The sequence below is a fragment of the Thunnus albacares genome, chromosome 17, assembly GCF_914725855.1.
Source record: "Thunnus albacares chromosome 17, fThuAlb1.1, whole genome shotgun sequence".
In the NCBI taxonomy this organism is placed as follows: Eukaryota; Metazoa; Chordata; class Actinopteri; order Scombriformes; family Scombridae; genus Thunnus; species Thunnus albacares.
The window spans coordinates 19,716,951-20,005,308 of record NC_058122.1 but is presented as its reverse complement, the minus strand read 5'-3'; the positions used below and the strand labels follow the sequence as shown (position 1 = coordinate 20,005,308).

Genomic DNA, 288,358 nt, shown 5'->3' with positions numbered 1-288,358 from the left:
CCCCCCATTAGATGGCGTCTTAGGTGGTTGCCTAGGTCGCCTATAGCTAGGACCTACTAATGTCAAATTTCAGAAAACTTGCTGACGTACTATCACATAATGCAGAAGCTTGTAATTTATGAGGATACCTGCACACATCAAGCTTGACTTGATTCAAATTGCAAACATTTGCACAGAATATAAAATATTTTTCACAGTTCTCACAACTAGGGATGGCAAGAATACACTCATTTACAGTTTGATGTTATACACTACACAAGTTCAATGTTTTCTATCATTAATACTTTATTTTGACATTACATGTGGATGTGTGTATGGTCACAGCTCAGCCTTGAATAAAAAACAAACAAATCACAATTCCTTTACTGGGTCATTTCACTGCTCACTAAAGAGTTCATTCTTCACTGTGTGAAGGCTGCGAGGGCAGACAAGTGCAGTGTTGTCCACGAGTGGAAGTGTGATGGAAAGCAGCTTCTGTTCATGTGAGCAGACTTAATATAAGTGAAGGAGTTTTTCTGCAAGTGTGATATGTGCATGGAGCGTGGAGTGAAAGCTTTAGCACTGCCTGAGGTTACTGTAAGCAACAACTCACTTAACATCATTTACTGGCAATTTATAGGATTTTAATTAGTAACTATGAATTAATCCTGTTGCGTAGGAAGCCTGTGAGACTGAGACCCCTTTGAAACACCAAAAACCTGTACCCTTCACCCATGTATATAGATGGATTATAAAGAAAAAGCCAAAAGGTTTTTAAAAATTGAACACTGAGCGTAACGCAAGAAAATATACAGATTTTAAAAAGATTCTCACTCGTTGTGTCCTTGAATTTCAGTTTAGACCCCATATTCATTCACACCAGCTACAAATATGAGTGTCCTTGCAGTCAAGGGCCAATCTCTCATGTACAGTCTGAGAGTGAAACATGAAAACACTAAAGTGTGCAGATGTTGGGAGTGTCTTCAGTGCAATTTCTGCTTCTGCATACCATGTGTCCAACTGTCCATTTGTATAGTTGAATGGTTTGACCTCCAACATGTTTTTTTTAATACAGTATCATGGACTTGTGTGATCTACATGTTCACTGATCATATTTTTCTAAAGACTGAGTGAGAAGCAGGTTCAGTAACATGGCATGGATCAAAATGTTAAGTTTGTTAAATGAAATTGAAAGCAAACAGTAAAAAAAGACGACACCCAAAGGAATTGCTGGTGTCCAAGTGGATATACATTATCAAACATTCAACATGAGCTGCAGGTGAAAAAATGCTGTCTTATGGCCAGCTGAAGGAGCTTGACAGATGACTTCATAAAACAGTGCATGGTTTAATAGCGCAGAAATACAGCCACTTGTTTATTTCCTGGAGTACAGTGCAGCAGTGTGGCAGTAAACCCGAGGGAGCCGAGACTGTTATCTGTTTAAGCAGCACTGAATCTTGTATATTTTACTCGTATATTAGTTCAATACGCCTCAGTGACAATATTTACCCTATTATTAGCAGTAACTCAATGCAGCATAAACTTGCTTAGATTAGACTTTTTAAAAATCTTACAGAATCATTAACATATTTAATCAATATATTAAATCTCTCATTTAAATCTAGTAACTACAGTACACAATCCAGTAACTACTTAACCTTAGATATCCCTCATTTTGTCACTAATGTTTAACTGCCCTCAAACTTGAGTCATACATTCCTCTTGGAGATTTTAAAGCTTTATTATCTGATGTTTTTTTATGATTCTTGTAACTGTTTGCATTAATTCCCTGTTCAATGTGTAGTTGTGTTGTTTCTTTACTATGTATTGTGTTCTTGTCTTATGAATGTTTTTTTGCTCTCAGGTCTCTTTTGGAAAAGAGTTCTTAATCTCAATGAAACTGCCTGATTAAATAAAGATTAAATCAAATAAAAAATAATTATATTTATTGACATCAATCTGAATTCCTAATACACAAAAGTGAATGAACAGATGCCAAAGCTTGAATGTTTTGTCTCAGTTTCATTGTCAGCTTTTTGTGTTAATGTGAGACTACTGTTGTTGTTTTAATGTCAAATGTGACTTTTATGAGCTCTGAGTGCAATATACTGAAATAATAAATAGTTGGAAGGAGGCAGAGTCTGGTTATTGATCTGCATTTTCTATTTAAGAGTGGTTTCACCTTCATCTCCTTGCACCCCCTCTGTTTGTCACTTTTAGCTAATACAGTAGAAGCACACTTTTATCATTATAATCCTTTAGAAAACAGACTTATTTCACTTTTCTGTTTGACCCTTTTTAAAGAACTGTTCGCCTTGAAACTGTAAGTGTATTCTACCTAATTTTTTCACTTAATCACTTCATTGTTGTTGTGAAACGTGGTGGTGTTTTAAAGCAGATACACACAACCAGCAAATGGATCCCAAACTTCATGAAAAAGCCAATTTGAGGCAAACAGGAAGATGGAGATGTGCATGCACAGGGTCATGTACAGAAACAGAATGACAATGTTCATATTGTATTTACAGGTGGAAAAATGCGAACACTGCAGCTGCTGTTTGTGTGGGCTATTCACTCTCCAATAATGGAAGGTTCGACAGACTTTAACCATGACAATGAAGGAGCAGTCTGCATCCAGCGTGCATCATGGCTTTCAGGCTGCTAATGCCCAGGTGTGTATAAAGAAAAAGAATACATGTAGACAATGCTCAGCCTTGATGAATCATTCTGTTTCAAGTGAAAAGTGAACACATTGCACACAGCAGAAAACTGATAACAAAAGTGTTAATAGCTGCTATGAAAGCCTGAGTGCTTTGGTGGATTCTTCTGAAATGAATCCGAACATCATGAAACTAAATGTCATAAGATTCATTTAACACACACCACACAGCTCTGACATGCTGAAACTTAAACATACATTACTATACTCTCTGACACTCATTTTGCATCTTTAAACCTCCAAATATGATGCCTCCTAAAATATTCAGGATGTTCCTTTAAAAGATAAAACGCATATAGAATTATGATCATGTGAGTTACGTCAGAGGGGTTGATTAAATATTTATAGCCGGTAGCCTAAGTGCATATATCTTCACAACTTCATTATGAGAGGAAAAGGTGGGCTGAGCATCGAAAAAATCCCCTCAGAGGCGAGCAGAACAATCGCGCTGGTGAGAGTTTTGGGGACACTGAGGACGCGTTGGACTTTTCCTTTTCTCTCATAATCCACACACAGGGAGAAGGAGGATGAAGATTGGCGTCAAATTCCTTTCGGATTCGTTTTAGGACAGTGCCACCAGTAATTGATCCAAATGAATCACTTCAAACTACTTAGGAAAAACTTGTCTAAAGGGGGACTGACCCATTTTTCTCTCCGAAAGCAGCTGCAATCATATTCTGTTCCAAGTTTTCTCGTACAGTTCAGCAGCCTATGAAAAGAAATAACGCGACTTACGCGCAGTTTATGCCTCAGAGAAGCCACCCCTATCCTCATATGCCAGTCTGTCAGACTTTGGAACCTACATTATTGCCAGACTCCAACCGCAGAGCAAGAGAGGAGGAAGACTCCGATGGAAAATCATGCAGCACTTTGAACCCATGGAGACATGGCACATAGGTTCCTCTCATCTACGAACAGATTCAGCGCCAGATTCGCCTTCATATTCACCGTTTCACTTTCTTGCACCTATTTATGCTATAGTATTATTTTTTGTCGCAGCACAATCATGACAAACCAGGGTTACGGCGGGAAAAGATGCCCACCGAGCAAGAACGCTGGAGGGAAGAAACTTCTTGGGAAATTAGACAATTGCGCTTCGCTGGAAGTCAGGTCCGCTTTGGATGAGTCTGCTGCCCAGCGAGGATCAAGTGATCCCCGCTACCAAAGTAAAGCATCTGCCTTGTCCGGCACTCATTGGGCTGACGCGAAGTTGAGAAACATGAGTGTTGCGCAAAGATATGGGAATAAGAAGCTGCCTAATGCGTTAATAGTCGGTGTAAAGAAAGGAGGAACCAGGGCGGTGCTGGAGTTCATCCGGATACATCCAGATGTGCGCGCACTCGGAACGGAGCCCCACTTTTTCGATAGAAACTATGACAGAGGGCTGGAATGGTACAGGTGGGGAAAAGATGAAACAAACATTTAAGTAATAATTTGTCATGTTTTCTGCAACACTTGCTTAACCTTTTCTTCTGCATACTGTATAGACCCTACTCTGTCTTTACTTCTGTCACAGTGCGCAGAGTAGTCACCCTCCTGCTCTGCAAACAGGGGACTCTTGTAATATGTGAGCTCCTTTTGTAGATTCTTCCATACCAACATGTTTATTTAACCAGTTTTATGACAAGCATGCAAAGTCATAGTCTGACACAGTTCTAAGTCTCTCTGCATTTTACTCTATATAAACTCAGTAGCCTAAATGTTACATTTGGCTATGCACACACACACACCGAGACACCATAAGGGCTATACCACACACATGCAAACTCACCTACACACAAGTAGCACGCCACCACCAAGATCACAAGTTTGATTCTACTGTATATGCTGTATAATGTTGTTTTTCTGAGTGACGCAGATGTTACATGTGCTACGTGGTGCTGAACAGACAGTTCCATGAGGCAGATGTAGGATCAGTTCACACAAACAATCACAGTCAACAGCACAGATGACACAGGCAGCCTCCAGGTTACCAGCTGGCTTCAAAAAGCCTACACAAGGCACAAAATGTTCTTCTGACGGCTGGTGAGGGCAAAGGAGCTCATACTGTAAGGTGCAACAAACACAGAGTATCATCACCACCCAACTCTGTCTCTCTGTGTCACTTACTTCTTCTCTATGTTATAGATGGCCCTATTCAATCCAATCTGAAGATGAGACATCTTTCTGATTAATACTATGTTTTCTGCTTTTAACATAATGAGTATCTGTTCAGTTAAAAGTCAAATCCATAAAATGATCATAAAGCAGGCGTCCTCTCAAGAAAAAACGCAAAGATCACTGCCAAACTGAGTGCGCAGACTAAAAAATGTTGCACTCAAATCCAGGTTTGATGGTATTGTGTTACATTATGTCTGATTGTTGGAGCTCCCTATAGCTTGCCGCTCACACATCCATAGTTCCTCCCGTGTGGCAGGAACGGACCACAGAGCGATATTTCCATGAACATGGAACAAGTGATGAAGTCTATTCTCAGGCTGCACTGCAAGAATGAACACCTGAGGCTGCAGTGAATTGTCATGTATATGAGGACCTGCCCATCATGTCTCAGCTGATAGTTTGCTCTTTTATACATATAAGCTATGTGTTGTTGGGTTTTTTTGCTATACCTTGTCTTTTGGCAGCACCAGTTTTCACCTTTTTAAATAAATATTAATAATCTAACTATAGGATACATACTGTATGTTTAAAATATTTCCTAAATGCTGCACATGGATTCAAGTTCTTGGCTGCGAAGACAGTGTTTGTGCTGGAACAGAACAGAAACAACTATTTTATTCATACTTATTTTAGTTGAAATAGTTGACTAAACTGTCGTTACACAATGTCACAGTGTACACTTGCAGATGTAAGACAATCTTAGTCATACACAAAGAGAAACTGGCTGCACAAAGGAGTTTTCTCAAAGGCAGATCCATGCTCATGAAATTATCTTCAAAGTAATGAACCAGAGGCTATAATATTACAAAAATGCATTAATGTAAGACACAAAAACACTCCAGAATCCCCTGGTCGGAAGTTAAAAAGAAAATACTTGTTCAATAATTTGCATGTTTATTAAGGTCTCTTTTTAATTGAAATTTCTGATATTAATCTTAATTTCCCATGTATAATTCTTCGCTATCAAGCGCACACTGTAATGTCACTTTATTTGAATGCGCAAGAAGGAGCCTTCTGCTTTTTAAATTTTGAAACTAAAACTTCCCAAGGGCATACTTTACAGATAGTTAGTCTTAATTGTTGTGTGTATTTCACTAATTAAATAGATTTACAAACAGCATATTCACAAATGAAGGTGCCTGCCTTTGTAACACTTAAGTGAGTGAGTTGAATAGCAAATATATTGGCACATGAAGACATTATATACAAGAATAATACACACATGTTGATTAATTTATGGAAACACATGCACACACAAGGCCAAATGTAGACACAGTGTGATGTCCTTCGTACATTTTGTATTCGTACAACTTTAGTAATAAGCATCAACACCACAGTAACAGAAGTTAAACAAACACCCACCAGTAAAATATCTGAACTACAACTGAACACCACAGAGTGACTAAGTATTTTTCTGAGTATTTAAGTGCATTTTTCCACCTCTCGGAGAGCCCAGATCAGACACCAACACATCAGACACCATCCTACCCCAGCCATTAGTCCATTCACTGCACCAGCAACCTTCCATCACTTAAATCTACCATCTTAATGGAGCCTAATGGTGCAAAAGCAACAGTTTACTTCATGGATGAGCAAACTATTAGACCAGATGTGTGGGCTTTATCTAAGTTTGTTTTTTATTTTTCTATATTTATGTCAGTCTAGATTATTTAAGCCAAGATAAATTCAGGTCCCATGCTGATATGATGCCACTTGTGGAAAAATCACAGAGCTGGAATATTGCACACATGTCACAAGCTGACAGTTCATATATTTAAGATAAGTACTTAAACAATACTTTGGAGACAAAGACTGGTTTAATTCAGGCTGCGGCAACTTGGCAAGTGACTGAGTGATGTTCATTGTATTAGACTTTGACAGATAATCACTGAGGGCCAATGTTTGGTTTGTTGGCAGCATGTCACATAAAGTATCTTTCCATTTTGATTAACTGTCAAATTTGTCTCTAGAGCAAGTAGCATTGTGTAATTGTAAATTCTACATGTGTTGCTCTGCAATGAGCTTTCTTCAACAGCCCACTTTGTAAGTTGGCCAGTCTGTCAGTCTGTCTATCAAAGGGCTGCAAATAAAGGTCATTTTTAAGATCAATTCATGAATAATTTATCTTTTCATTTTTTAAAAAGGTGGTAAACTCCTAAATTCTTTAAAATGGATACACAGCCTGGAACAACCATTAAAAAAATAAAGATCAAATCAAGACCACCTTCAATAATTGAGAGAATAGAATTTGCCTGTTAATGTATTTTAAGTTCAAAATGTGGAAATAGAAAGCCCTGGTCAGACAATGTAAAACAAGTAATATTCATAAAACAAAAAGATTTAAATAATAAGATTTGACAACTACTAGTGCCAAGTTTCCCAAAACAAGACTAAAACTCTACAGCCTGCTAGCAGCTCTATGAGACAGTACTTTGAGCTCACAATGCTCACAGTGATAATAACATGCTAATGTTATGCATGGATAATGTTCATCATTTTAATTTAGTGTGTTAGCATGCTCACATTTGCTAATTAGAACTAAACACACAGTACAACATGAGGCTGATAGGAATGTCATTAGTTTTGTAGGTATAATCCAAATTATTTGACAAATTAATATTTTGGCCTGAATATGGAGCTGGATGAAAAGTCAGGGTCCATCCAGTAGTTTCACTTAAAACCACGGAATGACAAAAAAAAAAGACAAAAAAACTGCAAGACAAAAATTTTAACCTGTTGCTGGCACTAGAGGAACATTCAAGGTTCAGGTCACCAATATCAGTAGGAATCATCCTCTGGGCACCATAAATATCTGTACTGAATTTCATGGCAATACATCAAATAGTTTTTAGGATATTTCCGTCTGGACCACAGTGGCCCAACAGACCAACATGGCCATGATATAGTCATGCCACATGGCTAATAATGATAAATGATTTTCATTTTTAGTCAACAAACTAAAGTATTAACATTTGCAATCATATGATATGAAAGACAAGCAAGACAGTGTTAATATTTAAGAAGCTGTAACCAGAAACTTTTAGCCAAGTTAAGACAGAGTTGGTCAATTGGTCAACGACTTTGGTCCAGGGCAAAATAACTTGTCAACTTGTTGATTAATTTACTTTTCACTTAACATATCTTTAAAAACAATGACTTTATTTCCATCAACCTCAAGTCATACTTTGAGATGAGTATACTCACAAACTGCTAACATGCCTAACATGCTAACATGCCAGCTGTATGACTGTTAACCATGGATGTATAATAAGACCTGGATAAGGCTCCACCACTCAGCCTTGCTGCCAATTTTTCCAAGTGGCCACTCACTGTATTGTAGCGGAAAAATCCCCCTGCGGCCCAAAAAGCATTTTCCCAATATAACACGATTATAAAAGAGACATCTATAAAACTGTTGGCAGGACACCTCCAACTGCAAATAAGGGTCATTATCATGCTTTCTATTATGATTTTTTTGATCCATGAAGGTTTATATTTGTAAAACTTTCCTCAAGCCTAGAAAAGCGATTTAAAAATCTGTGACATCATCCCAATGTCAAGTCTACGGGCCGAGCATAAACTCGCAGGCGGCACGAGTGGGAGAAACACTACTGCTAACATAACCTGGAAACACTAGTTTGACAAAATAATTTTTACTCAAAAGCCATTTGTAGCAAGGAGGATTTTTCTCAATGTATTTCTTTCAACAAATTAATTTTGTAGTCTGCATTGAAAATTACAGCCTCATAGTCTCTACTTGATGAATGACTCCAACAATCAATTTCTAAAACTGATTAATTTTCTGATTCATTTGACTATGGAAGTTTACTTTGGGATTAGTACATAAATATCTTCAACTCGCAGTCTTTTCAATGATCTGATCATTTCAAAACATCTTGTTGATATTTTAACTTATTCTCAGAGGCTAATGTCTGTTGAACAGACAGAAAACGACAACATGTGACACCAAATTAACTCTCGTCAAGTCCAGTGTACTGGCCAGTTATTCTGCACAGTCTGTCCTGTTACATTAAGCATGTGACAGATCATTTAGGCACAGAAGAAGAATGGTGCCGCATTCATTACTGTGCCTCCTGAACAGAACACACACATGGCCTCATTTATTTTGTGCAAGGGTATTCACATAACCATACAGGACCCGATAAAACAGACATTTCACCGCCACCAATTTCCTCAAACTCCTCTCACCACTTTTACCATTCTCACTGAATCATAGAGATCAAACAAAAACACGTTGCTATACACCATCAAGACTTAAAAGGGCATCTCAGCTCTATTGATTTCACAGGAGGCAGAAGCATTCCAGTAGATTCCCTGAGAAGTGTTGAAATTGTATGAGAGGCTGCAGCTACGAATATTCTCCAGGTCCACATTAATTGGCTCGGGGAGGCAGGGAGCTCTGGAACAGTATCATCAGAAAGGTTGATGAGGACAGAAAGTCCGATGGTTCTCATTTAACATAGAAAACTGCACATTTTACAGCGAGGGATGGTCAGACGTAACTCTGCATTATTAATGAGAGCTGTCTTCATTCCAGTGCTGCTCAGAGACATGTAGTGGTTAACATTAATTACAAAACAACTCTTTTTGAGAAATGTCCCCAATGAGACCAGTCTGAAAAGCAGCGGGCTGGTGCTTTTATTCAGGAGATAATATAATCATGCATACATTATAGACCACTTATATACTATAGCTGTAATATTTGCAGTTGAAGAAACAGTAGTTCCAGTTCAATCTTGCAAGTATGTGTTGGTGTGGTATATGATGTAATAGCATTTCATAACTTGCACCATTTGCTGATTTTAACAGTATTTTGAAGAAAATCTCCAAATATCTATCTATCTGTTTATATAACTATATCATAGTTTGAATGGGTTAAATGCAGGGTTGCATTTGGTTGCAAATTCCACCTGGACAATGGTAAATGGACATACCTACTGCAAGTAGTACATTTTTACCTTAATGGACTAAATGCTTTACAATGTGCCTCTCATTCACACGCCCACTCACACACCGAGAGGACGTTTTGCAGAGGTGCAACCATCAGGGTTGTTGTTTATGAAGTGATGTATATTGCAATGATAACACAGAGACTTGACACATAACCATATTAGCTCTAAATGCTGGTGCTAATCGTCACACTTAATTGTAGATCCGTCAAACTGCAATTGTGTGGTCATACAAGTCATTGTAGGTCAAGTAACATAATTGATGTCACTTATCTGTGTTAATTGGTGCAACCTTTAAATAGTTTGATGAATAAATTTAAAAATTTGGTCTTAACAGTACTCCCTGTAACAGATAGTACTTTAAAATAACTGATGTCACTTTAGGGACTTTATGATTCCAGCAGTCAGTGATCCTTAGCTCACATTTCGATATTGTCGGCTTGTTAACTTTACCCCCCTTGGCGAACCCGGTGTGTCCCTACTGACCAGGCAGGGATCAAATCCTGTCTGAGCTTTCCCTCCTGTGACTCCCATATTCTGTTTCCTTTTGTACTTTTTCACCATCTAAGTAAAGAGTGAAACTACTAAAGGTGTGTAGACCGTCCGCTCTCCATTTATAAATATCCTTGACTGTCACATTGCCAGAGGCTATACTGTAAACCCAGAGAGAACTTCCAAGAGGTCCAGCACCTCTATGGTTGATGTAAATTCAAGAAATATCCATTCATGTTAGTTAATATGCTGCAATACAACTGAACAAATAGGTGAGAGATGCAGGGGAGGTATACATCTATGATGTGCAGGGGCAGGATGTAATCTGCCAATCACTGGCTGTCATTCACAATGTGTTAGTACAGTATCATCAATGTTATTTCATACAAATTCAAATATATTTTTCAGCTGCCGCAGTGATTATACTCATTACTCTTCATTGCCACATTGTAACAAGCCTTTTTAAAGATTTTATGCATTCATCAGTTGAAACAGCGGTCCAGCAATTATAGATTCATCAAAAAAATAAAAAATAAATAAATAAACAGAATAAGAAGCAATCCTCATCTGGGAATGTGCAGTTCAGGATTTCAGAGGCTTTCCTGTCAGCCTGAGTGTCTTCATTTTGGTGTCCGTGGATACTTTGTCGTGCCACATGTTAATGTGACAGCTCGAAGCTCAGTTCAATTCAATGTGTTATTGCTCAAGGAGAGCAAGTGTCAGTCATTTCCCTCTGCAGACCAAACCATGAATAATTGTTATTTCAGCGAACGCAAGGGGCTAGAGTTGAAATGACAGAAATAAAATAGGTTTTCTTTCAAGGTCAAATACATTATGTAGTTTTTTTTTACAGTAATGCAGAACTGTATTGTCTTCCTATAAATATATTTTGATTCTATTATGTTGCCTGATGTCCGAAAGTGCTCTACTGCAAGGCAATAGGCTCAGTTAGTCTGCTTTTCAACCAATTTGCCTTCAATTAAATTAGAGAAATAGATGCTTGATTCTCATGACGCTAAATTGTTATTCACCTCTGTTTCTTCACATAGTTGAAATGGCCGCAGGATTACTGTATTCGTCTGGACCGCTCTTTGTTCACTCTTAATAGACTTTGGAGGAGGCAAGCTGGTGTTGCTGGTGATTAATGATCAGATGTCTTCACAGCTGTAATCTTAGTGAGTGATACTTTAATAATGGAGCAGCCTTTCCAGTGCAGACTGGATCTGTGCTGTCATATGAGGAAAGAGGAAGATGCCATTTTTAGGAAGTGCAGTGGCATAGACATTATGAGAATCACACAGCATAAGAACCTTTTTTCTGCACAGTCTACCTGAGTAATGCAAACTGTTAATGGGTTTGGGTGGCAGGGAGCAAGTCTGTGCGTGGTATTGGTTTTTCAGGACATTTCAGGACAAATGGTTTGTATGAAACACATTTTCTTTAAGTCAGTTTTGTTAAAATATGGAAGGAAACTTTGCCAACAAAAGATATTTTCACTTTTGAAAAACTTGAATCAGAGAAAACCTATTCAGCGCTTAACTCACGATTATTAAAAATAATACCAAATCATGTAACCCAAATGGGAGGCAAAATAATTTGCTGTATCTCAGACATCTTATAAGACAAAATCTAATACTTGAACGCTCCAATTGTGTCCAAAAACGCTAACATAACTAGAATTTACCCAGAAGCTGCTGTGACAAGCTTTCAGGACAGTGCACAAGTCAGACATTCATTTAATGAGCATACGCTGATACTAACCAGGCCACAATATTGGGCATGTAAATTAGAATATTTTTTTTGTGAGTGCATTCGTATTACTTTGTTCTTCTCTTTGTTACTGTTGACAGCATCTTATTGCATGTTTTTGTGTAGCTATAATTCAGTCAGAAGATTGAAGAACTAGATAAATATAAAACTGCCATTTTAATTCATTTGTGATTGTGTTTTCGAGATTATTTGATCTGTAGTACCTTTGATACAAGTTTCGAACTATTCCTTCTAGAAAGTGTCACATTTTTGTTCTACACTAAAGCTGTTTGTGTAAAATATTGCAGAGGACTGTGACCATTATTGCCCTGCTTGCTGTGATAACACATTGGCAATGAGAGCCAAAGAGCCTTTTTCTTAACTTTATTCTCCATGGTCAGCCTGTGAGGCTGCATATTGTTTAATGGGTAGGGTTCATTGTTAGTCATTGTAATGACAAACATTTATTGTCAAGTGGGAGGTAAAAGGCCATTCTAAAAATCTCCCTGATTAATGTTTTTAATGCTTGTGATTAATGGTTTCTAAGGTAAATCCCAATCAGATCAGAGTGAGTTTCTGTCTGAATTCTCACATTCAAATGTGCTTTATTGCTGATCAAACAAAAATCATGTTGATAACATTGGGTCACATAGGAAGATAATGTGTTTGAATCCCTGACAAAAAGCACATGTAAAATTCATGTTTTCATATTTGAAATATTATATTGTCTCTAAATTGATGCTGTTTTATTTAGACAAACATACATGAAACTTTGAAGCAGTCACCAGTTCAATAGGTGTGAGATTTAATCTGACAAAAATCATTAGAAGCCAAACATCATCCCAGTTCAGTCAAGTGAAACCCCACAAACATCTAGAAAATATCACATTAATAGAGCAAAACAAAATTAATACAGCAATGCAGCAATGATGCAGATACATTTCCCACTTCACTCAATGGTTAATTTACAGGAAGCAATACACAGCTCAAACGTCCAATCTAGGATTTATGATTGTTCCAAATAAACCAAACAAATGAAAGGATCTTATGCTCCTGAAACTTGGCTCAAGCTAAAACAAACAAGTGAGTGTTGCGAGTGGTCAACAAATTTTGGTGACCATCAGCAGTAGAGACTGAACATCCTCCTCTCGCTTCAGGGCAAGTAGGTCCATTTGGAGCCAGTAAAATAACAAAATAATAAAAGTTCAAATAAATAGACTTACACCTGGGACACACTAGATGCGTGAACCTCAGCACTGAACTGCTGCATCTCTCACTCACACAGGAAGCGTGTCTAAGGCCCGCCAGCTAGTTAATCAGCATTTATGATTCAACCCCAAAGAACAAAACTTTTGACACAAGGACCAGATTTGGGATTGAATGTCATGTGACACAGCAAGCTGTAACAGAGAAGCTGACAGCTAACAGTATGAGCCATATTGGTTGTTCTTGGAAGGCAGACTCACACAATGCTGGTAAACTGGCCTTGGCACTGGTGTGGTTTTATCAGAAAATATGTGAACTTTCGTCCCTTACAAAAAGCACATGTAAAACTGATGTTTTCACACACTCTACATTTCATATGTAACCTGCTCAAAAATCACACGTGCCTACAGTATGTGAAATTCTATCAAACGATTTATCATATGTGTTTGTGATAGTGTCACAACTCTTTCTGTTTATTGTGTGTTTGTAAGGGATGTGGGTTTTACATGTATAGCTGTGTTGCATGGCAATGCTTTATTTGAGCTGCAAACATTTACTGAGAACTTGTATTGAACTGATGAGATGCAACATTCAGTTTTAAGTTCAAACCGCAGTGAAATGACAGTAATAAATTCTGAGTTCATTGATTGTTCACAAGGAGATGATTCAAAGCTGACCTTTACTTGTTCTGATGGTCTGCATCTCTGATGAATCTGTGTTGCTCTTTAGAACTATTCATTTAAGTCCTGAGTTATGGATTAGCTTGTGTTTCGTACCATACCTACCTTACTTTCCAAGGGACTAAGGGGAGGCTCCTCTTCTTCTTCTTCTTTGAGTTTTATTGGTGGTTGGCCAACAATGAATTGGTGCATTACCACCACCAACTGGTATGGAGTGTGGATCAGAATTTTTAGTACAATATTCATTAAAAAAACCCTGATATCTTCGCAATCAAATTAGTCTAAGATACTGAAATAGAATTCAGTAACACTGATTTCTTTTGTAGAATATCTATTGATCAAATTGTACTTTTTATCTTTCTGAGGTTTTGAACCTTCTTTCTGCCTCATATTTCTGACAGTGTAGCGTAACAATGGGGGGGGTCTCCCAATGACTTCCTGCTTTTAAGCTCTCGCTGACATACCAGTGATGTCATGGGTCAGACCAAGAATAGGGGGGATTTATTTTAATTAGTTTTAATGTTTGGTTTAGCATCTATATGATTTGTACTTATTTTGGCTTATGGTGATGACTATGCTGTGGATGATGTGTCTGTGTAAACAACGGTGAGTGATAGAAGTAGCTTTGTTGTTTACCTGTTATAGGTGGGAGACCAAAACACCCCTCTAAGAAATATGGCTCTCCCTAGATAGATTAGAGGGCCTATTTAAGGGGAGAGTTGTTGGTTTGAGAGAGAGAACAGAGAAATGAAACAGGATGTCCATGTAGCTGTGTGCACAAGATCATGCCAAAGTTTGTTGAGGATAGTTAAACCAGATTAAGCAAAGTATGATTTGTTTGTTTTTTTCATTCCTTGGAGACACTTGTTTTTGTTACACTGCTCAGAATAAATCACCTCAGTCAACAATTCTCTGAGTCTGCCTCCTATCACCTTTCCTGACACTGGCTAAGCTTCCTCACAGTCACATACAGGGGCTGCACCAAATGGCTTTAATATTCAATATTTGTTTAGTTTGTGTGTAAGAGAGGTTCTTTACTCTGTGATAATATTTAAGATTCTACTGTCAGATTGGATTTACTGAGTTTCAGTTTTTGTTGACTTTATTTTATATCGCTGTTTGGGGGAAAAAAAGTTTCTTTAGTTTTGTTTTTTTTCTCTGCCAGCCATGAGATGTAAGGAGGGTGATGTCCCTTCTGTGAGGTCTGTCTGGCCATCTGTCCAACACTTTGAAACAGAGGAAGACATGTTGACAGCTACTAGCCGCCCCCTCTCAACAAATCCTATTGTATTTGTTTGATCCTTGATGTTTTCTTCAACAACACCAACAGGACAAAATTTCTACTTTTGTGTAAGAAATATCAAAATGCCAATGTCAGGTTGCCATGAACATTACTTAGCATATTCAGGATCACAAGAAGATAAACCGTTTGTTTTTCAGTCAGTCCATAAGATTTCCTCTGGTGCCACCCTCAGTGGACACAAAAGGGACTTTAGGTAGCGTTGTCAAAGACCACAATAGCATATAGCATAAGATCAGTACCTGTGATTTAGCTGGGGTGGGGGTATTAGAGTCTCCTGCAGTCCTCTGTTGGTGCTGTTGTTGAAAAGGGTAGATGAAAGGTGAAGTTACTGGAATGCTTGTATAGCCAGATCACTGTCTGTCAGTCTTATTCTAGCACAAAAGCCAGTTCCACAACAACAATGTGCTACAGAAAACTTCCAGAAACAAACGCTTTCTCCTAGAAATTACATTTATATAACACTAAAGTGTTTTCCCAAATACTTGACAAAATGTAATTGCTGCCGGGATTCTGTTCACAAGTAACATTTTTTTTAAAAATCAAGGATATACTACATTTATGCCACCATCCCGACTCCTACGGTTAGGTTCAGGCAACAAAAGGTTGATGAAAGAATATGGTTTCAGATAAATGTTACACATAGCTGTAACATTTTTTTAATAATGCTGTAGTCACTATGTGTGGATATTTTATTGCAAGGTCAGATATTTTGGCAGAAAACAAATGTGCAAAAATGTAATCTATCTGTAACTTTCCTTCAGTATTTTCTCTTGTAAATTAATTCTATATAAATGTCATTTCGAGGTGATGAGGGTTGCAAAAACGGACCCACAGGTGCTGCTCTGTAGATGGAAACTTACAGCCAAATAAATGGCTGCCTGAAGAGAGGACATCCTCTTTTTGATAACATTTTCTCCAGACCTGTGTGAGCTTGATGAGATGAAGTACTGGCTAACTGTAGGGGCAGACCCTGTTGAGTTGAAAGAGCTAATCCTGACTGGTTGAGGACATACAGAAGCACACTGAACACTATAGAAAATTAACTAAACCTTTAAAAGCCTCATGAGAAGTCAAAGCCTGTGTGAAATAGAATAACCGGGCAATTTGCAGATATTAACTGGCCTGCAGAAGTTAAAGAAATCATTACAGGGATTAACTTTCAGATATAAATTGCTGGTGAATTAGGCACACATGACTTCAAATGCATATATACCTTTATTTTCAGGGATATAAATAGTAGTATCACTGTTTTCTTCAGTTTTACTCTTGATTAGCCAAGCAACAACAGTTCAAATGTCTTGTATTGGCCCGGTTGGTGTAAAAAATTGTGGCATGTTCTCCCAGTGGAAATCCACACTGCAGTACAATGGGGTATCTGGGTTTAATGGGGAGTCCTTGGTACTTTGAAATAAAGACATCTATGTTTGTGGCTTATGCATCCATAATGATATAGCAGAGTCCAGAGGGTACTAAGTGTGAACTCCAGACCCCCCGCTTCCACCGCACCAACAGAGATAAATCGTTGAGCAAGATAGCCAGCAGGCTCTTTCAGGGTCACTATAATATGCAGACAAGTGTTCAGTGCACTGAAGCTCATTAATGAGTGGCAATGACTGCCATACGTTCCACTGTTGACCCTAACTACCTGTAGAAAAGAGTTGCAGAAGGATGCTCATTTTCAGCAAACATTTCATCAAATCATTACAGACCAGAATTGGTAGAGTCGTAGAAAGTCTATTTAAAATTGATTTAATGTTTCATTTCATGGCCCAAATTCTAGTTAAGGCCATATTTAATAATGAATACATGTGAAGACTCTGTGAAGCAACTTATAAATAAGTCTGTTTGCCTTCAGTGTTTGCTTCATCTGTTTTAGTATTGGAAATTATTCTGCCTTACATTAAACTGAAAAAGGGCTACACGCTTTGTAATATACTGTTAAGTCTCCCTGTTGTGAAGGGATGCAAATCAAAAAACTTCACAATAAAAAGGAACTCATTGTACATACCCATTAGCGCCTGTCTGACACCCATTTTCAGTGACACCCTGTGATGTGTTTAAACAGATAGAGCTTGTCTTCACTGTTAGATTTGCTTGGTTAAAATACAACTGTGTTGTTTTCTTCCCTTAATATAAAAAAGCATCTCCTTTAGGGTTACACCATGTCAGTAGGCCCATTATCACAAAATCAAAACAGCGACTAGGGGATTAAATTACAACTTCCTTGTTTAGAAATATGAAATTGCTGGAATATTAGCAATAGAATATCACAAACCATTTATGATATTAAATTAAAGGTACAAATCAGTATTAAGTAAATTCAAACACACATGAATAAAATTCAATTTGCTATTTTTATTGAAATTATAAACTAGAATGTATTACAATTACAGCATCAAATCCAATGCTGAAGCATTCAGAACAAACTAGCTTTCAACTATTCAACCAGGAACAGGTCTCATTTACAGTATTAAGCAGATCTTCCACACCTGAGTTCATTTTCACAGAGTGATTAAAATGTCACAGCCAAGCCTGTAATGCATCCTGACTTAAAGTTTCACCAGGAATTGTGAAGACTCCACATTGCACTGTAAATTACCCCAATGAATTTAGTGTTCACTCTAAGTGAGACGGTGGTAATCAATCACAGCACTTCACTCAAATGTCAGTTAATCAAGGTGTGTGTGTGTGTGTGCATGCATGTGTCAGTCCAAGAAGCAAAACGTTAACTTTAAAGTGAATTTCAAAGTTTATTTTCACTGATACATGCATACTGATAAAGATGCAGAAGTTTTAAAGACATCAGTGATGTAATTTTCATTGAAATTACAATGATTTAAATTTTCTGATTGCAGATAATTATTACCTAGCAAGGACTTAACAGCTTTTAGAAAAAGCACACCCGAACCTGATGCAGATCTTTAAATTTCAGATATTGTGTGCAGTGCTGATAGTTTTTCAAGGACATGGGAAGAAAAAAAAGTCCCTGAAAACAAATTTCTGATGGTTTTTCAAGACACCTGCCTCAGGTATCACATGTTCCCCTTCTGGCCTGATTCCCGCTATCTTTATAACAAAGAGATACATAAACGAGGCCACTGCTGCCATGTGTTTGAATAAGCAAAGAAGATGATTTATCAGCAATAATAAATCTCTGCCCTTCACCTACAGTCTGTTTGTTACATCACTTTAAAAGGCACATGTATGCACACCTGCATTGAAGGTTAATGTGCAGCTGTGGCAGAGCTGGCTCACATGCTAATTTTGAGATAACCACACAAATGAACGTGAACATAAGCCCCAACTACAAAATATTAGATCAAAAAATGTTTGTAGATATTACAGACACCCCACATGGTTGCTCATTAACGTCACTCCAAGACAGGTGACTTGGAACTTATTGGTCCAGACTGCTCCCACTGACATGAAAGCGTCCCTTATAAATAGCCCTGATTTTGATAAAAATAAAGACTAAGATCCTTTGATCATTGGATTGCACCTTGTTCTTTCTGGCTGCTTTTACAGCTAGTTAAACGATCCTTTGAATGGACAACTGATGACTACAGGTGAAAGATCAGACACCCAAAGCTCAGAGGATTGGTGCTGTAGGTATCAGTTTAATGAGCAACGGTGCCAGATTAGAGTCATGGTTAGATAAGGCACAGCAGAGGAATCTGTTAATATTTCTGGTTTCATGTCATCTTGTGTGAACAAAATCATTTTCATCAATTGATTCATCAGTCATGGCACAAGATTTGATGCAATTTAGTGCAAAGGCAGATTAAGGTTAATGAAGGACATTGTGTTGTGGGCAGACTTGGTGCATTTGACTCCTGTTTTGAGTTGTCTGCAATTTCAAATTGCTGTCAGTTGGCTGCAGTCTGAATCCAAACGCCACTATCTCTGTCAACAAAAGGTATTTTATAGCCTGCGATTGTTAAATGGGAAGTTGCTCATTTAATTTTATATTTCCAAGAATATGTGGCTGAGGATATTTAATATGAAATCATCATTCTTAAAACATAGAGTCTTACTTAATTAAAATTGAGCCACATCATCCAATAAAGCACTCCAACACTGGAGACACAGAGGGCCGTGACAAAGCGTCAGTATTTGACAGCCTGGGAATGAGTTGTAATACCAGCTGGAACTGACTTGTGTATGATGACATTACATGGCCTTGATTCAAAAAGTAAAATTTACTTAAAGTAAAATCTTTGACCTCAAACAAAAACTGTGAAATGGAGGGACATTGGACAGATACATGTCAAATTAGAGTGTACTATTTCAATGAAAACAATACTACCTTAATAGTGTATCAATCCTTCTTTACACTTTCATGGTAATTGATCCCAATGGTGCCACTCGATCCCTTACTTCAAATTTATCAGTATTTCTTTTACGTCTCTATTTCTATTTTGTCTGTATCAGTCCCTTCAGTGTTGTATGACTTCCGTGTTACAGTCATATAATTTACCCAGTGCTGAGACTCAGTGGGAGTAAACAAACACAACAGCTGTAAAAATCAATAACTCAAGGTAAGTCAGTGCATGTTGCAACTTGGTGCAACCTGTGATGGACAGGCTCACATGGAATTTTGAGTCCAAACAAAAGTCAACCAATGTGAGTAAAAAAAACACTAAATCTCCTCGTAGTACTACCAAAATAATTTTATGAACACGTATTTTTGAGTATCCACATGGTTTGGTATATGTATAAACATGCTGTCTACACACAATAGTACTGTGTTGTCATACAGCTGCAGTCAACACCAGGCAGCTGCTTATTTGCTATTTTAAGCTAAACCATCTGTGACCTTTCACTCTGTATCTTCACATTGTCAGCCCAGTTTTACAACACGACAAGTTGCAACTCTGAACGAGCACACGCAGTATGGGGTCCTTTCATCTGCACAATCTTCACCTGTGAGGATGGTGAAAATGTATGGAACTGACAAGACAGTTTCCTCAGCACACAACCACAGATCTGTTTAGATCTTGCACCTCGTGGAAAATGGCTGCAAGTTTTTTTTTTTTTACTGTGTAGCAAAGCTGTTTTCTTGAAAAGGTGCTGTTCTCATAAAAGATTAATAGTTGCCTAGTGGCCCTGAGGCACTCGAGCCAACAACTCAGGATTCATAAATAAAGCTAAATGGATCAATATTTTCAAGACTTTAAAAGTAACCTATGGCTACCCCTACCTTGAGAGAGAAAGCTCTGAGAAAGGTTAGGTTTTAATCGAAGCCTTCCCCCAGTAATAATAAAGAAATGTGGTATTTAATCATAAGAACTGTGCAGTAACGTACCTGAAATCCAGAAACTGATCCACATTGCTGTGAAAAGGAGAAATTCAGGCACTATATCTTCTGCAATCATAAAAAGCAAAAGACTGATTTAATATTACTATTTTGGAATTACTCCTCTCAAACTGCCAGGTTATTGTGCTGCTGACGCTACATCAGAGTCACTTTTCTGTTTAAAGGAAGCAGGAAGAAAAGTATGGATGGTCTCTGAATTGTGGGCAAAGCATTCATTGTCTCAACAGCCAACACCAGATGCTTATTAATCAACTTTTATTGAACCACAGTGCCGAAGCAAGATGACACATTACACTTTGAAGGAAAACTCACATGACAAATATGACAAATAGAAACATTTGCCTGTAGTTTGCAAAGCCATTATCTTGACAGCATGATGATAGTAATGATGATGCATACTTTGGATGTGCGAGCTGTCCTGTCACCAAAACGAATACATTCACATCGTTTATTTGTTTGTTTTTCTTAACTGGAAATGGTATTGTAAAAGACTGGCGATTATTTGACACTGATAATTTTGCAGATGTGACATTGCTTTTTACATAGCCTGTATTTTACACCTAAATATGCATTTATCTCAACTCTTCAATAATAATGACACAGTATTGAGACAGTTTGTGAAAGTGGTGGGGATTATTGTTTTACATTTTGAATGTGAAATTTCCCTTTAAGTTATATATTTTTATCTGTCACCTATGAAACAGAAAATCAGAAATGTACAGGAAAATAATAACTTTTGCTGACTCATCCATGTGTGTTTTATTCTTTGTTTCTCTCTCAAGGGGATTAATGCCACGAACACTAGACAGCCAGATCACACTAGAGAAGACTCCAAGCTACTTTGTCACCAGAGATGCACCCAGACGCATCTCCAGCATGTCCCATGAGACCAAGCTGATTGTCGTGGTGCGCAACCCAGTCACAAGAGCCATCTCCGACTACACTCAGACACTTTCCAAGAAGCCCGACATCCCTACGTTTGAAGAGCTGGCCTTTAAGAACAGAAGTTTGGGTCTCGTCGACGCTTCCTGGAATGCTATACGGATTGGGATGTATATTCTGCACCTGGAGAACTGGCTGCAATACTTTCGTCTGTCACAGATGCACTTTGTGAGTGGGGAGCGGCTGATAACAGATCCGGCAGGGGAAATGGGCCGCGTTCAGGACTTTTTGGGACTGAAACGAATAATCACAGACAAGCACTTCTACTTTAATAGAACCAAAGGCTTCCCCTGTCTGAAGAAGCCGGAAAGCAGCAGCCAGCCGCGGTGCCTCGGCAAGTCCAAGGGCAGGACTCACGTACAAATTGACCAGGAGGTCATAGAGCAGCTTCAGGAGTTTTATAAGCCATTTAATATCAAATTCTTTGAAACAGTGGGACAGGACTTCAAGTGGGATTGAGAGTGTTATACAGAAACAGGCTGTTTTAAAAATGGCTTCCTCTGAAGAGAATCTTCACCAAAATGTTTAAATGACAAGTTTATTAAGATGTGTATACGATGAGAAAATGAATATAAAATAATATACAACTCAGAAAATATAATATAGTCATAGAAATGGTTTCACATCATGCTGCTGGGTTTTGGGTTGGGCCATTCAGATAATAATAAGTTCCATTTCTTTAAAATATATGAAAATATATATATAAAAACCCAGTTTCTCTACCACATACATACATGACATATGAATTTATCACCGGGAAACCAGCATTAATCCATTAACCAATTCATTAACCCTCACAATACCCCTGTCATTTAACCACACCAGACCTACATTAACGACACAGCTTAAATATTCATTGTCTAGATTGCTTATTTATTCATCATTTCTACTCAAAAATGAACCACTGGCTTTACTGCTAAAATGAGCTCTCGACATGAAGTCACAGCAAAATGTCAAATGAATAATAAAATCAGCCTGTCAATTATCCTGCAATGAAATGTATTTCCTTTTGTTGACAATAGCTCATGGACAACAGTGGCAAATTTACTGAATAAATGTACTGTAACTGGTAAGAAAAACATTAAAACCAACGGTAACGGTTTACAGTTTGTTGGAACTCTACTTCAGCTCTTTCTGTGTTAGTATTTTTGTTGTGATCACATAAATAAAAGGCTAAAGTCTTACATTCAAGTATTTGAGATATTTTCTGTTTTTCTTGCCAACAAATAAGGGGAAAAAAAGCAGTTTTCTTCTTATGGTTTCTGCATAATGTGTATTCCCTATATTTGCGGTGTATTCTTGTCTTAATATAACACTCTAATCAAATCTGGTTCCAGTCTATGTGACACAAAGGCAGTGAACTGACAACTTTGTCAAAATCAAGACTTGCAACTTGCCTCAGCTACAACACTTTATTCATAAATCTACTTTTACCAACAGACCTTACCTGCACATGTGAGCATGACATTCACTCAAGTCTACTGACCACATTTCACAGAATATGTAACACAGTCCTTTGAGTCCTTTGAGAGATAGACTGATACTTACCAAATGCTGCCATGCATATCATTGATCTTATTATCTTCCAATATTCCTCTTTTAATGGATCTGATCGTGCTCCCTCTCTGAATGGGTCTTAATACTAAGCAGCTAGATTAACCTCCTGAATCTGCACCCTAAAGCCAGTCAGAGTTATCATTAATCATTTCTACTGAAGCTTTCAATTCTCCGACACAAAAGAGGAGGAAAAGTTCGGACAACCAAGGAATCCTAAGTAATAATGACACAATAATAATAAAAGCCCATATTACTTATATGCAAATATAGCTGCACTAATATTTTCAGATAACTTCTGTGTTCTGTGAAAAATTGCAGCAAAATGATGGTAGAGTTTTTACTATACAGTTTACTGGTACGGGAGATCAGCACAGGATTAAGAACACAGATGACGTCTGCAATCATTTTACATCACAAGAAGTCCCTCGTTAATAATCTACCCTGTGTGAATACAGCTTTAGATTTAATTTTGGGCTTTGTGGGCTAACTATATGATCTTCCAACACTGCTAAAACTGTGAACATTGGCTTGTTTAAAGTTAAATAAACAAGCCTCATTGGTCTGAGATGTTGGCATCCTTTCTGAACTGTTATTTCTTTGTGCATTTGGCTTATGGCAAATCCATTTGTTTGCACCAGGAAACAACAACATTTTCTGGACAAAATAGTCAGATTTTGAGCATTTACAAACAAAAATTAAAAACCAGGCCACATGAAATTAACTAGACAAACAAAAAAAATCACATTTCTTTATGTGTACAGTGTCAATTAGACTTCCAATTAATGGAAAATCTGAATTACTGTAGTTTTCATGTCATACTGTACTTGCACAAGAGTATTGCAAATACAAACCTGCCAGTGAAGGGATACACATAATTATCATCATTTTAACAGAAAGTGTTGCAAACAGAGGATGCAGTAAAACTGAACACTTACTGAGAATGTAGAGGCAGTCTCTGAATTCAATTCATTTTATCAACACATTCACTTATAATTGACTGTTTTAAGAGGTTTTTAAATTAAAATAACTGCTAAGGTAATATGATAATCTCACAAAAGCATCCTGGCTAAAAAAAAAATAAAGATAATATGGTAATTGTAAAAGAGGAAAGTTCTTGCATATGTGGGATATGAAAAATGTCTGTGACTTCCTCCATAGGTGTTTCGCTTTCATTGTTTAATCCCTCGCTGCAGGGCTGTGAATTGAGCAGCGCTATCTAGTCACACTTGGGCTAATGTGCAAATGTGACAATGTGACCTTCCATATTAAGGAAATTAGATATTCACTTGCATTCCAACTGTGCTCTTGTGCTCTTGTACATGTACATTGGCCAACAGCAGTATTTAAACTGTCATTTGTGATATTCTCCATTAATTTTTGATTAACCTGCCAATGCCGTCTGCAGCTGCTGCCCGCTACTTAGTGAGCCATCAGCAGACATGTCAGTTTAGCAATAAGCTCAACTTTATCTCAGTTCAGTTAATTATAACTTTTTTCCCAAGAATGCTTAAGGCTTGATGACACGGCATTGAGAAAAACTCCCACACCACTGCCACTGTATGATGCCCAGAGAATACTCTGATGTGATATCAGTCCTACATGCGAATCCTTTCCATGTCACTTCTCTTGAGGAATATTAGGTGATCTTTCTGGGGAATATTCATGCCTCTTTAACATGCGAGACATGTCGCAGACAGGAAAATTGCATCTGTGCATCTTCAAATGTTTGTGCTCTTTCTTTTTTTTTTGCTTTCTTGCAAAATATATATAATATAAAAAGACACCCTACTCCTGTCAGTTCATTGATGTGTATAACGTACCAGCTCCCTATTATCAAAGAACAAATCATTCACTGGGTAACTAAAAACTGTCTGACTGACCATCCTAACCTTCTAAGTAAATACCAAAGAAGCTGTTGTAAATGTCATGAACTTTGAAAGACTCTGAGGTAACATACACCTCTGCCGCATCAAAAATGTCTAACAGTACACAATAAAATCAATTACCGTGGGGTCCGTTTAATGAGGCCGCATTAAGATGTGTGTTTTTCAGTCGCCTCAGACGGACTCCAAAGCTGCAGATGTCTTTCATAAATCCTGCCTTGAAAGTCTATTGAAATTCTACTGAGGCTCCAAAGCTGAAACTCCACACACTTTACAAGCTCGTGTATGTAGTCTCTATATTGTCAGGACGACATCTAAAGAAAAACTGTTGCCAGTGTGCTGTGTCCCAGACAGCACAGTAACTATAGGCTGCTTCAAAAGAATGCATCAAGAAATGCTCAAAAAGCTTCGTATATCTTATATTAATTGGCTTGTATCTCTTAAATGTTATAGTCATCTGCCATTCCGTTTCTGATGTCACTTGAAATTTGCAAATGTAATGAATTGTAGAAGCAGATCTCTAGCTTGTGTCTAACTGGAATGTGCAGTTTACCCAAGAAGACTTCTTCCATTTGGAGGACAGTGTTGAAGTATTTATATCGAGGCATCTCCTTGTCCCCCATAATGAGCCAAAGCCATGGATGATAATGAGGATGTTCCTTTTCTCCATTGGACAAGGAGAAGAGCAGGCTTTTCCTTTAGATGATTTGAAACTTGGCAGCAAGAAACCCCTCCAGAGGAAATCTCATTAAATACTAAAACGACATGCAAGCTAACCTCTACCTGCATCAATGCACCTTTTGAATATGTCATCATTCCCCAAGGTTTTTCCAGGAACATGTTCTATCACTGTCGTACTTCAAGCTGTTCCTCTAAATTAAAAGATGTACAAAAAAATTGATTTATTTCCTCTGCAGATGCATGTTTGTGTTTTCTCCGGGTGTGTCGACATCTGCAGGGCTGCTGTTTGATGTAATACAACTGACGAGCTCTGTGCCACACTAATGAAAAAGTTTCTCATTAAAGGAGCCATGCATTCTTTGAAAGGCAGGAATAATAAATCCATGCAAGCACAAATACATACAGTACAGCCACACATGCACATCTAATGTATGTGCACACAAATGCAGCGCTAACTGTGAAAACCTGTCCCCTCACCTCATTTCCTCTGGTTTGTTGAACATGCGTTGGTTGCCTTACCTTCAGAAAGGTCAAGTGCAGAGCGGGTCTCCAGGCACACAGGCAACTAATTAAGCAGTGGTGGTGGAAGATGCGTACCACCTCCTCGGATACCGCAGCATTAGCCACCCTCAGGGGTAACACACATTGTTTCACATGTAAGCGAGGTAGGGATTTGCATTACATCATTCTCATGCAAAATATAAAATAACTTTACATTAAGGCAGGAAAGAGACCTCATACACCAGTGTGTCAGTCTTGATTTTACTTCATGTGTGCAAGCTGAATCATTGATGGAAATACACAGCATTTAATCATAGATAGAGAGTAAAGAATAACAAATGCTAAGAAGTTTTAAATGTCTTGTCATTTTGCCAGCTGGTGTCTCATGAAGTTTCCATATTAGCATTTCTCTGCTTTAATATCTGAAATTTCAAGTCATCTGCTAACCAGCATTATATCCAAATGCTGTTTTGTTGGAAAATCAAACTAGAAGACAAATAATCAACAAACTGTTAGCTGCAGCTTTGCAACTCAATAATTGTTCTGTGTTTGCAGAGGACTATGTGCTCAACCCGCTGCCTTCCATTTAAATGTGGAATCACAGAGGAAGTCAATTCAGTGTACAGGACTGCGCACAAGAGAGCCCCAGAGGAAAAGAAGGGGTACGTAGTGATAACAGACACCCTCTCCACTACGCCTGATAAATGCAGTCAGCCTGAGTCCGTAACTTAGATAATTAAGTCCTTACTCAGCTGAGAGAATCTGCCTGATGGCATGTTCAGGAAAGCGGAACACAATAAGGAGCTCTGCCAAATGACCACCACTTACCCAAACTTTCACCGCTTTTGTCATTCTTGCCAAAGCCCAGAGCCCGCCGGCCTCAGCTATAAGCAGCTCAAGCTTCACAGATTCTGAAACTTTTAAAATCCAAGCAGGTGAATAGCACTTTGCTTTAAACAACACTGAGAGTTCACTTAACTTCTTATGGGTAAAAAAAGGAAGCAGGTAATGTGAATGCCATTACTGCCAGATCTTTAAAGCACCCAGGTTTAGCCATTTCCTGTTTATTTCATACCTCTTATATGACATAGCAGACATAAATCTCCAAAAATGACACGGATAAAATCAGGATTTTTTTCTTTTCTTATGTGTATTTGCTTTTAGAGCCTTGTCTTCATTCTCAAATGCCTGGAATCTGTGTACATTAGAGTTGTAGATATGAAACATTTAAAAAAATATTTGGTTGAAATGAGCATGAGCCATTATGACATGATAAGATAACAAAAGGTTTGCACACCTTATTGCGTTTGTGTTACAGTTGCATATTGCTGCTGATCGATACTGCACATTTGTGTCGCTTATTCAGATGTAATTATTAATGTAAGGTTGAGATTTATGATGGCATCTCTAATGCAATGGAACCATAAAGCTGTCATGATTGTTTTCAGGGTGTGAATAAAATGCTATCAGTGTCGTAAACATGGATGGAGGACGTGGTCTGTAAATATAATGCCTCATTGGTATCAAGGCAAATCTGACTGGCTTGTTGATCACATGTTTTCTGACCTAGGCAGCCTGCAAAAAACTTGCTGGGTTGTCTAATTTCACAGTCTGTGTGTTAGTAGGCACATTAGAGATCCAAATGTATGTGCTCAAGCACTGCAAAAGTGAGTTTTTCATAATATGTGACCTTTAATGTGTAGGCATTTGGGAAAAAATGGCAAATCACTATGGAATATAACGCTCTGTAATTGTGGAACTAATAGCCTTACTTTAGAGACAATAATCAGACCAAATGCAAAGCCACTGAGATTGCCTCTGCCCGTCTGGGATAGATTCTCAGAGGGAAATTATCATAGATTGTAGCGAAGCTCTTTGCAATCACACTGGCTCTGGTTTAGTGTAATGTGACTTTTAGCATTTCCATTGTGTCATTACTTTCATGCTCTCAGAGAAAATGGGCTCATTCAGTCACTATCAGTCCAACTCCTGCTCTTGTCTTTTACCATCTCCCCTTACAGCGACCCTCAACCACCAACCCACATATTTAATATTTTAAGATATTTGCAGCTCACTCCAGCCTCTGATTACACCTCCTCACAGAATTTCTACCGTTTGAGTTTACGTGTCTTTATGTGAAGAAGGAGAATCTGCGTGCCTGTTGTTTCTCCCCAGGTTTTGAGAGTAAAATTAGAAAGAACAGGAAAACCTGATCTATATTTTCATTTTGAAAGAGGAACTTTGGTCTGCAATGTTTGACAAAAAAAATGATTAAATACATTTTTTAAACACAAATGCAGACTGAACACACATTGAAACTTGTGTTAAGACAGAGAGAGTTCATGAGTATAGCAACTTTCAAAGTGTGGCATTTCGCTGTGCTTTATGTAAGATACAAATAAGCATTAAAACAACATAAAAATGTAAATAAAATTAAATAAAAGTAGACAAAGACAGAAAAGGAGGACAATTTTTAACAGAAGAGAATTTAAAGAGTAAAGCACCTATAAAAGACATTTTTGATCTGCAATGATAATAATACTGTATCAGCTTCTACAGAGGGAATAACATAAATCCAGTGTATATTTGAATAATGTCCTGCATCAGATCTCTGGCTAGAATTTTCCACTGTGTTGCAAATCCCAGTCACAACGTAACTATCAATTTGATGGAAGAAATTTTACCTTTTCTGGATATCAAATGTGTTTTGCTGTCTGGAAATTTTACCTCCACAAAGAAAAGATGGGTAATCTGGCACCTTAGACACATACCTCATTTTAGTATCTTTCACAACTAGCTGAAAATGGTGTGTTAATGCCTGTCATCTTCTTGCTAAATTAGAGAAAATCACCCACTGAATATTTACCTCTGATTTAAACAGTTCTTTTCTTGTGGAAGTACAGTAATTTACATCTGAATGACTTCACACGTACCCTTGAAATCTGAGAAAAAAAAAAAGCTAAAGACGTAACAAGGCTCATCTGTTCTGTCGGCCTGTAAAATGGGCACAGCTTAATGGCTTGTGGTTGGCAGAGACACTCTAAAGCAATATGAAGGCAACAAAAGAATCAATCTGAAATGCATGACAAGTTGCAGTACTCGGGTTCAAATGTAAGAGGATTATTAATGTTTGCTGACATAACTGGGACTTACAGTGAGCTCCACTGGAATTGTCAGCCTTTGTGTCTTACAGCATCAAAGTTGTTTGACTGCTGAATTATTAAAACTGGTCTATCAACAATATTCAGTCTGAAGCAATTCAGTTGAAAAACATTACTTTATACACAGAAAATATCATATATCAAGGGCTTTAAGATTTGGCTACTGGCACATTTTCATCCTTCACAGGAGGTGAAGGAATGACTCTGGGATCACAGTTCAGACTGTAATCATTTATTTGAGGACATGTTCAGTTGCAGTGAATAGCCGAGCAATTACAGAGACCTTTCTCAACCCTGCTGCTCCTCAGAAAATAAATATTGTACAGTAAGAGACAGAAAACATCCTGCAAAGCTGCAGCTTTCCACTGTATTTTGCTGAGACTGAGAACACTTTTTTTTTATATATATATAATGTTACCATCGCACTTGTGTGGATTTTAAATCAATTTCCACTCTCTGTGTTATCTGTAAGTGCCGAGTGATGACTTACCACTGAGTGTCAAGAACAAGTATGTGCAATTCTGTTTGCTACTGATTTTTTCCTGTTTTTTCGAAGTCGTGCTGGTGCTTTGACACAGACCAAGATCATCGCTTGACTTTGAGGTGAATGTCTTTTTCTTTTAGACACGCCAACGCTTCCGCACTTCTTCAAGGAGCTGAAGCTGAAGGTTTCAGAGTGTGTTTTTTCTCTCACTCAGAATAAATGACTCGTGTGCTGCATCCAGCGAGCGAGAATCAGAACAGATCAGGATTATTCTGACGGTATTCAAGATTCAAGGACTACATTGGAGGGTTTTTTTCTTTTGGCCAGTTTTAAGTTGTTAACTATAAATCACAAAAAAAAACTTGACATCACTGTAAACTATTTTCCACAGCATACCACAGCTTTTATGGCATGTAATGAGTAGATTAGTCTGGCTTTACCTTTAGTTAATGTTATATTTTTCATATGGTAAAGCAGATGAAAGTATGGATTCTTTAAAAGCCTTTCAGTATCGGTGCATTCAAGTATTAGCTGAAAGTTCCACATTCAAAAATTAGACATCAGTAGCTAATAATTTTGCATGCATTTGTATGATACTGGCAGAAAAGTCATTTAAATTCAGTATTTTCTTGCATTACACAGGTTGATTTACTTTATTGACATCTATAAATCACTCTTAAAAGTTATGGTGTAGGTGGTGGTTGGTGTTTTCTTTAAGCTAAAACATGCAAAAACAACAGTTATAGTTTTTTTTTCAATTCTATGCATTACTCAGATGTTCTGACCCAGAGCAGCTAGTTCTTGCATCACCACAGTGACCTTCAGTGACCCATACTCTCAGTTCTTTACAAACATTACAAGCAATTAATAGTAGCCCAAGAAAATGTGAAGTTTTTTGTGCCCTGGCAGACTTAGAACAATCGTGTAAGAAAAAAAAACTGCTGACAAAAGAAAATAGAGCCAAGCAGAGGTTGAGATAAAAGATGTTTCCTTTTTCCTCAAGCTAAGAACACATTAAAGCAAATAAACGGGGATGATATGGGTGAACAGATATGATTCATGGGGCCAAGCAAACACAGTGTGTCCTAGCTGCTTGTTAAATGTTCTGAGAATGGATAGTGGCCTTTCAAATACCCCAAGACTCTGTCATGCGTTCTTGCACTGAGGAGAGTTGAGCATCTTTGCCAAAGACTCCCAAGACAAACCGATATGTCAGAACTCTGGTCCCACATGGTTCATCATGTAAAGGTCACACTATTGCTGCATGGAGGGCCTGATGAGGACCCAAAGGGAGAGACCATATTAAGACTACAGGGACTGCAATTTAACACAGAGAGCTTCAGTTTGGCATAGATTATTACAAAACCCCACTCAGTCTTAAAATCTGGCATCTCTCACATAGTAATGGACTCCGTTATCCTTCTTTTAAAAAGGCAGCGTGTGTAATTTCCAAATTTTGTGACCTTGAACTGGCCTGTCAACTCAGTTACGGATAAAGCAGGTTTAAATTCAGCATATACAGTGAGGTCTAAAAGTCTAAAGTCTCAAAAGTCTCTCTCTCTCTCTCTCTCTCTCTCTCTTGCTCCTACTATATAAATACATATATATATATATATATATGAACAATGCTGACATCATCATTCTTCAGTTTGCAGTCACACACAGTATGAAAAAAAGCTACATCAGAAGCGTCCCTTGAGACAAGGCATCAATTGAAGGATCTTTTCACCCAAATGCAAAAACCATATTTTACATAGCTAACCGGAGAGCTACAGTGTCTAATCATCCACATAGTTTTACTGTGGTTTTCTGTGGTTTCTGCAGTCTGCTGCTGTCACCTCAACACAAAAGAGCAAACAGCAGCTGGTTTGTGGCGCTCAAAACAACTAAAAATGTTTTCATTTCTTGGAACAGATATTTTTTGTTGTTGTTGTTGTTGTTGAGATTTTTCAAATGTCAAAATAACTTCTGATAGTCTGCAGACCTGATTATGAAGAATTTCATTGAGAACCGTCTCCTACTGAAGCACATCCATCATCTGTCTCCCTACACTCGACACTAACATGTGCATGTTAATGATGAGACATTTCCACATATTTCCAAACATCACATTATCTGAAAGTAGAAAAACAGCAGTAAAAATGAAAATGGGCAGAGGAGGCAACAAAAAACTTCAGATTTAGTTTGCAAATAGGTCCAAAAATGATTGATATAATGACATTTGAAAGATGTAAATTTATATTTTAGTCCGTTAGAGAGGAATCATACTGGTGTAAATTATATACAAGACAGGATGGAGAGAAGTTGTCTACCTAGTAGTATTAGTATATTGTTGCATACTCACAAATACATCAAATATACACTTTTTATCAGAAGAGTTAGACGGAAACTTGTCCATAAGGATGGACTGATTGGATTTGGAACAAAAATGCTGAACGACTGGGAAAACAGTCCACATATATTATTTTTTTGCATCACTGGCATCTAAATCTTACTATTGCATACAAGAATGAACAGCGCTGTGGTTGTAAGATGCCATACTTGAGGTTCTTTGTATTATTCAAAATAGATTAGGCCGTGATAATGCACTGCGGGGGTTATGAAATGTCACTGAATCAGCAATGTTTGAAATCAGGAGCCTTCAGCAGAACTGCCTCAAACTTCAAAGGGAATCAGCGCAGCACTGTAGTTTTTGATCATTGGAGACAATTGATCTTTAGTGTTCAAAGAATATTTATGCTGCAGGCTTTCCTAAGAAACATTTCAAACAACCTGCCATGAAGTGTGTGATTGTAATATCAATGCGGAGAAGGATGCAAATCACTCAGCCCCTCCCTGATTGTACAGTACTGTATCCGCTGGGATTTGTCTGTTTCCCAATGATTACTAAGCCATTAGCTGCACAGTAGCAATCAGACAGTTTGAGGATGGACACTTGACAACACTGCCAGGTACAGTTAGTGCTAAGAGGCAGTAAAGGTGACAGCTTTATGTGTATGTGAAAGCTTGAAGGTCTGCAACAATCATGAAAATCATGCATTTACAGTAGATTCAAGCTTTGCTTTCATAAACCCCTTTAAGGACAGATTTATACTTTCTTCGGAAACATAGTGATATATGTGAACTGATTTCTATCACTCCACTTAAGATTTGGGTTTGATAGCAACACATTTTCGCAAAAATTATATTAAGGTTATATGGTTATATTATATTATTATATATTATATTAGATGCTACTAGCATAATAGCAATATTAAAGACAATAATTTGATTTTGATCCTTTTTTTTAACTGTCCATTGTGAATCTGACAATGTGCAAATGCTAAATCGTTGGAGTACTTTCTTAACGTTGTCATAAGTACACAGTGCTTCTGGACTTCGTCTCTGTCTTAGTAATGTCTTGCAGGTGTAGCACATCGTCAAAGTGCTCCTTCATGTTAAAACCTGCATTTAAACAACCTAATTTGTTCATGCTGCAGAGAGAATGAATGTGCGACAACATCTAGCTCACTAAAACCATCTGTATGGTACGCTGTTGTAGAAAAACACACTCCTCACTTCTCCACTTTAATTTAAGTAAATTAACGACAGGATGAGAGAAAGACTTAATTTGGTAAATCACTGTCACACCAAACTGTGTGAAAAGCAATTTTAGTTTGGTGTGTGAGTTCAGTATATCGTGTGAAAGGAAATGTCAGCGTGACAAGAAGTTTTCCAAGTGTTCCAAACCCTGACACTACCTGTTACTGACTATATGTTGTCAGATCGAGCTTGATTTTCACTTATGTAAAATTGTCACTCACTCAGTCGAGTGAAACTCTTGTTCTTCCACAGAGGTCCCTGAGGTCAGCTCAGTCTGACTGAACCACACAGACAGCAGAGCGTGTTTTCATGCTCACAAAAACAGCATCACCCCTCCCAGCGCTGGTGGTACCTTCAATCATCTCATGTCCAGAAACAAAGAGACTCTGGCAAACTGTGACAGCTTTATCAGCGCTGTTCAACATGTTCAGCGAATGGGACAGCCTGGTGGAAGTGTAAATCCACTCTACATTCTGCTCCAGTTTGGTATAAATGAAAACGTCTATAATGAGTGAACCGAACCACTCAGGAATCAAATACTGTACATCACCTTAGCATTTAGCTCAATTAGTGAATGGAATGATGTATGAACACTGGAGAATTATGGTGGATTTTGGACACCTTGTACAAACACAAAAGCCCTCCATGAATACAACAAGCAGTAACAATTGTATTTGTCCATAAAGAGTGGACAATCCTGGGTTAAAAATAAATATCTGGTAGATGCAGATCCGGTGAAAATGATGTTAATCTAAGGGTAATTGAATATTTATGTGTCACACTAACTGGCCTGGAGGAACAATCAGAAGGCTCTGCTGTAGGAATCAGATAGCAGCTCTCTGACTGTGCACCAGTCACACACACACACACAAGCTTCTCATTTGCACTCGCTTCACACTTCTGATTGCACAAGTGGTGAGACTTGCTGTGCGCATGATGAATTTATGTGTTAGGTTTTTTCAACTAGTGTATCCTCACCAAAATCACTGGCATTCTTCCCGCGGTGAGGAGGAAGCGCTGCTGACTTCAACGGGGAGGAATCCAGCGGCCGAGAGGACAGAGAGTGCTGAGAGGATGTGAGTCAAGTGCGCGGGGTGTTTTGTTATTCGCCGTGTGGTCCCACTTGGGTCGGAGAGCACAAAAAGTGGGGATGATGCTGACTGACAATTTCTCATACTTACCCTCCAGATCCCATACTAATCTCCATACGAGGGATGATGGTTAGTGGACATTTCAGTGAGTTTATAAGCAGCATGGCTACCAGGAGCGGCCATTTCACTGATTGGGAATACATAAATCTACCTCAAACATCTACCATCTACTCTTTTAAATAAATCCGAGGTCTGTTTCTAGTCAACAAATCTGAGCTTGTGTTTCCACCAGTGAAGACAAAATGTGCTGAACTAGTAATGATGATGAATATTTCTTCATCGCAACCCTTATGCCTCCTTTCATACTACATTCATCCTTATTTGAATTTATGATTTCCGGAGGCTAATGGTCATGATTGGGCTTAATCGACTGGCAAAATGAGCAACACTGAAGCATTTCCAGTTTCATAGTAGCATCTCATTCAAGTGAGATTTTAAAGTCCCCAATTAACCTCCCATTCACTCAGTGTTTTGCAAATTAGTATACAGCAAATGGGCCTTGAAACTGTTTTGTTGTCATTAGTAGAGATATTTTTTTTCACTTTAGATAAAAGCTGGAGTCAAATAATAAAGATAGGTGTTTGTGTTTAAGCAATTCATGCAATATTTTTATTAATAATAAGATAAATACTGTAGAATGTGTTCTCAGTTGACCAAATTTTAAAATAATTACAGGATAGGTGATAAAATCAACAGGAGCATGAACAAACAGGGAAAGCAATGAAAATGAATTTTTTTGACTGCTGCTTCAGGCAGATGTGGACAGACCCCTTCCCTCTCACACGCTATAAAAATCATTATTACAATTCTGATTATGAATGTATTGTTGTGCTTTGGTATCCAGTTACAGTAATTAATACCAATAAACCTAAATGTGGCTGCAGGCAGTGTGAGTGGTTCCTCAATAAAACCTCATTACGTAAAAATTAAAGGCTGCTGCAGAGACACAAGCAGGATATATGTATTCTGTACAATTCTGCAAAAGCTTGACAGGCACCACAGTTTACCCCTCACTGTTATGTCTCTTTTTAAGAGTGCAGACAATGAGAAAACACCTCTTTGCTCTATGGGACGTCTCGCTCTAGTGTTGCGTTAAAAAACAGCAACAGTCTAGTAAATAACATGTCCAAGTGACACGCTGTTTGTGGCGGGGAAGTGGAGCGAAGGCGGATGGGCCACTGCCCTCAGAAACACCAAGCATATCTCACCCCAGCCCCTGTCAGTTTGACACTGAAAACAAACACAAACTACAAAACTGAGGCAACAATGGTCTTATGTGAAGTATGTTAGGTAGACTTAAATTGCCTTTTTATTGATTTTTCATCAAGAGTTCATGTCTTATTATGACCAGATGAGTACAGGGTATTGTACAGAAGATTCCTTTGAACTGACATGTCCAAGAGTGTCATGTCTTATATAATTTATTAGAGGTATGAACCAGCTTGTTTGATGTTGAAAATAGCCTGCAGAGGGACATTGCATGTTCTGGTAAAACACTGCGAGACTGACTAATTGCTGACTATAAGTGGAGTGTGTGCATGATTGAATGCAGTGTGCTAATTACTCTAGCTGGCAATTGATACATTCATGATCATTACCTTTAATGATCTGTATTTTCACCAAGCTGGAGATATGAAGTATGCACATCACGCCAACATCAGCCAGCCTTAGAGGGAAAAATTTGTCATATTTCAATAAAAGCCATAAATCCTGAAAATAGTTAAGAAACGCATCTGGCTTTACTACTGCTGGATCTCACTAAAGCAACTCATGCAAAAAAACAAGCCCACACACAGACACATCAACACACCCTCCACATTTTACTATAAACAATAGGCCGATGCATGAATTATCAATGGGCTGTAAATCTTTGCTTATGGTACAGCAAATTCCCTCCAGCTTGGCAGATGAAAAAGATTTACAGCAGTTTCTAATTCACATCACAGCCTCGTCCAAACTGGCTGCTCTCCTTCATATTCATTATTGAGTTTGATGATGTTCATCACTTTAATAAACCCGCAGCCATGTATACTTCTGTCTATTCCTGTTTTTTCATCCACACAAACCAATCAAAGGACAGATCACTGACTACAGAAAATAATCAAATCACTTCTGCTGAGCCAAAATAGTCAGACAGAGGATAGAAGCTGTTTCACTGTGAAATGATAAAAATACTCCTGAACCGCTGTTTGCAGAATGGCGAGAAGATCAATAACAATCAAGACTCTGATTAGACGAAAGGGCCTATCTTGTTTGGATTGCCTTACATCAGATTTTTTTTGCAAGTATTTGAGCCTCTGTGTTACCAATGTTTGGACAAATAAAACCAGATATGTTGACTCTCAGTAAGTGGTAGCTGAAATAAACTCTCTCTGCTTTACCTATTATGGAAAACAAAGGTTTTCTCACATAAAACTCCACACTCACAGGGGGAAATGGATGGGGTTTTTTTTCATTATTTGATTAGTCTTTTTGGTATTGAGCTGTAGTATATTATGAATCTGTCATAAGAAAGAGTAGGTATCTTACACGCTCACCTGTCCTCTATATAGCAGCAGAGTGTGAGGATCAGTTCCTCTATAACTGCTAAGCGAGGGATATTCTCAGAGATCCAGAGCGACTTTAAAGACGGTGGCAGATCAGCCAAGAACTGCAGATGAGAGATGAAAGGAGGAGGGAGAGATAGAGAGTGGGGGACTGGAGGAGAGACAGAAAGAGAGAAAGTTAATATCTCCCATACTGCGTATCCTGCACATCATCCAAATGAAATAACAGTGAGCCCATCAATGCAAATATGCACAATTACTGCATGTGTTGAACTATTTGATATTTTAAACATGTCAAAGGGATTTCTCAGCTTTATCCTGAGACTGTGGTCTGAGAATAACCAGCTGCTGTCTTGTGAAAGGATCAGTCTAATAATCTTTGTAATATTAAACGTATTCATTATTCCACATAGTGTAACGGGAGGATGTGGCCTAAAATTGGTTTACTTACTGAGGAACTGATTCCCAATTCAAATAAAAGGGTCTCTGCAGTCTCTCCTAATGTATAAAAACTGTTGTGAGAACTGCTCAGTGATTTCAGTGTATTTACTGTCCTGTCCTCATTAGCATTCCTTTGCACTCCTTGAGCTGTGGGTCATTAAAATACCTGACAGTAAATCCTAGAGCACATTGTGTTCTTTAACAAATTTAAATAAATAAATTGCTGCAATTAAACACAAACACCAGTTCGACTTCAGTCCCGAGCTGCGAGCCATATTTCATGCTACACTCATCTATTTGGCTCCTGTGTGAACAGAAAATTGATACCATATTACCATGTGCGGCCATATTGTTCTCAGCAGCACACACTGACCTCCATGCGCTTTCTCTCATCTCAGTAACAGAGTTTAAATTTCAAATATATCTGGTTGTTGGCTCAGATATTAACAGCATAATAAGGCATTAAATTGCATAATAAGAAGACAAAACTAATTAATTAAAAACGAGACAAATATCTGCATTTAAAGAAGTAAATACAAACCTGATTGTGGAAACAAACACTGCAGAAACGTTTCTCCTTAAAGTAATCTCAGCATCGATCTTTGTGGTTATATGATAATGATCATATTGCTATGGGTGCCTTTGTTGTAGTGATAATCATAAAAAAGGTGAGTGTGCACCCTTGTTTCAAATATATTACTCTGTTTTCTTTGGAGAAACAATAAAAACATTTGTGATTAATTACACAATAAACTACACTGAAAAACACTAAAAGAGGGTTTATAATCATTGCCTGTAGAGTTAGATAGTCTATCAGAACAGCCTGTAAGCATATCTTAAATTAACGTATTCCCATACCTCTGAATATACTGAGATCCCAAAAGATACTGTGAATCATTCTTACAGCCTCTTCATTTTTCCTTGATGACAACCGATTGTGTTCAATTCTCTCTTTTCTTCTTTATTAAAAGAAAGAGTACAGGTTCAATCTGACAGCAGACCCATCTCTGAAGCATCCATATAACACATTCCCCCACCACTTCCTGCCCCTAAATTAAGATTAATTACAGAACAGGCCTATATGCTGAAATGGGAAATTATATGCTCCTAGGAATGGGGCTTTATAGATGCTCTGTCTCAGTTAGTGGAACAGCTTTTAGATTGCACTCACATATCCTTATGCTGAGCACAGCAGGCGTGGGATTGACTGTCTCTCTGTATTCTGTGGGCTTGATAATACCTGGCAGAGGGGTCTCAGGATATGATGACACTGATTAAAGCCACTTTTATTGCATGTCAGGTGGGGTTGAATTCCTCTTATCTTTCATATCAGTTGATACGCACAGTGAGACAATATCGACTTCTACACTGCGGTATGCGTAGATATAACTGACAGCATTTAAAATTTTATGTTGGAGTCTTGTAAATCACCTGAATGTGTATATTTACAAATATTTAATACACACATGGAATGATGCACCACTTATCTATCATGTCAGCTGGCAACAGCTCAGGTGAATGGAGTTGTTTTGTCAAGGTTTTTCTGTCTTTTAGACATTGGCTTTGCAAGAGGAAAAAATACAAACCCATGGCAACATAATTTCACTTTATACTTTTATTATTTAGGCTGTTTTGTTAGAGTTTTGCTCTTGCATCCCATTGCACAGCATATTTTCACTCGAGATAATTTTCTATGTCGGCATTTAGCTGACATTTTTATTCAGACTGAAAGATACATACATTCAACTGAAAAAATTACCAACAATAAGACCAATAAAAAGAAAAAAAACAATAGAACCAATACTACTGATGAGTAATATTACCAGTAAAGTAATATTGCACTAGTATTGTACCAGAGTAAGGAAGCAGAAAGTAAGGAATCACTGTCTAGCCACTCTGCCACAAACTGCTTTTTGTCAACAAGCTTGGTTCATTGTCACGGCAGTACAATATTTCTATATTTTATGTGCCTTCACAGCTGCATACATAACTACTGACTGCATACCTCCCTTTGGAGCCATTACAGTATGAGCATCAAAGGCCCTCCATGTATTAGAGGCTAAGCTTTGACCAGCATGGACCAGCTCAGCCACATGATCTCACACTGTGAACATCACCAGAGGAAAATTCATGCTGAGAGAGCTGAGGGAGAGAAGGGGGAAAGGAGTAGCACCTGACATGTTATGTAATGTAAGGACATCATTGTTCCACATGCAACTCTCTGTGTTGTGCATTACAATCTGTGAAACGTTATGTCCTGGACTGTGTTTGATCCTCTCACCAAGGATGGAAACAGTGATGGGCAGCTGGTGGCTGCAACATGCTTCTAAACAATTTCCCAAAGATCAATTTCACACATGCCAGAATCTGAAACAATGTTAATCAATTCAGTTTTGAGGGAAAGAGAGCTGTGCACAATGCAACCATTTAAAAATAGACCAAGGCTTCTGTCTCAAAATCTCTCTGTGTCCAGAACCTTGTACTACTGTTATAAAGGTGTTCAATTCCCTCATGTCAAACGTGAAGGTCTAGAGAGAAAAGCTTGAAAGCTTGGTCTAATTTTTAATGCTTGTATTGACCCTGAAGGTGTAGAATGTTCATGGCTTCCTATTTGGGTTTTGGTTTGCACCTCAGCAATTGGTCGTGAGAGCAGCGACATCCTTTACTGAAATAGCTACATTGTTTAAACTTTAACTCAAAAGTATTACTGTTGCATCCATGAATTTGGACAGAAAACTTTTAAAAAATCTTTCCAAAATAGCCATGAATCATTTTACCTTTTAAAATTTCAGCTTAGTTACAAAATAACTAAATAACCAAGGTCAAAGTAAACTTTATTAACTCAGATAGGGAAATTAGGGTGGTCAAGTACACAGAACAGTCAAAAAAAAAGATATAAATACAATTATACAATATGCAGTCCCCCCTTTCACCCCCCAACACTCCACACACACACACACACACAGCATTTTCAAGCATGCTTGCTCTAGCATACGCTGACACACTCACTAATGTAGAGGCAAATAAACAGTGGACTACATGATCCCTGAGAAACAAACTCTGCATTAGCATTAAAATCAAATACTAAAATATAAAATATATTGCACCATGCAAGTGTTGCACAAGGATTACCATTTCACATAGCCCTGGGCAAAATACCATCAAATCAAAGACTTGCTAAACCTGGTTTTTCTTATTTTCCTTTGCAGAATCCTTCCTTTATCCTGATAGCTTAGTTGGAATCTGTTGTGTAGAGGGTGAGTAGGGTCACTGAGGATGGGCTCAGCCTTACTCAGAAAGATGTCCTTACCCAACTGAGCAGCTGACATCTGGTCACACCCAAAGACCCCACTTGCCATCTTGATGATCTTGGTTGTGCATGTTACCAAACACACAAATCAGGTCAAAGGACAAGATGCTCTGTGGGACAACTTTGTAAAACAGTTGCAAGACATAACAATGAACATTAAAACTGTACAATTTCCAGGAGAAAAACATTCGCTGTTGCAGTTTTCGACCTTCACAGTAGCACATTCATTGAACTTCAGCTGGTCATCGATCTCTATCCCTGAGTATTTGTAAGTATTAACTCTTTCAATGGGTACATTGTTGACATTGAAGAGTGGGACTTCTCCTCTACTACGTCTAAAATCTGACCATTTTCTTTTTTTTAGTCATGTTAACCTTGAGGAAATTGCTAGTTCCCTACCTCTTCCTCAAAACTACCCAAGGATGAGTTTTAAGGCTTTACGAACCCCATCAAGGCTGTGTCATCTGCATACTTAAAAAAGGTGTGACCTCGACATCCATTGGTGTACAGCATATACAGTATGGGAGGTAAAACGTAGCCCTGTGGGGCCCCTGTATTTATAAACTTAAAGGGGAAATAATAACTAAGAAAATTAATACAATTGACTGTTTTTATCAGCAGTAATGCAACTGCAATCAAGTATTTGATTATAGCATAAGATTGTTTTTTCAGAGAACTTCACCAGTGTCCCCATCAGAATTTAATTTTTATATTTCATCTTTCCAACCAAGGAAAGTAACATAATTTTGGTAAGGGGGGCCTCTAATAAATGATGTAGGTTTTTGACCCACCTGCCATTTCTCACTTTTATCCAGAAATACCTATAAAATTGTATTATAAGTGTCAAACCAACTTCTAACATTGCCATGGTAGACATTGACAATGACTGCAGACACTAAGTGCCTGACAGGTATGCAGATCAATAGCCTGCTGCTACCTTCATTTACACAGAGAAGGCCATTGAGAGTAAGCTCTCTTTTAGCTCTCTATTATATACTGTAGATCATTAGTTAAACCTATCTGGGTTTAAGTTTGGGGCATAGCAACAGTACAGTATACTTCATAAAATCGGATAGAATGGGGAAAAAAACATAATATGGACATGATAAGAATATCAATAACTTATGGAGGATTAGTCAGCTAACACGGCCACAACAGGTTTAAGATAAGTTCTCATGAATTATTGTGAAGTTTCAAAGTTCAGTGAAATTCATAAGTTTAAACCTGCTCTTACTGCAGAAAAAGCTTATTTTGCAATTTAGTACCAGAAACATCTCAGGAGAAGCATTTATTTGGGGTAAAATTGCACACAGGAGTCAGAGTAGCCAACTCTATCCTCCAATTGCTCAAACAAGCACTTGTATGGGATGACTGGTTGGCAGTCAGAAGAACAGCTAAGGCTGCCGACATGAAAGTTATGCCTTCTGTACTTTTCACCAGGGATGGAAGTAAGGAATTAAATGCAGTATTATCACTGTAATAAAATTCGCTTTTTGTTTACTTCACAAAGTAAGAATAAAAGTCCTTTTAAAAAGTCACAATAAACCATATGCAAACATAACCAAAGAAAGGTGTCAAATCAGCAGCTCCACCAGAGAAGAAGCTGCTGCTGTGAATGAAGCCGCAGGATGTCTTGATGTCCTGTGAGATGTCACTGAACACTCAGCTGACATTGTGTAAAAAGATTCATGTCCTAAATATAAACGTTGACTGGCGGAGCGTCAGATGGTGCGAGAGGTGTGGTCACACTGGGACCGTGCCTAACCGATTGTGATAGGACAAAAAAAGCCAAACAGTGCAATAAAATTAAGGAAGGTGTACAACAGCTGAAACTCACACCACCCTTTTTACAAATCCTGAGTCGATTTGCGAACAGGTCCACTTCTGCTCTCCCAAACTGGTTCCAAATCTGCTGCACTACCTCGGAATGTAGCACCCACTCGTCTGTCGGAGGGCTGCCTCTCGACATGAGGTCGGTGCCCCTGAACTCCAGAAACGGAATCACTGGCTCATACCAACAGGTTCTCCGCCATGTTCAGCACAGCAGTGGACTGGACCCTTCCTACCCTTCCTGTTGATATAGGTGCCCGTGGTGCTGCTGTCTGTTCTCACCAACACATATCTCCCCTGAACCAGAGTCAGGAAGTGTTGGAGCACCAAGAGCACAGCCTGAAGTTTGAGGAGGTTGATGTGTCGGTTTTCCCCTGAAGGCCACACACCACCTATCGCTCTCCCCAGGCAGGTGCCCACCTACCCCACAAGGGATGCATCTGTGAATGCCACTATGTAGGAGGTCTCTCAACCCAACAGTGTCTCCATTGACAGATACTGTGGGGGACCCCCAGCAGCGCAGGTCCTCCTGCACTGATGGGGGAACGTTCACCATGCAGTGCTTGTGCCTCTTGGCATCCAAGTGCAGGCTGACAAACCACCTTTGCAGGCGGCGCATGTGATGGCCCGCTGCCATGAGCCCCAACACCTGCATATAGTCACAGCTGTCACCACTGCTCCTCACCCTAGTCTGAGAACTGCCTGCTGCAGGGCCACCCATCTGGTCCGACAGAAGAGCCTGCCAGCTCTCTTGATAGCAACAGGCGGATCATGTTGCGTTGTTAAACATACCCCTGGTAACCCTTACTCTATCAAACTTTGTCAGTTCCTGCTCACTATGTTCTAAATTTGTGATTTATGGTAATACGTCAACTGACATTTACAAAAGTGAGATAAATTCAACATTGTGGTGCTGTTCTGTTTATACATACAAATCTAGTGTCCTCCTAAGGGTGACAACACAATATTTTTATCCTTCACCATCAACATATCTGATCCCAGACTCAACAGACACTGTCAATGTCACAAATCTCACCAGTACTGATGGTGCACACAAATCAACAACATAACTGCATCCTGACTCACCACTCCGGTTTTAATGGTGGATGTTGAGTAAAATTAAGAAGAATGGCCCTATGTCAGCGCTTGATATAAGTATCAATCATCTGACAATAAATGATGCAGTGGAGGGAAACTGAAAGGGTCCTGCTTCTGTGTAAGACCTGATAATTCTCTCCAAACATATCTCGTCCTTCACCAGAATGTCAGAGTGAACCTGTTTCAGAGACGAAAGAATGCAATGATTAAATTCCTGCCTTCAGCCACAGAAACTCAACACTCAACAGTATAACACAAGCCAAGGTCATTGCATTCACATTCCAAAGCATGGCTCCTCAGGTCTGTTTGCTTGTTGTTGTTTTTCCTCCTAGCTCCCTGTAAAGAAATATGATGTCTGAAACGCAAAGGGGAAGGAATGCCAGAGAAAGATCGGTCGGAGAACTATCAATGTGGTGGACTGTAATCTATTACAATGACGTTCCCAAGGATCAAAAGCAATGAGCTGCTGACTGTTTAATAAACTGCAAGCTTACACTGCAGTATGGTCTTAACTATGATTCATTACTGTCACTGGATCTTCTATGAAAATAAAAGAGGTGCCTGAGGAGGCAGCTGGATTCCAGCCACACTAAATTGCTGCAAATTGCCTCTGCATTACATGTAAAGACTTTTTGTGGAGTTCATTTTGGTCTGTTTTCTTTCGTCTTCCCTTTATTTTACCACCAATTAAAAATGCATGAAAATAAGACTTTTAAGATCCTCATGAGTTGCCACGGGGTTTTCAAGTTTACATACTCAAGGCCCATTTGATATTTTATTCATTAATGTGTTTTCTTACATCATAATTATAGAGGTAGACTTAAACAGCTTGCCTCAAAGTCACAGCTGACATTTTTTACTTTATGAGGGGCTAACTGCAGTGAATGTTCTACAGCTCTTGGGGGCTTCATCTCATCTCTTACCGCACTGCTAAATGAACTCTTTTGGACACTCTGGCACTGTACAGAAGATAAAAGCTGCCATATTGAGGTCAGAAATGTGTAGAATGAGAGATAATACATTACTTATCACCAGAGATGAAAATCCTCTACATCCTAAATTAAAAGAAAATCTCCAATATGAAATTCTGTTTCATGTCATCCATTGAGAATCTTAAAATGTTTGTTTTGAGGAGAACCATGTATTGCTCAATTATGCATTTTCATCTTAGGATCTATAGTATGTTTCAAGATTTTCCAGTTATTACAAAGGTGAGGTTGGCGCTGTTATTTGCATTTTAAATGCCAAAATTAAAAAGCAAAGGCGTTGCTTATCGCTGAAGAAAGGCTGTTTGGAAGGCCAGCCAGAGACTGGTGGGAATTGAAGGGGAAAGCGCGATACACAACACACAGCAGCAGCAGCAGCAGGGCTATGGTTTAGGGTGCTGCTCTGGTTAAAGCCAACGCTTGGCTGACTCATTACAGTGCTGTGAGTACACTCATTAGTCAGTTTGTGTGGGCACTGGAAACAGCTTAAAAGTGCCTTAAATGGTCACCAAAATTTACTGTGTACTATAGTGCTCATATTATTCTTCAGAGTAGGATGATCCATAATTCATTCTGCTGGGTTCATTGTTATTCTCACTGGTGAAAAGGATAGTCTGGGGAATGTGATAGTGGCTCTCCTTACTGTTAATTAGCAGAGCAGAGAGGATGGCTTTTTTTGAAACTTGTCATGAACATGACACAAGGCCATTAGGTGACTGGGAAATTTGACTCAATGCGATAGTGCTGAAACACAATCTGTAGTTCACTTCTTATTTTTCAAAAGCTATCTTTCACCAATGTATCATGGAAATTGTACATAAAGATAAAAAAAAAAGAGGCAACAAACCAGACAGAGAGGAGGAACCTTGTGCATGCTTCAAATGCTTAAATCCTTGTCCACTGCCCCGGTGTGTATTCATGGTTTTGTTTAAGTGAGGGGTTTCAAGGATGCATAGCTACCTCATAACAGAATAAATAAGCACATGGGAGGCACTTCTTTCCATTCATACATGATGATCCACTTTTTAACCAGCAAACACAATTCACCCGAGATTGTAATGTAGAGTAAAAATGTACCTTTCTATCAGCCTCCAAGTGTACAAAAACAGTGCTACAGCAAAGTAATGATAAATGCCTGTCAAACTCTATTAAGGTACCAATTCACTTCCCTCCAGAGCTCTAGGTTATATTTATGATATAAATATGTGAGTGGAGATACAGCATTTACATCAGGGTCATTAAAGAATGCAGAGCTACATTATGATTGAAGGAGCTCCGCGTTTCTCGATACTGAAAATATTACATACTATACCTACCTATTATGCAATAAATAATGTTTGAGCTTTGGACAGGTATCATCAAATTTTCATTTCAGTTTTTACAATGCTGTATCTGTAGGTAATAATAACAATAACATTTATGTGGATCTTAGTCCGTCCTCAACTATCACCCACTGTCAGATTCTGCTTTTCATATTGTAAGAGGGGTGAAAAGAAACAGAAATAAAACTACATGATAAAGTGTTACTTTTAGAGATTTGACAGATAATAAAGAATCCCAGACCAAGCTTAACAAATACATTAGACCATTCCCTAAGCCCAGGGACATATAGTGCAGTTGGAGAATATTCATTCTTAAATAAATAATGTTGAAACAGCTTATGGGGGCATCTGGCTTTATATTCGTATTAGCTGCTGTGCTCATGAAACCATGTATCATGATAAAGAGGATTCATGAGCACTGAGCCGCTCTAAAATATGGTTTCTATTCAAGCTTTTTGTTTCTGCAGAAAGGCATAACACCCGAAGATGCATTGTTTTCTTTTCTATTGCATGTTCAATCATGCTGTTTTCATAAAATGTAGATAACATTCTACATCAGAGTAAGATTGAATGCATACATACATATTCCAATAATCGTCATGTTGGAAAAGGTTAATCCAGTATACAGTTTGTAAATCTTTCATACTGAACAGGCTTGTGTACTAGGGATGTGTAGAGAGCCCAGTATTTATATTTGTATCTATATTTGTTGAAGCAGCAAAATTATTTTGATTTGTATTTGTTTTCGAAATAAAAGTGGAAAGAGGCTTAAAAATCCTGTTTTTGTTTTTATTAAGCTTTTAATTTTAGAAAATTAAAATGTTACAATAAGTGTTCATGAATAAACTATCTTACGAAGGAGGTCACCATACCGTGTTTCAAACTGGAGTCTCCCAGATCATAGACGACTATCATAAACGACTGCGCTGACTACTGAGCTAAAACTTTATTCATCACCTCATTGCAGACAGACCTCTACTTAGTTATACAACCATAACACAGAGACAGCACACTGTGTAACGTGTAGGGAGGAACTTCAAAGGTGATTATTGCTTTGCACTTTTCATTTATTGCCTATTTTTTACAACCTAACTTTGTGGAAAGGAGAAGGCGAACAACAGGTTATGGAAAGTCCCTCGTAAGCACTTTGCATGTGTCAGTAACTCAGCTTTATCTCTGGCGAACACCCCCAACTCCAGGAGTGATGTCAAAATTAGGAATTGTGCGTCATATAGCAGGTGGATATGACTCCCCTCGTTGAGATCTGCTGATAGATGTAACAGTGGAGCAGAAGAGAAGACTGAGATAGCTTTTTTTTTTTCCTCCTGAAAACAAATAATTTTTAAAATATTTGTACAAAATAAATACTCACTATTTGTGCTTTGCCAAATAACATTTGTACTGGGGCACACCCCTATTATGTACATACTTGGTTGTTACCTTGATAGTCTTGGGCTGTACCATCCTCCTCATAAATTGTCCAGCAGGTGGTTGCTATTATGGCTGGAAATGGAAAGACAGTGACTTCCTGGTGTTGTCTGGTCACTTTTTTTAGGACAGTATACCAGCTGTAGAATGGCTGACGGGCTGATTATCCCAGTTTGCATTCCATTTGGCCCATTTCTAGATTTCTACTGCCTCCTGAATCCAGCATTGATACTTGTTGCTTTCAGACATGACCATATCTCTGAAAAGATCCCAAGTTTTGTTGCAGGAGAAGTATTGGATCTCACAAATGTGTTCACGTTTCTTCTTTTAAGTTTAGTTCTGGAACTGGAAAGTTCATGCAATCCCATCGGTACAAAAACTAATACCAGAACTGTCAAGGTAAACAACAAAAATGACAAGAAAGAAAATAAATGTAAATTAAATGTATGCATACTGTATGTACATATGCAAATAAAGTTCTGACCTGCTCACTGACAGGTTCAGGCATTTTGATCCCAACTTGATGGAAATCACATGTCATCAGAGTAATTGAAAGTAGAAATCTGCCAAGCAGCACTGTGCAAAGGGATCATTATACCTGTCTGATCCTGGTCATACAACCATGACAACAAAAGAATGGAATATTTATATATTTCATGTTATTACAATGTAAAATTGTTGGCAGTGGTGGAAAAAGGTCATTCACAGCCATGTCAACACACTGATCCACGCTGTTGATTAAATGTCAAAACAGTAAGTTTGTATTCTGCTGTATCTTATGAAACATGTAAGATACTGTCATATACTTGGATATTATGGTATATATATTTTGATATGTACTAATGATTACATATTCCTGTTGTGAGAACATATTGTTTCTGTGATTAAGTTGTAATTCTATTTTCAGAAACAAAATACTTGTTGAATTAATCACAAATCTGGAGAAAAAATAATAGATGTTTTTGTCAAGTCAAGTCAGTTATCTCAGCTTTAAGCTTTTTTTCACATAGAGCAGTTCTAGACTGTATTCTTTAATTTACAGAGACCCAACATCCCCCCTTAAACAAGCACTTGGTGACAGCGGCAAGGAAAAACTCTCTTTTAACATGAAGAATCCTTGAGCAGAACCAAGCTCTGGGTAAGTGGCCCTCTGCCTTGACCGGTTAGGTTTATAGAGAAAGAGGGAGAGGGAGAGGGGAGAGAGAGACACAGAGAAGCACAGAAACAACAATAATAACAATAATAATAATAGAAAACTTGACTAATAATAATAATGCTAAGTGTAGGCAGATATGACTAATAATAATAGTAGTAGCAGTGGGCATCAAGCTGGACCACAAGGACAGCAGGTGGTCCGCAGCCACAGGCAGCAGCTGGTCCACAACTGAAGGTCCACATTGCGAGATGAGAAAGCACAAAACTACTGGGAAGATGCCAAGTTAGTAACATGCATTAATGGGACATGATGTACATATGGGACATGATATGTACAGATGAAGAGGGGGAGGAGGAGAGAGAAGCTCAGTGCATCATGGGAAGTTACCCGGCAGTCTTGGCCTATAGCAGCATAACTAAGGGCTGGTCCAAGGCAAACCTGAGCAGCCCTAACTTTAAGCTTTATAAAAAAAAGAAAGTTTCAGTCTACTCTTAAATATAGAGAGGGTGTCCGCCTCCCAGACTCAAAATGGAAGATGGTTTCAAAGGAGAGGAGAATGATAGCTGAAGGCTCTGCCTCCCTTTTTACTTTTGGAGACTCTAGGAACTACAAGTAAGCCTACATTCTGGGAGCACAGTGTTCTGGTGGGGTAATGGGGTACTATGAGCTCTTTAAGATAGGATGGTGCCTAACCATTAAGGGCTTTGTAGGTGAGGAGAAGTATTTTAAATTCTATTCTGGATTTTACAGGGAGCCAGTGAAGAGAAGCTCAAATAGGTGAGATATGATCTCTTTTTCTGCTTTTTGTCAGTACATGTGCAGCTGCATTCTGGACCAGCTTGAGAGTTTTTAGAGACTTGTTGGGGCAGCCTAATAATAAGGAAGCTGCAATAATGCAGCCTTGAAGTAACAAATGCGTGTACTAGTTTTTCAGCATCTTTTTGAGACAGAGTGTGCCTGATTTTTCTAATGTTATGTAGGTGAAAAAAGATTGTCCTTGACATTTGTTTCATGTGGGAGTTAAAGGACATATCCTGATCAAAGATAACTCCCACAGAGTTTGATTTGATCCTTGGAGTACATCTGTCTGTGAGTACAGTTACCTATCTTTGTAATTTAGTCATGTGTTTCAGAAACGCTGTTAAGAGGATTTGTTGTTGTTTATGAGAAGAGTTATCTAGCTGCTGAGTTAACAATCTAAACTAATTTCTAGCATAGGCTACATTTTAAGTTAACACATTAATGCAAATTTATGTTGTTTGGTCTGTATAAGTTGTGTAGGCTAACTGTTACCTCACTTGGAAGCTTGTGAAGAAGAAAATTGTTGTAATATTGTTGCACACATTTCATTGCAACTGTGTGACATATTATGTATTCTTGTGTTTGTGATTGCAGTTTTACAATCTCAAGCTTCAGTAAATCACACTCAACATGAAGTACAGCCTACTGAGTCTTGTGTTAGCTACCTGTCTAGCTATGCAGTATGACGCATCTGCGAGGGCAGAATAGTAAAAAGACATTTACACAGCAGGAAAGACAAAGAAATAACTCTGTGAATGGCACACCACTGCTTCAACCTTCAGACTCTCGCAAGAAACACCACTATGATGGATAGCCAGCAACCTACCTGACGACAGAGCGGAGATTCCCACTCCTGAGATCACGCAGCATTTCCCACACCTCAGGCCAGTGGCTGACAAGATTCCTCCCCTCGATACCAGTGTTCCTATCCTCCTCCTGCTATGCAGGGACATTCTGAGCTTACATAAGGTACGTGAACAGTGCAGCGGACCTCACAATTCACCATATGCCCAATGCCTTGACCTAGGCTGGGTCATAGTGGGAGAAATATGCCTAGGTGGAGCCCACAAGTCAGATGATGTCAACGTCTACAGGACTCATGTCCTTCAGAATGGAAGCACCTCCTTTCTTAAGCCATGCACCAACAGCATCCACGTGAAGGAGAGGTTAAATGTTCCAGCCCCATCTCACAGCCTGGTGATCTCTCTTAACACAAATTTGGATGGTCTAGGGGAAAGTGTGTTTCAAAAAAGGTTCTACACTTAAGTAACCAATAGAGTGGCTCGCATAAGAAGTTCCACCAAACCAGAACAGTGGCATTATGTGAAGACCGAAGAAAACCCTGCAGCCCACGGAACCAGGCTAATTTCAGTAGCTTATCTGACTTTGTCCAGTTGGTTCTTCGGTCTATCATTTCTCAACAAGGCAAACACAGGTCAAGATGATGGGACTGAATCATTTGAGCTTGTGCAACCAGAGACAGATGAAGAGATTCGACCTCAAGTTACCTCTCTTGCAACCAAGGTCACAAAGCAGTCTCTTGGATCAAAAAGGTTTGAACACTTCTCTACTTGGAAGGCTCTAGTAAGAAGTATGACAACTCTCATTCATGTAGCCAAGTCCTTTTCCAGTGAGACTCATATTGATGGGTGCAAGGGATGGCACTGCTGTAATCGGTCATGCACCTCAGAGCTTTTTCAGGCCAAGACAACCATCTTCAAGGCAGTGCAGGAGGATGTGTACAAGCAGGAGTTCAAATGCCTAACTCAGGGCATTTAAGTTCACCGCTGTAGTTCCCTTGTAAAATTGGATCCCTTTCTTGACAGGAATGGATTGCTTAGAGTGGGAGGTCGCATCCACAAAGCCAAATTGGAAGATCAAGAGAAACATCCACTGATCTTACCAGCTGGTCATCATATAGCCACTCTCCTAGTCCGGTATTATCATGATCAAGTAGCCCACCAAGGTCGCCACTTTACAGAGGGTGCACTGCGTACCACTGGTGTCTGGATAGCAGGAGGGAAGAGGCTCATCTCCAGCATAATATTTAAATGTGTCATCTGTAGGAAGTTGAGGGGCAAGTCTGAGGTTCAGAAGATGTCTGACCTGCCTGCTGACAGAGTTTCTGTGGATCCACCGTTCACACATGTAGGACTTGATGTCTTCGGTCCGTGGAGTGTGACAACCCGTTGTTAGAAACACAACTGATTGGTGACTACTTGCTCAAGGATCTTAGAGAGAAATGGAAGGTTAGATATAGGTCTATAGTTGACTAAAACACCTGGATCAAGAATAGGCTAGGAAGAAATTTAATTACAGCTACTTTAAAGGACTATGGTACATAGCCTGTTAATAAAGACAGATCGATCAGATCTAATAAAGAAGGGTAAGACTTCCTTAAGCAGCCTAGTTGGGATGGGTCTAAGAGACAGGCTGATGGTTTAGATGAGGAAATCGTTGAAGTTAGTTCAGGAAGATCGATTGGAGAAAAACAATGTAAATATATATCAGGTTTCACAACTGTTTCTAAGGTTCCTGTGTTTGTGGATAAATCAGTACCTGTTGAGGGCAGGGGGTGATACATTTTGTCTCTAATAGTTATAATTTTATCATTAAAGAAGCTCATGAAGTCGTTACTACTGAGATCTACTGTATAGGAATACTTGGATCAGTAGAGTTATGTCTCTGTCAGCCTGGCCAAAGTACTGAAAAGAAACCTAGAGCTGTTTTTATTATCATCTATTAATGATGAGTAATAGGCGGCTCTGGCGTTACAGAGGGCCTTCCTATACATTTTAAGACTACTTTGCCAGACCAAGAGAGATTCTTCCAGTTTGGTGGAATGCCAAATCCTTTCAAGTTTTCATTTTGTTTTGTTTGCTTTAATTTGCGGGTTTGGGAGTTATACCATGGAGCTAAATTCTTTTGTTTTATTATCTTCTTTTTTAAAGAAGATGGAGTCAAGTGTCATTCGCAATTAGCCTGCAGCACTATCGACAAGGTGATCAATTTGGGAGGGACTAAAATTAGCATAAGAGTCCTCTTGTATTGAGACATGGCATTGAATTAAATGCTGATGGAATAGCTTCCTTGAATTTAGCTACAGCACTATCAGAAAGACATCTGGTGAAGACATTTTTGTCTAATGGCATGTAGTCCTGTAATAGGAAATCAAAAGTTATTAAGTAATGGTCTGATAAAATAGGTTTTTGTGGAAAGACTATCAAATGTTCAGTTTCAATGCCATATGCCCCCCAACAAACACATACATGCACCCTAAATTGGAGCATAACCCTACAAGACAAATATGGATAATAAATGTTTTTTTATAAGCATGCTATTTTCATAAGAGAAGAAAAATCAGTGCAACACTGGGACAACATTGTGATTGGATGTCCATGTGTGTTCGCATCTATATTAAAATCAACTCACTGTTCGGATGGCTCTGATCAAAATCAGGAAGACTGACGATTTCTCTCAGTGCTAATCTTGGTGTATTTGCTTTGTCTGAAAGCACTAGATAAAGAGGGAGAGGAAATGACAGCAGGGAATAATAAACATTCAATAAATAAAACAATGAACAAAAAACAGATTCTCATTTTCTTTGAAATTTCACTCGTCTTGAACCATTGATGGGTCCCCAGGTGCTTAGATCTAAGTCTACAGGTACTGAGTACCATTCAGCAGTCCTGATGACAGGGGGACATGGCCTTCAGCCAAAAGACCACACAAACACACACATACATACTTCACTGAGGGATACACCACATTGCAGCCGTCCCACCTCCACCCGACTCCACTGCTGTCTTGGATCACTGCTCATGTTGTCCAACACTGTTCCGCCTGGGAAAGATCTCAACTATCAATCTCCAAGCTGTCAGCCACACTGAACCACTGGACCCCTGACGAATCCTGCAATAGAAATCAAACAGCCCTTCCTCTCTGTAGTGAAAGTCTGTTGCTGTCTTGTCCTGCTTTGAACATCAGCCTGTGAAGGTTGATTGAGTGGTCTCGGGGAAAAAGGAAAACAAACAAGCAGCGTGAAAGTGAATGTGAGATGAAGCTCAGCAGCAGATAGTAGAAAACACGCACCTAATTGGCTGCTACAAGGAGGAACATGACAAATTAATGTTGTTAGTGGGGCAGTGGATTTTACAGCAGATTAGGTATTCAGTGTATTATTTCCAACTTTTAAATGAAGGTCAAAAACAACTAAATCTTGCAGTGTTTATGAGCTCTATCATCAACAATTGCACTGCTATAGGAAGAAAATTATTCAAAACAATCTCTACCATGACTGCAGATGAATACAACCTACCTTCCTCTTAATGGATTAAAATAAGCACTTACTTACAGATAAGAGGTAGCATCACTACCTCTTCACAGCTGCCATTATACTCCTTTTATATGTGAGACCCCAGTTACTGTGAGACCTAGACACTTTATAATCTGTTGTTACAGACAGGTTCATGTTAGTGACCTTTAGCTGTGCCAGCACATGCATATTATGCTTAGGGTCTTGCACTTCTCTCCGAGAACCTCTCTGTCTCTGTCTTCCCCTGGTCCTTCCCTTGAATTCCAACCTCCTTTTCCTGCCTTCTAAAATCAATTATTATTGATTTTTCTGCACTCTTTGGGGTGGAGTCAAAAGAGGGGACAAAGGAGATAAAACCACAGGCGAATTGCTAAAGTAACTCCACTGTACCGTGGGGGACTGACATTATCGTGAGAGAGGAGTCAGGTGTTGGTTTGACTCCATTTAAAAACACTGGAGAATAAGAGTAAATGGCATCCTCTGCTTACCAGGAAATTTCAAATGATTCATGTGCTGGATCTCAGCCAAGAGTCAACTGTTTTATGGCACAATCTGATATGATGCCAACTAACTAGGCGTAGAGAGAGGGGAGGGGGCAAACTACTTCACACTTTGCACAGAGACAACTGTGGCTTAAGAGCTGCTTTAAAATGATCAAAATCAGCAAAGTGGTGTGATATGACGACAGATGATACAACATTCAGCCCTCGCTTCTTATGGACACCAAATATCTTCAATAAGAGAAAAAACAAAATGTAAAAGCATGGCAGCTGTTTGTGCTATATTGGTTGAAGACGTTATACTGACATCTAGAAGCATTTTTTATGGAATTCATCATATAGTGCAGGAATGATTAGTTGAGTAATCAATCAATTATTGATCAATGAGTACAAGCACAAGTACATTTACTCAAGTACTGTACAATTTTGATGTACTTTACTTGAGTATGTCCATTTTATGCCACTTCATATACAACATACCACATGCCATTATACACAGAATAGTAGCTGTACTTAACATGCTTTACGCTGCTAATACTTACTTTCACTTAGGTAACATTTTGAAAAGACTTTAACTTGTAATGGAGTATTTTCACATTGTAGTATTGCTATTTTTACTTAACTGATTGCAGCTTCAAAAGAAACTTAAAGACATTACTGGTGGCCCTGATCACTAGTGATCATTTTTTGCATAATGAGCATAAAGATCAAATCAATAAATGGAAGAATTAACAACAGATGAAACAATAATGGCTCAAAGCTAGCTGTTAGATACAGAAGGAGCATACTGTTTACAGACAGCAGCTCATCACTTTACTTCCTGCCTGGTTGAAAGAAACCTAAAATCTGATTTGTTTCAAAGTATCGACTTAAAATGATCTTGAGCCAAGAACATGAATTGAAATTCTTATTGTTTATTAAGACAAAACTAAACTAATATTTAATTCTCAACCAAACAGTGTTAAAGGTGTTAAACGACAAGTGGACACCCCTCTGAAGAGTTAAAACTGAGCTCAGACATGCATCTGCACATCTCAGTTCCTGCACCTCCATATTCTGCGGCCAGCAAAGGCTTGAAATAATAATCCTGTCCAGAAATTTAGAGCCGCTCATGTATTGCACAGCCTTGAGGTCTCAGATAATAAAGTCTCTGCAGCAGTGAGACAATGAGCAGTAGATTTGTGTGCTCACACACACTTGCCCAACCCCTGCTGGATCTAAAGTTGATAAAGGGGGGGTGGGGAGGCATTTAAAAATTAAAATTAAAAAGGGCTTCAAAATGTGTCTCAAACTTGTGACAGCTGCAAGAACACAAGCGCTTTTGTAAAGGCTGACTGTTGGACAGCCTTGCACATATACTATTGAGTGGTTGCACTCATTATTGGCTCAAGGTAAGTTCACAGACTTTTCTGACATGAATCAATGTGAAGTTGTGAAACAGTAATGTAGAGATCTCTGTAACTTTAATGTTCAATTATTTTTTATGCTGAATCAATGAGTTGAGCTACATGTTGTATAGAGGCAGGCTGAGGGCCCATTTGTTAGAGAAAAGCTCCCTCTAGTGTAAGAATAAAAATAACCTCACTCTACATGGACGAACCCTGTTGCCCTTATCAGGGGCATTATAATACAAGACACCACTGTAACTCTTTGAATATTTTTAATCAGATTTTTCATTTTGCATACTTGCATGGGTAAACCAACAAACAACAAAGTATATACACATTTGTCCTTTTGGAGAAATACAAAAAAAGTGCATACATGATAACAAAAGAGAAATAAATTAACATAGAAGACTTTGACACAGTCTAGTGTACTTGCTTGAAATTACTGAATGTCAAAACACTTTTCTCAATGCTTAAAAAATATAGAAACTTAAAAGAGAAACTCAACAGGCAAATGCTGGAGCAGAGGCCCTAATGTAATTTTTCTTTTTTTAAAAAAAGAGTTGGCCAGTACAGTCGACGCAGATGTCAATAACAACCTCATGTACAATAAGGAATACAGTAAAACAGCCTTAATAGGTGAAAAAATTCTCAACAATTGCAACATACTGTATTTTACAAATGCTTTAGGACTGATCATTTTTAAAAAGACATAAGTAAAACACAAAAAGATCAAATGGCAGACACTTTAGCACTGTAGTGTTTTTAATGTTAGCTTAAAAATAACATCCATTACAGTTAGATTCCTACTCCAGTTGGTTGGAAATGACATTCATTCATTACGCAGCCCCTTGGTTTCTGTATCATCACAAAGATACAAACGATCCAATACAATTTGTTTTGCTTAAGGCTTCTGAAAAGTTTAAATATCATTTGTTTGTGGTGGTTTACATCTGAAAAATGTCCTCAAAAGCCACATCTATCTGACCAAAAACAGTTTTACTCAAAACTAACAATTTAAGTTCCTTATTTTGAGTCTTTAATATTATTCAATGCAGCTGTACAGCATCTGCAGAATCTTAAGGCTGTGGCTCAAATGTAGGATTTAGCTATTTCAGTTTAAGTGGTTTTTCTAACTTTGATTTAGTGGTAAAACTCCTACACAAAAGTTGTTGCAGATAATAGAATTAATTAATGTGTTTCACCTTGCAAAAGTAGAACTTTTTGTGACTCGGTTAAACAACTACGAAAACAAAACAGCCGTGTCACAACAATAACTTGATGCGGGATTCTCTAATCTTAATTAACTTCTGCTAGGAAGCCTAAATGCATTTTCGCAACTAGACTGAATAATGTTTTATACCCACTTCAACAGTCATCAGAACAGAGTCGCATTGCTTTAAAGCATGTTTGGAAGATGCTGCTTGTTTACTGATAAACTGTCTGTTCAAAAAACTAATAAAATCACATTATGACTAAAATGATTGATGTGGCAGAAATACTACAAAAAGTATTAACTGAACATTTACATTTTAATGTCACTGTTCATTACATACTGTAATATAAAACTATAAATGTGTTATTTTACTTTATTGCATTTTGATGTATATATTTATATGAGTTTAGGGATTGGCCACATCTTTGATGCGACTGAGAACATTTTAACAGAAGGGTCACAAACTATTATCACTCAGAAGTGAATCAATAGAAGGCTTTTTCACAATACGTACATACATAAATGATGCTATTTAGTAAAATTATCGCATCCATAGTGTTGTCTCTGCTGGTGTACAACAGTAAATCTTTAACATCTTGTCAAGAAAAAAAGACTAACCCACCAATTTGGCAGGAGCACCCAGAGAGCACAGATCAGCAGAGTTAAAATAAAATCAGAAGAAAAAAAAACAAAACATGAACATTACATGGTAAAAACAATTATGGCATTAAATAGTATTTAACATAGGCAAGTGTTTGTGTGTTTAAGTTTTTTCTCTGTACAGATGAAATATTCTGTAATTTACAATTTCTAAATATTGGAATGGTGTGCAAATGAAGCTATGGAATATACCAGCCATGCTCTGCTCTCTACTTTACACAGCAGCAGATTCTTGCATAGTTAATGAAATACATGCATTAGCGTTTCCATGCAATACTGCATTCCTTAATCATTCTCAATTCTGTACACTGACAACAAATAGGAAAAAAAAAAAGACAATAACTGCAGTGAAGAAAGCTAGAGAGGAAAATCAATCATGTAAAGATGTGGATTCATTTTCTCTTACATTTACATTGATTTTCAACATCTTGTTTCAACATATGGATTAATTAGTTAGATCTACTTCTCATATGGACTACAGCACTCGACTGGTCTTCGATGGCCTTTTGAACTCACAGAGGTCAGCCATGTCACACTTTTTGCTTATTCAAACTTCAGACTCTTTAGCCTGATTGATAAACAGCAAACTATAAGATTATTAAATTATTGCTTTACCACTAGTATGTTGGTCAAGGCAAAATAAAACAAAACATCCTACTTAATCTAAGTTTAATGTTTGTCACTGAATGACGGCAGTTACCTGTCATATAATACAGGATCCAAGTGATACTACAGACATTCAAATCTTACATCGGGCTCTACAGCAGCTCTGCAAAACCCTACAGACCACCTGACTGCTACCGAATGAGCTGCTGAACCATCACATCTCATCTTATCTCATGTTGAAAAGGATACTGTAACATGGGCTATTATTTAGTGGGCAATGTGGTGGCTACTAACACAGCTGTTAGAGGTGAATGAAAAATCATATATTATAAGAAATATACAGAATGACCCACACCGTATCATTCCCAAAACAAAATTAATATAAATAACTATCAAATGTAAAAAAAAGTGAAGTGGCATCAGATCATAATGTACGGGGTTATATCTACATGAATGGATTACTAATCCAATAAACTGCTTTTCTCACAAGTGGACAAATGGACAAACAAGTGAGTGTAATGGCATGGTGCAGTTCTAAAATTCACACCGGCCATTACAACTTAATTACAGACTTTAAAAACAGGCAAACAAGACGGTGAAAGCCACAATTACATAAAATTGTCCTGCTTTGTTCCGAGGTGCCGTGTACATGGCTGCAATTACAGGTTCCTGATAGATTATAATGTTACATAGAAAAGAGCAGCTACAGGAATACCACCTCATTTAAACAATTTAAGGATGTTATTGTTCTATGGTCTTACACAGGAGATGAAGATGATTCATGTTTGGTTTGTGTTTTGTTGTGTCCATGGCCTAATTAGTATTCTTAACATACTGTTAATTTAAGTAAAACATTCCTGTGCAAGATTTGGGTAAATAGTGATGCCATAAAGCAACTGGTGAACAATCTTTTTACAAATAATAACGTCTAGTGAGAAAACAAGCTGTAGATTTCAAGTTGATACATGGCTATGTTGCCTTACAGTTTATTTTTCAATCATGATATGCAAAAGATTGTTAAGAAAATTTGATTTGGACTGGTTACTTCAAAAGCAAACCTCTCTGACCAAAAACAATGGCACCCATTTGAATCCAGGCACATCGAGTGTGTCAATTTGTTTAAACTTGTACAGGCCAATCAAATAACATACTTAAATCTTTAAATTGGGTGGTATTTTCCTTTAAAACCATCTGAGAACCAATGTAAACCTTGTAGGTGCTACACAGAGAAATATTGTATAGTTCAAAGATTATGTTAATGTTTAAAATAAAAACTACCGACTAATGGTTAAGTTTTAATGGCATAACCACATTCATTCATTAAAAACATACACTATGCTGGCATCTAATGTATGTATATTGCAATTGCAAGTGGGGTATTTCTACAATGATACAGCTGATTGTTCAAAATGTGGCCAGCAAGCATCGTGGCAGCTGCAGCTGTAACAATATGCTTTTATCATTTTACTGCAAAACAAATAGGCCATGCAGTGTCTGATAGCTGAGAAAATTCAACCTAATGTAGTTCTATGATCAATTAAACGGCTCAATATCAATGTTCTGTTTCAGTCTGATAAAGAGAAAAAATGTCAAAGTATTGTCTTCTCCAATGAGGTACCACAGGTTATGATAAACGCTGCCAACAGGTTTCTAGTTCACTGAAGTGTGTGGTCACAGTTCTGAACATCAGCATGTGAAAATATGCTCATTTAAGAAATATCAGTGCCAGAAGAGCAGTGGCTTGTTACAGCACCAGGTGTAGTAAAGGGGTGATTTCTTCAAATGACCCCTGAAACATTGAGATGAATGTACCCTTTTACCATTTCAAGTCTAAGGCCTGTTGACACTACTTTACGATATGTCTTGAAATCATGTACAGACAACATATTAAAAATGAGATAATTACATTGTTAAGTTAGTGTGTGTGTGTGTATATCACTGTTCTGGGAAAAAGAAAACTATTTTATCGATACTTTATCTATACAAAGTGCGAACAACATTCCTACTCAGTGATGCATACAGTAGTGGACTACTATGTTGCCAAAGGCAATTATTTGTTTCCATGTACAGCATAGAGAGGCGAAGTCCCTCCCCTCCCACTAGACCACCATGCAACCTTATTTTGGAAAACATATGTATGGTAATGGTCGACAGCAAGAGACAAATCTTTTTTTGATCCCGTTTGTGCCACGAATTACACATCAGATGTTTGTCAATTTAAAAGATAACTTTGCAAGTCCACAAAGTCATAGTTTGTCATAAAACTGTTTAATTATAAGATGGTGAAAATATTTAATTAGAAAGACTATACATGCAAAATTTGCGCAAGTAACGTTATAACTTTCTCTCCCCACAAGCTACCCAGAGCCGTTCAAGCTAACGTTAACATGATGCCTGTGTGTTTTGTACTAGGATGTAGTCCTTTCGCTTAGCTGCAGCTCTCAACATGGCCAGACTTGTAGTGATTTTCACCTCTTTTAATACTTTTAATGAGTGAAATGCCAAAGTGCCAAAGTGACAGCCATGTTGCTATGTGTATGTGTGAAGTCTTAAATACTAATGCACCATTTGAGGTTGACGCAATTGGAATTTAACTGTGTTTGCACAATGACAATAAAGTTATTGCATCATGTTGGTGTTGGTGATGTATATTGTGCGAGACGAGGGATGTAGTTCACTGAGCGGTTTCACACAAAACTAAATGGTCCTTTACTATTTTTACACAGAGAACTTTTTGTGGTGATATAAATTGACAAACATCACATGTGTAATTCATGGCACAATTCAAACTGGATCAAAAAACTGTCTCTTGTCTCTGACTACTGTACACATTTTTTTCTGAAAAAAGGTCGCATGGGGGACAGTGGAAGGAGAGGGACTTTGCCTCTTTATCGAAAGGCGCTTAAGATCATTTTCATCTTGCTCATGGAAACGAAAATATGAGTATATACTATATACTTTCTGTACAGACCAAAGACTGTATATAAAGATGGATGACGTGTCTCTACTTCCTGCCACTATGCAAAAGTGAAGCCACAATATCTTGTTTCTGGGAGCTGGCGTCTTGCTTATGATGTCATTTGCAACCAGCCTGTGCAGTAGAGTCAGGTGGCAGGATGACGGCCTGCGGGACACACCCCCTCAGCTGTCACCTTTGAGAGTGACTGTCACAGCTGTCAATCATGACATCACACTCCTTTTTATATGAACCTATAACTCATTAAAACAAACTTATGAGAAAAATGAGCATTTGAACAAATGTCAGCGTGATAATAATTACCTAAAATGATGGAAATCATCTTTGGGAAAAATTTATTTGACATGAATTTTGATTTTTTTAAGTTTGGTTTAGGTCCCATCCGCTAACATGGAGGGGGCGGGACTTATGAGCTATACTGAGGCCAGCCACCAGGGGGCGATCGAGATGTTTTGGCTCCACTTTTGGGGAGCTGTCATGTCGTCCATCTTTATATACAGTCTATGATACAGACACATCTATATATATACGTGTATATATTTATATACTTTGATTTTAAAGGGTTTCATTCCAAAACGCACCATCCTTTTAAGAAAAAAGTACTTAATTTCAATAAGCATTTAATAAAATACATTTCTATCATAAAACTACTAGTATTTAAACAAAAATAAAGTTTTAAAAGATCTGAAAACTTGTCTCAGTTTGTACCAATTCTAATTTTTTCTCACTGCAAATCTTTTTTCTGTTTTGGTCAAGGGCCTGCCATCACCTTTGTATTTCGATTCTTTTAATGGTCATAATCAAGAAGTTTAAAGTAAACTCCTCATCTGTCTTTTCATCTCCCTAACGATCCAAGATACTACCAAGACATGAAGCATGTGAAATAACTAAATCAGTACATTTAATCTACAAATGACTGTTCCTCCGTAGCTTTTGACAAAAAGCGCTCATATGGGCCCCTTTAACCAATGCATTAGGTGTGTGAGAAAAGATGGAAAAACAGATTGAAGGTTTTTACTTATTAGTGGTCAATTTGATCAGCTCAAATCAATCTATGAAAACTACTATGAACACTTTGCCACAATTATTTCGGAATGAAACTCTTTTGTGTGTGTATACAGTATATGTGCGTGTGAGCATATCAACTGAGTTTCAGTATTTGTCCAGAGACTATTTCTTATGTTAAGGTGCCATACTCTCTACCGATTAAAATGCTTAAACGATAACAGTGAGGTTGAAACAGCAACAACCAGCTTTTATAACAGGATCTAGTTTCAAATATTACTAGACAATATTTTCTAGTCTTTTTGGTGCAAACTGAAAATACTTCTTACCACTTAATTTTTGCAACGTGTATTTAAAAATGTCTAAAAAATGTTTAGCAAGCAAACTACTCATACTCGTAATGTTTGCAGCTATGCAAAGGCTCAAAAAAACCCTTGTTTGCGTAAAGTAATTGCAAGATTCCACGGGCGACTTCAACCTCAGTACAGATGATTACATAGGTCGTGCTGTACAGATGAACTGAATACACGTGCCACACTTATGTATCCTCAATGCCAGAAAACAGCTAAGGTGTCAAGTTATTACCCTGCACTCAATTTACTCACTCGTACCAAACTTGCTTATGCTCAAAGCTGTAATTGGTAACAATACATGATACATGGACGATATGAAATTAGCAGCATTCCAGGCGGCGAATTGTTTGGCACCCAAAATATCCAAATGACAAACAGATCCTTGCTTTTTATCCTGTACAGCTAAAAATACTCAAAGCTGGTTGCCTATATTCAAACCTCAAAAGGCACCGTACGCATCTGATGCCAGTGTGCTACCACAACATCAAAAAATGTGTCCCTGTACAAATACATCTAGTGCTCACTGAAACTTAGGCACAAAGAAAATAGCTGCATTATGTAATATAACTACTATGGATATATCATTGAGGCCTCTGTGTTGTACGTGCAGGAGATTGCATGCTTGATGACAGCTTTCGGGAAGATGCCATCCTTTCTAGAGGCTTCTTCCCGTTTGAGGGAGACTTAAGACTTACTTCAGAAGTGGAAGACTTGGACTTGCCTACATGTAACAGAGTGCGACTGAGAGAGCTGGAGGGCTTGGAAGACTCCTTTGTCTCGGTCTTTGTCTCACCTCCATGAGTCTCTAAAGATGTCTGTGATGACACAGCGTCTCCTTTCTTTCCGTTATCACCACTGATGTCCTTGGCTTGTCCGTTCTGCTTGCATGTCCTCTCTGAGGCCTTTTTGGCAAGCAAGGTGCTTTTTCCTAAATCAGCCGACCGGCGGCTTTCCCTTTGTCGAAGGGCGCTCTTAAAGAAAGACAACCCTTTTTCCTCGGATTTGCTGCTACGTTGCAGGTCTCTAGTGGATACGCTGGGTGAGCGCAAGCTCGTGACAGAAGAGCTGCTGCTGGAGCTCCTCACAGATCTCCTCTCAGGCCGGTTGCTTTCTCCAGTCTTAGACGGGGTAGAGCGGGCTACAGAGCTTCCTCTGAGATTGTCGACCAGAGGGCTAGTGTGCATAGAATCTCTGCTGTAGCTCCTTTCTACCAGTCTTTTCCGACTGCTCGTGGAGATTTTCTCAGTGACGCTGGAGCTCTTCTTTGCAGTTGGAGAAGGAGAAGCTGAGGACTGAGGTGTGGAGCGCACACATGGCTTATGTTGTGGTGTTGCCTCTAGAAGTTGAGTCGACTCCTTTGTTTTGGAGGGAGTCCCACTGGGTGTGGAAGTGCTTTTCTTGGCACTGACACTCTTCTCTTTAGTATTGCTCACCTTTTTGCCTTTCACAGGTGTACTGGAAGACGTCTCAGAAGTGGAAGTCTTAAGGGTTGAGCACAAACGTTTCTTGGAGGTTTTCTCTTGCTCCACTTTGGAGGTCTTTGTGGAGCCTGTGCTTTCCGCCTTTGAGGCAAACCCTACGATACTGCTTTTGCGCTTCTGTTCTTTGGAGGGAGTAGCTTGGGTGGGGAGAATGTTTTGGTCTATAGCTGTAATCTGGTTGTTGTTTTCAGTTGGCTCATTTTTGGTGGTCTTCTTTTCCACTGGAGTGGGAGCCCTACAGTATATCATGTCTAGGAACCTTTTATTGTTGTCCTGGTCACTGAAGTTGCTCTCCGTCATAGACGAGGGAGTCCTGCTGCCAAAGTAGCGCTCATGTCTACTGTAGCTGCCAAAACAGGACGTGGAGACTTTGTCATCACAGGCCTCACCTATCCTCTCCAGAGGAGGTGAACATCGAGAGTCGAGGGAGAAACGTGACGGTGAGTTGGATCTCATGTGCAGCTTCGCAGACAGAGACCAAGAGGGCTTTATCCCGCTGTCGCTGAAGGCTAAAGGGCTAGCGATGGATGACCTGGAGGACAAGCTCTGACGCTGAATGCTCCTCACAAAAGGGCGGACAGAGAATCCTCCTTAAAACAAGGAAACATTTCAGGAAGAGATTTAATTCTTGTTCGGGAAGTGCTGAAGACCCTGAACTCAGCTTCCATATGCAACTAATAAAATAAACTCATACAGTCTGGCATAACAAAAGGCACAAAACAGGACAAACCGTCATACTGCTTTTCATTCTTCTTGCATAAATTAAGTTTTGCAGATTATACAGTATTTTAATTTTAATTATGATGACCCAATCACATTTTGTTTTTATACAGGCATCAATATTTAAATGTTGTATTAAATGAATTAGTCACAGCTTTGCCTGCATAATTTCTGCCTATTTAATTTCCTTCTACTCACCATTTTAGCCTATGGGTTAACATCGTATTTATGAAGTAACTGGAGCTATATGAATAGCTTAATTAATTAATAGCTAAATTAATTTACTCTTTCACTGATGCACCTCTATAGTGACATGAACATTGTCAGGGTTTCACACAATTTTTTTTTTATAACTGAGAGGAACCTCTGCCTGAAATAAAGCCCAACTCTGCTAAAATCATAAAACATGTAAGCTCTTTTATAAAATAAAACATTAACCTTTAAAGAGGTGCTATTTTCACACTGAAAATCCCATACAGTTAATTAATCTTGTTATTTTTAGGTTGTCATCTAACTAAATTGATGATGAACTGACCACCACCCTGTACATTTATGTAAGTTGTGTAAACCTACTATAACCTGCCTACAACTTTACTATTATAATGAGAACTGATGCCACAATTTAATGATCTGAGCACTGAAACACGTAAGTATTGAAAAACAGGAAATATATTAAAATACATTACACATAATTTGGAGGCATTATCCATAGTCAGATCTGTGGAAACCAGAGTGAAGTACTAGTTTAGCTGGCCACATTATTTGAAAGGCTGCTGATCCTGCACTCTGGAGAGTAACAGAGATCCTACATTTATATTAACCACAAACAGCAGCCTGAGCCAACGTCTGACTCACTTTGTATACACCCCATGTGTGAGGTTACAGATTGGCATTTGAACTATTACACTAAGTTTTAACTGTTACACTCTTGGTACAAAGGTTTGTGTTGCTAATCTTAAGGTGGAATACACCGAAAATACAATGAAAGCAAAGCTGTCTCTTTGAAGCCATTTAGTCTGTTTTCATTTTGCCACTTAGGTCTATAGATAGATGAAAAAAGGTCTAGTTTCATCTTGTGAATGAATAATCAAAAAACAAGAGTTTAAAATCATAAGCAATTCTAAACTTTGTGCTTTTGCAACATCAACATGAGTCAGAAGACTTGCTGCATATACTAAAAATGTACATAAAGGCATCACAACAAAGAATTACAAGCTGGTAGAACTGTATTAATTAAAAGCATATAAATATGAGCATTGTCTCACCATCATCTTCACTACGTTCTCCAGGAAACTCTACTGACTCAGCCAGTGAAGCCAGAGAAGTGCGTCTGGATGAGGCTCCAGAGGCCAAGCTAGCAGGCCTACTACCAGGCAACCTGTTGATCCAGTGGTCACACAGGGACGAACTGGTGGAACCTGTGTTAAAGACAATAAAAATTCCAGTTTCTACAAACTTTGAAAGCCACAATAAAGCAGTGTTTTTATTCAAATAATATAATAAGAAAACCCCCAAAAAGATCTGACTCAGTTGCTGAAGGCTGCCGTCACTAACTCTCACAGGGAAGATCTAAACTAAAGATTTAATGTTAAAGATCAAAGTAACAGCTCTAAAGATATTGAGCGTCATTGACAAATATCTTGTAAAATGTCCGGTGTAACTGGTAACACTGGTTTATTAACGAGTTTATTAACCAGTGGGAAAATTTCCTCACCCTGTCATCATTAGTGCAAATTTATTTCTTTTGCCTTGCCATGTCTGTGTTTGATGAGATCATACAGAAACTGTGTGTATCTTCTGCAAATTGGCTGTGAACATCTAATATCTAAATATGCAGGAAAAAAAAAAAGAGAGAAATCGAGTGAGTTAAAAATGGTTTAACTCGATGTGTTATCTGAAAAAGGTTAAATTAAAAGCTGGTCTCTGTGGTCGGTTAGTAAATTTGAGGCTTCCCCTTGAGGGTTGAAGGTTTTTTTTCTGGACCAATTTCAGGTTGCATTCCGACATAGATAAAAATGATAAAATTCACATCAGTGGAATTATACTCTCGGGGAAGACGTTTTGAGTAGGCGGGTGGGCTTATTTTGGTGTAATTGATATCTGTAGTGTGAGTTTATGTCCGCAGGGAAAGGAGATTCTGAAATGCTTCTGGCTCCAGAGATTTAGGCGCCAATTAATTGTGTACACGGGTTCATTTATTATGAATAAATAAATGGATATTCTCAAATTGCCTGATTAAAAATAAAAATAAATCAGACTAGAAGGGAGCGGAGACTTTTGGATGCTGCAACCAGATGTGTGCGTCACTGCAACCAGTCTGGATGTAACAGTTACTACAAATACATGATAATGTTAATGTAAACACTGCAATAAAACTCCACCTTCCTCAAAATATGGTTTACATTTCTAAATACATCACACAATGGGAGATTAACACTGACCTGCAACAGAGCTGTTGGCTGACCAGGAGGGAATAGCAGTCCTGCGCTGGTAAAACAGTATATAGGCCGTCTGCTGACATACGTCATCATCAGCTACTGGTGAAACCTCACTGTCATCAAAGCAGTACCACTGACCATCAATGGAGTTCTTACAGTAAGCTGCGAGCACAAAGCAAAGGGAAGAACGAGTTGAAAATGGATGACGAACACATGACTACACAGTCTAATTCTCCTACATCCTGATCATTTTCACATACAGCCTTTATATTAACTGCTACATGTGTTACCTGTGTAGTGGCCTCCGTGCATATTCCCATGATGGTTGCACACAGCGTACAGGTCGTACAGGTAGTCATCAGGGTTTCTTCCCAGGCCGTACGGTCGTCTCCATGGTGACCAATGGGAAGGTAAACTCCAGCTGCTCTGGCTTCTTTTAACCACATGAGGTGCCATGTCCATGCCCATCAGCGGGAACTTCACCATGTTCTGCATCTTCACCCTCCGATCCCCCTCCTGAGAGAGAGGGAACGACATACACATTAGCAGCTGAGGGATAACTGCAGCTCACTTAGTGGTTGCAGCAGTGATACATTTTCCTTTTTCAGTTTATTGGAGATTAAAATACATTTTGCCTAACTTATAAATGATGTAAGCATCAGAAAATAAAATGAAATGAATAAACACATCAAGTGGGGCTTGAAGTTTTTTCAATATTAGTGCAAACATGATCAGTACAGATAAACAACTTTTCATTACCTTTAAGTACTTTGAGAAGTAAACATATAAACAAATGAAGAACTTTGCTAAAATAAACTGACCAAATGTTGATTGTAAATCAGGAAATGTCTCATCTAGGGCTGCAACTAATGATTATTTTCATTACCGACTAATAAATAAATGGTTAAAAATGTCGATCGCTGTTTCCCAAAGCCCAAGATGCAACCTCAAATGTCTTGTTTTGTCCCGACCAACAGTCCACAACCTAAAGATATTCAGCTTACTATCATAAAAGGATAAAAGAAACCAGAAAATATTCACATTTATGAAGCTGGAACAAGGGAATTTCTGCATTTTATCTTAAACTAGAAATATCGCTGTGCGGTTGTATGTCTCTGCCAACCAGTTAAGTTGCATCCAAGTCTGTCCGGACTCATAATATTTGTAGTGAAGCCTCTGAAGGAATTTAATAAAAGTTATTATGTGTATTTTCTTTTTATGTGTTCACATGTTTGGCCAATAAAGATGATTCTGATAGAACATAAAGTTGTAGCCACGACAGCACACAAAGCTTCAGATATGGATGTTGCTGCAAAGAAGCTTCAAATTCTAAAACACAGATGGTTCACACACACATCTTCAACCCGGCAGCACAGAAGATTTACACAATCACATTAGTGTCACCAATTCAGTATCCGACCAAATGTGAAATATGGTCACAATCTCCCCTTCTGTTTCTGAGTTATGGCGTTAAATAATGGCCAGAAAAGATTTTTTTGCAAAACAGTAAAGTTGATCTTTGTCCTTTTGGATATAAAATGTCATCACATTTTATCCTATTAGACATTTGTGTGAAGCTTTGTCATAATTAGCTTATGAATTCTTGAGTTATGTCCAAAAATGTGTTTTTAGAGGTCACAGTGACCTTTGACCACCAAAATCTAATCAGTTCATCCCATCAGCGTGCCAAAAAAAGCACTGAGATGTGATACCCGGCTCTAAACTTCAGAATTCCAACATTTACTTCAAATCCAATAAACACAGATTAAGGAGAGCAAGTCCTTCTCGCTCTTGACAATCAGAGAGTATTTGAACAGTGATTTCTACTGATCTGTGTCGAGATGAGCTGAAATACCTGTCTGAACCTCTTGAGATGCAGTATGAGCACATCCGGCAGCGTCCACAGGCTGAGCTTAATGCGGCCCTGCTGCAGCTGCTTGCAGTGGGGACAGCGCCAGGCATCGTCTGGGGCCAGCTGAAACACACGCACACACACACACACACACACACACACACAGAGCACAAAACAGCGCCCATCAAGGACAAGCTCCGACCACACTGCTTATAAAATAGGCCTCACACAGGATGAGGCCCTGAGTTTTTCCTCTCTATTCTCCTCTTAGAGCAGTCGCAAGCAAGTCAAACCACAATGTATATGTAGGTCTTTGCTTAGAATTTCTAGTTTATTCCAAACATAGCATTAGGAGTCAAATACCCAGCGAAACCACAGTGAGTGAAAGGCTTTTCAAACTTCAGATCAAGAATAATAAACCCGTGGGGAGGAGACAAATGTGAGGCTATATTTCAAAATATACTTATCACTGACATGTGCCAAGGCAAATCTATTTATTTGCTAATGTCAAACTACTGACAGAGCAGTAATCGACTGTGTGTTTATGTATGCGCGCCACCTATGTGCGCCGTTACCTGCTCCTCCTTCGTGTAGAGCTGAAAGCACTGAGCGAGGGTGCAGGCCTGCGGCTGATGATGCTGTTCCCTGTGCAGATAAACACTCTCGGCGTCAGGGATGTACTCTTCCTCGGTGTGTCCAAACAAACTGTGGGGGAAAAATAAAGCACAGTCGTCCATTCATTCGCCGACGTCGTCATGTGAGGATCATAGGATCTGCTTTGAGATTTTTGGTGAAATTGTTTTTCTATATCGAACTAAAATATTTAATTAAGCTCAGTGAAATGTCAGAGGTTGATGTGGTTGTTTAACACAGAATACCAGTTGGTCTTATGATGTATTGTCTATATATTAAAACACAGAAAAAGGTTGAGAACAGCTTCACAAACTTAAACGTTTACAGGTTTGTAAGGAATTTCCTGCATATACTTTGGAGCCGACTTGGAAAATTGATTAAAAAGTAAACTTGTCATCAACACATGACTTCTGATCAAGATGTGACTTCTATTTGACTACCAACGGGTGTGTATGTGTCTTCACCACACGACAGTAATTAGCTTAAGTGAGGCGACTGAGCAGACGTTTTGTTGATTGTGTAGTTGGGGACTACAGACTCTGGTGTTTACTTGGTTTAAAAAACACAACTGTTTCAAATTAAGCACATCTGTTGGTAGATTTAGTAAGTTTATTTTTCAAAAGCAAATAGTGTGAAGAATAGCAGTTAGAGAAAAATGTTGGGAGGGATCTACACTGAAGGGCCTCGAGAGAGGGTGAGTCTTGTATAATAGCTCAGTTTAAGAGTGAAGTGCTGCTGAACTTGACAGTTAGTCTTTTCAGAAGTCCTGCGCGGTTTAACGACTGTCACCTTCAATTACTCTCAGACGTTACCACACCTTCACCTGCAAAATTGTGTCCTTAACTGACAGATGAAGGTGTGGTGATGCTTGAGTGAGTTTATTTTAGTGACTGGCAAGCAGGAATGTCAGGTTGTGAAAACGAAGATTTAGCAATGAAGGGTCAAACCTCGGTAAGGTTTTTGGCCGTCCTATCAGGGCCCACCGATACTTTGATTCAGTGCGTGATAACGTTTGTTTCTTACTTCTCGTCTCTCTCGTGGCTGACACACACACACACAGCTGCAATGTTCAGGCATATTTTTTCATAAATTTTAGCATTCAAAAGTCATCAATTGTGCTTTCTACATAATTGCTTACAAGACAAATCTTATTAGCCTTAGTAAATAAATGGCTTCCAATTAAAATTCTAGAAAATTACACATTAAATGCCATATCTACAAAGCAACTGACGAGTTATTAAAATCAGTGGTTGAACCAGTTCCATTGTTCAATCAAATGTCATTTGGTCTCCCAGACTAACAGTTTTGCAACAAACAGTCCAGCTTTTTGAAATTCAATATATTGTTCCCAATAAAGATTACTGCAAACAAATGTCAAAAGGTGGCATTTGTTTAGTCTGTGCAAAGCAAAGGCAAAACAAAAACGGACGGAGCAAAGAACCCCAGTAAATATTAATCTTTTTCACTCACTAGTCCTTGGTCTCTTTGTCCCACTCGACCACAATCTTCACATGTGGCGGCCCCCCCTGTCCACAGGACTTGTACGCTCTACGGTGAAAATAGAAAGAGTAGAAAACACATGACATATTTAAGCAGGTTAAATTTAAATTAGATTATACCCCTTAAGTTATGTAATTGCAGGCAAGTGTGAGAAGTCAGTGCTGGGTAAAGCTGTGTGCTACATGTGCAATTATGTGCAATTTAAGACAAAGTGTAGGACGTGTTTATCCAATACAAGAAAAAAAAAGAAGAAATAATTCGGTTTATTCTTGAAAAACAGACGTAAGTTAAAAGTTGAAACATATTTCTGCTCTTTTGTTAAGGTTATAGAACTGTGTACATGATAAACAAGTATATATTTAAAGACATTCAGCTCTCTAAGGACCCATTTATCAATCACAGCAGTGACAAAAACAACTGTGATTTCTCTTTGATTCATGCATCCTTATTGAGCAACACTGTTGTGGCTTGTTTTATTATTATGAAGTCATGCAGGCTACAACCCAAACTTGATAAACTGGCATTTTAACAAACAGTCGAAATCATGTCAGGGCACGTCAGCTAACCAGGCCTGAGAAGGAACAGAAGTGATGGGGCATGTTTGTAAAAATAAGATTTAACGAGAGGAGCGATACAATCTTGACCTCACCCCTATTAACCAACGTCATGCCTGTCTCAACGTTTGCGTGCACGTATGCAAACAGTGACAATGTCGCTGATATTAAGGTTTGAAAGGTGCCAGAAAACACTTTTTAAAAGACTTAGCCATAAAAAATTCACCCTCTTAAAACAGATGTATAGTTTTGCTAAAATAACCGTGTTACTCTACTACAAACTATCTGATTCCATGATTTGGTTTCAAATATCTTCCAATTTCAATCCTAGTAAGGACTGTATTTCCTTGCCTGCAACACAGTGGATGAAACATTTGACTCTGCCTGTACTTGCTTCACAGGAAAAGGTAAAAAAAAAAAAAAAAGATGGAAATAAAGTAAAATCTCATCCAAAGCTGAAAGGATCTGATTCAGTATCAATATGCAGATTCAAATGGGCTCCAGTAAAGTAATACAGTATTTTTAAGCAACAGTAGTGTTGAACCCCTCAAAAAATGACATATCACTCAAGATTTACCATAATATACATTTTTACATCATAACACCCAGCTCTAATGAAGCAGTTAACAGATATATAAAATAGCAGCGCTGACCTTTCCACAGTCGGGTGACACAGTGGTCGCTCGTCTTGAGGAAGGAGGTAGGTGATACCAACGACGCCGACCACTCGGAGACTGAAAGGTCCCACCTGCACCCAGAGACGCAGTAACATAAAACACACCGCAGTCGATATTTTCTATTTACTAACATAATCCGAACAATGAAAGGAATTCCTGTCGCTACGTAATATCACTAGAAATAATTTAGATGCTTTCACGTTTGAAATCTTTCTACCTGAATGTAAACCCCGGGTCTCAAAAGATGACGCATTTTCTCCAGGATCTCTTTCTGCAGAGCATCCCAGGTCACAGTGCGCTCCATGTACAGTACAAAAGGAAGACCGAACCTAAAACAACATAGCCTCCGTTAACTGAGTAGAGTTTGAACTACACGAATAATAATGTAATAATACTGTGTTGCAATGACATTCTAATATTTCTTATTGAAATGAACATGAAAAAAAAGGTTATACAGTCATTGGAAAGACAGAAGACATGGTGGCATCTAAGGATGGAAGATATTTTAAGTTGCTGTACCTCTTTCCTTGGTGGCCGGAACAAGCTCTGTTACACACCAAAAGGATCATTTTCTCTGGTCCCAGGTTTTTATTGGGTGATGCAGTAACAGGAGTCATGGCCCCCTGCATGAAAGATGGAGTCCTGCTGATTTCTGTCCCATATTTCAAGTTGTTATGATTTAGGTTTGCCAGAAGACTTCCTGCGAAAGGTAGAAAGACAGGTCTTGATAGTTTCCTTTGTATTAATTTATGCGTAAAAGAAAGTATAATATTCCAAAAAATATTCAATATGAGTTACCTCTTTTTGTGCGTATGTTTTCCAGTTTAAACGTCTCTGGTGTCTCGAAGGCAAAGATGGAATCGCTCTCTTGAATGATGTCAAGATCGTCGTCGTCGTCGCAAAATGAACGATGAAAGCCGTCATAGTACATTTCAGTCAAAACAAACTGAAACAGGAAATAAGAGAGGAAATTTAACAATGTGTAACACTAATAGTGTCTTAATTTCTTCAAGTGTTTCTACAGTTTTATTCCAAAAACAACACAAACATCACAACATCCCTCCTTATGCCCCCCTTAACTGTCATTTACATGTACTCTCGTGGCATTTTCATCATGTCATTGTTCATTAACGTTGGCACCCAGCTGTTGCAGCCCTGAGGACAAATGTGTTTATAAATGTGTTACTCTCTTAACTACGTATCACATTCACTCTATTAAAAAAACTGGGCGTATAACAAACTACTGCTCAGCGGTAGAACTGGCTTAAAGAGTGTTGAGCTAACATTGTGTGACTGTAATACAGTCTCACTGTGGCAGACCCTGAGCTGGTAAGAGACAGAAATAGCACCTGGTCCATTGGGATCTTGGTCTCACGTGACACAGCATCTCTGAGGCGATAGACAGTGCTGTTGAGGGGCACCGCAACTCCAATCCTCATACAGTGAGAGTACTTCCCCTGGTAGACCACTGTCACATACAGGGGCCTGGCAAAAAAAAAAAAAGGTAACACAGTTTACTATGCTGGCGGTGTTTTTCCTGCTTTAAAGCTATGATTTACATTTATTATACCTATAAGAGCAACATAAAGTATAAGTTTAAGGCTATTACTCACCGTGTGTGTGGTAGTGGGATGGGTAAGGAGATGCAGAGGAAGGGATCAAATGTATTGCTCTGCTTTTGGCAATGTGGGCAGGTGAGAGAAGACCTGTTGGGACAAAAAAATAAAAAAAATAAACCTCTCAATGTACCAGATACATAATGTGACAATACTAACAGAACACAGAAGTTTTTATTAGATGTAAAGCTTACCTGTACTGAGCCTGAAACAGTTCTTGTACAAACGACCCAGCTGAGAGAGGAGGAGACGGCCCCTCTAGGCTTTGATCATCTTCCTCAATAGGTGGCTGAACAAACACAAGCAAGTTTTATTAGTCAGATTAATAAGTCATAAATAATGCCGGTCTATCAGGATGCATAAGCTACTTTGAAAGCCATACGGCCTCCTTATACTCTGTTATTATTGATTAATTCAAGGGGATCAAACAGAAGCAAGACAAGGCAAGTCTGGCTTAGCTAGACCCTGAATGCAGTCTGTTGGTAAGATACACTAAGAGTGACCAGAATAATTTAAGCACTTCAGCTTTCCAGATCCCACCAACTGCACAGCTGAGCAATACAGGGGAAATATCCCATTTAGATTTTTATACTGATAATGTGATTTAAATTGCCAAATATTTCTTTTATACATTTAAAATCCAGGTCTCTACTGGTGAGCGACATACACTGAGCATTTTTCAATAAAAACACCAGAAAATGTCCATTACAGCACCAGTAAGTGTGTTAAATTCACCTTTATAGCAGGCCTGCTGTTGGGGACTGTGTTGAGGTCCTCGTGCACTCTGTCCAGCAGCCACAGAAGAAACTCTTGAGCATCATGTTGAGCGTTCCCTTTAAACTGAGTGGCATTTTTTGACACAGCGTTCTGCAAAAAAAATATGCATGACCAAAAAGTTATGTGTGCAAGGCCAAAGTCACTGTTTATACTTAAATTACCCAAAATGTGTGTGTCAGTTGAGTTTCATTGACTGCAGATCTTTAACTTAATTTGTGTGGCAGTTTGGTAAGATAATTTTTTAACTTCTTATACCTTCTTACATGCACACTTATGTTTCTAAAATCAGAGCCAATAACAAAATACAAAACTTAAAAGGTACTTTAAATATCTACTAGATGTTTATCATAATGGCTTATCTGAAGAAGCACCAACATAACAAAAAATAAATCCTTTTCTAAATGTCTACTGTATGTTGCCATTTAGATTTTTCCTTGATAAACACTGATTATAAAAGCACAGTGTCAGTCCACTTCTGACACTATCTCACCTCGCATTATCCATGCCACTCTTACCTTAAAGTCCCTGCTATGTTGAGGGGTATACTCAAATGTCCATAAAGCCCGCACAAGTCCTGACAGTTGCTCTGTAACCTCTCCTTTGGCCAGGGGACCCTTCTTCTGCAGATGTACACCATTTGTCTTTGGTTTGTCCTCATTCAGCTCATCGTCCTTATAGTGCTCCAAAACGAGGTACTCAGCAAAGAGTTCAGTGTTACTGAGGCACTGCAGGATTGCATTCATGAAGCAGGTGTTCCCGTGGTTTTTCAGACCGGACACTCCAGGAATTCTCTCTCCGGACAGGAATCCCCCGAGGTCCCCATCATCCATGGGCACATCCTTGTTTCCAGATTTAAACGTGGAAAATCCTCCATCATCTTTGTCATCCTCGGTTTGCACTTCAGATCCAAAGTGGGATAACGCTGATAGTGTCCTCAGGACTCTGCTCATGAAACTGCCCACAGAGCGCACAGAGCCTCGCCTGAACAGCTTCTTGCTGAAGCTCGACTTCTTGTCCTTGGTTGCGGCTTTGCAAGACATGATTTCCCTTTTCACAGGCGTCCAAACTCAGACAGATGTGTAGTGCAGAGCCAGAAACACCTCAGCGGCTTGCAATCTGCTGCTCCATCTCAAAATATGTAGACAGCAAACTCTTGCTGCTGGCAGCGATAGGTGAGTTAGCTAACCTTCTGATAACTAATAACATTTTAACTGAGGTGGCTCTCCCTACAGTATGCAGCGGTAATAGCGTTAACTTAGATGTTTAATTTCACTAATTAACTAAGTTATAACCTTGCCTAAATCAACATTGCTAATGTCAGTTGTTTCTGTCTGCAACTTGCTCCGGAGTTGCCTTGCTTTTGCGGTTTACTGTCCCGCAGCAGTGAATCAACATCGGCTCTTCTGAGAACGAAAACAGCAGTGTTGGCTGATTTAGCTAATGCTAACGCTAGCTACAATAACAACAAGAGCCACAGAAACCGCGACAGTCCAGTTCAGCCGAGATGTCCAACTCCAACAGAAAGTGACAGTCCGCCATGGTATGCAGCTAATGGCGTTCAAAGCAGAGAGTGTGTCAGAAATGTGGTTAACCTCACATTTCTCACATATTTGGAGGCACATTCGGGCTAAGCTACCAAATAGCAGAATCCTTCTACTTCTTCTTCTTCGTGTTGTTTGTGTTGGCAGCTGATGAGCCAGTTTACAGGCGCATTACCGCCACCTGCCGGACCGGAGTTACAGCAGCAGCCTGGTTGTAAAATAAAAGTTTATCCGCCAACCCTGTTTCTTTTGAGTAGTTCACAACATACACTCACCGCCCACAAAAGTGTTCCTAATATTTTGTCCACTCCATTAACATACATGAGGGGGACAAAATATTAGGAACACCATTCAATATAAAGCACTGCAATACACCACCACCACCACCACCCATTACGACGTCAATAATAAACATAGGGTAGAATTATCAACTTTCTGACAATGTCAACAAAAACTGGAAATGTATAAGCTTCACAAATGTATATTTCATGGCAGAGCTATTGTATTGGATTGCTTTAAATTGCACAGGTGTACCTACTGAAGCCGTCGGTGAGTTTAGAACCAGCCAACAATTGTAATTGGCAATAATTTAATTCTATATATTGATAAATTATCAAATGTTCTCTGCATCACATTAAGGAAGCAAGTATGCCACACATTTTTAACCAGAATCATGACTAAACGTATCCACAGGGTTTATTTCATGAGTAGGACTATAACATTGCATACATTATTCTCCATGCATATATAGACTCAGATATATTTTCTTAATTTCAGCAGCAGATGTAGAGCTGAGGTTGGCATCACAAATACCCAGAGTTTTTGGCTTTTGCATTACTTATCCATTGAATAATTCTAAAATTAGATTCATTATGCTTTCAATACTTTTGTAAGATGCACTCTGTGTGGTGTGAGCTGTTCCCTGAATGTTAAACGAGTGTATAAGCATTAGTCTGACTCTCCTAATCATTAGCATTTCTCCCATTTCAACCTGTTTTGAAGACCACCAATTATGCCAGCTCAACACCTACTTTTTAAAGATTTGTTTCTGCTTTTGACTTGAAGGGTTCATATTGTGATACAGCATCTATATCAACCTTGATTCTGCTTTTTTTTTTTTTTTACAGCTGAACCTCCTACTGACTGAAACTGTGGAGGCTTCACTTCTTAATGATGTTTTTTTTAAAAGGAATTTATGTTTTAAGGGAGGTGATAACGTACCGGGAGGTGAAATTTACAAAAGATCAGATGTGTAATCAAGGATCACCATGATAATAAAGACATAATGTATTAAAACAAAACAAAAATAAGAAAAAAGTAAGATTAAAGTCATCATATCACTGCTTCTGGTCAGTTCCCTCCTCTACCTGAGGGAGGCACAAAGAGCACGGGAAGAGAAAAAGAGACAGAAAGGGAGACAATGTGCCCACATGTGTATGCGAATATGTCTAATTATTTGATTTCCTTAATACAGTAATGTTATCAGGTGGTGTGTGTATGTTTGCATGTGTGTGGGTATAGTACAGTCATGCTATAATAATGTGTGTGTATGGTATGAGTGTATTTGTATGTGTCTGAATACACTTTGTATATCCATGTCATTAAAGATCTTAGCCTGAAACAAAATGGTAAGAATATTGCTGCCTCAGTGGCCGGGCAGGTATGATTAAATAAAGTGAAATTGAGTTTGAAAGAGCAATAACACTGTGAGTATTTTAATCCCGAATCATCCATCTGGACAGATGATATAACAAGTTTCTTTTGTCAGGTTAGTGGGAGGAGAAAATGGGAAATTTAATGATGCCAGTGTTAAAAAAACGTTTGGTAGTTTTTTATGCTGCTTAGCGTAGGACGTCATATTGATGCTGTAGTGTTAGAATATCATGTGAGGTGAATAATAGTTGTTGTATGTTGAAACTGCCTAAAGTAATGCTATATTCCTACTGTACCTGTATGCACTTCTACATATGGGTTTTGTCATCTCTTGTAATTCCTTGGAAGCCAAAGTTTGACATTCTCTAATATCAAAGGCATAATCAATGCAACATACTGTAAATACGCCTATAATGTGATGGTTTTCCCTTGAATCAGCATGTAATTACTCAAATGAAAAGAAGTGTGCAGGAGAAAAAGTGCTGTCGGACTTGTCAATAACTACACAGATAAGTTTTTGCGGATAAGAACATTAAGTGACAATTATTTTGTGTTGACGAGTGCTGTGATGTCCATCGTCAGGCTGCAGATGAGCTGCTGTTATATGTACGTGACACAGTCCAAGGAAGCTCAGATGGGACAGGGTCGCTTAGGTTGTGTTTCCGTTTTAAGCATTGATTTGAAAGAATGTAATGATATCACAGGATTTAATGTGGTTTGCTTGGAAAACACACCCAGACTTGTGTGTTGCACCTCGTTAAAAGCTTTACTGATGATGTGTCACATACAAAAACACCGACTGAGGCTACATACACACTACTCACCACTGGGTGGCTGTGCATGCATTTCATACTTTTTAAAGCCTTTTTCTGTCTGCTAAACTTCTACTTATTGAAGATATGTGAACGAAAAAGTGTTAATATGTGATATACCTCTCTTCTCATGGAAATATACTGAGGTCAATCATCTTACTGTATATATTGTACACATGAGAGAAGAAATCAATAACTTCTATCTCTAAAAGTTGCAACAGTAAGATGTTAATACAGCATGTCTCTGACAGGCTTCGGTATGATTTTGAGCAGTTAAATGTAGTGACTTGACATTGATTGGTGATTTCACAATCTTCATAGGATTGGATAAAATAATTGAGACAAACCAATAAATGAAATAATCGAAAATACAAAAAATAAACATACACAAGTAGAGGACATTTTATTTAAAAAAAAAAATGTAAATGTGGAATTAAAAGTCAGTTTTGTTTTGGTCTTGGGTTGGTCTCTTGTTATTCGCCGTAGACACTTGGAGCAGTTGGAGCCAGCTGGGGAAGTTCTCTAATGATGTGTCCATGGAAACAAGGCAAAGGGTCACATGTGTCTTATCACTCAACGCAGGAAAAGCCTTCTGCTCCGGTTTATCTGAGATTTTAACATGATGTCAAAGCATATCAAAATTTACAGGGAAGTCTACCCTTTTCTTTTTGGCACCATTAGTGAATTAGAGAAAGCTGATAACTCGCTGTCAGACTGTTATGTGTGTGGGGGATTTTTTTGTTTGTTTTGTTTTTTTTCATTCACAGCTCAGGAGGCACTCAGGATCAGTCAAAAGAGAAAATTTCCTCTCTTAACATGCGTTGGTGAGAAAACACCAAACAACTCAGGCCCTTAACATGAGCAATTATCCAATCATGACCCTGTTAAGGATCAAGTATTAAGGCTTTGTGTTGAAAAACAGTGGATGTCGAATGCCGTTTGAATACTGAACTACAGCTATTATGTTCTTTTAAGTGTTTACCCAATGTACAACTGAAGTGTTGTATTGTTTTGACCTTAGCAGGAATGTGAAGTAGCTCCAAAAAGGCTCCTAAACTTTTCTTTTTTTTTTTTTAAATCAGGCATTTGCAGCAGAGATTTGCAACACAACGTCGCATTGTTTTCACACAACAGATAAGATTTGATTTTACGTTACCTTGGAGTTATAAACACATTTCACTCGCCGTAATTGATTTGAATTGTTTCGCATTGTAAAATGAATGCTTCACAATTGCCCCTCATGTAGATTATTGCAGGTAAACAGTGATAAGGAACACTCTCTAATCGCAGGATGCTGATAAGCTTTGACTTTGTTGACGGTGATGAAGGGTTCCATTCTCGGATTGTCAGTCCTGCACTACGGTGCCCGTCTGCAGCTTCTGTTATAATAGCCATGTGTGAAATAATTTCTATGCTTAGAGAGAGGCACCTCTCCCCTGCGAGCATATAATTAATGTTCCTGTGCCTATTTAAAGCATTTGTGCACATGCCCCTCCGTTCATGTGTCCTAATGTGCAAACAGACGAGTGAGGAAAATGCCTGATGTGTCCTATAATACGAGAGGGCTCCACAGTGCTGTTTATCATCTGCTCAACCGTATTTGCATGGGCTGTAAATATTAGGAGCTTAATTCAATGAAGCATCGGCACACAGCATATTGTCAAAACAGGTGTCAAAGCCAAGAGTCAATTTAGCACAAGAATCATCAAGGAAATTACATTTTTTGTTCCATTATTCAAATGTTAATCCCACGCTTGATCTTCTATTAATCAACAGGAAATTGTGGTTCAAATAGGATATTGAATATGTCCAATAGTTTAATATGGTAACCATTACATGTTTAGTTCTCAACATACCTGTAGTAGCTCATAGTGGACATATACAGTGAACAACAGGCTCTTGGGGCGGTAACTCTTGTCCCTTTAATGATGATCTGTCTTTTTTAATGGAAATATCCAAAGGTATTAGGCTATCCTTTCAAATAATGTGTTGTATAATGAATAAATCATTTAAACACTAACAATCACAGTAAAAGAGAGGTCAGTGTTGACTCCTGCTTTCATTCATGGCTCATAAGAATAATGAAATATTATAAGGAGGTGTTATTTCATTGGCCAACACTAAATGTTCCCCTTACATATTGACACATTAGTGTTTGTTTGCTTGTTGAGGATAGACTACACTGATACCTGGTTTACTGGTCTCCTGCTTAGTCCACTGACACACAGGATTTAGTCCATTGAAGTAATGTTAACGACATTTTTAAAGCACCGGATGAGCTAATTAGGCAGAACAAAGTAAAAGTACATGAAACCCAGCCTGACTGACAGCTGAACCTGTTACCTCTTTCAGCGAGAAGATTTTTCTCGGCGGCATCCCTCAGCAACAGTCAAATGATGCCTTCAAGTGCACTCTGTAAACTCCTACATCTGGTTCCATTCGAGTGCTTTTGGTCGGAAGTAATTATCCCAGGTACTGAGCAACCCAGATATGTAATATGAATATATTTAGTGTTAGTTTTCCGATAGAAATCGAAATAAAAAATAAAATGACTAGGTATATAGTGTATTTAAAATTGAGGTTGTAAGTTTTGCACATAATTTAAGATGGTTATTTTTTTCATTTAATTCTTGTAGGACTTAGTAGGGGGCATATGTCAACAAGACACTTAAAATATGAGCATAAAAAACTGAAACTATTACTTCTCTTATCTTCTTTTGGCCAGTTGATGATATTTCAGGTTATGGGAATAATGGAAAATGTGTGCTCTATAGCAAATTCTGTTTAATTAGCTATTTGATTAACTGCTTCCCTCCAAAAAGCAAAAGAATAATCACAAACCATATCCCAAAAATGTCCCAAAACTTCCCCCAAACATCCAGCTACTTATACATCATTAAGTAAGTACGTAAGTAAGTAAAATGGATTTTGTTTGCTGTTGTTCATCTCAGTAATAATAATGAGGACACGATAAATGTAACATGGAGCAAAAATTGTCATACTGTACATTTACATGGCCACTACTTAGCATGCATGTCACGTTATGATACAAGACAATGATAATCAGTACATTTGAACAGCACATACAGACTTGCTGTACAAATAGGTTGATCACAAATGCAAAAACAGCAACAACCAGGCTACACACAATACAACTACTTATAAAAACATGGCTTTAACAACCAGTTGTCCGCACAGCTCCTACCTCTATACGTCAAAACTAAGATTTTCCTTATAAAATTCCTTGTTTTTAGCTCCTGCACCTTTTTGGGTCGCTCGGTCAAACTCGCGGTCTACGATATATCCGACACTAATCGAGGGCAGTGAAGTATCCCTGCTCTTCCTATGGCCATATTTGGCTGAACATCGGTGAAGCGTGAGCTCAGGAAAGCATTTCGAAGGATTAAAATGAGCTTTTGTCTGTCGTCTATCACAAGAAAAATACCCAAACGTTGTTTTCACATAAGTTGATCGCGTCACGTTGACAGAAGAGTCCTGCTGCTTTGACCAGAGCTTTGATTCACTGGAACTCTGACACACGCAGCAGCAAAAAAAAAAGAAAAAAAAAACATTGCACCCTGGAAAACTGTCAGGAGACACAGGTGAGCTGGATTTTTCATTTTTTTATCAGCATGACAAATTATACCTTTATAGTTTGAATTAAATAAAGCAGAAAACATGCATCAATTGCACTGACTCAACTGATTAATTGGCACCTGTTGATCTGAATTTTTTTCCTGCAGCTGAAAATATTTTGAATTGAGCCCTTTTGACAGAGGATAAAGTTATCTTGATACCCAGATAACAACACTATATAGTCCATATTATATGTATATATATACATATATATGATTGACATGATAAAGCTCAACTTGTGAATTAGACCTGTTCAACGTATTGTGTAAAGAAATTACATGCTGGACTAAAGGATATCTGCCACACAGAAGTTATAAAGATTTTATGTACAATATTGGAAACCTTTTTAGAAGCTGCTCTGTGTGAGGTCAGATTTAGGGAGACACACATTCTGACAATGCTTTTTTTCTAGTAAAATGTCACATAATGTAGGTTTTATCAAAACTCTTAACAGGTGGATTAGGTTGCATGTTTTTATGAGGTACTGAATTTGCCATTTTTGTGTGGGTTTGTACACCCTCTCCAGCCACATAGCCTATTACTCTGCACATCTCAAAAGCTAGAAACGCCCCACACCCATCCAGTATCAAAACACACACACACACACACACACACACACACATATACTAAAACACACAGTATATACAGGAGCACCAGAGCAGCATCACATCACATAAAGATTAAGCATAAAGTTGCTGTTGGAGACATGAATTATTTTTGCTCATGAGGTGAGAGCACTGGTGACAAACATCTTGCATGTTCCTTCTCTGTTTTACTTCACTTTCCAAGTTTCACCAAAAAAAAAACAACAAGTTTTATCTCTCATGAAGATAAAGGCAAGTTAAGACCTTTTAGTCTTGATGCGATTTTGACCCCTTTAGCAGCTAACACATAATGCTTGCTGAGCCTCATACTGTGTATAAATCAATCTAATGCTTTGCAGATGCTTGTGGAGTGAGCTCAGAGAAACAGAGAGAGAGAGACATAGCTCAGCTAGAATTAGCTTCCCCCAAAGGACAGCAACAGCAACTCTGAGCCTGTAAATTACCTGTGCTTTTAATATTGGCAATAATTACAAATACAGCAGATTAAAGGGGTAATAAAAAGGATTATGTGTCATAATTGATTAACTGCATGAATTAGACTTTTCTTTTCTATTAGACTGCTGTCTAGCTCTGGTTTACCATGTAGTACAAAATTATTATAGATGTCTGAATTCTGCAGAAATGATCTTTTTTGGTTTTTTGGGTGGTTTCTTTGATAGTTAAAATTTTCTGTCTCTGTGTGACTTTCTCCTTTTTTCTTAAGAAGCTGCCTGGCACAGGTCATAACTCCACTTTAGACTAATCATCAAGAGTCCATTAGTCATTAATTAATCATTAGCACTTATTATTATACAGTAGATCAGTGGTCATTACTCATAGCCCTGTCTATAAAAGACTGGGCTGAAGCCAGCTTTCCCCTGTGTTTTCTTCTCGCAGCACATTCAAAGAGACATCATAAAAAGGTTATGGCAACGCTGTGCAAACATAGTTGTTCTGTTCGGAAGTACGCCATTAATTATAGCATGTGTGAGTAGTTGTATGACTTCAGAGCATCACTTGTATTGTAGCACATCGTCTTGTAGATGCAGATTGATGTTTTTGCGTAAACTACGGAGGTGGCTTTATTGCCTCGGCATAAAGATTTAGTGGCTGCTATTTTTGACGATAGTGTTGCTGCTGGAGTGAGTGTTTTCAGGGCGACAAAGGCTCTATTATCTGTGGTATAATAGGCAAGGATTTGTAGCATTGTTTAAGTTTTATATTTTGTGCGTAGCTGTCAGTGATTTCTGCTGCTTTGGCTGTGATGCATACGCCCTTTACAAAAAAGCTCACAACCGTCAATTCCTGGGATTTTCTCTTGCAATCAATTTCTTAGCCAAAGTGCCTGTCATTTGCCTTGACAGCACTGACTCTAGGAGCTTTTGGGAATAGATTGGGTTTCTGGATTTCCTGTTTTCTTTAGGTCAGAGGCTAGGTGCATGCGATATAGATCACAGCAATATCTACACTTTTACACACCCAATCAAGTGGACAGCTTGTTAAAGATTTGACACAGAACTGGCAGTTTCCATCTAGCCAATGTGTCCCCAAGGGTTATTCACATAATAACATTGATGTCCGATCTATATCCCAGCTGATGAGACCCTCGGTTTTTGTCTTAAAGGTTATGATAGTCATGCTCTCTAACGCCAGCAACGCTACCGTGTGATCTGCACAGTTATGATTTGAGTATTCTCTCGGGCCGATGTGGCTAAGTTCTGACGAATATGGAAGTCAAAATGTGCACATCTTGTTTCATTCAATTACATAATCTGCCGTCATAAAGGGAGAATTGAGAGGACAGTTAATATTTCTCTTTCATTTCGTAGACTCATTGTAGACTCAGGAGGATGCTCCTAATTACATTGATTATGAGACAACAAAAAAAAAAAGAAAAACGTAGAAAATCATAGTCTCCCCCACCCCCTCCTCTCTTTCTTTCTCGCCCCGTTTGAAACACTCAACAATGCTGTAAAGGATGAAGCTTTTCACGCTCAAACAGACACTTGGAGAAGTGCTCCAACAACAAAGACTAATGACTCAGAAATGTGCATTGAAAAACACACAAAGACTAATCTTGAGGTGTCTGTTTGAGGCTGTTAATGACCCACTGGTGCAGAAGACATTGTAAACCTTGCTACTTTATCGATCTGCAACATTATCTCTTGTTGTTTTTTTTTTTTGTTTTTGTCTGACATATACATTAGAGGCTTCAAAAGGGAAGGGAATGAGAAGCTTGAATAATAGTTTACATGCACAAGATCATGAGTCACATTGAAATCCATCACTGTGGACTGATTGACACCTCAACAGTGAGTGAAATTTGCAGATTGGGATGCTATGTGGGTGAGGAAGTGTTTTATTTGCATCTGGATTGCAAATCCCCTTTATATATAATCCTCTCACAGTTGCATTAGGGGACGAAGTAAGAAAGATTTTGGCCTGTTGTGACTGGCAGTATGAACTGTGTATATGTAATGTTTTGCTGCGTTAAGGTGAACACATTATAACATCAAGGGTCTTTTTTTTTTTTTAGCCTTTGTAGAATTCCATTTACCTGTATTTACCAGCTCCTTTTCCTCTGCTGTTACCATAGAGACACTCCATCCCTATCAGCAAGGCGCCTTTGGCTGCTGGGCTCATTGGCTCTCACAAGAGAGAGACACTGGTGAGCAAGTGTTTCCCTGGCACGACTTCGGCACCAGTGTAGCGAGAAAGGCATTTACTTGGCTTTGACAGTGTTTCCTTGGCAGTGGGCGCCCCACCGACGGCGGCGCGTCGACTCGTTTTGTCACTATGGGTTGACGGCTGAGACAGAGTGAAATCCAGTTGGGAGAGATCCACTCCTGTAATTGAAATGAGTTCACCAGGGAGACAGCTGCTCCACGGTGCCTGTTAGCTGTCAGCACAGTCCCCCTGCTCACCAGCCTGCATGCACTGGATATGATGTGATGCTTGAGCGGGGTTTTTGCCTGTGACACCATAGTTTGAAGTCAGAAAACATTTTCCCTGTTTACCACAGCGAGCAAATATGCCTCAGGTATTTCAGCTGCAGGACCTTTCAAAGATGTCATGAAGAGAGCCTAACACTGTTAAATAGAAGTCACCCAGTAGAGCATGAAACAGCAAACAATTTCTCACCTTGCAAAGCTGCAGCCTCTGATGTTCACTGACAAAATGCACATGAATGCAGTGTTGTTTAGCAGCCAATACAAGACCTTCTCTTTGCTCTAAGTGGGCTTGCACATTTGATAAAGATGACAAAATACAGAAATGAAAATAAAGCATTTTTAATATTTAATATTTTATTTGTCATGGGCTGCACATAAACAAAGACCTTTTGTAAATCAAAGACAAAGAAATGTACAATATGCCATCTTACACGGTGATGTTACTTATGTTTCAGGTCAATTAGACCCCAATGAGCAAACTGTAATAAAACTCCAAATCATGGCTCAAACTACAGATTATTTTCATTATCGATTAATCTATCAGCTGTCTGGTTTATAAAATGTTAGAAAATGTTAATTACTGTTTCCCCAAAGCCCAAGATGCAACCTAAAATGTTCTGTTTTATTCTAACCAACAGTCCACAACCCAAAGATTCTCAGTTTTCTATCATAGGGGACTAAAGAAACCAGAACATTTTCACATGTAAGAAGCTGCCCACCTGAGAATTTGGCATTTTTCTTAAAAAGGACTCAAAACAATTAATCAATACCAAAATAGTTGCCACTTAATTTTTTTATGTGGATCAACTAATCGATTAATCAACTAATCATTGCAGCTCTAATCCAAATAAAAGGATAGTGCTGCGTCATAAGTCCTGTTAACACCAATTATAGATGAAGAGCTGAAAACCTTTTAATCATTTAACCAGGTTTTAGCAGCTGCGGTCTCTAAGACCCCAAATAGAACATTAGAGTTAACAGATTTGATTCCCTTCATAACTTTGAGATGTTTTGCAAATCACTTCACAGTTTTTTTTTTTCCTATTCCTGGTGATAAATATCGCACTATACTTTCTTGTTTGTGACATATTTCCTGTGCAGACACAGCGGAGATTGACAGCAGAAAATATCATTGACTGTGAGATTCAGCCAGACTCAAAGAGCAAGAGCTCTCTCAAGGCTCGTGTTTTAGCACTGACATTCAAAAAGCACACCAGAATAAATCCATCATAGACGATGCAGAGGCAGACAGTCTCTCCACTCATGGGAGCTTTTAGTAGACCATGATGCAATGCAACCACAAGACATGTTGCTGTGTTGACAGACTAGTCAGTTAGCTGTATGTTTATCGGCACATGGAAATAGAAAGTTCACACCTTTATCTCTTTGAGAAATATGGGAAATCACTATCTGAGGAAAAAAAATAGAGAAAATTCTCAGCAACAGTTCGTCACCGGAGCGCCTCGGAGATGACGCGTTGATGATATCTGACGGAGGAAGAGTATTGACACTTCAGTGTAACGGAGTGAAGTGTGGATACTCTAGGTGGCATCCTGGATCGATAGCGTACTGTCCTTTGGCTCAGCCGATGATGCAAACTTGTGCCATGAATTTCTGGCTTGTTCTAAGCTGGAAAGATGACCGTGTGTTGCTCTCTGTGTACAGTTGGCCCGGAGCGCCGAATGATAGCAGTCATGCAGGCAAATATGTTTCATTTTCTCTGGATCTGTTTGGTATAAGCAGTGTGATTGAAAACAAGTGACCTTCAACAGTGCCATCCAAAAAAAAAAAAAAAAAAAAAATCCTTTTAAAATGGGCAGCATCAGCTCAGAATCACTGAGCTAATTGTCCTCTATTACAGTTTGTTAATAACAGCGACTATTGTGTCTCCCAGCCCACGGTTCATTGCTTCTTTTTCACATAGATGTGCAGACATTGGCTGTCAACTATTGAAAAGAGTGTCTGACTGAGTATGTCTGACTGTCTTCTGAAACAACTTCTCCATCAATCAAACCCTCTCTCTTGTGTCCTTGTCATTCCTCCTTTTTTTTTTTTTTTTTTTTTTTTTTAGTGTTCTGTCTCTTTCTCCTGCTCCGCTTTCTGTGATGTTTGGTCGGCACACCGAATGTCGGAGGCTCATAAAAGACTCCCAGTCATCCAGGTGGAACCGGCATCACAGTCGCATTTTAAAAGAACTTCACATCACAGTCAAAAACGGAGCAAATTGGACAAGCAGGGACATAAATGATTGGCTGCTGTTCAGGAGACGGTTTGATTTGACAATAAGCTTCACTCTCCTCCTCAGTTGCCAGGCAGATGTGTGAGCATCCTTAAGTGTTTTTGCTTTAGTGACATTTGTGTGATTAATGACCTTGCAATCAGATTATTTTCATGCTTTTTTTTTTTTTTTACTGTCATGTCTCGAAATGAATAATGAAATGAAATGTGACATGCCCTATTAACAGTCTAGCTGCCATTGTGGCTTGAAATGTTGTGTTACACTTGAAAAAATGTGGCAGCTAATAAATATACTCTGTTCCTGTGAGGATTTAGTGACCGACTTCAATATTGAACTGCAGGTATTTATAGACATTCAACCTTCTGTCAAGCTTAAACGGATTAACTCCTAATAAAAGGTAGATATACTGCAGATACATAATGACATTCAATGTATGACTCTGACAAAAAGGGTCATAAAGGGGCATTACACTAAAATATAGCCAATTATGTGGCTCTTGGGTATTTCATATGGAATATATTCTCATTAAAACGTGCAGAAAATGGAAGAGGAGCCAGTTTATATTTGACTTTCTGTGTCTATAGTGGAGCTCACTGCAAACTCAGCTTTGGTTATAGTTAATAGGCTAAAGAGAGCTGATATAAAAAGCGTCTGATGTCGCTATTGCATGGAAATTGTAAAGTTTCTTTAATGCCTTACTTCTCTTCCCTCACTTGTGGAAAATGCAGGCATGCACAGTTTCATTAAATATCTTTGACAGAACAGTTTATTTTATTTTTTTGAATCTTCTTCTCTCAGGAGCACTGACAGTGCACAATATTGTTATGGAGGTCATATAATATAGTTATACTTTAAAAGACACCGTGAAGCCAAAATGAGAGTTCACTTTATGGCAAGTGGCTCAGAGGAAGACCCACTCAGTCTCAGTGAATTGCTTAGCAACACAGTGCCAATCTCTCTAAGGTCGCCAGATAGGCTCATTTTTCTAAATTCATATTTCACAGTTATGATAACCCAAGTATACGTTTCTCTAAAATGCTCGGATAAAGTTACTGCTTCTGTTAAGAAGGCCGTGTCAAGATTCATAATATACTAGTGATTCCATGCAATATTTGTTTATTTTATATTATTTTACTGTACTCTTATGCTTGTATTCCATCATTTCTCCCTAAATTGCTAATATCACGACTGCTTTGTGCTATGAAATAACCGTTCCTTATACAAAACTCAATGGTTGGTCAATGAACTCAAAGGATGTACTCATGTTTTGTCTCATAATTTACCAGATTCAGTGGCTGGATAAACATTCATGTACACAACATTTATTCTAAAATTGTATCAGACGTTTTCAAGCTGTAAAAGACATGAACAGTAACTTATGGACAGGCCTCTCCACTGTTTTTTGATTGACATCACATGTGGAGTGTGCTACTTCACATAACCTTGGGCATCAGTGACACCTGGTGTTGATGTGCCTCTGAGCAAAGCATGTGACCCCCCCTCCCCCCACTCACCCCCACCCACCCCCAACTGTTTCAGGGGAGCTGCTTCCTGGTGTGAAAGTTTATTATTATTTATTATTTTGTTGAAGAATAAGAACATTCATGTTTATGTGTTTAAAAACAGGAGTCTGTTTTGCACCACCACAGTTCTTACTACATGTTTATAATTACTTGTTGAGACATGGCAGCTTTGCAATTAATGTCAATTAAATGTTTATTGTTTGAGCAAAGAGGAGGAAGTGTGAATTATACAATTAACAATGAATCACGTTTAATTATAGATCATGATATTACTTTTGTACAGGTGAGTACAGAAATTGTTACTGAACCAGTTTCTCATTATCTTAACAGAAAATCACTAGTGCATTTCTATATTAGTCGACTACTTCTCCAAAAACTTTTTTTTAAACTGAAATTATCCCAACACTTTGCCATCTGCAAGCCCACATTACATAACAAGGTCTTATTTTGTGGAATTCAATAACAAAAGAAAAGCAATCTTTAAGTTCTTTGTTTTCAAGTGATCCGGCTGTTTTTGTATCATTTTGTAGATCCTCCTCATTTAGACCCTGCAGATACTGAAGACATTTGGGGAACATTTCTAAAGATAACTTTTACTTAGCTCTATTTTCTTTTTCCTTTTTCATTTTTATTTCATGGTTGAACCGTTTTTGTGACATCGCTGTTATGTGGCTCCTGTGAATCTCAGCTCTGGGAATCGTCTTGATTTGCATATTTTGTACAAAGTGCAGTCCCAAATATAAAGGTCGATTGACTCTGAAGTGACCACACTAAAAAGGTGGAAGATAAATTGCACACCCTGTGGCATCAGTCAGCCTCAGACAGAAATAGAACACACCTTCTGCTGAGGAAGAGTATAATTATGTTAAAAGCGCGTGGGGGGTGATTATGCAGCTGATTAGGCCGAAAGAATACCCCGAACCAGTCGTGTTTCTAGAAACAAATGGTTTTATAAATATGATTTCACTACTGACATGAAAATGTATTTTGACTCACTTCCTTACCCCAATCAGACTCCACCAGAATAAAGACGAGTGAATCACTCCTTCTCACCGCCAATCAGGGTTTGCAGCATCTGCAGCGGAGTGACAGTGTCTTGATGTTTTGCTCTTTGTGTCCGTGCCGGCAGTGAAAGATCATGACGACGCTGCTGGACCTGAAGAGTAGCGTGCTGAGGCAGGTGCAGAGGAGCCAGTCGCTGAGGAGCCGACGGGAGCCGCCGCCCACCGCCAGCAGCCCCCTCACACACTGTCCTGACCCCATACCTCGCAGGTTAGTCGCTGGTGTGCACACATACAGTATGTACATATATATATATACATGATACTTTAGATCATGGAGCTCTAAGATTCTTGACAAATAGTCTCTCTCACATCATTGTTCCTTGTACACCTGGCTCGGCTGGTTCTCTTTAACCTCCAGTAGCTTACAGCACTAGATTATATTTAAGCAATATTACATGAGATGGTGTGCTTTTCCGTCATTGTTGGCATAACAGTGATGCAGTCAGGAACAAGGCGTCTGATAGTTCTAAATGTCTAGTTGACCAATCAGATTGCTTGGTCGGAACTACCTGTTGTGTAATCATCTATACGCCGTTCTTGGATTACAGCTACTTTATTTAAGTCATTGTTTAAAAAAGCCTAAAATTCTCTGGTTCCAGGTTCTTAAATGTGAGAATTTGCTGTTTTTCTTCAACATACATAACAGTCAATTGAACATCTTAAGATTCTGGGCCCTGTTTCCCAAAAGCATCTTAAAGTTAAGATCATCTTAGTCTCATCATAAATCAATGGGCTAAGATGTCCCTGGACTGTTGGTTGGACAAAACAGGCAAATTGAAAGCATCACTGTAGGCTCTAAGAAATGGTAAAAGGCATTTTTTTCACTATCTTTTAACATTTCTCAGACCAAACGATTCATTGAGAAAATAATCGGAAGAGTAATCGATAATGAAAGTAATCATTAGTTGCAGCCCTACTGAATTTTGTGCCTTTTAGAGGTGGGTCTGCTTTTACCTTTTATATAATATACTGCATTACTGTCAGACATAAATGAAGCCTTGCTTGCTTGAGTCTTAGCAATCAGCAGGAGGCAGGCTGTTTACTAATATATTAATTTTTCTAGAAATATAGCTACAGTTAATATTTGCCTGATTGTTGCCATTTAGGACAAGTAATAGCTTCAGTAATGAGAGTCTTTGTTTAGGAAATTAAAGTGCAGTCAGTGTAGCTCAAAAAGATAATGACAGCCTTTCGTAAACAGCGGCGCAAGCTCAAAAGCAGTAATTCATTCCTGTTATTCATTTGTTTTCCGCCGGCTGTCCTGCTGAAGCCACAGGTCGTCATTTCTTGTCAACAGAGTGTTTTAATGTGGCTGGCATTTATTCCAGAGTAGCGACTTGCTGTGAGCAGGCCATGCACAAGCTGCTTCTCCCCCAAGGACACATCAACCAAACTATTACATGCACAGTCAGGCTCTGTAGGGATCACAAATGCTGCTTTCTTGTATATCAGTTAACGCCACATGATTCTGATGTCCACACGTCTCCTACATCATACAGCACACTGCTGTTTTTACTTGAGTGACAAAGATATTCTGCTGCATCGGGAAGCAGGAGAATCATCACCTTATACATGTTTATGTATGTATGTGTTTGTGTGTGAATGGATATATACATGGAAGTTATGGGTACTTTTGTTTATGTATGTATATGTGTAGATATATGTCAAAAAAATTTAAAAAATACAGAAATACATCTTGCAGCTCATATACAAAGCCAAAAAGAAGATCATAATAATAAATATACAGAGACAAGCTGTACAGAGGGAAGAAACAAAAGGAAATACTTTTGCTATAAGCCTAACTTTCATCCTGATAAACAACTTTTTTTCAATGTTTTCTGTGTGAATAACCAACAATAAAAAACTAAATAGATTTAATTTTCTGTGTCATTGAGATGACAAATCATCTACATCTTCATCTACATCTTCCAAACAAAGCATCCAGATGGTAAAATAGATTTCAGCTGCATATAAAGATGCACACTTCTTCAATAAATGGCATAAAACATATTTCTTTACACTGTATCTGTACTTTATTGTAATACATGTGCACAGTTTGGTTAACTCCACTTATGTTTTCCTTTTTTTCACTGTCTTTACTGTTTACAAATAGATCCCAAGTGCAGTATTGTGGATAGAAAGGATGTCTGTCTGCTTCTATTGATTTCTGTTTTTATCTATTTTTATTTTTGCATATTGTCTTTTAATATATGTTGTTTTTAGTCATATCTACAGTACTGTTTTGTTGTACTGTACATGTGCAATGACGATAAAAGGCATTATTTTATATTCTGTTCTATTAATATCATTTTAATGTTTACAATATTAGAAGATACCACAACAAATTCATATCTCTTGATCTGTTATGTGTTGATTTGTTATTGTTTCATGTAAAGTCCTGTTCACATATACTGTATGTCTGTATGTATTTCTATTAATGGGGATATGCTGTAAACTCTGTGCATATATGTATGTCTTCATTTAAACATATGTGTGTATATATATATAGATAGAGTGTCTTTTCTGTATATGTATGTTAAGTGTATATGTGTATGTATACATGTATGTGTGTATATGTGTAGCTCAGTGTATGTATGTGCCATGTAATGCGTGTGTTAGCGTTAGTTTGACAGCACTGTATTCTCGGGAGCATGAGGTCATTAACAGGACCTCAGTCTTGAGCCTGTCTGATCCTTATCAAGATTTATTCAAATTTTTTTTTCTGTTAAATATTTTTTTGGGGAGTTTTGTCTTTGCCTGCCTCGTAACAACAAATAAAGTGGCACAGGTAAAATAAATCGTCTGATTTTTTTTTTTTTTTCAATCTTGTTTTGAAGCTTCGTGTGAAGCCAAAAGTAATAGTATGAACCTGAGGTTTCTATAGCAACCTAAACATGGGTTGCTGCCACGATGTGAACTTATACTCGTAATAACGACTATGTCTATTTTTAACATGGAAGATAACCTCAGATGGTGTGCTGAACATTGATTAATTTTGGATTTCAGAGACTAGCAATAATAGACCTCGAGGGGACTTTGTCTGTACATTTTTATTTAATCAATATTCTTGATGCTGCCTCAGTATGTTTTCATTTTAAATGATATTTCTAACATAATTTCCTATCACATCTTCTTCAGTAGGACCCTTTTTGTGTTGTTCATTAAAGAGTGATTTGAACCGTCAGTATTGTGCATCTCACCTTTTTCTCATTTCCCATGCCAGCACCCTGGTGCTGCAGCCTTCCCACTGAGCCTCAGCCGTGCACACACTCTGAGCGCTCATCATTAGAGGCAGGCTGTTGATCTTTGTTATCCATTCAGACTGCTGCTGACCCGCCTGCACTCTCACTTTAATTGAGAATTTGCAAATGAGGCCGGGTAGATTTGGACCGTTCCATCCGCAGTTGTTGACCCAGTAGTACGGTCGGCTGTCAGAGCCTCTCAGAGCAGAGACTGGCACATTGGAGGTGTTTAATTCAGTTGAGCAAATTATGCTTTTTTAGGTCTGTGTGAGCTAGTTAAGTCTCTGGCAGTGTTACAGCATAGACCCCACAGGGATTTACATTTGAATGTATATTTTGGCTTATTATTGTTTGCTTATTTCACTGTTCGCTGTCAACAACAATGGACTTCATATTGACTTGACAGTGTTTTGAATCTTGAGCTTGCTGCAGTGTCATTAATGGATTTGACTCCTCTGTGTCAGTGTATTGAGGCTCATGTTTTTTTAATTAATGCAGAATAACACAATCAATTTAGAACGACACTAAACGGAAACCCCTAATGCACCTGTGATTACATTCATTAATGGCACATATACAATACATTTAAAGGACGAGGCTGCTGCTACTGTATATTTTTCATCTTTAAATCCAATTAAAAGAAACCAGCAATGTTCTAATCCGTCCTCACAATATTTTCTCGACTTCCCGACCCTGTTTGTGTCATTCAGTCTCAAGCCAATTTGCTCCTATTGAAGACATAAATCTTTAAAAAGGAGTTTCAAATATATAATTAAATTTCTTCTAAAAGACTAAATAATTTCCAAAAACAGAGAGCCAATGTAGTTTCATCAAACATTAATAAAACAGGAGTGAATAGTGTATTTGTTGGGGATTTTCTGCAGTGGATTAACACACATTTGGTGATTTGGTGTTCACGGCTCCGGAACGGTCTATGTGGGGTTTTACTCTGACTAGCAGAAGAGTGGATTCACTCAAGTACAATTTTGAGGTGCTTGCACTTATACTTTATACTGCACCACATCTATCTGACAGGGATAGTTACTTTTATAAATAATATTGTACATGCAAAACATATGGGCTTATAAAATGTGATGCAGTGTTATATATCCAGGATATATACTGTATAAACCAGTGCATAAACCAGTTCAAAACAGCTATGCTCAATACACATGCATCAATAATAATAATCCAATATTTTGATATGAAGTATATACAGGGTAATAAAACACTTACTGGGGCCATTTTACCTCTGTACTTTCACTCAAGTAAGATTTTGAATGCAGGAATTTTTCTTGTAATGGAGTATTTTTACACTGTTGTATTGCTATTTTTCCTTTTATATAAAAAATAATCTATATCAGTTGAAATTAAAAGTTCATACTTGACCGTGGATGCATTAATTGACACAAACAATCTCACCATAAAGTCTGTTAGTACCTGTTCTGAAGCTTATAGTCATATAACATTATCTTCCTCAGCCAACATGGATGAGAAGTCTTTAAAGTCCCCCTTCAGTCAAAGATGTATGCTTCTTCTTGTTACTTAAGTTGGATGTTTGAGCTTTACTGTGCAAAAATGTGCAGAGTTTGAAACTAGTAGGCATGGTTTGTGACATCACAACCAGTTTGGAAGCCAATCCTGTTCCAGTATGCAACTTACACAAGTTCTAGAAGCCTCCAGTGCACAAACACTGAGGATCCCATTGAAGTAGGAGACATCTTGTGTTCAGCAGTTAAACCTTTAAACATTCTTTGCATATTTATAGATTGTGGGTTTTAATGAGGTAGGAGGAGGAAATATCATTTTAATTATATTTAACATGGTAACTGAATATTTTTTGTGGAGAAAACATGTCAAACACCATTTATTATTTCAAGCAGAGGATTTATATATGTTGTAAATCATGTTTGGAGGGGATCTTTAAAGTGCACAGAAATATAGAAATTTGAACAGCTATCACATTTAGCTAAATAGGCAATACTTGTTGGTAAGATCGATTCATTTTTGTTTTTTTGTTAGTTGTTTTGTCAGGAAAATATCATCAACCTTCTCCTTTAATACCTAACCTAATCCTTTAACATGTATTTACAGCCATTGATGACAGACTGTACATTAAGGGCTGAGAAGAGACTATCCACTATACATTATATACTGGTATAATATTCACAGTATGACCTAATACTGTCAGATATATCCAGGAGTAACTTCCCATGAGCTCAACACTGCTTTAGCTGTAGCATAATACCTTACTGTGTTGCTTGATGAATAATAGATAAGGAACATAAATCAGAAGTTTCACCGCTCATACATTACCCAACTTGCAGTCAGGAATCATATGTGGAAACATGAGATCCTTTGCCTGTTTTAAAGTAGGTTTAATCTTCAGTCAGCTATTGACCCGCACAGTGAACTGTGAAACAGAATTGTGAAGCACCCAACTTGGATATAATTTCACACCAGGCTACTGTTCTGTCTGTCAGTAGTTGTAGCTGGGAGACTGCTGTTTTCTTTCACAAGCTATTGAAAGGAGAGATTCTATCAGAGCTGTTGTGCTTATAATCTCCACGTTGAGGATTTGTCACCTGTAGTGTCTTCTTGCTTAATCAAAAGTGTAATTAGAGTGAAACAAACAGTCGCGTATCAGTATCGAGGAGGGAGGGATCCTTGTCATGGAGATCCTCGCTTGTGATAGGAGCTGCAGGCTGATATTATGCAGTGACAACCATGATCAATCAGATTAAAACAAAAATCATCTTATTTTATTAGAATGCATACAGACGTCACGTTGTCTTTCATGCTGCAGACGACAGTGACGTCTGCGCTATTAATTACCATGTATGCACTGCCACATTATATTGGAAGTTGGAAGTGAGGGGTTGCTGTCACCTTCAGATTCTCAATTAGTAATGTTTGAAGACAGATTTTCGCAGATAGAAGAAGTTCAGAGTGTTTGTGTTTTTTTTTTATTTATGTTTTTGCTTCTGATTTACACTCCAGACAGGGAAACATAATTGAAGCGTTTGACTGAATTCTGAAAATAAATTAGAATAAAATGACAGTAAAAAAAAAAAAAAAAAAAAGGACCTGTTTCCTAGCAACATCAAATCAGTTTGTTATTCTAGTGGTGTGTGTCTGTGTGTGTGCGTGTGTGCATGTGTGTGTGTGTGTCAGAGAGGGAAAGAAAGGTTGAAAAATATCGGCATCATTTTTTTTTTTTTTTTAGATGTATCAAATCAGAATTGACTGGATTTGCATCATTTTAGCTTTATTTCTGCTCAGGAACACGTCATCCCAAAGCTCAAAACAAAACATCCCAGGCTGTCTGGACAAATCGTTAGCTGCATGACTGACATGGGGTAGATTTCCGGATACGAGAATGCCCGGGACGATTGAAGACGGATGTGGAGAGATTTGAGTGTCTCATAACACGAGCATGACGATCAAATGAAGCTTATTTGTACTATATGTGCAAATGAAAACTGTAAGCTTCAAAAAATCTCTAGTTAGAGGACAGGCTTTGTTTGTGGAGTCATTCACTGATTGCAGACTCAGTTTGTAGTTTTCAAGCTTTCAAACACTGACTGAGGGGTTCAGATGAGAATAACAACTCAGTTTTTGATCGGTATTTAGAAATATCGACAAACAAACCAGTGAGACTGAAAGTTTTTGATGCAAATTAGTTTTAATTCTAACAAATGAATGGTTAAGCTCCAGCCTTTAGTGGAAATACAGAGACTACCAGGCATGACTAAGGAAACTACAGATTAAAACTGCGGTGGTGTAATTTTTACTCAAAAGAGGTCATTTATTTTAAAGAATATACTGTTAATGAGCCTTACATTGATAAAATATTTCAACACTTTTAACTGAATGCCTCCGCTTTTGAAGTTTAAATGGGGTTGACAGCACTGGAAACCTGACCAACTCTCCCAGCATGGCTGCCATTAGTCTTCATCAATACCTCAGGGGTTTGCCATCCGCTCCCCCACCATGGCGAGAGTCAGTAGGTGCTGGGATGGGCTGCCACACGCCCGCTGTGATGCGATGACGCTAATAAAGGAGCGTGACGGGGGCCTCTGCGGACGGCTCTCCTGCATAATACGACGGGGGTTGGCTGAGAGACGAGGTAGCTGTGAGGGTGAGGTGCAGACGGCATGGCTGTTCCTGACCGTTCTGCTACAGCTCACATCAGAGCTGCCTGCCCCCAGTGATTTCCATCACAGGCCAGGAGGAAGATGCCCACTGAGAGATTTGGGGGGGGGGTGAGGGTATTCCCAAGGTGTTCAGCCATCTACTCCCTCCATGAATGTGCCTGTATCACCATGACAACTGGAGCTGGTGGGGAGTCCGGGGATCCACTCGCACCTGGAGGAAACAAAAAACATCATTTGCATTTGCACACAGCCCTGCTCATCATAGTAGATTAACATGGTTCATGCAGAGTGCAGACATGTTGGGTCGCTGAGAGCTTTAGTCCAGATCTAGCTTTTGCTTTTTTTAGTCCATGAGATAAGACGATGTTTGATAGCTAATAAAGAGCTGAACTGTAGGCGATGGAGTCCAGTAGTTCAACATAAAAAGGAAACATAGTCTATATTGACAGACGCTCCTCCAAAGTGTTGTCAGTAAACATGATAGCGTGATGCCACCAATGTCACCGGATCCCACTGTGTTTGTAATTACCATCCAGACATATTCTGTTGTTAGACTGAATCTCAACCCTAACCTTATACTATGCATCTCTCGACTCACCGTTTCTCATAAATGAATATACTTTCCTATTTTTAGAACCGTGTTTGCCAATCTGCTCCCTCTTCTTGGCAGGATTTCTGAGGAGAGCGTGGCGTTCTTTGAGCGTATGAATGCCATCCTGCAGAAACAAGAGAACATGCTGCGGGCTGCCCAGGCTGAGGTAACCTTCACCCAACTTCCACCTTTCCGTCTGTCACACACTTGAGGCACATGTACGTGTAATGAGTAGGCCTCGGCGCTGTCACTCAGCCCACTGCTGTGGCCAGTATGACGTCCGTAGACAGAAGGGCCGGGTTTGAGTAGGGTGCCCAGAAGACTAGAAACTCAGCTGTGACAAGCTGCTGTCGATGGCTGCGTTCAGCTCATCCTGCTGCCAGTGCTAAGACAGCAATGATGCTTTATTGACATCTTTGCAGTGAGTGCTTGATGACTGCTTCTCCAAATTGCTGTATGACAGGGAAGCAAAGACAGAAGCAAAAAGTAAGGGACATCCGCACTACATTTCATAATTGGGAAGACATCATACTATCTTTTGAGACTTTAAATTTTGGCTGCAAAAATTTGAAATGAGTCGTGTAAAGTGATAAAGTGGTTATGAAACCAGTGGAGAGATTACTCCTTCCAAGTGATTATCGAGGGTCAATAATACCTTACTATGTCCTCAGCTTCTCCTCTGGCCAGTTCTTACTCAACACAGTTTTAAGGAGCAGATTCTGTGTTAAGTAAACTGTTTCTGTCCCCTCACAGTGCCAAAGAGGAGCCTGCACAGTGCCACCTCCCCAAGAGCATGTGGACCAGGCCTTTATCCCTGACAGGATCAGCAGGACAGAGGTACGTTAGCTCAGCTTTTCTTTTTTTTCGGCGTATTTCGAGCAGAGATTAAAGTTTTAAAAGTCACAATAACAGAGCGCAGTCATGTTTTTTATCCCCGCTTTTGATGTGCAGCAGAGCAGAAACCACAAAGGCGAGAGAGAACATGAGCGTTTATTTTTCAAAGGTTGTTATTAAGTGGAGTGTGTTTTCGTGTAGCTGGACCTGCTTTATGAGGAAGCTGTGTACACGGTGGTCAACCGAGTGGGAGTGCCTTCACCAGAACAAGTGAAAAGTGACGAAGAGCTGTTTGCTTACCTTCTTAAGGTATCTATCTATATGTATTTATCTACAGTATCATCTTTTACCTTCCCATCAAGGACAGATTCAATGATACAGACAGTAGTACATTTGAAAGTTTAATTTAATGACCATGGGCATATCAGAAAAAAAACAGTCTCTATTTCCTGAGCTCCATTAAATCTCTGCCAGAAACACTGATGCTGGCCTCGTAGAGAGTGTTATTTGTTGTGAGCAAGAATCTGAGCAGATGCTTTTGGCTCAAACCTGATTAAACATCAAAGCCCAGTCACACTGTGTACTGATATTCAGCTGTGATATTACATCTATTCAGCTGATGTCATGCTAAGCTTTGTGGCCTCTTTTGTGTCTGGAGTAGGCGTCTTTTATTCAAAGTGTGTAGCATGTGTTCCCAGCTGGGCAGGTGCTAGCAGGGGCTCTGACTTACCATAAGATGTTATGAAGGAATTTTACTGGTGTTTCTTAAGCAATGCAGTTTTTATTCATTCAGTCTTGAATTTCAACTGTATTTCCATGATGATAATACAAGCTTTTTTCTTGCCTGACCATCTCTCTGAGGTGTTTGATATGGGCGAGGAGGAACAGGACATCATTCTCCAAAAAGTCCAAGAATCCAAGGTGAGGGGCACTTTGTACATGACTCTGTGACAATAACAGTCCTTATTCACCAGCTTTCTATAATTAAAGGGACATTTTGGCAGTAATCGTGCACATTTTCATATTCTGCTAATGATGTGCCATGTAAATAGTTCCTATCTTGTGTGCGATTGCAGATTTAACACATTAAAACAGAGTGGAGGCATCTGGTTTGCTCATTAATGTTTCAGAGATGTTGAACAATGAATATTGAAGGAGCTTACCACTATGATTGCAAGTTGTGGCACCTTGATCCATGTATACTTTCTTTTTTGTGATGCATGCTGCATACTTTTGAAGTTTTTACATATTTTTTCTGCTCTTAGCAGAACTAAAGGCTCCAGACAGCCTTTAGTTCCATTACTGTAAATGACAGATACTTACTATGAATAGGCAACATACCAGAAAAGTGGACCTGTGAATATACTGGTGAAACTGGTGTTTTTTATAATGAGTTTATTCAGATGGTTATAAAGATCTTTTGACTGTATTGTTGGGTTAATAAATAAACACATATTTTGTGTCTTCTGACACATACTTTAAATGTTTTGAGTGCTGAATGAAGTGTTGAGCTGCTCAGGAAAAAAATGATATCGTGATTCAGAACCAAGCAATTTAAAAAACTGTAATTGTAGTGTAAAAGTAGTTCAGTAAAGTCAAACCCTTATTATTATATTGAACATTATGAACAGTCTGCACTGCTTTGCCTGATATCAATTCTGTGCCCTTGATAAAATAGATTTTCATGTAATTCAGAAACTAATGGAAACCAGTTGCTGCCTGGAATGACAGAAAAAATACTTATTACTTATTATAGCCTACTAAATTTTTGAAATACTGCAACACTGTTTACATAATGGTTAGCTGCAAGCTAAAGTATGGGACTTGTTTGCTAAATTGCATGCAAAACCATAGGTACAGCCGTTTCAGTCATTACCTTATTAAACTGATAAAACTCATTGTAGAAATGAACTCCTCAGTGGTCACAAAGTGCAGTTTTAGATGTCACTAAATCCTCAGTTCTGCAGCCACAGGTGGTGTTTTAGTGCATTCGCTGCTTTCTTCTCATGCCCGTATTTTGAACAGTGCAGTAGTAATAAGGTGAAAGCATGGCCTGGAGAGTCACAGTTGGAGTGCATTGTGCCCTTGGAGATGTTTTCTCAGAACTGTGAGATGTAAGACTTGTAACACCTGGAAGCCCCATTTTGTATGAATCTTTGTCTCTAACTTGACCGCCAATATCTCGAATATCTCTCTTAAGAACTGTGAGGTCTTTTGCTACACTGTTGGAAATGTGAAAATATATTGTCCTTTGGTAGGACATTGAGTTTTTCTACCTTATGAGTCACAGAGTCTTTATACCTGATGAAGCATACAGGAATTGATTTGTTACAGTCTTACTCTAAAATGCATGCTGATATTTACTTAAATGGAGATACAGCAGAATCAAGTCAAAGAAAATGCATTGCCATGTACTCTGATTTGCTGTACAGTTTTTTTTTTTTTTTTTTTTTTACTGAAACAAATTATTTTTTCACAGCGTGCCAGTTTCTCTTTGAGAGTTTCTGTTATGAAAGCAAAGAACCTGATGGCCAAGGACGCAAACGGTGAGACGTTTCAAGTATTAAATCTCCATTTTAACGAGAAAATGGTTATTGAGCAACAATATGGAACTGAAAAGCTTTTAATGGTACTTGCTTGGTGAATAGTCAAGTGATTTACCTCCCATCAGATAACATCATACAGTTTTCAGCTCTTTGTGGCAATAAGATTGTTCAAGCTAAGTGAGACTTGTGCAGATTTTACCAGCAGTGATGATACAATTCATTCTGTTTAGGATGTTGTCCAACCTGCTTATGAATTACGATGGTGTCGTGCAGAAATTAGAAAACATGATCTCAGAATATCAGTTTTCTTGAGAGGTCTTATTTGCTCTCCTCTGTTGAAACACAATAGGAAATAACTGGAACTGCTCTGACTAAAGTGCTCATTTATTTCTCACAATCTTGTTCATTTCCTGTTTATACACATAGAATTTGATTATATTAGGTTCAATTTCCACCATGAAAGTTTATTCATTTCACACAGTACTGTTGTGTTAACTGTGAGCTAATGTTGTGTGGTTGCAAACAGTCCTCCCAGCTTCCCTTAGAAGCTGAATAAATTATATTTCAGATACGTGTACAACATGAACAATAAGAGAATCTCTGTTGTTTTTAAGATTGTGAATTCACACAAATGCTTAGTAACAAGCTGCAGACACATTTTTAAAAGGAAATCAGCTCAGATGAAAAGCCCTGCATTATAATTGAGTCTGACATACTGTATCCTTGATGTGCATATTTTGTATGCATGCCTTCTTTTCATCTCTCAGTGTATGAATTATTATTATTTATTAATTAAATAATAAATGGTGCCATTATGATCAAAATACACGCAAATACATACAGTATATAATATACACATGTGGCTAATAATAGTGTGGTAGTAATAGTGATCCTAGAAATATTTGACTTCCTGTATCATTTTCAAACCGTCCAAAGCTTTGCAGGGTTTTTTTCAATGTCCTCCAACCGCAGCCGACTACTCACATCCTCTTTCCAAGCGAGGTGAAATTAATCTCAAACAAGCCTTTTGTCAACCAGTCGCACTGATTACACTGACAAGCACCATATCAAAACACAACACTGATTATAATCACAAATAAGCCCAACGGCTTTCCGTCACAGCGCCGCCAGTGTGATTAAAAAAAAGTTTCAAGTGTGCAATAACCTTTTGTGTGTGTGTGTCACCCTGTGGCCGGCAGGGTACAGCGACCCCTACTGCATGCTGGGAATCCTGGTGGGCCAGAGCCCGCGGGAGACGGAGGAGAAAAAGGAGAGAAAGTTCAGCTTCAGGAAGAGGAAGGAGAAGCTGGAGAAACGCTCCAGCACCAAGGAGGTATTACCTGCCAAGTGTATCCAGGTGACTGAGGTTAAACCGGAGACTCTTAACCCGGTCTGGGACGAGCACTTTGTCTTGTGAGTACAGCACTTTAACCTTTTTCACAGTACTGGACACAGTGATATGCGTGACATGCAGGGTTCACACTGACACCCAAAGCTGCGACCAGCGCAGCACCTTTTCTTCTCTGTCATCTGTGGAACAAGGGTTGAGTTGTTTGATGTCAGTGTTTCCTGTCTTTTTTCACAGTGAAATAGATGATGTCCACAATGACCTGTTACATCTGGATATATGGTAAGATTAGTGCGAGCCTCAACATGAATATCTTGAATGTCACCCTGCCAGAAGGACTGGGAAGGTTTTTTGCTTTAATGTCAGATAATTCAGAATTTTTTCTTGCATCACAGGTAATATACAAAAGCAAACTCGAGAAATATACACACAAAAGACTCCCGCTAATGTTTTTAGCTGTGGTGCTTTACAATCACAGGGCAAAACATTTAATATCAGTAACTTATTCTTTAAGATTTTAATGAAGTGCGCTGTTTTTTTCTCTTCTCTTTTTCATGCAAATGAAAGTTTACAGTCACCAAGTAAAAACAAAAGGTCTTTTAGGTGGGATGCAAAAGTTTTTGTTGATTCTGGTTGTGGGTGTAGTTGACAATTTTATCCCTTATATCCTTTGTTAAATGCTTAAATGTGAATGTTATCATTACACATTACTCTCAACCAATCTGTTACAGTATGTTGCATAACAGATTGGTTGTGGAGTCAATATTCAGCTGTTAAAGAAAGTTTTGCTTGTTTTTATCAGTAAAAGTTCCAGTAAGAGCTGACTCTTGGTTCTAGTTCAAGTCTAGAAGGCTTTCTAGTGAGCTATAATGGCTCTCAACAATGAAACATGTTCTTACAGGAAATGAGAGGTTGTAATAACCTCTGAATTATCCTCTTTCCTTCAGGGATCATGATGATGATGTGTCTGTTGCTGAGGCCTGCAAAAAACTCAATGAAGTCAGTGGACTTCGAGGAATGGGCAGGTAGAGGAAACTGTGTCATGTGATGCTGAACCAGCTACCAGCTACTCTCAGTTGAATTCTTTTAGTAATGTTATTTGGGTTTTTTTCAGAGCTGAAAATCAAATGATTCACAAAGTCATCATTATGATTTTGTGTACTTTAATGACACATAAATCGGTAACGAATTAATTCATCGAGCTGGCATTATGGCAATGAAAAGATGAGTCATTCAACCTGCCGATCAAAGGGGAATTTACATCTGAATTAAGCCAGAAGTCGCAGTTTATGAATGAAGAGGCCTGGGTTATCTGCATTTGATGAACAAAAAAACTAACGGCAACCTGCTTGTTAAATTTACAGCATCGTTTAGTTATTTGTCCTTTCACCTAAAAGAAAGACTGACATACAGGAAAGCTCAGTGCCAATAAGTCTGTGTACACAGAGAGTTCAGCCGGTTCATGGAGAGACCATTAAATAGCAGACATGTCTAATGAAAACCTGGGAATGCCAATTACTGTATAGTCCAGGCACAAAAGAATCATAAGCTGCTGGTGGAAAATATGTAATTTCATTTTTTTTTACCAAAATTGCCGAATAGCCAGCTTCCATCAGGAAATGATACTCATTTTACCAGCGCTCTAATTGTACATCATTGTGAAAAAAGGCCTAAGCTAAATGCCTAAAAATGAAAACTGTTGAATTATAGGTGTTATAATTAAACATTATTTGAAGCTGTGATAAGCAGGGAAGCTAACTTTGCTAACTTTCCTCGAATACTGCTTTCTCTTGTCAGGTATTTTAAGCAGATAGCAAAGTCAGTGCGTTCCAACGGATCTGCATCATCAGGCTCTGAGGAGAATGCCGACGACTTCCTCGGATGTATCAACATCCCGTTGAATGTGAGTGTTTAAAGTGGAGAAATTCAGAACAAACTCTCACGAGTCAGAGGTGCCGTGCTGCTGTTACAAATCAAACCACAAATAGATTCTGAAGCAAACAATATGAAGGATTTCCCTTCAGTGCGTCAGTGCCATCTGGCTTGTTTCCTTCTCGCAGGAGATCCCTGTTGTTGGCTATGACACCTGGTTTAAGCTGGAGCCTCGATCAAGTGCGTCTAAAGTTCAAGGAGAATGTCACCTGATACTGAGGCTCTTCACCAGCCAGGTATGTCTAACAGTGATTCAGTGTACATATGTTTTCTTACATGTATTGGATGTAAAAAATGTTTGTTTTTCTCCTTCAGAGAGACACAACTTTGTCTAAGAAAGACTCAAATGTGTCCATTCACAAGAAACTGCTGTGTCAAATTGTGGCGTATGAGCATGCTCATGTTAAGGTGAGTTTCCTCCAGATTGTTTAATCAAAATAATCTTTACAATAAAGCTATTGATGATTTTTGGTAGTGACTTACTTTTGTGCAACAGATTTAATTTCAGTTACTGTTTAATAGTTTTTAGTGTGTGTTTTAACCATCCCTGTGGTGTTTATTCTTTTTATTTTACTGACTTAATGTAAGGATTAAATTAAGTCAGTAAGGATGGCTGGAGTCAGTTAGTTGCTTGTACAATCTGTTCGTTGAGACTGTCCTCTGTGGTTTGCTAAATAGGATTTAAGATGATTAGACTTTGTTCTGACTGCAGGGAAATTAATTTTGTGTATGTATGAGTTGAGCATTTCCAGTGTAAAAACAAAATAGCAAATTGCAGGATTGAAGACTGAACAGCATACTGTAATACTTGTTGTGCTTGAGAACTCCAGACAGCCGTTGCTGCTGAGCTGGTTGATATACAAAGTCTATTTTATGATGCAGTTAGAGTAGCTGCACTCTGGATACAACTATTACATTTTTTTATAAGGATAAAAAGATTCTGATCACAATTTCGACAAAAAAAATCTGATTTGGTGTGCTCATTTAAAAATCTGTAATTATAGCTGTGCTCAGTTGGTTTATTAATAAGTAAGTTATAGTTATGATTATATTTAGGCCTTTTTGCAATATAAACAAAAATTTTGGACAAGCACAAACCTAAGTGTAGCTTCTTCCTATCCTTATAATCTTTATAATATAATCTTTACATCACACCAGAGAGAGCCATACAACTGGAACGGGCAGGTTAGTCCTTCAGCGTGGACTGTACTGACACACCATGCTGTGCAAACTGATCTCTCACCTCTCCAACAGGCCATTATGTGAGTATTAATGGAGAAATCAAAATGATTAAATCAAATCTGAAAGCTTTAGCATCAGGTAAAAGGTGCATGTTTTGTCTTTTAACGCAGTCGCTGGCAGTGCTACAGCAGCCACCATCGAACCCAGAGGGTGTGCTACTCCCTGCTGCTTCGCCTCCTGAGGACCATCGATGCAGAGTGGGACCCTCCCACTGTGAGAGGAGACCTGGTAGGTTCTCCGCCACTGGCCTCCCAGTAGGAAAAAAACCTTTCATCATGTGGAAACAGTCACCTCATTAGCTCAGCTCTTCACTGACATTCATCAAGGTTTTTGGTTCAGCCAAAAATGTCTCACAGCCAGTGTACTTGAAGCTATAACTGAGGGCCCTTCCTGTGTCCAGGAGAGGCAGTTGTCAGACAGCTTCAGGCTGTACACAGAGCACTGCCTGTGCCTGATGAAGAACATGCGTCAGGTTTTCCCCAGCACCAGCGCCGCTGCCATTACACGCTACGAGCTCATGCTGAGGTAAAGTCACACCGCCATCACATCACGCACTCGCCCGTGCTGCCATACCAGGAACACGCTCAACCTTTCACCCCAACAGACACAGTGAGACTACAACCAGTCAGTCACACTCTGTGGAGGAAGCAGTGTTTGGATCCTTACCCAAACAGAAATATCTTAATCATTACTCATTACTCATGTCAAAAGAGATATTAAACATTTGTTCCCAAGCACACATTTTGTTGTATAAAAGCTGTAACCTACAGATAATCTGCACCAGCACATTGTTTTCTTAGGAGCAAAACAACAAGTGCTGTATTATTTATTCCCTGTAAGCAGTCATTCTTTTACACGACTATCATATTCTGCTTCCATTCCACCTGTAAAATCAGTCACTGAATCCTTTCATACCTTAAAACGCTGGTATCAAGGCCATACAGTCCCCCCTCTTGGAAGCATGAAAGTGCTCTGCTAATTTCTGGCAAAAACTTCTTGTTAGATTTTGATATTTCTTGTGTACATATGGAATCTTTTTACGCAAAATCATTAGTATTCATCCTCTGGGGACCATGAGTATCAACAGTGAATATTATTATTATATATGACCCAATTCTAACACTATATGAAAGCTCTGGTGTCAATAAAATCATTAATTAATAATCCTTGAAGGAGCATGAATATCTGTACATTTGATGGGAATCTGGCCAGTATTTTTGGAGATATCTTGCTCTGAATCGAAGTCTCAGACATGATGACTGAAATCACAATTATTTGATTTTAACTTCAGCTTACCATCGAATAAAAGAAGGGAGGTAGAGCAGCACAATTGACCAAATTAGGGAGTCTGTTCCACATAAAAGGAAGCTAGTGAAGTCAGCTAATTATTGAAGTTCATGTTGCTGTGTCAGACTAATTTGGAGGAGACTGTTTTTTTGTTTTTTTTATAGAAGTCCAGCTCTGCCCAGTGATCAACACTTCAAGGGAGATCTCTTCTACACCTCTCAGAAACACACACACACACATACACATACACAGAGTGACTCAACTAACAGTTAAAGTTGCATCTCTCCTCTCCTGCTGAGATAATGCAGGATCCTGTATACAATTATAGTGCAAAGAATTTAGTGAGGTAGTAGCTTTTGTCCTCATTTTTGTCCTCACAACAAGCTGTTAGATAATATACAGTATATGTATATGATGTTAAACCAGCATTTAGGAGACCCGGAAGCAGTTTTTTTGTATTATAATTTGCCTTTTCCTGTCTGTATATGCCAGGGGGATTGGCTACATGCAAAACATGCGGGCGTTTAAGACTGTATGTCCTCTTCGAAATGAACTGCATTTGGATATCACCACTGCTGTCAAGGTAACAATGAAAGTGCAATTAAAGGACCAGTGTGTAGGATTTAGTGGCATCTTGCAATAAGGCTGCAGAGTGCCACCAACTCATGAAAAACATGAAAGGCCCTCTAGAGCCAGTGTTTGGTTCTGGGCTACTGTAGAAACATGGCAGTGCAACATGGCCGGCTCCATGGAAGAAGACCCGCCCCCTAAGTAGATATAAAGGGCTCATTCTAAAGTAACAAAAACACAACAATTCTTATTTTCAGGTGATTATACACTAATTAAAACATTATATTATATTTCTGCCAAGTCTATTGTGCTAGATGCCACTAAATTCTACACACTGCACCTTTAAAAAACAAATATGTAATTTCCTTAAAAGGTACCTTGTGGATTTTTTGACCACTGGAGGTACAGGAAGAAGGAAACACATGTCCATCATGAAAACAAGAATGTATAACTGATGGTGTTACGCTATCAAAGTACCAAGAATAGAGGGAAAGAAGAAGAACAGAAATGGTGGTTAGCGATGCATTTTATGCAGAAGTAAACATTTATAGGCTTGAGGGATTCACACATTGTCTTTTGGTAAGAAATGCTGAATGCTGCACCTTTAATTAACCCACTGTCGTTTCAACAGAAAGGATCAGCAGAGTGGTACGAGAGCTTAATTGCACGATATAAACCAGAGGAAGGGGTATGTTTATACTGAAGAATATAAGTCCCAATGACAGAAACCATAGTTTGCTTTTCAGGTTTATTTAGTCTTTTGTTGATGTTGTGCTTTGTGTATACACACCGTAGACTCTGGAGGAGCAGCTAAAGAGGCTGGTTCATGTCGTCGATGCTGTGTGTGCAGACGTACAGAGAGCCCAGAACATCTACAACAAACTCTTCTACAGGTGACAATCACTGCTGTGGAGGAAATGCTCAGAGGAAGAAAACAGTTGTTTGTTTGTTTTTCTAATACAAGGCACTGCAATTGTTCTGAACATTGATTTGCATTAAGAGGTTATTATTGAACTGATGCCATTTCCTCCTTTTGTTTATTTGTTCCCACAGTGCAGTGAAAGTAGATTTCTTCAGCATAGCATACAGGCAGCTGGAGAAACAGGTATGTAATTGAAAATAATGTGAAAAGCAATTTTTTGAGTCATGCCATATTGTCGTTGCTGACATTTACACTTCATCAGCGCTAATATTTGAACGCAGTCATATCCTCTCATTCTTCAGGTAGCTGATGATGTAAATGTAGCGATGGAGCGAGTGTGTGGGACTCTGGAGCAGGAGAGCTCCAGACTGACTCAGGCGATGGGAGAGACCATCTTTGAGCTCTTCATGTCCTTGAAAATCCTCAAGGGCTTCCGGGAGTTTCTTCCTCTCAAGTTGGTTATCAGTTCAACTCAATTCATATACCAGCGTGATTGACGGTTTGGTGGTTATTTCTTTGAAATGTCAGCGAAAACTCCAACCTTTTCTTCAGCTTTGATTTTAATTTTTTAAAAAAACATATGTTCTTTTTAACAGGGATGCTAAGATGTTGGCCTTGACCGGCTTTCATAACTGGTTCAAGTCCTCCATTCATAAGTGGCTGCAGATTGTTCATGACAGATCCTGTGACAGGATCCGTAAAGCAGTGGAAACAGACAAGGTGAGAGGCCACTGCTCTTTAAGTAATGAGTAAAACAACATGAATTTAACATTTACTGTATAGGTTTTATATAATTTAATAAGTGTTTGTAAATCATTTTAATGTAGTTGTAAGCAGATATAAGGTGTTTTACTTGCTTTATTAATATACTTTTCTCAATAAAATATCTCTATAAATGCTTAAAATAATGAAAATTATGAATTATGAAGATATTTTACTATTACAGTTCTGTGTTGTTAAGCATCTTGTAACTGTTATACATGGGATTTAATTGTTAATGCTTTATAACAATTCTGTTGTGTGTGTGTTATAAAGCATTTATTAAGTGTTTATAAACACACACATACGCACATGTACAAATGTAGGTGGGTTTATAGTTGTTTATGATGTCCAGATATCATTTCTTTTTTTAATATATTTGTGAAAAACCAATTATAAAGATATTTATATTCGACAGTGTTTATTAACTGTTAATACACATGTACAAATCATTTACAGGCAAATGTGTTTAAAACTACTGACGACATATATATGATTACAACTATGTTACTGTGTTATATGTTTATCAAGTATTGATTGGAAGAAATTAAAAGATATTTAATCTCTCACATACTCCTTATAAATGTAAATAGTGGGGCTCAAATTGTTATCAAACTTTTAAGAAAAGTAAATAAATCCTTGTTCATTACATATTGTTACATAATAACATAAATCTCCTGTTTTATTCATACACTATGCATGTTTCATGTTGTGTTTGTGTGTTTTGTGGGCAGATGGAGCCTGTGCAGCAGGCCAAACACAGCTCCTCAGCAGTGGAAGTGACAACATGCTTCAGCCAGGTGCGGGAGATCTGGCTCCAGCTGGCCTGGCCAGACTCTGCGGGGGCCTTCATCTTTATCACTCGTTTGACAGACGTGAGTCCCACTTCCAGTGTGGCCGTGCTCACGCTTGCACATAATGCAGACATACAGACACGACTCTCAGGAGATGTGAAGAATTAATAAAAGGTTTTACCAGTGTTGGACCCCAAAAATGTTTAAAAATTGTTAACTTTCCACTTATAACAGGACTGTGATTTTATCTGTGACAGAATTTCTGCAGTGAGGCTGTGTGCTACTCAGAGATGATAACACGCAAGATTGAGAGGAACCAGCTGGGCCGAGACCACAAGAGCTTCACAGTGCAGGTAATGCCCGTAGCAAGACAGAACTGGGAGAGGGCACACAATGACGTGGGAAGTAAATGTCAGCAAGAGTTCTCACTGATATCACAAAGGGCACAGCTGGAGATCAGTCCACTGACATGTTTAAAAAAAAGCTTGTCGTCGTCAATCATTTACACTCGCACCCCGTCCTTCCACTTCTCTGTAGCCCTGCTTCTTTTCCTTCTTTGTTTCTCCACCTCCACCCTCTGTTTCTCCTCTTCTGCTCCTCCTCGCTTTCTGCTAGCTCTGCATTGCCCTGAACAACATGGAGCATGTACGCGTTTTCCTGGGTCACCTGCCTCGTGACCTGGACTGGTCGGGTGTGGAGCGTGCCATGGAGGAGTCCTGCGGGGTGGAGGGGAAGGAACAGGTTTACAAGGCTCTCAATGGGCAGCTCTTCAACATGGACCTGGACCTGCAGAGGGAAGCCAAGCGTCTCATCACGCTGCTCACTGACAAGGTGCCGCACAGCCGATACAGTGATGAACACGTACAAATCAACCTGAAAGCATGAGACATTTACTTGTTCTTGTAGCACATATACAATTTGTCACTGTCCTTGTAACTTCATTGTTGGCTATTTGTGTACCTTAAAGGGAGAGGATGAACCTTGACAGGGTGAAGTTTCTACAAGCAGTGACTTTATTGAATATGTTTTTAAAAATATTCAGATTGGAGAAATAAATGCATGCCCATCGCTAAATACAAGACTATTCTTGTGAAGAATTGGCATTTTGGAGAAACATTGCTCGCTGCCATAAAACAAATCCTGTACTCTGTTCTATACTTGGATTTGATCTCACGTGTATGTTGGAATTTTTTCAAGGTATGTATCCAATTTGGCAACAATGGAAGTCAAGATTTCAATAATATTAGTCCATTGAGGGTTTTGCTTGGGACCAAAATACTCTGCACCATTTCCTATATTCAAATTGTTTGCAGAAATGTGATACTTTTTGTAACCGTACATGTATAATACATATGTGCACAAACATTTATCTGCACCTGCTTTCACATGTGTGAAATTATTTCTGTGCAGATGTTGCCTGAGCTGCGGAGGTACATCCAGCACATCAGCCTGTCTCCAGACTCCATCAACAATGACGACGTACGTCCCAGTGGCTTACTACACTTTTCATTCTTTTATCAGTCATGTTTGCAGCCACAGTGCTTGTGTGATGTGTGTTTATTGAACATTCTTCCAGGCTGTGTCCCCTCTTATGAAGTACTTACAAGACACTATGGTGATCCTCACTGAAACCCTTGTAAAGGAGAATCTGACCAGGTAATTACTCTCGCCTCCTCGCTATAAATGTGACATCATTTATTATTGTTGAACAGGGACAATACCTAATTAACAGAACTATTCTGAATTATAATTGTGCCACACTCTGCCTAATTGCTCATTTCCATTTGGCGTGCCTGTGCACCCAATGATAAAAGTCTTAAAAACACAAACAGAAGTCATAAAATAAAACATATATAATATCATAAAAGCACATAATACAAGAATATTTACAGCACATGAAGCAGATGCACATACAGGATATATTGCTATAGACATAAAGCTACTATGTGTAAAATATGTAAATTTCCCATTGGTATTATATCTCTTTACATTAAAATGTACCTTATATGATCAGCCAATGTGCATCATTGCAGTGTGACACTCCTGTGCAGTCTCTTGCTTATTATTTTTCATTCATATACAAAACTGCATCATCAGCATACATTTAGGTAGAATCAAATCAAATAGACTTTTGAGGGACTCCAGCTTCATAAAAGACATAACTTTTGTCGAGTTCCACAATCACACTCACTATTTTCCATACTCCACATAAGAAATTAATAGAACCAGGTGAAAAGTGTGAGATGCCAGCAAATAAGATGCTATATGTGAATGTTAGTTTAGGGGTGTTAATAATGCCCCTCAGACATGTTTTGTCTTAAAACATATTATTATTGAGCTATTATCTCTCAAATCATACACAAGGGTGAGTGAGGGTACCGGGGTGTAATTGGAAGAGCTGGTAAACAAACGTGTCCCATTGTGTCTGCTGCCTTACAGAGTTCTCCAAAGCATGTGGGAGCTGCTCCTGCGGATGATCCTGGACACTGTAACAGAAAACAGGGGTGTTCAGGTGGAGTTTTATAACCGCTTCCAGTACACTGTGGAGGTCAGTGATCACTGCATTTTATCACACAAAACCCTTTAACTGTTTCTAGCTTAACGTGATTGTGTGCCCACCAAGAAGAGTAGTCTGACATGTGTCAACGCTGTAAAGATTATCATCATGTTAAAATCAGCCTTTAATTAGCTCTGTATGCTCGCTGTCGTGCAATCATTTGCATATATCAGATATTTATGAAGACACTAGGTGGTAGTTCAGCGCCACAGTCAGTTCCCTCATGAATGACAATGTGGGAGCTGCTGTGTACTCTAATGCCAACTTAACCAGCTGGCAGGGGACATGACAGATTTTCATGAAAAGTCATGGCATGCCACACAAGTGGGCTGAATTTGGAGTTTGGCAGACACATATCGTGTTTGCCTGCCAGAGGTTTCATGCTGTTTGTGTGAACAAGTCACTCCTGTATGCTAAGATTTGCAATACATTGAGATTAGAGGGAAAATGTGGATTTTTTTTCTTTTGAATTCTTTAGACTCTGTTGCAATTCTTCCACTTCAAAGGAGACGGTCTTTCCCTGGAAGATATGAAGAGTGGAGACTACAAGGTATGAAGTATTGCAATATATCAATCAGGACTCTTGATGGTTGGATGGTTTTCTTTCATGATTTAGATAGATAGATAGATAGATAGATAGATAGATAGATAGATAGATAGATAGCAGGTTATCCAGGCATTGTACTGGAACAGTAAATATACATACAACACTAGAAGAGAGAAATATAAAACCATTAGAAAAATAAACACAATAAAATAGCTCAATACAAGAATATAAGAAGAAAACTTACCATACAATATAAATATAATACAATATAAAATATAAACATAGGATAACATACTATATACATTAGACAAGTGCTCCGTTGTCGGGTGGTCAGGATTATCCATAATGGATAACAGTTTGTTCAGTGTCCTCCTCTCCATCACAACTTCAAAGGTGTCTGGTTTGCAGCCAATTATAGAGATGGCCTTCTTCATCAGTTTATTAAGTCTGTTGGTGTCTCCGGCTCCAGTTATGTTCCCCCAGCAGACTACAGTGAAGTACAGTGCACTGGCCATAACATATCGGTGGAATATTTCCAACATCTTGCTGCACATGTTGAAGGATCTTAGCTTCCTCAGGAAATAGAGTCTGCTCATCCCCTCCTTATATAGAGCCTCGATGTTATTCTTCCAGTTCAGTCTGCTGTCGATGTGGACGCCCAGGTAATTGTAGTCGTCCACCCCGCCAACATCCTCTCCCAGAATACACAGGGCACAGGGGCTGTGTAGCCATCCTCTTCCTTCTGAAGTCGATCACCATCTCCCTTGTCTTGGCAGATTTCTTTCAGACCACTCCACAAAATCATCCACCAGTGCTCTGTACTCCTCCTCGCACCCATCACTTATACACCCAACCACTGCAGAGTCGTGAGAGAGCACTTCTGCAAGTGGCATGACCCGGAGTTGTATTGAAAGCCTGAGGTGTACACGATGAAAAGGAAAGGAGAGAGCACAGTCCCCTGTAGAGCTGTACTACTCTCCACCATTTCAGACGCTGAGCGCTGCCCAGTTGGACAAACTGCAGCCTGCCTTTATGCCATTTATGTCTTCCTACCTAAGGTGTTGTTTATCCTTTTCACTTTCTGATCTTCCTCATGCTGCTTTAGGTCCTGGACGAGGAGCTCAAGCTGAATAAATGTTCCTCCTTTGAGCTGATTGAACAGTACTATCTGGAGAAGATTTCCCAACAGGTGCGTTTCAACTTAGCAGCCTGACAATCTCATTTTAGCCCTAAAGTGGACAGAGGGGTATTGATTGAACAGCAAAACACTCTATCTTCTGTTGTTTTACCTCTGATTGAAAATCTGCCTTCTCCTGGACACTTGAAAAACACAATGCTGTCAAGAGATGTGACATGCAGACTGATATGTGCTGAGTATGATGAAATACTTTATATATATGAATCCTCTGTATTTAATGTTTCAGAAAACACTCAAACATACCCGTTATGGTCGGATCAGTGTGAAGTGCTACTATGACGCTCCAGAGCAGAGACTGACGGTGGAGATTCTGCACGCTGCAGATATCATCGCACTGGATGCCAATGGTAAAACTTAATTGGTGACTGGTTATTGGTTAAATGGTCAGAATTAAATGCAGATTGTTGTTTTAAAGTTGAGTTTTCACTCCATCTCTTTGTTTTTGATCATCCTCAGGTTTGAGTGACCCATTTGTCATAGTGGAGCTGTGTCCTCACCATCTCTTTCCTATGGCCAAGAGTCAACGCACGCAAGTGAAACTGAAGACACTGCATCCAGTATTCGACGAGCTCTTTTACTTGTGAGTTTCCCTCCTTTTCTCTTCCCATTTATATGTGCTAATGTCCCTGATTTGATTTTTTCCCCCCATGTCTTCCAGCCATGTGAGTCCTGAACATTACAGACACAGATTTGCCTGTTTGACCTTCACTGTGATGGACTATGACTGGCTTTCCACCAACGACTTCGCCGGTGAAGCCGTGGCTCCTCTCAGTGACTTCTGCTGGCCAGGGAGACCAAACGCCTCGGCAGCTGGCAAGAGTGTCCAGCCAGTCATTCTCCACCTGTCTCGCAGTAAACCCAGTGGTACATATACCTTCAGGCTGTATCAAGTTTTTTTGTTTTTTTTACACAAACATAATATTGGCTTCTTGGGAGACCAGAGGGTGTAGGTCTGGTTTTCCAATTACTTCTCCAATACGACATGAAAAGCCATTCAATCTAGAGATATTTGTGTCAGGTGTAGGAACTACTCTCATCTGTTTGCTCTCCCCTCCAGAGAAGCCAATCATGAGGATGCTGGACGCTCGTGTCGGAGACAGGGAGGCTCAGGAGTTTGTCCGCAGGCTGAAGGAGATTGAGAAGTCAATGGAGGAAGAGTAAAAGCTATCAGCGCTGCCTGTATTGGTGTTTCCTGACCACGTCTTACGATATGTGCTTTTGTACTGGTACGATGTTTACAATATTTTATTTTGATTTTTACAATATTGGATGTTATTGTTTGTTCAGTAATTATACCAAAATGAAAAAGAAAAAAAGAGGAAAACAATGAAGCTTATCATTGTTTTCTAACTGGGAGATGAACATCCTGTCACTGTGCAACCCTATGCTGTCTCAGTTAAACACTATTTTAGAAATTAATGGATAGTTGATCCTAAATGTTACTAGTCTATATTTTTTGTAATGAGGTTATTGTTATCTTTGTTGTATGATCTTTGATATGATAGATTTAACATGTCAGAACTATTTTGTGGACGTAGCTTACATATCCAATAGTATTCCGTCAGAGTCTAAATCTATACCTCAGATATGCTCATTAGTTGCAGGGGAGTTGAACAGGTATTGAGACTTTTCACATTACTAACAGACATTGTGGATATAAATTGTGTGAAAGCTAATTTAGAATGTGACAGCTTGAACCCACAGATCATATAGTGGCTTACCAACAAACAGATATGAAGGAAATGATATGAAGGAAATCATGAAGACACAACACATAGCTTTGGGGAATACACTTTGTGAAATCTGATATTTTAAGGCCAGTCAGACAGATCAGGAGCAGAGAGGCCTAACGCTCCCCTGAGGCACACGCCGCAGCTCGGGTTCATTCGACTTTTCAGATTGCTCTTCGCAAAGCTCGTGATGGGTCATTGAAGAGGTCAAAGACAGTGCTACCTTACTGGTGAGAAGACCAATTCTTTTAACTCAGTTCCTTCGTGCTGATTGACTGCAGTGAGTCAACATCACTGCAGAAATTTATATGACCATTTTTTTTTCCAAAAACACAGCACAAACTTAAAGTTGTACGAACTCAGCACATCAACAGAAAAGTGGAAAATCAGTTTAACAGGTTCTTTTATAGAACTAATAGCCCGGTGAGGAAATAACACACATTTGTGTTGCTTTAATTCAGCCTGAATTGATGCTGTAGACTAAACATACTTTTTATTTCACTGTAAAAATTTATATCATGATTACCAACATAGTCAGATAAATACTGTATTCATTTTGTGAGTTCAACATTCATGTTCAGGCTTGTTGAAACGAGAGCACAGAGCAGCTGAAGAAGTTGAACAGACAAATATATTTGTTGATTTAGTTCAAACTGATGCTTGACTTGTGAAGTGACTTATCACTTTGTAGCTTGTTTCTCCTCATTGGGGAGCAGTTGCTATATTTAGAACAACTCATACTTTCATGGTTGTGGGGATACACCAGGAGACCCTGATGCCTGATAATTGAAAGGAAGGAAATTCACCATGATTCCCCTAAAGATAACACAGTGTGAGGCATAGTGAGTAGCCTTATGTCCACATGGTAGAGCTTCAAAAAATTCTATTAAGAGAAACCTACCTAATTGCAGCTAATGAGCTCATGTAGCGTTCAGAAAGTTCTGGAAACAGCCATCAAACATGGCAAAGCCTTTCTTATCCCAGCATCAAATCAATTCAAGCTCATCGCAGGTGTTCTACAAGGACCAAAATTTGAGTTTGAGTCTCGGTGTGAGGCTTAATCTCTTGAGGTAACGAAAGAAGAAAAGCATAATGAACCTGTGCAGTGGCATAATTATACTTCAGGTGCGAGGCAAGCCCTGCATGCCTGCTGCTCGATGGCCTACCAGGCATGATTCTCATTCTCGCCAGGACTCTAAAGTTATGTGTGTGACTGATAGGTTAGGATTTTAATGTTTTCTTCCAGAAAAGATACAACTATTATCTTGTAAAGAACAACACATTTTTATGCAATTGACACTTCACTAAACAACTCAGAAAGCACGAATTCTGGAAGTAGCCTAGATTTTACTCTCATAGTAGCGGTGACCTAGCAAGCTAATATTAACATAGCAAGTCCAAGGGGTGGATTTGATTTAACCAGGAGTAGGCTTAAATCTAGGATAGTTAAAGTGACTTTCTAAAATGTCTTTAATTTTAGACTAACTAGATTAATTTCATTCACCTGTATTAGTCCTCTAGTGAGAGTACGCACAGTTCTTACTAGCAAGGTTAATATCAATAACCTGTGTTAGTTTTCCTTAGTACTGGACTGATGGTGATCATAAAAACTGAATCTAGTCACAAAAATCTCACAATTTAGTGGAACCGAAAGCATCAAAACAAAGAAATCAATGGACAAATCTGACCTCCTAACCTGGTGGTTTAATTTAAAGGTGCCCTGTGGAGTTTGTCTTGTAAACAAACAAAAAGTACATTTTCATTGAGTGTTGGGCCATATTCAGACCAAATCAGGTAGTGCAGAGAAAACGCCAGCTCTCCCATTTGAATTGGGGTAGTGCGTTTCAGCTGCGGCCGTTTTGGCTGCTGCGGTGCCCCACCAGACTGCAGCTGGAAAGTTGAGCCAGAGTCAACCTCTGGAGAAATGCAACCCGACGTCAATCATAGCCAGAGATCAGTCTGATCAGAGCTGTAAATTCTGCCATGAGGGAGTTCAAAGACGTTACTAGGACAAGGGGAGGACATTTCTCTTCGTTTGATAACGTTAAAAGTAAAGTAGACTTTGCTGTCAGCTTCCTGACTCAGAAGAGAAAGAGAGAGAGAGCTGAGAGCACGAGAGAGAGAGAGAGAGAGAGAGAGAGAGAGAGAGAGACTAGCTTTGGTCAAGCGAGCTACAGAGTGAATGAAGAGGGGGAGTGCTGGTAGCGAGAAAGCCAGTGAATCAGATCAATAAAATGTTATTTTCTGATTGTTTCACAGCGGTTACGTTCTAGAGCACAAATAAACACACCCAAAAACCCCACACACCTCCGCTCGACCCTGCAGCTGAATGCCGCACTGCCTGATTTGGTCTGAATATGGCCTTACTCACCAAAACACATTGTGTGTATCCTTGAGATCTAACAAGTGTTGAATGCATTTCCTTCCCCATAAAACATTCGCAAAGCAAAGTGTTTTAAATCCTGCATTATTGTTTACATCTGTCTCATAGCTTGTGGTCCTCTTCTCTGCTTTTACTGGCATATTGCTGCATTTCTTGGCGCATGTGTGTCCTCCTGCACGTGCATGAGACAACAAAACAGCAACCCTCGCTCATAAAAAAAAAAAAAACAACTGCTCCATAGCACTACTAGAGGTCAAAAACCCCACAGGGTGCCTTTAAACCTCAGACCAATTAGTCCTAGAGTAGCTTTAATCATCCTTCAGGAAACTGGTTTAGTTAATACAAGACTGGGTTCAGTCTAGGACTTTGCTAAACCATATCAGGCAGTTCCTGATTGGAAAATGTAAAAGCAAGGGGCACTCCTTCACCCCACTCAAAAATACCCTGAAAACAATCCATGTGGGTCTCATGTGTTTGAGTTTCTACTGGCGTGTTAAAAAGCATTTACATAAAAGAATATACAAACAGGGCTTTAGGAGTTGTTACTAGATGTTGCCAGTTCAAGCATGGCACTTTAATTTTAGACAGACACCTTACTGACAAGACATCGGGATCATTAAGTAGTAACAGATGTATAGAGAAGAAAAACTGTGTAGCAAGTACCGAGAACATAGCACCAAATTTTCACACCGACAGCATTTTGAACAGTGATGTAACTTTACAGTAGCTGCTTGTGTAGTGCTTTGTCGTTACCCTGTGGAGTTGTGAGGATGAAGCACGCAAAAACCATATCTATGCCTGGAAAGTGTTCTGCTGCATTACAGGGATTGTTCAGGTGCTCAAGAAGGCTGCCTTACTTAACAGGAGCGAGGAATCCTTTCAGTCCGTTTAAACAGCACTTGCCTCTATGTTTTGTGTTTGTTTTTGAAGATATTGCAGGCAGAATTTGTTTGTTAGCCTTGTTACTGGACTTGTTAGATTGTTAAGAAAAATCATCTGCCGTGTATCACCTGCTGTCTTCTTTGTTGATGACATGCTGTAGGTTATCTAGGTTATCATGAAGAAGGACTGAAGGACTTGAGTGTTATATTTAAATTATTAGCTATTCTAAAGTTCCTCTGAGACAGGCATTCTGGCCAGTATTCGTTGAGTAGAGTACATTTTTAAAATTGATTGATTCTGGTGATTTATAAATTCGAGCGTATGGTATGTTCAGTCTCCAAATGTTCAATGAAGTCATAGTATTATCATAATATTTCCTACAAAGTGCATTTGATAAAAGGCTGTAGTTTTGTTGTCCGTAATGGAAAAAGGAGGCGGAAAAGTTCAAATGCCTCAGTATATAAAATATGTCAAAGGACATCAGACTGAATTAACAGAATCTCATCACAGCCTAGTTTCATGACTCTCAGTGTTGACATGAACACAATTTTATTTAAGGTATAAAAATGGAAATATTGTTGAATTGAATATTTGGTTTGTCATCTGCCGTCCAAATTTAAAGGAAACAGCTGGTGAAATGTATCTTGAAGAGGCAAAAACATCTTCAATTTGTTATTGTAAAAGTGAATTATTTGTCCTTGAATTGTAAATGCCTGTGTTGCTGTTTATTGGATTATACCTTTGGGAGATGTCTATGACCTTGAATAAAGATTGTATTTAAATTTGAACTTGATATCTTCACTGAGCATGACGCAATTAAATTTGCAGCACAGATATATGAATAATAGATTGAAATATTAGTAAATGAACAAGTACAACAACTCCTGCACCTGTTATTTCAAGGTTCTCTAAACTCAGCAGGTGTATGTAGTGTAAGTAAACGCAGTAACTCTTTATTTTACGGGTTAATTTTTAGGACTTTTTACAGAAGGGGTGGTGGATTACAAGAAAAATGGAGAGAAAGTTTAGTTGGTTGAGTTTGCAAGTGCCCATTCATTATATCTGGGTTCATATGTAGTTGTTAATTTGCAAAAAGACGTAATAGCTTAGACTCTAAAAGTCTTTAACAAACAGAAAATACTTAGTTTATGTGAAATGTTCTTATCATAGAGGTTTTAGGAAACGGTCTATGTTGCTCATGTAGTTTGACATACAAAACTACACACTGAAAATTTTCTGTCAGTCAAAGACTTGTGAAGGGTCTAATTTATTAAAAATTTTTGCAACAATGAAACTAAATATGATGCCACTTACCAACTTAACCCACTATACCAAATTGCACCACCCTTTCTGTAAAATACCTGCAAATTACATAGAACATTTCCAGGAAATTTAAAAAAAATTAAAGGCCCTTTAAAACAATGCGTTACTGGAAATGCTACAAGCTGACACTGTTTGTCTACTCTTCATCTTCCCTACAATGTCAGTAAGTCTCCCGTGTGTCTCCCCCGTCCCTCTGTCTGTCCTCGACCTTTAATATGTTACATCTACTCCACAGCGGATACCTAGAGATCAAACACATCATGTAATGCCACAGAAACCCCAGAGGAAAAGCCACATACAAACACTGGGAAACAGGAGTGTTCATTATGTCCGGTGGTGTGAGATCAGAGGGCCAGCAGACTCGCCGTAACACAATCACTTTGCTGTCCAGGTTTCTCAAAGGGCTGCTATGATAATAGATTAGACGATGAGTTCTCATACCTGGAGGACATGAATGTCTGCAAGTGCTTGTACTCTACCGAAGGCCAGTCAATACATTTTAAATTAGAAGCCCTGTTGATGACTGAAGGGTATTGGATTGTGTGCTGGCACAGGTGTGGAGAGGACCTTTTCATCTAATGCAGACATCAAGCCCTCTTGGCAGCACCTGCACATACTAAGTTCATCTGCAAAGCTGGAAGCCTCGAAGGTTAATAATACTCCCATTGGTTCCCTCTCATCTTTACTTTATTTTCAATTGGGATTTCTGATTCTAACCACTAGATGTCCCCATAATTTCACAAATCATTACACAAGCCTGGGCAATGTCAGCATTAACAAATCAGCATGCCAATACAACAATGAAATATATTCAATATGCTGTGACATTTAAGTGGCAACTATGACAAATCTTGTCACACAAACATTGACAAACTGCATTCATGCACTTTGAGGTGCTGATTTGAATTCATTCCTAAAACTACAACACAAGAAGTAGCTGTTATGTTGAGGCATCCTGTGATTAATGTCTCGATTAAAAAACTAAAACCATTTAGGGATAAAAATAATAATAATTTCCAGATGACGGATGATGGTGGTGTGAGAGGCTACAGTAAGCTTCCCTTATCAGGTATTCTTTAAGTTTTGGCAGCAGGGTAGAGAGGTGGGAGCCTTCAGCTGGTGTTGATCCCCAGGAATGTTGGCAGAGTCTTTGCGTTGCTGCTGCTCCTCTGCTGGCTCTGGCAGATACATTGAACAGTTCTGTGATCTCACGGTGTCTTATCTCCCCTCAAACAACCCTAATCCTCCACACAGAAATGTTACACCGCAGAGCCCGTCCCCTCCCACTGTAGCAGCTCACGCTGGAGCCCCCCACACAAACACTCCTTCCCCCCTTTTTTCTTTTTAAGTTTCAAGATTACACACCTGCAGATTCCCTGATGTGGCACTGCATGGTTTTTCCTGTGAAGACTGACGCCACAGGTTTAGTCATGACACTCCACCTGATACATTTCCAACAAACAAGGAAGGAGAGATCATCAGCTCAAACCAACCAAGCTATCTTGTGTGTGCCTGTGTATGTGTGTACATGCTTGTGCTTGCTTGTAAGTTATTTTAAGTGTCTTAAGAGAAGTTAGGGAATACTTCTGGCGCACCTCCACAGAAATTGTGATTAAATCAGAAGAACATTATAAATGTCTGTCAGTGCCAAGGAGAAGTTTCTTTCAGACAAAAGGAAGTTTCCATGCAGGCTAAGGACATAAACACCTGTTGTCTGCAGGTGCATCCTTTGCCGTGGCGTCAGCGTAATTAGGCACTTCTGAAGTCAGCCTCTCCTCTCCAGCAAAATGTGATGAGGCCAGGGTGAGGAGAGGCCAACACAGCAAGTCCTTTGTGGCTTCAGGGGCCTCTGTCGGAGCGAGCAGAGATAATATTGGACAGCTTGCCCCTGAGGAATGCAAATGGGACAGTGCTTGGGCCAAAGCCAGCGACTCCGCTGAGCCTTTTAACAGGACCCATCACAAAATCATCCCTTCAGCTTCACACAGAGCCGTGTCAACTGATCTCAGCACAGTGAGTGAGTAAGCGAGCGGTCCAAACCGACTGCACACCATCTTGGACTCAGAAACTTTGATGCATGTCCTGATTAGTCCACAAAGACAAAGGTCTGGCACACTGTACACTCAGTAAATGCTTGAGGGCTCACTTTACCCACAATTTATAGCATAGTTACATAAAAAAGGGAATGACAGGGGAAATCCAGACCTGTTGAAAGAGTTGAAAAGAACAAGTTTAGGCTTACATGTACTTAGCTCACTAGCAAGCACTGCGTGTAGTTTGCTCTTCCATTAATAACAATTTCAAAATGGTTTTTATATAATTTGAGCCAACAACAATGTCATTTTGCTAATATACTTAGACTTACACACATATTCATATTTAACTACGTATAAAGTATTAGCCTCACTGATGACAGAAATGCCGTTGCTCTGGTCACTATGAAATGCAGTACTTTGAGCTCCTCATGACTTTATGCTCAGCACACAGGTTACATCAGTTTGGCAACCACCATGAATGACTCCCACTGATGGCCAATAAATGCTGGTGCCAAGAAAACAGGCTACTGTAGCTAGTATTTAAAGGAATAATTCAACATTTTTGGACATACGCTTATTCGCTTTCTTGCCTGAGAGTTAGATATGAAGATATATTCTCATGTCTGTATTGTAAATATGAAGCTTCTGACAGGAAGAAGCTTAGGCTGGAGTCACGTTGGGCACCATGAGTTTGCCAGACCACCTTTGGAGACTTCATAAAGATACTGCGCCTGGCCAAGAAATAGCCTGGAAGATAAGTGTGTTGTTTTTATAGTTTATTTACAGACATGACGTGTTAACAAGCTGTAGACATGTTGGTAGGTAGATTTTTGTTTCCTTTGGACAGAGCCAAGCTATCTGTTTCCAGTCTTTGTGCTAAGCTAAGCTAACTGCTTGCTCTAGCTACATTTACAGCACATGAGGGTGGTATCAATCTTCTCATCTTGTCTGCAAGAGCATTATTAAGCATTGTTGCATGTGTCCAATAGACTCACCCACCACCAAACACAATTTTTCTCTTCTCTCCTGTTCTTTTTATATTGTTTCTGTGTTCAAACAAAGTTGCACCACATAAAATGGTCTGTAGACATTGCAACAATAATGAACTTCTCCATTCTTCCTTGGCGGAAGTAAAAGTTGGAGCTAGTTTTATGAACAAATTAATCAAGCAGACACCCCACTGTTTGGCTCCTCTGCTGCTGCTTGCAAAGTTTGGCTCCAAACATTCACTCCATCTTTCTGTGCATGCTCTTGTTCAAATGTCTTCAGGGCATCTTATGGTGTAAGCTGTGAAGAGCTCTATGTAATTAGTTATGACAGTAAATTATGCACAGCAAAATGCCTCAGATCATGTAGAACGATATGTGCTGCACCAACGTACAGTATGGTAAACCAAGAAGTTGTCTCATGAACAGCATCTGATTTCCTTACGATCCTTGTTGTGTCTGACACCAGATGAGCAGCAGCCCTTAGGTAGCTTAGGTTGGCTCCTTTGTAAACCACTGATCAGTTTGTAACTGTCAGTACTCCAAGACAAGTGAATGTCTTGCTGGTAGATGGCGAATGGCTGACTCATCACAGAGAAGGTGGGACTACAAAAATAGAGTGTGAAAAGTATACAGACAAAGAGCATACGGTACACTGGAAGCTAGCCAGCAACAGTTTGATGTCTGAGACGGATGTTCATTTTGGGACTTAAATGAAAACAGAACCATTTTCTCTGTGAAGAAGACATTATTGTGGTAGGGTATGTCCACATGAATCCTCTGTTTATCCACTCAGTTCAGCAAACGCACCAACTGTGGTTCCCTCGGTTGCTCCCAGACACGCACATCTGCATCCCCCGGGTATTTCTGCAACAGTACAAACGACTTCCTTGGATGTTTGTACTCACTCGAGGCTCAAATCACAGCGAAAGAGTTAGATTTAGGCACAAGTTCATGTTTGCTTTATTTGGTTCTGATGACACTAGGGAGCCGACATTGGAATGCATGCATGTGTTTACAGTATTTACAGGATAGGAAGAGAGCATTAGACATCATTCGTCAGCTCTCATGGTATTCTCCTTTGTTTATGGGAAGTGTGTTTCAGATTTCATTCTCTCATAGCAGTCTGTTTGATGTGTGTACGTGTGGATCATAGTGTTAAAATTGAACTTTTACTGTACCTAGAAACGAGGGGCCAATACAAGTTAGTTGCCACTTGAGAGTCTTGAAGCTGCAGATTTCCTCAAGCAAACAGGAGGTTGTCAATAAAATTTACTATGCAGCAACATTCGGTCCAAATAGGAGCTGTAAACTTGAAAATTACTTTCCATGAAAGTCTGAGATTAAAAGAGAACTAACAATACTGCACAAAAAAGGTTTCTGTAAATTGTAATTTTATTGGATTGTATGTGAATATAATATCACATTCATATATGAGATTATTTAAGGCTGTAAATGCATGAAATCATCTCATCATGAGGACTTTTGTTTGAGGACTACAAATAGCCTAAATAAGTACTAGTTCCAACAAAGGAATGACTTTTTATTTGCGTGTGTTTGAGCAGTGACTATAAACACCGTAAAATTTGAGTATTACTAAATCTACTGTGTCTTATTCCTGTGCTATTATGCACACTGTGTGTTCTGGCACTATGAGAGCAAAATGGCAGACTTTAAGGAAAACTGTATTTAGGGATCATGCCAGTAATCTGGCCTTGATAAAACACTTCAAACAGAATAATTCTCCTTCAGCACAGCGTCTATTTTTCATCACATTAGTCATACACTGACACAGTTTTACTTTTACTACCACTGCATGAGTAAATGTAAACCTCCGTTTTTGGCAAATGTTGAATGCAGTGATGGATATAGTTAAACCTGCTTCACTCTTTCTCTCTTTCTCTCACTCTCTCTCTCTCTAAAAGAAATGCACAAACTGTATCCACTCTAACCACAGCTGGGGGGTATGAAGGTCACAGAAGGTGAAGTTTGTAGCAGAGGGGAAAGATTTGTATCCACTGCTAATCAAAGCATGCTCACCATTGCGTCAACAGCCGGGGTGGCATTAAAGATGACATTTTAACCAAGGCTGTTTAGTCCTCTTGTTATGTATTCTGTGTCACTGCTGCCCTTTTCAAAGCCAATAAATAACACAGCCGAAGTCTGAATTCTTCAAAGTAGCAGCCATGCCACCCAAAGTCAGTATTAATTGAATCTGACGGACCACCACCCTAGCATTTATCTCTGAATGGCCTGTGTATTCTTCTCTTTTCTTGCCGCAAAGGCTAATATCCTCTGGTGTGAAGCCCTTTTTTTTATCCCCTGACTGATTATGGTTAGAGTAATCTTTAGTTCATTTCCTATTACAGCCCTCCACAAGCAGGGCGTCCGAGGGTCAAGTGGTCAGCCGCAAAGCCAAAGTGCTCACAACTCCGTCTTTGAAGTCTTTGATGGCCACTAACTAACAAAGACAATTGTATCCATGGCCACCAGTGGTGAAAGAGGGAGAATGTGACCAGTTGCCGCAGATAAAAATCTCCCAGTTCATTTCAAGGTCAGCAGATTTTTCACACTTCCCAAACTTTGTCGGCCAAAAAAACCACATGGGGAGTGTACACTGCAGCACCTTTGGAAACCCACGTTATGATTCATACAGGAAATATCTACCACTGAAACAGACTTGAACACAATGTACTTCCTCTTGGCTACAAATATTTCATTGTGCAGGATATACAAAGTATGTGTGTGTGTTACAATAAATTAAAGCTGCACAGAGTTCTTTTCTTTGCAAATTTCATTGGAAGATTTCCAGCCATTTCACATGAAGGATCTCATGCCCCCTTTCATTCTATGCATTAATTGGATGGTTAAGCAAGGAGCTGCGCTACAGTAAACTAAACAAAAACATTTTTAAAAAGGTAAAATGTCAGATGATACAACACAGTTGTATTCACACTGAATGAATGTGTGAGTGTGGAGGGAATTTCTCCTTCAGTTCATGAAGTCTCCCCAGTCAAAGTTCACTGGGTGGGAGGTACAGCCATATGGAGCTCTCTCTGTCTTTCTCCTAACTGGAGGCTGTGGGAATGGACTGCAGGAATCCTCCCAAAGGGGAATAAGGGTGAGAAACACAAATCTAAAGAGAGCCTCTGTGGTCACGGGGCCTGTGGGTACAGTATGAGAGTTTGAAGAACACTGTATATTGTTGGCCTCGCTCTCATGCCCCCAGAACTTCACATAAGTCACATCAACTTTCCCTGACAAAGCCTCTGTTTGGCCGAACACCACTACACACACCCCTCTAGCAGTACATCAGCAGTGCTGTACACAGTGCACGCTGGGGGTGGGCGGGTGGGGGGGGATCAGTGATGGGGTGTTGGCACTTTCAAGTTGTGTTTTTTCAGGACAGGAGCAGCTGTTAAAATGTTATTCTACCATTCTGTCCAAGCACTCAGTGTTTCACAACTGGCTCAGCTGTTCCATGTTTTGTTTCACTGTCGCCTGTGATCTTGACTTTAACTTTGAGAGCCTATTTAACATTTCAGAAATGAATGTGACACATTATCAGAGCAGGTGAGAACTGCATGCAACACTTTCACACCCACAGACAACCTATTCAGAGGTTGCTGAGCATGTGATACATGAAAGACTGTAATAGAGTTTTGCATATTAACAGCCTACAGTATACAATACAATGCATATTTTAATATTCCTTGTCCATTTTATTCTATTTTTCTTGCTAACCTTTGAGTTATACAAATGATTCCACATGAGCCAAAGGCAAATTGGGGGCAGTTCAGCCATCCAGTTCTGCCATATGTGTATAAAATACTCAACCTCAGCTAAATATATATGGCCACTTAGCCACTTGAATATGGTAGCAATGTCAAAAATATGAAAGAGTAAACTCGCCTTTCAGTATTGTTGATGTCTGTGCAGTGCGTGATATTGCCTCTACTGCTGTTGGACCTGATTGTCAGAAGATACCACAGCGCAGAGAGGCAAACACATTGGAGGTGACAGTTTACTGCAAAGCAAACCATACGGCCCTCAACATGCCAAAAATCCTCTACAACTAGCCAGGCTTTAGCCAAAATCCCTCATTCAGCCTCTTTAGTCTGCTCAAAGCCTGATGGATGTCGTTGTTGAGTCCCCGGGACCACCGTGGTAGCTGCCAACACTCACAGTCTGCTCTCATCAGCTAGTAAACTCTGTGGCCATTGTGGGTTAGCGCTGCAGTGTGTTTTTGTATCATGTGGACATCATGTGGTGAGCTTTTCAGCAGAACCTGCCATCCTGTATTCCAGCAGAACAGTAGCTCAATGCGCCCCCGCCTCTCTTTGCAAAGGATCCAGGAGCTAATGCTTGGTAATTCGAGGGTACACTCAGTCTGGATGAAAAGAAGGGAATATTGTGAGTCTGTGTGCCAGATTGCAGTGAGGTGACATCTCACTCTTATGTCGCCTTGTACTTGTTTGTTCTCACTGGCGAGCTCGATGAAGATGTTTTACTGCAAAGCTGGTTCAATTAAACTGTTTACACAACACCATCTGTCCCAAATTCCTTTTGCTAACAAATTAGTTGCCTCTGTTCTGAGCAAAAAATGCAGCCCACAATGAAATGAATTAAAACCCAAATTACATATTCAGGCAAAGCACTTGCAGTTTCTCCTTGAAGTTTAAAGAAACACCATTGATCAATCATCACTCACTTTTACAGTAAATGAAGCTTTCCCTGCCCCGACCACAGAACAGTGTGGAAGCACTCTTCTCCCTCATGTATATGTTATTAAAACTAGCCTTTTGACAAGCATGCATGAAATGAGTGCACATAAGTGTGAGGGCCGCCCCTCTGGTTCTAATCAGTGTTGCGTTGCTTGTTTGGTGTGCACCATCTGCTGAGGACCCTGCCCCAGCGGGGTGAAACTCAATCCAGATGCCTGCTATTTGGCAACACCAGCACCGTCTCATCCTAAAGTCCTGACTGGCTTCCACCAACAACATGGCTGATTCCCTCGCGTGGCAGCAGAGCAGTCTGTCATTCCCTCATCTTGACTTTGGCGGTAGTTCTGTGAAATGATCTGACTGTCTGATAAAAACAACAGCAACAACAGAAAGAGAGAGCTGTGAGAAGTCAGGAATGGAATAGCACTCTGATTTGTAGCATAAAATATACATTTTCAAAACAAAATGATTGCAAAAGCCTGAATATCAAGCATGTATGAGCTACCAACGTGACATGAACCCTGATTTATTTATTTATTCGTTGGATTATCTTGAAGGCAAACTTCCGCAGCTTTTAGATACATCTGAAGTCAAGATAAAGATCCCTTCCGTGGCTCCAGTTTTAACGCACAATGTAATGTAGAATGAAGTTCACCAATCACAGTTTGTATTCATATCGCCAAAACCTCCTAAAATACCACACAGATAATCAGTGCATGGGCAGACCGACTGTACTTTATCAGATCAAGTGCATTCACCCCCCACACACAAAAACACACATACACACGCAGCATAGCCCTGGCCAGCCCTCATACACACAATCCCGCTCACACACACACATCATCGCTTTTGCTCAAATCCTAGAAACACCCCGTGGTTGTTACACAACAGCAAATTCCTGCAGTTTGCCCCAGAATGCACTTCTCTTGTTGAAGTCACGACTGATGGGGCCACGTCTGTCTGACTATCTATCTAGCAGATAGGCAAATAGCAAATGTCTGGGGTTAAGTCTGTCTAGCTCAGGACTTAATGTAATGACTTCATACATTTCCTGCATTTATGCGCAATGGACTCAAATGTTATTCTATTTGCTAAATCAGTACCTAAATATGCCTCAACTATCACTTATAGTTAATTGCAGTATATAAAGACATCAGTCTGCAAAGGTACACCAGCTTTTTTTAGTTTATATTTACATCACAGACTATTCGTAAAATAGTCTGTGATAGTCATAAATCTCTGCCCATGTGGTGCAGCGGCTGAATTACAGTGTAGTATACATGGTTTAAAAAGTCATACATCAAACTCTACACCCAGCCAAAATAAGTAAACAAGCTATTAGACATAATGAAGTATTATTTATGGTCGATCTAATTCTGGAAAAAGAAATGTCAACTTAATGACATCAGATATTAATGGGATGGAAATGCTTTTCCTGATGACCTAATCCATCAGTCAAACCTCAAAAAAGTAAACAGTGTAAATAGAAATGGTTTCCTTAGGGGTCTTAAAGAGGCAAATGAAGAAGCGAGAAGCATTCTGTTTAGGGCATGACATGACTTGAGAGTAAAGCTGTGGGACTATTTTTAGTTATTTTGGAGGCATGATTGCAGTTTGTTAAATTGGTGAATATTGCATTCAGCAGACTGAGAAGCAGGAAGGGGGTGTTAACTTTGCATTTTTATGGTCTGACAGTATTTTTACACATTTAAATTATTATATATCTCTCTTTCTTTGACATCATATTAAAATCTTTATTCAGAGAACGATACATTAACTACAGCGATGTGATCCAGCTCATATTTCATCCTTTTTTTGCGCTTAAGATAAATATATCAAGTCAAGGGCTGAAAGAATCTATTGTCTACCACAGTAATGAATTCATATTAAGCACTCTGGAGGCTGTACTTCTATCTACCACAACAAGGTAAACTATCTGTTTTCTCTTCGTGCCTTTACTTGTATGACATACTTGCTTTGACTTTAATGTAACCAGGTGTAGAAATTGAGAAATACCCCCTGGAGGATTCCAGATATACCTTTTCTTCCTCCCTACCCTTATAACTTCATCTGAACAAATGTTAAGGTCTTACAACCGTGAAATATCAACACCTTAAGATTTACTGTGATGGCACTCACACAGACTGTCAGATGGATTTTCCCAGGTGCATTACAAGCAGTAGGAGCAGCAATGTCAATACAACTACAAAGCTGGTGAACATTAATCAAATAGACCTGCAGAAGTGTAAATAAAAAATACATGACGACAGAGAGAAGAAAACTTGGGGGTATGTTCCTTTAATATGTAGAGACAGTGAGTGATTCTATGCTATCTCCTTGCTATTTAATACCACATACTACAGCTGGGTGGCCCATTATTCTCCTCTCCCCATTATGTACAGTAGATGTAGGCTCTAATCACATCATCTTTCTGTGTGATCCATTTAGGTACAAGTGACTAAAGGCTTCTATATCTAATAAACAGCACACATCCTGCACTGCAACTAGAATAGGGGCCGCAGATATGGAGGGCGGACAAAAGCTGCCTTGTGTGTAGAGGCGGAGGAATGCTCAGGGAAGTCCATGCCTGCTCCCTGGACTTACTCTTATCTGATTGAAACCACAGGGAGGCCCATGCATTTATTCAGGCTTTCTTATACAAGCTGGTAAAGCCTGAAGTCTGGCTCTCCTGCACAGCTGCTACAGAGTGACTTGAGTTCAAGAAGTCATCCAGGAGGATCCAAGAGTTTGGAGACTTTGTGGTGACGGTTTTCTAGCAGTCAATCTGTCTTTGTGTTTCAGGACAGAGCAGGGGCATGGTCTTTGTTTGCACTACGTTCATGTGTTTTTGGGTGTGAAGGAAATGTGGCTGATGTAAGAAAAACTGTGTAATGACACCCTTGTGGTTCACTGATCCTACCCAAGGTCCTCCATGTGTTGGCTATAAACATAGAGTCCCACCTCTACATGACCTCAATATACTCACACAGCTCATCCCTCTCCCACCTTAAATACATAAATAATGTGCACATGAGGAACATAAGGACAATGGATTATGTTCCTGCAATGTCTTGATTCAAACTCTGTGTGGGAAAGGGAGGTGGGCATGTTCAACGTGCTGTTGTCTGCTAAAGTCTGTGTCTAGAAAATCCTGTGCGGTGAATGTAGACCTCCCATAAAACAAGGCTTCCAGACAAGGGCGGCCACCTCAGCTCTACCTCCACACAAACCTCCCACAATGCATTAAAAAGGCCAATAAACAGGGCTGTTGGCAGGCAAAAGAGAGGGGAATGTCTAGGGAGTAGAGAGAGGATGGTGATATGTGATGGAAGCAGACAGATTTGTCAGCCGATTTGCTTTGTTTAATGTTATAATTGAGACTTTTTCTTTTTTTTTAACAGAGTAGGGAAGAGAAAGTCAAAAAGCCAGAATGGAATATATTTGAGATGTTTATAAATAGGAGAGTTGGAGCCTGCACAGCTGATAAGGGAAGGCCTCAAACAAAGCACCAAACATAAGAACAATAGAGAGTAGGAGGGCTTTGGAGGTGAAGGGGGCCCAGTGAGGGGCGGCTGAAAGGCCTATAGTGTAGCAGGACTGAGAGAGAGAGGCACACAGCACCATGCTGACAGCACCACTCTGAAAACAGCACAGCATATCTGCAAGGGAACAGTTCAGACATACTGCAACACCAAAACCCAACAATTTCACCATCAAAAAGCGGGAAATCAAACACAAACTGATTTATTTTCAAGGAGTAATGCTTATGGAACAATGATTATTACTATGTATGAATTAATACATTTTTACGTGCGCACTTTTTATCAAGTTTTGCTATTATCCATTCATTGTGCCTTCATGTACCTTTTGGATCCAGTAGATGTGCATTTGTATGCAGCTACATGTAAATTAAGGTTAGGATTGGCACCGTTCTGGTTATATGCACTACAACAATTCTTGCTCCTCCATGTCCAGTATTTCAACTTTTATTGAGGGACTCCTGTTCTGTGGATCCTCATTAGATTTTAAAGTAAAAGTAATGGAAGCCAAGCGTATACTGCCATGTTTATTCTTGCTTGAAGTGTTACAGAAAAATAAAAGACGAAGTTATGAGGATGCATTAAACACCTCACTCCTACACTATTTAAGTGTCCGTCATGTGTTCAAGTGAAGCATCAAAAGTCATACTGTAAACTCAACATATTAGGTTTTTTAACACTTGCAACATGCCTTTTGAGGACAACTCTCCAGTGATAATAGTGGATTTCTTTTACTGAACAAGTTTAAAAGGACCATTCAAATGGACTGTCAGTTTTCATGAGGCTAGACCGCCTCATTTGTGGAGGGCAAGCAGATTCAGTCTGACCTTCAGATACTCTGAAAGACCCACCTTCATTGGCAATTAAGACATTGCTTGTGCCTGTGATATTGCATGTGACCCATTAAAACAAACAAATAATAGTGTTCACTTTGGTTAATCCATGTAACTTTGGCAATTTCACATGACTGAGGTGAAGGATTTTCCTCAAGTTTCATCACAAGCTGGCATGTGGTAGCTGAGAAAAATGGTGATATGTGAAGGGAAGAAAAAAAAAGGTCTATGTTAGATGCAATTTGAAATCCCACACAGTCCCTAATCATCTGGAACTGAATGCCAGGATAACATCAAGACAAAATGCCCATACTGTTATGACTGCAGTATGTTTTAGATCTAATTCTGGCGTATGCCCCATAAAAAAAACTCAGTTTTACTGTTAATTGAGCCATTTGTCATCCATTGATGTTCTCACATTGACACACGTTTTGTCTCACAATAACAAACTGTGCAATAGAGAAAAGTGACAGGTTTGAATAATGACAATAGCCCACGGCGTCAGTGCCCTTTTCTCACTAGTTACGGTGTCTAACTTTGTCCAGATCATAATGGCTGGAGGCGTTTTAACGAAGGATTATCCCCGCAGCCAAGATGACGATTTAATAGCACATCTAACTATGCCAGAGAGGCTGATATTGTTTTTCTGTCTTTTTTGTCGCCATGTGAGTCAGAGCTGTATTGTGTACTTTGTAAAGAGGCTAATGATTAATCTTGTTGGAACCATCTCCAATGAATACACTCTTGTTATTATTCATATTTTCACATCTATTTGTCTTCCATCCTCGGCTCGAGCTGTTAAATTTCTCGCTTTAAAGAGCTGTTAGAAAAGTGCCAAGCTGAGAAAACACAAAAAAGAATATTAAATAAACTTTTAAACCCTCAAAAATGAGTGTGCAAGGTTACCCTCATCATTCTCAAGTTGGAGCAGGTGGTACAATCACTGAGACATCATGCACACAGCAGATGTTTTATTTTGGGTTGTCTTTGTGTACTCATACAGCCTTTTAGCTTTCCACTGCACTGAGAGATTTCATGTGGCCAGTCAACCATGTAATTTGCATCACAGCGAGATCAATGGACTTCCTGTGCATGTAGTTTCATATTCTCTGAGCTCTGCAGTACTATGTAGCAAAAATGGGACTCTTTGAACTTCAGAGAAACATTCATGCAGGAATGTAGATTATTAATGTTTGATTCCTGGATATACAAAACATGCAGCCTACTGTTTGACGTCTGGCTTGAGAAAGCTTGGTATTATTTGAAAGATACAGTAATTCAGAATTAAAAGAAAACTGTGCTATCAGGTGTATTGCGCTATCTAGGATTGTTATATGGCTTGAGACAGTACACATTTATAGGTGAGCAATAATACACTGAGACATCTTGACATAATAAAAGTAATGAATATGGTATGGGAAAAGAACTCTCTCTCACCCATCTTATTTCCTGTAACATGACCATAGACTATAAAATAATGTACAGAGCCACTATGACATCATCCACCGGTTCAGCATTTTGACCGTCGCCATCTTAGATTTCTGGAGCCAGAAGTGATGAGAGGTGACCATATATGGACGAGAGGGTGGAGCTGACCCTAATGCTAGCTGCTAGCTTGGTTAACATGGTGCATTTGCACTCTATGGTTAACTGTGATAATGCTAATGCTAATGCTAATTTTTGCTAGTGAAAAACAGGCTTAAAAGTAAAATCATTAAAACAAAATGAATTTACTGGACATCCAACTTGACTCAACATCCAACTTCTTAGAGGGCTTTTTAGTACAACCAAACCCTGAACAAGACTTTTTAGGTGACCAAAATGTTACAATTAACTTTCATGAACTGAAAACACACTGAAATAGTGACGGCTACGGCTACACTTATACTCTGTGAATCTGGGGTGACTCTGGGGTTATGCCAAGTTATGTTCACCATGGTAGCGACTTTTTAATCGCAACATAGCCACGTCCTAAAGCATACCCTGCTTTATTGTCAAATTTAAATTAAATGGGACCATTTACAAAATGGCATCATGCTGTATTGAAGAAGACTTGAAACTAGCAATTGAGACCATAAACTCATTAGGAGACTGTTTACTGAAGTAATAAATCAAGTGAGAAGTAGGGTCATTTTCCCATAGACTTCTATACAAACTGACTTCTTTTTGGAGCCAGTGGAGTCGCCCCCTGATGGCCATTAGACGGCTATTACTTTTCAGACTCGGAAATACCCGCTTGATGACTATCATGTGAAGTGTATTGCGGTATTTATACCATGGCAACTTACCACAGGAAAAAAGAGAGGCGATGTCTTAAAGGTCATCTCTTTCTCAGTTTGTTTGCCATTTTAACCTGTTTCATCTGTTACAGTCGTAGATGTGAAGTGACACCTTCCAGTCAATTACACGGACGGTATTTTCCATGGCCATGGTATGAGTTTGTTTCCATCTGACAGGTTTTACACCTAGCATTGCTGGCTGGGGGTTAATGAAGATAAAGAGGTGACATAAAATGTAATTTCAGGCCAAGTTGGCATACATCTACTTACACAGAGAGATGTATATCTTTGATGTATTTTATATTATACAGTATGCAATATTTTTCCCATCTAGAAATCATTACTCGAATTGTTGCTGTATAAACACTTTCAAGCCAACATATACCTTACATTATGTGACTGTGAAACATGTGGTACTATTCTGAGGCTTCATATTCTACAAATGGCTGGTTGATGTTAGATTCCTCGCTGGTCGCCTTTTGGTACACCACAAGGGTGTAGAAAGATAAATCTCTTAGAACTTGTGGTTTTTGCCTGATCTGGTGGTGAAGCTACAACATGAGCCGTAACCACGACAAGAAGGTATAGAGCATTTTGATCATAATACAGTACACGTGGACCTCATGTGTAGTGTGACAATAAAGAAAATGTTGCCTTTCCAAAATCTGCTGGGTCATTAAAAGAAAAAGAGACTGCTGTTTTCTTTAAAAAGCTGACAGCAGCACGTGTCAGAAACATTTTTGTTGCAGCAGTTAAAATGAAGGACAAGCCAGGATCACATAAGTTTCCTTGGCCAAATGTGAGATAGTCATATTTTCTATCCTCTAGCATGGGAAAATGTTCTCTGCCATGTTTCTGAAATAAGTCAAAGGGTGACAGTGTTTTGAGCAGTTCGGAAAAACACAGTTTTCAAAAGAGTCTACTTGTAGACATATCATTCGTCAACATCCAGTGTTAAAGGAATAGTTTGAAGACTGCTACCACTCTCATGTCTGTAAATACAAAACTACTGCCAGTAGTCAGTTAGCATAGCATAAAGACTGGATACAGGGGGGAACAGCTTGCCTGGCTCTATCCAAAGGTCACAAAATCCACTGACCAGCACGTCTAAAGCACACCAATAAATATGTTATCTCAATCATTCAATCTGTATAAAACCAACTATTCTGAGTCTTGTCACCACCATGAGGTTGCCAGGTAACTAATGGAGACTCCAGGAAGTGACTGCGCCCAGCTAAAAAATAGCTTTTAACAGTGTTTGTATATGAATATTGGTTATCATTTACCATAAAGGAAGGCCCTTCTCAGAGGTGACTGGGCAGCAGAGGAGCCTTATCAGTCGCACTGTTATCTGATGCAGGGGCCCTAAACCCATCTCATCAGGTTTGGTAGAGGCAGAAGAGGCTAATGGGAGGTGAAAGAGAAAAAACAACGAGAAAGTTGGGGAAATTCTGATCCATTAAGAGCTGAAACATGCCAACATTTGCTGCCAACCATCCCTCGCCTTTAAAACTCCTCATCTTTGATCACAAAGTTAAACTCAGAGAGCTTTAAATGTTTAAACACACACAAATACACACAGGTCAATGACTGGGAGATACCAGAAAGATCAATAATGTAACAACAAATGAAACAGACACTCGGATGTGTACTGAAAGGGGCATATCACTGTTAGAAGATCACTAAGAGTTGGTTTGGAGACAATTTTGTGCCAAGACTTTTTAGACTGAGGTAAAGCAGAAATGTTCTGGTTCCTGGCAGAAAAGAATAGATCTAGACGAATGAAGGCTTTATTCTGAATGAGGGCTTTTCAACTTCTGTGTTTTCTCATCTCTGCCTCACTAGAACTCCAAAAGACCTCTGGACGATGTCAGTCTTCCCTAGACGCTCACTCAGATTCCTAAGTGTAACTAAATCACCCCGGAGGTCATGTGCATCTATCAACCTGAAGATATATGTCCTGTTTATTGCCCATAAAGATCATTAGCATTTCATCCCCTGCTGTCTTCTGTTCCCTTGTACAAACATCCACACCAATTCAATTCTCCACACTCAGAGTGCCAGGCCTGATTCACATTGAGGAGTTGCTCAAACAGCCATGCAACACAGACAAACTCCATGTGCAGATCAAGAGTCATAAACGCTGAGGTCCATGGGCTCTTTGTTCTCAATTCAAAGAGTTCCTGACACTTGTTCACTTCTTTTGTCTCTTCAAGTCGGTCCCCACACAGTTCCTGTCTGTCTCTGGTTCAGTTATTCTAAAAATGGCTTAAGAGGCAACAGGCCTGAACTCCCTTCAGGCACCACACATTCACAATAAAAAGACAGGATTGTTTTAAAACAGTGAGTATCTCTGTCAGAGAAGATTCTTTTCAGAAATATATGAGGAAAATGTATGTAATTAACCACACATTTTCAACAAGTACATCAATTCTAACCAAAACTATCTTCTAGCAGTTTCTTGGTTTCATGTTTATCTAACACTGATTTGATATAATGCTAATGAAGCCTTCAGTGTTCAGCTAAGCCTGTGGAAAGTTATCAGTGGATACTATGTGAGATATGACATAACATATAGATGGAAGATATCAAATTATGTACAGTAGACAATATCTGTTGCACAAATAACAACTAACATTTCCACAGTTTTCTCCATAGCTGCAAAGCTATACATAAACAGGCCATGCATGAATGTAAAGCTGGTCCTTTTTCATAAACCAAAAGGTCATCCTGTTGCAGATACAACTAATCTAAAAGAGGCTTCTTCTGCAATGGCTTATCTGTTCCTGGAAGACATCTAGAAAGTGCTGCAGAAGTTACTTTATCTGACAAAGTGAATGAAGAACACTTTTAATGAGATAAGCGTTGCACTTTAAAGAGTAGTCTGCATGAAAAGAAACTCTGACTGTGATTAAAGATGATGGATTTCATTAAAAAGTAATGAGCATGTTCTGTGTATGCTCCTCATCCTTAGGCTCATGAGCTGACTGCAATATACCGTATGCGTCTGGAAGATGAGGGGAGCTGAAAAACATCAGCTGACTGGAGGTTGTTGAACTGGCTGACAGCCAGGGGCTCTTCTTTATGGTTCACCTCCATTTCCAGACTATACAAGTCTATTTTGCAGATAGAACAACATACAGTATATAGCAGAGTTTATGTGGAATGTACAGTACTTGTGCACATAAAGAAATATTGTACATACACACACATACATACTCAAACACACACACACAGGCAGTTGCTGTAGTGGATGGTAGACCACAGGGTGTAGGCAGACAGCCAGTGAGTCAAAATGAGGCCCAAAGTAACCACTCTGAAATGAACGCTTTAGAGGACAGCCAAACCACGACATCAAACACACAGACACACACAGAGAGTGAGAGGAGAGGGACATTGAATACAAACAGTTGTTAGCAATGTTGTGTGTGGGAGAAGGCCTTCTAGAAAAAGTTTGGAAAGACAGCAATTTCTCCTGACCTCTCTACTTTCTGATTTACTGGGAAAGTCTAGGAAAAGTCAGGAAAAGTATTTGGATGGAGAAAACAACGTAGCCTGTGCCAAACAACAAAACTCTAGGTCAACAAAGACATGAGATAAGACAGCTTTGATCCAGTGTTGCTCCTATTTTAGTATCAGTGTCATGATAGCATGTAGTTTAGTGAAATCAAACATAATAATAGAGGTGATCAGCTTCATCTAGTGCTCTGATTTAAGCCGAAGAGGTTCTGACCTTAATTAATACACACATTTTTTGTTGTTAACCTTGTTTGGTTATGTGTAAAAATTGAGTGTGTCATGCTGAATCTTCCAAAAGCCCCACAAAAATATTTCCATTTCACATACCACAAATGTGAGAACAATGTTTTTATCTCAAAAATGAAAAAAACGTTTTTACTACCTTTCTATGATGACATGACTTATTTGGATTGTGCTGGTTTCCAACAATGTGTTTTATATATTTCTCCAGGGCAGTTTTTTTTTGTTGTTTTTAATGCTGGTATGTTGAGAAATGTCTTTCCATGAGGCATTTATCATCTGACATTTTCCACCAACTCTTTGTCCATTGGGATTGTTTTCTGTAAATAGAAACTGTCACCAGCTAACAGTGGCTGCTATGGGGACTTGAAATATGACCACACTCACTGAGAGGACATAAATACAACTTGGCAGCTTCACCTGCACAGAAGCAATTGTCTGTGCCAGCAAGGCTACTAGCACATCTAGGAGCAGGTTCTCAGACCCAAACAGGGATTTCTTCCAGTATGAAAAGAGTATTTAGAATTACTTGCTTATTTTTACTCCCTGTGCAGAATGATGTATGTGCAGAGTTTGACACTAGAAGACTGTTGTTTCTCACCTAAAATCTAAAATCTAAAATCACAGCTAGTTTTGGAGCCAATCATGATCCAGTATGAATGCACACTGAGAATAAACCTTTTTAATGAAGTAGGAGACATCTTCCATCCAACAGTTTAGTTATTGAAATTAAAAAAATGTTCACATATTTATAGATTCTGGATTTTTCAGTACAAAAACGATGATGCTTTCAATGTCTGTGAACCCGTATAAATCCAAAACAATTGCTGCCACTGAAAAAAAGACTTTGATACAGTGTCTGCATGAGCACTTCATTACCACAATGCTTGGGGGAGAATCATGTTTCTTTGAAAGTTTTCATGCTGTTCCAGAAATTTCTGAGTTCCTGCTGTCTGCAGTCCAAGAGCTCCCTGAACTGTGAGGTCAGTGGGAGGGAAAGGTGGTTCAGGGTCTGAGCCAAAGCCAGAGACAGGCCAGAGGCCAGAGCATTATGAAACACACAAACACACAGCTGTGTGTGGACAGCCTCCCACTGTTCTTGCCGATCCACCACAACAGCCCACTAATCCCTCTTAGATCTGCTCATCAGGGCCCAGACACTGCCCATCCAGTGGCGCTGCCGCATCTGGTGGAACCAAACAGCGGAATAATCTTGGCTTACGCCCGCAGCAGAATGGGGCAGGGGGCCCTTAAAGTACTTCTTCTTCTTCTTGAAGCGGGAGTCCTGGGGCCCTCACTGGATCCCCTGCTGCACCACCACTCTTCTCTGTCACATTCAGAGAAACTTTGAAAAAGGAATGATGCCATGAGGACATATGAAACTAAAGCACATGTCTGTGAGAATAACTGTTTTAGTTTTTCATGTGTAAGTGCAAGTGTGAGACTTATGATGAGGTTAGTATCATCACACCATATCTAAAGTCAACCTTTTTCTTTATTGATCTAAATACAATTGTGTGTTCAAGATAAAAAATTAATTAATTAATTAAAAAAAAAAACAATAAAAGGCAGCAAAAATTTACAAGACCCTTACACAATAACTGTTTAAACCCTATAAATTCTTAACTAGATTAGATGCAAGAGGATTTGCATGGCCTCACCAAACTAGGCTGCTCCGATAAAAGCTGAACAGGACTGCAGAGTTTAATTTGACTTAACCCGCATGCACTAGGCAGGTCCCAGTGTGTTTACACAAAAACAAAATGATTATATTTACCCCCATTATAAGACTGATTTCACTTAGAAAATCACACATTCAAGGTATGTGCTTTATTTTGACTAGGGGTAAGAATTAAAATAGATGGTTGGCTGGTTGGATAGATTAAACAATGTCTTATCTGTCTTCATAAAACAAGCAGGTTTTTAAAAACGTTCTTAACCCACATAACACTTCTCTGGGGAGAATGTTATGACAACTGTGATTTGTATTGTATTACATCTACTTTGAGAAAATATGACCTATGTCTGTAAATCACTGCATTTATTGTATGCTCATTCACTCTTATTTGTTTTCTCAGAATGACTTTCCTGCGAGTCAAACAATTCAGTTTCATCGTCATACATTTCTGACTCCCACTGCCAGGAAATTAATAAAAATAATAATAAAAATAATGAAAATATTGCTCCCAATAACAAGAGGAGAAGCCAAGCTGGCTTTCTGGAAAATAAAAGTTCCTCCCTGGGAGCCAAAAAGCACCATCAGAGAGCTGTTTTGTTACTCCAAACAAATACATTCCAGCATGTCAGAAAACCCAAAACTTGGCTGTGTTGTACACAACACTTAAAATAATGATGATGACAAAGCTGATGAGGGTAGATGATCCATCAGACTTCATAGCAGAAATCACAGCAATTATCAATTTGCCAATGAGAGGTAGAGCATGTGATCAGGGGGCTATTTAATCACTCATATTGGAGGTCAACCCAATCTTCAGGATTATATTTACACTAAAAGCTTCATGAAAGCTGACCTGATTTGGACACCTATTCTGTGACAAAAGGCAACAAATAAATTTCCCTTGAGAGACAAAGAAAATCTAAGGAATGTGCCATAAAACTACTGTTTAAGTATACGACTGAGGTGGATGTTATTGAAAAGGATACATTACAAAGTTGACCTGAGGTCAGTGCTCATTCTTTCACCAGGGACAAGCTAGCAGAGCAGTGGGTGGGTACAGCTGTCTGCATGTTTTTCTGCCTGCACTTGAGCGTGGTCCACCTCAGTTACCCTGCATCCCCTTTTTGAACACACCCACAACCAAAACATTAACTGTCCTCTTCACTTACTCCAGGAATGTTACTAAACTATGCAGGCCTCTATGCAGCTATGTACTGCAGGAGATCATCTACACGCTGATATGTGCAGTATCAGGGTCACTCATAATTTACACAATAATAACACTTGGGTTAAAATGCTTCACAAGAATATAAAAAAATTGAGTCAGGATCTACCAACCTTGGTCAGAAGATATAAATGACCTAAAAGTGGTGCAGGGATTTACAGTAGAGGTCGTCACAAACCAACTCAGTTAATATGTTGAGCATGAACATGTTAAAAAGTAACACCTAAACTTTACCAAGGAACAAATAACAAAATACAATGTTCCAACTTCTTCCATTGTTTCAAGAACCTCAGGTTTATCTGCATTAAACTGCAGGAGAGTCATCTCAGATTTTAAGAGACATGTAAATCTACATGAACGGTATAGGTGGATGTCATCTGCATAGCAGTTATTATACTGCAGATACTTTTTAAAGGTTTTAATCATCTACCTAGGAGGAAGTATGAACAAGGAAAAAAGAATGGGGCCCAAAGCGGAAACCCTGAGGCACACCACAGGGCAGAGTCGAAATATTAATGGCAGCCTCAATATTTCTGTCACTGCCTGCGGTTTGGCTGTTTTGTTGCTGTTGATTCACATGAACACAGAGCTGACTGTGCATTGTCTTGCTCAATGACAAGTGTTGAAAAAAAAGGTTACTGTCATGATAGTATGTCTGGAGACAATATACAAAGACCACATTCATGCTTGTAGCTGAAGTGGCATCATTCTTGTCTCTGTGTGTGTACTTGTATTACTCATCTTGTGGGGACATAAATCTGTTTACACAGTCACATCATGGGGACTTGTTTCCCTTTTTGGGACAAAAAGCAAGTCTTCATAACATAAGTCATCAAATTTTGGTGTGAAAACTTGGTTTAAGGTAAAGGTAAGGATATGGTTGGGGGAAGTCTCCAGGAAATTAATGTAATGTCAATGTAATGTCCTCTAAAGTCATGGAAACATGACTGTGTGTGTTGATTCTATACATTGGTTCTATGAATCATAGCTTTTGTGTTTTGGAAGTCTGCCAAAATGATCTTTCTTTGTAGTCTTTTAGCACAAGTTGTTTCTTAGACTTTAAGAAGTTGCTCCATTTTAGCAGAGGTGCTATTTGCCATCTCCTGTCAAGGCATACTGCTTGTTTGAGCACAAACAAAGAGGAGGGCTCTGAGCCACAGCAAAAGAGAAAAATCAGTTCTCTTTATGATATTATTCTGCCTGCAAAGCCCAAAGGTTAATGAATCTTTGGGGGGGTGGGGGGGATGATGGTAGGAGTGAGGCAGATGGGAGGGGAATATCAAAATTCATCATCAAAAATCTTTCCAAAGCATCATTTGTCCCAGCAGGGAAACACACACAGACACCAGCTTAGAGGGCAGGCTTATGTAGTATTAATCCAGGCTCCACTGCCTATTCCATTCTTTCTCTGCAGCAGCACCATCCTTTATATGTGTGTGCATTCACCTACCTAGTCCAGAATTCACACATTTCAATGCTTAAATGTATGCTCACATTTATATTAGAGACACACACACACACACACACACACACACACACATACACACACACATACTGTCTAGTGACACAAACACATCTTTCCACATGGGAAGCCTTTTTCCAGGAAGCTGTCTAACAGGATGACAGACCTCAGTGTGGTGCCGTATCAGTCATGATGGCAAAACAAAAACAAGCTGCAGGGATCATGTGGTTGTTTATATTATGAACTTGTTTTGGATTATCATGCGATCTCATTATATCTAAACTCTGCCCTCCTGCTGTATATGACAACATTATATGTAGTACTGTAATTGGCTGTTTTTACTAGTGTAGCATTGTGTAGTAGATGGCTTTTCCATCATCACATGTGTGCTTTAAAAGGCAGCAGCATTCATGCTGTTTAATTTTATATATTAATGAAGCGTGCAGGAGCCTCTGTCAGCCATCTGTCTGAACTGGAAATGTTGACTTGATAGTTACTAGGAGGAGCACTTCCACCCTCATCTGAAAATGAGGAGACATCCCAGCCACTGGACGCTGGTGCCTGGTCTGCAACACACCATAATCTCCACCACAGACTTAATGAGCTTAATGTGCACTCCCAGGCCTCTGAGCTTAAAGGCGTGTGCACAGCATGCACTGTACTGCTGTGTTGCACTGTTTGGCTGTGTTTGTGTGCATGTAAAAAATAAATAAAAATAAAAATTCAGACACACAAATGCTGAGGTGTGTCTCTCCTGCTATGATTGGTCGGCACATTCTGCAACATCATCACTCTCTGTTCAGTAACAGCTCTGGAATTGTGGCTTTTCTCTGTGAGAATGATTTAAAATCATTTAAAATCATTCAGTGTCTCCACAGACATTGTGGTTTAATCATTATCATTAGACCCACATTTAGTGTCTGTGACTATGTGGTGCCAAAGTGATTGTGCAAACAGCTGACATGCATCTGGGGCTGACTGAGGCTGAGCATAGACTTTCATTTGTAAACAAGCCATATGTCGTCATACAGCCTAAAGTCTTTAGGGGAAAGTAAACGCAGACCTTACTGTGATGCTGAGGCGTCCAAGAATAGGAACAGATTTCAGAGCTTGATTGGGGATAAACTGTGATTTAGTCCTCAGACCCACGGTCCACTCTGCTCCTAACACTAACACTCACTTTCTCCCCTGCTGCAGTAAATGACCACATCACAGACACTGCCACACAAACTAGCATTAATCAGCATGTGTTTCCCATTTAAACATGCAATAAAGGATTAAATAGAACTTGTGTTGTACAGATGACATGCAACAATCTAATAAATTAAGAATACTGAACACAAAATATCCAGAAAATATACCAAAGCAGCAAAAGCTGTAAAATAAACGAACAACAAAAAATATAAGGGTTTAATTAAATAAAATCTTGGGGTTTTTGGGGGGTTTTTTTTACATGGAAATTTTCAATTTGATACATATAAAATTTGTGACCTAGATCAATCAGGAATAAGACAAAGTGATTTGAAGAAGGCATAAAATAAATTTTATCATAGCTCTCTTAGAGAAACATTTGACTGTCTTGAAGTACATGTCATACAAGCTAAAGAAAGCTTTAAACTTTGCATAAGCATACTACAGTACAGTAATTAATAACAAGGATTGTATGTGAGGGATTATTGCATTAAGACCCAACCTTCGCACACAAGTGACTGAAGCTGTAGGTGATGAAAATTTTGTGGTTTGAACTGTTGCTCATCTCTGAAAATTAAAAAAAAAAAAAAAAGGAAGAAAACCAGCTACGGTGTACCAAGCTGTGTCATGAGTTTTGCAGGAGTATGGAGGAAGTTGTTCAAAATAAACAAGCCTTCATTATTTTGTCAATTTTAAAAAGCTGGCAGAAGTGATGCATGCATGAATGACCACATTGTATTCTACCATTAAAACGTCAAATTTTGAATGGTGAGGTGCTCAAAATGTCTTATCTGATGAGTAAACACAGTCAACAGTATAATTACTGGAACAACTCTAATCTCTGTGTACAGACTGGTGCTTTCACAAGAAACAGAGACCTGAGAGTACTGCTCCACTGCTGCGCCTCAATTAGTTGACAAGCGGAGATAAAAGACAGAGATCAAGGCTAGCTGGCCAGGAAGAAGAAGTTTCTTACTTTTATGGGGACTTAAAGTAATGCTTAATTTCCTGAGTGGTTTTTACTTCTGGTTGTCAAAGTAGAGAGCTATTTCTGCTGCAGAGTGCAACAGTTTAAACTTATCATGGAGAACTGCGTTATTGTGTGCTGACCAGACTCAAAGATCTAATGCTATACCTGTCGTACTAGACTGAAAGTTATTCATTGTTGTTATATCATCCATTTTAAGGGAGGACATGAAGATAAGCCTGCAGATCTTCACCATTAGCAGTGCATTTTTGAATATCTCCTCACTCATCTCTGCAGGAAATACTACTCTTTTAGCACTGCCTGTTATTTGGCTTCAACATCAATCCAGCTGTATAAAGTGTAGCGCTTGACATTTTTAAGACTCACTCCCGAGATGCAGAAGTGATTGCTATAGCACATGCAGAAGGAAAAAGATTGTATGTTTCCACTGAACTAATCTCCTCTTACTGGCATGTTGTATGTTGTGGCAACTTATATTACAACGTTCAGTTCTTTCTGTTGGGATATACGTTACTTTCATGCAGATTTTTTCCATTTTAGAGATAGTGTATTAAAAGTGAATGTATTTTCCAAATTCACATTTGGATTGCTGATTAGATTCAAATCAGGCAACAGTTTGAGTTGCAGTTTCCTGTAAATTGAACACTGTATTCTCAAACTTCACAGTTCTCTGGTTACACAAATCTCTAATTGAGGAAGAGGCTAACAACTTACTGTAATAGGATGAATAGGACTATGTTTGTGCTAACTCTTGCATATAAGATAATTTAAATATGCTGCTCTTGAATTATTCCACTCCAACTTATGTTAAACACTCCTACACACTCTCTATAAAGCCTGAGTGTGTTCACTAAGCCACGTCCAGGCTTTTTGTTTTTGAACTGTGCATTCCAAAAATCTTTCAGTACTATTTTTCATTTTTATTGCTGACACTGAACTAATCCATTACTTGCATGGAGAACTGGAAGGGCACGGAGACATATCTTATGAGTTTAATGAAATATCTGCTTCCAGGTTGTTGTTTTCTTAACACTGTGGACCATCAGGGTTTGTCGTTATATTCTTCCTTCCTTTCAGGCAATGAGCAGGTAATTAAGGGATGGATCTCTACACTGTGAGGCTGTGATTAAGACCTGATGTTACCATGCTGCATGCGCCATGCTTATCTGCTGCCCATGGATAGAGCTCAGTAATGATCAAATAAAGTTTTACAGGTTTCCAGTGACAACTCCAATAAAAGTGAGCATGACATTTATTCCCGATCTCTGCATGACTCATCAACACCCACTAAAAGTTGGGTGATATAACATGGTAATACTGTATTTTACTGTAAGTGTTATATATTGCTATGGGGCCCTAAAATCATTGTGATTTATATGGATTATTAAACCACAATATGGACTCAGGCTTCCTGATATGCAACATGGAGAATGTGTAACCAGCAAAGCCAGAAACCAGAAAATTAATTAATTTGAGTAGTTGATTTGGTCATGCCTAAAACACCTTTAGGCATTGTAATAAAAATACAAGGTAAGCTGCCTCATTATATTGTATCTGAGTAGTCTGTGGTGAAATTAGCTTCTGCTGAAACAGTATGCATTTTCATACTTCATACAATCATCTGCTTCACAACACTGTTCTCCATGTCAGGATTATGATATGTGCTATAAACTGTGACGAATTTACATGTTAATCCTTAATCTTCTTAGCAAACTTCAGTTGCCTTAATAAAGACTCTATTCAACAGAACAGCACAAAGGCATTTCATTATTGCAACATATTGAATTTATTACAGTAGGCTGCTTTCCAAAGTAATAATGAACTTTGAATACTTAGTAGTTTTTTTTCTAATTTTCTCACAAATATGTTCAGCAGAGTGACAGGAATGTGGCCATCAACATAAAAAGTAAAACAAACTTTCTCATACTATCCTTGAAAAGGACATAATGAATGACTTGCACTCAACAAAAGTGGAAAAGTGCAGAACTTGTGTGCAGTATAAAAACACTTGGGTGTGGAGGAAAGAACAGAAGGTCATGTACTAACTGATGCATACTTGCAGCCTAATTCCACACTTGTGAATTGGCACTCATATCTCAAATTTGGTACGGTGATTCAACTGACTGGTGTCGCTCTCATGAATGGTAAAATCATCAAAATTGAGCCATAACAGCCTTTGCAGGTGGAACTAAGGTGGGGAATATCATCTAACTGTGCCTGAGTCAGAATCCACACAAATGCAATAACAAGTGTGAATGAATGTGATGCAGCTACCAGACTGTTGTATACTAACTGACTCATCAGCTCTTAAATTAGTTAATTGATGGTATTTCTTCAAAATAAAGATGTTTCTGTCATTCTCCTCTGCAAGGAGAGTTGTAATGGACTGGCTCAATCATGCAGTGCATTGGAAATACACAACTTTTATACCTTTTTGTACTAAAAATAGGCGCTGGAACACTAACACACACAAAAACAAACTCTTATCACGGTGGGTATTATTTTATCTTTTGTTGCAATGATCAAAAGATAACAATAGAAATACTCTGTTCACATTACACTGTAATCCACCTCCAAATGTACAAATGTACACTTGCCAGATAATATTACATTGCTTTGCAGCAAAAGTTGAACCTGGTTGAAGTTTTTTGCCAGGTGACCCTTCATTTTTATGCCAGAGCCCTTTGTGTTGGCACCCCCACTTCAAATGAATCAGAGGGCTGAGTTTTTTCACACATGACTAATGTCGGTCTGAACGCAGCCTTAGGCCTAAGCGGAGATACCGAAAACAGCCCTGCGTTAAAACAAGCTGCATTGTTGGGGCATGTTGTTTAAGATACTGGTGAGACAATGAAAACAGCAGTTGAAGTAACAGATTGATGCATTTAAAGGCTTATCAGGTGCTAAAACACAGCACAGCAGTTTGTAATGCTCACAGAAAGGATTTTACAACTCTGGAAAGTTACAGTTTTTGTATAATTGATTTATCTTTCGTTGCGACGAGTGCGAGGTAAACAACAGAAACACAGTGTTCATGTCATAAAGTAATTCACCAGGAATGTGCACTTGCTTGATTGGCCAATGCAGCGCCTTGTCGGATGACATCACACTGCATTGCAGCAAAAGTTGAGCCTGGTTCAAGTTTTTTGCCAGACAGCCCTGCATTTTTTACTGGAGCCCTCTGCGGCGCCGGACTGTCTCCATTCAAATGAGAGGGTTTTTTGACGCAGGGCTCAAATCCATTAGGTAGAGGTAGAGGTTGGGTAAGATAAGGTTTGGTTAAAGGTAGGCATCACAGGAGACTCCAGGTTGGAAAGGTGAAAACATTGAAATGCTCATATTAACATTTAGCCATTGGTTTGGCCTAGACAACAAGCTTATCTTATTATTCTCATAGTTGACGGGATTTCTCATATTTCCAGAGACTTCTTGGTTCACAAAGAGGTCTGGTGAACAAAGCAGCTTCCTCAAAATACTGATAGCCTCCTCCAACTGGCTGCCTGCCATTTTTACTGTTATTGTTTTTTTTCCTATGAATTTGGTGGACCAGTGTACTTCCCTGTTACACTGAAAGAACTTCCAGGAACATTGAAAAATATTTTATGCACACACACTCAGACACACTCACACACACACACACACGCAGGCCAGACCATATTCAGGCAACCTCCGGGGCTGAAAAACGAAGCCAACGCAGAAGTGTCATAAACTGCAGTTCCTTGAATGGCCAGTTGAGGCTGGCTCCAAAAGCAAGTCAAACATGCTCACAGTCTGGTACAAAAAACGGATTTGGTCTCAATAGCTAATTTCCCTGTTCACGACAACTGTATGGCTGGTGAATTTTTATATAATTCACCTGTTTAAATTTTATTCAGGCTTAAAGTTATGATTATTAAAAGAATGGCCACTTTGAGTGACAGGTGGGTGCTGTCACAGGCAAGTTGCTGCCACGGCAACAACATTGGTTAAGTAAAGTAACCATGGCATAACCACAGATTCACAGAGCATAGAAATAGCTGTCACTATATCAGTGTGTTTTCAGCTCATGAGAGTTTACTGTAACATTCAGATGTTTTTTCTGGTAAGTACATTTTGTTGTAATGGTTTTAAGCCTGTTTCTCGCTAGCAAATATTAACATTAGCATTATCACAGTTAACCATAGACTGTAATGCATCTTGCTAACCAAGCCAGCAGCTAGCAGCTAGCATTAGGGTCAGCGCCACCCTCTCGTCCAAATATGGTCACTTTGGCTCCAAAAATCCAAGATGGCGACAGTTAAAATGCAAATTCAGGCTTCAATGGGAGTCCATAAACCAATGGGTGATGTGAGGGTGGCTACGTCCATTATTTTTTACAGTCTATGCTGATACACTACAGCAACTTCCAGGCACACTGAAATTAATTTACCCGCACACACCCAGATAAACACACACACACACACACACACACACACACACACACACACACACACACACATACACACACACACACACACACAGACAGACAGACACATCCTGTTGTGTGTGAAGGTGGTGAGGTGTGAAAAGTCTCATCGCCCATGTGCACTTTTTCAGTGCGTATGTGCACCCTGTCAGTGTGTACATGCAAGTACTTCAATGTTTTCACCCTAATCGGCCTCCCATATTTTCCCCTCGCTCTCCCTCGCGCCCCACCTCCCTGCCCTCCGTCCAATCAGAGCAGAGAACGGCCGTTCGGGCCTCGCGACCGGAGATCAGCAGCAGCAGAGAGCGGAGCGAGGAGGCAGTGGGGGAGGGTCACGTGTGTACACACTGTAGGGCTCAGCAGCACTCCAGCAGTAGTAAAGTCTGCGACGGACAGCCCCTTTTCAGAACAAGCCTCGTCCGAAAAGTTGATAGATGAATCCCGTCTCTACTGAAATGAAGTTAAACGATTTCTTTGGTTGTTTATAGGATTCATGAGCGCGAGGAGAGCAGAAGCGCGTATTTTAGGACATTTTTTTGTCAAATGAAACGACTGAGAAATGCCACTGGAAATGCTACATCCAAACTCAATGCCTCCGTAGGTTTGTCACCGAGCCAAATCTATACGTTTCTGGTGAGTTTTCCTCTCTTTTCTATTATTCCGATTCACCAATGTGATAAGTTTGCCTTTAATTTTCACCTGAAGCTGGTAGAAAAGTGAATCTGCCCCGTTGATGATGGCTAGATGCGGTTGTGAGTAGCTTCAATTTTGCAATAAGCCGTAGAAATGGTAGAATAATAGTGAAGCCGTGACAGTTATCCACGCTTTGATCTGTGCAGTCAAGTGTGATGGAGAGACACCGTGTCGGCTATAATAAAATAGACACCACCATATGCTGAATTGTTATGACTTGTTGTCTCTTACCCTTATTATTATTATACCCTTATTCATCTGTCTATAGTTCCAACAACGCGTTTATTTTTGGAAAACAACACCTGAAGATGTTTCTCACGGGATCCGCTTTCTCACATGCTGGGGGGGGGGGGGTTGTATCAGTTTAGAGACAGATCAGAGGCCTGTTAAGTCTTCAGAAGCATTATTAAAGCACAGCATTAAAGTTGTAGGAGACTTTGCATGAATAATAGCCTATATCTTGTTGACATAACATCCTCCATTGAGACCTACAACTAAGGGGATGTCACAGTGAGTCTGTTTATTTAACCAAATGTAATATTTATAACTAGTTGACTGCAGGATGGAGATGAAGCCTTGCTTACTGGATTAATACATCTACTAATATAGGCTATTTCACTCAATCTCAAGCCATCAGTAAGTAATTAATCCTTGTTTTTCTTTTTTTTTCCTACATATGTACAGTCTTATGATGTTAAAACATTCAGATAATACAATATTATAAACTGCTTAAAGCATGATACCAATATTAGATTCATATACTCCAGAGACAAATGAATATATTCACCTAATTTGTTCAGTTTACTTTTTATACAGTGGTTTCAACACTTTAAGGACGTTTTTGTTTTGATATAAGACATTCATCATCTATAGGTAATAACAGATGTAACTCATTATGCACCAAATGTTTATTATTCAGACTGTGGCTAATAAAGATGATACATGTATAGTAGTACTAGAAATGGTAATACTAACATGTTAGTAATAGTAGTTAGATGGCCACCTGACCACATTTCAGAGGCTGAGTGAAAGCTGCAGTTTGACAGACTAATTCTGATCAGATTAGTCTCACTGCTCACCAAATTAAATACTTCTTGAGATTTAGGCTTTGCACTTGTTGTCGTCAACTTCCATCCATGTGACCAAAGGGGACATGGGCGTGTGTGCCGTGGCTTAATGGCGGTAAGCCTGCTTTGTGCTGACCATTGAACTCTGACTCTGTTGATGCCTGTGACAGTTGCTAAGAAAGAAAGTGGACGAGACCGTGACCTGTGCTTGACCACATTTTATGACACTAGAGCTTGAAATGAGTAAACATTGTTTTCTCAGAAAGCAGATGTAACATTGCTCCACACCCTCTGTGCAGCTGTGAGTCAGTTATACCAGGAACATTTTGGACCTTTCGGTTTTCCAGTGATTACCAAAGATTTATAGATTAACAGATTAGCAAAGGACGGTAGGCAGGTAGATAAATGCTCTGCATGTACGTCTGTAGCTTACAAGAAATTCATTCAAAAACAAGCCATGGAACCATGACTCATTTTTGAGGGGACTGATGATGATGATTTGGGGGAAATAATTTATAAAAAATGTATGAAACATGTTAGAAAGCCTCTCCACAGAAATGGAGTCAAAGGCAATTATTTTAATCACCACTGAGAGCTTAGTCATTTTAATCTGCAAAATTTTATGCAGCATTAGCATACACCTGAAGTCAGACCCCTCAGTAAATGGGCTGCTTTCCAAGTATAATAGGCGGCTGAGAAAATCACTGGAACCAGGAGAGATTCTGGGACTTTCTTAAATGATCCATTTGTATCTTAAGGAATTCTTAGAAGTAGTTTGGTGGTTGTGTGGGCTGTTACAGAGAATCACACATCAATGAATGCTGGAAATGAATGTGCTTCAAACGTCATAGTGTTACACTTCACCCCTGACACCGTTGCACAGTCACAACATTTGTAAACGGGGAGTCACGTAATCTTATTTTCCTTCTGTAGTATTTTCCTGGTGCTGCTCCACTGCACGTCGCTGCATACACAAGTAGTGAATCATGTGACATCACTCAGTACTTTCTGAGAAGGGCCTGTAAATTCCAGTAAGGATATATGAGGGGTGCGGGCCCACTATGTCACACTACTCCCATCAGCCCGCGAGATCTGTCTTCAAAACGCTGAGACGTCAAGCACGTGGGCGTCACTCTTAGGGGATCATGTTTGGTGGGGCTGGAGAACACTGAAGCAGGGCCTCCCCCTCTGGGAACATTTAACTTAACCACTTTTGACATGGAGTAGTGCAAAAAGTTCACACTGGGCTTAACCGAGTCTACAACTGCAGTCATGCTCGTGTGCAAAAAGAACTAAAACAAGACTTTTTCCTCATGTTTTCCTCTATTGACAAGAGCTTAGGCTATAATTATTTACTTAGCTATGTTGTTTTGTTTCGCTTGAAGTAAATCTATGAACACATTCTGACATATGCATGCTTTTAGTAATTGATCACAACACTGGAAGTTTGTTGTAATTATGGATATGTGCATAATTAATGCAGATGATAGTCAGTACAAGTATGATGGAGCAATAAGACCACAATTTTTGAGTTGGCAGCTCTTAAAAACTCCTTAAGGAGGATTTCAATGGACATACATCCACATATTATGTTTATCACCCAACCATAAGCATGTTGTTAGTGACAGCCATGGTAGGGCTGCATCTAACAATAATTTATACGATAATGATTCAATAATTCATTATTTCTTAGTTATAGATGACAGATTTTCTTATTAATGTACTCATAATTTAGTCACTAAAGTGTTGCAAATACCCGTCAGAGGTTATTAGAGCACAAATTAAGGCACTTAAATGACTTATTCAGTGTGGAGAAGCTCACATTTTTGCATTTGAGACCTGCAAAATCATCATTATACCAGACAAACAACAAAAACTGGCGTTAAAAAGAGCCACAAATTCTTATGTCTGTATGAGGTTGCAGTGCCTCTACATGAGGAGTGTTTTTCCCTCAGTGGAATGGAAAACTAGAGATTTCATTATCATTGGCTGCTGGCAAAATGTGCACGTAATGACTTTCACAACACCAAAGTTGTAGTTGCCCAGAGTGAATTGGTGCAGACAGTGCAAAGCCATCAGTGGTTTGCTCACAAGCTTCATATGAAAAGCCTGATTTTGAACATGATTTAGTATTGGCTATAGCAACTGAATGTATTTTCCTTCTTTGCAGTTACTTGCAGGGTATACAGAGGGGACAATAACGTTGTAACTGTCATTTACTTCCCTATTTGTGTTCCATAAATGTGTTGTGCAGCAACTATTGTGTGCTTAGCTTAAAATCAGTGAGATAAGGGCGCTGAGGCTCTCTTTGTCACTCCAAGTAGGTAAATGTAGGAAATCCCAAAGTTTCCAGTGTTTACCTTCAGTCCAGTGTGCATAAAAAAAATACATTGGAGTTAGTTTCATCCATGCTTTAATCTTTGTTTTGTCACCGTTAAGGTCTTGTGTCACATCCAAGGTTGCTGCTGTTGCTGGAGACAAGAAGTATTTCCTCATAAAACTCATAATTTTGAGTTAATTCAATCATAGCTAACATGTTTTCCTAGTCCTAGATCTGAAGTCATAATTTCTATAAACCTTGCTCAAACTGTTTGAGTTTAACAGTGATTAAACAGAAATCCACCACAACTTATGACACCTTTTTTATGTAGAATTTTAGGATTAGTGGTAGTTTACTTTGCAGCTAACGGAAGCTGCCAAGTTAGCCAATGTGGTAATGAAAGGGAGGCAAAAATGTCTGTATACAGCAGGTGCTAATGAATGGGGACTGGCAGCCACAATGCTGGGTGCTCTCTTTAATAATCACCAACTTCTCCTGAAGTCATTTTAAGTAATGAAAGGTTGTTGAAGGAGTGAAGGGTGAACAAACTTCTTAGTGCTTCCAATTTACAAGAAGTTCAGATAAGAGAACATAATTTATGGGAGAGGACCACAGCTAATTATGTGCTTTTAGCAAAGCCTTTCTTAGTAAATGAGTCACCTGGTATCAGTGAGCCATGTTTACAAGAGGGCTGACCAGTGCTCTTGTCTCTGTGAAAACAGTTTACTTTTAGTAAAGAGTAACTCTACACTTTCTTCCTCCTGATCCTGTTCCAGTCCAGCTCTGAGCTCCAGCCTCCACTACAGTCTCATTACAGCCAATTGGAGTAGTATAGAGGAGGGACTGATCTCTTGTGTGTGTGTGTGTGTGTGTGTGTGTGTGTGTGTGTGTGTGTGTGTGTGTGTACGACTGTGTGTGAAGCTTAAGGCCAAAACAGTTCCTCTGTAGTGGTATTACGCAAGTGAACGGAAGAATGCTTTCCCTTTACTGGCATTGTTACCCATCTTCCTGAAAACAAAACTGTTTTCCTGCAAGTTATTCTAGGGTATTTTTGGCGGGAGAGGCTTTCCAGATAATACTGCTCATTCTTTCTTCAGGGAAAGAATCTCTTGGAAGCAGTTATGTGGAACAGTCTGACTTATAAAATAAAATACAGTGAACTTGTGTGACTGCAAGCCTGTGATATCCTTATGATCTTCCTTTTCCTTGTCCAAAGCTATTTGAATAATTTATTTAAAATGACCTGAGTTAATAATGCAAGGGAGCATTACATAAGTGTTTTTGAAATCTTGCAGCCCCATCAGGTTTGATCCCAAACGCTCCCGACATGCGCAATGGTCATTTTTCTTTGACCTTGCCCTGAACTCTAACCCCACGGCTCGTTCCTCACGGGCCCTTCACCAGAGCCTGCTTCACATTTCACTCTTTATAAATCTACTCATCACCACGTGCCCAACCCCCCCCCCCAGTCAACCTGGCCCGGTAACCTGACCAGGAGGTGCATGTGCTTTAGTCCGAGCAGTAGCGCCAAAGTAGTCTGTAAAGTGTCAGGCTCCGAAAGGGCTATTCTTTATCTGGCTGCTTGCTGCTTGACCATGTGAAAAGCACAAGGGCAGTTCTGCACAGGCAGCAATGCTGCATGTGACTGTGACACAGAAAGAAAGAGAGAGAGAGAGAGAGAGAGGCAGAACAAGACAGAAAAAGCTTGCTGAGGCGTCAAACAAATGCAGTTTTGTATTCTTCCACCAGAACAACAGCTCTGGTCAGTGTGGCTCTCGAGGAGGAGAAATAGTGGGTTTTGAGGCTGAGCTAGCAAATGAAACATATTGTGAGGCGCTCGTATTCAGCCAGTCAGATGCGGTGAAGTGAAATTAACAGTGTTACCCCAGGGCATAATAGCAGCGCCGTGGCCAACGTGTTTGTGTGTCAAGGCTTTACTTGCTCCTCTAGCGAGCACATAAACCAATAACAGAGAGATTTGTAATTATCTGCTCATCGAGGAAAACAACTTGTTGTATTTTTGTGATTTCCTCAAAACATAATGCCTTAATATTCAGCTTAATATCAATAGAATTTGTCACTTTTAGTGTGACTCATGCTCACTATTATATTATGTTAAAATGGTAATAAGAGATTTGATATAATTTGAGAATTTTAACTTCATCTCTATTGTCTCTTAGAAATTCATCTTAACAAAATACACACAGACATGAACATAAAATACATGAATCATATGTCCTCCACAGAAGCTCATAAAAATTAGCATGTCATTTTGGCTTACATGATATTATCATACTGCTGATCTTTTTCCACATGGTCTTAAAGGCTGAATTACAGGATCATATACGATCATATAATATACAAGATCAAGATATCACGTTCTTATATGATTGTCCTGGCTAATTGAAATGAGCAATGAAAACGGAACTGAAACAGACTATTGTTACATCATCAGTATTGAAGCACTGAGTGAAGAATATCTGATTATAATGATCATATCTCTAATTACAATATTTCTGGTAATTGCTAACAACTCTGACATTTCTGATCAGTGTTGTAATTAACTCCTTTCTCCCAACTCTCTGTCCACAGTCGACCTGTTGAGAGCGCTTGACCTGTGTGAGCCCAGAGATGTGGATCTGCATGGTTTACAATGAGACGGACACCAGCGTGGACTCCCAGCTCTGCCAGGACTTCGGCCTCATCCTGTCAGTCTTCTCGCTCATCTACCTCCTGGTGTGCTTCCCATTGGGGCTGTGCTACAATGCGCTGCTGGTCGTGGTCAACCTCTCGAACAAGGTGTCTATGACCATGCCGGATGTCTATTTCGTCAACATGGCCATTGCGGGCCTTGTGCTCAACCTGGTGGCGCCGGTGGAGCTGCTGAGCTCCACCTTCACCCGCTGGCATGCGTGGGAGTACAACAATGAGGTCTACATCACCCTGCTCATCCTCTTCAACATCTCATCTCTGGTCATCATGTATTCCACCACGCTGCTCAGTCTGGACTACTACATAGAGCGGGCGTTGCCTCGCACATACATGTCCAGCGTGTATAACACCAAACATGTGTGTGGCTTCATCTGGGGCGGCGCTGTGCTCACCAGCTTCTCTTCTCTGCTGTTCTATGTGTGCAACCACATCTCCACTAAGATGGTTGAGTGCACCAAAATGCAGAACAAAGAGGCAGCAGACGCCATCATGATGTTTATCGGCTACGTGGTTCCAGCTGTGGCTGTTCTTTATGCCTTTGTGCTCATTTTGCGCATAAGGAAGGAGTCCACACCTCTGGATCAGGACTCTGCTCGCTTGGACCCTTCTATTCACAGACTGCTGCTTGCTTCAGTCTGTGTGCAATTTGTACTGTGGACCCCATACTACATGACCCTGTTGGTGCACACTATAGTCGGTCCACCAAGGTATATTAACTACATACATTACTTCCCTACCTACTATTTCTTGAGATGTGTGTCTAAACTGCTGGCTTTCTCTAGCAGTTTTGCGATGCCTCTCATGTACAGGCAGATGAACAAAAACTTCTCCAACAAGCTTCAGCGGCTGCTCAGGAGGCTGCACTGCAGAGACCAGTCCTGCCCCCATGAACGCTCAACAGTGCAGCAAGTGGTGACGTGAGATCTACCCTCCTGGGAGATCACTGACGCACCTCCCACTCCCCCCTTCTCCACCTCTCTGGCCTAGCCAGTACTTTTCTTCCCTTACAGAGCCAGTATCTGACAGGGCTCCCTCGTTGCTCTGGACTGTGTTAAAAGCGAAGTAGCCAACTGTGGAATTTCCTGTCACCTTCCAGAACTTGATCTGATATTTTTCAGTTCTGCAGTGAGGCGACAAACCAAGAAAAAAACCACTAAGTGCTGTTATTTTTTGTCACCAAGTGAAGCTCTCCACTAAGACACTTGAGCCTCCAGTTTGAGGGCAGTAAATTGGCGCAATCAGCCAAGTTTCACACAGACACCAACGAAATGTCCTGTTACTACAGGGACTCCCAAACACTGTACTATTGCAATGGGTGCGGCTTTCTTGATATGGGCAAACACTCTGCTGACAGTGTGCAAATTTGACTAATGCATGACTACCTAAATTTCACAGTAAAGTCACAATATGCTACAATATATGATTTATGTCCCTGGAAGAACAATTTACAAATTTTGTAGCGGAATTGAAATCATGAAAAGTGACAGAATATCAACTTGCTTTGCGTGTCAAACTTGTAAACCAACATTTTGCGCTGCCAGAAAACATCACAGTTTACTGCCCTCAAATTACAGGCCTTAATCACTTGAATGTGAGGACAGTTCTACCTTTTCAGAGCTGAGTTATCCTTTTACTGAAATGTATTGAGAGTGATTCCTCATTATCAGAGTAAATATCCTTCACATTTTAAAGGTGGAGTACAATATTCACAGTCTCTTACTGTAGTCCATCAAAAGCTATTTTTATTCTTATACCAGTACTACCCTGTAGCTAGAAGTAGGTGCTGGTATGTAGAGATGTTCTTATTTCACTTTTCTAGATTGAGTTTTGAGGTTTTGATCCCACTCAAAGGCATATAGAGATTACTTTTGCATATGTCAAGGCAAGCGCCGCAGCAAATCATTAATCATATTAACACATGATGATAAAAATCTATATACTGTACATCCACACCAGTTTGAAATCACACACAGCTACATTAAAGGCTTATATCAAGCTTGTATTCAGGGTTCAGACATAACCGGTTTACCTCTTGTGATCTCTGCTGAAATCACCTGTTAACCAGTTTCAAGTCATGAAAAGTCAGCTCATGATATTTGGGCTGAGAGCAGTCACCTCAGCCCGATATGTGATTTGTTAAGCTATATTTTGCTACTGCAGGAAGTACACATGCCTCACATAGAGTCAGTGAAGTCCACACAGGGTCACAGACGGGGCCCTGAGGAGGTGGCGTGCACATTCCCAAAATTGTATGAGCACTTGTGAGTGTTGGGGAGGTTTTGTTTTGGTGCCATCGAAAACCCTTCACAAAGACTCACCAACCAAGCGCCTGTAAACAGTGTGTTTGTCTGCGAAGTTTAAACTGCAATTCTGCTCAGATGCAGTAAACTGATCTGCACATTATTGGCAAAGCTGCTTTGATTTCTTGCCTGCCACTGAAAGATAAACTATTTGTGAAAAGTGAGCAGACTATTCTAGTCCCAGATACAAGTTGAAAATAAAAGACATGTTCTTGCATGTGGTCTGTTGCATCACTGCATTAGGTTAGTTTTTTATTAGCTTTCTGAACGAGAAGGCCAGTTTATGAATCATCCTGTGAACAGATACACCAGCGAGGTGGGGCATTCACTTGAAGAGAAATGGAAGGTGGGCACTCATACTTTTATCCCACTCATAGACCATAAACGGTAGCTACATACTGTATGTTTCAATTTACACCTTCAAATAATTTAATAATTTTTATGTTAAAGCTGACTTGCTAAAAAAAAAAAAAAGTGTGCTTGACTTTCACTGTAAAGTATAAAGGATTGCCAGATGTACTAACACAGATTTGATGCTTTTCATACATATATGGAATTTGTATTAGGATTTTAACATAGTATCACACATGCATAATGTATTTTTTCAAACATCTCATGCATTAGGGATATGTTGTGTCTACGACTGAGGTATGAAACAGTGTCCAGCATTTTAATTTTCCCTGCACAGCCCCCATCCTTGTTATGTGTATCTATAATCAATCAGTGGGAAGTACTGTTTATTTTCAACTGAGGCTGTGTGTTTACATTATGCGCTACAGTATGTGCTGCCCCATTTCAAAAAAAAAAAAAAAAAACTGTATCGTGACACAGTTAATCATTATTTGAACTCAGATCAAAGTCCCAATGGTTACTGTTCATTTAGGATTGGAAAGCAAACAGTAGCGTGTGGTCAAATGATAGGTGGTTTGAATCAAAGCTTCTGACGCACTGATGGAAGAAATTTAAGCAGCATTTCTGAAGATGATTAGTCTGTTTTCAGCCCCAAATTGGTGCACTATATATTGTCAGTGATTAACGTTGTGCCCATATTCATTTTTACCAAAAGTCCAACAAGTGAAGAGAATTGAATGGTTCCCAGTTTTCTGATTTGGTAAAACTTGAACATTTTGCCATTTGTATTTTCATGCAGTCAATCCAGATATAAATAAAGTGTCCCAAGATGAATTGTAGGAGTCATCAACCATTTCCGATAATGTGAAGGAGAATTAAACTCCACAATCAACCTTGAATTGTCCTTCCAGGAATCAGATTTATTTCAGATGATTCACTTCAACATCACTTTACTTTCACTTTCAAGCTTAATCGAGTAATTATGGGGAGTTTCCATAGTTGAGCCCTTTTAATGATTCCCCATTTGACAGAAGTCCTTAATATTTTCCATGAATGCCAACTTATTTCATGAAAACATCCAACTAGAAGTTACTCAGAGAGCAGAAATATCTGCCAAGGTGGCACAAAACTCAGTATTTGTTATTTTGATAATAGATACTGTTTAATAGATTCCAATTTCCATCTTAATATGAATCTGCATCAAACTACACAAAGTGAATGACAATCATGATCGTTTTTAGAGAATCGCTAAACTAGAGTTATGGCCATTTAACTTTAGCATATCGTTGCAGCACCATATGTAGGCAAAATACCATCAAGTTTTTAAAGATTGCTCTGAGTTTGACACGTGTATGTGCCATCAAATTTGTTTGCACAATGTGTTCAAGAAATATGGAGGTTTATGTGGAGTTGGTAGGAATTCAGCAAGTAAGAAAAAACACAAAATTCCTGGGCCATTTAAGTGGCTGCCAATGTTTGTTAAAGATTGGATGAAAGTTTTTGAAGAAAAGATGAAAAATGTGTTTTGTAAAGCATTTGAAATGGAAACAGACAATCTTTTTGGCTAATAAATATAAAATCTAGGGGGGAAATTTAGCTTCTGTGCCTCACAATGTCAAAGTTTTGAGTAGATATGTGAAGTAGTAGCAGGCCAAATTTCCAAATTTAATTCAAATCTGTCTAAGAAGTATTTAAGATATATTTCTTATGTTACAGATGAAACCTAAAACTAAATCTCTGGCAGAGGTAAAAGTTAGCACTCCCCAAAAATGGACTGACTGCAAAATGTACACAACTGGCAGATGAAGCTTGATCAAAGCATCTCAAAATCACACATAACTCAGATGCCTGCTCAAGTGTGAGTTTGGTTTGTTGTTTCAGAGGGGCCTGAATGTCACGTCAGTATGAAGAAATTTGAGTAATAATCACTGAGTTCGGTTAAATTGCTGAAACAGACCGAGTCACCCTCAGAGTTCTCCTGTGTCGAATGTATGCAGATGCATTTTAGCTATTTGAACGGCAAAACCTCAACAAAAAAAAAAAATCCAGATGAATCCACTTTCAGATGTGATGCTCTTGTGACTGTGTATACAAGTGTATATGTATAATACAAAATGATGTGTATATATTGTAAGTGAGAGAATTCCCGGAAGATTCCATGCTCTTTCAAAAATACAGTATTATTTTCTGAGAGATATATTTAGATTCTGTAAGTAATTTACTCTACTGTCAACTGAGTCAAAGACTGATTAAACAATAAACTAACATGGATATTACATCTCTTTCTTATCTCGATGATATATACCAACACTTATGATAATGTTATAACTGTACTATTGAAAGACTGTTTGGTAGAATTGATACTGAACCTCTTTGTGCTTGCAGGGTGTCACAATAAAATGACCGGACATGATCAGTCAATTTCAGGAGGTCAATCAAGACAATTGGTGCTTTATCCCCAAAAATGTCCCTTGAAACAGAAAAATACTTCTGAAAGACTGGCTCTTAACTGATTAAAGAAGTTGGGTTTGCTTTTATCTACAAATTCAGCTCTTCAACCCCTCAAATTTGATCCAGTCATGGCTGTGGGCAAGTGGTCTCCCCTCCCTCTAAGCAGCAGTAGAGTGGGTGTGAAGAAGGATGCCACGGCTTCCCATCCTGCCACGCCACTCTGACAGCGGAAAAGAGCAGCATTCCTGGCATTTGGGGAATTGTTGAGTCTTCTGAGGGTCTAGTCCAATACTGCTGCCATTCTCAGTGGAAAACAATGTTGTGTAGGCTACGTCTGGTAACGCTGCACACTGAGCGCTGTGTGACTGCCTGCAACGAGGAACTGGTGCAAAAAGCACTGCAACAGGAAGCTAGCAGGAGTGAGATGATGAGGTGATGGATCACACCATCAAAATCTTTATAATTAGATGGGTTCAAATTAAATCTCAACAGGTAAGGTGCCATATGGCGGAGAAGAGTATTCATAATCATTCATTATTCATCAGCTGTTGTCAACTACTACACTGTTTATTTCTTACAGTTAGACCCAGCAACAGTAACAACATAAGGTTGCACAACAGTGTATGTATTCGTAAAACCCCAGAGCCAAAACACAAATAGATCCAGCAGGAGGAGGTCTTGAATTATATGTACTACATCTGGAAATGATATGATAATGGAGTGAATTGAACGTGGTTGTCATGGTTGCTGTTTCCCCCTTCTGAAGAAAGGAGTTTCATGGGGCTTTCACTTGACTCTGTTAGCTTAAACAAAAAAAAACAAACCATCAGTCAACAAGTGTAGTTACCATCTGTATTTATGCCTTGCTTTTGATTTTTACAGTACAGAATAATAAGCTAATTACGCAAAGGGATTTTGTTTTTCTTATATGAAACACAGCTGAAGAAATATCAATATTAGACATCAATAGCCTGAAGTCACACTTTCTACATGGCCCCAAAATGTGCTAATCACAAAAGCTAATCAACCAAATTTTACTAAACGTTTGCTACAATTTTACTTAACATGCCAACTTTTTTATCACTACATTTACATTCACTTAGCAGACGCCTTCGCCCAAACTAAGCGACGTACAAAGGAGGTAAAATCTGAGCTACAGTAGATCAAGAAACTGACACAAATGCCACAAGATTGGAGGTGAATGACATAAGACAGAATACTAAAGAGATAGACTGAGAAGGAGGGAGAGACAGTGAGAGAAAGAGCATATTAGCTAGGTGAGTATCGGTAATTTTGAGCCAGGTAAGTCTTCAAGCTAGCAAAAGGGTTGATTCTTAAACTCTTAACATTATAAAAACTCACAAAAAATAATCTGTATGAACTAAGTGAACCGTGTGTAAAACAACAGGTTTCATTGTTTTCCTCAGGTTGCGTTAAGTCGAAGTGTACCAGGAAAAGCTCTTAACTGAACAAGCATCTGTCTGGGAATGGGGGGTAACGCTGACCTAGCACAGTTTTTTAATGTGCTACATTAGTCTTAATGTTGTTTTTCTCCTTTAGAGGTTCAGCCAGACCAAAAGTATGAGGGTCAACTTCAGTCGCACATAACAGCATCGAGCATCAGACCACCTATGTAGTCAGAACATTTGGCTTGTGGCTTTAAATGTTTCATTTGGCTGTCAACCAGATTTCACACAAAAACCGTAGGACCACCGCTGTTTTTCCTATTGCGGACTGCAGAATATAAAGACGAGAACAAGATGAGACAAGTTACAGTGAGCGTTTTGGAAAAGAGTGTCAGACAGGGGGGACAGCAGTACAATAAAAATCATGTATCCTTGAACCAACCAAGAGGAGAGTGAAAGTGTCAGAGCCTGAGGGCTACAACAATACTTCTGCAACCAAACTAACAATGAACACGAAATCAAATACAATAGGTTGGGGATTTGGGGAGCACAGACAGGACAGAGAACAAGTAGAATGATTGAATGCAAAGAACCAGATCAAATAGAAAAGACCACGTGCTGCAATCCCAGACTGGCTTTGATCCCAAGTTTGGATTTAAATGCGAGCAATAAAACAAACTGGACTGACTGGTGTCTTGTATCTAGAACTTTTTTCCTGCAATTGGTGAAGAGTATAATTCATCTATATGTCTTTTCAGATGTGGCTGATGCTGTCCTTGACCTACTTTGAAAGTTACTACCATAATGATTCCCACAGAACAGAGCAGAGACTTCAGGAAGGAACCTTCGTCTTTGACCCACCACATCACTTCAGGTCTGGAGAGACAAGTGGAGCAGGGCAGATGCTTGAAAAACAATCCGCCCTTCCTCCCCTGCCAATCTTGTTCTTCAGCTTTTCCTCTTCAAAAAAAGGGGAGTGGAGAATTTAAAAAAAAAAAATTAAATATACTAACAATGAAATCCCAGCATCAGCTAAATATCAAACCCGGCTCTGGAAGCGCTGCAGAGGAGCTGGGCTGTGCAGGATGTTCCATTCAGAGGTTGTGGTTGTGGCTGTGGGAGATGTTGGATGGAGCCAACAGCACATCAGATTGGTAAGTGGAGGCAGATGAGGCTGTTGTACCCTCCCTCTTCCAGACCTCCCACTTTCACTACCCCAACCACAAGCAGTTAAACCCCACAACTTCCCATTAACAACACTGGTAATGCTGTCTTGTTCATTAGATGTCACCATGAAGTATTGTTGTTCTTTCTTTCATGGTAAGCCTCTCTTTCATACAAGGAAACAATAGAGTTATTATAATTATATGTTTTCACAGCTAAGGAAGGATTTCTTGGTTAACATAATTATAAAAAAACAGCAACCAAAGTATTCACTTAACTTCTATAATTGAATTTGTGACATGGATAACATTGTCTAAGTTTCAAAATACAAAATTCAGCATGACGCCCTCACCTGTTAATGTATTGTTGGTGCCAAAAATCAATTTCATAAACCTCCCTCTGTATCACATCAGTCATTTGTCTGATTCTGGTTCAGCATGTGCTTCTGACATTCATATTTTCTCCATCTTTCCATCTTGCCAGACGGTATTCACAGTTTATGCCAGTGGGCCACCCAGTGGACATAAATTGGGAGTGCATCCTCTCCCAAAACTCTCAGCAAATTAATCCAGTTGGAAAATCCAGTTGAAGGCAATAGCTGAAGCAAAATCTCCTAAGTGATCATAAAAAAAGCAAAATCTGAAGGCAGGAAATGGCAAGCTTACTTGTTTCAGCCATGTTAATGACAGCAAAAGACATAAAGCAGAACAACCAGTCACTATAAATAAGTTTGCTACAACATGTGTCACCACTTCTTCAAGTGGTTCACATCAACCTTTTCCATCACACATCATTTCAGTGATTGTTAGCACAGACAAGAAGCTTTTTCTGACAAGAAGCTGGTCTTGGAGGAACATTTTCCAGATGAAACTCACTGTTTATTTTACCTTATGTTACCGTACTTAATTCGTTCCTTCCTTGGACGTGTTTCATAATCTGGAGAAATCCTACTATCAGTCAGTGTCACGACTCCTATTTTAAACCTTTTGTGGTGTCTTTAGATACAGTAGGGTTATGACAGGATATGCACCAAGAGTGCTCTCTACTGGGCTTCGAACAGTGGTATCACACATGAAGTTTATTTCACTGTGTGTCTAAGATCTGTTTTCACCAAAGGTAGAACAAATATAACCTATTCTACCCACTCTGCTTAAAGGGCTGTGTTTGAGTAATGCTCCCTCATTTCACATCAACCATAAGACTCTCCTTCTTTTCTTCCTCCCCTCTTCCCTTCCCTCTTTGACAGCCTCGAGCATCTTTCCGATAGACTGACCTCTACATTGTCACTTTGCCCTTATCTGTGTGAAGTCATGTGGAATGAATAACAGAGATTTCAGGTAGCTGAGAGAAAATCACACAAATCGGGCTTTCTGTATGACCTCTCAGACTTTATGTTCTCTTCTTTCTTCATCTCAGCTGTTGAATCGACTTTCCACCACGACTAAAATCCTCTGCCTCTAAGCCATGGAAACCGTTCTCTGCTGTGTCGTCTCTTATCAAAAACCAAAACAGAACAATAGAACAGCCTACAGCCATACTGTCAAGCACACAGACAGGACTGAGCACAGGCAAGATATCAACTCATGATTTGCAAGATAGCACAAGCATCACATAGGCTATTTAGCTTGTTGATTTGAAGCTGTGACACTCATCATCTCAGCTGCCGATATAATACAATGATTACTGATGATTATTTATCAAAAGAAATTTACCAAAGCAACGTGATTGGTCTGTCGGCAGGTAAGCTAGCTAAATGAGCAGCAGAGCAAACCAGTGTGCAGGGCATTGATACAAGCCTGTTTTTTTTAACTCACCACCTCCTATAAACCCAAAATTGTATCCCATCTTACCAGGAACTCTCTTTTGTGGTATGAGCTGAGCTGCCACTTGTTGTCTTTACTAGACCTGCTTTGTCTTCAAACTCCGGATATGCACTCACTCCACTAGCTGTATAATATTCAAAGCCCTGGAGCTGGTGCACAGGGCTGCCAAAAGAGCTGCAACCCCATACCTCTAGGCGATGATCCCGCCTTTGGCCTTGACTCTTCTCCCTCTGACTGTCCGTGGATGAAACGATCTTTCACCACTTTGTGAAAACCTCAGTCACATGCTTTCTTTTAGAACAAACTGAAAATCAATGTTATCATAAAATGCCTTTCGCTGTCTTCCCTCCTTGTTTCTTCTGCTTCCATTTAATCCTTAAAATTCTTGTCATTACATACCTCTCTTCTAAATGATTTAATCTCATTTTATAAGAGGAATCCACCCATTCAAGCAACATTAAGCCCATAATAAGGGAAACATGTCAGAAAGCAACATCTGGTCTGTACTGAGCAATTTAGAAACACTGAAAGTTATTTCCCCAACCTGCTGGATATCATTGTGCTGCATATTGATAGTTGTTTATTCTAAAATGATATGGTTTTATAGTTTTTTTAGTGTGATGCTGTCTGTTCATCATATATACAGTATATATAGCTCTGTTGTAGCAGACGATTAATGTATGTCTGCAATTATTGCAGACATCTGCAGTTAATGCATCCCAGCTGTCAAAGAGACACTACAGCACCCAATACCACATCAAATAGGTCTCCATACTCACAGTTTGAACACATAACATAGATTAGTTCAAATTATGTTAATGTTACTCCTCCTCTTTGTTCCCAGGAGCAAAGAGTCTGTTCTGTGTCCCCTTTATTGAGAGTGATGGCTCCCGGTCAGGGGGAAAATATTTTAAGCCTCTTCTGAATGTAATTGTAATATTGAGAATGAACATAAAAGGAGCAATGATCAGTGTCTTATGTTGCGTATGGGAATCAATAATCAATACAAAACAGTAGGTAAACATTTTTTTCTGTTTTTAATCAATGGAAAAAAATAAGAAAGGTCCTGTGCAACGTGTTTACACGACCCTTAAGACTAAAAGCTAGACCACCCAGGTGAACAAATACTGCAAAAAAATATATAAGTGGTTTCCATAACAACACAACCCGGTCAAGGCAAGCGTCACACTGTATTTATTTGCTATCCAAACTTTCCCTTGTGTTAAAATCAGCAGTCAGTCAGTTCAGTTCCTGGATCTTTTTAGATGCTCGGCAGACACCTGGAATCATAGATCGAGGGGGGGGAAGAAAAGACGCGGAGAAAAGGGAATCTGATCAAGCATGGTGACAAATCATGGGTGACAGATCTTCTCTTGCCTTTCTGTCTCTCCCACCCTCCTCTCCTCTCCAGACAGGGTTGGGCCAAACAGCAGGTGGTGCAGAAGAGAAGCCCGGACATGGGATGTACAAATCTCTGGCTCTCTGACTTCTGCACAGGACAAGCATGGAGAAGCAACAAATCCCAAATTTTAAAAAGTAAGTGATGTTTTTGATCACCACATCTTTGTTACTATTGCTGGTTATTGTAGAGTGCTTTATGTGCTATATAGTAATTTCAAGTTGTATCTTTAAAAACAGGACATTTTGCAGTTAAATTATATGTTATACACTAAATATACGGCATGCATTCATTAATTTTCAGTCAATATGTCGGCCGCTCAGTTTCACTGTATATCAGGCATTCCCTCATGTCAAGTGAATCCAGTTGCATAATGCTTTGTATATTATGTCATCAAGTAGTTCTTTATCTTGCTCCATTACATGTCATGATTTTTTTTTAAGAGAGCCTTTACATAATCTTAGGTCTGCAGATCAAAACGCGCTCAGGACAGAAGAACTGTTTCAAAAGTCTTTCAATCTCTTCCAAAATATAAGATACGATCCTTGAGGTATTAACTCAGGATTCAGAAATAAACTATGCGAGCTTGGATAGGTCGTAAAACCAATTTAGCTAATTCCTTTTATGGAACTAGCGATGGAATTTATGGGATTTTGTACTCTCCATAAAAACTACCGTGAAAAGGAAAGTCTGTACGCTGCTAATGCTTTGATATTGATAATTCATTGGAGAGTATGGTTTAAAGAGTGCTGTGACTGCTGTGAAGACTACTGTTAATAACAATGCATTAATATTGCAGTGTTTCCTCTGGTGTGAATAAAACCCTAAGGGCTGTGAATGTTTGCTAAAGGTCATGTTTGTCAAACAGGATACAGTCTTTCTATCACAGGGGAAAGTCTACATGAAATTTTGGGCCTGAAATGGTCCACAAAGGAAGAAGGTAGTCACTAAGGTATATAGCAAAAAAGCCTGCAGTGAATAGATATTGTGTTATACACATTCAAAGATATATCACAAAACCTGAGAGTGAGTGCCATCAAAACACACACAGAGGTTTGTTAAACGTTAATGACGAATATTTTTTCATCTCATCACCAATTAATAATCAGCATGTCTGGACAAACTGGTTGGAGTGAGCTCAGATTGGCTGAGGATTTTAAAGGAGGATTTCAATGCATCTGTTTAAGCGTGAAGTTTGAATTTTAATGTGCTTACTTTGTTGTCTGCCATCCATTTTAGACCCCTTAAAACTATTCACCAAATGGACTTATGCCATTTCCATATCTGATTTTGAATAGGAAGTTTTTGTTAATAAGTAAAACCAGCACTCCGCTGCTTCTATATTTTAATTTAAGTGCACTTAAGATTGCTTTTGTTCCGAGTCTTTGCGCCTAATTGTCTTCCATGTTCAGATTTTTTTTTCTCTTCTCTCCACTCCACAGCTCGGGTGTCACAGCAATAGCGTCTCTGGCCTGGGCTCGCTGAATAAAGATGCACATGGACTCGGAGAGACAAAGCAGCACTCAAATCAGATGACTCAAAAGAGGAGAAAGGAAAGCCACCCTCTAATCTCAGGTCCGCAGTTTGAAGAATCTGGACGATGTGAGTCATCAGATTACAAAGGCCAAAGGCAATTTTAAGACATGGAGGTGCTTCTGTTTTATGTCTGGAATCTATTGGTAGATGAATCTTGATGTCAACATGGGGTCAAAACTACCATAAACATTTTGATCCACTCACCTGACCTCTGTCAGCATGCCAACACAGTATAGATGATTCCCCCTTTAGAGAGACATAAATGGGAACTAACACGGTTTAATGATGTAGCAGCTACAGGTGACTTGCATGGTGCCTATGATTCAAGACAGTTCAACCACAGTAAGTATGGAAGTGCAGACAACCTCTATGCTCTGGATATATGTTAACAGCACAGAACAACTGAACACTTCATATGAGTACAACACTACGGATTTGATTGAAAACTCAGACAAATACCAATCTTACGTTATTGGTCTCTTCCTGTCCTGCCTGTACACCATCCTCCTCTTTCCAATTGGATTTATTGGTAACATCTTAATCTTGGTGGTGAACTTGAACCATAGAGAGAAGATGACCATCCCCGACCTTTACTTTGTGAACCTGGCTGTAGCTGACCTCATCCTGGTGGCAGATTCCCTCATTGAGGTCTTCAATCTGAACGAGAAGTATTACGACTATGCTGTCCTTTGCACCTTCATGTCCCTTTTCCTGCAGGTCAACATGTACAGCAGCATCTTCTTTCTCACATGGATGAGCTTTGACCGGTACATTGCCTTGGCAAGCTCAATGAGCAGCAGCCCACTGAGGACTATGCAGCATGCCAAGCTCAGCTGTGGCCTCATCTGGATGGCTTCCATCCTGGCCACCCTTCTTCCCTTCACCATTGTGCAGACCCAGCACAGGGGTGAGGTGCACTTCTGCTTTGCCAACGTCTTTGAAATTCAGTGGCTGGAGGTAACCATTGGCTTTTTGGTGCCCTTCTCCATCATTGGTCTATGCTACTCTCTGATTGGGCGCATCCTCATGAGGGCCCAGAAGCACCGAGGATTGTGGCCACGGCGGCAGAAAGCCCTGCGTATGATCGTGGTGGTGGTTCTGGTGTTCTTCATCTGCTGGCTGCCAGAGAACGTCTTCATCAGCATCCAGCTGCTGCAGGGCACAGCTGACCCATCCCGGAGGACTGCTACCACCCTGTGGCACGACTACCCACTCACAGGCCACATTGTTAACCTGGCAGCGTTCTCCAACAGCTGCCTCAACCCCATTATCTACAGCTTTCTAGGAGAAACCTTCAGGGACAAGTTGCGTCTCTTCATTAAGCAGAAGGCCAGCTGGTCAGTAGTCAACCGCTTCTGCCACCACCGCCTTGATTTACACCTCCATGTCAGGAGCGAAGTGTCAGAGGTGTAACTGCTAAGAAGAGGGACAACTGTTGAGAACCAGTCCACAAATTATACTATTCTTAATATCAAAGTGATATATCACCCAGTGTGAAATATTACCTCAGCTTTCTTCAGCTGTTTAGCTTTGCATCATAGTTGTGCCAGTGTCTCCATTAACCTGCTCACTTTCTGAACAAAAATACTAAAGCACCAAGAATGTACACAGGTTGGAAATAACTTAATGTGTGTATCTTTGTAGTAGATGACAAATTCACATACAGTACTCAAAAGCTATTTTCACCCAATGTTAATCCCAACGTTGGATTGTTTTCCTTATGTGTATTTGGTGTTATTTCTTCACAAAGTTAGTTGGGTGGCAAAGCAAGTGAGACGTCAGCATATAACCTTGAGGTACAGCCAATGGGCAAAGGTAACGTATAAATAGATGAATCTCAGAAGAGCTTCTGTGAAACATTTTTTATTGTGTGACCCATAAAACAAATCTTCAAGAATATGTTCAGACTTTGTAAGAACATGCAACAATAGCAAAAGGGCTGAATCACAGAGTAAATAATGTGTCAAATTGAATCAGGCTATCTGTTTTGAGCTGGAGGAGAAGGATCATTTCAGTTAAAACCTACAGTACATGTACATATCAAGCAGTAAAGCAATGTCAAAAATGTAATAACAGATAAGGACATCACAATTGGGCAACAAAATAGAGGACACCACAAGGAGCATTGACTTGCTTTTCACTGTCCCCGTCTAAAATATTACTGTACCCCTTGTTTTGTGCTTATCAGCTAACCCTTTTTTTTTCTTCTTTCGTATGTACAGCTTAATATTCATTGGACAATGCAAACAAATGTTCACAAATTTTGTTTTATTTTTAGAAATAAATAAATTGTTACACTTTTCCAGGAATATGAAGAAGAAGTTTCTGATTCTAATCAACAAATGTGTTTCTTAGACTTCAAAGACCAAACAGCCTTTAAAATAACCAGTCTTGTTCATGTCTTCACGTATTCCATGGAATAAATAAAGGGTTATTTAGCCTTATGCTGAATGTATTTATCACAGTCAACCTATGAGGTGGGTCAAACGCATATAAGATACATTTTTTATGGGGGTTGATTCCCCAAAAATGATGGCAGAGTATTTATATGGCAGCAAATGTAGGATTCAGTGAGTGCTCAGTTCAAATATGGCTGCAATTCACCCGAGCTATTACCCTACTTGTCAGTTCCTGTTAGCATGACGTTAGAGCAAAGAGGCAGGTGTTGTTTTGCCAGGAGAGGATGAGACTGGGTAAACACATCATTCAGTGTCGAAAACAAGAAGCATCTTCAGTCTTTTGTTCGCTCCTGTCTTTAACATACATTACGTTGATGAATGACAATGACCAACACTTGAGAAAAGTAATGGGCTCTTGTAACAAATTTTCTGTCAAAACATACTTCATCTGCAAATTTGTGGCTGGTTTTACATCCTTTGCTATAATTGTGAGCTGATTCACCTCTTTTTTTATTATTAAATCAATACAAATACTAAAATCAAACAATTAGAACAGCTATTTCCATACCAGACTCATTATGATCACTAGACTTGTGGATCCTCTTAAAATATATCATCACTTACAATCTGATAAAATGCTTGACAGAGCAGACACACCTTGATTACAGGTTAATGTAAAACAGATTACCAGGCTACACAGGTGCAGCTTAAAAATTTTGAATTATATCCCACCAAAGGCTTGATAACAGAGCTTCCATGATAACCTGTCATAAAGTGTTATGGCCTCTTTGTTTGTTGATCTGTCAGAGCAAACATTTTAAATTCTACGTTGTTTTCTTAATCATGCTTACATCTACATAATATGAAATGTAACATAGATTACAGACTATTCCCTCTGTTATTTGCATTTTTGCAAAAACAAACACTGCATGTACTACAGGTTCAGCGCATTATGTGGAAGAGGCAGATGGATGTATCATGTTGCACTGACAATAAGCATACAGGAAACTTTCATACCGAGTATGAAAATTGTACAAGAGTATATAAAATGTGTGTATTGCCAGCCTGTGGTGCGCCTGAGCTGTGTTTTTACATCAGGCAGCCAGAGATAATGGCGTGACTGGGAAAAACAGGAGCCCAAACCACAAACTGTTATTCCAGCTGTATCAGTCCCAGTAGCCTGGGAAAGCAGCGCTGGGGATTGTTTGAATGATTGTTTATTAGAGGTCTCCAAAAATGCAAAACTTGTTGTTGTGCTACATGACACTAAAGATTCTCTTGTATGAAATTTCCACCACACAGTTCTTTGTTCTGTATCATCATTGTGCAGGTAAATATTCCTACTTTTCACAGTTTCGTCTGTAAAAAAAAACAAAACAGTTTACCTCAACAAAGACAGGTTTTAGTGTAGCTCATACTATAGATTTGTATATCATATGTGGCTGTAAACAGCACATGAGAGCACAGAGGGCACCAAGACAGGAAGACAGGCGAGTAATAATGCAATGAGTGCTGTCAAGTTCATTGATATAAACAAGCAACACCTAGACACCAGAGCCAAGACCCTCCAAGTTCATCCCCAAGGGAAAGGCAAAGGATCATCTTTACATCACACATACAAGCACACACATTCAAGATGCTGTGAGAAGAGGTTGACAGCGGACTGTGTGTACAGCTGAGACTACTGAGTAAGGTTAAAGGTTTGCGGTGGCTGACGTCACAGAAAGGAAAAAGGGTGTGACTTTTCCCCTTGCTTACAGTCGTCATACTTCCTCTGAATGATGCCGGATTAAACAGCAAAAATCCATCTGATAATAGACTAAATACAACAGCTTTAGGTTATTCTTGTATAATATTGGGATGCTAATTCCAAATGGTGTTCAGACAGCAAAATTATGTGATCTAGAGACAGATTCTGGAGCATGTTTACTGTCTGAATGGGATAAAAAACATTGTTGGCAAAATTATTAAAAACACTGGTTTTATCATTGTATCCCTGCAAGTACAAATATATACAGAGCCCATTTATTACCAGTTTATTACCAGACCAGCTTTTTAGGTTCCAAAAAAATACAATCTTGCACAGAGGTCCCACAATAAATATATTATAATGTTCACTATCTGTTCATAGGTGTTGATTCAACAATAATAACTGATTTTTGAGGCTGTAGGTAGTGCTGGTATTGTATTGCATTATATTATTAGATATTTCTAATATTTTGTCCCCTCATGCATGTTAATGAGCATGGATGAAACACTAGAAACATCTTTCCACATACAGAAGCGTAGCCAAGTCCAAGTTAAATCAATACCTCTCTGACACAGTGTCAACAAAAACTAACGTGATAACTTAAAGAAATTAAAACTTATTGCAGTGCAGCTGTATTGGATTGCATTAGATTGTACAGATGTACCAAATCAAGTGAACACATCCAGGTCATCATCACAAATGAGAGTTGATGTTGTCTAGTTTGTAGCTAGAAAACAAAATTTAAAACACGAAATTTACAACAGTCTGCACTCTGCTTGAGCTGCTTAAAATGCACAGAAAACAAAGCAAGCAAAATATAAAAGGGCGAGCACCCTTAAAATTTTTTCTTACGTAAGAAAGGTACTGGACAACTGTAAATTGAGTGGGGTTGGGGCGTGTCAAAGTAATTACAACTGGGTAGTCCAGGGTTTATGCATAATTACAAGGCAGTGCAGTCAGTGGACCTCACCAGCTGAATAATGGATTAGACGTATAATTGCATTTGTAAATTAAAATCCCTTAGAGGAAAAAAAGAGTTCAACAGAACAGCTTCCCAGATACAGAAGGAGGGAAAAAGGATTGAAGGTTCCCATACGTCAGTAATGATGAGGTAGACCCTATCACATTTGTTACTGAAAATATTTTATATATTAAGGCAATCAAGCCCTTCAGTGTTCAGAGTGGTCTGAATAAACAGAAAAGTAAACTTATTACAGTGTGGACCATGTGTGTCCTCTGGTGAATCATAAAAATAACATAATGACTCCCAATACATGGAGATACTACATTTTATCATAATAAACACGCAGAGAAGCCAAACATAGTAGGTGCTTTATAATTTCCCAAAATAGATCACACTTAATTGTTATTCTTACCTACAAAGGATATCATTAACACTGGGATGCATTATGAGATGGTGGGAAATATAGAACTACTGTAAAATCAGTTACATTTAGCCTACACCTGTATACTAAATGCAGTATGTTGGCCTAATGAATGAGATTAAAAACAATGTCTGTAGGTTGGCAGGTGAGGTAAACAGTATTTGTAGATTGGAGGGCAACATGACCGCCTGTAAGAGCCTCATATAGAGAAAAAATGCGAGGCTTTTTACATCTTCCCCACCATACACACCTTCACCTTCATTAGAGCTGTTGATTTCACAAGTGAGGTGTTCAAATCTAAATGTAAAGCAAAGTCAGAGATTCCCAACAGATGACTCAGTATCTAAATTAAAGGCTAACTTGTGAAAGCTTTTAAAATTTCAAAGGAAAGCTTTTGAGGAAACTGTTGTTAACATTTTTAATTCCTAACACAGCTTTTGTTATTAAGCTTGACAGCTAATAATAATAATGATAATAATAATAATAATAATAATAATAATAATAACAGGGTATTGCCATTGAAGACAAAGAGGACAAGTCCTCAGCATAGTTTCTTATATTTGAGAGGAAGAGTTTCAGACACATTACAGATGATGGGTTTACAAGGCTGATTCTATAAGGTCAATATTCTTGAACATGACTGTTTGAGGCCAATGATAATGATACAATATAGTTGTTTAAGTATTTCTCCATTAGGATTAGCATTGCAGAGAAAGTTTTGAAACATAATTTAGTTTGTGTGGTCAGATAAAAATGTATTATTGTATTATTTTGATGTTTGATGGGAGTTTGACCTCAGTATTGCAAAAATCCTGGCTACAGCCCTGCAGAGCAGACCAGAATATTGTCTGTAAATTCATTTACATAAGTGTAGCCTTTAAAGCTTTGTCCTCATTGTTATGAATGCAGGTGAAATATTAATTCTTTTTTAATTCATATATATATATATATATATATATATATATATATATATATAAATATAACAATAAAGACAGTAAATTGAATCAGAAGGTGTATGGGAGACAAACCAGTGGACATAAACAATCAGAAGTGTGTCACGTGTTTGCAGCGCCCCCCTGCTTCAGTCTCTGCAGCAGCGCGCTGGCGTGCAGGCGGACGTGCAACAGATCCGAGCGCATGCGCAACTCATTGTTTTGACTGAAAATGCCGTCGGTTTCGAAAACGGCGGCCAATGCGTCTCCTCAAACCGAGAAACCTACCCACTATACGTGAGTAAAGCTGCCGCGAAGAAACCAACAAAATCGTTCGCCTCCCGAAAAACGTTATTTGCACGTGCACCTACGCGCGCGTGCAATTTCTCGCATTCCTCAACTCTTGTGTGTGCGCGTTGAAAACATGGTGCTTTTCCTGGCTTTGTGACTACCTAACGTTACATAGCAAACAGCGACTACACGCTAACGACAGCAGTCCTAAGGCAGGAAACACGCACATCTTAAATCACTTAATTGACACGGCGACCGTTACCGGAACCGTTTGCAACTGTTTGACAGACTTGAGCAAGTGTTTCGAATAATCCGTTGAATATTACACCGTCAACTCGGTCTGCTAAATGATTAGCCAGGAACTCGCTAACCAGTCTGCTTGTAAATAGCTCGGCCTTATTTTGAGTTCCCTCTTGCCACGCACATTTAAAGACGTACGCTCAAGGACTCAAAACTAGCGTTACGTAAAGAAATAGACGTAGCTTTCTATGTGAATACAGAGCTAACGTTAGTGACCCAAAATATAGAAGGCTACACCTCTAGCAGCACGACACCTCTCCGTCTCTCAACTTTTCTGTTTTTTTTCCACCTTCGACTCATTTTTCATCAAATAATAGTGATAAATACTCGCTTATTGATTCCTCCTCATTGGTTTTCTTCGTTGTTTCAGATACTTGAAGGAGTTCAGGACAGAGCAGTGCCCGTTGTTCCTCCAGCACAAGTGTACGCAGCACAGACCCTTTACGTGCTTTCACTGGCATTTTCTCAACCAGCGGAGAAGAAGACCCATAAGAAGAAGAGACGGGACCTTTAACTACAGCCCGGACGTTTATTGCACGAAATACGACGAGACAACAGGCATTTGTCCGGATGGAGATGAGTGAGTCCCTGTTTCAGTCATTGCTATCCATCAGCTTCATGAAACTGTCAGTGTGTTATGATGCAGCTGCAGAAATGACTGATAATTTGCTGCAATGTTTTGGGGTGAGGAGCTTTCTAACTATATGAATACAAAGCAGAACTTGAAGCAAACCAGTGACCCTGAAATATTGATCAGCAGGTCGTTTTATAAGTGGTGGATAAATGTTTCTATGTTCCCACAGCTGCCCTAAATAGTTTTGAGATGTGATGCAGGACTTGTGTGTAAATACCCTTTGGCTTTTTTGATAAAATAGTATTTCGTTGCTTCTTATAGTGAATTTTACAGTGACTTTGCCAAACTGTAGCGTTTTATCATTGTGTTATTTATTATACAGACAAAGGAGGGGCTGCTATGTAAGGCAAGGCGAGTTTATTTGTATAGCACATTTCTACAACAGGGCAATTCAAATACAATTAAAATGTGTTAAATTGGAAGTAAAAATAAGCTAAAATAGAATAAGACAGATGAAACAGGAGATTAAAAGATACAGTGCAGTTTAAGATAGTAAACAAAAGCCTCAAATTTGATTTAAAAAAAAAAAAAAAGCGAGAACTGTTTATTTAAAAGAACTGAGAGTTGCAGCAGACCTGCAGTTTTCTGGGAGTTTGTTCCAGATATGTGAAGCGTAAAAACTGAACGCTGCCTCTCCATGTTTAGTTTCGACTCTGGGGACAGAAAGCAGACCTGTCCCAGACGACCTGAGAGGTCTGGATGGTTCATAACAGCAGTAGAAGATCAGAAATGTGTTTTGTTGCTTTATAAACCAACAGTAGTATCTTAAAATCAATTCTCTGACAGACAGGAAACCAGCGTAAAGATCTGAGAACTGTAGCTGTGCTGTAGCAATGTGAGCAGGGGGGCATGTGTTTCTCTTGCTGGTGCATTTTGAGTTAAATTGTAAGAAAAGAATCAAATTTGTTCATTCGTTGGTAATTTTACCAGCTTGCCGTGGCTACAGTAACTCATCCATATGCACACAAGGTGGATGTACAATAATGAAAGCGTGAAGGTTAAGCAAACTCTCTGTTTAATGTGGCAATGTCAGCTCAGCTTCGCCTGAACTGAGATTATAAACGTCCTGTTTGATTATTAAAGCCACGTATACATTTCCAAGCGTTTGAAAAGAGTGCTCTGAAGATAAGATGGAAAACTGGGTGTATTCTTGACATGAAGTTAAGCATGAAAGATGAAAAATATGATTCTGTCATTTTGCAATTCACTTGTTCATTCATTTAGTTCCCTTATTTGAAAAGAAGGATGTTGCAGCAGGTGTTAGCACCGTGATTGCAAGAATCACGTCTTGCCTCGTTCCTTGTTTTGTTGCATACATCATTATTATTAGTGTGCCAGATTTAACATTTCTAATTGAACTCACCCTTTGGTTGGATTCATTGCATCTCTGTTTTTGCCGCTATGATTTTCAGCTGATTACAAAATGTGGTTTCATGCACAAACATTTTTATCGCTAGCTTCATATTTTCACAAATGTCTCCTGTTAATCCTGTTTACAATAAGACACCAATCTGTTTGTGTATTTCTCATGTGTGACCACTAGTCTCCATTGTTTTGCACACATCATCTGTCCTCTGTCACTGTAACAGGAAAAACAGAGATTTCTTTTTTTTCCAAACGGCTTGTGGCTTTGGAAAAGTGGAGCATTTACATGTTTATTGACTGCTGAATGTTCCGGTGGCACAGAAACTAAGATATGTGAATTCTTAAAATGGGTGGGACTGGTGTTCCTCCTTTAATCTTCCATAATTTGTGTATAAAGACCGTTTGTTTTTAGCCACCTCTCTCTGTATGACTGTAGAAATTGAAAAGGGTGCAGCATTTAATTGAGCTCTACACAGAAATAAAAAAAAAAAGAGCTGAAATTATTGAACTAATGGATAATGAACGACTGCAATCCTTACAGTTCCTCCTCTGCCAATGGCAGCTATTTTTGTATGACCTTACACGTTGCTATGGCAACTGTTGCTACTCAAGAAAGGAAAATTTGGTTTATTCAAGAGGCTTATTGCCTATACATTTCTCGAGGAATTGCTGATGTGTCGACCCTGCATTCAAAGTAGAATCTTATTCCTGATTGAAAATGTGCTCAACTACAATAATTAACTCATTATAATGTAATTAATATGTCTTGTTTGCTCATTCTGAATTTTTTTATGTAATTTTTTTGAATGTCAGTCCAATGCTTGCCTGTTTCATGCATGTTATAGTCAGGTCATATGAAATAATATATAACATATAATGTTCGTTATGATCAGTTTAGATTTCAAGTCTTAGCTGCACTTTTTTGTTTATTATTTTAATGTGATACCAAGTCAGTTTTATGCACATAAACAGTTAAATATTTCAGTGTTGTGTTCTTGCTTCTTCAGCTGTCCTTATTTACACCGGACAACGGGTGACACAGAGCGCAAGTACCATCTACGCTATTACAAGACTGGCACTTGTATCCATGAGACAGATGCCCGAGGGCATTGTGTGAAGAATGGCCTCCACTGTGCTTTTGCTCACGGGCCACATGATCTCCGACCTCCAGTCTATGATATCAGGTGACATACAAAGCAAATACTGGCCTCTCTTTTCCCTGCCAAACTTTTCACTCACAAGCCTCACAATAGAGCCAACAAATCAGCCAATTTAGACATAATGTAAACAAAATACCATTTATGGTAGGGGATTAACGTATCGCCAGACTCACAGTTTGGGTTTTTGGGTTTAGCTTGATTTCTAAAAAAAGATAAACTTCTTTTATTGAGCTCTGTGCTGCTGAAAAGTCTGATACCAGCCAAACTGTTGAACTAAGTGTTTCCTGAGCAAAATGTCTGCAGTAAAAATTCAGGAATTAGATTGATAAACCTCTATGTAATCATTACATCATCTAATTTTCATTGGTGAGTTTGTTTTTCTTGGTATTTTAAGAATATTTCAAGATATTTGAAGTTTGAACATCGTGATGCTGTTACACCAGCCTTTAGCCAATATTAAGATACAGTATGTGTCAGATGGTCCAGTGTCAGTTTTTTTATTGGTATATTTAGTCTTTTGAGATTTCGAGCAAATGGATAATATGATTAAAAAAAAAAGGGATAATAACATAACTTATATGTGCACAGAGAGATCCAAGCACAAGAGGCCCTCCAAAATGGACAGTTGGGATCTGGGGAAGGTATTCCTGATCTGCAACCTGGTGTACTAGCCAGCCAAGCCATGATTGAGAAAACTCTGACAGAGGACCCACGGTGGCAAGGTGAGTAACCCCCACTCTAATGGCAATGGTAAACAAACCACAGTTCACCACAAAGTTTTTATTTTCTGCTTGATGAAATGAAAAATTACATTAATACTTTGTACCTATTTTACAGATACCAACTTTGTTTTAGCCAACTATAAAACAGACCAGTGTACTAAGCCTCCGAGACTTTGCAGACAGGGCTACGCATGTCCCCACTACCACAACAGTAGAGACCGAAGACGAAATCCACGAAAGTTCAAGTACAGGTGAGCTAAACAGGTCAAGACGACACATCAGATACATCAGATAATTAATGTGACAGTGTATGAGCTGAGAGACAAAACACATGGAGTCGAAACAAGGTCACTCAGCTATGTGGCTGAAGAGTAGACAATACTGAGACAAAGATGACAAGAAGAAAATTCAAATTAATAGAAAATGAATAACTAATTTGTTAAACACAGCACTTACTTTACTGGCAGATAAGTAGCTTATGGAGTGTCACATGTCGCAGGTTTCGATGGTTTTCAGGGATTTGAGCCGATGTCTTATCATACATGCAGAAGCCTCAGGGTCCTTTTAATGAAGGAGATGTAATTTGCCCACTTAGCATAATATTCCTCCACCTGGTTGATGAGTCTAAAAGACCCTTCCTGAGGTGTCTCTGGTCTCTTAAATACATTTATATTGCAGATGTTTATAAATCCGAATAGGCTGCAGACACATATATCCCACCCACCCAGTACGTAGTTTTCTTGTCTCGTAGTCCAAGTGTTTTTCCTGAAGGAACCTCACATCACAGTGTTTTGACTTAAGAAATGCCAAAACTTTTTTTCTTTTAATAGGTGAATTTAAACCCTTAAAAAATAGCACAATCCCTTATTATACCATTGCATACTGTGCATGTGCACCAATACATTTTTTTTATATCAGCATCTGCCATAATCTGAGAGAAACACTACATAAAACAAGAAAAACGCACAGAGTTGACATTCAAAAAAAAAACAGTGGCATTAAGTCATGTAGTTGCAGTATGTGTAAAGGTTTACGACTGTGTGTGTAACACTGCAGGTCAACTCCTTGCCCTAATGTGAAACACGGGGACGAATGGGGCGAGCCATCAAAGTGCGACAGTGGAGACAGTTGCCAGTATTGTCACTCTCGCACCGAACAACAGTTTCACCCAGAGGTGAGTGAGAGTTTTCTCTTTCCTTAAAATGACCAGATAGGTCGGTTACAACCTTCTACTACCTCTACTTCACTGTGAAATATCTTTCAACGTACAGAGTGGGTGTGTTATGAGATTTTTGTTCTCAGCAGAGATTCATAAAAGCCTTAAATTGACCATTTATGTAAATTGAAAGGTTTGCCACCAGAGAAGATTAGTAAACTAATCATCCATCTATATTCATGGTAGATTGTTGACTCTGGTGCTCTATGCCAACCTTTATACCTTGACTGCGGTGTGTAATTTTTATGGTCTAATAATCCTAATTAGGCCTAATTATCGGCGCTGACAAGTCAATACAAAAAGCCAGATAATGAAAATAAAATGCGATAATATATGGTACCTATAAAACAGCGCTCTCCCTCTAGGATATTTTCTAGTTCATGACACTGTATTTGTGAGGTTTTCCATTGTTAATATTTGATATTGATCTTAACTTTCTCTCTCATTGATGTGTGATTCATTTTTCTATCCTTTTAGATCTACAAATCCACCAAATGCAACGATATGCGGCAAACTGGATACTGTCCCAGAGGACCGTTTTGTGCGTTTGCACACGTAGAAAGTAAGTGAAAGTTCCAACATTAAATACTGTGTTATTTATTTATTTCCTGTAGTGATGTGATAAAGTGGTTCAACAAGTATTTTTTTTTCTTTTTCCTGCTCATCTAATTTCATTTTGTTGTTTATTGCATCATACATTGATAACTCTTTGATAATAGGACTAACATTGATGTTATTGGATGTTGGCTTTCAGCAGCCTGGCTGGTTTAAGACTACATGCAGTTAAATATATTTTTAATCATTTCAGGAATTCCCTCTACAGAAGAGACCATGAGCTCGTTGCTAACGGCGATACAGTCAAGTTCACAGTCCCAGCTGAGCTCTCAACAGTATTCAGAGTGTCCAGTCAGTGAGTGGAACAGTGGAGGCAACTCCACCACCAGTGCAACCAGTAGCAACGGCCAAGTAGGAAGTGTATGTTTACTCTGTTGTTATGTTAATTATTTGATAGGAAATTTATCAGCATCAGCTTGGCACTCAAAAGTAGGCAAATGTCTTAAAATATTATGTAAATGTCTGATTTTATAACTAAAAATCAATTCAGCTGATGCAAACCAGACGTTTACTTGTGGGCATTTTGTTATCATGCTCTAATTTTTCTGTTTTTTAATACATTGATTTGTCATGATATCTATTTTCCTTTTTATTGTTTTTTAATCTCATTCCTACATTGTTTTAAAAGAACATACAATATCCTGCGTCAGCATGATATTTAAGAGGATAATTTAGTAAAAAACAGCAAGTTTTCGTTTATTGTTACATATCCAATCTAATCTCAATCAGTAGTCATCACCTTCATACTCATACTCAGAATATTGCTTTTTATTTTATTATTTTATTGGATCATCGTTTTATTAAGATCATGTTCACTTCTCTTTCTCAGGTTTCATGTTCTAATAGCTCAACTGTAACGCCAAGCTCAGGAAGCGACAGTTTGTTATCCCCAGTGGGATCCATCAGCAGGCCCAAATCCTTAACTAATAGTAGTTTATGTTCAGAGTCCACCACATCCAGTGTCTCATCTCTGACGTCTAACTATCCTAAAGCTCCGGGCTTTGAACGTGAGGATCAGGTATACAGACTGCTCTCTTTAGTTTTAGGAAGAATACAACACATAGACAACTTAGGGCTTTGTCATTGTCAGTCATTTTGAGTCACTGTTTTATTTGTCATTCATTATTTGTCATGTCATTTTTTTTATTTGTCATATTTGAGACATTTTCTTGTAGATTGAATTGTTTTTAAGTGATTTCATGTATTGGATCCTCAGTGTTTGGGGAAAAAACACAGAATATCCATAAATAATGCAGATGTAGCTTGTTTGCATTCATAACACTGCAACACACATCAAGGGTTCATAATTAGAAATGATGTGATGGTTGTGGTGGTGAAATATTTCAGTTTACGGAGGATCTATCAAGTATTGATTAGTTCATAATTAGGTTGTGGGATTCTGAGAGGCTCAATCTTACAATCAAACTGCCTAAAAATGTTTGAACACTGGACACACGAGCAAAGAATATTTGTAACTGAAGACTAAGAGTTTAGCTGCTCTCTGAATACTATCCACTCTCAGTACAAGGTGTCTATTTTGTTCAGGATGTACTGTGATCACAGGCAATGTGTTAAAATCATTCTTAGAGCCATAAGTAGCAGGCTAGGTTCAGTCAAGACACATAATCAGTTTAAACACCTCTCATGCTGATGGGCTGCAGTTCAGCACACAATTACCACATTAATCATGACCATAACAAAACCTACTGACTTTGGACAGGATTTAAGGCTCTCTCAGTGCAGGATTAGATGTCACCAAAGTCACAGTTAGCTCTATCAAGTCAACTGAATAAAGATTAAAGTGTGTGCTTAAATAGGCTCTTTTAATTTTTATCTGTAAGTGCAGCTTAAAAATGGCTTTAATTGATATTGGTTATCTAGATAAAAGAGATTTGTCATTTAATGTGCTGCTTCCGTGTTATTCTGTCATTTTTAGATTAAGAATAAGGGACACATGGATCAAAAATTGATGGACCAAGAAAAACAGGTTTGTGTTTAGATGTGGTACTTTGTAGACAAAGTATAATTTATAGGGTATTACTTTTTTTCTTAGGTTGATGTACTGTTGCTGTTTGTGAATTTATATGTTTCTTTAAAGTGAACTTAAACTTAAATTAACAACATTAGAAATAAAACCTTTCTTTGCTTCCCTTTTTTAGACACAAAATACTGTATTCTCTGCGGTGAACCCTTTGGCATCAAGCTTTACCTCCAGTATAACATCAAGCTTGGCCTCTAGTATTGGCTCAGATAGTTCTTCACCCACCACCTTATCAACAATGAATGCAAAAGCCACTCCTTTCTATCCAGGGAGCAACACAGTGGAGTCTGTTATAGGTACGTGTATGTAAAACGTGATCCATGACTGCAATCGCTTTTTTTTTTTTGTTTTCTCGTCCAATCTCAGTCAGATAAGAAATCAGAACAATCAGAAATGTTGTTTTTCCCCCTCAGGATCCGCTCTGGACCTCAACTTCAGTGACATTAATGTTGCATCTCTGGAGAAGGAGTTAGAGGAGCAAGACAACAATGTAGGACTGGCAAGTAAGTTTACAGTAAAACCTGTTAATTGTTTGATCACAGATGGTGTCGTCATGATTTTGCATGTGAAAATATTTCAACTCTTATTTACTGTGTCCCCATAGGTCAAAGGGTGCTGGGTGGATCCGCTCCAGTAAACATTCCTGGCTCCCTGGCACGATCGTCTTCTTTGAATTCCTCATCATCGCTCTCCACCTCCCCGCTAAGCTCCCTCTCCCAGTCCCTGTCACAGTCTCTGCTGTCTGGGACGGTATCACAGCAAAATCAACCTTCAAACATGTTAGCCAAGCAAGAGCACGGCCTCCTGGGAACACCCACCTCCTCTTCCCAGAACTCTTTGGGTAAGCTGATAGTATCTGACATTTTGCTCCCAAGTGAGCCGGAAAGCATTTGAAGCTGTTTGAATTTAGATTTTAATCTCCAGTATGTCAGTAAAGAATTACAAAAGTTCTTGTAGACTTGCTACACTACTGCTCTGTTCAAAAATGTTCACATTTAGGAATTGAGCACTTCAATTTCACTTAAATGTTTTGTTATGCAGTAATTAAAACTAACAAGTTTGCTTCTGTGTGAAAACTATCTGTACAGAATATGACACTCCCCATCCTTAGACACTCAATTAGGAATATATATATATATATATATATATGGAAAAATTCCCCCAAAAAACCATTAAACAGGAAAAAAATGAAAAAACTTCAGGAAGAGCAACAGAGAAGGAATTTGTCTTCCAGGACAGACAGGCATGCAGTCGATGTCGGGTGCATAATAGACCAAAAAAGCAAAATTACAATATGGAAAAGACATTATTATAGATGGACTGGACACAGATGAAAAATGTGGTGATAAAATTATTTATAGTGTGATAAAGGATGATCAGACATCTCTAAATGATTGTTGTTGAATGAAATTTTCCACTTCTGCACGACTAACCATTAACTTTTCCATTTGGTCTTGTGATTTTAACACCTCACTCGGCTAGGCTTGAACGGAGGAGCTAGCAACATTTGGGACTTTGTAAGTGGCAGCTTTTCACCGAGTCCATCTCCAGTTTTCAGCAGCCTAACCTCCGCAACCAGCAGTGCTGATCTGGCCCGCCTTTTTAGAGAACTCGATGAGGCCAAGAGGAAGATTAAACAGTGGGAGGAGGCGTGGCATCAGGTCAAACAAGTACGTGTTTTTAAATGAACTTTTCATAGCTTTACATGTATCACAGTAACTTCTACCGTCACGAATCGCAGGTATTTTTTTTTAAACAGAAGGATTTTTTTTTCCAGGCTTGTGAAGCTTGCCAGAAAGACGCCCATGAAGCAAAGGAACAAGCAAAAACGGCAGAAGCAGAGCGGCAGCTGGCAGAACAGAAATGGGAAGAAACAGAGCGCAAGCTGAAAGAGCTCCAAGGGGACTTTGATGTGCTTTGTCGCACCCCTGGAACACCTCTCCTACGTAGCTATGGCGAGCTGGACCAGCTCCCCTTGTCAAAGCTTCACTCCATCCAGAGTCAGCTGCGTAATGACCTAGACCTTATAGACGGGGTAAGAAAGACTAGATTACACACAGCATTTCATTAGTAGCATCTTCATAGTTTAAAAACAAAAAACAAAACACGGTTTATCAGGCTATCATTCAGATCTACAGTACTGTGCAAAAGTTTTAGGCACCCTAGATGTTTAGATTCTTATCCATTATGCAATACCATCAGGGAGGTGTCTGATTGGTCCCAAATTTATTCATGACATGACAATGACCCCAAGTATACTGCTAGAATCATAAAGAACTATTTTCATCAACAAGAAGAATGATGAGTCCTGCAACAGATGGTATGATATGGCCCCCACAGAGCCCTGATCTCAACATCATGGAGTCAATGTGGGATTACATGAAGAAGCACCTGAGATGCCCTAAATAATAAATCCACAAAAGAACATTCTTTCTCCAGGATGGTTACAACAACCTACCTGCAAGTTACCATGAAAAACTGTGTTAAAGTGAACCGAGGAGAACTGCTGCTGTTTTAAAGGCAAAGCTGCTCACAGCATCAATTGATTTCATTTAGGTTTCTGCTTTACTTTGTAAGAAGTTAATTGATAAATTAAAACAATTTATAGCAATATTTTTGTAAGCATTCTCACTTTACTTTTAGTGCCTAAAACGTTTGCACAGTACTGTACATCAAGCATGCTAATTTAAAAAGTCTGCATGAACTGTATTTCCCTAAGTTGCAGCTGATATTCGTTCTTTTCTTCCCCAACAGGTAATATATCAGCTTCAGTCAAAGAAATGTATAGTTTGCCAAAAGCATGATCGTTGCATTGTTCTGCAGCCTTGCCAACATTATGTACTATGTGAGAACTGTGCACCTAGTAAAACAGAATGTCCCTACTGTAGAACAAAAATATTGAAGTGGTGATGTACAATTACTCAAGGTACTATTTAAAGAATTAGCCCTTTGAAAAACTACTAATAGATATAACATTTTCTAAATAGCAATGTCTGTTTCATACAGTGATTGAATTAATTTAGAATAAAAATGATGTTTGACTGATGAAACACATAGTATTATGAATTAGGTTGTGTACAGGGGATTCAATCATTTTTAGTTTTTGCTCATTTTATGTGTACATTACCTCGGTCAACCGGATAACTTTCTGTATAAAAAGCCATGCACTCAAAATTAGAATATTGAATTATCTTGTGATGCCCTTTTAACCCTCATCCTGCTCTGAATTTCTCAAATCTTCAATCATGATTCAGACAGTCAAAATGACGTACATGTCCAGATGTGTCCAAATATCTAAATTGTCTTTTTTACACCCAGTTACAAATACATTTGGCTAAACACATAATGCAGTCGTGCTTCCCCCCCAAACAAAATGCAAATATGCATTGCCAACCTGACATATTTCTCTTAGACTAAAATTGCAAACAGGACCAGTAATCCCAGTGAAAAAGCTGGAGACAGAAAGACATCATCTGTGAGTTTAATGGATTGAAATTAGTGTGGATAAATGCATCTGCGATCTCCTGAGGTATTATCTTCTTTACTTAATGCACTTAAAGTCGCCCCAGAGCAAATTCAAAGACATTTCAGAAAATACTGTGGAGATGCGTGTAAAGCCAATGAAAGTTTTAGTAAATCTGTTACATCACATATTGTTATATTTAAAGAACTGTAACTTTAACATTATATCTTAACTGAAAATGGATACATGCTAGTTTTAAAAAATCTTAAAAGTCATATATCTGTCACTTACTGGAAGTCTTAAGATAGTTTTTTCAGTGTAAAAAGTTTGTTAATCAAATTATTCTTTGATATATATACGATAATATCAAAGGGTGCTGCCTTGTAGCTCACTGATGTTCACAGGAGAATATGGAAATACACACAATGATAGAGAAATACAAAGCCATTGTTGATAGTTCGCCACAATAGTTAGTATTGTAGACATTCCAGGTTGGGACATCAAGGGCGAGGAAGTCACTGTGTACATTTTTGAAACATACAAGTAGGAAATGGTGAGTTCACTCTCAAACTAGTCTGGTGATGTTAAACATAAAATGGGCAAAACTCAGAGCTACTTTTTCTTTATTTAAAGAGGACTACAACTAAATCAAAGAATCACAAGGTTGCGTTTGGGAGTAAATCATAGAAAACTGAGAAAACACCTCAATGTGACTGATACATAATCCAGAAATCATATTTTTGTGTTGGCCTAATTAATCATCTCAATAGTCTGGAATACCAGAAAAAAAAAACTGTGTACTCTCTCCATTCACAAAGTATGGAGCTTCCAAAACTGAACTGGTGAAAAGGATCCATTTCATTGTACCAGAAAGCACTACGACGTTTCAAAGCTCCATGCTCTGTGGAACGAGTACACGCTTTCATTCTTGCATTCAACACTAATGGGGTGTGAATAAAAGATGAAAAAAATAATCATCTTTGGCCAAAGTGTTGTCCAACAATAGCAACTGAATATGCAGATATGTAAAATGTTTCACATCTAATGTACCTGTATCTGTACATCAGCAGCAGTAAATCAGACTAACCAAGGAAATTAAAAAACACAAACTATTGTTGTGTTCCTCCTTAAGTAAAGCCACATTTTGTTAAACCCCAAATTTTCACAGATCTCATTAATTTTATTAAAGCAACTAGTCAAGCATCATTATTTTGACCAACTTTCTGAAGAAGTTTGATTTCTTATTAAAGCACTTTGTTGACCTGGGACTATTAAAGGGTATATAGATTTTTTTTTTTTTTTTGCTTTAAGCTGCTTTGTAGGTATTCTTTTGTGTCTTTTTTTAGATTTATACTTTTTTTTCTATATAAGCTAATGTCTGAAGCTTTTGTGTGTACTGTGAAACATAAATTGAATATTTCATGTTTCCTATTGTTAAATCATGGCATGGTTCTACATATTAAGATTTAATAGAAAAGTACTTAATAGTTCCTACTTTCATAGTTAGATTTATAAAATTTCAATCAAATAAGTGCAAATTTAAAATGCATTTTAGGCATAACCAGCAGCTGTAATATCAGTAAGGCACATGCTACATGTTAAGGCTGTTATTCAATCAGTTAGTTTTGTTTTGTAGAGATTTATATAGCCTAGTCATTAGAGAAGCATGTATTGTATTTGCTAAAAGCCTGAAATGGTGATTTTTTTTTTTTTTTTTTTTTTTTGTAGGAATCTAGCCTCTTGACCTTGTCTAGAACATATCGGCCTCTAACTCTAAAGTGCCTTGACTTAGTGGAAAAGGTTATGTGTAGAATTGTCAGAGCAAACACAAGTAGTTGACGCTTGTGCACAGGTTTCTGCAAAAATGTGTCTTGTTTAACTTTGCAGAAAAGTTGACATTCTGTATGACTATATGTGTGTGTGTATATATAAATATATGCCAGTTGTATTTGGCCCAGTCCCATTAAGTATTTCTGCAGAAGATAATTGAAAACAAACATTGTCAGTGCCTGTGTCCTGACTTTCAACCTTAAGAAATGACCCTTCCCTCTCCCCGTCATTCCTTGGTCGTGGTGCTCTTTTGGTGCAGCTTCAGTCTTTGAAATTAGGTTTTTCAATTCAGCGTTTGGGAGTATGAGAACATAAAGACACACATGAATTTGTATAGAAACATATAAAAATGCTTTTTAAAGAGCTCAGTAACTTTTGTTTTGATGTAATAATTCTGCAGTGAATGAAGAATTCTGTAGTTAACTTGTAAGTTGTATTTTGCATAGGATCTGTGCTTAGGTTCCTCTAATTGAAATGACCTTCTACTGTGTTAAAGAATCTTTTTATTCTCGCTTTAAATTCAATAGAAAATCATGTATCGCCAGGTACACTTTTTGCTACTTATAAATATGGGAAAATGCATTGTTTACATTCACATAAATGACAATTAAGCAACTCAGAGGAAAAATATCAAGAAATGTTATGGTATTTTCATGATATAAGCGTTTTCATGATTATATTACGGCATAAAAGGCAGGCTAAACACATCTGGTATTGCATGTTATGCGATATATATTAACCAGCTACAAAAATAGAAAAAAAAAAAAAAGTTCGCACTGTGTCACACTGCCAGAATATTTGTATTGACTTATTTTTAGTGTAGTAAAGGCTTAATAACTTCTGCAAGCTTTGCTGCTATTGGAAAAGGTATTAATGTAGTTTCTTGTAATACATTTAGATGTTTGAATGTTGTTATGCATCCACAGCTCAGATTTCAGAAACTATGAAATAATCTGTCTTCTGCATCTAACTTGACTAAACCTTATTTGATTTAATTATTCATTTGTAAATCCATTTTGAGTCTAATTTTCTGTACTTTTGTAAATCCCTTAGAATGATGTCACAGACATGTACTGCTGTAGATTGTCCGTTTTTTAATTGATTTGAAGGTAAATGTATTTTTGTTGCTTTTTTTTTTTCCTCCATACACTGAATAGCAGTGTACGGTGCAGCTAATTTCACAGGGTCCTTTGGTCTAGTTTGTTTTGCCTGTGAAGCCAACAAAATTAATGATGTCTAGTGTGAAATTCTAAAAATGAACCAAAGTGGTGTTCTAGTAGCTGTCCAAATATGTATTCTAAAGGGAAAACTTACCCTCGAACAGAATTCAAATAATTGCTACGATATTGGACGGACCGGCCTGTAGTTGTGAACGTTGCTGGGTCTCGCCCAAAGCCAGAAAGTGCATGTGAGAGCGCCATGGTCATCTAGATGAAACTGAGACAAAGTCCAGCATTGTGAGTGATGGGAATTCTGTTTTTGGATGGATTTTTGCTGTTATATTTCATTCAGTAGGACATTTATCTTAATGAGTAAATGACAGGACTATGCCAACGGCTTTTGCTTACAACATTAATGGACTTGAGCCCATTTTTTGCAGTTTTACCAAAGACCTGTACTGTCATTTCTTTTGTATTACATTTCATCATTCATTTTATTTCAGTAAGAAACCTAAATTGATTTTTTTTTTTTTAATGAATCACCTAGTACCTTAATAGATAATGTTCATTAATAGTAATTATCGCTATTTTTTTCCATGTAAAGTTGGCTATAGTGAGTTGATACACAAATGATCAAAAATGCATGGGTTGGATCCTAACAAAATGTGTATTGTACATTTGATTTCGTGTTAAGTATACATTGACGTTTATGGCAGATTTGTGCAATACTGGCTAGCACATGCTGACCTTAAGCGAGGATTCAGTGTCAGTTTAAATGTTGTCTACAGTGAAGGAATGTCAAAGGTGAATGACATTTGTGTTTCTGAAGTGGCCATACACAGCTGTATGCTAAAGTTTGGCCACCCCTTGACAAATAACATGTTTTGGTGATTTTTTTTCTTTAATTGAAAAGAAGTAAACACTTCCTCTCTAGGATATGGAATATAAAACACAATATTTTCAGCAAAATTAATGCATAGTTACTTTTTATGTCATAAACTGAACAAAAATAAAAACATCATTGTGGCATGTGCAAAAGTTTGGGCACCCTAAGAGCTCCGAAGTCTTAAGATTCTTTTTACAAGCTCTCAGACCTTAATCAGCTTGTTAGGCCTGAATCATGTCAACAATTAACATAAGAAATGTCAGCTGTTGCCAATTTCAAAGCTTTACAAATACTGACTCTTAAAACCTTTTGCGAACACTCAGTAATCATGGATTCCTCTAAGCAGCTGTGTAAGACACTGAAAATTAGTTAGTTATTGATGTCCACAATGCAGGGGAAGGCTACAAGAAGATAGCAAAGTGTTGTCAGCTTGATAATTGTAATTAAGAGATTGCAGTTTAGTGGAACTGTGGAGATCTGGAAGATCAAGAAAACTCTTGGAGAGAACTGCTCGCATGCTGATCAGAAAGGCAAATCAAGACCCAATTTGACTGCAAAAAACTTGCAGGAAGATTTTAGCAGACTCAGAAGTGGTGGTGCACCGTTCCACTGTGCAGCGATGCTTACACAAACAAGACCTTCATGGAAATCAGTAGAAGACAACCTTACCTGCGTCCTGTGTGAAACAAGTGCTGTGGACTGATGAAGTTAATATATAATTCATTGGCCACAATCAGCAAAGGTATGTTTAGATAAAAGCAGCATTTCAGCATGGCTTCTACAAAAGGATAATGATCTTAAACATACCTTTAAATCCACCGTGGACTATCTCAAGAGATGCAAGCTGAAGGTTTTAGAACGACCTTCACAGTCCCAGACTTAAACATAATTGAAAATTTGTGGGTAGATCTTAAAAGAGTTGTGCATGCAAGACAGCCCAATAATATTTCAGATTTGCAAAGAAGAGTGGAAGAAAATACAAGAATTGAAAGACATTTAGCTAGCTACAAAAAACGTTTGCAAGCTGTGATATCTGCCAGACGGGGGGTTTACTGACTATGTAGGGTACCCAAACTTCTGAAAATGCCACAATGATGTTTTTATTTTTGTTCAATTTATGACATAGAAAGTAACTATGCATATATGTTTGCTGAAAATATTGTCTTTTATGTTCCATATCCTAGAGAGGCTGTGTTTACATAATTTCAATTTTTAAAAAAAATCACCAACATATGTTATTTGTCAAGGGTTCCCAAACTTTCGCACACAACTGTTAACTTCACTACAGTAATGTTTTGAAGTTAATTTTGTTTTTTGACTTTGCTTAACTACATAATCTCAATCACTTTGGAAAACAGATGGTTATGCATTGTATGCTGTTATGATAAGCCTACAGTGACTGTAAGGTGCTTTCTTTCTGACTTTTTCTTCAAGTCGTGGTCCAAATTAGTTTTTTTTTTTTTGTAAAGTAACAGGGGACAGATGATGATTGTGACAAACATCAATGGCAGATACAGACATAATTAAAGCTGAGTTGTTTATGGCCCTCGATCTCTAGCGGTCTACTTGCTTCAATCACAAGTTTTTTAATAAGAAATGAAATAAACATTCACTTTGTAAGCAAATTTGTTAAATTTCTCTGTAACGGACCAATTACGTTAACATTTGTGCCTTTTATGATTACATAATTTTGATTGGTATCAAGAGAATATTTCTCGGAGACAGTGTCTGTTCTCAGTCAAAATACAAAATGTAACATATTTAATTAGAATTAAAAGTCCAGTGCCTTACAATACTTCTGTGGACCACAATGTAATCGCTAAATGATCCTCTGTATTCAGGCCACTTGAGCTGAAAGGAAAATGGCCAAACAAATAAGATTTGCTTTACCAGTTCCACAGGATGAAGCAAAGATGTTAATTTAATGATAACTGTCTATCTCTGTCTGTATTTGCCATACAATTCAAGAAAACGCAGCAATACTTAATACCATTACTACCATTGAATACACAATTTTGATCTCAATTAGTCATTCGGCACCAAAAACTCAATTGTTTGTAAGGAAAAGCACCAAATAGGAAGAATCTTGTAAATGAACTGTAATAGCTGTATCATTATGCTCTGCATTGGAATCGTTTAATCTATTTTGCATTATTGTTAGTTGTTGTGTTGTCTTTGTTTTAATATTATGAAAATGGAGCCTGAAGATTTATGCAATCTTGTACATGTATATGAGTATGATGTATGGAGCTGTTCAAATTAAGTAAAAATACTAGTACAACAAGTGTTGTCAAAAGTAAATAATCTGAATGTGGAACCAGTTGTTCCATATACTGTAGAAAATTTCAGTAGAAATGTTATTTTAACATTGAAGCCCTGAAATATTGAATGTATTGTTCTAAATTAGATATTCAATGAATAGGTCACTGGAATATTATGGAGCGCAGTTAATTCATCATGATGTAGCATCTAGTTGTGAACTGCTATTCAATAAAATTTATTAGAACTAAAACGAATGCAAGTTTTCAAGTTTCTATTTGTCAGTATAACGAGGAAAATAAGGAAAAAGATGTATTTTTCTCAGGGTAATACGGCGATTTAATAGAATGTGTTAAATCTGAGGAAATTGCATTTCATGGATTTACTTAATGTCAGTGGGTTTAGACCTTATTTATAGATTTAAAAACGTCCCTTATTTTGTGACAGGCTGTATGAATATGTAGGAAATTCTCTACTGATAATTGTAGGAATTATTCTTTTGGTATATTGATATTTTTTGTGTTGTGAACACAAAAATAGGTGCAAGTCTTAGAATACTAGGTTTTTCTTTTCTACGTTGAGGATTGTGTACCGCATATCTTCTGTAGTGTATTACTAGTTTGTTAACACTTGTTAAATTGTTACACTACAGTTATGCAATGGTTTACAGAGTTCACAAAATTATTTTTTATCATCTTGAGAATTAAAATAATTTTTCATCTGAAATGTGTGAATACTTTTTGTCTCAAACACAACCTACAGAACAGAACCTTTAGAAGACTGGAAACCGATTTTTAGAAAAAAAAACTACATTACAATGGCTTGAAAAAGATATTTATATTATCTAAAACATGTATTTGGAATTATGAATTACATTTTTTCAGTATAAAATGCAACAGATGTTGCTTAATGTTTGTAAAATGTGTATGTACGTCTTCACACATTTTAACTTTATGGTACAATGGTATACCAGCTCTCAGGAGACAAGGCATCAAACAGGTAGCATATCAGCTGCTCGGCCTGGTGGAGAGAACACAACATAGATAGTCTAAAGGTGCCTGTAAGCAAACAGCAAAATGAGCAATACTTGAAGCACCAACTGAAAACATTCATGACAATATAACATGTTAATCAGTACACCTGGTTGATTTCCATAGAGCAGCTAAAGTCACCTGACTTGTAGTCTTGTAAGTAAAATGCAAACCTTAAAGCAAAAGCTGACTTATATTCATGATTTACCTCTTTCTCACTTTCTGGGTAGATCATCGTTTCCCCCACTTTCTGTAGGTCTGACCTCTCCTTGTAAATGCTGTTGTAACAACAAAATGAAAAGGTAAAGGGTTATTTAAAAGCAAATATTCTAAATGCATGCACTGAGAGGTTTGAATTGTCTTTTTCCACACCTCTGGAGGATCAAGTCAAAGCGGGTCACGACTTTTTCCCCTTGAAGAGCGATGATGAGGCAGGGGGCCGAGTGAAGATGAGTCATCTTTTAAGGATGCAAAGAGATAAAGGATAACTCAACTGCTGATTGCACTGCACGAGAAGAAAGTAAGTTCTAAAGCTTATTTCAAAGCCACACTCCTCACCTTCTCATTTCCACTTGATAACAGTATCCTGGCGATGTGTTGCCTCTGCTCATTATCCAGTATGGTCAACCTCCCTGCCACCAGATGGCAGCCTGACCTCAGCAGCTGCTCCAGCATGTCCAGCTGAGATGGCACTTTTAAGGGTAGCAGCAGACAGGTTGTTTGCCAGAGAGCGATGTGTATCAGGGTCCCTGGTACTAAAAAAACAAGCCAAATAGGACATTGGTTTTCTGCAGAGTCTAAAAAGGTCATCTGGAACTGAGTCATATTTCAACATCAAAGTCCCAATAAATGATTAAATAATTTAAAGGGACCCATTTTTCTTTTAGAAGTGACTGAACCATGCAACCTGAATACAGGCCATATCATGGGTCTGCAGAGTGTTAAGTTTAAATGAAAGTTACATATACAATACATATATATTATAGTGTCTCTGTCCAAACCTCCATTTGGTCCTGGCGCCATCAGAGGTGACAGACCTTCTTTGGCTGCAGGGGCCAATGTACAGCTTTGCTCACGCACTACAGAAGCTAAAGAGTCTGAACACAGGCTAAATATCTGAAACAAGAAATCAACAACAAACATAAAGTAGTGCAGGTGACAACTTCACAAAAGTTTGAAGTCTTATGCTGTGTGTGACATGTATACCTGCTCTTGTCTCATTATGCTGGTTTCAGCACTGCAGAGCCCCCCTGGGAAAAACCTCTTGACATCCTGAATCGCTCTCTGATATGTTCCCGATCCTATAACATTTGTTTATTGACATTTTACTGACACATACGCAGGAATTCTATTCTTACTGGTTTATCTCTGTGGATTCAGAGTTCATGAATGTGAGCCAATATGTGGCGCAGGGCACTGATCATACTGTAGATGCTGTAGTATGAATGAGCCATACCATAGCAGGCTGTCCACAGGGATGAGTCCTCCTGGCCCAGCATGTCCAGAAGCCTCTGCACAGCATTTTCCCCCTTGAAGCAGAGAGCCAGCGATGAGCCAGAGCACAGGAACTGCACACGGGCCTCCAAGTCTGAGGGGTCCTGTACAGAACAAGTTAACCCTATATGAATTATCAGTTGGCATGAACAGAGGGCTCATTTGTCAATTAGACATTCTAAGTTACATTTTCCGCAGACAGCCGTGAGTTAGCATCACTTTTGTCCAGGGTCACTACTCGCAAGCCCACCAACGTGAGACCACTCTGCTGGAGTTTGCAGAGTATCGTAGCCAGAGTATGATTCCAGACGCTCGGTTTGAAGAGGAACACAGTGAGCAGCATCTGTGGATCTGAACAGAAAGTTAGCTTGTTCCTGCTCTACAGTATCACTGAAAACGCCAATATATATTCAGAGTACAACATCACATTTATCATTTGCTGCTTTTACAAGTTATACAACAAATATAGCAAAATTAGTGCAAAGAAAAAACTGAAGCACAAGTAAGTTGATAAAAATCTAGTTATAGATTACACTAACTAATACCTGAAACATATCAAATATGTTTATATTATTAAAGGTGGGGTTGCTTTCCCTCCTTTTTTACTTTTTCACACACAGCCTTGTATATACACCCACTCAGCAAACTTACCAGGAATCATCTCATGGTCAAAGAAGAAGAGGGAGGCTTGTCTGAAAGCCACTTCAGGTGTGGGTGACATCAGGACGCTCAGGTCACCAGGATAATCGTGTGGTAGGAGCTTCTGCAGTGAAGCAAAAGCATCCGGTCTTCTAAGAGCACACAATAGAGCAGGAGATGACATCAGACGGTCCAGACTGCCATGGTACAGCTGCTCTCCCACCTCATAAGGACTCAGCCCCTGGGCCTGAAGTCGAGTCAACACGGGCAGCCACTTCAGGCCAAGCAGCTCAAATGGTGAATATCGCACATCACCTTAAAAATCAAGGAAAATACAAGCAGAGAGGAATGGCAACAAATTTCCGCTTTAATAGCTCTTCATAAATGTCATACTCATCAAGTGCCAAATACAGGTTAACCTATCGTCTTTGTCATAGGATGCTTTTACTAAATTATATCAATACTCTCTCACTCTCTACACATAAATAGATTTTATTGACAACAGTTGGGTTACATTATTTGCAGCTTCTTCATTACATTTAGTTGAAGTAATATTTCTTACTTTTTAGTGCTAAACACCACTTGGATGCATAAAGTAATTCACTCACATACTCATTAATTTGCTCACTTGCTGAACTGTGTGGGTTGATTTGTGTATTTGACAGTGTGTTTGTTTATTTACTGCTGCCCCCAGTTCCAAAACCCAGGACAGGCTGTGCTATGAGAAATACATAGGACCTTCACCCACCTTGTGGCCTTTCTGTCAGCACTCTGTGTAGGAGGCTCAGGCCTTGGCTCATGTCCTTTCCACACAGTGTCAAAATCACCACCTGCTCCATGTCAGACTTGAATGGACACTTTTGCCGTGACAGGATCACATCGGAAGGATTTGGCACTGCCCACATACACCTAACTAAAAAGAAAACATATATACATAAAAAAAAAACAGTAGAGGATATTCTACTAGAATCTTTACTTACATTGAATTCACAGTACTTACCAAATATATGGAACAGGTTGCTGTTGTAAGGCACAGTGTGGAAACACAAGCTTGGCTCTACTGCCTGATCATCATTATGTCTGGAGCGGATGCAACCCAGAAGCTGTTGTGCCTCAAATTCTCTCATCAGGGCTGAAACAATATGGCAATTGGACAAAATTATTTAAATGGAAATATAATTAGCAATACAGACTTTGCACATTATCTGTAGTTTTTAGATAATAAGAAGTCTTATTGCATATCATTTTACACTACATATTTTTAGCCATGCTAACGGCATTCCAGACTGAAAAATATCAGATATTAAGTAGTAAACGTTATACCTGCTTAACATTAACATGTTAGCATTGTCATTATTAGCATGTTAGCATGCTGACTAAGCATTTAGCTTTCAGCACTGCTGTGTCTAATTATAGCCTCACAGAGCCACTAGCATGGCTGTAGACTCTTAGTCTTGTTGCTTTTCATATAATTTACTCGATGAATGATGCTGTAAATATAATGTGAGATGGAATTTGAGACCTGCTGGCAGAGTAACACTGTGACACAATGCATTTTCTTTCCTCAGTATCAACACCAGAGAGTGAGAAGGCAACTCTAGCTCCTCCTGATCCGGGGGGACAATAGGTGGACTGCAATACACAAGTGCCTGAGGAAAACACATACAGGATTCAAGACTGTGGTGAAAAATAAAGAAGAACATTGGCCACAGCTAGAAACATTTGAATGCATCAAAAAATTCACCATCTGAATACATTTACTTACAATTAAAGCTACAGTTTCTATTATGATACAGCCTAAATGTCCTCGTTTCAATACAAGCTCAAGGGTGTGACAACCAAAACCATTACTACTGTCCACCCCCATTTTCTCTAGAAAATGGTGAATATCCCTAGAAAGCAACTAAAATAAAAATATACCATAAATCAGAGATCAATTGCTGACTTTGATTCATGAGGTTCAATAAAATACTGTCTCAGCTCCCCATTCTTCTATTTTATTCTATCGCACATTTGTTTACCTGCTGGTTGGTGAGTCCCAGGACTGCGGCTCCGTTACTTTGTAGCTGCAACCTCTGCAGCCCCCTCAGACTGAAGCCTCTACGTTCACATACAGCCAGCACTTGGACGTAGCAACATGGAGGCACAATAGGTGACACCACAAGGAGCATGTCACCTGTGCAGGGGGAGAGAGGCGGGTGGGCTAGCAACTCTACTCTTTGATACTCAATGCAAACAAAATTTCCCTTGGGACAGTTAAGATGAGAGTTGAAAATGAAATATGGACACAATATAGCGTTCCACTTGTGACAGTTTCAGCTCCTTGCTGAGTTACAGTACCTTTAGTTGTAGCACACAGAAGGGCAGATGATCTAACATTGAACAGGTTGCATCCAGCTCTGTCTCCTGAAGGTACAACCCTACAAACAAAAGGGAGTTTTTTATTCATGTGCTTAAAGTGACTGATTATATCACTATTATAAAACAAAATCAGAGTCACAGTAATACAAAGGACAAAGGATAAAAGGACTATACTGTAATATGTAATAAATAAAATCTCTATTTCAGTAAAACTTAACTCTTTGAACAATGAGATTTAGATTTAGAGGTGCATCATTTTCAACTATTTTTATCCACAGTTACTTTGAAATAGTTGGTCAAATAATTGGTCAACATAGTCTAATAATACATTTAAGAAGTTTAAAGAAAAACCTTACACAAAGTAAAAAATATTACACTGTTGAATGAATTTTTGCATTTTGGAATTTTGACAAACTTATTAGGCTGGCTGTGATTCTGTGTCCTTCCTCCTCGAAGCCGTCCTGAAAACCACAAGCACAGCTCCTTGTGGACTTGACTGGCCAGTTGAGGGGAGTACAAGAGTGGAGATCCTTGACCTCTGCAGTGGTTTTTAGAAGTTGGCTCTGTCTTCTTGAGCAGCATAGGATCTAAAGAATTGGTTAAATCCTTCATCACTGAGTGAGCACGAGGGCCCCGAACAGCTAGAGCAAGGACAGGCCAGCAGGTCTCATCGGCTCTTTGGATAACTGGTTCAGCACCTATGAATCAGATGGAGAGTTTTGTTTTCAAATACTATTTTTATTCAATAAAGACATTTGCTTTGATTTGATGTTACAAAGGTCCTGGGCCACAGTGAGATCCAGGGCGGCATGTACACCAGACCTGTGAGCCAGAAGGAAAATTACTGAGCACTTTTATAACAAAGGGCTTCAGGTATTCTTACCAATACAGTTACTCAGGACCCCCTGTGGTGGATAAAGGAGCCGCAGACCACACACATCGAGTCCTGAGTCGAGAACGAGCTGGAGGGTACGGTGTGTTATGATGGGATGTAGGGAAAAGGCACACCACAGAGTGAATGATACCTACAACAGAAATGAAGGGAAAGTTAGCATAAATTCAGTTCCTGCTACATCAGTGACTCACTGTTTCCTGAGATCAAAAGACAGCGGTTGGAACGGAACAACTAATGACAAGGTACAACTACTGCACTTTTGAAGGGCAACGTCCTCACCTCTGTGTGCAGCTCTTGTGCGGTCTCTCTCCCCTTACAAACACACTCCTGAGTTTCCACAGTCTGCCAGTAAAACCCTGGACTGAGACCAAATGTCCTATCTATAACCTGAAATACAAAGCCAAGGCAACAAAATACAGTCAACAGAATGCAAAATCATCTGAGTGCTTGGAAATATATAAAATCTCTGCAGCAATCCACCTTTTTGTTTGAAGTGGCAGAGATAAAACAACTTAAATAAGAAGAAGGCAGGTGGATGGGTGAGGTCGGAGGTAGCCAGTGGGCAATTAAAGCGAGAGGGGTCTCGGAGAGGAATCTGCAGACATGTTTATGGAAAGGTGCATGGATGTCTGTGTCCCTTTTCTATAAAACAAACAAAAAAACAGCATCAGCACCCAGATTATTACACACTGTGAAGCCTAAACAGTAAGTGTGTTTTTGCTATTCACCCTTGGTGTATAGCTGTAACGAGCCACAGCTAAAACATGCAAAGCTAGCCCATCCTCAGTCCACAGCTGCTGGAGTCCTGTAACCCAGAACGGGACCTTTGCACCAACTTCATCTTCATCATGATGAGGGTCTGGGCCAACCTAGCACACATAAACAAGTGTCCCTGACAAGTTGAGGCATGAACTCAGCTTTAATAATAAACTTTGGCATATGTTCGGAAAGAGGAGCCACTGCACACTAACCAAAGACAGAAACCAAGCCACAAGAGTGTTGTATATGTTTGCTTTGGTTACAGGATCCAGATATTTTCTTTTTCCATAAGATCTGCCTTCAACCATACCAGGACTGGAGAGGCTGACAGTAAGTAGCATGCACCCCTTACTTGCAATATCTGCTGGAAGTGTACTGATTGACTGGAGATGAGATGCTTCCTGCAAAACAAACCATGAATAATAAGTGTTGGCACTTTTTAAATGATACTGTAAATTTTGAGTAGTTGTGGTTACTTACAAAATCATAAAGAACATCAGTCTTTTCAGCAGCTGGCTGCTTCTCTCTGACAGATTTAGTCGGACGATGTATTTTCAGTTCCTTGAGAATTTGCTGGTGTTCATGTTGTAATGTCTGCTTAACTTGCTGCCTCTGTCGTTGGTCTCTAACAGAAGCATCATCATGGCTAAGATATTAAATTTATTGTAAATGATGTGCTGAATGAATAAAGAAAAAATCCATACCTCTGCTGCTTTGGTTCTTTGGGATATTTATTCCCATTTCCATTCATCTCCCTTATTTTCTGAAGCAACATACTCTTGCCAGTCACTTCCCTGGAAGCAGAAAAATGACAATATGAACTCGGACAAAATGTGCTTAACTGAAGCATGACAAATGTTTCCAATGCAAGATATATTTACCTGTCCCCCGCCCGTGATCCAATATGCACTTTAAGATTGGGTTTCTTTGCAGGTGGTATTTCCTGGTGAGTGTTGTGTTTGGCTGGTGACTTGTAATCTGATGAAAGCTTTGGGGATGTTCTTGGTGGTTTTATTGAAGGATCAGGGCAGCGCAAGTCAATATAAACTGTGGGACATTCCTGGTGGCTCAACTGCAACTCTGTTGCCATGTTTTCAAATGATTTATTGCACACATTATTCTGTCTGTAGGAAACAGGTGATTATTATTATTATTATTTTAGGGATTTGGTTACAAAACTTTATTTGTTATGTTAACTTACCTAATGTGGTTAGGACTTTTTGCAAGATCTGACACAGACTGGCTCTTGCAGAAAGCAACGAGCTTCTCCATTATATTCTGGGACCTGTCCTTGTCACCATCTATGAAGAGAAATTGGTTTGAAACTATAGACACAGCAAATTCACAACGTAAAATATTAAATAAATAGGCCCATAATTATCTACAAACCCTTTATAGATCACCATTGCTATAATGAGCACAAGTAAGTATCACTTACCTGCATGTATTTTTGCAACTTCCCCTGACACACCCTGTTGCAGAGGCAGCTCATCTTTGAGATTTTGGAGGACATCATCCAAATCCCACTGATCAAGCATCTGAATGTAATTTAAGTGTGTTAAAAAAGGGTATTTTTTTTGGATAAAAACAGCACCTTGTATTGAGAATATTTACCTGCATCAAGCATAACTGGTGAAGATTATCTTTTTACTTTACCAAACTCACCGCAAATGAGAGAACAGGAAAACCCTTATCAGATTTAGTGTTGTCCACATTTGATTTTGCATCCAGCTTGACTCTGTTCAACTCCACTAGATTTTTCTCACAAGCACTTGCCTTTATAATGGAGACACGGAGAAGGAATGAAAGGAAATGATTGATGAGAGTGCTTTACTGTAATCTCATCAGGACAGTGACTGCAGATGAATATAACCCACCTCAGCAGCAGTACCAGAGTGCTGTGTACCCCAGTGAGTTGCAGTAGTGCTTTCTACAATTTCATCATCCAACTTCACACTCTGGCTGCAATTCTCTTCTGACCAGCATGTCTGTGTGAAAGGTTTCAACAGCTCCTGGACTCATACAAACACACAGACAGTTTATGTCAGGTCAGTGGGTCCTGACATTACTAGCATTATAACACTCTTGAAAATATAATTGAATAACCTCCAGTTCAGCATCTTCCATTGGAAAACTGTCCTCCTGGGTGTCTTCAGGGACCTTCAGAGAAAGACCAGCTGGTCTTTGAAAAATTGTGACAATCCCTTCATCCTCAGACTGTAAAGACGTAACATTGTTTGGTGTTATCTGCTTTAGCTAACGTGAATTATGCTCGTGACAGTTAGCAGATGTTATCACTTTTTCATTTTAGGAATAAAGAAACAGCCTACCGATGAAGAATTAAAGTTGATGGTCGGTATATGCGGTTTCACTTTCTCCAGAATTGAATTCCAATGATTCAGCTCCATTTCCAGCGGCCATAAATAAACCAGAAAGAAAGATAAACCTGTGTTATGTAACTTTGAGGAAAGTATTTGAGGATCCTTGGTTACCACTGGCAACAGAAAGCTTCTCTGCACGGCACGTGAGCCTCGTCAACACTGCTGTGTTACCTTCAGGTGCTGTCAGAAATATCGCCACTAATTTAAGCCGCACGTAAAATCACAGGAAAGTGTTTTGCACCTGAACAAACAATTAACCTACAAACACGGTGCTGTGGCTGTTCTTAAGAGAGAGAGAGAGAGACATGTCCAAGGTAGGTTAAGCTCAGTAGTCTGTAACAAATATAGCCAAGTGTTTATATATACATCAGTTCATGAACATGCTAGTGTTCTGACGTGGTTATTTGCAGTTAGATGACAAGCTAGCTAGATGACTATTGTGCTAAATTAATACCTGTTCATCTTTTGTAGGTGCTGCGTGACTAGCCAACTGTTTGACTGTGCAGTATACATATTCTGCTACTATCCAGGTACATATTTCATGTGATTGTGTTTGTTAGCTATATCATTTTCTGTGTTTTTTTTCTGTGAAGCTTTGCCAGTTTTTTATGCCTGGGCATACTATCAGCCAGTAGGTAACTTACTGTTGTGTCTGCAGGGAAGAAAATTAGCACCAGCCACCAGTCAAATGCTGGTAAAATATGCAAGTGGCTGGTAGATTTGCTTCACTCTCTATGTTCACTCAAACATATGCCAAAAAAAAAAAAAGATGATAATCTATTGAGTAGCTGGTAAAATTTGAACATGCACTAACCATTTGGCAGGTGGACAAAAAAGTTAATTTTGCACCCTGTGTGTAGTACTTTTTGGGAGGTGGGGAGTAACTTACATGAAACATGCTTAATAAAGAGAAGGCACACACGTTTTAATCAATTTATTGCACTTCTAAGACAATTTCCTAACAGTTCAAACTACTTTAAAGTAACAAGCATTACATGAAGACACCAGCTGTACAGATATTCATAATTCCTCCTGTCTGTAATTTTTTGCCACACTTTTTGTACATCCAGCCCAGTCACATAAATTATATATATTATACCTTGATGTTTTAAAGTTAAAGTGCCATTTAAATGTTTTGCATAAGGTTAAGGAGCCAAACATTAACCTATGTTTACATATCAAATTACAGGGCTGTGCCATGGTTTTGCTGACTTTTCTGGCTCGTTAGCACGATTTTCATTGTCCCAAAATGCTCATGACCACAGTAATGAAAGTGCTGTCCCATAGTAATGTAAATTTGATACTTTCTGTGTTCAAGAGTATGAAGGGAGGTCCAAATGGTTCATAAAGGATAGTATATAGAGGAATAGAATACATTTTTAAATATATTAAAACATTTTGGACAATACATCACATTTAAATTCATCCATTGTTTTTATATCTTTTGCAAAACTGTCTCCATATCAAGCAAACCGATCCTTAAGCGGTAAAACTAAGGTATATACAGTCTCTTTTACTCTCTAATGTCAGTATAAATTGAATTATCTCAAAGCATTTTCTTGTGGATTGAATAAAATTCTATTTTCTGCAAAGAGGTGGCAGCTTACTCACTGTAGTTGCACTTTCCCACAATCACACACTCACTATTAACATAAAACTCCATAAAGCTGAAGGAAAATTAAAATGTTTTTTTTTGTTGTTGTTGTTATTGTTGTTTTTTTAATTGAAAAAAAAATCTTAGCATCCTTCAAATATGTTTTGAAGCAAATTTTCTGTAAAGGCTACAGATGACAATAATTTTTCTGTTAATAGTCAATGTGAAATAAGAACCTGAATCACACATCAGTATTACAGTTTTAATCTTAAAATCTGAAAATTAAGTTGTATTGTTGAAAATATTACATGTGACAATTCTGCAATATTCTGTCCTGTATGCCAACTAATTATATAACCATGTATGTGTGTGTCTGCTTAGCAGATTTGGAAGTGTTCATTGTCAATATCCCGTAGGTCCACACCAGCTAGACTTGGTGGGCTGGTGCATGTAATGTTGTTGTATATGGTGATAGTAGTGTCAGGCTCTTCACTCTCTGCGTGGGTCTCCACTTGCCGAGGTACCACCAGTGGATTTCTCAGGCTGTAGTTTCTGAGTGGGAGGGCACCGCAATCACATTTCCACCGGTTCCCAGACAGCAAAAGTTTTTCCATACTCTCTGGGAAATCAGGGACCATGCTTGTCAAGGCATTAGATCTCAGGTCTAGATAGCGCAGCCTTGGAAGTAGCTGCTTTGTGCCATTTTGTAAAAACTGCCGACATTCATTGTTGGACAATAGCAAGTACTCCAAATTCTTTAGACCAGAAAATGTGTTGCTTGGGAGAACCTCCAGCTTGTTGAATCTCAAGTCTAGTCCCAGAAGGCCTACCAGGTCTACAAAGCTCTGGCGTTCCACTGTAGAGATGTTGTTGTATTGCAAGAAAAGCCTTCGTAGACCAGACAGTCCAGTGAATGCTTGAGTTGTGATTCTTGTTAGGCAGCCTCTGTCCAGATGAAGGCTGTGAAGATTCGACAGGCCTTTGAACACTTGGTCTGGTAGACTGTGGAAGCAGCTTCCAGACAGGTTGATGACAGCCACATGAGACAGGCCTGTGAAACTACCAACTTGTGCCTCCTGTACATTATTTTGCTCTAGCTCCAGGACCTCCAGATGACTAAGGCCTTCAAAGATCCTCTCGCCCAGGGCTCTGATCCTGTTGTAGCTGAGTCTTAGTTCTTCTAGGTACTGCAGATCACGGAAAGTCCTGGGCCTAATTCCAGTGATAGCGTTGTTGGAAAGACGCAGCACATGAAGACTGTGCAGTCCCAAAAAAGTGTCGTCATGAAGAGCAGTCAGTCTGTTTTTTGTGAGATCCAGCCATCTGAGTGACTTCATGCCTACAAAGGCTCTGGGAACCACTGTCATGATCTGATTTTGGGCCAGGTAAAGCTTTTGCAGTTTAGTGAGTTTAACAAACACATTAGCCTTGATGACCTTGAGATGATTTCCGGTTAGATCCAACTCTTTAAGCTCAGCAAGATTTTGGAAGAGCTGTGGCTGCAAGTAAGCAAGCCTGTTCCCTGCAAGAACAAGCTCTCGTAGACCTTGGAGGTCATGGAAAGCTGTCTCAGGTAAGACTGCTATTGAGTTCCACCCTAGGTTCAGAAGCCACATGTGTGAAAGTCCAGCAAACAGTCTCTCCTCGATACGAGTCAGCTGGTTGTTATGCAGACTAAGTGAGGCAAGGTTAGGTGTGTTCTCGAAGATAGTACCCGGTAACGCCCGCAAGCGATTTCGCTCAAGGTGAATGTGTGCTAGTGACCGAAGTCCTTTGAAAGCCTGAGGGTCAACGGTCACCAGCTGGCCACTCTGCAGATTCAAAAAGTCCAGATTGGTAAGATCCTTGAAAGACGATGCTGGGAGTGAGGTGAATAAGTTGCCATCCAGCCAGAGAGAGTGTGTGGCTGGCGGCATATCAGGTGGGATTTGCGTGAAGTTTCGAGCACTGCAGTACATGTTGAGCTCCAAGCTGTATTCATCGTGCAGACAGGTGCATCCCTTAGAACATGGAATCGGCTCTTCGGTCACCTTCTCTCCGGCTGTGTCGGGGTCTGACAACACCAGTGATGTTCCCAGTACCCACAACACCAACAGCACAATGGTTCGCATAACAGCTGTGTATAGAGTATTAACATCACTCAGTAAATTCACTCTTGGACATTTTTACAGAATGGTATAAAATATGATGCTTTGTTATATATTTAATTATAGTTTTTTCAGAAAAATGTAATTGTTAATGTTTTGATCTTAAGGTATATTGCTTACCTTAAACCCGAGAGATCTTGATTTAAGGTGGACAGGCTGTGAAATGCTGAATGACCAAACCTTGTGCAATTGTTTGTATGCTGTATGGAAAGTCGGCCAAGCCCCCAAACCTTTTTCGAAGTCAAGTGCACCGAATGTGTACAATTAACCCATTAATTTCCATTAGGTTTGTGCTGAATGTTGCCAGTAATTTTTCATCTTTTAGAGGACAATTAGCTGGCTATCACTAATATCAACTGTGATCATTTAAAATCCATAACCCTTAATGTCATTAATAGTTCCACTGTTATAAAGTTATTAAAATGAGACCATACTGTTCATTGGCTCAATATGGTGACAACAGTACTTTCTTGAAATCTCTAAGGATTATATATACACATACCTCATTTATCCTTAATATATCACACACATCCTGTATTATCAACCTAATAAGAGATTCAGTGAAAGTAGCCTTTGGTGTTTACTAAAGTCAGGGTCCTGTCACTGAGTGCATTTACTGTAGATTGTAACTGATATACAGTGGTAAAGAGATAAGATGAACCCAGTGCACTAGACCCTTAACTTAAGTAATATGACTTTGTATACATTACCCATTTAGAAAGCACCATATTACCAAGGGGTAATATGAAGGGGTATTGTATGCCACTTCATACTCTAGTTAACACCTAATATTACATATTGATTTAGAGTATAGTTAACTAATTATTATTATAAGCCACCCCCTTGCCGTAATGCCTTGTTATATTTGTATAAATTCAACTGTTATTAGGCTGTCTGTAAGAGACTTCATGAAAACTGTTATGCCAGTGCCATTCCTGTTTCATTCACTTATTCGACAGTGCAGGATGAGGTCAGTTCCAGAGGTCCATTTCCTAATCACGTCTATGATTGTAATGACTAACTTACTGTTTGTTTTTCCCTTGGTATCTGGGTTCTTTTAGACAGCCATGAACCGGTCGTGCTCTAAAGGACAACCAAATCCAGATAACACTGTGTGTTTGCATGTAAATTTCATTGACTGACTTACCAAAATAGGATTCATAACAATATGGAGAAATTAATTTCATTGAACACATCCTCTAAATTAATGTATGTCACTCAAGTCTGTCCAATTTCCACAGAGAATAAGTAGGCTAAATCTGATTCTCTTTAGGTAGGAAGGGTATGTGATGCGCAAGACAACCTCGACGTCTCTAGTAGCCTGAGGTTGCACTCAGTGGATTTACTGAAAAAACATTACCTTATCAATAATTGTAATTTTATATGGGAGTGAAAATAGTTCTTGGATTTATTTAATAGTCCCGCACAGATTAATTTAGATGTATGCATCAAATTCATTGCCACTTAAGTTTAAATCCAAAATTGATGTTTTTAAATGTGTAATTAACTGAAAAGTTTTCTATTGAAGGATAAATATGGCACACATTTGGACAGTACACAGTGTTTTTCTTAAGTATCTTCTGTTTTCCTGTAGTATTATTTGATTTTTTTTGTGACAAAATACATTTGTCATATACCACAAAGAAATACATGTCATATTTATTTTTAATGGCATGTCAAATGTGGAAAAAGACCAATGCATGCATATATCTGCATATGTCCCATCAATCAATCAATCAATCAATCTCCATTTAACTAATCCTGGAGGAAGTTGTGATAATCTTTACTGAGAAGACTGAGGAATCTATGAATTCAAATTTTTATTTCTTTTGCCAGTAGAGAGCACTGCTGGCTTGTTTTCATGTCTAGGCCCAACAGCATGGTATGTCCTTTGTCTGTAAAGGGCTCTCGAAAGCTTTTAAAAGAGAGTTTGTTTTATTTTAATGGTCAATAGAGCATGTGCCGGACATAGAACATGTTATGAGTTAAATCTTGTCAGGTAACATTATAGAGCCATAGTTCTCATATGTCTTGACGTCTTTGGATAATGTATATAGGCTATTGAAGAGGGCTGTTTTTGTTTCATAGAATGAATATCATATAATTATACAAACAGAGAAATAAAACACTGCAGTTTCAGTCAAAAAAAAAAAAGCCACACCAACTGGCTGCGATAGCGAGTTGTTTCATGATTGTTGTTCCCCTGACAAACACCTCTATGTAACTGACTCATTCAATGGCATTCAACCAGACACAAAGGTTCCCATGTTTTTCAGTTGCTGTGAGCTTCCTGAGTGGAGGAGAGGAGTCTTAATAGTGTGCGGCAGAGCCTGCTGCTGTGGCTCTAAGTGTCTGACTGGGCTGTGTCTTGCTTTCCTCAAATTACTCTGGATAAATTATTGCTTCCTCAGCAGTGGAGAACAGCCCTGAAAGGCATGATGTCAATCTAAATTGGACCAATGCATGCTGATCAGTATTGAAGCCCATCATACCACCTTCTTCAGTGTACTGCTCTGCAAATAAATGTCATGAAATGCCAAAGAAGACTAATACAATATTTCAGCATAATTTAAAACATAAACTGTACATAATGAGCCCTGAGGTTGATTCGGATGCTGCTTTTTTAGGCTTGTTTAAGTTACTTACTGTAGTACATCTCTTTATTGACATTTATAACCTTTTTCTATCAAGATCACACTCAGAAATCAAGACAGTTTAGTATTTTGCTGGTGTTTTTAAGTGTAGTTTATTATATATATATATATTTTATTATCATTTTATTTATTTTATTGTACTGTAAATGTATTATAGTCGAAGTGTTGCTTCACAGATTGGGTCAGTTTTCTAAACTCATCTCAGCATGGCCAGTGATTTTGTCAAAATCTGTGTTTTGGTATTACGCTAACAGGTGCAGGTTGAAATTCTTCACTCAACCTATCAAAAGTGGAATTGTGACTGGGATCAATACCGTTTATTTGTTTTGTGTTTATGTGTCTTTGCTTGGGCTGCTCTCCAAGTAGTTTGTACAATTTACGGTTAGGGCTGATTCACCTTTGAAACCATGCAACATTTCCAGTTAACCTTGTCAGACATAAAACACTGTGAGATAAACAGCTCTGGAAAGATTTACTAAGATGTACCTGCTGTAGTTTTGTAAGGCACAGACAGCCAAGCACCACAGTACAATCCCAAGTGAACCTCAGATAAGTACATAAAAGCCAGCAGCTGAATGCAGTAAACTCAACCTCAGGATGAAATAGCTTCTTAATCCAGACAACCATGAAGCAACAGATTACTCCTCCTGTGCTGGTGCAGTGAGCCTTCGGATATGCATAATGTTGGACCCTCCTATTGGTCTGTTGCACATGACATGGAGCATAGCGGTGCATACATTCACGAGAGACAACCAAAGGAATTATTCTCTGTTCCTCTGTTGCTTTAACAGGGCCCACACAAAATGGAAAGGTTAAAGGATAGAGCTTTTCTTATTCTCTGATATTAACTAAGTGGAGAGGCTTAATTGAACTAAATCGTTTTCTTTGTCCCTACACAGGCTTCAAGTGAGAACAATCCAGCTTAACCATTCAAGTGAAGTAAGGTAAGTTGAGTTGAATGTGAATATTTTAATGTCAAACATACACTGAGTTCTCTTTCTATTAAAGGACAACAGGCTCAGTCAACACTGCCATCCACTGGCGGATAGTTGGACTGTTATCCCTTCACAGCGACTTAAAAACTGAACAAAGACAATATGTCTTCTTTTAGAGAGACAACTCTAAAAAAAAAAAAGACATGGTTGTTCAGAGCAGACTATATGCTTGCAGTGAGCGGCCTTTCACCCATGCAGGTGATCATGGTTCGGCGCCGATCTGAACCCTGGTGCCACCTCAACCCTTTGACAGCCAAATACCCTCCACACCCCTGCTGTGGCTATTAATAACACTCTGAGCTCACAGTCAACTCACTGCTTTCTAGGAGGAGAGAGAAACCGTCGGCTTTGTCTCGACATCTGGAAAGTGCCAGAACTCAGCCACTGTGTGATCATTGTGACCAGAGCAAATCATTGCAGCTGATGACCCAATTATGTCCTTCGATTTTCCAAGTTAGCTTTGTGAAACAGACTGCTATCAGATCCTTGTTTGGTGCATAACATTGAAGAATTAGTATATGGTAAATAAGTGTAATTTAACTTATGAAATATACAATATTGTGTTCATACATGAAGCAAACTTGTCAACATACAAGGTTTAAAATGCTCACTGTAAGTCATAATCAAGCTACATGAGGGATTATATCTCAATGAATAAAAATACTTTTAAAATACAGAATTTTAGCTTTTCTTTCTTTAAGAATTCAATTTTGTTTGTTTCCTAATGTTACGAGAGGGAGAGATGCTTTCTAAATGTGTAATCTCAGAATCTTTTGTCCTAGAAGGATGAATGAGGATGTAGAATTAGAGAGTTGTGCAGTTATTGATTGTATTGTGGAACTGATCATTTATGTAACAAGAGACCTTTTCTGTGGCTAGTTCTATTTGGATAATTGACAAAGATTCAATCATCTTATAGAGTACATACAGGTTGCTTTTCACCCCATGCACTAAAACAACTTTATTGGAAAATGAAAGATCTGCCTCTTCCAGTAAGTCATTTAGTGTTGATGACTTATTTTTCATATTTAGTTCTACTGCCCATCTTGATGAGTAACTACCCCACATCTCATGATTCTCATGGTTCTTTTCCAGTCTTATTCACCTCTGACTGGTAAAATAGAGAAGGGTTTCAGTGATATGATTGGATAGTGATAAATTCTTTGATGATATGATGTTTCTTTATTTGGGTATTTCTGTAAAACTAATACATTTGTAAAGTGGATTGCAATAAACTGCCACAACTGCCAATTTGTTGGCTGTAAAAGAAAATAAGTGTCTTTTTTAAATCCTCTTTCCTCATTTAACTAGATTCAACCTTCATTGAAACACTTTCATTTCTTCTCCCTGTCATCCTGTCCTGTGAAGGTATGCCCAAGCGATTCACTCACACTGCGTCCAGGTGTTTGCTGGACTCTCACAGATATCTCGGTGTCCTGCGTGCTAACACCATGTCACGGATGAAACCTGTGACTTTGCTGAATAACCTTGAATACACCCACATGCTGTCGGCTTCTAAGGCCTGGAAGAGGACAGGTGAGTAACACTTCACGTGCTCAACAACACAGACAAAGTCTGTCTGAATTAGCTGCCAGGAGGAGACCTGGATCTCATTCAGAAGAAGATAGAAAAGCAGCTGATGAATCCCAGGAGGAATTTAGACTCAGAAAATCTATCTAAAGTCTCTTTTAGCTCTCTCATTCATTCATATATGTCACAAAACCTTAATGTGACATGCAAACATATCGATTCAGGGACACAATTAGTGGTTATTAATACTGTACTTATCTTGTACTTTTTGATTCAGTCTTTTTGATCATCATGCGAGAACAATGCAGACCTACATAAATAGGCTGACCCACAAAAGGGCTGACAAGTACAAGGCTACATTCTTATGTTGAGATGCTTCTCTAACGGTATATAGAACTCACCCTTCCTCTCAGACGCATCGCACTTCATCTGAATGTCATTTTGAAGGGTGAGAATTTCATTCTCCGCCGCAGCTGTGTCCAGGTTAGTGAGTGATCCAATTTTGGAGGCAGTGCCATCCACATCTACGTATATCTGGGCCAACAGGAAATGCATATACATAGCAACAGGCTCAGCTAAGGCAAAGTCAGTAAAGCATCTGTCAAACTCTGATGACTTACAATGAATTTTCATTGTGTACTGTGTGCTGGCAAGTTCCTCTGTGTCCTTATCATGATACTCAGCTGAAGTTCCGAATGGATAGTTTGAAAGTAGAGCAGATTCTGGTATTGCAGCCTAGCTGACAGAAGTAGCAGCTCCAATTGCACTTGGAGAGTAGTCACAGATCTGATTTTGTGAGTTATATATCCAATTCATTCAGCATATCAGTAAGTCGGTAATCAACAGAGAACTTAGAACTTTGAGCACTTGAGAAACTCTTTGATTTCAGGTGACAGCTCCCGTAATCACACCAAAACTCTGCTATTTGTTCTCCAAATGAGAGCGAAATAACTGCCTTTCAAGACGTGACAGAGTTGGACATAATTTTCTCTGTGACACCTTTCAAAAACATCCTTGATATTTATCTTTATCCCTTGTGTGCTCTTTCACTGGAAGAAAGTGTTAGCTGTGTCTCCATTGTGCTCTGTCCTCAAACGGCAGTCTGATAAGAAGCATTATAACTCATGGAAAATGATGAAAACTACGCCACATTGTCCATATCTCTGTAACTCGTCAAACTGGAGTGAGAAACACTCACACATGGCAATGTCCTTCCTCAGTTGATCCTTGAAATTCTCTGACATTTCTTTGCATTTCTGTGTCATATGTTTTACTGGGTAACTGGATGTCCTTAACAGCAGCCATGATTTCAGTCTAATTCTTACTTGATAAACCCCTCCGTGTCATAAATGTGTTTTTATTCTCAGCAAGAATAGTTTGATGCTGTTGCTGCCACCTCATGCATTGCAAAAAAGGACTGTTCTGCAACTAGATGAGATTTGATCATTGTTTTCATAGATCACTCTTGGCTGGGAAATCCCTCTCATGAGATTTATGTATGGTTTTGAAAAGATGTACCAGCTTGCCTGGCTTTGCAATAGTAGTACTAGTTAACACAAAGACATTGATATGACAAAAATTCTCCATTCCATGTGGGAATCCCTTGTTTTTTTTGTAGATTTGTCTACAAACTCATCTTTGTTTTATAATCCAATAAATCAAATAAAAAACCAAATACAACTCTAGGTTAGGCTGTACTTGGAACATTTGCCACGACACGCTCCTCTTTGTAGTGAGCACCTGTCATGTCAGCTTCTCCTTTATACCTCCCAGTTACATTGAGGATAACCAAGTGGCTTTGAATTTCCCCTCCAAAAGGTTTTAAACTCTGGGTCTGTGTGCAGATGTTGTCTAACATTTCTTTGGTAAAGAATTATAATGTATACGGCAATTAGCACATTATATAGCCCCAAAAATCCAGAATTTTGAGGAATCCAGGACAGTATTTTACTCCCACTGTAGTCTTGTCATTTTCCTAACTAACTTTATCCAGGTCATTTCTGCCCTCATATCCATTTCAACTGTTCTTGTGATGGAGAAGTATGTTAACTGTTGAGGGCAACAACCAGCGGTAGCAGCTAAACAACCCTTTTTCTCATTTTCAGACATTATAGCAGCATTTTTGGGAACTGTTTTTTTTTTCTATAGCGATGTTGTTCATCTTTTATGTCTTTAGAGGATCGTTATAGATTTGGAGAACAATTAAAGCAACACACAAAAACGCACACACGTAAATGGAATTAGTTATTTTAGAGACTTTGCAAATAAATGCTATGCAAATTAACTGTCACTTAAACATAAACCACATGTTACATTTTTGTTAGATTCCTAGTCCAATTCCTCAAAACCATTTATTCTAAAATGACCCATTTGTTTCAAGTTCATCATACACAACCAGGTATAAAATGTGTCATTGCAAGGTGATGAAAATAGTTGTGTGTTATCAGTCTGTTGCCCAGGGCACCTGCTCCACATTTAGGGTAGTGGAGTGAATAAATGTAGATAGAAGTGTAGGTCAATAATAAAAATTATACTGTGCCTGTGGCATGAGTGGAATATTTTAATTGTTCCTTTTCTTAGACGGGAATTGTAGCACACAGACATCACTTTAACTTTTATTGCAAGTCTTTAAGTGAGAGTCCTTGTTTGGTGATGAACTTTTCTTATGGCTCATGAAGATACTGCACAAACCAGACAAGAGGCCAGCGTGTACAGTAAAATTATCCTCCTTTCAACATTATTTGAATCTGTTATAATTTAGCCACAGCAGCTGAACAAAAGCATTTTGTAATAACCAATATTGTTTGTTCTTGTTATGTTACCCAGAAAAACATTGTAAACTTGTTTGTCTTGGGTCCAATGAAATCGACAACTCTAATATTTCACCATACCAGAACTGATTTTTTCCATGGATCTGTATGACAAAATACCCACTACTAGCTACTAGCTTTCCAAACACAGACAGATTTAGGATTCGTAGTGAGCAAAATCTTTAAAGCTTCTTCTTCACATTGTTAGAAGGACCTCATGCATTCACCAACAACACACCCCTCTTTTTGGCTGGGCTGCAACAGCAGGGCTCACTCCCAGAGCTCACTATAGACGATGGATAAATGAATAATTGACTAGTTTCATTGCAGAAGAGCTCATTTTGGCTGACACCATGGGTCCTGTTTCTGCAGTTTGAATACTGGCAACTGTGATGTTACTCCTCTGGAGAGAAATAAGCCAGCTTCATTCCATGCGATTTTATTTGGGCTGTAATCTTCTCAGTTTTGTTGCCCTCCTGACTCTTAATGAAACCTTAATGAGGATGGCGTACTGTTACTGGCCTCTGTTAGTGAGTTAAAGTTTAGCAGACATGCACCATTTAAGATCCCTTACACAGAAGAACAGTGGTAGTGGCTTTGTTTTCTCTTGTACATATTTCAGTGACATCCAGTAACGTGCTTTCATCTCGCTTTGAGCACTTAGTTATAAAGATATTTGATATCTTTGATGATGCAGGAGTGGCAGAAATGTTATAGTCACAGCACAGTTTTGTCTTAATGCAAACTTTTTGTGTGTATTTCATAAAGGTTGACATGGAAATAATTGTTTTGTACTTTAGAATGCATTTCTCTTATTTCATATAATAGGTGTTTCTAAATATATAAATTAATATGAGGCTGGATTGATCGGTGGGTTTTACATTAAAGGCAGGTTTCATAAATGTCTTTTTGGATTCTTCATCTTTAGAAAAGGGCTACTGGTCAGTGTACGGTGTGACTTTGTGACTAAATCTGTTCCTCAGAGGGCTTTTGAGAAGCTAGCAAAGCAAAGGTGAGAGGCCGCTTATGGACTGGATGTGAAAGAAAGAAATGAGATAAAGACGTGCAGCCAGTCAGCAAGCACAAAGAGACTAAAACATTATAAACCATGTCTGTGACTTAAACGACTGACATCATTCAGTGAATGAGAAGAAGGGACTGACAAGAGAATGAAGCTGGAATGAAATAATTACATTACATGACAATTTTTTGGTCCATTTAGCAGGCTGTCTTTTTCAGTTTACGTGTTTCTACTAATAATCAAACCAAACGTTTGAGTACTGAACAGAGAGAAGCAGTAAGACAAAAGTAGAAATAAACCATAAAATAAAGCAGGCTACTGCAGCTCTTAGGATTCTTCAATTTTCTTGTGACCTGAAAGGTTCCCAACCATGTACTTGAAAATCACGAGTTTTATTTAACCAAAATCTAAATTTACATTTCATCAGCTTTCTCTCTGCCATGACATTTCTTGATTAAATGTGGTCAAACTAAGAGCTCTGCTCATCATACTGTCTGTTGCCAGTATCTGACTCATCTAAGTTATTTTTCAGATTCAAGCTTCAGCTGTTAAGTTCCCTTCAGGGATACACTCCATGCAGCAGATTATCGAAGGATTTCATATTTACATTTAATCTCATCCTCTAGGACTGGGCGATATAGCTGACAAAATTATCACAATAAAATGTTTTAACTCAGTTGATGTCAATAATTATTGATCATCTTTAATGACCTTTTTTTTAATAAAGACCAGGAGAAAAAAGGTTGAATGATAAGTTTTACTATACTTACTATTATTATATTATTTCCTTAACGTCTGCACTCATTTTCTCACTCCACGCTGTTTCTGTTGTTGTGTCACATGTCAACAACACATCTGTAAAATGATTGGCCGTTTTCAAGTCACTCGTAGCACGCTCCATTATCAAGGGATATGATAGGCTGTTTATGAGCCTGGGAGGGAGCATGGTCGGGGTTTGTTCATGCAACCAAACTTTACATATTCATTATGTGCTTTCATGGAGGTTTGCATTTAATGCATTTAAGTGAAACTATCGAACGTTCTATCAAACAATTTTCTTATCGATTTAGACATTAAATCAATATGACACTATATATTGATATAGTGTCTGTCGCCAGTACATATCGCTATCGTTTTATCGCCCAGGCCGATCATCTTCCATATTTGCAAGATTCCTACTTACTGTATAGCTATAACTCCCCCATGTGCAATTTCTGGCAGGTAGCCTCTGAGGGACTTACTGATGGAGACTTGTGTGAGACAATGTTAACAGTGAGATGTACAGACAGTTTAATTGAAAGGTTAATCACGTCTGATGGTGTCTGACGTTCATACCCAAAGCCACATAGGAGAAGAGATTTGGGAAATAAAATGGTCACTGTAGACTAATGACCCACCTGGCACAATTTCTGCCTCATTGAGCTGTTTAATAAGGATTAAGGAGACACTTAGGTGGTGTTACTATAAAAGAGATATTGGCCTTATCACGTCAAACAGCCACAGCATGAGAACAAGTTCTTAAATTTTGAGACTGAGTAAAAATGACTCCAGTTCATCAAAGATAATTCTCACAAACGCCTGTAACATCTTTTAAAGCAAAACTCTACTCTGGTAGTTAAGATTGTTTTGTGACACTGTAGACAAGCTTCAAAATTAACATTTCCTTTCTAAAATTGGAAACAAAAGTCACCCTGGACTTGTCTGTCATCAGTAGCACAATCTCTTACTTAATGACTGGCTGCATATGTATCCGAAGAGTCTCAAATTTGAAGACCGCAAAGCATAAATATTGCTGGCGTGTGATCAATGTTTATGTACCATCATGCTACATGTGAACGTTTAACATCTGATGTTTACAGCATAAATTTGAGGCATTGGTTCAAATGCTATAAACAAGGCCTCTCTACACTGCATTGTACTCTGCGTGCAACAGGATTGTTTTCTTCAAGCGATCTGGATTGAATTACAACATAAAGTTGGACAGTTTCACAGGACGAACAAAGAAGGCATTCAGCTCTTGTAAACAGAGCTAAATCTTTCACAGTCTCTTACCAGGGCAGATGGTGGAACAGGTCAAAGCCTCAATTGTATTCATTTCTCTGATGAAGCGAAGAATGGAGCAACACGGTTGAGATGTGAGTGGCGGGAGATGCAATCATTTGTTTAGAGTAAAAACTGCAATTGTCACCCAAATTAACGTATTTAGATAGCGCCTCTGTGCCAACTTGACAATATTTGCATCTTGCCAGTCTCGTCTCATCAGTCTTTTCTTTAAAAAAAAACAAACATGCACGCACGCAAATAAACACAAACAGAGACGGTCTGTTAAGAATTCCCACCTCTTACAGCACTGTTTTTCTTCAATTACCCTTGAACTTGGTTTGGGGAATTCCCAGTGGACCTCTAACATTTCTCTCTGTTTATGGAATTTCTGTTGGAGAGGCACCAGTGTGATCTCTGCACAAATGCAGCAAGAAATAGTGAAGTGTAGGTCAAGCAGAAACTTTGATTTGAAGGTGACAACAACCAAAGATGGGTGGGAGAAATGAATAAGGCAATTTGTGTTTGGTAAAATATATTTCAAATTGTTAGAAAGTAGTGATGATACTGTGACTTTTAACCCAGGAAAACAGTTCCTATCCCAAAATAACATGATGACCTTTCTTCCTGCCTCAAGCAGAAGGAAAGACTTCCCAGTGTCTTTGTCTGCTGTGAAGGCATCTCTCTGAGGAGCTCCACATTCCTAATCTCTGTGTGCCTCCTTTCAGAAACTCTCAGATTTTGCTCCAAGCTGCTTCACTTGCTTTTGTAGCAGCACAATGATGTATGCTATGTTACTCTGCACTGGGTTGGAGAATGGATTAATTTGGAGTCTATTCTTGCCCTGCTGGTGTCTATTTATCTGAAGGGAAATTGCTCCCTCTTTAACCATCTAGTTTTACTGCAGTACAGTGGAGAGTGTGACCAGTTATATGAGATAGAGTGCACATTAGACCTTCCCTCTTCTCTTTCTTAATTTCTCACAGACTCTCAGACAGCAACAGAGAAAGAAAAGAAAAGATGTTTCACTACCAGATAACTGAAATGTGAAGCTGTGGAAATGGAAACTTAGCTCATAGATAAATACTGAATCAAAATGTAACATATCTTAAAATTTCTCAGCATTCTGGGTAAATTTAGAATATATTGACTCCATTCACAGCTGATGCTGACATCCTTTATCTTGAAACTCCTCAGTAGATTTTTTCCAATAAGATGAAATTTTCCCTGGGATCCTATTTTTATAGCAGTTATGGAAAACACTTGGCATAGTCCTTTTTTCTTAAGTGTTTTCATGGAAGAAATGTAGTATTTTTAGTGTAATTCTTCCACTTCAGCGTCATATTTGATGATAATATTAATAACATAAAATATTATACAGTATATAATGAAACATAATATGAGTGAAATTGAAAAAATCAGCTATCAAAATCAACTTTTGATAGGCATATAAAAATTTAAAAAGGTATGTAAAAATTATGTTTGGTATAATATTACACATTACATATCCCCAAAAAATTGCATCCATGTTGGCAGCTGTGGTAACAGAGATAAGTTGTCATAAACTATCTATATTTCAAGATGTAATTGCATTTATACACTTCAGTCTTTTGTTGGCTGATACAATCCACCCTGAACTGCTGAGCAGGTCTGTTTCTAACTAGCATATTCAGCTGTTCCATTGGCCTTTTGCTGGTAAGGTTGAAAATATTGAATGTAGTGTTGCAGATTAGGGTTGCAGTCTCACTGCAGGTTGTGTGTGTGTGTGTGTGTGTGTGTGTGTGTGTGTGTGTGTGTGTGTGTGTGTGTGTGTGTGTGTGTGGTGTCATTTAAAACGGCACATTTTCATCTTCACTCCCTGGATAGATGTCATTTATGACATTAAAGTGAAATTAAAAGTAAATGTCGCACCCCTTATCCCATCCTCGTTGTCAAGCTATCAGTGATTAAATTAATAAGAAATTCCATAAAAACGTCTTTTAAAGAAGTTGTTCTAGAGTAAAACTGACTCACCAGGACTTTTTTCTATTAGCTATAATGTCGTGTCAGGTAACTTTGTTGGAACGCGTGGCTCCATGAATTGTAAGCTGTAAATCATAGGATAGTCTGTCTATGTGGCTTTGCAAACCTTGTGTTTGTGCAGTCCTACAGTATTTCAACAGTTGCTTAGTCTTGCTCAGTATCAGTTGTGAGTGCTGCAGTATCACAATGATCATAAACTATGACAAGGCCAGAGAGCAAAAGCCACTGGGGAACCAAACAAAGCCGACTATTCTTTTCTGCCTGTCTGTCCTCTGTCTTTGATTTTAAAGTGCACATTCGTACTGTGGAGAAAAGAGGATTTTCCAACAATCTTTCAACTATTGACTCATTTATTTCTTATCTAGACTTATGCTGATGCACTTCCTCCCGGGTTTTAAATAATGGCTTTTTGAAACGCAAAAATCTGTCCCAACACATTGCAGACGCCTCCATGCAAGGAAAACCATAAATCCATGTAGTGGGAATACACATGTTCTACCATTAAGTTGCTCACTCCCAGAAGACTCTCTGAAATTAGAGTTGTGGCACATTTTTTCCCCAGTGTATTTATCATTATGTAAATTCAAAATCACATTTATTTTAACAAAATATTCCCTCATGGATTGGCTGTTTATAGTTCATATGAAAAGTACCGTCCTGCATGATTTCATGTTTGAAAAATCACCGTAGCTGTTGGATCAAGAAATTTCACTCACCAGGCCATGGCTGTGCCACTCTATTTGACTGAATAAGGTTACTGTGCTGATTTAATTTCCAGAGGGAACCACTGTGGTGGTAGGAAACATCATTTGCTAATTAAAAAGATTGTCTCCTGGCGTCTTCACAAAAAAGACTGTTCCCCCAGAAGCTTGTTAAAACCGAAGTTCTGATAGAAAGCATGGTTGTAAACATGAACAATCTGCAGTAACCGGTACACAATTGATTGAATTCTCCAACAGGTGTAAAAGTAGAGTGAAAAACAGTGATCTAAACATGCCGTCTGGAACGATTGATGGTGCCTGCCCTCCTCGGCTGTGGTGCTTTTTTTCAACAGGTTCTACGTTCCTGTGTGGAGTTTATGTTTGGCTCTATGACTGCAAAAGATAAATTTAATTTGTTGTGGAATTATGTGTTTTTTCTCAAAAAATGTTTTGTATTTGAATTCCAATGCAAGGGTGTAGCACCAAACACATAAAAAGAACAAGACTTTTGTTTCTGGTTGCAAAAAGCTTCACTTAATATTCTTTGTTCTCTTTTGTTATTGTACTATTTTACTGCTATAGTCCTTTTATTTAATCATGCAGTTCACTTATCCACAAGAGAGAAGACTCTCCATGGAGTTTAACTAACTCCACAAGGCATTAGCACTTGGTTCAATCGATCCAGCTCCTTTATTTATCCAGGCCTTGACAGATAAGCATGTATTGAACGTTTCACATGAGAGTGGCAGGTACTTCAAGAAGTACCTCTCAGTGGTACGCGAGGCCACAATGAGGAAATCAATGTGTATAGCTCCCAGTCCTCCACACTGAATGAGTGTGAAATTGTTGTGTATGTGTACTTGAATAGCGTTTAGAACATGAGCTGTTTTATGAAACGTTGTAGTGTTTTCTTTTTTCTCCTTACTGATCCATAGATTTGGAAGTAATATGCATTATAAATTTAGAAGTAATAAGGGCAGGGCAATATGGACAAAATCAAATATCACGATATTTTTGACCAAATACCTCCATAACAATATTGCGATAACATTGTAGAGATGATTATCGGTGCTTTCACAAAATATTTATACAATGAGATTTTTGATAAATAATCATTGGTAATGTGGATGTAATGACTAAGCGGGTAAAGGCAAATAATAGAACAGCTGTAACAGTCTGGTAAGTTCAGAAAATTACATCACTTTACTGTAATGCTGCCTATAAAAACCAGGAAAACACAACACTCATGCCATATCATGATATTACAATATCCAAAATCTAAGATGGTATCTAGTCTCATGTCACGATACCGATATAATATCGATATATTGCTCAGCCCTAGAAATAATCATAATTAGTATGCACAACAACTGTTGGTATGCGCCATAATAAAATGTGTATTGACCTGCAATTTGACCATGAAACTGTTGCATCTGTCTTTCACAGGAATTATAAGCATAATCATAACTATCAAGGACAAATAAGGACATGGCTTTAAGAAAGTCTGGAAAAGAGACAGAGTTATTAAAAAATAATTTTAATGTAGACAGTATAATGACACTTTTACAGCTGGAGCACACTTAAAACAGAAAGTTTCATAAACTGTAGTATACAGTATGATCCGGAAGAAGTCCTTTGGCTGCACTCGAGCTCTTACATGTTGTCATGGTGTGGTGTTGTGAGGGGCAGCCAAAAGAACCAGCGAGAATCAGAAATTAAAAGTAAAAAAACAACAAAAAAAGCGTTTTATAAAGCACCACATATGCTACAGACGACTATTGAAATTTGTTTCTTTGTTTTTGTGATATTAAATGCATCTTATTTAATTTTTTGCTGCTTGGCTCTCGTTATTGTGAATGAACAATCAGCCACCTGTGTTCTTTTTTTGTTAAAATGAAAGAGGTAAATCAGCTGAACAAACCAATTACAAGATGCTTAAAGCTGTAATTCTTACTGACATTGTTTACCTGTCAGCTGGAATGTTAAATGAAGTCCAATATCATTGTGTTGTGTTAAGCTACAATTGTTTTCCTTTCTAAAAGGAAGGCTACACTCGGATGGTTTATGCAATACATGAAAATAAGTTGACATTGTCAGTGTGGACTATTTTGCAGAAACCTTGTTTCACCATAAAAGGCAGCAGTCAAGGTGTTCCACATTTTAAAAATGTTTCATTATCCTCAGAGTTTTACAGACTGCATTGAAATTAGATTTCAAAATACGAAAAAAAAGTAACTGAATCAGTGGTTTAACTGCAATTTAATAGAATTCAAAATAAGGTAAAGGGGCATCTTGGAGATTCAAGGTTTTTGCAAGACACTGACAACATTGGGATTATATTTTACTGCACAAACAATGTATGGAAAATGTTAAAATACCCAGTGTAGTAATTTCTTTCAGGATAGCTGGAGGATGTGATCTGTCAAACAGAGGTTGTAAATATAATAAACAATGGATCTGAAACAAAGTAACTTTGTATTGCACATAAAGACACAGAACAACATTCAATAGAGCAATTAGGTATTCAGATATTATGATAATAAGCCAACAGTGATACATAGAACTGATAGCCACCATAGTGAACTGTATTAGATGTGTGATAATGGGGGCTTTCCTTTAAACTTTATGAAATATAACATAGGTGTTGCACTTTCACTATTGGATGCTGTAGTGCAAACATATATTATACACATTATGTTTTTAACTGACAGTATTACAATAGATCTTCCTATGTGAATATAGTGTACTGCAGCTTAATAACAGTGATTTCAGTATCTTTGTCTGAGCAAAAAAATAAAACAGTTTGCATTCACAAAACAAGAAGATTCAATAGTAGTGACTATATAATAATATTTGCATAAATAAAAAATCATCGCCAACTGAAGTAATACTTGAGTTCGAACAATGTGAACAATAGATTTTATGTACCTGTGAAATAAACACTCGAACAGGCAGTTAGTCGTGTGAAAGGACAGTTCTGTGCGCTGGATATACATATTTGGGAAAATTGTGCATACAGTTACTATCCAAGTACAACAATCTGCATAATTTCTGCCCTTGTTAGTTATATTTCTTTTTGTTGTTGATGATATGGATTTGAGAAGACATAAATACACCTTTACACTAACAGTTCCCACTTCCCACTTTGTGTATCAGCTATGAGTGCAGCCTTGTCCTCAGCTGCTTGAAATAGTCAACGGCATGAGTAAGACTTGCAAGCAGGCGTGAGCATCCTTTTTATATTGCTTGGCTGGAAAAGTGCAAAAAAAATGATCAATTGCACCAGAAAAACCTTATTATTAAAAACATTTTGCCAAGTGTGGCATGAATTCAGTGTTCTGTTGTCCTGTTTTAGTGAGTTCTCGGTATGGTACATCAGTTGTGATGGGAAGTGTTGACCAAAACGTTCCCATTTGCAAGTCAGTAGATACTGTCAATATGTATTTAGTAGATACATTTACAAAGAAAAACAAACGTTATTTTGCTTCACAGCATTTTTACATTCATCCTGACAGAAGTTCTTTAACTGTCAACCTCCAACAATAGACGCATCAACTATTTAGACCAGATACATTCAATAAATGTGAGATTTAAGAATGAAGTCACTTAAATCACAAACATTTTTTAATAAAAGCCAAGAGTTTTAACTATAATGGAAAATCCAAGACATCATCTTCATACTGAAAAAGATTTTTTTGGGGGGGGGGGATAATGGATTACTAAGAACAAGACCGACCACCGTTCTAACACCGGGGGCTTCATCTACAGTATATTCTAGGATAATCACGTACATGCTGGTACTGATGAGAGGCACTATTACACCAACACAACACTGGTTCAACACTCTGCAGCTACTGACGCTTCTCCTAGTAATCATACAAATATATATTAGTAGGATGTCTGTTGGCAGTGACTTGGTTTGAATGCATTTGGAAGGTTTCCTTCAAAATAAGACATCTACCACTTTAAAAGTGACACTACATTCACAAAAATTCAAATTGACTTTTTAATGGATCTTAAGTCATTTAAGTCAACAGGAAACACTTTCATAGACTGAATCGTCCTTATTTTAGAAATGCTGAATGATAAACTGAATGAATGATGGAGGATTTCTCTCCAAATTGGATGTACGGTGTTTTAGAAATGAACCTGAATAACTTAATTGTGGACAATATCTATGTCACAAAGGCTTTTATTGTGTGTGTGTGTGTGTTTGTGTGTTTGTTTTCTCAAGTGCATACTCTCTAACTTAAGTCAGTGGTCATGGTCAAAACTCGGGTGCAGTTTACGGATTTCAAAGGTTCAATTTATTGGACATTTTGCAATACAACAGAGATGTGTGTAATGTTTTGGAGGGCTCATATCGAGAGCATCATATAGCGTCTAATTAATTTGTGGCCGATCTTCAAGGTTAACAAGGTATTCTAAATAAATTAATAAATAATTAACAGCTAGAATTAATCTAGTAAAAAAAAAAAAAAAAAGAAAGAAAAAGGTATTTTTCTTGAGATGAGCAAAAAAGCACATTTTGGATACCGTACTTGAGTCGGTTTTAGTGCATGAATGTCAGCTCCTCAGCATGTAAGCAGTGCCAAAACATTTTCAAACAGTATCCATAAATCTATGAAACATTTTCTGTAACCACAAGCTATTCAACTTTTTTGATTCTTTAAATAAGGATGGTTATTTTCATTTAGACAGTGTAGATTTACTAGAAATTACATGAGATAATGTAATTTTCAGATCTTTTTAGACCTTAAATACAACTGTACTATGTATGTATATGATTTATTTAGCTTTTGTGTTTTGTTTTAGTGGTTGGATTATATGAATATGGATAACAACATATTAATCACTGTGCCTGAGGAGCAATGATTGGTACTGCCTCCTGTTACACTTCACCTTTAGGCGGTGTCTTGAATGCTTGACAACTGCACATACTGCAGTCCATGCTGATTTCTTACAACGCCGCCCACAGTCAGCAGCTACTGTCCTTCTTAAATTCTGACTCCTGTTATTCCATTCGCTCCTTTAGGCCTGACGTTTAGACAGTCCCTCATACTGTCACTTCTGTCTTGCTGTTGGTGACAAAGTATGGCTGTGGAGGGATGTAGCGAGTGGTGTGTATCTCCTTCTCTATGATGCAGAGTTTCTTTGGGCCATAGCTCTGTCGCAGTCCCAGCGTGTCCTTGCTCTCCCAGGATTTTAGCACCCCTGGGATGGCAGCAGTGTTTGAGCTGTAGGGCAGAGACTGGGAGCTGTGGTTCTTGGGGCTTTTGTACTTGTGTCCGTTCTGCTTCGTAGACATCTGTCTGGGTGGGCTGTAAGGATTACTCGGTTCTGGCTCCATATCCACAGGTTCCATAGGAAGGCTGCCCTTGGTCGTCATCTCAATCAGTTGGCGTCGGCTGCTGTAGAAGCTGTCATTAGCTTTCTCTGCTAAAAAAAAACAGATGAACAACACGATAGTTCTTTGTCATGTTTCCCTTCATTAGGCATTGCATTGTGTCCTGAGTGCATAGTTAGACAGGCAACTAAAAATAAGCCTTCACATTTGTACACTTTTTGCTAAAGCATCCAAAGAAAACAAAGTTACAGAGTCAAGTCGTCTTGACTTAACACCATCAGGTATCACAGTAACTAATTGCAATAGGAATTCACTGTATGCTTAACTTGAATTGATCTCACAACCTATACAAATGCTTTAAATCTCGAGTATGTCATACAAACAACATTTCTGATTTGCAATTTAAGCCAGTGTCAGCTTTACCATCCTGATACATGTGCATAATTACATGATTCCTTAGATTATATTAAAACAAAAACAAAATCTGCATATTTTTTTAGCCACTAATGCTTTACATTGATATATATTGTTATACCAATGGCAACCAAGGCCCAAATTTCACCATATTGAGAATGATACGTGGGTATTAAATGACAACAGTACAATACCAGTTATTCATTGTAAATTGGTGGTTCTTATTTTAGTGCACAGTACTGTAGAATGCTAATAGTCTTAGTCTGGTAAATTGTGATAGCTTCGCACAACCTTTTAGTCTAAGTCAGTACATCTTTTAATATATATTTTCACATTATGCTTCCCTGTCAGCCATCAGGTAAAATTCAATTTGTTTTTGTTTTTTTTAATTGTGCCAATTAAAACATAGTAAATATGTTGTGAGTGGTCCATTAATAATTATAGTCACACTCTACAGAATATTTGTTGATATTCTAGTATATAAATCTATTTTAGCACGACACAAGGAACTAAGGCTGCCCCAGTAGACGACTGCACAGTATCTCTTGTCTTTTGGCATTTGTCTTGCCATCTGCGGTGATTTGCTCATAACAAGCACTGTAGTGTGATTTTATGTCTCTAATCAGCAGCAGACAATGTATGAAAACACTGTTCACTTCAGCACTAACTGAGCCTGAGCCTACCAAGCTCCAGCATCAGCCATTGTGATATTTTTTTTTTTTTTAACATTTCAGACTTTTTTAATTAAATGTCTCCCAGATAACCTTTAATGTGTTCTTTCATTAGCAGCAGGTTGTGCCTGTGCTCTGGATCACACTTTATGGTACAGGATAGGGACAAAAGATGCAGTGATGAGTAGCATATTCTTTACAGCAGCTACTTCACTAAAAACCCACATCAGTGCTGGTAGATTAACACATATATTAGAACCACAGAGGCTCACATAACTCACCCTGTATGGTGTAGTTGCATCCCATCACCACGCCCCGACTCATTTGTGTTTGATTGCTCCTGATTGTCTCCTGTCCCCAGTCTCATTAGCTTAGATTTGCTCTATTTTTAATTTTCCCTAATGATCAGTTTGTTTGACGGCACTTCAGTGGATTAGTGGGGGAGAAGCTTCAGCTGCTCGTGTAAATCACAAAGCGAGTGAGCTGTTTTATGTGATTGTACCTACTACACGCATGCTGATAGCTGTCATCCCTTCCATGGTCAGGACTGTCAAATACAGCTTATTTATTCAGGCAGCATCTATAAAAAGACTCACTGTGAGTAAGTAAAATAGCATCAAATACTGATCCACAACCATCTTCAGTCCACACTTTGATCCTGCATATTTCTGGTATTTATTTTTTTTCTCTGCTCTGGCTGTCATCATTATTCTTATGTCAGGACAAACTGTTCAGGGAATCTAGACTTAACAAAACTAAACACATACTATTGCCTTAGTATACATAAAAAGGGATGTTGCTTATCAATAGTACCTTAAAGTATCCGTTTTGTTGAATGATTTAATTTTATTATTTGCAGCAAGGTATGTTTATTTACATATACAGTACCAGTCAGAAGTTAAGACACACCTTCCCGTTCACCTGAATGAGAAAATGTGTTAAAAAAGTTTTGACTATTACTGTATTTTCACATCACACACAGTTTATATCTTGTCTCATAACATTTTTTAGCACCACCTTGCTGAGTGCTTCTGTCCACTTTGGTCCACTTTAAGCTTTAAGCTTTATGCTTGCTCAGACACTGGGCTGCCAACTTCCAAAATTATCACTTGAGGAGAACGACAAACCCGTTCTATAAATAAACTTTCAGTTCCCCTCTTTGTGGACGTTGATGGACTATGGATTAACTGACAAGGATTTCTGTCAGCCAGAAATCTGATGGCGATTCAAACCATCCAAGGTTTCTATTTAAAGAAAAAGACAGTTTTGAAGTACATATCTAACAACAACATGTTGTGTAAACAGGATTCTTGTTCTGTCCGAAGTAGATAAGAAATGAAAGGACTGAAAAAACTGTCAAAGCCACATTGTCTTACGTCATTTTAAAGCTAAACTGAAAAGAGAGGCATGACAGTGAAGCTCAATAATAATTGCAGCTGGCAGAATGTGTTAATATGTTTTTCGTTTGTTGAGACACACAATGTTTAACACTAAATTAACCACATTTAATTTTACTGGGATTCCATAAAACGCTTCATGAAGCACTTAAGTTGAATTTTCTGCCTCATAAGCTCATAGTTTACAACTGTCCTCAAGGTTATTATGTTGTTTCCAGTTCACTCAATTAAACCTTAATACTCCCCTTCATATCATGTAGAGAGACCCTGATTAATTATGCTAGCTTTATTTACAGGATGTGCAACCTAATCAGATCAAATGGTAAATGGCCGGTGCTTTTCCATCATTATGGCTGGTTGTAAACAACATCTTACCCACAGCCTTGAGGGTGGCGTACTTGTTGAGATCCTTGACAGTCTTCTGTGGCTCGTAAGGGCTGGTGATCTGTCCCAGAGCCGGGTAGGGCTGAGTTATCAAAGTTGATGCTTTAGCTGCGTTGTTCATCTGGGTGCTGTCTAAAGGAAGGGAAACATGAGTCGGTAAATGCAGAAATGATTGTTGAGACGCTGTTTCTGTTGTTGAATGCAAGACTGTGAATGAGCAATTATGTGTTTTTCTTCTTCTTTTTTTTCATTTCAGGGATCAACAGAGATAATTACACCATCAACACTTCATAATTACAAATTGCCCTTTATCACTGAAGTAATGTTTTAAAAATGTGTACATGTTAAATGCATTAGCTGACACAAGGGTATAAGGAAAATAAATACAGAAATATGAGCGGTAGCCTACTTAACCAGTAGGCTACTGCAGCACCCCTGACATGTGTAATTTATTTATTTTTATTTATTTATTTATTTGATTTAAGCTGACTTGGTTTCATCTAAGCGACCGTTCCATAATGTCTAATTCCCTGAATATAAATCAGCTTAATGGATGAATGTGAATGTCGAATAATTGTTTCTCTAACTTGGTAGTGTCACTTTCCCCTTAAGTAAGCCTTTCTGGGGACCCAGCTGGAGAGACATGACTGCTCTTTGTAAAACTGTACTAATCCTACAGGAGACATCTGGTAAATTAAGGGGTGCACAGCAAATAGACTGGCCCCCTGCCGCCTGGCATGACAGAGCAAACAGATGTTCAGAGTGTCTTTCCCTCGTTAAGATTGGAGGAGATTAGTGGAACGCACCAATTCACAGGAGGCAGTTTGAGGACTGCTGCGTGTGCAAAGCCCTCCATTATATATTCCTGATTAGCAATATTATGGATCAATACTTGATATACTTGATATATGGATAGTTTTTCATTTTAAGCTTAATCCTTCACAGAATCGCAGTGATGGTTATTTCAAATATCACAAGGTCATGAGTCAACACTTGTTTTCTGTTATTTGTCATGATGCAAGTTGTTTCCTTTAAAGGAGGAGTTTCCACTATTGATCAAACACCAATAACTTGGATATGAAGATACAAAAACATCCATCAACTCATCCTTGCCAATGTTAATGGTTAAAGTTTACAAACTTTAAAATGTGGCCAGTCCACTAGTCCTTGGTCTAGAATTTCTCTGACAAAAACAGATCATTAATACAGAAAATAGGTTAATTAAGCTTTTATTCCCCACTGGTCAGCAAGAAATTTTATTACTGTGCTAATTAATTTGGAAAGTCTCAAATTATCAATGCTGTCTCATGAAATGATGCAGAGGACAGCTTCGATAATTCTTTCACTTCACCACAGCTTAACAAGTGGGTGATGTAACGAGTAAGATCAGTTTTGGAGGTCATTCAAGGTAGCAAAGGATTGATGGGACTATTATGTTTCTTTTATAATAAGGATTTCTTGGAGCTCATGTAGGCCTACTGTATATCACATTTTTTTAGCCTTATTAAAAACTGTAGTTGTTAAAAAAGACAGAATACCACTTCCACATGTAGGGATCACTTATTAAACTCAACGATGGATTTGTCTTCATAAACCCTCATTCAATCTTTTAAATTTGTTGCATGTTGCATGCAGTTATGTGCAACTGAATTAGCTTAGAATTAGCTTTTGGCTGCTAAAAAAACACAACAAATTATCCATAAAGCTAAAAGCAGAAAGCATCAAATCCCTCTGTGTTACCTTGTCAGGTTACTTTTTAAACTTGTTGACCTGCTTCAGTTTGATACAATTTTGTAAGTGGGCCATGCACACAGGCTCTGAGTCAATGTGATCCTGTTTAAGCTGAAAGTCAAATTAGATGTTCTGCTTCAATAGGATACATTGAGTTTACTTCAGTTGTAATATATTTAACCAGGATAATACAGAACATATATTCAAAATTATACAAACAACAACATATGCAGATCAAGTTTATTCCCATACAGTTTCCTTTCAGATAATCTCATTCAACGAAGGGAAACTATTTTTACATGCTCATTGGTTGGACCTCTCATTCAGTTAGAGTTATAACATTTGAGTGGTCTCACCTGAACTTTACGTTTATCTGATATAGAGCCAGTTTTAAGGTGTTTTTGTTTTTACACTGTTTGTCAAAAAGTTTTCTTCCAGCAACATGTACATAAATAGATTTTACCACAGTTAATAAATGAGGACAGTGTCTTTGTTCACGTCTGGTGCGACTCTGCTATTCTCAGAATGCCGAACTCAATTCAAATTGAGGTGCTGATATATCTACTTGTTTATCTTCCACTTTAATGTGTTTCTAACTTTGTGTTGACTGAGTGTCATTTGCGCTTGTACTGTTGTCAAAGTCACAGCTTTCATGTCAGCTGGTGCCAGAAAGTAGGCCACTTCTGTAGACTTGTAAGGTTAAAGACACGGCTGTTGCGGGAAATAAGCGAGTTAACACTCCAGACACAGACACCTCCCTGAGACTCATAAAAGATTTAAGAGAGTATTTTGGGAGCTGCGTGCCCCGAAATAAATGGCACAAGGAGATGGGCGCTCTTATTTACAGGCAGCCTACTTTCAAGTTAATGATGAAAATATTCAATTGTCTTCAAGTCAGTATCCTGCCATATCTGTCACTGTCACACCCCTGAAACTCTCAACATATACATTATATTTATTGTGTATAGGTACATTCATTACATCATTTATAGTTGAGCTAAGTTATACTTATATTTATGTGTAAATGATTTGATCAAACTTTAAAAATTATAAACTGTGCACTTGTAAATCAGATGTTGATTTACACATACAATACTTTATTTTGAGGGTGACCATCATTATCACAAAGCCAACAGAGTAGAGAGTTCTTTATTGAGTTGATCATTAAGTTGTAACGAGTCATGCTGATTTCAACATTGTAATGTAGCTAATGTCAGTTATCTTTATTCATACAGTAGGCCTCCTTAAACATAATATTGTGGCAGAGCAGAAACTTTACGAGAACTAATTGAAATAATTTGATCTCATAGAAAGCAGTGGATTGGCTATGCTGAATACTTTTGAATGATGAATGAATTAACAAATTCGTACTACAGGGCACCCTGGTGGCCCAGAGGTTAAGGTGCCAACCAATAACCAATCAATAATCTCTGATTCACATCTGGCTGGGGAACCTTTATTGTATGTTGTTCCCTCATCTCTCTCTCTCTCTCTCTCTCTCTCTCTCTCTCTCTCTCTCTCTCTCTCTCTCTGTCTTCTCGTTTCCTGTCATCTCTCTACTGTTGCTAAATGATAATGACATGAAGACGTAAAATCATATGACACCTCACTCTTCTGAGTTGAAAGGTTTCAGTATCTAAGTAGCTAAAAAGACATTTTGGTGTATTGATGCCAGTAGCCTGTATTGTACACATCTACATTTATTACACCACTGCTACAAATCTCTGCTATTGTAAATCACAGCTACAGCTACTGTATTCATAACCATTTTTGAATAGTGAGTCTAAAATATTGCACATAAAATGCTGTATTTAGCAAACTTAAATCGCATTAATACATGATATCAACATTTCTAACTGTCCTAGAGCCAACACTTGGCTTTTCCTCTAAAGCAAAACAGACTCTAATACTGTAACTGACTTCCGTTCTCGAGCTCCTAAAAAGAAAGAAAGAGAAAACAAAACAAAACAATAAATATTAAAAAACCTTCAAGCCTCATACGTTGGTGCTCAACTCAAAATGTAGAGAAAGAAGAAACTTGATTTTTTTTTTTTTTTAATTAGCCAACAACTCCAGATAATTACTTTTCTTTGTCACACATTTTTGACATTTATTGGCTCTCAAGATTGCAGTAATTTTCTAAATTAATTACTTTATCAATATTTACAAATCAAAGTCAAAGGACAAATTACCAGCAACAATTAAGTTTTTACAACTGGTGAAATGTGGAAAAAATGATTTAAAGTAAAGTTTCTTGGCATGTCATTGGCTAATGGCTTCAATTTAACTGTGTTTTCAGTGAAAACAGTCTGTACACTACCACTCTGTCATTTCACAAACTACTGCAAGTGAATCCTAAACAACCCATGTGTGTCCAAACATTTAGACCTCACAGCTTGTAATTATCTCCTTAAAGATTTGAGGGTTCGGTATACAGTGCAGAGTACAGTATATGGCAGGTGGAAAATAGAACCGTAGGTAGACTCAGACATTTGGTAGCTATTTCTCAGCTGCTGTCAGAGGTAATGCTGCGAAAAATACATTTCTATCTGGCAGTGAGGAAATGGACTGTCATGCATCAGTGGAGTGTTGGCAGTGAGCGGAGACTTTGTTCTCTCTGGCTGGCTGCCTGGAGTAAAAAGAGGCCACACTTCACAATTGCCCCATGTACGCACATGGCCAGCAGGACAGAAACATGATCGTACTGGTAGCCAAAGAAACCCAGCTCACAAAACTTGTATTACTGGTGTCTTGAGGAGAATGAGAGCTCATAGCCCAGTCTAAGAGATTTTTATCATTTTTGAAAGGCAACAGATGAGGAGCAGGGGCTCCCTCTGGAGCATTTCAATCACTGCTTTGCACCACTATACAGTGACTATTATAGCTGCGGCATAGTCACACCTGCCACTAGAAAGCGCAGCTGGAGAGGGCGAGCGCAGGACAGATCCATGAGGCAAAAAATATCACCTCACCTATTGTAACCTTGCAAGGATTGCTGTCAAGAAAACAACAATCATCCCTGTGCCTTTGCCAACTCAATTACACTGAATCCCTCCCCTACATCTCTGTGAGATACTGCAGCCAGCAGCGTGGCCTGGATCTCCATGTCCAAGGTCACCAAACAAAAGGAAAGCTATACTCACTCATAGTAATAAAGAAACTGAATAGCAAATATTCATCTTGAATACATCTTTTTAAACATTTATACTGCGAAAGTGCTTGTCTAACGTGCTCCAAAGCAACTAGTACTGCCCATCATCCAGAAGATAACCATCAAACAGAGGGAATCTTCTGGCTTGAGGCTCTTCATATTTTGATTTTCCCAGTTATACGTCTGAGACTCTAAACTATGTGGATGATGTGAAGGTGTTGCAAATTTGTTCGACTTGTAAATTTGAAATTTCCTTGCATGTATGTTAACTAGTATGCTGTGTATTGATTGTCTTTACGTTGCTATGGACAAGAAGATGCATTCTGTCATCTTTAGTATTCCTTCCAGATTATTACAGGCTCAAACTAAAACTTAATATACAACGATAATCAGTTATAATATTATTTTCTGACTTGAAAAAGGAGGCAGGCGGGGAGAGGAAGTTTGGTTTTCAAGGTTTTTCCCTCTTTGTGGTGAACTGGCTATTTTATTCTAACTTGCCAAAACAAAGTATTGATCTTTGAGTTTCATACACAACATTTCTGTGACCAGGTAGTAAAAATTCCCTACAACGTTACTGTGTTGGGCATCATTTGTAGATAATTGTTCTTTAAAGGCATATAGGGTTTTACATCATCTGTGCTAGCTATTTTTCAAAATCTATTTTGCATCTTAAAACTATGGAGAATTATTTGGCTTAGCAGCTTGGGTTTAAGGAGAATCAGTAATTAAGTCAGTAATTTTCTTGATTTATTGTTTTGATTTGTACTAAACATAAGCATTCGGCCTATTGAAAATGCTAAAATATTTGTTCGACTAAAGCCTTAATATATATGAGGAGATAATTTGAGATAATCATCTGTCGTGCGTGCCAAGAACAGGCGGGTTTTAGTTCCAACCCAAAGATTACACCAGGTGTTTTCACTAATTAGCAAATTTTCCAAACTAATCAGTGAAATCACCTGCTGTACTTTTCAGTTATAATGAGAACATAAAAACTTTCGGAACATGATAATCCGTGATATTTATTTTCGTCTGCCTATAAAATAAAACCTCTTGAGAAACATCTAAACTAAGGAACATAATTACATCACTTATTGTATTTAATTTATTTATTTGTTTGTTTCTGTAATTCTTTTTATACTCTACTGGACCACTGAGACCGAAACCTGGCTCGATTAATTATTTTATTGATTCCTACACTACAGGATGTGAGGTGTAATTATTTCACCATATACTGCCTGACATTGGACCTAATTGGTATCAGGACACTTAATCTTCAGTTTAGCCAAAGAAATTAGCATTTAGCCAGAGTAGGTCTTAATAGAAAGAGAGAGAGAGAGAGAGAGAGGCAGAAAGACATTTATTGACTACAGCTGTCAAGGCAGTGAGCATGATAGCATTAATAATTCTTCTTTTTTGTCTGTGCGTATCTGTGTGGGTGTGTGTAGGCATTGGTGTTGATGAATGAGAGTGAGATACAGTCTAAGGTGTGAGGCTGTTGCATACAAAAAGCATTAACTAAGAGAGAGAGAGAGAGAGAGAGAGCTCTAGGTTGTTGGCAGTAATTAGTGTGTATGTTAAGTGATTGCTGAGGGCTAATTGTTCCCTCCACCAGCCCGCAGGATTGTGGATGGATCTTTTTTTATCCCCCCCCCCCACCATTTCCAGTTCCACAGCCAATTCAGGAAAGGTGAGCAAATCTTTAGGGCTCACAATAATTGTTTTTTTTAATATTTAAAATAAATAAATGAATAAACAATTTGGAATTCATGAATATTTATAAAAATAGTTTATGGTGCTGAGATTGGGTGGATGCAATCATATATACATATGGGACCAAGTGCCTAAGTAAACTGCTCTGTTATGTGAATGTGTGTAAGCTTGTTGCTAGGTGGTGTCTGCTCCTGATGTCATTAACTTGCAGGTAACGTAATATATAATAACCATGTTCACAGTTTCCCATCAGTGCATTTAAACTTATTGTACTTACGGAGACTGTTAACTGTGACTCTGGTTTGTATGTTCTCATAGTGCTGGCCGAGTCCAATGTCATCCGAATGTTCTGTGGCAGGATGGCGGATCACGTGTGCAAGAGCCCTGGGAAAACAGAGTGTAATCTCAGAGAGTGAATCTTTCATTAAATTATATTAAACAGTAAATATAAACAAGTAAATATTCTGTGCTGTCCAGCTCTACGCTCCTGGTTTTGCCAGAAATGATAAAAGTGACAAAATATATTGTTTGTCTGTGCCAAAACTACCCAGATGTCTGTTCTAGTAACAACATCAACCATCTTTTTATCTCCAATCCACTTGGTTAATGTTTAACTGGAAAGAAAACAGAAAACATCTTTAACTGTTGGCAAGAGACAGGACACAAACGGCAGTCTCTGGTGTCGAAATCACATGCTTTGTGTATTGGTCCATGGCTTAAAAGGGGTACTCCAGTGATTAAGTATTGCACTTCCAAAAAAAGAGCTGAACTCGCATGAGACAGATTTAAAAATGGTCAAAACTGAAGCAGCAGAGGCCAAGATATTTAGTCCTCAGTATGAGTCAAAGTCCAAAAACACCGAATCCAACATTTCCAATAAATGCATACAAGTAGTATCTTTCTTTAGACCCTCTCTGCCTCCTAAATGCCCACAGCTTTCATACTCCACATCTCAAGTTTGTAATGCAGGCTTTCTGTAAAAAAAAAAAAAAGTAAGTCTCAACCCCAATCTGGTGACATCACTTCAGCGTTATCAGGGTTATTTTCTCAGACTTGACAAAGCTCCCTACAAATCCAGAGATGGCATTATACAATAGTTTACACAGCCTGAACCTCTGACTATACTTGGCATCACTGTTGGGTGTAGTTGAAGATGATCAACAGTGATGTCAGGGTGTCCCCAAACAAAGACTCTGAGAAACCACTGCAGAAAGGTGAGAACTTTAACCACTGGAGGTCAGAAAAAAACAAGGTTCTCAGCTGAGAAACAGCAGTAGCTGGTAAACAGTCATGGCTCTCTGAAATTACTTTGTCAAGCGGTGTGTTTAGTCATTGGCCAGAATTTTCCTGGCATCCTCTGCTCTTCATCATTTCAAGAGTGAATTTGATATTAAGCCAGGTATATCCTGTAGGTTGAGTTTTTCTAAAAGTGATTTAAATATTCACATACTCTTATGTCACACACTTTTCTTCTAACGTGCTAAAGACAAAAAAATCACCTACTGGGGGCCAGTACCGCCCCCCAAGAGGCATTCAGAGAGTGTTGGGGCCGCTTGAAGCAATATTTTTGAAAGGGGGTTGTTCATGGGAGGCATTTGTGTGCTTCTGTTTTTTGAATTGCTTGCGCTGAGCTTTTATTGTTTTCTATGGAACGGCCTGTCACTCCTCCATCAAAGGGCACTCCTCAGTTCCTTAACTATCCTACTTTTGCGGAGGGCACACTGCAAAACTGCGAGCAACAGTGCTTTATAGACGGGGGAGGGGGGGGGGACTTGGCCAAGGGACAGGCAATCTCGGCTGAGATAATGGCTGCATCCACCTCGTTTTTTTTGCATAGCAAGAAGCCTCGTCTATAGGTCAGGGGTCTCTACAGTCGATTGTCCTTGCTGTTGTTAGATCATTTATACATGAGAGACAAAAAGTGGAACTTTGATTAGCCTACTCTGCTCTAACTGGGCAGATTTTCACTACATTTAAACTCCTATGCCCCTAACCTTTGAACAGAGTTGTTTTATTTGACACTCTCTGCCAGACTGCTGCAGGTCCGATTATTTAATCAACTGGATAGCATCATAAAATAACAACAATCATATCATATCATAGCAAATGGCACAGAACAAGAAAAAATGCCACCAGTATTCTATTGAAAACCTTAGCTATGTATTCATACCTTCTCTCACCAATGCACAACTTCCAGTGTGGTTATTCTGTGAACAAGTGTTTTCAAATGAGGCCGTGAAACCCTCTCCTCAAGGCACCTTATAAAGATCCACCCGGTCAAGGCAGACAAGGAGCTTCCGTCCTTCCAGGCCCTCAAAGAGAAGCATGGTAGGAGACCATCAGTAGTCTATTCGCCAGACTGATAGCAGTCTAGTAGCGTCATATAACATCTCCCTGCTGACAGCCAAATGTGGACAGCCATTCACAATCAGAGAGAAGCTGGTGCTCCCTGCCATTGAAGAAGTCATCTCTACCTTGATGGAGCAGGTGCTGAAATCCATCCCATTCAGCAATGACACCATGGCACGCAGGATAAATTAAATAGGCACCGATACAGAGGAGTAGCTGTGTGCCATCCTGCGGGACTCTACATTCAGCCTTCAGATACATGAGACATGTCTGCCATAAGGCCTCCAACAGTCAGGAGATGGCTGAGGAATTTTTGTTTTCCAAATATCTGAAAACAGACACCAAGGGCCAGACCATTGTCAATGCATTAATGATGGTGCCCCCTCCATGGTTGGCAGGTACCGTGGCTTGACTGCTCTGCTAAAGGAGCAGGTCCCGCATATCCTCCTTGTGGCCAAATCTAAAAGTCCACCTCTCCACAAGTCTCTCAATGTTGCAGTCAAGGCAATGAACAAAATAAAAGCCCATGCCCTGAATGACAGACTGTTCCAACAGCTGTGTCAGGAAAACAATGAGACCTTTGAGCGTCGTCTTCTCCATACTGATGTCCGCTCACTCTCAAAAGGAAAATGCCTTGCTCATTTTTCTGAGCTGTTTGACAGCATCATGGAGTTCCTGGAAGAGGTTGATGCAGCTCTCGGGGGGGAAAAAGTGTCATCCAGCCGCTGAAACATCCTGTACCTTGCAGACTTTTTTGAAAAGATGAACAAAGTCATTTTAAAGCTCCAAGGAAATGGAGTTACTCTGGTCCAGTGCATCCACTGTCTCAAATCAAGGCTGGATCTGTACAGGCAGAGCATAGGCAGGAGGCAGTTTGCTCATTTCCTGCAGTTGACCAAGGTGATCTACTGTTTTCCAGAAACAATGCTAAATAATTATAATACACCCACTATTATTATAATTAATATATTTTAGTTCTATGAAAACATTATGTTGTAATGTTTATTGACTTGTCTGAAAGTATAGGCCTATTTATGCATTATAAATGTAAAGAAACATTTAATAGTAGACTAATTAGCAATAACATAACCAAAAATCTGCACTGATAAAAATTGCTAGTTATACTCATTGCAGGTGTCTGAAGCTCTTACCGGCGACCACCTCCTTATTTACAAAGACCACCTGAGGATGGTTAAAGCCGACATGAAGATCGGGTTCAGGGACCTCCTGAACCTTGATGTTCCCGTCTGGGTGGTGCAGCCCTTTCAGGCAGACATGACCAAGTGCAAGCCCACTATCCAGGAGCATCTTGTCAACATCCAGACCGATGACGAGGCCCAGGCTACTTTCCGCACATCTGGCTATGGCAGCATGAGGGTTCTCTAGGACAAGATCAGGCTGCTTCTTCTTCCTTTCCCAACGACATATGTTGTTGAGCAGGGATTCAGCCAGGTGCTCCACATGCAGTCCAACCACCGCAGTCACCTGGACTTGACGGCCTGTGATGGGATAGCCTACATATCCTTCTGCTTGTTTTTCCAGTAGCCTCAGACTTTTTCCTCCCTGGTCTGCTCCTGTTTTCAGTTGTAATGCTTCTCGTTTGGCACCAGTGCCAAATTACCACTTTCTGATTGACTGCAGTTTGTGATCAATAACATGAAAAAAATAGTCCTAATTTAAGTTTGTATGTCAAATTTCTAACCGTTGCATTTGTTTAACACTCATAAGTATAATTTCTATTCACATGGCTTTTTTTGCTTCCTGGGAAACTAATGATACTGATATTCCAGCTGTCCAGTTAAATCAAATCTGTTATTTGGCATTCAATGACATGTTTTTTAATGACATAACACAGAATAATAATCAACATTAATATTCAAGGAAAACAATTAGCCCATATTTTAATTGATGGGGGGCTTTAAGGGACCTGGATAATGAATGGGGGGGGCGCTGGTCCAAAAAAGGTTGAGAACCACTGATCTACAGTAAAGTCACCTGGAGCATGATTTTGTAAATATATGAGAAACTATCAGCAGGAAACCAATTTCACTCTAGTCAAGCAGTGTAACTATCACATAATATGCAAATACAATATGAAATAATTTCAAATAAAGCACACCTGTGTTTGAGAGTCACTCTTATCATGTCATGGTCAAAAACTTTATGCACCCGAATAACCCTGAGGTGTCGACATCCTCATGTCACATGGGCAAAGAAAACTGTCAGGTGTTAGTATGTCAAGAGCCCTCAGTAGCTGTGTGGTGTAAGTTTAACACCTTCCAGGTATTTTGTAATGAACTTTTGTCACAGGTGTCAGCTCAGATTTAAATTACATCATCTATATTAAACACTGTACGCTCCATCAAAACCCATCTCATCCAAATTACAGTGTACAAGTTATTTCATTATAGTGCACCGTCTACGCCAACAACAAGCCATGTCTCAGATGACTATGAAGAGTACCGTTTCCATTATTTGTTGAAATCAATAAACCCCTTTTTGTTGAGACAGGCCATTTTCCTCGTAATTTCATGTCTTTTTTGTCTGTTTTTAAAGGATAGAGAAACTAGCCTTGAGTGTCACAGTATAATAGCCACAGAGCAACAATTTCAACATCGTTTCTCCTCAGTGCAGACATTGTTCAGCCAAAAATCGCTCTTGAGAAAGCAATAAGAGAGTAATCTTTGTGTGCATTTGTGAAGTGTGTGTGTGACAAAGATGGAGAGAGTTTGTATAGTTTGTGTTTAATAACTATCTGCAAAGATTTGATGCTCAGGATCAGTTGTAACATTTAAAACATATCTCCCCACCTTTTCTAAAAGCAAAAGCCAGCAGAGTCTTTTTTAGTAAATTGTGTTTATACATCTCGGAGATGGTTAATGATGCATCACAGAATATTGGAGATAAAACCAATATGTTTGGCTTCAACTGTAACATGTTGAAAATAACTAGACATATTTCTTGCTGAGCCAAAACTCGAATTAATTCCTTATCATATAACAATCTTTATGTTATAGGCCTGTTTGGTCCAAAAAGTCTGTTTTGGAGCAGGCACAATTTTAACCTGTATTACAAGCTGAATCCAGAGTGTCACCAATGATAAAACATCGTGTCTAATCACAACGTCACCACATTGACGTATAGCCTGATGCTGCAAAGACTCAGGCCAAGGACAGTGCAATGACACACTTTTGTCTTTCACAGTGACACAGAAATATATGTGTAATTTCTTGATGTTCAGGCAGCTGAGAATGAGCAGGCTCATATCAAGCTTGTTTCTGATTAGAGGAAGTTAAAGTGTTAAACAGAACTGTATTAATGAACCCATCTTAAAATATGTAAACCCCAGGTTGATATTCTTTTTAAAATGTAGGCAATTTTGAGTGCAGCTGAACTTCTTTTAACTGTTTTATTCACAAAAAAACAACTTGTTGCTTTGTAATTTGCTTTTGATTGAATTATGATAGGACTTAAGAAGCACAATAACGCATAGCCTAACTGACCAGCCTGATGATGCTTTGATCCAATCAGCTCTGTAAGTGGAGAATCAGTTCTCAACTCTAAACTAATTGTTAATGAAAAAACGGACATTGGTAAAAAAAAATTTATAACCTACCTTGACATATTTTCTCTGTGCGGACGGTGCGTCTTTTCCAAACCAAGCTTGGTGAAAATCCCTATCAGTGCCATTATGGCCACGACCCCGCATATGACATACACAATGAGGTTGGTTTTATCCTTCGCGGTGTCCTGCGCCACGTCCACTTTAGGCGGTCTGCCTGTCATCATCCACGGCGGGGTGTCGTAGTTCTTACAGGTGGTCTGGTCCAGCCGGGAGCTTTTAAACGCGCAACAGAACCTGAAGCCACAGGTGCCGCAGCAGTACAGGTAGCTGCCCGTCCTGCACACAAACGGCGGGTCCCACTGGCCCATCACGTCGTAGTACCCGCGGCACTTGTCCTCCGTGTGCGGGCTCTCCGTGATGCTGCTCTCTGCTTCCTTTGAGTCGTTAAACACGGTTACTGTCAAGTCGTCGAGGTTCTCACCTGGCTCGCCTTCCGCATCGCACACCATAACTTTCACTAGAAAGTAACCAAGCAACAGCTCAGTGCCTCGCATCGTTGCTCACTTTTTATCCCGCTCTTGATGCCCTGACAAGCTCTCATAAGTCCGGACGCATCTTCCGAGGAGACTAGGCACAGCCATGCGTAAATGTAACTGGGCTGATACCAACTTCCATGCGTAAAAGCACAGTGCGCTCCTGTACTTTTCTTTTCTCGGGAAAAAAAAAATCGGTTGTAGCTCAAAGGCAGCAAGACACTTTCCAAGAAGCAAACTACTGTAGCAAATAGTTGTTGAAGGGGGGCATCACTGAAGCGGTGCCTCTGGCTGTGCTGCAGGGCGTCAGACACCTCTGAGGCTGCTTCACTCAGAGCGCAGAGCGAGAGAGGGAGTGGGAGAAGACAACAGAAAGTAGAAGAGACCACGACGAGTGAGTGAGGCAGAGGGGAGACAGAGGCAGAGAGCCAATGAAAGAGAGAGAGAGAGAGAGAGGGAGCTGTGTGCAATTGCTTTACATTCACGTTACAACCTTATATCCCTTTATTTTACAAAACCTAACGCCCTACCGTGGCTAAATGACTACACAATGTTGGAGAGCTGAAAGAAAATGGAAAAAAGATAAACTCTTGATATTCTTCAAAGCTTGATGCCTACTTGCAGGCGGTGAAATAAGCAAGGTATTCATTTTTCTCAAATTGAATTACGAATAACTGTCACAACCCTAGGGTTTTATTCCAAGCAATAAACTCAGTAGTCAACCCTCCTCCAAACCAGCATTTAGAAGCGTCCAAGGACACATGTGAGCAGTTTCTCCATCATTTCATAAATAAAATAGATGATATCAGGCTCCATATTACACCTGTGACCAGTAAGCTCCTAATCTGCACTAAATCCTCTGCAGTTTTTTCTCAGTTCAAGCAAATTTCACTGACCGAATTAGATGAGCTAATCACACACTTAAATTCGACCACTTGTCAATTAGATATTTTCCCAACTAGATTTCTGACAGAAATATTTCAGACTGTTGGCCCACAAATTCTCGCTTTTACCAACTGCTCACCATCCTCGGTCTCTGTTCCATCTGCTTTTAAACATGCAATAGTTTGACCTCTCCTGAAGAAACCCATACATGACCCTCTTGTTTTCAACAATTTTAGACCAATCTTAAACTTGTCTTTTTTATCTTATTTGAATTATTAATGACTGACTGCTCACCACTGATTCTGGAGATGCTTCAATTTTAATTTTACTTGATTTGAGTTCTGCCTTTGATACGGTTGACTACAATATTCTCATTAATCACCTTGAAAACTATGTTGGTATTAAGGACACTGCACTTGCTTGGTTTCGCTCCTACCTCCCTGACAGATCTTTCTCTGTTGTAATGGGAGAATTCTCCTCATCCCCAGCCCCCCTCTCACGTGGCGGCCCCCAAGGGTCAGTTCTTGGTCCAGTGTCATTTATGCTATATATGCTCCCTCTGAGTGAGATAATCCGTAGGCACAATGTTAACTTTCACTGTTATGCAGATGACACCCAGCTTTATGTTCCGCTGACTGGTAGTGATAAAATTTCTCAGGTTACGTCTTGTCTCTCTAACATAAAATGCTAGATGTCACAAAACTTCCTCCAGCTAAATGAGTCCAAATCTGAAGTGCTGTTATTTGGCCCCCCAAACCTGATCTGTGACTTGAAAAATAATCTTGGTGACCTGTCTGCTAATATCAAGCACTCTGCCTGCAATTTGGGTGTGATTTTTGGCTCGGAGCTTTTTTCGACATCCAAATAAAGAAAGTAGTGCAATCATGCTTCATCCAACTCAGGAATATTGCAAAAGTTAAACATTTTTTAACCCAAGCGAACCTTGAAAAATTCATCCATGTTTTTATTTCATCACATCTGGATTATTGTTATTCTCTGTACTTGGGGCTCAGCCAAAAAGCCATCTCTCACTTTTAAAGCACTACGTGGGCTTGCTCCCACTTATGTCATAGATTTACTTGTACCCTATGAGCCTAGCCGCCCCCTGCATTACTCAGGTAGGACCCTTCTTACTGTCCCACAGCCCACATTGTTACTAAAGGAAACATGCGATTTCGGTTAGAGCACCGCTGCTATGGAACTCCCTATCTGATGAACTCAGGTTAGCGAACTCAGTATCGTCTTTTAAATCAATCCTCAATACTTACTTTTATGGAAAGGCTTTTCTACGGTAAATCTGTTGCTGTCTGTCTATTTTACCTGTTCTTTTTATACTCACTGTTTTATCGCGTCCTATGTTCTATGTTTTTATTTATGTTGTTTTTTTACTGTGACTGTGTACTTTGTAACTATGTTTATTATTATTATTATTATTATTATTATTGTTATTGTTGTTGTTGTTGTTGTTGTGATGAGTCTTTAAGGGTACAACCTGTGATCCACATATAAACAAAAGTTATTTTGAAAATCCGAAACACAGGCCTGGATCCTGCCGTCATTCCCAAATTAACTGAGAAGACTTTTACATAAAGGCAGTAACACTAGAAAACAACTCAAAGTAATCAATGATACTACAAAGTGATTGTTCACATCATGTAAACATAGCAGCAAAACATGCCGTTATGTTTTCATTTCAGTAGTTGAGAAACACAAAACGCAATTTTTCATCTAACTCAAACTGCGTGAATAGATCTGTATTTATATGTATACTAACACTTTGATACATGACAAAAGGTATCTTGAAAACCAGATTTCACGTGTTTTTTCAAATTAATCCAATGAGAATATGCTTATAGACAGTATAGTAGTTTAAGTTAGAGCTATAACCCTCGTGGCCTCTGTTATTTTCACCTCTGAGTACAGTTTAACACTGTGATATCTAAGAAAACATTAATTGAAAGGTTCATCCACCCCAACAAACATGCAGATCTGGGGAGAATTCATCTTTGTAATTCTGGTAATGCACAAAATACAGATCTTCTTAAATTTACTGTAATCATATGCACTTTATTCCAGTGCTCATTTCATGCAACAGACAGTGTGTCAACCTTACACCCTCAGCTATTAATTACTTATCGTTTACAAACAGTAACAGATGATGAAGGACTTTGACAAGCACGGATCTGCAAAAAGCTTGTTGGCGATTTATTTTTAGAGAAACCTTTTTTATCTAAAATTATGATTAGTGAAAGGAGGCTTACCATCTGCCACTTGAGAAATCTCACTCTTTTTTTGTTTGATGTTGAATCATCTTAGCCATGGGAGGCTACTTTTATTTACAGTTGGCCGTCAGGGGAGTTTTTGCTTGTCTCGTCTTTGTGCATCTTTAAAGTTTCCTATAAATAGTTTGCACGTCCGTGAGGATGAAACTCAAGAGTTCCTTTTAAAGTGAAAACACACACACATCTTTATTAGGACCATATACACTTCAGACAGTGACATTTAATTTAAATGATACATTGCAAAGTGTAAAATAATGAATAACTGCCAGGTGAAATAAATATGTTATAGTTTTGTTGCTGTTTATACCCTCCACCAGCTCAGCATTCTCACTGTAGAGCTGGTCAGTGTTATTTACACCCTGTGAACAAATGATGAGTCACCACCACTCATACAATACAGAAAAAAAAACTAGTTCTTTACAGCTTCGTTATGTGGAGTACTTCCAATTGTCATACATCATACTCAAAAACAACAAAAAATAGTCTTATTTTTAGCTCTGCCTGTAAATGAAATCTTAAAATTAATTATAGTCGGTTTTATTTATGCCCCGTTAAAGGGTTTTTGAAGCAGAAAAATGTAACATACTTTTTTGCAAGACTGCTCAGAGACTTATGTTATCAAATAGCAAAATTTCAACATTTTGCACTACACAGCACAACTGACAGCTGCATGACTCTTGTAGATCTTGCCAAAAGTTTTTCATTCTGTGCCATCCTTTGGGTGGGAGCAGGTGGGCAGACGAGAGTGCTATAATTCTGCTCTGACAGAGAGGGAGCCTAATTAAATGCTCACACAGTGGGGAATTTTAATGTAATCCCTTTCTGTTACATTTGAGTAATAAGACTGTGAGACAAAAAATTAGTCTGTAGCTCCAATGTGCTGGCGGAGATTCCTCCCTGAAAGAAACCCACCTGTATGGATATTGTGATATTAGTGTGTTATGATTTATTTTGTTACTTCAAATAGTAAGGAATTCATATTATATATTGTTGTTTGCCAAAAGTAATAAAATCAGTACTCCTAAATAATGCTGTATATATTAGAAATTTATATTAATTTTCACAATTTGGCTGAAAATAGAGCATTTTCTGTACTGTATTCCTTAAAGAACGGGTTCACAATTTTTCAAATCTGTCTTAAAACTAAAGTCAGGTTCTCATATGATCATTGAAAGAGGTTCTGCTAGCTGTAATCATTTCTCCTGTTCATACTGGCCAATAGAATATATCCTCTGTGCTTATAATGTAAGTGATGGGGACAAAATCCACAGTCCTAGTTTTGAGGTATTAAAAGGTATTTAAACGTTTATCTAAAGATAATATGAGGCTTCAGCCATCTGAGTTAGTCAAATAAAGTGGATATCTTTCACAGCTACAGTGTTTTTAGTAAAAGAAATCCCTCTTATCTTAACGGACAGTGTTTTCCTGTTGAGCTGCAGTGGAAGGATCGTAACAAAAAGAGGGACTTCAGCACTGATCCTCTCCCTCTTCACTGGGACCCGGTTCCCAACATTAATGTTTCTGTGTTAAATCACTAATTTCACTCCAGTATTTCTGTTAATTTATTAGTCATATTACACAAATAATGGAATACGGGTTTCAGCTGAGTATTTTTTGTTTCACAATGTTATAATCTGTCGAAGGACTTCAGTCCTGTTGTGATTATTCTTTGAGAGTTTTGTGATGGTGGTTCAGATCATCTGCTTAATCAGTGGTAGTGGCAACAGGTGTGCATCATTAGCTGCACTAAGCAGTGAGTCACTACACTATCAAGTTGAGGAAGGAAGGATAAAAATGTTCTGTAGTAAATGACATTCTGTATAATTTGGTGCACTCATAGCTCTGTGTGTGTATGTGTGTGTGTAACCATCGGAAATTGTGATTGTCAGCAGTAGTAGAAATGCTATATCAGTGTTGTTCTGTATGTTTTGAGGGCTTGGTATCAGTCTAGCTCACCCTATAGTAACCTGAGTATATGGTACGTTCCAGTTAGGTGTGGCTGAGAAGGTAAAAGGCCAGTCACTGGTTAGTTGAGACGGAGTAGGGAAGAGAGTAACTGGCAGCTTGCTGTGAAGCTGCAGATTTTCTTTGTTTGTTTGCTTTGGTTTAAGTTATTTGATGAATATCCCAGGGTTTATTTTTACCTCTGTTTGATTAATATTTTTGTTCATAAATATCACCTTTTTGTGCACATACTCCAGACCGCTGACTTGCTTTTTGTAACATCCCTTTAAAGATTTCCAGTGCCAAATACAATCTTCTGCCCTTTGTATGGGGTGGTGGCACTACAGGCACTAAAAAGACTGTAACTTTGAAATATATTGACTTGATTTGACTTATGTGGGAAGCTGAAGCCTCATATTAGCTTCAAGTAAACTTTTAAATACATCTTTGCACAAAGGAGGGCTGTTGATTTTGTCCACCATAATTACATTGAAAGTGCATTATGAAGGGATCCCTTAATGGTCAGTATGAATAGGAGGAATGATTGCAGCAATGTGCCAATGTTCATTTGGGTACCTGACGCTTGTTTTAGGACAGACCTGAAAAATTGTGTATCCTTTAAGCAGGTAGTCCCAAGGTCTTTAATTATACTTCCACTTTTGTATAGACTAAAGGATCAGGCCAATTAAAATGTTAGACTAGATTACAGTCTGCAATGGTGCAGTCAAAACTGTGAAAGACATGTATGGTGAATCACATTAGCATTTACATCCAGTGTCAATTGTGTGACAGTATACTGAAGAGGTTTTGACGTTACCTCAGTTATCTTAATAGTGGGAAAAGCTGAATATTCGAAATTTTAACTTGACTTTGACAAAGGCTTTGATCTACACTAAAACTGCATCTGTTACATCTGTCTTCTGTGCCTGCTTGTATTCCAGGTCAGTCAAGTCTAATTCTGCTCATTAGGGCTCTATATTTATCTGTTCTTTGTAAGCAATGGCTTTTAACATCAGTGTGTTGAACAGGTTGACAGGAATCAAATTTTCAAAGGTGTAATTTACAGAATAAGGTTATATAACATTCTCACTTGACAAGTAGGTCCTTATTTTCTCCCTAAAGATTAATACACAATCCCTCTACTCAAGAAATAACTAATTATTTGATTTCATACTGGACATACAGGATCCCTCCCTGTAAACATCCACCCAGTAATTTTCTGTTGACCAGTTGCAGTGTTTTACCGAAAATAAATTTGTTGTGTGTACTGTTTATGTACCATAAAGTTTTCAGTAAAGATAAGTAGAACATATTGTAAACTCATTGACAACCATCTATAGTAATATTTTACTTTAAGTAAAAATATGAAAATCACCAAAAATAGAGCTATGATGGTATAAACTAGTAGCAAATATTTCTCTGGGGAAGTCTTGCAGTTAGCACGCTGACCTTTCCCATTCTGAAATATCACTGTTCATTGCTGCATCATGCTCTATTATCACAGTGTTTGGAAAGGTTTTTAGGACACTTGATGACCAAAGTACCATTCAGTTATATAAGCTACTTCTTGTTAATTTGTGTCAAATTAAACATTTCAGTCATTTTCTGATTAAATTTCTGGCACATTTCATTGTTTTAAAGGATTTAAGTCACAATAGAATTCCTGTGAAACAGGTTGCGGGACCAGTATAAAGCAGTAGGTGTTATGCAGCCAGTCGTGTCATGTGACCCCAGTGTTACGGCCTCACAGCTGTATGAGTTATTTATGCTGGCGTGGCTTGAAGCATTCCACTTCAAAGTGAGACACACAAGCAAATGTACATGACCTTCTGATTTGACTTTATCAACTCTGTGGTTTCTTTTCATCTCCAGATTCTCTTGATACTGTATGAACCACTCATTGTTCTAATGTGAGACGACATGTGTAGTGAGAGTAGATACAAACACAATTTAAGAGGCAAGGAAAAGGGTATAATCTTTCTATCTAGGACTGGTTAATCTAGTCCTGATCTACATTCGCTTTAAAGGTATCTTGTGGAGTTTTTGACCATTAGTAGCGCTATGGATCAATGCTTTTACAAGTGAGTTCCTTTTATGTCTGTATCATGCTTGTAAGCATATGTTGGATGTTATACACATTCCTGCTGCTGGTTTTAATGCTTATCAACAGTTGCAGACAAATAAACATAGCAATGCACAAGCAAAAGCAGCGAAGAAGACTACAAACTTGTAAACATGGATGTAAACAATGCAGTTTTCAAAATTTTCTTGTCTTGCAAAGTCAAAACATTTGTAAGGCATCAATTATACATAAAAATGCATTTTGGTGAGTGACGCTGAATGTAACACAAATTTATTTGCAAGAAAACACTGTTTAATTTGAAACATGCAACCAAAACTGATTTGCACTGTACTGGATTAGATAGGCATTTGAAAATGTATCCATGCCCTGGTTAATAAGTTAATACCATAGACTGTATATAAAGATAGACATATAGATGGAGCCACTTTGAAGCCCAGAGTTGCAGCTTATGGTCTGCGCCATCTTTTCCATTTGGAGCCAGGACCTTCCAAATAAGGAGTGTGGGGTTTTGCCTTTCATGCTCTGGAAACACGCCCCACTACCTTGGGGCTAGCTTACTGGAAACACTGTGCAGTGCACACTTGGGCTAATGTGCTAACAGGGCAGGTATTGTAATCAAGTAACATTAAACTTACCAAAATATTACAACAAAAGTCTGACTCAGTGAGAGTCCCAGAGCCAGGGAGCAATAATTTCCAAAATGACCACTATTACACTTATTAGAGGACCCCAATTTAGCAATAGAGACTTTAATGACGCGTTGAAAAAATATGATTGACTTAGTATTTCTAGAGAGAAGATGACGCTTTTTGAATGGAAGTGGATTGGCGCCATCGGTGGCATTGCACTATAAGGTACTTCCGCATTGGCCTTCTGTCACAGTGACGTCAGGTTGCATTTCTCCAAAAGTTGACTCTGGTTTAACTTTCCAGCTGCAGTCCAGTGCAGCACCACTGCGGCCAAAACACCCGCAGCCAAATCGCACCACCCCCATTCAAATGAATGGGAGGACTGGTGTTTTCGCTGCACTGTGTGATTTGGTCTGAATATGGCCTAAAACCATGGTAGTTGCCACTTGGTTAATACACTGTCACAGGACACAATGATTTATGTAACACCAATTCAAATCAATATATATATATAGCGCCAAATCACAACAAAAGTCATCTCAGGGCATTTTGCACATAGAGCAGGGCTAGACCATACTCTTTAATTTACAGAGACCCAACATTCCCTCGTGAGCACCACTTGGCCACAGTGGCAAGGAAAAACTCTCCTTTAACAGGAAGAAACCTCAAGCAGAACCGGGCTCTAGGTTGGCAATCATCTGCTTTGACCAGTTGGGTTGAGAACCAGTTGAGCACCAGTGAACCAAAGTTGCACCAGCAAACATTTCAGCAACTCAGTTGTAGAAAAAGCACAACATCTGATGATTGGCCACTGCCAAGGATAGTTATGGCCATTTGACAACTCTTAAGAAACATGCACAACCATTTTAAGTAAAGCTGTTTTTATTCCCAGTTTAATTTCCAGCGTGATAAGTAGGAAGGATTCTGAGACGCATGATAAATATGGGCCTTGGCCTTCATATTTACCTTCCTCCTCAGGCTAACAGGTGCTGAGGACTGTTTATCAAGTCAGACTATTGTTGGTCAAACTGCTGTAAGCTTTCATTTAGGGATTTTGGACCCAGAGAGAGCCCAGGTGAATCGCCAGTCTGCTTGTTTTCCATTCACTTTTGTCCTAGTTATAGAAAGCACTGGGGGATTGTGGGAAGATTAGACCTATCTCTTCTGTCTAAAACTTTAAGGATGAACCACAAAATGCTGCTGACAGCACACCACTGTATGAGATTTCAAGGTTTGGTAGCACCTCCAACTGAACCTTTAAAACCAGACCTGAGTTTCACACCATGTGACTGGTTTTATTAATGTAGGATGACAATGAAGGATTGGCCTATGAGATGAAGCGACACACTTTTCTATGACTATAGATAGCTGAGAACACCAAGACTAAAATTGGTGAGATATGCAACATCTCACACACATCAAGCTGAGCCTTTAAGCAATTTGTAGACAAAGTAGGCCAGTCAGCGGTGACGGTTCGTCTGTGTTCAATCACCGCTTCTCAGACTCTGACATTTTTCCCTTTGTCTTCTTGTTCATTTTCTACACAATCAAGAGGCAGAGGAGTGCAGAGAAATGTTGTCATGGTAACAGAAAAAAATAGCCAGGATGACCATTAGTGAGACAGACCTGATAGCACAATTTACTGTGCAAAGTATTTCATGACCTGATACTACAGCTGCAGCATATTACTTTGAGATTTCCTGCAGATAAAAAAGAAGAAGCAAAAGTAAGAAAGTAGTATGAGGTTCAAGGTCACTACTCTATTGGGAACTGGATTTTTGAATATTATCATTGCCCTAAGATGTATTGTTTGTACATTTCAATTTTTACACAAGCTCCTGAGAGCACATGTAGCAAAACAGCATAATTGAGTTTGGTTCGTCTTCACTGTAATCACTGCTGTCAAAGTGGCCTGTTTCCCAAATCGCTTATTTCTTATTGTGTTTCCAGTGTCTCTTCTGGAAATTGAGTTCAAACTATGTCGCAAAGAAAAATGCAGTTTGGTTTTTGTGTAGTCTGAACCAATCACTAGCAGGACTGGCAGTTCACCATGGTCCAAAGCATTTTCCAGATTTAACACTGATGTCTTTCTATGGTTGAGACAAACTTTGGGAATTGAGCGTGTAAAATTGAGTGTCTTTTAGAAAAAGTCTTCCCAAAGCAGAAAGAAGCCGAACGAGATCTGATTAGTTAAGCACCCAGCTGAGAGGGTTTCAGATGAAGTGACCTTTTTGTGGTGAGATGATGAGAAATAGGAAAAGTTATTCATATTGCAGAAGTAGGACAGAGCTCTGCTTCTGTAGTATGTTATTTTACATCATACATTTCTAACACACGTTGTTATAAGATTTATGCACAGTTTATCTTGATACTTTAGATGCTGTAATCTGTATGCACACCTTTCTCTTCAGCTCTTGTGAAATTTCATTGTCACACGAACCAAAGTACACTGTACAATGGTCACTCTTCATGCTAACAGTCTCATACAGATGCTGCTCTGTGAAATTGGGGGGGGGGAAGTCAACCCAGAAATGATGAAACAGTTGAACTTTGCAGAAGTGTTTGGTCACTAGTATACCTGCTGGTCTTTCTGCTCATACTGTCCTGTACTGATAAAGACAAGAAAGACTTCATAATGTTTGGCTCCTCTACAGCTGGAAATAGCCACTGAAAAGACTTCAAACTCTTACTGAGTTTAAAGCTCATGATAAATAGAGTGTTATGAGAAACTTTTGGGCACTTGATGTTTTTTGTAGAAATTGCTATTTTAGAAATTTCTCTACTCTTCTCTTCTCTTCTCTTCTCTTCTCTTCTCTTCTCTTCTCTTCTCTTCTCTTCTCTTCTCTTCTCTTCTCTTCTCATTATATTTATGCTGTGCAGTGCATAAAATACTTTTTGATCACATATCAATTAAAATGTCTATTTTCTATTTTTAACTAAGAGTACAATGACATTTGAATATCAAGATTTTCGTTTAAATATACAATATACAGCTCACTAACTGTGAGTATGGCATAGCAGCAGTTGTTGGATACAAATAAAATCTGGGAAAACAGAAGCTAGACCCACAGTAAAAAGCATTTAAATAGCATAAGTAGTAATAGCAAAGAGCAACAAAAAAAAAAAAATCTCTGAAAAAGAATATCTGATGGAGAAAAGTGCTTTAGCCAGGAAAAGTCAAACATCAGTCAACAAACTGTAACCAAAAACAATTAAACTCTAAAAAATTGAGGATGCTTTCCTCCTCAAAAGACTAAAGAGACATGACAACCTATTACACAAAAAGCAGGTAAGGTTGCTGTCATGACTGTTGGGAATCCAACTGTTTTCTGCCGTTGTAGAAAACAGGTAGCTGATGAGTTACAAATACCCAGGGAGTCAGTTGGATTATAAAGAAAAGGAACAAAGAAAGAAGTGTGTTCTGTAACAGTGAATTCTACCAGTCTCCTCATTTTCTTCTTGCAGGGAAACTTTGGTATTTTTCGTCCTGGACCCTATTTTCCCATCTTTTTGTGTCTAAGTGACCAATTTTTTGATTACCAAGTCTCGCCCAAGGAGAGGTCTTGCTCTGAATTCTCGCAAGAGTTGAGTTGTTGTCGAACTCAACTAAATATTCAGTAATGACAGAGTTGGAGAGCTGGGAGGAGCTTGTTGTTTTGGAGTACAGAAAACGTAGCTTAATGTTATCAAAAAGATTTTCAAAGTCATGGTTGACTATTTAGCTGATTTTGACAACAACTCAACTCTCGCAAGATTTCAGAATGAGACTTCTCGTTGAATGAGACTTGGTGAGACACAATAATGAACAGACAAGATCAAGCAAAAGGTAAAGAAGAACGTTTTATTTCTCTGTATGGTCCTTTCCATAATGTTATCAGACACTTATAATAAGAATCTGAGCCTGTCAATGGCAAAAACAAGCTCCAAAATTGCTGTCCCCATTAGGCACTTAGTACAAAAAGATGGGAAACGAGGGTCCAGGTTGAAAAACACCGAAGTTTCCATTTAAATACTTTACTAAGATACCAAGATTCGACAACAACCAAGCATTTGACTAAGTCAGAGGGACCTTAACAGAAAAATCTAGCATGCTTGGTGAAAGTGAGGTCAGCCTGCACCACACAGAGCAGTGGAAGCAATGATGCCTGGCAGTAGATACCTAACAGCCCATCCAAGGACGCCAGAGGCACCTCTCTCAGTCAGCAGCAGAGCAACAGGGTGGTTGCCTCAATCCAAGTTGGACAGTTTAATGCCAAAGTCTCTAGTGGAATGCCAGACTCATTATAGCAGGATGAGAGTTCACTTTTCCTCTAACTATGTGAGCTTCACAGGGGATAATGAGCCTCCTGACCACTGGGAGTATGAATGCTTGTCTGACTGCTTCAGTCTAGCTTTTCACTCCTGGTTGTTTTGCTTCATGATACAACTTTCAAATCATAACTACTGTGTGTCTCATATTGCTGACAACAACTGAGAGGCTTTATAGCTACGTTATACCACAATTGAATGTTATTTGATTACAGCCTACTTCGTCCTAAATGCTTTAGCATGTACAGTTCAAAGAAATACATTGCAACTTGTAGTGAAGATTATATTTGGACAGTACACATTACAGCAAGACAAAGGAAAGGAAAAACTGGCTGGTTTCAAATCTATGGCATTAAGTTTAGAAGTCACACACCACTAACCCAGGACGCCCCACTGCCACTTATTCAAAAGTTCAGTAGAACAAAAAAGATTTACACTTGTGGCTTTTTCTGTTTAGAATGGGTTTTTTTTGCTCCATTTCCAGAATCACTTAGCTGAAGGTGGTTATCTTTAGATGTCATTGACTATTCACCTTGCCTTTCAAAAACATTCTTGCTGCAGGCGAAGCATTATGTGTGAAAGACCCAGATATGTGGGTCTTGTGGATGGGGGTGGTGGGGGGAGTGGTAATGCTTTTGGTGGTGGGTACATTAGCTGCTTGGAGGGAGAAAACTGTGGACCTGCCACAGCAGAGATATCCAGCACTGGGCTGCCAGCCTTGGCGCACATCCCAGATAACTGTGACTCAACTGTAGCAATAATGTCCATCCAGTCCGCTCCCAGGTGGGCCTGCCCACTAAATGCCCATTACTATGTTTATGGTGCTTGTGGCTTCTTTGATTATTTTTAATGGCTTTCAAGGCACAAGCATAAGAGGCAAAGTCATACTCGGATGATAAATTTAAATACAAAAAGAAAAACATTGCCACAAAAAAAAAAACAGGAACTGTGTTGCTCAAGGGACCAAAATGTTTATGACTCACAATGTAGACTTGAGAAATAATAAACTCATAACTTAAACATTCGTAGTACAACAAAACAAAGAAATATGTTATATTACTATAATAACCTAAAAATAATATATTACTATTTAAGGCCATGAGCCAAAAAAAACAACAACACAAACAATAAAGTTGACATAATCCATTAATTGAGGCTCTCTGGGGCAGAACGTTTAATATTTGTGCATTTCACTGTCCTCGGCTTCGACTAGTTGAGTGTGGTGATAATGTGACCTTGACCGGTGTCCTATAAGAGTCTACTGTGTGCTGTTCAGGAGAAGTGGAGACCTCAGTCTAGAGACCTGAAGAGGACATCAGTAAGAGCTTTAGCTGCATGGGTCTCCTGTGCAATGTAATATGAAACACTATTCTTCGATCAGGCCTATTTTCAGCCCACACATTTTACTGGAGCAAAGCTGATCTCCCTAACATGCACTCTGGGAGAATTTGGCAGGCACACACACACACACACACACACAGAGAGAGAGAGAGAGAGAGAGAGAGAGAGAGAGAGAGAGAGCAGACACTTGGCTGGCTTTCTCAAATCAAATTGGGGCTAAATTTGACCTTTGAGGGAAAGTCTCAGGTGTGCCTATCATCATCTACAAATAGTATCTGAAAACATCCAGATCTGCAGACAGTCGCATTAACACACAATGAGCTGATATATTTCAACTGAATTTTCAGTACACTTAAATACTTTTCAGTTGTCGGTAGTGTTTTTGCTCCATGTTTATGTCTTTGTTTGTCTCCTTTTCAGCACGGCCACAATCTGACACTAGTTTTTGCATATTTGTCTTTCATAAATGGTAAATCATGTTGAGTTATGTTTGCTTGTTTTAATGAGCTGGTGATGCTGCCGCCACATTTCAACGCATTGGTTTGTGACACTATTTTGACAACATCAAGCTACCCAATTTGTGTCAAGGCCAGAAGACTTTTCCATTTTTGTTGTGCTTTTCTTTGCCTGAGCTCCTGTCAAAGTGGTATTTCACGGAGGAACGGATGGACATTTATTTTGCTGCTGTTTTCTTTCTCTCCGCAAATATACTTTCCCTGAGTCGTATATCTCTTTACGCCTTTCCCTTTCCTGCCCAATATTTTCACAGCTTTATTGCCCAAGTCGTTCGGTGGAGCTGAATTGAAACTGACAACTTTTGGTATCGCAGCTATAAATTTTCACTAAAAGGGGTGTTTTTATGTAGCTTTCTCCTGACAGTGCTCACATATTTGTGTACCATTACACTCAAGAATCAGACTCGCATATCAACCGTGAGTCTGATTCCACTCACTCTCCAACTACTTAAACATGAATACATGAATAACAAATTCGCTATCGATTATTACTCTTTTTTAGTATGTGTTGTATATGTGACTAAAGATAAAGATGATATGTATTTCATTGACTGTATAAAGACTTTTGAAACTGGTTGATTTGACACCATTATGTACAGAACTAAACATGAATGTATTGATAGTTTTCTTTAATTCTGCATCACACTGAGCTCCTTAGGTGGGCTCATCCACCGGTCATAAGTTCAGACAATTAAGGCTTATTAGAAATGGGTCCGACCTCTCCTGGAAACCTCCACAGACAAAAATGCTTCTCTCTTGTATGAGGTGCAATTATCTGGAATCAGCCAAACAAGCCTGAAAGGAAACAAACCAAATTCCCATTTTGGAATTTGCAGAATAATTTGCAGGCTTTCAAAAAACAATAACTCAAATTTGAAAACCGGTGCACAGATTTACTGGACAAATCTATGCAGCTTACTATCATTGTTTTATAGGTTTTTAATTGTGTAATTACTTGTGTTGTTTTTAATATGCGAGTACGGCTCTTCAGAAAGCGGCATTGACATGAGTGGATTGTTTACTGCTTAACTTGCAGTTTGCAATAGCAAACAAAACAGAGAAACCCTTTTTACAATCAGCCCAATACATAAACTAATAGCTGTTTAATTTTCATTTGAGTGTGCTCTTTTGTGTCAAAGTTGGGTTAAACTAAATGCCATTGATGGGAAAAAAAAGAGAAGGGGCTAATAAGCTTTTCAGCTACTGCACCCAGGGGGAGTTCATATCAACCCTTCAACTCTTATCTATTTAAAACAAATGTCATGCTTCTCCAGATGATAGTGCTCAGAAGCCTTGGTGGCTCCAGTGAAGTTTTTTGCGAAATGACAGTGTCCCACCTCTCAAATTGTTTTGACATTTAATTTCAGTGAGAGTCAAGCCACGGCTGGTTTATTTGTATAGGTCTTAATCATTGCTGCAGACTCCGAGGACTTCAGTGCAGCTAAACTGAGAACAACATGCTGTTTGAAAAACGAAATGACTAATCAAGCTACTCATTCAATTAAGAGTTTAGCCTGATTGTTTTTAGAAAACAACAGGACTGAGGGCTGCCTATTGGTGGGTGACTTTTAAAACAAAATCTATAAAACAGTTCCATCCTGACTGATTGGTTTTAGCAATAGAAAGGGATATTGAAATATCAGTTGCACTTCAGTTATACTTTTTGTTTATCATGTTCATGTGTAGGTGCTTGAAAAAAAGCAGGAAATATAAAACACCTTTGTATATACAGTATGTTTTGCTGCTTTTCCTTAGAATACAGTGACTTCTTTTACAATTTTTTTCTCAGATTAAAAAGCATGTGGACTTGTAAGATTATTAGGCCTTTAAGAGTAAACAGTGTGAGGGTTTGGACAAAGCAGCAGGAGAATTCAAACAGGCTACAATTAGCTGAAACTAATTGATCATGAGGTTTGTTGTTGCCTGATGTTTGCTGCATGTTGATTTCAGTTTAGTGTGTTTTTCTCCTCAGAACTCCTAATTATCTCCTCCAAGGACTTAATGTTTTCAGTTCAGTTTGCTTCAAAAACAAGATTAAAAAAAAAAAAAAAAACTTGACAGATTTCAGTGAAATTTGATGAAAAAAAATGAAGGCCACTGGCCAAGGAGCAAGTTTGTTTTTGATGTGAATCTGGACTCAGTTGTGCCACCATGTGGCCATATACAAACTGCCATACCCATTCCCAGTTTTGAGGAGTCTGTCTTACAAAATAAACACATGAAGTCATTCATGTGTTTATTTTTCCACATCATTTTCCAGCTGGTTGTATTTTTGTATAATTTTGTAGACTTGGCCTTTTTGACAGAAAATGCCACAACAATTTTTCTCCGAATTTCACAACATTTTCCCTGCAGGTGGCACTACAGCAACATGATAACGTTAAATAGTAACAGCTGAATTGTGTCTGACTAACATTTTATATTTTGCACATACTCTTCAATCAACAAAACCCTAATATTCCCTGACTTCTACTTTCATACTCTGTCGGGCGCACATGCGGCTATGGGGCAACAAATTGCCACTTAGTTTGATATTATTACATTAGTTTATTTAGACACTGATGAGAAAGTAGAAACATCAGTATTATAAAAGACTCATTGCTATGATGTTGTGTTTGATGTGAAGAAGCAAAGTGATCTGAGAGGAACTGACATCCACCCCCCAGTTTATAAAATCCCTTCTGAAAATAGAAGTTACGCTGACTTAAATATGTACATCAGAATAAAACTTTTTATCCTAACCCTTCACACTTAGTACAGATAATATATTGAAATGAGTGAAATAAATGCAAATGTAAAATTAAATTGAATTATCTTGTCCATGAGTACCTCAGCACCCGTTATATTAATATGGTTGGACATTTCAGAGCAGATAACATCCTGCAGAATCATGATGGATTCACTCCAACGATTCGCCTCCAAGGGAGACAATCACTGACTAATATTATCACACTCTTGTAGCTTCATACTTAGCTCTATATTTGGGACAGAGCTGATGGAGGGCATATGGACTGAAAAGATGTGATTTTTAAAATGATCGCTGTGTGGTACTGAAGCAACACTTCAGATATAATTCAAAGGAGCCAACTGACAAGCTGCAGCTCATAAAGACTTCACTGGCCCCCTATGTCTGTCCATGATTAAATTTAGGCTAGTAACAGGGGGAGGTAAAAATATGTTTGTTTCTTTTAATTAATTTAATCTGTTATGTTCATTTGTCTATGCAAACCAATCTTTGAAGTGTTTTTGTGACCAATTACTTGAGGTTTAGGGTGAATTGGATCCTTAAAAGCCAAACTATTTAAAAGATAACTCCCTATCGAACTGCTTCACCGTCTCATTATAAAGGGTATAATCTCAGCCTCCTATAGTTTGATGATTTCATCTGTGAATATCTTTCAGAGAAATCCTCTGTGAGACAGCAAGGTGTTTGTTCACGGTGTTACATCCACTTGCTACCTGTTCATGCCTTGAAGAAAGTCTCGGACCGAAAGCTCGCTAATTAAAAAAGATCCTTGCACAGATTTGAGTGTGCGGTTGCTTTTTTCATTCAGTTTGATATTTTTTTAGCTCAAGCACCTCAGCTAAGTCTGATACGAGGTGAGCAGTGTATTTTTTATCTATTTTTGATTACATAAAGAAAACAAATTATCTGGTGTTGTGAAATGCAGAGTCTTTATCGCTTGTTTACAAGATGTAAAATAATCTTCTAGTTCAGCTCCACCGCCACCGGATCAAGAAATGTGTTTGGTGTGCAAACTGTCAAGTGGCCCATCTTGGCCAGACATGCCAGTTTGAGCACTGATGATACTTGTGCAGAAGTTTGAAGTGCAATCTGGCCAAGATGCACAGTGTACAGAAACACCGCAGCTGTTTATTTATGCCTCCTTGTTTTGGGAGACAGTCCAGACTTTATCTGATACTTTCCAAAAAGACCGCAGGTGATATTACATGATTGCTTATCATGCTAATTTAAATAGCAGAATGAATAATGTATTTGGCTCTTTCTGTTATAGTGTCTCTGATGGGTAGAGAAGCTAATAAGCTGCAGCTGTTTTTTGCTTTCAGTCCTCACTAAAAAAAATCAGCATTAAAAATATCAGCCATTTATATAACCAATGTTATTATGTCTGTCTGTGAGGGGCACTTATGCATCCTAAGTGAAAAGAGGGCAGTGCTGATGGCTCCCTCCTCACTCCTCACTCCTCTGCCTGTTTGGAAATGAAAGGAAGATACCTGTGTGATTACATTATGCAGGAAAATGGATGAAGACACCTTGAACCATCCCTTATAATTACACTAGATGGCGATAGTTATCTGTGGAGCTCACTTGGCACTAATACTCAAACCTGCCTACATCTACTAATAATGTTATGGAGCATCATATATTGTATTGTTTACGTCCATTAAATTAAATTAAATTAAATAAGGTTATGTGAGTTAAGTGATTTTATTTGCTAGTCTGTATCAATCTGTATTATTTCTATGATAACCGTATCTTTCTCAGCCAGTTGTAGCTTAATTTCATCACTACATAACGCAAATTTTCAACCCTTTTATGATGCTGAGTTTCACACTTCACAAAACAGACGGTGTTATATTTGTTGTGAATATATATATATATATGAATAGAGTAGAGCACAGGGGTTCAAAAAGATGTGAAGTAAGGAATTGTTCCTAAATGTTTTAGTCAAAAGGTTTTAGATAAAAGGTAAAATGTGACAATGAATGTTAAGACCTTTCTTCACAGACATTTCACTCTTCTGAAAAATATCTCTATAGTAAATTCTTCTCTATTATAACTCAGATAACGGTTGTAAAGACGAATCTTACTTAGCCTACAAGAATCACTCATCATGAGGGAGGAGAATATGTCTGATGTACCTGTATATATTATAAACCTAATAGTGTTTGACTTCTTCACAAACAAAAAGAAACATCAGCTCTTAGTGCCTCCCTGTGGTGAGATTTTCACTAAGCACATGGAGAAGCTTGTAATGATGAACATATTTCGATAAACACTGCACACTCTCATAGTGAGAGTGTGAAGAAATCCAGTCCTTCTTTAATTATGTTCAGCACTCCAAGCTGTTCCACGTTTCTGCAGCGGGTGAATTCGCTTGATTGTTTGTGACAATTCAAAATGTACAAACAACAAAACACGTCTCTTTTTATTTTGATTGTTAACAGACTCTTGCTAAAGAAGATCATCATTTGTGTCTGGATTGTGGAGGACTACTCTCCCAGGAACCCTTGGCCTTTGTAGCCCATGATGCATATGCCATGTGGGTGTGGGATCTGGAGTTTAGCGCTTCAGGCCTGAGTAAATACTGCAGCCATTCCAGGCATTGCTGTGAATGGTGGAGGAAGGAAATGTCCGTAATCAGGGTAACTTCACTGTTTCCCATAGCTGAGTCAGGAAGTAAATCAGTTGCAGGGAGATGACAGTGGATGAAGAGAGCGTGCATATCTGACAGACAAAAAAAGGGAGAAGTCTTCGGTGACCTTTTAGTTTTCAGCTTTGCACTAAAATGCACCCTAGTGCAATGCATCATATTTTACTTCTGATATGCATCTTCAAAAGGACTTTTTGTCACACTTTTATGCCACATTTCTGCCGGGATAAAGTATATTTGCGTGATAATCAATGTGTCTTTTATTTTACCTCATGCTGCCTTCATTGTATAGGCTGCATTATACCCATTTGAAAACAACACTGCACACTTTATATTCCTGGCATTTATAGGGCAGTTAATGCTTCCCTTGTGGTCTGGACTGTGTTCTCGCAGCCCGCTGCTCTGACTGTCCGTCTCTCTTGAGGCTGAGGCCATGGTTACGGTGTTATTATTACCTGTTATTCCAATGACAAATGTTATTCCCAATCTTTTTCCGGGGACACAACAAAATTGCAAGCATACCACTCGGTAAATGCTGATGTAGAGTGTATTGTCAGAGAGTTCAGAAAGTCTGGATTTAGGCCCTCGAAATTAAGATAACCACACGTCTCCAAACTGTTCCAATTTCCTAATATTCCAAACCGAATAAGCAGGCATGGAAAAGTTATATGGTGCCAAATGCTGGCTCTATGCCTCTCTAAGTTGGTGCATTCACAGTTATTTGGAGTAATTACTTTTTTCACACTTCAGGAACTCCAAAACTCTCAGTTTGTCTGTTGACATCATCACTCCAGTCTGCCAAATGCTAAAACCAGGTTTCTGCTAATGTAATTAGAATTAAAAGCACATAGATCTAATTCAATGAGAGGACTATAACTGACATAAAGTAAGAAGCTTTCCCCTTGAGTCAACAGTGCTGCATGCCTGTGATTATATTACATAAAGTATAACATGGCTTAGCAGTCTACAAGCAGTCCACTTGCAGTCCTACTTAAGATAAGAACATCTTAAACATCTTCTCTTCCCCTCTGCATTCATCAACTGTGGACAGATAACAGCAACATACATACTAATTTAAAGCACTTTGCAGCCTTAACAACGTTGTTAAAGTAAGTGTATTTCAAAAGATCATTTTATTGCAGCTTAAAATTCACACGTTTCCTCCTTTTTCTATTTTCTTGAAGCTGCCACCCTCAGATCAAGAACACTGGATTTTAGGATCTACTATGATACTCAACAGTCCCTGTCTGGCTCCCAGAACAACACCACGAGTTGCAGCATGCCAGTGAGCAAACAAGAGGTTATTTCTGTCCATGGTCGACCCCTCACCGACCCCCTGCCAAGCACGCTGCTGGCTGGGCCCAACCAGGAAGAGAGAGGGGAGGGCTGATGTTATGTGCGACCGCTCTAAATAATGGCCACTTGAGGGTTAATTAGACTTATGGGAAAGTTTTGGTTGTTGAAATCAGGGAATGTAAGAGGGGAAGTGTGAAGGAGTTACCCACCCTTCGCTGTAGTTGTAACATTATGTTTTCTTACACGTTGTGGGGACACCGTTATACCCCAGACAGAAAAAAAAAAAAGGTTTTTTTCACCACTGCTTGTTCTGGCTATAGTATCAGCTATTTTTAGCAGCATAGTCTGCCCCTGCTTTATAGTGCTGAGTTCATGTGGTTGATCAGTGGTAGGAAAATAGCGTCCCGTGGGCCAAATCTGACCCTCCAGTATATATATTTGGTCCACTGACAAAAGCTGAAGTTTTGACTTTAATAATTCGCATCAAAACTTTTATATAATTCTTCAAAAATCTACTGTAGGTAACAAAATGAACGCAAGACTCCTATAAATCCAAATCAATGTTACTTCTATACTATCCCCACAGGAGGAGAGGCATTAGAACTGCGGTTGTGCCGTGCTATTTGAATAGTGAATGGTCCTGAAATTACATCTAATAAACATACCAGAAAGGAAATTTTAATGTGTGAATTCCAATATCGTTGTAATTCCACACTTTAGCCTATTCGACCATAACACATTTATTTTTCACGCACACAAATAGTTGGCAGTTGAACACAAATGGTGTGTTGATGCCATTTTTTTTTTTTTTTTTTTCAAGGTAACAGCAACAACAGTACTTTCAGTCAACCACGAATGAAGCAGGCCGCTGTGTGTGGATAACAAAGTACGTCTCTAGTCTCAAAGTGCAACACAGAACACGAACTGAGTATTAAATGAAGCTGCAACTGTTAGCCATCAGTTATTAATGTGAGAAAGACATCTGTCCGCAGATACAACACTAAACAAGGTTATAAATAAAAAAGAGATAAAGGCATGCGTTTCCACTGAAGCACTTAAGGCCCTCCAATGAAAAATCCTAAAACTGGTCCATGTTTGAACCTAATTGCTGACCCTTGTGGCAGAAGTTTATTTTACACAAGTGAGTGACTGTGAGAGATACTCATCTTGTCAACAACATGTTTTTTTTTGCTTTTATAGAAAGATTTGATATCTGGATGTCAATTTTTTCACAATTTACATCGTAAAAATAATTGTATAAAATCTTTTACTCCCATTAGCTGATTTTGTACCATTGTAGTCAGACTTTTGTCTGAATGCATCCCTTCTTTATTTACTGATTTTCAAAAAGAGCCACAACCAAGGAGATCTTACTGCTTCACAAAGATTTTTCATTCTGTGTTTACCATGGTCCTTTCACAGGTATATAGATAAATTGTGTAATACCTCTGTCTATCTAGAGCTAGAACTCTCAGATATACTTATAATGGCATATGTACATGGTATAAAATTTTCTTCTCAACCGTAAATACAGCTTTGACAATGAGAACGCTACAGAAACAGTAGTAATATATCATTATCGGTGCATTTTCGCTGTACTTGGTCAATGATATGATGACTTTTTAAGAAAATCCATGAGTTTTTAATCAATTGTACATCTAAAAGAATAAACCGAAGATGAGGGAACAACCACAAGCACATTTTATGGGATGCTTCTGAACAAATAACCACATATATTATCACATAAATACATCCATCTGATGCTTTGGTGTGACTCAGGTCTGTTTTCTGGACATATTGCACCACTATGTCGTAGTCATAGTTCTAAGTCAGTCCAGTCAGCTACTTTGGTATTTGGATGTCATGGAGAAACTTACTACAAGTCAACGACAGCAACATTATTTATCTGTATTACAAAATGAACAATTTTTGTATGCCCTAGCTTAGTAATCTTGGTGGAACAGTTTGTTGGTTTGGCATTATCATTCTTGCCAAAGCTCAAACGTGGGAAGGAATGTAAGTCTGATTGCTCATGCTCAAGCAGTTCATCTAAGAGAGCAAATACGAATGATATCTGTTTGGACATGCTTGAGTGTAATCACGGTTTGCCTGTGGGCAAGTGTGTTTGTATGTGTATACGTTCTTAGATGTGTGTGCAATTTCTTGTTTTTGGTGATGATGTTAATGCGGCCGTTACTGCCACAGGCCTGCCTTTTTTAGCCTCTTGTGGCAGCTGCATGTAGCACAGCTTCAAAGAAAACTGGAGGCCTGTAGGGATTTCTCTCTGGCTTTCCCACCATCTGCAGTGGCCTTCATGGGATGTGATGGTAGTGGGTGTTGTGGAGGCTCCCCTGTGAAAAATGAATATCCAATTTTACTGCAGCCTCTTTCAACACATGTAGACTCTCCCAAGATCATTATATATGCTTATATTTACTACTTGAATCACATACCTTTATCTATTTAAAGGCTTCAGGCACCAGCCAGCATACAGAACATTTTGACTTGTGCCCCATCATTAAAGCACATTCTTGGTTTATTGTCTTGGACCAAACTTAGATCCAGGTGTTATGTGATACGCCTAATGCCTTTGCTGAAGATAATGCCATGGCAGCGACCCAGACTTTTCACTACCATGATAAATAACTCGTCTAAAGCTTGAAATGTCAGTGCTTTATAAGCCTGCAATCAGTCATCCAGAACCCAACACCTGAAGCTTTGAAAAATAGTTTGATTAGCAGATTCTGATTAAACTGAACATCTGTCTTTGGTGTAGCAGCACATGCTCAACAATGTGCTCGCTAAAGTCAAATCGATCTTATTCAGTCTGACGTCTAGCACGCAGAAGGCCAAGAATGAGCTTTGTGTTATGGAAGGAGCTGTCTTCTGTGCATACCTGCAGCTAGATTACTTTAAATGTGAGACTTATCCAGACCTTCCAAGGGATTCTTCCTGGAACCACCCCAGTTAAAATCCAGAAGGAATTTGACGCAGTCTGGGTTTTATAGGAAATACCTACGTGAGCTGAAAGGGGCTGTATGGATGACTGCCTCATCATTGTGCACCTGAACTTGATTATCAATGTGCCCATCAGCAGGCACCATCAGAAAAGGACAGTTACTCCCAAAGCCATTAAATGGCGGTTTGGCTTAAGTTCTTTCGAGAGTGTCTTTGACCTTTAGTGTTGTTCTTTTGTGATGGAGGTTAAACTCAATCAAATTTTGTTTGACCTTGACGCTTTGCTGTACTGTAAGCAAAATTAAGTTGAGCATGATTTAGTACATTTTAAGTATTTGTGTTTACACTAGTTATAAACTCCCACATGGGACTTGATTTTAATAAGCGCTTTGATGTTTAAAGAAACTTTATCTGGGAAAAAGAAGTGTGGCTTTTGGCTCTGAAAAATAATTTGATACCAAGGGTCAGGAGTCTAATGAGACTGTCTAGATCACAGTGTCAGGGTTTCTGTGCATTTTCTCACCAAGACAACATTATGACAGCACAGCTGCAGCGCAAACTTAACTGTCTGACATCATCTGTAAAAATAACTGCAGGAAACATTGTAACAATATTGGCCTTTTGTTTTGTAACATACAGTACACTGTACTTTTTATCTTTCACTACACAAAAGAAACATCATGCATCACTTCTATTTCAATGCACTGTCATGACATAAGTGGAAAATATAGTTGGATAAGCAAAGGATGTTAGGTTAAAGGAGGGTATTACAGCATTATTATTATTAAAATATACAATAGACTGCACACAACATGAGTTTTTATAGTTTTACATCCATCTTTGGGTTCACTCATCAATCAGTAGATGACAGGTGTTAAGTATGCAGTCCAGTAATGAAAATAGTCAACAGCACAATATACTGTAATACAGACACAGCAAACACAAGCCATCAATTCTAAAGAAAAGCTGGATCGAGTAAAATCACAAGAAATCATCTCTCATTTTTCTACATATACAGGAGTTTTGACTTCATACATATAAAGAGCAACTTAAATGTAAAAGAATTACTCAGGCACAGAAATATTCTTTCTTCTTCAAGTTTTATGTGGGAAAAAACAGCGTTTTGGTTGAAAGACCTATGGACCAGAAATGTTGGTGTTTTTTAAACATAAAATGTAAAGTAGCACGATCAGTAGTGTGTCTGAATTTTTATATTTGTCCTGCATGGACGATGTGAAACAGAACTAAGATGTACAAACTTTATTTAATCTCAGATAGTAGCTGTAGTCTGGCTTTTGGTGTGATCCTGTCAAGACTTTGAGTGTGACAACTGCATCCACACTGCAAAGTGTTTCTTTGTATTTCTCTTTACATTGGGAACAATAGTAAACAGTCAGATATACAGCGCTTACTGCTGTGTGTCTGCTGTCTTGCTAGCATAATAATTAATGAAGCAGTGAATAAAATTGCTGCACTTATGCTACAGTACAACATAAAGTAAAATAAATGGACACCCATCATGCAATCATCAATATTTTTTCAGGCCTAGGCATAACAGCCTTGATGGTGTGTACTGGAACTGACATAACCAGTGTAAACAAAGAAGCATTGGGATGGAGTTAAACACGAACGGCACTCTGACGGCTGGCAATATTCTTGGCAGAGATTCAAGACTCATGTTACAAATTGCCCTACAATACCGACAACACTGCATTGTATACCAACATTGCAGCCCCTTTTCACCATGTATATGTTGTAACTTCCTAATGCCAGGTAATCTATTCTACTACACCACTTAAATACTACCAAACTTTGTTGATATGTATGTGAATGTAAACATGCCATTATTTTAGGGGCATCGTCATTAAGAGTAAAGAGAATAATTGGTACACTCTGGAAATGGGAGAGACGAGGGTGGCGTTGTCCGCCCTGGGGGGATCCATAGCTCGTAATTACAGAGATTCTCATCTAGAGGGGAGGCCTAGACTGAAATTGTGCAATGTTTGAGTCATTGAAATATACTCATCCCACTGTCACTATGCTTAAGTTTTTACAGGAAGACAAAACAAGCTAGTCTAAATATTATTATAAAGAACATACTGTAGGTATTCAGACAATTTAGAAGACACTGTCAGAATCCAAAAGCAAAAATCTCTCAGATTACTACTTAAAATTATAGTTATTTGAGCACCTGATCACCTGTTTTTCAGTGCACTACTTTTTGTATATTGTGATTTTCCATGTGCTATCTTCAACACACTCACCATCACAAAAACATAGATAGACATACAAGGGAATAATGTCGATTTTTGCTCATGTTTGGCTAATGCCTAAGAAGGCCTCGCTCCTCTACACTACTAGAAGTCGTCTCCCCAGAGCCCTTGCTGCCCCTGCTGCTGCTGCTGCCGCTGCTGCTGCCGCTGCCTCAAGGAGTGCAAGAACGACGAGTGGACCAAAACTTGGCCTAATCAGTGGCCAAAACATGTGAGTTTGGTTTACACATACAGGATTGTACGTTGACCATTTAAGAGCAAGGCCACTCTGGGAAAACAAACTCATTTCAGTGATTTGTTTATGGAATGAAGTTAGGAATTAGATCAAAATTGCCTTTGGATGCCAACATTTAATCACAGCTTAAGTAGTTACTGAAATCAAAGTTTTTTCTTGGGGGAAAAGAGATTTGTCTTGTATCTCAGTAAAACAAAGCTGATGTTGCTCTTCATGTCATGTACACATCACACGACTGAGACATGAACTGTTCTGAGTGACTTGTAGTTGTTTTTAGTTGTGTTCATGTTGAAAATTCACTTTTTTCCTTTTAGGTACTGCTTTTTATTACAGCCCGAAAGTTTAATGTGACAGTGTAATTGTTTTTGTGTTTGCCTTTTGTATTTTATAGTCGTAGCATTTTATCTTTCTTCAACACAAACCTCAGACATGAATCAAACACAGCTCAGTAACTGCAACGGCAACAGCAAACTCATGTGTTTTCACTCTATTCTAAATGAGTAATTATAAAGTCGTACAATTGTGAAAACACCTGGCCAGCGGGAAACAGATGGATATAATAATGTAATGAGAGTGATAATCATCAAGCTAAAATAACTATAAATAACCGTTAATGCAGTGACATTGTTCTTGTGCAAAAGTAAGTCCAGATTAAAATGTAAAGTTCTATAATGTAGATCATCAGGGAAATCTACCTCTGAATACAGTCCATGGAGCTTTTTTCTTCTTGTTTTTCCGGTATATTTTAGTGTGAATGGAAAACATCTTGAGTTAATACGAGCCACCTTGAGGTTTAACATTAGAGATTAGACTTTTAAATTGTGACTGACAATGAGAAACAGCATTGTTCAAGACTGGAATGGGAATTTTGAGAGCCCACAGCAAGATGTTGGTGCAGCAGAGAGAGAAGTTTTGATTGTCGGATAAAACAGGTGTACGGGGCATTCGTTAAATCCGTTGTTTCGTTTCTGTGGCAAACGCACTTATTAAACGTTAACTCCGTTTGTTTGCGGACAGTATGACAAATGGAAAGATGTTTTTCCACATTCCTCATCCGCCAACTACTCGCCCATATTTTTTATGGTCTTGTTGTTCACCGCTATTCAGTTCCGGCGGTGAGCTGTCACAACACATTGTCCCTGACTGTACGGATCCCATTTACTTGATCAACTCCATGTCTCGCCCCGTCACATGCTGTTTGACATGTATATTTCTTGATCCCACAAGTGAACGTTATTAAACCAGAACACAGCGGTCCAGTCCTCCCCAGCATGCATTGTCCTGTTCAAACACATCACAGGAACAGCCGCAGGACCGAGAGGACTGCTGCGTCTCTGCCTCAGCTTCACCTTGACATCAGTTCCTCTGCGGGATCAGACGCCCACCCTGTAGCTTTGATATATTTTCTAACGGGCCTTCCTGGATCCACTGAGACACATGGAACTTAGCACAATTAGTGTACTGTAATTCCTCTTTATCTCATTTCCTGTTAGTGTGTTTATAGTCATCTACCCGCTATTGTGAGCTGCGAGTAAGCATGTTTTTCTACTAGCTGTTGCAGTTTCGCTTTACATCACCCTATTTGAATTAGCGGTCATATACAAGTTGGAGTTGCTGGGAATGAATACAACAGTTGAAATGGAATTGATATCAGCTGCAATAAATTAAAGGTTTTATAGTGTAAAACAGCAATAAAAGCTAAAATCACCATACATGTAAAATAAAACAAAGCTAATAATTTAAAAATGGTTAAAGATAAGCTTCCATGTCCCCTGAGGATCCTGTGTGTTTGTTCTTGTCATTGTTATTTAGTGCTCGAAGAATTTTTAGAGAAAAAAACACTCATGTTTCTCATGGAAACGTGCCCACTCGAAAGTCCCAACAGCTTGTTTTCATCAACTATGGATCGGTTATTAGTAAATAATTTGGTTCTTTGCCAAGTGAATATCCTGAAACCAAGAAATATTGATTAATCTGAGAAAATAATATATTAGTTCCTCGAGGTTTTGTTCTGACATTTGACGAGTCCTCTGTGATTAAAGCAGAGTGACCCAGCAAGGGTTAACATGAGCAGCGCTGTGTTCCCTCCTCCTGACGTTGACGGAGCAATCTCACACATACACACACACACACACACATACACACACACTTTCTCCGCTGAGGCCAGCACAGAGCCAGAGAGGAGGGACTGTACGCAGCTCTGAGAGCCAGCTGTCGTTCGCTCAGAGCTGGGTCTTTTCTCTCCCTGACTCCCCCGTTCTCCACTGGCCTCATCACTCCATGGGACTCCAGACCTGGCCTCCAAGCAAACCACCACTGTCCTCTATGGCCTGCCTTGATGTGGAGACCCCTTCCATCTGCAGGGGTAAATTCAAATCAGGTGCTTTCTCTTTCTTTTTCCTGTCTAACCTGCATGTATTCATAGGTTACATTTATATATCGGTGTAAAGTAAACTCAAGTTTTTCTTTGACTCTTGTGAATCTTAACTGATGCTGGCAGCATTGGAGGGGGAGGTGGGGGAGTGGGGGGGTTGTAGTGACGTAGACTCGGCCCCACCAGGAAATGACAGGGCAACACTAAAGCTCATCACATTGACTCATGCCAAGCATCATTGTGACAGGAGAAACTATTGTGTTCTGATGGATAATAACGCAAACTTGCAGTAAAAAGGGATCTGAATCAGCGACTGAGAGATTTAGGAGAGAATACTCATCCATGTATACTGCTTATATTTACTTTGGCACTCTGTTGATATGATATTATGGTTTTCCGTCACATAATATAACCATGAATTCACCCCTGTAATGTAAGTACAGACGATGCGCTTTATTCACATGAATTCTCAGATATGCTGTTGTTCAAGATTCTGATCATTTTCCTTGTTTGCCTTCCTCATTTGCATTAATAGGCAACAAATTCCTTTGATTACGTCAGTTCAAAAACGCAATAAGCATAACTGTTGTTCAGTGATAATACCAATGTGTGTGTAGGTTCTATACTAGACTACTGTCGATTAACTTTAAAATCCATTAAGTCACATTATGGTAAATATACTGTAAACGCAGAAGTGTGTGAGGTGTCCGAGCTGCCGTTTAAGATACAGTACAGCGTAGCGCTCTTTACTTTTATAAGCAGATACATAACGACATTCTCATGTCAAAAATACAAGATAAGATTTTAAGATAAGTACGTAGATAAGTGAATAACTTTCCCTCCGGGGCCATGATCCAAGATTTTGCGTAGATGACAATTTCTTGTCAATAAATTACTATTCATGGCCTGAATAAATAAAAAACTCTTTTGAAACAGACCCAGATCAGTTAAAGTTCGACTCAGATGGAGAACACGCCCACTTCTGGGGAAATCAACTGTTTTATTATCACTTCTGGCATCCTACCAAAAAAAAAAATTTAAAAAACGATACTACTACTAAACGCAAAGTCAGAGACTTATAGACTGCCTGTACTAGTAGTTTTTGCAGATATTCATGATGAAGTTAGAAATAGCTGAAATTCTGTATTCAGCATCCACATTTTACCTATTGGTTGAACTGACTATAGTGTAAACGAGTAATGATATAGTTAAGTTTTATAAAATGGTTTGATATACTTTATGATCAAATGTTTGCATGTCTACATTGACCAATTATCTACATGAATGTTAATAAAATTATGTTTATAGACCTTTTAACTATTAAAATCTTATTGGTTAATCTTTTTTTTTTTAATTTCTCACAGCATAAGATAAAATATATCAATTTATTCTATCTAATCTAAATTTGAGTCCGTTCTTTCCCCCACTAGTGCAAGTCGTGAAAGCAATAAAAGAAAATACATGTGAGGCAGCTACTGCACCTTCTAATGACATTTTGATAAACCAATATAATCTGTATATTCATGGTTTAGTCTATCTCCGGTTATAGACGACTGAAACTCTGCTAAAATGGGACACTGTTTAGAGTCTTTGGTATTTATAACACTAAAGTCAACATAACCCAGTGTCAGTCTGTTTCTAAACTAAAAGTCAGTTTTGTCTGGGTAAAGAGTATCTGTAGCCACACCAAACAGATTTTTTTTTTATTTGTACTGTTTCTAAAAACAATTCAAATAAAAGGTCCAATGGGAGACCTTCATGATTTGCTGAGAACGACATGGGTCGGAGATTAGAGATTACATCAGTAGACAGGGATTTCTGTAGAGCTCTTTCTCTCTCTCTCTCTCTCTCTCTCTCTCTCTCTCTCTCTCTCTCTCTCTCTCTCTCTCTCTCTCTCTCTCTCTCTCTCTCTCTCTCTCTCTCTCTCTCTCTCTCTGTGTTTCTCCACAACCTCTGTTTACGCTCTGCTGGTGAGCAGGAGAGTGGAGCCGGTTTGCATCATGGAGAGGGTTAGCCAGGGTTCAGGTTGAACACAAGCTGACACATAGTGAGGAGGACCCCGGGCATGAAGTGTACCCCCATATTGATGCTCAAATTAAACTTTTGTCTCGTGGAGCTGGAAGGCAGCTTTTGATTGATATTGATATGTAGGAATATGCACTCATAAATTTTCTTGCCAGTGGCATTCTCTCCAAGTCACAGTGGATATAAATATTGAGACAAACCAATGGCAATTTTTTTACAATCTCCTGGTATAATCTGTCTCCGGCAGACTACAACCCCCCTGGTCTTGGTTTGTAATAGGAAACACAGCAGGCGGGGCAGGCACACTGTGTTCTCTGCACCGGAGTTGATGAGCTGCTGTGAGAGTGAACTCGGCCTCCCACCCTTCGCCTCGGCTTTTGTCACTCTGCGTTCTCTTGCCCACCAGTGGAAGTCCGTGATCATCCCCTCGGCTCCGCATACGACTGGAGATCCCACCCCCTTAACTACCCCCGAATTTCATGGTTCCCAGGCCTTGTTCTCACAGCTGCCCAGTTTATTTTTGCTAGAGTGACTCACAGTGGCCTGTTCAGACGCAGTGCCTGTCCCAGGAGAGTTGAGCAGGTCTGTGTTGTGTGTGTGTGTGTGTGTGTGTGTTTGTGTGTGTGAGTGGGAGTAGCTGTTTCCCCTGAGCCACTATAGTAGAGTAGATCTAGCTAAGCCAGCTTCACTTCACTACAATGGTGACGATAAGGGTCTCATGTACCTCACACCGCCGCCTCATTCGTCACCATCACCCATCACCTTCCTCTTCAAACACTTTTTTTTTTTCCTTTTTCACCACTGAGCTGTGTTATTCTACTGAAATAACATGTCCACACTCGCATGTTTATAAATGTTTAAACAGGGATCTTACTACAGTTTATACTGATGGAGAAATAACAGCGAAGACCATCCAAGTACTGTGTGTGTGGGGCTCGCATGCAAGACTGCTGGAGGATAGTCGTGTCTTTGATGTTCTTCGGTAACAATCAGTATTTATCCATCCAAAGTGAGATTACATTTTAAAAACAATTCATTAAATAGACATGACTCAACTGACTCTTAGTGATGTCATGACCAACTCCAGTTTTGCTCACTATCGTGGCTGCAGCTCTAAACATTAATTCCTCTTTTATCTGTTTGTATTCTGTACTGCAGTTACTTTGTTTGACTCCACAGTACATTTGCATCCCACACAGAGATATTCACTTTCACTGGAAAGGCTACCGGCCAATCACATCGCACTGTTGGAGTCTAACTGTTGTAAAACGTGCGGTAGTCTTAACAACCCGAGTTAAAACCATACAGGAAGTGAATAGGATGTCTGTGGTGGTGAACAGGGTTTTACTGTTGGGCCTTGGGGGTTGCTTATTGATTGATAAATAGTAATTATTTGGTTTTATTTCAACACTGGCAGCTTTCACAGTTTAAAGCCACGGATGGTTGTTAGATGACTCAGTGGAGTTGGCTCTGAGTGGTAGAAGTTCAACTCTGACCCCCCGTGTCTCTGCACTCTCACAGTCCTCCAGCTCTGTCTGCAGCAGAGAAGAACTCGGGAGCAACTTGTTGAGCAAGGCATCATGCCACGTGAGTATTCACATCACACTCTAACAGGACTGATTAGATATGAAGATTGAGATTAATTGACTGGCGCCCATGAAAATTAAGAAGTAATCAATACGTGCTGGATCCACAATGACTTTCTTTATCATGGCTCCCTTCTGCTTTTCTTATTACTTGCAGTGTTTTGTTGCTTTCATTAAAACAGTATGAGAGATTAAATTCAACGTCTCACTCAACCGCAGCATCATCATTCAAACTTTTTTTGAGAGCATGTTTGTAGTGACATTAAGATGATGTGACAAAGGCAGGACACATGATAACAACATTATTATTTTTAATTATTAAGTATATTCATAGCAGCGGTGATCCTGTTTTACTTGTATCAAAGGTGGTCACTTAATACCTTTTGGCTTAATTAGGGAAAGTGTCATTGTGTAAATAGCTTAATTACATTATCTTTGCTTGTTTTATTCTATTAAGTGTCTTATATTGTGGGTCAGTGTCTCAGACTGTTGCTAATAGTTGAATCATTGTACAAATGTAAACATAGCCAATGATTAAAAATGAATCACAGTTAAGCCAGCGAGCAGCACACCAGTCCCCTTACCTGGAGGGTCTAGCGCCTGCTTTATACCATCCACATTCTCGCTTGATGTGACAAAAGTGGAGCAGACTCAGTCCCCGTGCTACCTTCCCTGGGGGAGCGTTGTGTTTAAGAGCGCCTCTAATAAAAGACAAGCCAAATCTGTGACACAATCATGCTGATAGCTGGAAAGGTAGAAAGAGAAGAAGACACAGCGCTTCCTTTTTGTCCTGTTCTCTCTTGAGAAGCCTCCTGCAGTCAGGCTTTCAGCTCCTCTCTGGCTCCACATAGCCACATGAGTCAGCGACTGGGCCTTCAGTGGAGGTCAGTCGCTCTCTCTGTGGCCTGGCCAAGCGTGGCCTGCACACAATCCTCCTAGGCCATTCTCTACTAAAGCACTCTGCTGCTCCCGCACTTATGGGCTTATGATAGGTATGCAGTGAGGTTTAGGTGTCGAGCAGGAATGTTTTGCTTCGCTCCTCTGACACACTCCTCAGAGCCGCCGCCCCCCCACCCCCAGTGTGTCCTTAAACCAAACAGTGCTCGTCATAGCAGAGGTGACTCGTCAGTGAGCCAGACTTCGCCTGAAGCGGGACGAGTTTATTCTGGGAGATCAAAGACTAATTCTCTGCATGGAGCAATCTCTTTGCTTGAATCAGTAAAGCTGACACTTCCTGTTCCTGCTCCTGCTTATTAATGTCACACTCATGCGGAATAACAAACACTAAAACACTTGAAAATAATTGCGAAAGAGTGGGTTGTATTGTACTCAACTTAGTGTGGAGAGAGGTATTATCTTATCAAGGAGAACCATTTACAACACTAGAAATGCTGAAATGAAGCTGTTGACTTATAAGCAGTTTATATATTTGCATGTACTTTGGCATACAATAAATGATGCAAAGAAGACACGCCTTATCTTATGTTTTTTGTAGATCCACTCTCATTTAATGTGTACTTTAGACCAAACTATGTTGTTCTTAGTTCACAAAGTTAAGCTATTATGTTGTGGTAAAATTTGCCTCTGGATGTCCATAATTTTAAACTGTATAAATGTAATAACATAATGATTGAGTATAACTTTAATTATACACTCTTATCAATGAGTTGTTTGCTATGTAAAGATACTCTGTCATAACAGCAAAAACAGCCAAAGTGAAATGACCTTTGGATGATAGAGGACAGCAAACGGTGAAACACACTTAAATCAGTAATCGTTTATTTTAAAGCTGAAGGAACAGTTTGCTTGAGTTGGTGTGGAAATACAGTATTTTGACTGAGAAAGGTTATGGATGTTGTTGTTTCACCTTCTCACAGCTCTGAAAACGCCTGCTGCCTTTCATGAGCAGATTCGCAACCTGGAGAGAGCCAGGGTAAGACATCTAATCACCTGATCATGATTGTTTTGATCTACATCTAAATTATGTCGCCATAATATATAGACAAAACCTTTTAATTTGTTAACAGACTGGGAACTTCTTAAAGCACAAACTCTGCAGCAGACCTGAGCGCTCCGAGTTGGTCCGTATGCACATCCTGCAAGGTAATTATCCTCCTGTGTGTTCCTACTTGGTTATGGAATCTAGATAACAAAGATGAATACAGTGCTTATTCATCTAGCTGCACTTATTGCCTGTTTTAATTTGTTTTACAAAGTTCCAGCTAGATAAATGTCTTTGAGGTTGACTTGTCTGAGATCTGGCTGCGCCTGCTGTGAGTCACCCTGACAAAGAAGTTAAGTGGTTGACTGATGCTGGCTGGATCACAGCTGATGATCCGCTGTGTGTTTATCAGAGACGCAGGCAGAACCATTACTCCAGGCCACACAGATGAAGCTGAAGAGGGCCAGACTGGCTGATGATCTCAACGAGAAGATCGCCCAGCGGCCTGGACCGATGGAGCTGGTGGAGAAGAACATCCTGCCTGTAGACTCTAGTGTCAAAGAGGTCGTGAATGGTAGCTACTCATTTATAATATCATATTTTCACTGTCATGAGGCCTGAGGCAGTAACCATCATACATCCTTTTCATGGCTTGTTTTAATACAATTTGGTGCCATGTGAATGAGATAAAAAATTACAGTAACAGCCAGGCATTTCATTTAACCGACTACTTGAAAACATACCTTTCACACTTATGACATTTTGACTTGATATTTTGGCAGCCATTTATAATAGTTACACCTCTGTTTGACCAGTCAAAATCTGAGTAAATGGTGCCAATCTGTAATTTAGTTTGACATATTATTCTTTTGTCATTTTTGATTTATCAAAAAATGGTATTCATCTTTTATTATGAATAAAATAAATATGAATAATAACCTGTATTTGCTAAATTATTAATGCTGTCTCACTAGGTGATAAGCCAAACTACCCCAAGACGCCAGATGTGTACAACTTTGATGAGGACAGCAGTGGTGCGTTATCACCAGAACAGACTCCCAGCCAAGAATCTCCCAGCTCTAGTTCAGCCTCTGTAAGGGAGTCTGGAGGGACTGAGGCCTCCTCTATTCCCTCTAACCTAAACTCTTCAATTCAGGTGAGGACAACTACAAAAACCAACATGATTTATGTTAATTAGCAAATGTCAAACTTCACACAAACCTTCCTGTTCATGTTAAGCAATCCTTACCAATACACTGCTCTTTAAATAAAGTGGAGAGAGTGCTCATGATTGAATGATGGTTGGTCACTGAACCGTAGCCAAGTGGAGTTATCTGATTTCACTGGTAGAATTTTTCTCTTATGAGAAAAATAAAACATTGAGGCTTATTTGAACTTTATTTAGCGTACGCACACACAGTGTACTATCCTTGCAAAATGTATTTATTGTGAGTTTTAAAAACATTTTGTTCTCATTCTTTCATTTTCTCAGTAATATGCCCTGTTTCTGGTTATATTATTCTAGTTCAGGTGCTTTTACTTATCCCGCATTTGATGACGACCAACAGGCAAAGCGACTTCACTGTTCTTGCCGAACTGACCGTGTGGTTTCTCTTTGTCTCTGCTTTTCTTAGCACTCCCCACCTCCTATCTCACAGTCCACATCAGATTTAGTGAACCTCGTTTCCATCAGTGAGCAACAGAGCAACCAACAAGCAACTACACCTCAGCCAATAGCCACGGTTGTCACCAGTGTCACAACAGGGCCGGTTCTTGTAAAGGTTAGTTTCAAAATGTTTCAAGTCTCCTTAAACTCAGGGAGGAATGTTTTTATTTTTAAAGTATGAGTTCATTTAAGCTAATAATTATTTCATCCCAACTTGCTCACAATCCTTTAACATTTATTACCAGCTGACATGAATCTGACCTCTGATACTAGGCTCTGTCTGTCTGATTTATTGACTGTGTGGGTTTTTCTTTTTTTTTCTTTTTTTGTTTCCTTTGGAAATGTGATGAGAGATACAATGTCAGAAAACACAGAGTCTGTGTTTTGTCATACTGAAAGTCACATTAGTTTAGGGGTGAACTGAAAGTCAGCATTAAGCCAAGTCAAACGCAGTTCAAAGAACAACAGGGTTTAAAGTCATTTCACAAATCCAGGGGTTTAAATCTGTGCCAGCCACAGTTTGTCTTCAATTAGGGTCAAATGACAGGCTGGCCTTCCTCATTCAGGCTGTGTACAATGTAAGCTAAAAATCAAAGGACGGGAGTGAAGCAATAACTTGTGCATTTATCATAATCCAGTTATCCTCTAAGCATAAAATGAACTCTCCCTCACTTAGAATATGATAGGGGGAATGAATTTGACAAATTGGAGGATGTGTGCTTGCTTAACCCAGCTTGAGTTTCTAGTTTCATAGCTAGAACCTGCTGCTCTTATGCCAAGCCATTTTTGTATCCTGTAATTGCAGGTGGTAAAACAATAAGGTTCACATTTCCACTACCCGTTTCCTCATCCGGCAGTTCTCATCGGGTGTCAGAACAATGTTCCACCTAAAGGCTTCAAGCTATAAAAAACCAGCATCAGTTCCAAGTTTTTTGCAGTGTTGGTACTGGCAATGTTAACTGTGTTCTGATAAACTGGAGTGAGATCAGTCACAGGGATCAAATATCCTCCAGATGGTTGTCTCAGGTTTTACATGCCCCGTCTCTGTGTTGTGCTCTGCAGCAAAGCCTGCCCAAGACACCCAGCGATAAAAGCCGCAGTAAAAAGAGCAAAGAGCCAAAGCCACGAGTGAAAAAGTTGAAGTATCATCAGTACATTCCTCCGGACCAGAAGCAAGAGCTTAATGACGTACCAATGGACTCTGCTTATGCCCGCCTCCTGCAGCAGCAGCAGCAGTTTCTGCAGCTCCAGATCCTAAGCCAGCAACATCAGCAGTTCAACTATCAGGCCGCTCTGCCTGCCACACTCAAGTATGGTTCCTTTCAGCAACACAAACACTCCTGTTACACAGCCACAGACAGGATTTGGCCCACCCACAAAGTTTAGCTTCATGTTAATAGGCAGCTCATTTGTATATGTTACTAAAACCACGCTGAAGTATAGACGTTGCTTCCCTTGTAGAGTTCAGTTGTTATTTAAATATACATTTTCAACAAATACAATCCAAATTTCACACCTGATTTTACAGAAAGAGATGCTTGTTGTGATAACTGTTTAACCACAGCTGCTGTATGTCTCGCATACTTTACATTTCCTGCCCACAGCTTCCTACACAGAAGCTGTTTATTGTGAAAAATGAATATTAGTTTGGATTCCCTCTCTCATCTGTACTCCCTTTCTCTTCCTGTCTTATTACAACAGACCAACAACTGAGGTACAAACCAGCTGCTCCAGTGCTGCTCTGAGTGGAAACGCTGCGTCTGCCCCTGTGCAGCCCCGCCACACTCAGACAAACCGCAAGCCGGATCATTTACCAGCCAATCTGGATGAGATGAAGGTGACACGTTGCTGTTTGCACACAGTCTGACTGTATGTGCCTTATTTATACTGTAAAGGAGACCAAGCAAAACTGATCATTTCATCATAATTTGTTATTCCTACAGGTTGCTGAGTTGAAAATGGAACTAAAACTCCGATCTCTGCCTGTTTCTGGGACAAAGACGGACCTGATAGAGAGGCTAAAGCTGTATCAGGAGAGCTCTAACATTCAGATTGCTGCTGCCATGGAGACAACAGCTGTCACAGCAGCTTCACAATCTGGAAACATAAAGTTAACCCCACCTGTGTCCCCAATAGCCTCCAAAGTGTCCAGTCTGGGCATAGAGGACAGTAGTATGGCAGACAGTCCCTCAAAGCTTTCAGACGCTTTGTCTCCAACTCATGCTGCTCCCTGTGTGAGCTCCCCACAAAGAGCTCCACCGGAGGAGTGCTCCATAGAGACGACCACGTCCTATGAAAAGGACAAACGTCTCCATGAGAAGGAGCGTCAGATCGAGGAGCTGATGAGGAAACTGGAGCAGGAACAGAAGCTGGTGGAGGAGCTGAAGCTGCAGCTGGAGGTGGAAAAGAGGAGTCAGCAAGGAGATTCTCCACCTCGTCTAAGCCCTCTCACTCCTGTCCAGATCAAAGAGGAAAACAGGACCCCCTCAAACTGCTCAGCGTCTTGTAGCTCTCCTGGGCTGCCAGTGGTGGTGAAACAGGAGGAGGGTGCGGATCAGAGTTGCTTAGCTCCTCCAAATCAGTTCATCATCAGCCACCAGACCATCAAGCAGCCTGAAACCCTGCAGCCTGTCCAGGCTGGAGCTCAGATCCTCCTGCCTGCATCCCTTCCTGCCTCAGCAGTCACTATCCAGCTGCCTGCCAACGGCATCAAATTACACACTACTGTTAGCAGCACAGCCCCAGGCCTCATCCAAACCTCTGGACAGGTGCCACAGAAAATAGAGGCCTTAGCACCATTACAGCAGCAATGCAGCACTCAGACTCAGCCACTGACAAAGGTAAGAAAGCAGACTGCTTGCACAGGCTGCCTCGGTCTGCCTCTTTTTTAGTCATCACTATCAGCTGTGATTTTTTTTTGTGTGTGTGTGGTTATTCTGGATTCCTCTCAAATGTCCAAACTTGAATTGTATGTAAATGGGAAACATGTGTGCACCTGAAATCATAAATTCTGTTTTCTATGTAGTAAATTCAGGTTAGGTTGCACATCATACATCTGGTGCAGTGTTTTTGATGGCACTGCCTAATAAAATACATATAATGTGTTTTTCTATCAAACATTTTTGATGGGCTACCATGGGTAATGCATCCTCCTTGTTGCCACGGTAATAACAGGCCTCAGCTGGGTGGTGAAATCCTTCCCTATTGACATCAAAAGAAGGTTTGTGGAAACTTTGGTTGCTAGAGCAGATGCTGAGTGAGTGAAGGCTGACAGCAGTGCCCTGACTGCCCTCTGTCGTCCCTGTGCTCCAAGCCCAACATCCAGCCAGAATTAGCAACAGAAACCGCTGTGCAGCTCAGTGTGAGCTGTTCTGCATGGGACTGCAACCAGTCCTTTTACTAGCGGGGTGAAAGATTGTGATGCTTCTGTCCGGAGAAATCTTGTTTTAAGTTGCCCACAGTTCCCCAGCTGCACCGCTGATCTGCTGTTGCACCATCATAAACTTTTTGTTCCCCAAGAGAGCATGTTTATTGCAACAGTTACTAAGAAGTGTTTTTTTGCTCTCACAAAGACAGCGTGTGTTTCAATGCACTAGTTTTCCGTGCATGTAGGAGAGCATTTTCCACATGGATCGCATTAATGTGTTCAGTAATGCATGCCTCCATGCTGACTTGTCTAAATTTCTCTGCAGACGTGGAGGATGGATACTACAGCACAAAGCTTACTCAACACATTCCCAGCAAGTGGACAACTGGCGGCAGCCTCCTCTAGCCAAACCGTCCCGAAAGGGCGTACAAACAAGGTAGAGGATTGATCTGTGTCTCTTTCTTTCCTCACTTTCTGTAAAGCACTTTGTAATAGTTTGTTTTTAAAAGTGCTAAAAGTCTACCTTCCTTCCTGTCTACTAGTCACCTCATCCCAGCCAACCAGCTTTGATCTTGCAGCAGCCAAAATTCACAAGCCATGTGTCAAAGTGTAGGGACCCGCCCCGCTACGAGGATGCAGTTAAACAGACCCGTATGCTAACAGCTGCTCAGGTGAAAAATAAAATATAAATATAAAGGTTTCTTATAGTATATCCTTTAAGCTTTCACTATCACTTAAATGCTTACTGTTTTTTTTCTGCAGGGTCCCTCTGCAGCCAGCCAGCAGATGGATGATCTGTTTGATGTGTTGATTGAGAGTGGTGGTAAGAAATACTTTTCTCTTTGGGGGGGTCACTGGTAAATCACACACAAAGTACTAATAATCTTTGGCTTCTCACACTTTATTTTCTTTACTTGTTTTTTAGAGATCTCCCCCTTCATCAAACAGGATCGTCCCAGCCTGGACAAGCCTCTCCCTGTGACAGCCAGTGTAACCACCCTTCCCATTAACACGGTTTTATCACGCCCTCCACCCCTGGTCCAAGTGGCCCAGCTTCCTGCTGTGCAGCTTGACCCTTCGAGCAGCTTGGCAGCCCTGACCCCTGACACCCAGCTGGAAACACTCCTGGATGGCACGCTGGGCGCTGACGCAGAGACGCAAACGCTGAAACTGATGGAGGAGCTACACTCACCTTTGGTCTCCATGGAGGTGGACTTCAATGAAAACGCACAACCCTCTGCTTTGAATCTGCACAACACCAACATGGATAACATGGATTGGCTGGACCTTACCTTGTCTGTGCCAGCAGAGGGGGTCAACCCTTTGGACATGTCAACGCCGGTGGGCGTCTTCTCCTCTGACTTCCTGGACTCCCATGAACTGCACTTGAACTGGGACTGACTGCCGTCAAGGTGATCCTCACACCTAGGGTTGCTTTTGTTTCCCGTGTGGAAAAATATGTGCTTTTGGAGGTCTGGGCAGCTCTGTTCTGCTTTATGGTCAGATAACTCAGCTTGGTAATAATCTAATCATGCAGCGTGCGTTTAGAAGTTGCTGCGTTGCTTCCTTTGAGGTCTTTAAGCCCTCTGATTGTATGGAGAGACTGACATAAAGTAGGACTGGTACTGACAGATTGAGCTGACAGCGGAAATAGCTTGAAAATTTTTCAGTCACAAGTTATGCCGCTATTCTGATATCAATCCGTTCTCATGTTATTGATCCCTCTTTTTTCTGATCTAAATGAATGTACAGTGTTGTATTGATCGTGGTAATAGCAGACAGAAGAAGAAAATGTCCTGTTCCTGGTTAAAGAACTCATAGACAAACAATGCATGTGACTGGGGTCTGTTATATAGTTCACTCCACCCTGTCTTGGAATGGTTATCATTAATTTGTTCAGAGGCAAACAATCAAAACTAGCACTCACACACAACCGCTACATGTGTGTGTGTGTGTATGATTTGATAAGCTTAAGTCAGATGTTTAACTGAATTGGTGCAAATATGAAAAAAACACAAGAATGCCTGATATGAGTTACCTTTAGTGTCAAAGGGCCACACCAAATGGTCCAACAGCACAGAAGAAACCAGTCTGACCAACCTTGTATTTATTAAAAAAATCCTCTGTCAACATTGTTTCATCTCTAAACCAGTTCTGACAGGGTGTTTTGCAGTTTGCAGATGTTTTAAGTTCATGAGTGATGAGCTGAGAATGACTCAACTGTGCATCTTTGTTTTTTAAAACCAATAGTCCTACAAGCTTTAAAGGGAAAATCCTCAGTTACACTGATGGCCAACTAGTCAGAACATAATTCAGTGCTTTAAAGTCTGGCATATTGACTCTTAAAGGTTTAAAGATTTAATATTAAAGCATTAAAAATACTGAAATAAGGTCATCTTGAATTTTGATTAGGTAGTTTATTCAAGAAGTGTAATCCTGGAAGGCCTTACCAGACCATGATCAACAATGTAAAAACATACATACAAAAAAAACATCCATCATTATGACTCACTGATAATTTGTTATCACCTCATTTCATACTGAAACAACGTTAATGCACATCAGTGAATTTGTAGTGACATCTGCTGGTCACATGTGAATCTGACAAGCTTAAGCAAGCACACTTTCTGGTCTGATTTGTTTCCCTTTTTTAAGCAAATGGTATTAGATGAAATCCAGTATAAAAAAAGACACGACTCACCATCTAGAAACCATTAAACGGATAATGACATACTTCCGCAGCATAGTGCCTGGTGTATGGGGTGAGACTGGTGTATTTGAGCATAAAGGTCAATGTACTGGCTGTTGTTTTGTTGAATTTTTAGGGATTTACTGTCTGCTTCTGCAGATTATCTGGAGTGTTGCTGACATCCTCATCCGAATGTTGAAGGAACTGATGAGAAAAGGTCTTACATGTAATTATATGATTGTTTGTTTGTTTTTTTCTTCCTGTCAGCGCATAAGTGCCTCATTTGACAATCCAAATGTCACCCTTTAAAAGGGATTGTGTGCTGGAATGAGAAATACTTTATCTTTACTATACTAGTATAACTCAACACCAAGAAACATTGTAATGCATAATTTATATGCCATATGTTTTACACATTGTGTATTTATGTGACCTTTTATACAAATGTAGCAGGCATTTTGTAAATACAGAGATTTAGGATTTCACATTAGGCCTATCAGCATCCCCATTATGCCACTTACCCCTTAATGCTTGTCATTAAAAAACTATACAAGGAAAGGCTTTGGTTTCTTAATTATGTTGTGCACCAATACTTTTAAGCCTTAACAAAGAAGTGAATGTTTACATGATTTCATATTGTAAAAACAAAACACCAAAAGATCCATCGTCATATACAAATATGTCCTGAAAAAGCAAATATAATACAAATTTACATGCAGGCAGCTGATGTACTGTAAATCCATCTCACCTGTCCATTCTGACATGTGCTCCATTAAAACCAATTATAGTACCTCAATGTTTGTCAAACATTAGCCCGCAACCGCCAGCTATTCAGTGCATCCCACACAATGGAGATTATGACAACGCTGGTGAATACACCACTTCACCATTAGGTCAGTGCCTTATTGCTCTCTCAGTCTGAGCTTCTGCCTTTCGCCACCTGCTTCTCTCTCAGAGCTTTTTAATGGTTGTGATTGACGACCGACAGTTAGGACATTTGTGCGTGATTGATTTGAACCTTTTGAGGCAGAAGGGAATGAGGCAACAACCGGCCACGCAGCTGCAAAAAAAAAAGAGGAACAGGAACAACATAAAATTAACATACCTGGAAGTATAAGGTAGTAAATGTAGTGCTCGCTGCAACAGACCCAACAAAGTCTAATTATATTCTCATGCAAATAATACAACAGGACGTAGAGGAGGGTTTCATACCCAATCAAAGCTGTCATGAAACACACCAACCAGGTGACACTACTGATCGAGTGGTCAATCTCCGTGGTGATGAACTGCTGACACTCTGGGCACTGTGTTTTGCACGGACATGGTGGAAGGTTTTCCACATCAAGAATCACTTGAGGGGCTGTGAAGAGAAGACAAGTTAGACCTCATTGGTAGTTTTCACATTAAAATATGTCATTTCTCATTTATTATTTCTCCAAACCTTGCAGAATAGTGTTGTCCAAATCCTTGACAATACAGAAAATAAATTCTAAAAAGACATCTACTGGAGAATATAGCGAGTACGCTTTAGTAGCTGCCAGTGTTGGCAACATAAATGATACTAAACCCTTTGTTGACTTTGAAAGAATCAGCTAAAATAATGTCGGTCAAATGGTTGCCAGTTACATTTACACTATTTATCTGGCAAATGCTTTTGTCCAAAGGAACGTACAAATGAGGTGCAATCCACAGCGGATGAAGAGAAGCCATCGAGAGTGCCAAGATGCTCGGTTTTAAATTGCACTTTATATAAATGCCACAAGGTTGCAGGTGCATGAAGTAAAACATAACTGCATAGGAAAATACTAGAAAAGTCTAGTAAATGTCAAGTAGCATATGACCTGCACCCCAGCAAATAAATTGGGAGCTTTTTGAGTTCGATCGGTGCAAAAAGGTTGCAGTGATGAAGCTCAAAATAAGTCTTAATGGATGAAAGCCTGATTTAAAGCTTGTACTATCTGTGAGGAGCTTTTTATTCACATTCTGGAGTACAGATCTTGCTATTTGAAGACAAAAGCACCAACCTGAACAGGTAAAATGAGCCTTTATAGACCACTGACTTACCTGGGACAGAAGGAGGAGCCACAACATAGAAAATATTGGACCCAGGAGCGTTAAACTCAAGCTCAACTTTCTCATCCTTCTCACTTTGGGCAAAATTAACCCCTAACGAAGAAGACAAAAGGTGATTAGAACAAGGCTGAAGTGTGACTCAGTAATCATTTGCTGTGGTGGATTAAAAACATGCCTTTCTTGGTATTGCTCTTCTGTTCTTTAGCTTTGAGAATGTTGTCATAGCTTTTTTGGAGGTCAGCTATCGTATCAATTATTTGTTTCAGTGTGTTATCAATGCCATCAATCTCATGCTGATTTGAGGCTGCTTCTTCTGGAAGAAAAATAAAAAAAAAATACCCACAGGGTTTATACACAGAGGTACTAAGAATTGACTTTGTTATTACTTATATAATTGTGCTGTTGCAAATAGAAATTTCTTCAATGTTCTCTTTAATATGTTACCTGTTTGTCCAAATTCAGCACGACTCCTCAACTCCTGAAATATGCACAGGATCTTTCTCCTTTCCAGAAGTTGTTGCCTCTTGAGGGACAGATGTTTCATTTCTGTTGAAATCCTATTCATCTCACTGTCTGAAGAAGTCATGGTGGATGCTGAAAAGAAAGATCATGTTCCAAGCACCAATAATGTATTAATTTTGTCTATACAGCATGTTTATGCTTATTTGATTTGCAAATATCTCTGTGCTGTAAATTAGAGCAGAGGTGTAGGTAGCACACTGTGGAATGGAAGTAGCTTAATGGCGGGTGACTCTCCAGGTTTTGTAGTGAGAAGAGTAGATGTTACAACCAAAGATATTTTGATATATCTATGGGGGAACAACTGTCCTTCCATCATATCTTAAAGATCCCCTCAACACATGTTTTGGGACATATAAAAACACTCTACTTGGAATAACATTTTGCTCATTGAAAAATCCAGAATTTATGAATATGCACATTTTTCTCAGGCTGCTGAGAAACACACTTGCATAAGACCTTACACTTGCATAAGTTGCACATTGGACAATGATTAACTGGTTGTGATGTTACAAAATCATGATTGTACGTACACGTCTTAAACTCAGATTATACATCCGTCTGCACAGTGAAGGTCAAACATCCAGCTGAAGTAAGAAAAACAAAACATGTTTGAGTGGAAGGGGACTTCAAAATATCAGTACCAGACTATTTAACATCAATCTCTTGAAATGGCCAAAATACTGTACAGTGGATTTATAGGTTATAGAACCCTCCAACAGACTTCATCATGTCAGATTTCTAACCTTTTAATGCTTAATGGGCAGATATGTTTTCAGATACTTTTTGCATATTTCCCTCCGGTCTGAAATATGAACCAGCGACAGGACTCAAGAACAAATGGAAGGCAAAAAAGGATTATATTTTTTTTTTTAAAAAGGCTTATTGTTGTGATGCCTGCTGTGCTGTCTTTAAAATTATGAAATTACAGTCTAATTAAACACAACAGAAGACTTAATAAAACAGTGAGCGGTGGTCATCAGTCTTTTGTACATCACCAAACTGTCAGCGATAAATGCAAATTTACATTAGACAAACAAGAAAAGTTCCTCTCTCACTGTCCTCGATTAAATTCATATTTAATCCCCTGATAAAACTAAATAAACATTGTGTAACAAATACCAAACACTGCTTATACTTCAAATAAACAATTAAGATATATAATTCATTAAAACAACGATTAAAAATCTAATTCTGGTTTGATTTTCTTTCTGTTTAACAGCAATAGTACCAAATACAAATCTCAAGTCTAGTGGTCATAATTTTAAAAACAGATGAAAACATATTACTCAAACACCTTGTCTATTTTATACCTTAT

At 38.9% G+C, this 288,358-nt stretch overlaps 11 protein-coding genes across 18 annotated transcripts; 6 read left to right on the top strand and 5 right to left on the bottom strand.

Annotated features, from left to right (window-relative positions):
- The first annotated feature begins 3,044 nt into the window (after nucleotides 1-3,044).
- hs3st2 (heparan sulfate (glucosamine) 3-O-sulfotransferase 2) lies at nucleotides 3,045-22,708 on the top strand. The gene is made up of 2 exons (XM_044331715.1): nucleotides 3,045-4,096; nucleotides 21,358-22,708. The coding sequence occupies exons 1-2, from the start codon at nucleotides 3,585-3,587 to the stop codon at nucleotides 21,974-21,976; spliced, it is 1,131 nt and encodes a 376-aa protein (XP_044187650.1). The 5' UTR covers nucleotides 3,045-3,584; the 3' UTR covers nucleotides 21,977-22,708.
- A 38,821-nt stretch (nucleotides 22,709-61,529) lies between these two features.
- Nucleotides 61,530-76,479, bottom strand: usp31 (ubiquitin specific peptidase 31). Its single transcript, XM_044331470.1, has 16 exons — nucleotides 75,216-76,479; nucleotides 74,659-74,790; nucleotides 74,118-74,212; nucleotides 73,921-74,013; nucleotides 73,657-73,792; nucleotides 73,106-73,253; nucleotides 72,827-73,007; nucleotides 72,525-72,636; nucleotides 72,284-72,378; nucleotides 71,047-71,124; nucleotides 69,519-69,648; nucleotides 68,947-69,066; nucleotides 67,382-67,607; nucleotides 67,095-67,253; nucleotides 65,919-66,071; nucleotides 61,530-64,523 (listed from the first exon to the last, which is right to left on the bottom strand). The coding sequence occupies exons 1-16, from the start codon at nucleotides 75,738-75,740 to the stop codon at nucleotides 63,034-63,036; spliced, it is 3,873 nt and encodes a 1,290-aa protein (XP_044187405.1). The 5' UTR covers nucleotides 75,741-76,479; the 3' UTR covers nucleotides 61,530-63,033.
- Nucleotides 76,480-98,240: 21,761 nt separating this feature from the next.
- baiap3 (BAI1 associated protein 3) lies at nucleotides 98,241-118,425 on the top strand. Its single transcript, XM_044332450.1, has 32 exons — nucleotides 98,241-98,860; nucleotides 99,448-99,531; nucleotides 99,730-99,837; nucleotides 100,390-100,449; nucleotides 102,008-102,074; nucleotides 103,274-103,487; nucleotides 103,660-103,704; nucleotides 104,370-104,447; nucleotides 105,220-105,325; nucleotides 105,483-105,590; nucleotides 105,670-105,762; nucleotides 106,513-106,616; nucleotides 106,707-106,824; nucleotides 106,997-107,121; nucleotides 108,376-108,466; nucleotides 109,085-109,141; nucleotides 109,249-109,346; nucleotides 109,507-109,558; nucleotides 109,678-109,829; nucleotides 109,972-110,095; nucleotides 110,869-111,009; nucleotides 111,186-111,281; nucleotides 111,544-111,759; nucleotides 112,339-112,407; nucleotides 112,505-112,584; nucleotides 113,368-113,476; nucleotides 113,964-114,035; nucleotides 115,138-115,221; nucleotides 115,457-115,577; nucleotides 115,687-115,810; nucleotides 115,889-116,094; nucleotides 116,288-118,425. Exons 1-32 carry the CDS (start codon nucleotides 98,807-98,809, stop codon nucleotides 116,389-116,391), a joined length of 3,360 nt encoding a protein of 1,119 aa, XP_044188385.1. The 5' UTR covers nucleotides 98,241-98,806; the 3' UTR covers nucleotides 116,392-118,425.
- A 31,754-nt stretch (nucleotides 118,426-150,179) lies between these two features.
- Nucleotides 150,180-162,411, top strand: gpr146 (G protein-coupled receptor 146). Of its 2 annotated transcripts, none has more exons than XM_044330901.1 (2): nucleotides 150,180-150,329; nucleotides 157,365-162,411. In XM_044330901.1, the coding sequence occupies exon 2, from the start codon at nucleotides 157,404-157,406 to the stop codon at nucleotides 158,403-158,405; it is 1,002 nt and encodes a 333-aa protein (XP_044186836.1). In that variant the 5' UTR covers nucleotides 150,180-150,329; nucleotides 157,365-157,403; the 3' UTR covers nucleotides 158,406-162,411. The 2 variants fall into 2 exon arrangements, with proteins under 2 accessions (XP_044186836.1, XP_044186835.1); XM_044330900.1 differs by lacking the exon at nucleotides 150,180-150,329 and adding an exon at nucleotides 151,001-151,325.
- A 2,297-nt stretch (nucleotides 162,412-164,708) lies between these two features.
- On the top strand, nucleotides 164,709-172,805 carry gper1 (G protein-coupled estrogen receptor 1). The gene is made up of 3 exons (XM_044331788.1): nucleotides 164,709-165,146; nucleotides 168,391-168,515; nucleotides 169,821-172,805. Exon 3 carries the CDS (start codon nucleotides 170,224-170,226, stop codon nucleotides 171,325-171,327), a length of 1,104 nt encoding a protein of 367 aa, XP_044187723.1. The 5' UTR covers nucleotides 164,709-165,146; nucleotides 168,391-168,515; nucleotides 169,821-170,223; the 3' UTR covers nucleotides 171,328-172,805.
- Nucleotides 172,806-176,569: 3,764 nt separating this feature from the next.
- Nucleotides 176,570-190,140, top strand: unkl (unk like zinc finger). Of its 2 annotated transcripts, XM_044331299.1 has the most exons (16): nucleotides 176,570-176,677; nucleotides 177,342-177,551; nucleotides 179,978-180,154; nucleotides 180,719-180,852; nucleotides 180,968-181,103; nucleotides 181,909-182,026; nucleotides 182,546-182,630; nucleotides 182,877-183,043; nucleotides 183,513-183,701; nucleotides 184,620-184,670; nucleotides 184,843-185,020; nucleotides 185,138-185,227; nucleotides 185,329-185,565; nucleotides 186,207-186,394; nucleotides 186,502-186,759; nucleotides 187,479-190,140. In XM_044331299.1, the coding sequence occupies exons 1-16, from the start codon at nucleotides 176,613-176,615 to the stop codon at nucleotides 187,632-187,634; spliced, it is 2,439 nt and encodes an 812-aa protein (XP_044187234.1). In that variant the 5' UTR covers nucleotides 176,570-176,612; the 3' UTR covers nucleotides 187,635-190,140. The 2 variants fall into 2 exon arrangements, with proteins under 2 accessions (XP_044187234.1, XP_044187235.1); XM_044331300.1 differs by lacking the exon at nucleotides 183,513-183,701.
- LOC122966949 (dynein axonemal assembly factor 8) lies at nucleotides 189,864-204,007 on the bottom strand. The gene is made up of 29 exons (XM_044331292.1): nucleotides 203,832-204,007; nucleotides 203,608-203,718; nucleotides 203,379-203,513; nucleotides 203,167-203,277; nucleotides 202,940-203,039; nucleotides 202,703-202,802; nucleotides 202,383-202,625; nucleotides 202,206-202,295; nucleotides 201,982-202,126; nucleotides 201,714-201,902; nucleotides 201,471-201,611; nucleotides 201,223-201,384; nucleotides 201,022-201,129; nucleotides 200,731-200,872; nucleotides 200,263-200,545; nucleotides 199,827-199,906; nucleotides 199,508-199,662; nucleotides 199,009-199,135; nucleotides 198,487-198,618; nucleotides 198,235-198,399; nucleotides 197,499-197,801; nucleotides 197,035-197,198; nucleotides 196,810-196,951; nucleotides 196,560-196,654; nucleotides 196,355-196,469; nucleotides 195,912-196,108; nucleotides 195,726-195,811; nucleotides 195,562-195,631; nucleotides 189,864-195,342 (listed from the first exon to the last, which is right to left on the bottom strand). Exons 1-29 carry the CDS (start codon nucleotides 203,907-203,909, stop codon nucleotides 195,274-195,276), a joined length of 4,038 nt encoding a protein of 1,345 aa, XP_044187227.1. The 5' UTR covers nucleotides 203,910-204,007; the 3' UTR covers nucleotides 189,864-195,273.
- Nucleotides 204,008-204,088: 81 nt separating this feature from the next.
- Nucleotides 204,089-284,114, top strand: mrtfbb (myocardin related transcription factor Bb). Of its 6 annotated transcripts, none has more exons than XM_044331294.1 (20): nucleotides 204,089-204,196; nucleotides 204,354-204,412; nucleotides 211,177-211,221; nucleotides 212,641-212,808; nucleotides 263,222-263,322; nucleotides 268,653-268,775; nucleotides 271,092-271,164; nucleotides 274,720-274,785; nucleotides 276,662-276,717; nucleotides 276,812-276,887; nucleotides 277,139-277,300; nucleotides 277,701-277,882; nucleotides 278,361-278,507; nucleotides 279,455-279,702; nucleotides 280,094-280,229; nucleotides 280,336-281,232; nucleotides 282,085-282,195; nucleotides 282,302-282,430; nucleotides 282,522-282,582; nucleotides 282,685-284,114. In XM_044331294.1, the coding sequence occupies exons 4-20, from the start codon at nucleotides 212,643-212,645 to the stop codon at nucleotides 283,158-283,160; spliced, it is 3,210 nt and encodes a 1,069-aa protein (XP_044187229.1). In that variant the 5' UTR covers nucleotides 204,089-204,196; nucleotides 204,354-204,412; nucleotides 211,177-211,221; nucleotides 212,641-212,642; the 3' UTR covers nucleotides 283,161-284,114. The 6 variants fall into 6 exon arrangements, with proteins under 6 accessions (XP_044187229.1, XP_044187228.1, XP_044187230.1 ...); XM_044331293.1 differs by having other exon boundaries at nucleotides 271,092-271,179; XM_044331295.1 differs by lacking the exons at nucleotides 263,222-263,322; nucleotides 268,653-268,775; nucleotides 271,092-271,164 and having other exon boundaries at nucleotides 204,090-204,196.
- On the bottom strand, nucleotides 205,571-208,179 carry igfals (insulin-like growth factor binding protein, acid labile subunit). The gene is made up of 2 exons (XM_044331301.1): nucleotides 207,744-208,179; nucleotides 205,571-207,592 (listed from the first exon to the last, which is right to left on the bottom strand). Exon 2 carries the CDS (start codon nucleotides 207,585-207,587, stop codon nucleotides 205,854-205,856), a length of 1,734 nt encoding a protein of 577 aa, XP_044187236.1. The 5' UTR covers nucleotides 207,588-207,592; nucleotides 207,744-208,179; the 3' UTR covers nucleotides 205,571-205,853.
- On the bottom strand, nucleotides 222,641-243,010 carry shisa9b (shisa family member 9b). The gene is made up of 4 exons (XM_044331302.1): nucleotides 242,173-243,010; nucleotides 236,485-236,591; nucleotides 229,601-229,741; nucleotides 222,641-226,835 (listed from the first exon to the last, which is right to left on the bottom strand). The coding sequence occupies exons 1-4, from the start codon at nucleotides 242,673-242,675 to the stop codon at nucleotides 226,453-226,455; spliced, it is 1,134 nt and encodes a 377-aa protein (XP_044187237.1). The 5' UTR covers nucleotides 242,676-243,010; the 3' UTR covers nucleotides 222,641-226,452.
- Nucleotides 284,115-284,715: 601 nt separating the features above from the next.
- On the bottom strand, nucleotides 284,716-287,107 carry LOC122966989 (lipopolysaccharide-induced tumor necrosis factor-alpha factor homolog). The gene is made up of 4 exons (XM_044331338.1): nucleotides 286,966-287,107; nucleotides 286,513-286,659; nucleotides 285,661-285,808; nucleotides 284,716-285,508 (listed from the first exon to the last, which is right to left on the bottom strand). Exons 1-4 carry the CDS (start codon nucleotides 287,105-287,107, stop codon nucleotides 285,400-285,402), a joined length of 546 nt encoding a protein of 181 aa, XP_044187273.1. The 3' UTR covers nucleotides 284,716-285,399.
- Between the last annotated feature and the right edge of the window lie 1,251 nt (nucleotides 287,108-288,358).

Bases quoted from the DNA above. Each gene is read 5' to 3' on its own strand.
- hs3st2 (XM_044331715.1), top strand. From the start codon at position 3,585: ATGGCACATAGGTTCCTCTCATCTACGAACAGATTCAGCGCCAGATTC. The intron at 4,097-21,357 runs GTGGGGAAAAGA...TTCTCTCTCAAG, and splicing joins AGAGGGCTGGAATGGTACAG to GGGATTAATGCCACGAACAC.
- usp31 (XM_044331470.1), bottom strand. From the start codon at position 75,740: ATGTCTTGCAAAGCCGCAACCAAGGACAAGAAGTCGAGCTTCAGCAAG. The intron at 69,649-71,046 runs GTGAGTGAAAAA...TTTCCCCCACAG, and splicing joins GACAAAGAGACCAAGGACTA to TTTGTTTGGACACACCGAGG. The intron at 66,072-67,094 runs GTCAGTGTTAAT...TCTTTAACACAG, and splicing joins AGCCAACAGCTCTGTTGCAG to GTTCCACCAGTTCGTCCCTG.
- baiap3 (XM_044332450.1), top strand. From the start codon at position 98,807: ATGAATGCCATCCTGCAGAAACAAGAGAACATGCTGCGGGCTGCCCAG. The intron at 107,122-108,375 runs GTAAAGTCACAC...TGTATATGCCAG, and splicing joins CGCTACGAGCTCATGCTGAG to GGGGATTGGCTACATGCAAA. The intron at 111,282-111,543 runs GTAATGCCCGTA...GCTTTCTGCTAG, and splicing joins ACAAGAGCTTCACAGTGCAG to CTCTGCATTGCCCTGAACAA.
- gpr146 (XM_044330901.1), top strand. From the start codon at position 157,404: ATGTGGATCTGCATGGTTTACAATGAGACGGACACCAGCGTGGACTCC.
- gper1 (XM_044331788.1), top strand. From the start codon at position 170,224: ATGGTGCCTATGATTCAAGACAGTTCAACCACAGTAAGTATGGAAGTG.
- unkl (XM_044331299.1), top strand. From the start codon at position 176,613: ATGCCGTCGGTTTCGAAAACGGCGGCCAATGCGTCTCCTCAAACCGAG. The intron at 176,678-177,341 runs GTGAGTAAAGCT...TCGTTGTTTCAG, and splicing joins GAGAAACCTACCCACTATAC to ATACTTGAAGGAGTTCAGGA. The intron at 185,566-186,206 runs GTAAGCTGATAG...TCACTCGGCTAG, and splicing joins CTCTTCCCAGAACTCTTTGG to GCTTGAACGGAGGAGCTAGC.
- LOC122966949 (XM_044331292.1), bottom strand. From the start codon at position 203,909: ATGGAGCTGAATCATTGGAATTCAATTCTGGAGAAAGTGAAACCGCAT. The intron at 201,612-201,713 runs GTTAGTGTGCAG...TATGTGTGCTAG, and splicing joins TGGCTTGGTTTCTGTCTTTG to GTTGGCCCAGACCCTCATCA. The intron at 201,130-201,222 runs GTGGATTGCTGC...TTTGTATTTCAG, and splicing joins CTGCCACTTCAAACAAAAAG to GTTATAGATAGGACATTTGG.
- igfals (XM_044331301.1), bottom strand. From the start codon at position 207,587: ATGCGAACCATTGTGCTGTTGGTGTTGTGGGTACTGGGAACATCACTG.
- mrtfbb (XM_044331293.1), top strand. From the start codon at position 212,643: ATGCCCAAGCGATTCACTCACACTGCGTCCAGGTGTTTGCTGGACTCT. The intron at 277,883-278,360 runs GTGAGGACAACT...TGCTTTTCTTAG, and splicing joins ACCTAAACTCTTCAATTCAG to CACTCCCCACCTCCTATCTC. The intron at 281,233-282,084 runs GTAAGAAAGCAG...ATTTCTCTGCAG, and splicing joins AGACTCAGCCACTGACAAAG to ACGTGGAGGATGGATACTAC.
- shisa9b (XM_044331302.1), bottom strand. From the start codon at position 242,675: ATGCGAGGCACTGAGCTGTTGCTTGGTTACTTTCTAGTGAAAGTTATG. The intron at 236,592-242,172 runs GTAGGTTATAAA...CTGTTTTCCCAG, and splicing joins CACAGAGAAAATATGTCAAG to GGCTCTTGCACACGTGATCC. The intron at 226,836-229,600 runs GTAAGATGTTGT...GTTTTTTTTTAG, and splicing joins CGCCACCCTCAAGGCTGTGG to CAGAGAAAGCTAATGACAGC.
- LOC122966989 (XM_044331338.1), bottom strand. From the start codon at position 287,107: ATGACTTCTTCAGACAGTGAGATGAATAGGATTTCAACAGAAATGAAA. The intron at 286,660-286,965 runs GTAACATATTAA...ATGATTACTGAG, and splicing joins TGCTGAATTTGGACAAACAG to TCACACTTCAGCCTTGTTCT. The intron at 285,509-285,660 runs GTATGAAACCCT...TTTTTTTTGCAG, and splicing joins TTCATGACAGCTTTGATTGG to CTGCGTGGCCGGTTGTTGCC.